Source organism: Corylus avellana, chromosome 7 (assembly GCF_965113065.1).
Source record: "Corylus avellana chromosome 7, dhCorAvel1.hap1.2, whole genome shotgun sequence".
In the NCBI taxonomy this organism is placed as follows: Eukaryota; Viridiplantae; Streptophyta; class Magnoliopsida; order Fagales; family Betulaceae; genus Corylus; species Corylus avellana.
In genome coordinates, this window is record NC_142496.1 from 25,139,922 (window position 1) to 25,424,783 (window position 284,862).

The 284,862-nt window shown below is 35.4% G+C and overlaps 29 protein-coding genes, 3 non-coding genes and 2 pseudogenes across 42 annotated transcripts; 15 read left to right on the forward strand and 19 right to left on the reverse strand.

Annotated features, from left to right (window-relative positions):
- Positions 1-363: 363 nt before the first annotated feature.
- On the reverse strand, positions 364-923 carry LOC132184902 (abscisic stress-ripening protein 2-like). Its single transcript, XM_059598691.2, has 2 exons — positions 723-923; positions 364-615 (listed from the first exon to the last, which is right to left on the reverse strand). The coding sequence occupies exons 1-2, from the start codon at positions 870-872 to the stop codon at positions 433-435; spliced, it is 333 nt and encodes a 110-aa protein (XP_059454674.2). The 5' UTR covers positions 873-923; the 3' UTR covers positions 364-432.
- A 9,318-nt stretch (positions 924-10,241) lies between these two features.
- LOC132184899 (abscisic stress-ripening protein 3) lies at positions 10,242-10,926 on the reverse strand. The gene is made up of 2 exons (XM_059598689.2): positions 10,724-10,926; positions 10,242-10,615 (listed from the first exon to the last, which is right to left on the reverse strand). The coding sequence occupies exons 1-2, from the start codon at positions 10,880-10,882 to the stop codon at positions 10,433-10,435; spliced, it is 342 nt and encodes a 113-aa protein (XP_059454672.1). The 5' UTR covers positions 10,883-10,926; the 3' UTR covers positions 10,242-10,432.
- Positions 10,927-22,565: 11,639 nt separating this feature from the next.
- LOC132183985 (uncharacterized) lies at positions 22,566-23,252 on the forward strand. The gene has a single exon (XM_059597463.2). It carries the CDS (start codon positions 22,566-22,568, stop codon positions 23,250-23,252), a length of 687 nt encoding a protein of 228 aa, XP_059453446.2.
- A 3,233-nt stretch (positions 23,253-26,485) lies between these two features.
- On the reverse strand, positions 26,486-27,298 carry LOC132184865 (abscisic stress-ripening protein 1-like). The gene is made up of 2 exons (XM_059598647.1): positions 27,090-27,298; positions 26,486-26,753 (listed from the first exon to the last, which is right to left on the reverse strand). The coding sequence occupies exons 1-2, from the start codon at positions 27,237-27,239 to the stop codon at positions 26,571-26,573; spliced, it is 333 nt and encodes a 110-aa protein (XP_059454630.1). The 5' UTR covers positions 27,240-27,298; the 3' UTR covers positions 26,486-26,570.
- A 2,615-nt stretch (positions 27,299-29,913) lies between these two features.
- On the reverse strand, positions 29,914-30,849 carry LOC132184149 (uncharacterized). The gene is made up of 2 exons (XM_059597663.2): positions 30,464-30,849; positions 29,914-30,379 (listed from the first exon to the last, which is right to left on the reverse strand). The coding sequence occupies exons 1-2, from the start codon at positions 30,770-30,772 to the stop codon at positions 30,194-30,196; spliced, it is 495 nt and encodes a 164-aa protein (XP_059453646.1). The 5' UTR covers positions 30,773-30,849; the 3' UTR covers positions 29,914-30,193.
- A 7,301-nt stretch (positions 30,850-38,150) lies between these two features.
- Positions 38,151-41,563, reverse strand: LOC132183572 (SET domain-containing protein). Its single transcript, XM_059596893.2, has 5 exons — positions 40,815-41,563; positions 40,679-40,718; positions 40,486-40,592; positions 39,763-39,861; positions 38,151-39,399 (listed from the first exon to the last, which is right to left on the reverse strand). Exons 1-5 carry the CDS (start codon positions 41,535-41,537, stop codon positions 38,380-38,382), a joined length of 1,989 nt encoding a protein of 662 aa, XP_059452876.2. The 5' UTR covers positions 41,538-41,563; the 3' UTR covers positions 38,151-38,379.
- A 646-nt stretch (positions 41,564-42,209) lies between these two features.
- Positions 42,210-45,519, reverse strand: TY2 (thioredoxin Y2). Its single transcript, XM_059597983.2, has 5 exons — positions 45,161-45,519; positions 43,611-43,699; positions 43,079-43,256; positions 42,638-42,708; positions 42,210-42,491 (listed from the first exon to the last, which is right to left on the reverse strand). The coding sequence occupies exons 1-4, from the start codon at positions 45,347-45,349 to the stop codon at positions 42,643-42,645; spliced, it is 522 nt and encodes a 173-aa protein (XP_059453966.1). The 5' UTR covers positions 45,350-45,519; the 3' UTR covers positions 42,210-42,491; positions 42,638-42,642.
- A 339-nt stretch (positions 45,520-45,858) lies between these two features.
- On the reverse strand, positions 45,859-50,548 carry LOC132185753 (Sphingomyelin synthetase family protein). The gene is made up of 4 exons (XM_059599528.2): positions 50,116-50,548; positions 47,528-47,922; positions 46,618-46,811; positions 45,859-46,523 (listed from the first exon to the last, which is right to left on the reverse strand). The coding sequence occupies exons 1-4, from the start codon at positions 50,400-50,402 to the stop codon at positions 46,125-46,127; spliced, it is 1,275 nt and encodes a 424-aa protein (XP_059455511.1). The 5' UTR covers positions 50,403-50,548; the 3' UTR covers positions 45,859-46,124.
- Positions 50,549-54,037: 3,489 nt separating this feature from the next.
- LOC132183984 (citrate-binding protein-like) lies at positions 54,038-54,884 on the forward strand (annotated as a pseudogene). The gene is made up of 2 exons (XR_015912901.1): positions 54,038-54,307; positions 54,402-54,884. The product of XR_015912901.1 is annotated as a citrate-binding protein-like (transcript).
- Positions 54,885-55,198: 314 nt separating this feature from the next.
- Positions 55,199-60,183, reverse strand: LOC132183979 (TMV resistance protein N-like; annotated as a pseudogene). Its single transcript, XR_015912799.1, has 6 exons — positions 59,643-60,183; positions 58,378-59,482; positions 57,235-57,507; positions 56,709-57,148; positions 55,919-56,384; positions 55,199-55,835 (listed from the first exon to the last, which is right to left on the reverse strand). The product of XR_015912799.1 is annotated as a TMV resistance protein N-like (transcript).
- Positions 60,184-71,539: 11,356 nt separating this feature from the next.
- Positions 71,540-72,505, forward strand: LOC132183815 (citrate-binding protein-like). The gene is made up of 2 exons (XM_059597254.2): positions 71,540-71,822; positions 71,917-72,505. Exons 1-2 carry the CDS (start codon positions 71,547-71,549, stop codon positions 72,328-72,330), a joined length of 690 nt encoding a protein of 229 aa, XP_059453237.2. The 5' UTR covers positions 71,540-71,546; the 3' UTR covers positions 72,331-72,505.
- A 32-nt stretch (positions 72,506-72,537) lies between these two features.
- UGT80B1 (UDP-Glycosyltransferase superfamily protein) lies at positions 72,538-86,515 on the reverse strand. 3 transcript variants are annotated; one of them, XM_059597252.2, is made up of 15 exons: positions 86,050-86,504; positions 85,121-85,881; positions 83,214-83,362; positions 82,414-82,656; positions 81,761-81,872; positions 81,041-81,211; positions 80,349-80,412; positions 79,739-79,796; positions 78,890-79,067; positions 77,421-77,551; positions 76,174-76,276; positions 75,053-75,129; positions 74,458-74,505; positions 74,030-74,179; positions 72,538-73,001 (listed from the first exon to the last, which is right to left on the reverse strand). In XM_059597252.2, exons 2-15 carry the CDS (start codon positions 85,455-85,457, stop codon positions 72,801-72,803), a joined length of 2,022 nt encoding a protein of 673 aa, XP_059453235.2. In that variant the 5' UTR covers positions 85,458-85,881; positions 86,050-86,504; the 3' UTR covers positions 72,538-72,800. The 3 variants fall into 3 exon arrangements, with proteins under 3 accessions (XP_059453235.2, XP_059453234.2, XP_059453236.2); XM_059597251.2 differs by having other exon boundaries at positions 85,121-86,504; XM_059597253.2 differs by lacking the exons at positions 72,538-73,001; positions 74,030-74,179 and having other exon boundaries at positions 74,470-74,559; positions 85,121-86,515.
- A 1,529-nt stretch (positions 86,516-88,044) lies between these two features.
- LOC132183978 (UPF0496 protein At1g20180-like) lies at positions 88,045-89,449 on the reverse strand. The gene is made up of 2 exons (XM_059597455.2): positions 89,377-89,449; positions 88,045-89,081 (listed from the first exon to the last, which is right to left on the reverse strand). The coding sequence occupies exons 1-2, from the start codon at positions 89,411-89,413 to the stop codon at positions 88,045-88,047; spliced, it is 1,074 nt and encodes a 357-aa protein (XP_059453438.2). The 5' UTR covers positions 89,414-89,449.
- A 2,275-nt stretch (positions 89,450-91,724) lies between these two features.
- Positions 91,725-96,872, forward strand: LOC132184515 (G-box-binding factor 4). Its single transcript, XM_059598176.2, has 4 exons — positions 91,725-92,778; positions 92,868-92,939; positions 95,979-96,008; positions 96,362-96,872. The coding sequence occupies exons 1-4, from the start codon at positions 92,074-92,076 to the stop codon at positions 96,440-96,442; spliced, it is 888 nt and encodes a 295-aa protein (XP_059454159.1). The 5' UTR covers positions 91,725-92,073; the 3' UTR covers positions 96,443-96,872.
- A 2,555-nt stretch (positions 96,873-99,427) lies between these two features.
- LOC132183661 (Cupredoxin superfamily protein) lies at positions 99,428-101,568 on the forward strand. Its single transcript, XM_059597021.2, has 4 exons — positions 99,428-100,136; positions 100,275-100,390; positions 100,570-100,968; positions 101,320-101,568. Exons 1-4 carry the CDS (start codon positions 100,004-100,006, stop codon positions 101,383-101,385), a joined length of 714 nt encoding a protein of 237 aa, XP_059453004.2. The 5' UTR covers positions 99,428-100,003; the 3' UTR covers positions 101,386-101,568.
- A 138-nt stretch (positions 101,569-101,706) lies between these two features.
- Positions 101,707-107,874, forward strand: LOC132183659 (uncharacterized). Its single transcript, XM_059597018.2, has 2 exons — positions 101,707-103,878; positions 103,951-107,874. Exons 1-2 carry the CDS (start codon positions 103,731-103,733, stop codon positions 105,504-105,506), a joined length of 1,704 nt encoding a protein of 567 aa, XP_059453001.2. The 5' UTR covers positions 101,707-103,730; the 3' UTR covers positions 105,507-107,874.
- A 64-nt stretch (positions 107,875-107,938) lies between these two features.
- On the reverse strand, positions 107,939-109,841 carry LOC132183660 (plant/protein (DUF793)). The gene has a single exon (XM_059597020.2). The coding sequence runs from the start codon at positions 109,411-109,413 to the stop codon at positions 108,205-108,207; it is 1,209 nt and encodes a 402-aa protein (XP_059453003.1). The 5' UTR covers positions 109,414-109,841; the 3' UTR covers positions 107,939-108,204.
- Positions 109,842-116,576: 6,735 nt separating this feature from the next.
- On the reverse strand, positions 116,577-124,930 carry LOC132185967 (uncharacterized). Its single transcript, XR_015912780.1, has 13 exons — positions 124,765-124,930; positions 124,627-124,692; positions 124,108-124,173; positions 123,884-123,959; positions 122,565-122,642; positions 121,659-121,756; positions 120,515-120,588; positions 120,066-120,153; positions 119,795-119,952; positions 119,486-119,528; positions 118,622-118,687; positions 117,603-117,680; positions 116,577-116,970 (listed from the first exon to the last, which is right to left on the reverse strand). It is a non-coding gene; the product is annotated as an uncharacterized LOC132185967 (transcript).
- A 1,591-nt stretch (positions 124,931-126,521) lies between these two features.
- Positions 126,522-126,607, forward strand: LOC132185989 (small nucleolar RNA snoR118). Its single transcript, XR_009440673.1, has one exon. It is a non-coding gene; the product is annotated as a small nucleolar RNA snoR118 (small nucleolar RNA).
- A 2,880-nt stretch (positions 126,608-129,487) lies between these two features.
- Positions 129,488-129,573, forward strand: LOC132185990 (small nucleolar RNA snoR118). The gene has a single exon (XR_009440674.1). It is a non-coding gene; the product is annotated as a small nucleolar RNA snoR118 (small nucleolar RNA).
- Positions 129,574-137,455: 7,882 nt separating this feature from the next.
- TLP5 (tubby like protein 5) lies at positions 137,456-143,758 on the reverse strand. 4 transcript variants are annotated; one of them, XM_088518171.1, is made up of 6 exons: positions 143,627-143,758; positions 143,094-143,183; positions 141,938-142,402; positions 141,591-141,678; positions 139,875-140,007; positions 137,456-138,384 (listed from the first exon to the last, which is right to left on the reverse strand). In XM_088518171.1, the coding sequence occupies exons 3-6, from the start codon at positions 142,283-142,285 to the stop codon at positions 137,682-137,684; spliced, it is 1,272 nt and encodes a 423-aa protein (XP_088374297.1). In that variant the 5' UTR covers positions 142,286-142,402; positions 143,094-143,183; positions 143,627-143,758; the 3' UTR covers positions 137,456-137,681. The 4 variants fall into 4 exon arrangements, with proteins under 4 accessions (XP_088374297.1, XP_088374300.1, XP_088374299.1 ...); XM_088518174.1 differs by having other exon boundaries at positions 143,654-143,744; XM_088518173.1 differs by lacking the exon at positions 143,627-143,758 and adding an exon at positions 143,337-143,597.
- Positions 143,759-155,313: 11,555 nt separating this feature from the next.
- On the reverse strand, positions 155,314-158,048 carry UMAMIT22 (nodulin MtN21 /EamA-like transporter family protein). The gene is made up of 7 exons (XM_059598624.1): positions 157,827-158,048; positions 157,667-157,729; positions 157,436-157,552; positions 157,060-157,312; positions 156,675-156,833; positions 155,745-155,896; positions 155,314-155,606 (listed from the first exon to the last, which is right to left on the reverse strand). The coding sequence occupies exons 1-7, from the start codon at positions 158,027-158,029 to the stop codon at positions 155,465-155,467; spliced, it is 1,089 nt and encodes a 362-aa protein (XP_059454607.1). The 5' UTR covers positions 158,030-158,048; the 3' UTR covers positions 155,314-155,464.
- A 15,518-nt stretch (positions 158,049-173,566) lies between these two features.
- LOC132184138 (trihelix transcription factor DF1) lies at positions 173,567-176,114 on the forward strand. The gene is made up of 2 exons (XM_059597651.2): positions 173,567-174,064; positions 174,479-176,114. Exons 1-2 carry the CDS (start codon positions 173,805-173,807, stop codon positions 175,776-175,778), a joined length of 1,560 nt encoding a protein of 519 aa, XP_059453634.2. The 5' UTR covers positions 173,567-173,804; the 3' UTR covers positions 175,779-176,114.
- Positions 176,115-188,538: 12,424 nt separating this feature from the next.
- On the reverse strand, positions 188,539-191,639 carry LOC132184809 (Duplicated homeodomain-like superfamily protein). The gene is made up of 2 exons (XM_059598578.2): positions 191,236-191,639; positions 188,539-190,445 (listed from the first exon to the last, which is right to left on the reverse strand). Exons 1-2 carry the CDS (start codon positions 191,514-191,516, stop codon positions 188,933-188,935), a joined length of 1,794 nt encoding a protein of 597 aa, XP_059454561.1. The 5' UTR covers positions 191,517-191,639; the 3' UTR covers positions 188,539-188,932.
- A 12,354-nt stretch (positions 191,640-203,993) lies between these two features.
- LOC132185782 (uncharacterized) lies at positions 203,994-206,237 on the reverse strand. Its single transcript, XM_059599568.2, has one exon. It carries the CDS (start codon positions 205,643-205,645, stop codon positions 204,305-204,307), a length of 1,341 nt encoding a protein of 446 aa, XP_059455551.2. The 5' UTR covers positions 205,646-206,237; the 3' UTR covers positions 203,994-204,304.
- Positions 206,238-208,554: 2,317 nt separating this feature from the next.
- On the forward strand, positions 208,555-211,323 carry LSM3A (Small nuclear ribonucleoprotein family protein). Its single transcript, XM_059598295.2, has 3 exons — positions 208,555-208,775; positions 210,330-210,425; positions 211,058-211,323. The coding sequence occupies exons 1-3, from the start codon at positions 208,659-208,661 to the stop codon at positions 211,136-211,138; spliced, it is 294 nt and encodes a 97-aa protein (XP_059454278.1). The 5' UTR covers positions 208,555-208,658; the 3' UTR covers positions 211,139-211,323.
- A 1,375-nt stretch (positions 211,324-212,698) lies between these two features.
- On the reverse strand, positions 212,699-218,577 carry FBP (Inositol monophosphatase family protein). 2 transcript variants are annotated; one of them, XM_059598445.2, is made up of 12 exons: positions 218,119-218,572; positions 217,378-217,425; positions 217,110-217,184; positions 216,968-217,029; positions 216,788-216,854; positions 216,539-216,652; positions 216,323-216,409; positions 215,696-215,766; positions 215,543-215,608; positions 213,888-213,974; positions 213,680-213,755; positions 212,699-213,155 (listed from the first exon to the last, which is right to left on the reverse strand). In XM_059598445.2, the coding sequence occupies exons 1-12, from the start codon at positions 218,275-218,277 to the stop codon at positions 213,045-213,047; spliced, it is 1,023 nt and encodes a 340-aa protein (XP_059454428.2). In that variant the 5' UTR covers positions 218,278-218,572; the 3' UTR covers positions 212,699-213,044. The 2 variants fall into 2 exon arrangements, with proteins under 2 accessions (XP_059454428.2, XP_059454430.2); XM_059598447.2 differs by lacking the exon at positions 213,888-213,974 and having other exon boundaries at positions 218,119-218,577.
- Positions 218,578-229,209: 10,632 nt separating this feature from the next.
- LOC132184409 (ubiquitin interaction motif-containing protein) lies at positions 229,210-243,004 on the forward strand. The gene is made up of 7 exons (XM_059598034.2): positions 229,210-230,072; positions 232,106-232,184; positions 236,522-236,673; positions 239,888-240,011; positions 240,173-240,358; positions 241,475-241,546; positions 241,680-243,004. Exons 1-7 carry the CDS (start codon positions 229,672-229,674, stop codon positions 242,502-242,504), a joined length of 1,839 nt encoding a protein of 612 aa, XP_059454017.2. The 5' UTR covers positions 229,210-229,671; the 3' UTR covers positions 242,505-243,004.
- A 1,236-nt stretch (positions 243,005-244,240) lies between these two features.
- Positions 244,241-247,126, forward strand: LOC132184281 (Ubiquitin carboxyl-terminal hydrolase family protein). 3 transcript variants are annotated; one of them, XM_059597853.2, is made up of 4 exons: positions 244,241-244,551; positions 244,927-245,081; positions 245,191-245,287; positions 245,410-246,867. In XM_059597853.2, exons 3-4 carry the CDS (start codon positions 245,262-245,264, stop codon positions 246,623-246,625), a joined length of 1,242 nt encoding a protein of 413 aa, XP_059453836.1. In that variant the 5' UTR covers positions 244,241-244,551; positions 244,927-245,081; positions 245,191-245,261; the 3' UTR covers positions 246,626-246,867. The 3 variants fall into 3 exon arrangements, with proteins under 3 accessions (XP_059453836.1, XP_059453834.1, XP_059453835.1); XM_059597851.2 differs by lacking the exons at positions 244,241-244,551; positions 244,927-245,081 and adding an exon at positions 246,901-247,126 and having other exon boundaries at positions 245,204-246,637; XM_059597852.2 differs by lacking the exons at positions 244,241-244,551; positions 244,927-245,081 and adding an exon at positions 246,910-247,126 and having other exon boundaries at positions 245,204-246,637.
- A 1,148-nt stretch (positions 247,127-248,274) lies between these two features.
- LOC132184951 (vacuolar iron transporter homolog 2-like) lies at positions 248,275-249,186 on the reverse strand. The gene has a single exon (XM_059598747.2). The coding sequence runs from the start codon at positions 248,998-249,000 to the stop codon at positions 248,329-248,331; it is 672 nt and encodes a 223-aa protein (XP_059454730.1). The 5' UTR covers positions 249,001-249,186; the 3' UTR covers positions 248,275-248,328.
- Positions 249,187-260,292: 11,106 nt separating this feature from the next.
- On the forward strand, positions 260,293-264,595 carry VIP1 (VIRE2-interacting protein 1). The gene is made up of 4 exons (XM_059599652.2): positions 260,293-260,970; positions 261,234-261,366; positions 263,563-263,647; positions 263,985-264,595. The coding sequence occupies exons 1-4, from the start codon at positions 260,441-260,443 to the stop codon at positions 264,245-264,247; spliced, it is 1,011 nt and encodes a 336-aa protein (XP_059455635.2). The 5' UTR covers positions 260,293-260,440; the 3' UTR covers positions 264,248-264,595.
- A 3,711-nt stretch (positions 264,596-268,306) lies between these two features.
- LOC132185908 (abscisic acid 8'-hydroxylase 3-like) lies at positions 268,307-270,998 on the forward strand. Its single transcript, XM_088518218.1, has 9 exons — positions 268,307-268,789; positions 268,873-269,191; positions 269,282-269,434; positions 269,575-269,841; positions 269,928-270,014; positions 270,109-270,187; positions 270,274-270,380; positions 270,467-270,585; positions 270,814-270,998. Exons 1-9 carry the CDS (start codon positions 268,581-268,583, stop codon positions 270,902-270,904), a joined length of 1,431 nt encoding a protein of 476 aa, XP_088374344.1. The 5' UTR covers positions 268,307-268,580; the 3' UTR covers positions 270,905-270,998.
- Positions 270,999-272,485: 1,487 nt separating this feature from the next.
- EMB1075 (Pyridoxal phosphate (PLP)-dependent transferases superfamily protein) lies at positions 272,486-274,872 on the reverse strand. The gene is given in 6 exon segments (XM_059599722.2): positions 272,486-272,604; positions 272,607-273,012; positions 273,512-273,648; positions 273,715-273,908; positions 274,011-274,242; positions 274,436-274,872. Coding segments are annotated over 6 exon segments (1,269 nt in total). The 5' UTR covers positions 274,707-274,872; the 3' UTR covers positions 272,486-272,575.
- A 5,247-nt stretch (positions 274,873-280,119) lies between these two features.
- On the forward strand, positions 280,120-282,069 carry LOC132185638 (F-box family protein). Its single transcript, XM_059599400.2, has 2 exons — positions 280,120-281,436; positions 281,756-282,069. Exon 1 carries the CDS (start codon positions 280,174-280,176, stop codon positions 281,416-281,418), a length of 1,245 nt encoding a protein of 414 aa, XP_059455383.2. The 5' UTR covers positions 280,120-280,173; the 3' UTR covers positions 281,419-281,436; positions 281,756-282,069.
- The last annotated feature ends 2,793 nt before the right edge of the window (positions 282,070-284,862 follow it).

Here is a 284,862-nt window from a genome sequence, read left to right on the forward strand (position 1 = left end):
CCCCTCACTTAGGGTACTGATTCGAAGTATCTCCAGTCTTCGGACAGATCGATGATTTTGCACATAACAGTTTTAGATGATTTTGCACATAACAGTTTAAGATTTTTGGTCAAATACTTTTAACTTTTAAGTAAAGTTAAGGATCGCGTACAATATTGACTTGTACATATATTAATATAAGAAGCCACAAATGTAATTATTATTATGCAATAAACTCACGAAAAATACATGCAAAAAGGAAGCTAGAGTACTCCAAACTTCAAAGAAGCTTAACAATATCATTTGTGAACATCATCACACCAGATAGCACCTATATATATATATATATATATATATATATATATATATATATTTCAACCAAGACATACGTACAAAAACTCACACGTAATAATATTATTTAGGGTAGTCGTATGATGAGAAATAGAAAGACACTTAAAAGAGATGGTGGTGCTTCTTTCCATGTGCCTCTGCATCTTGTTTCTTTGCATCTTTCTTCTCATGACGCTCATGGAAAGCATACCCAACAGCCCCTACTGCAACTGCTGCTGCAATCTCCTCCACGACCTTGTGCTTGTGGGCGTTCTCTGGGTCTTTCTTTGCCTTATGCTTCTCATGCTGTTATAAATAATCATTCAAACAAATTCCAATTAAAAGCTTTGAAACTACTCCTACATGTACATCAAAATATATAGCTAGAAGGAGGACATGCAGTGTATACGTACCAAGGCAAAAGCTCCGGTAGCAGCAGCACCAAGCCCACCTGTTTGCGCGAGATGCTTTTTGTGCTTCTCCTCCTTCCTGTAATCAACAGGTTTTTCTGGGTTTTCTTCATCTTTATTGTGGTGGAAGAGGTGGTGGTGGTTTTCTGCCATGGTTTTCGTGGAGTACTATGAATATTGCTTGGTCAGAAAGATACAGGAATGTATTATATTCTGCCGAATGAGAATGACAAATGTTGTTAATGGGTTTAATTGGTTTAGGGTGCGCGCGCGGGGGTATTTATAACCGTACGTGTTGAATGGTTATACTATATGATTTTTTTCTTTGAAAATTTAAAGTATTGTGACGCGATCCAAAGGTGAAATTAATTTGGAGGGTTCTATATTTTGGATTATTCTTAAGCTAAAATTATATTTAGCCGGCCCTAGCTGTTTTCATCTGACTTACCTTGAGTTTTTAATTTCAAGTTGCCAAATTTAAAATAGGTTGTCCTATCTTTCACTTTACCATCAAGGTTAATGGTTTGTCATCTACCACATCTCATTTGACATGTCATAAACACTCCAATGCAATACTATATCAACAAATATGATATGTAGAATTTAGAGAAACACAAAATTTGATAACCTACATCAACAAACATGTTTGAGTGTGCGTTTGATGGGCCCAAATGTACTTTGAATACTCAAAAAGTCTGTTTGAAGAAAAAAAAAAAATTGTTTGATAAAAAAAAATTGAAAGCGCTTTTAAAGGTAAAAAAAGCCTAAATATGGTTAAAATGCACTTTTGGTAAAAACTTAAAAATGAAGCTTTTGCCAAAAAGTGATTTTTGACTTAAAAATTCTATATTTCTCAAACACAATCATAAACATGCTTTAAATAGCATTAGCATTTGAAGTTAGGTTTGTGTACAGTTTTCAAGTTGCGGTAATAGCAAAAGTCATTTGCTTAGCTAGCCTTTGGTTTGTTGTAATACCCCGACTTTTAAAACTATTTAAAAAGAGTTATGACCTCTTACTCAACCGGTTAATAACCCCTTGTCAATAAACCCTAAATAGAGAACTCTAAACCTTCTTATCATAACCCAATGCCCTTAAGTCTTTTTGAAGCAAAAAGCCCAAAACATCCTCACTGGGTGAGCGCTTGGCCAGGGGACCACACACGCACTCGCTTGGACATCACGCCACCCTCATGTAATCGTACCTCTGAGCATTTTTGGCCTTTTGTGAACAGTACACGAGCGCTCGTATGGACAGTATACGAGCACTCGTTCACCAATTTTCAAACCCTTGGATAATACCCAAATATGCATGCATGAAAATCATTTCTAACCTGTAGTGAACAGTATACGAGTGCTCGGCTCCAACATGCAACAGCGCTCGCCCCTTTTCAGGATTTCTCTTGCAGCACTCTCAACCTTTTTCCCCTATAAATACCCCACACCATGCACCCTCAACCCCCATTCGAGCCCCTGTTACCTTAAAGAAACCCTGCTGGGTTGATTCTTTAGAGTTTGTGAGCCTTGAGTGTCCTTTGGTATTTTGGAGAAGGAAGGGAGGAGTTCTAACTATCTTCCTTGGTAATTCCTTAATCCGTCCTTTGTACTTTTCTAGTGTTATTATTCTTAATATTACAAGTTTTAAAAAGGGGGCCGGGCTATGATACTCATTTTCCTAGAATGTTTTCAAAAAGCTTTCAACTCACCTTTGTTTTCTTTATGCTTGAATGTGCATATATCTTAAAAAGAGTAATTTTCAAAGGTTTTTAAACACTTTTCCTTGATTCTTTTTGTGGTATCATCTACTGTCATAGGTGTTTATCTTAAGCCTAGAGGAGAAGACACCAACACATAGTCATAGATAGAAGCCTAGGAGCATTTTCAAGCATTTTTGGCCATACCCTAGCCCCTAGCCGAACGCTCACCCTTGGGAATGAGCGCACGAGCGCTTGACCAGAGAACGGGTTACACGCCCCTTAGCCCCATAAATGCATGCAAATGTTTCAGCAGTTCCTTTTTGTTAGATGGACCCTTTCTGTTAGATGGAGTCTCGTTGAGATCTCTAGTGTTGCTTATGACGATAAGTTATATTTCGTATAGCAAGGATTCGTGATGTCGGAAGGCTTAAGCGAGCGTACGGTGTAAGTAAACACTTATGAACACTTTCCTTAAAATCGTGGGATATGTCAGCTGACTGACAACGCATATGATATGAGCATGTCTACTTTTGTAATAACATGATAATTATTTTAATAACTTGTTGATAAGATGTATTGTATGACATAGTACACCGATACGTGCGGTATAATGGTCATAGACTTACTATATAGACTTGATTCTATGGTCAAATGTATGTGTTGATACATGTGCCTTGGATCCAATGGTTGAACCGTGACCGACGCAACTTTAACGGACGGCCACTACAGAACGTATATCATTAGTAGTGTGGGTTACTAGTATTATGAACAGTAGCATACAATGGTCGGGGCACCAGCATTGTATTACAGGGCACTCGGGATAGCGCTAACTCTGCTGAGAATGAGTAATATCTTGAGTAGACCATATTGATAGTTATGACCTTTAAACATTAATTTTCTGCATTAAAACACTTAGGCGATTGCCGCCGGGAGTACAGCACTTTTTATTAACCAAACAATACTTTTATGGTGTATTAACAGAGACAACACCCTATTTTCAATGTTTACTGGAACTGCACGTTTATTTCCGTATAATAATAATGAGCTCATGGCATACAAAATGGTGATGTTTACTTATTAAGTCGTTAAACTTACGCAGTTACTACTTTTATAGGGAGCATGTTTCTAGAACCCAAGAGTGATACGGCTACCACAATAGACCTTGTTGTAAGACCTCCATGCTGTTATGAGGTTTGACTATTATTGTTAGTTGCCCAATGTCTTTGATTTCGAGGATTACACTTGTTACTGTAATGATTTTGGATTTCTCAGATTTATTTTACCTTCCTATGCATTAATTCTGAAAATGCTTAGAGGGGCGATTCCCCATTTAACCACCAATTGGTTAAGCTTGAGTAATTGCTAGTAACCCTGCCAGGCTAGCTAAGGTTAGTTTTGGGAGCGTTACATTTGCTCTTAAGGGTGGCTTTGATGTAGATGTTTGATTTGATAGGGTTGGGGCTTTTAATTAGCTATCTTGTTTCATGTTCAATGGCACAATGCAATATTATTAAAAGATGTAATTAACTAACTTAATCACATGGTTTTACCAAACAACCCCACAAAGTGCAAAGCGATAAGAGTAAACTGTGCATTAGAATTGATTGAACACAAAAACCCAATACTAAGAGGGAAATTCTCGAGGAGCATAATTTAATGATAGTAAAGTAGTCCATATTAGCCTTATTAGGTATCAAAGTTTGAGATCAAACAAAAACTAGAAAGGCTTTTTCCACTTTCCACTCAATTGTTTGTGGAAATTAGGTCAGGCACTAATTATTTCAGTGATGACTCCCTATAAAATGAAGGTTGCTTATATCCACATTGCTTGCTTTCATGGAAACCTTTGAGTACACTCCTATATGTCTATATGGTACTTAAATTAAGTTTCAATATGATGCTGCATATATATTAATTAACAAAAGTTGCATAACTTGCAATGTTGTTCATGAGCTGCATCTTAATTAAGGTGGGGTATACTTCACATGCTAATAGTAATTCATACTAGCCAGTAACTTCTACAAGAATTAATATTTAGTACTCCTGTTCTGTCCGTAAGTGGGTCATACTTCACATGCTGATAGTAATTCATACTGGTCAGTAACTTCTACAAGAATTTTTTTGTAGACAAGCCTGATTAATTAGTATTAGCTGTTTTGAGTTTTATTAATGTCAATTGGTAGAGAGTTGGATCAGGTTAATTTGTCTTGAGGGAGTACCTGTAATTCCTGCTGTTTAAACCTCTCTTGAATAGTTCTCAGTAGATAAGTACTACTATGATTACAACTAAATAGAATAGTCACAGTTCATCGCCCCTCTTGCCCTTTTAATTAGGAAAAAAAAAAAAAATCCAGGAGTAAAAGTGAGAGCTCTAGTGCGTACGTGGAACCAAATATATATATATATATATATATATATATATATATATAAGAATGAGAAAACAAAAAAAAAGATAAAAGAAAAAGATAAAGATGAAGAAGGAGAAAGAAAAGCCGACCTACCAGTTTGGGTCCAACAACATGAAGATAGATTTGAGGCATGAGAGATATATATATGACCCAATACAGTCAACCACTATTCCAAATTTCCAACTGGGCTAAGCTCAGGAGTGTGGCTGAAGAGAGCCCAGGTGGGCCGGGTCTCAGCGGGCTCAAAGCGGCCCGGCATGTTGAGAGGATTATCTTTAGTACTAATGCAGTAATGCTTCTGATTTGGAAATGATATGGAAAGCAATTTTTAATTAACACGAAGATCAAGTGGGCCACATTCAGAAGGCCCATTATTCCAATGGTGATCGTGGATGATTCCAGTGTAGAAAATATTATATGCTCAGGGGGTTCTACTTCTACCTCCTTCTTTGGCTGGATGGTCTTGAAGGCTGGACGTCTTTCTCTTTTGGCTGTTTCAGCGTTTTGTCTTAAAGAGGCCATGTGCCTGAGAGTAGCACAAATAGCCTGGTTCGTGCTCACTAGCAATCGGTACTTGTAAATGTGATACAGAGCATCACCGATAGTATTTTCTTCTTTGGTAAAGTATTTCCGAAATGGAAATAGGAGCTTTTCCTGTATTGAGGAAAGTATACTCAATACAGGAAAAGCTGCGGCCATCTGACAAGCCTGCGATTGTCAGTCTTAGCAAGAGGCAAATCTTTAAATTCTTTAACATGCATAAACAGAATCAGTAAATCTTTTTGGTCTTAAGAAACTTTCGTACCTACGTATTCCATTAATCATTAATGAGAACAGCAACTACTTCTAGTTCATGAGCAGAATAACGAGTTTCTGCGTCTTTGAACGAAATCCGCAGAGTTTTTTTATCTCTGGAATTTTGATCTATCGCGTAATAAAAAGCTCCCCATTGATAGGATACTGAGAGGCATCAGTTTCAAGAATAAAATAATCATTGGCATTGGGTAGTTGAAGCGTTGGCAATTCTTTTTTTTTTTTTTCTTGATTATTCTTATAATTTCGGAATCGTAAGGTGTCCAGGTAAAAGGATTGGTCGATTTCATTAGTGGTTATTTATTTATTTTTATTTTTTTTTGAAGGATTTCATTAGTGGTTATTCTTAATCCGAGAAAGTATATATATATATATATATATATATATATATATATATATATATATATATATACAAGTTACACTTTTCAGCTTCCCACATTTTACGTTTTTTTTACTGAAGAATCTAAAATGAAAAAACCAATTGGACTGCCCATTGATGGTGCCATTCTAATGGTGAGTAAATTTTAACGCCCAACACCATTCTTTTTAGTTCGCTACTCTGAATATCCACCAATTAACATTAATTGTACCTTAATTGCCACCTTCTACGTACCCCTTCCCATGCACGTAACGTAACCTACATTTCCTTCACTCTATATAACGACTTACACCCTCACAAACCCTTCACAACTAATCATCTCTCCCTCTGTCGATCAATCTCCTCTTCTCAACAATGGCTTCTACTTCCAAGCTTTCCATTCTCATTGCTGTGGCTCTTGCTTTGAGCATGGCATCCATGGCCGTTTCTCGACCGTTGGATTTGGCCACCACCCCAACCCTCAAGGCTCATTCAAAATTGGATGGCGACTCAACATTAATGTGCTGGAATTCTTTGCTTCAGCTCCAAGCATGAACAGGAGATATTCTTCTCTTTTTCCTTCACGGAGAGATCACTAATATCGGCACTGGTTGTTGCCAAGCCGTTCGAGTCATCGGACACCAATGCTTGCCGGAAATGTTTCGTATACTAAGGCTTACCAATGAAGAGGGTCTTGTACTCGAGGGATATATTCTGTGATCGTGATGCCGCCCATTCCCCTCCTCCATCACCACGTCGCCACCATCGTCACTGTCGCCGCTATCGCCGCCATCATCAACAATTTGCTGGGACTCTTTGCTCGAGCTCCAAGCATGCACAGGAGAGGTTGTAATGTTTCTCCTCAACGGAAAGGCTTATTTAGGCCCCAACTATTGCCAAGCCATCCGAGCTATCAAACACCAATGCTGGCCTGAAATGTTTCGTTCACTAGGGTTTACCATTGAAGAGGGTGATATACTCCAAGGATATTGTGAGGCGGCGGCTGCCCATTCGCCGCTGTCACTGCTATCATCACCGTCTCCATTATCGCCACCACCAGTTAATTCACTTGGTTCCTTAATGACAAGTATTTTGGTGTTGTTGATTCAACAAAATAAAGAGGTGTTTGGGAGTCTTTGGTTGTTTACAGTAATTTGGCCCTTGGCCCAACTATTGACTATTTCCTCTCTAAATATTAATTATTTAATTAATATTTAACAATAATTAGTAGAGGTTGATGGATAATAAGATCAACGGTTTGAATCCCTTAAGAACGTATGCGAATCTGAGTAAATTTAGCATATCAAATGATATTATTATTATTAATATATTATCATTAATTTCTTTTGACTTCTCATATCTATGGAGCAGATAATTTTGTTTAAATCTTATATTCAAGCTGCGATATTAATCACGTTATCTGTGTGTGCCTTCACAATTGGTCGGAGATAGATAGACACCCGTTGGGGTCAAATAAATAATAATGAAAACATTTTAAATGAAATTAATTAATTACCCAAAGAAGAGGCCATGGGACAACAAGCCACTTGGATTCTTAGTGGATATTAAATTTGAGAGATATATATCAGATTCAACCATCTCTCTCCATTACTTGCCATTCCAAGTACCTGTCGTTCATGGAATATAATTTATGTGATGCTGGTATCTGGGGGCGGTCGATATATCTTCACTAACATTTCAATGATTTGGTTTTAGAAATATCTCAAGAATTCTTATTCTCTGGTGACGCATTTTTTGGTCCAAGAATCCGCTGTCTCGGCCATTTTTCTTCATGGTTGAGCTATGTGTGAATTTTCTGTATGTCACTGATAATCTGCAAAATAAAGGCAAGGTTAGAGGTTTCTGGTTGGAGCTAAATACTATGCTTTGCTTATAAAATGAGAAAAATAATAGGAAGTAGGTTCTAGTGAACTGATGTGTGTGAGAAATATGGGTTTATGTGAGAGAGAGAAACGTGGGAGAAGCTTTAGAGAGAGAGAGAGATGTCATTACAGGTGTCATTAGGTGAGAGAGAGAGAGAAACATGGGAGAACCAAAAGAATCCTCCCCTCTTCTAGCACATGCATTTCCTCCTTTTATTCTCCGCCGCCGGTGCAAAATGAAGTGCATTAGTGTCATTAGGTAGGGCATTTTGTAAATAAATGTAAGTGAGTGGGGCCATGGTGAGATATTTTCTGCCCCAACATTCTCCCTTTTGTATTTTTTTTAATCTATAATATGGTCCATGATCTAAGTTAGTGGCTAAATTAATGGCTACGGGCCATATGCTAGGGTCGTCATTTTCGTCATCTGCATTTACGGATTGCAGCGGCGGATCTACTTAATATGCTTTATATATATAAAGAGGATCGAATATCCATCATCATCAATGTGAGAAAAATATGACCACTTGTGAGTTAAGACGATCTCATAAGTCCTTTTCTACTAGCTAGGCCAGCGTTAATGAATAATCATTTATATTATGTGGAACTGACAAGTTCGATCTTGCAATTTGATCATTGTTGATGCATTTTTTAGTCTAACAGTCTACGATTGGTGCGATCTTTGCATTTTGTGAGGCGTTTTTTTATTTTTGATCTTTGGGCTTCTACAAAATAACAATAGCGTCAAAGGGATCTACAGGCCTTTTGCTAGAAACTTTCCGATGCTTAAGTTAGCAGTCGTATATGAAGTCTGAATGTAACATGAACTAGCAATATATTGAGAATCACGTACTGATGCCTTGAGTTCCCTCTCGATCTTCTCCCTTCAGGTGATTGAGGGATAATTTGAGATAGTTGAGAGATAATGTGAGGTAGTTGAAATAATGTGAGATAGTTGAGAGAGATATAGTGGGGGGTGGTTGAGAGATAGTGAGACCTATAGTGAATTTTATCCACAACAATCATCATACTAATCAACCAAAAGAGTCAAAGGACTACTAGAGAACTATATTATATACTAACCGGCCTCTAAGGCCCGATTGCTAAAAATGCACAAGAAAGCTAACATTTTTTTAAACTGGATCTCATCAATTCTCTTGTAATCGGGTTAAAAAATAAAAAAAAAAACCCTCTGTAACTTTTTTTTTTTGGGTTTTGGGTACCTTGTAAGGTATATATATTTGACGTAGGACAAAGTTTTCCTATGGTATACGCAGTGAAAGGTACCTAAACAAGATTTAGACTGTAAGCTAAACTTGGTATAATCACATGACATGAAATCGAAAATCAGGCAGAAAGAAAAATGTCCACATTGTCCCCGTATTTCAGTTGACTATTTAGGTTGATGACCATGTTCTGCAGTTAATTAGTGTCACTAAGAGCATTCTCAATGGAAGAGCTAAATATTACTTTTATCTATAATAGCTTTTCAAATGTTTAAAAAACCCCCTACATTGGATTAGCAAAAAAAAAAAAAAAAAACAATAGATATTTGATTGGAAGAACTAAAAAAAAAAAAGCTAAATGTAACAGTATTTTTCAAGAGAGCTATTTTATTTTTTATTGTTTTTCTCACCTGTTTTCTCTTTTTTCCAAATCTTTTCCTACTTTTTTTTTTTTTTCCTGCATGTTCTCTTTTTTCCAAAACTTTTCTTACTTTTAATAATATCTTAATAGAATAGATAGAAATATAGCTAATCGAATGTAGAGAGATTTAAAAATGACTTAGCTAAACTAGATAAAAGTGAGTTTTGAGAAGTCATTTTACATAAAAATATGACTCCTCTATTGGAAATGCTCTAAATCCTGTTAATTTTTAGTGTTAATATATATATATATATATATACTCCTTGGGTAATCGTTCTATTGCAATTAATTCATTAGGTTTTTAAATTCGACTTTTAACTTTTAAGTTTTTTGAAATTTTCAATTCAGTCATTTCGTCTAAAATTATTGACGTTAATTATGCCATTTTTGATACATCGGTTTAATTTTTTTTTTTTTAATAAATCTAAAAAAAAAAAAAAAAAGGTTTGCCACCCCTGCAGTACCCCCACAAGGGAGGGAGAGTAACCCCCCATCCAGTGTTATTGCCGCATACAGTTTTAGATGATTTTGCACATAACAGTTTAAGATTTTTGGTCAAATACTTTTAACTTTTAAGTGAAGTTAAGTTAAGGATCACGTACAATATTGATTTGTACATATATAAATATAAGAAGCCACAAATGTTATTATTAATTATATATTATGCAATAAACTCACGAAAAATACATGCAAAAAGGAAGCTAGAGTACTCCAAACTTCAAAGAAGCTTACAATAATATTATTTGTGAACATCATCATCGTCATCGCACCAGATAGCACCCTATACATATTGAATATCAACCAAGACATAAAAAAACTGACACGTAATAATATTATTTAATTAGGGTGGTCGTTTACCATGGTCATGCATGATCAGTAACATGACATGATGAGAAATAGAAAGACAGTTAAAAGAGATGGTGGTGCTGCTTTCCATGTGCCTCTTCCTCTTGTTTCTTTGCATCTTTCTTCCCATGATGCTCATGGAAAGCATACCCACCAGCCCCTACTGCAACTGCTGCTGCAATCTCCTCCTCCACCTTGTGCTTGTGGGCGTGCTGTGGGTCTTTCTTTGCCTCATGCTTCTCATGCTGTTATATATAATCATTCAAACAAATTCCAATTAAGAGCTTTGAAACTAGCTCCTGCATGTACATCAAAATATATAGCTAGAAGGAGGACATGCACTATATACGTACCAAGGCATAAACTCCGGTTGCAGCAGCACCAAGCCCACCTGTTTGCTCGAGATGCTTTTTGTGCTTCTCCTCCTTCCTGTAATCCACAGGTTTTTCTGCACCAATAGGGTTTACTTCATCTTTATTGTGGTGAAAGAGGTGGTGTTGGTTTTCTGCCATGGTTTTCGTGGAGTACTATGGATATTGCTTGATCAGAAAGAAACAGGAATATATTATATATATTCTGCCGAATGATAGTGAGAAATGTTGTTAGGGTGCGGTGGTATTTATAACCGTGTTGAATGGCTATAATATATGATTTTTTTGTTTGAAAATTTGAAGTATTGTGACGCGATCCAAAGGTGAAATTAATTTGGAGGGTTTTATATTTTGGATTATTTTTAAGGTAAAATTATATTTAGCCGGCCCTAGCTAGCTGTTTTCATCTGATCGAGACTGACCTTGAGTTTTTAATTTCAAGTTGCCAAATTTAAAATAGTTTGTCCTATATGTCACTTTACCATCAAGGTTAATGGTTTGACATCTACCACATGTCTCATTTGACATGTCATAAATACTCTAATGCAATACTATATCAACAAATCTGATATGTAGAATTTAGAGTAACACAAAATTTGATAACCTATATCAACAAACCTGTTTGAGTATGTGTTTGAGGAGCCTAAATGTACTTTAAATATTTAAAAAGTCCATTTAAAGAAAAAAAATACCCGTGTGGTAAAAAAAATTGAAAGTGTTTTTGAAAGTCCAAAAAGCCTAAAAATGGTCAAAACGCATTTTTGGTAAAAACTTAAAAATGAAGCTTTTGCCAAAAAACGATTTTTGACTTAAAAACTCTATATTTTTCAAACACAATTCCAAACATACTCTAAATAGTATTAGTGTTTGAAGTCAGGTTTGTGTACAATTTTCGAGTTGCGGTAACAGCAAAAGTCATTTGCTTAGCTAGCCTTTGGTTTGTTGTAATACCCTGACTGTTAAAACCATTTAAAAAGAGTTAAGACCTCTTACTCAACCAGTTAATAACCTCTTGTCAATAAACCCTAAATAGAGAACCCTCCTAAATAGAGAACCCTAAGCTTTCTTATCATAGCCCAATGCCCTTAAGTCTTTTTGAAGCAAAAAGCCCAAAACACCCTTACTGGGTGAGCACTTGGCCAGGGGATCGACCACACACGCGCTCGCCTGGACATCATGCCACCCTCGTGTAATCGTACCTCTGAGCATTTTAGGCATTTTGTGAACAGTACACGAGCACTCGTTCACCAATTTCAGACCCTTGGATAATACTCAAATATGCACGCTTGAAAAGCATTTCTAATCTGTAGTGAACAGTACACAAGTGCTCGGCTCCAATGTACGCTCACCCATTTTTAGGATTTCTCCTGCAGCACTTTCAACCTTTTTCCCCAATAAATACCCCACACCATGCAACCCTCAACCCCCATTCCAGCCCCTGTTACCTTAAATAAACCCTGCTGGGTTGATTCTTGAGAGTTTGTGAGCCTTGAGTGTCCTTTGGTGTATTGGAGAATGAAGGGAGGAGTTCTAACTATCTTCCAAGGTAATTCCTTAATCCTTCCTTTGTACTTTTCTAGTGTTATTATTCTTAATATTACAAGTTTTAAAAAGGGGGCTATGATACTCATTTTCCTAGAATGTTTTCGAAAAGCTTTCGACCCACCTTTGTTTTCTTTATACTTGAATGTGCATATTTCTTAAAAAGAGTAATTTTCAAAGGTTTTTAAACACTTTTCCTTGATTCTTTTAGTGGTCCTTTGTTTTCTTTATACTTGAATGTGCATATTTCTTAAAAAGAGTAATTTTCAAAGGTTTTTAAACACTTTTCCTTGATTCTTTTAGTGGTCTCATCTAGTGTCATAGGTGTTTATTTTAAGCCTAGAGAAGAAGACACCAACACATAGCCATAGATAGAAGCCTAGGAGCATTTTCGAGCATTTCTAGCCAAACCCAAGCCCATGGCCGAACGCTCACCCTAGGGAACGAGCGCTCGACCAGAGAATGGGTTACACGCCTCTTAGCCCTATAAATGTATCCAAAGGTTTCAGTAGTCCCTTTTTGTTAGATGGACCATTTTTGTTAGTCGGAATCTCGTAGAGATCTCTAGTGCTGCTTATGACAATAAGTCGTATTTCGTATAGCAGAGATTCGTGATGTCGAAAGGTTTAAGCAAGTGTACGGTGTAAGTAAACACTCACGAACATTTTCCTTAAAATCGTAGGATATGTCAGTTAACTGACCATACGTATGATATGAGCATGTCTACTTTTATAATAACATGGTAATTGCTTTAATAACTTGTTGATAAGATGCATTGTATGACATGGTACTCCAGTACGTGTGGTATAATGGTCATAGACTTACTATATAAACTTGATTCTATGGTCAAATGTGTGTATTGATATATGAACCTTGGATCTAATGGTTGAACCATGACCGGCACAGTCTTAATGGATAGTCACTACAGGACGTACACAATTAGTAGTGTGGGCCATCCGAGGTCGGACTCGGTCTGGCTGCTAGTGTTATGGACGGTAGGATACAATATTCGGGGCACCGTCATTGTATTACAGGTCGCTAGGGACAGTGTCAACCCTGTTGAGAAGGAGTAATATCTTGGGTAAACCATATATGATAGTTATGACCTATAAGCATTAGTTTTCTGCATTAAAACACTTAGGCGATTATTGCTAGGAGTACACCACTTTTTATTAACCAAACAACACTTTTATGGTGTATTAACGAAGACAACACCTCATTTTCAATGTTTATTGGAATTGCATGTTTATTTTCGTATAATAATAATGAGCTCATGTCATACCAAATGGTGAAGTTTACTTACTAAGTCGTTAAACTTACGCGGTTACTACTTTTATAGGGAGCATGTTTCTAGAACCCAAGAGTAGTACGGTTACCACTATAGACCTTGCTGTAAGACCTCAATGCTATTATGAGGTTTGATCATTATTGTTAGCTGTTCAATGTCTTTAATTTTGAGGATTACACTTGTCACTATAATGATTTTAGATTTCTCAGATTTATTTCACATTTCTATGCATTAACTTTGAAAATGCTTAGAGGGGCGATTCTCCATTTAGCCACAAGTTGGTTAAGCTTGGGTAATTGTCAGTAATCCTGTCAAGCTAGCCAAGGTTAGTTTGGGGGCGTTACATTTGCTCTTAAGGGTAGTGTTTGAAAACTTGGCTTTGATGTAGATGTTGTTTGATTTGATAGGGTTGGGGCTTTTAGCTGTCTTGTTTCATGTTCAATGACACAATGCAGTATTATTAAAAGATGTAATTAATTAACTTAATCACATGGTTTTACCAAACAACCCCACAAAGTGCAAAACGATAAGAGTAAAGTAGTCTATATTAGCCTTATTAGGTATCAAAGTTTGAGATCAAACAAAAACTAGAAAGGCTTTTTCCACTTTCCACTCATGTTTTAGTTTACAACTTCTGTTTTTTTATGGAAATTAAGGTAAGATACTAATTATTTCAATGATGACTCCCAATAAAAAGAAGGTTGCTTGTATCCACATTGCTTGCTTTCATGGAAACCATTGAGTACACTCCTATATGTCTATATGTAGGGCCGGCTCGATATACTTTGAAGCCTTAGGCGAAAAGTTTAAGTGAGTTTTTTTTTTTTTTTTTTCAATAATATTTAAATATTAATTAAATAATATTTATTTTAATATTAATTATATTTTTATTTAAAAATAATTATTCTTGCTTTTGGGGATGCAAAATTACTGATTAAGTTTTAATATTCAAGATTTTCTAACATCATTTTTTCAATTGATAATATGGCTATTCCATTTAATCTCTCTTGTGACATTGTTGATCTTAGGTAGGATTTTATCAATTTTAATTTTGAAAAACTTCTTTATGCAGAAGCAACTGTAACAGGTCATCAATAAAATTCAAATCTGAATAAGGCTTGAATAGGGATATAGAGAGAAAAATGAAAATTTATAAAGAGATGAGTTTGTAATTGAATAAAATATTTTAGAAACTTTCCATCTAGCATTTATTTATTTACTTTTCCCATTTGATTTTAAATGTCAGACACAATCTTTGAAACTTGATCCTTTCCAATTAATTATATTTGAGGGTTATGTTTGTCACTTCACAAGGCCAAAAATAATAATAATAATATCTACCTTTTTTTTTTTTTTTTTTTTTTTTTTTTTGAAATGAGATTCAATCTTTAAAACTTGATCCTTTCCGGTTAATTATATTTGAGGGTTATGTTTGTCATTTCATAAGGCCAAAAAAAGAAAAATATCTACTTTTTTTTTTGCATGAAGGAACATAATCCTCCCAGACATGAGTATCATTGAGAGTGAGTGCCATCTTAGCTATTTAGTGTGCCACCTCATTCGTAGCTCGCCTAACGTGGCAGACTTCCCATGATTGACAGCTTCGAAGAATGATCTTGGCTTCTTCCATCAACATCCCAAACTGTGACCAACATCTATCCTCACTACTGAGCGCTTTAACCACCACCAAGGAGTCCCCCTCAAGTATGATAGATTGAAAACCCAGTTGTCTAACAAGTTCAACTGAGGCCCATGATTCTATCACTTCTGCAATCGTGGATCAGTTATATGGTCCTACACCATGCACTTCATAAACAATACCTCACCACCATGGTTGCGTACCACTATCCCCACCCCCATCATCTTCCTTCCTATATTGAGAGCTGCATCCCAATTAAGCTTAATAATTCCCAGAGTCGATACTTGCCATTTATCACGTATAGTTTGCCTATGCGGTACTGGTCTTGCCCGCAGTGTTTGGTCAGCCTTCATAGACTCCTCCAGCTGATCTTTTGCTTGTTGGAGAAGAACCTTTAGTGATAGGAAAATCCATTCAAAACTCAGCTTGTTTCTTCGCATCCAAAGTTAATATCTACCTGTTTAAGATTGTATTTTATTTAAGAATATTTTTATTGTTATTTGATTTCCTTATATATTGATATCAATTTTTTAAGCCTTATTTATTTCAGAATGTTAGAGAATTAAATGATATTAATGCCTTTTTGAAATTAAGTAGGCTAGGGGCCTTAATTTAAGCATATATGTTGATTGTGTTTATTTTTTTATTTTTTTATTTTATTTTTTTTTATAGAAACGGGAATTAGGTGTTGAATTTTTTTTTTTTTTGGAAATTGTTTCATTATGTTCATTAATTGGGGGCCTTATTAAATTGTGACATTTTTTAAATTACTTATTTACCATGATTAGAGGTCTTAATTAAAGAGTATGGAGGCTAATAATTAAGGTTTTTAATTTTTTTTTTTTTGGAAAATTTTTTTAATTAATATTTTTTAATTGATGACCTTATTAAATTGGGGTCTTAGGCGACCGCCTAACTCACCTAATGATTGAGCCGGCCCTATCTATATGGTACTTAATTAAGTTTCAATATGATGCTGCTTATATATTAACAAAAGTTGCATAACTTCAAATGGTGTTCATGAGCTACATCTTAATTAAGGTGGGGTGGAATTGTGTTACGCCTAGGGGACTTTGGCTTCCCGAAAATGTAAAAATTGGTTTTTGGCCTTTACAAATGAGGCTATTTTTTATTTTAGTTTTAATTCTCATGCGTTAACATTTCACTAGATCCTAGAGGTACGTAGTAATAATCTGTTGTCACATGGTCCAAGTGTTATTATTACGAGTTCCACCTTACCCATAAGCACAGAGGCAGTATCATCATTATGTTATATTTAGTACTCCTGTTGTGTCTGTAAGTGCGGCATACTTCACATGCTAATAGTAATTCATACCAGTCATTAACTTTTACAAGAATTTTGTGTAGACAAGCCTGAGTAGTATTAGTCGTTTTGAGTTTTATTAATGTCAATGGGTAAAGAGTTGGATCAGGCTATAGCTTAATTTGTCTTGAGGGAGTACCTGCAGTTTCCGCTATTTAAAGTTCTCTTGAATAGTTCTCAGTAAATAAGTACTACCATTAGGGGTGGGCAAATTAACCGTTACCATTTAACCAGCCGTCTACCGGCTTCGACTGAACCGATATAAACCGTAGCCGATATGCCGATATCCTTATCGGTTAAAAAAAGTATACCGGAATTCGGTCTTGTCCGGTCCGGTCCGGTTAAGCGGTTCTTATCGGTTAACCGATTTAACCGATAAGAAACCGGAATTTTTTATTTTTATTTTTTATTTTTTTTAATTTAATTTAATTTAATTTTTTATTTTATTTTATTTTATTATTATTATTATTTTTTAATTCTAGTCCCAAAACTTCGCCGTTTAGTCTTTTAGAGAGGTTTCCAAATTCCCACAAGTGACACAGGTTTCCGAATTTGTGTAATGGTGTTGCCCATGACTTATTTTCCTTTTGCTAAGTGACTTTAATTAGTTAATACTTTGGTTATTATTCATTAATGAATTTTATTTTAATTTGGGTTTGGGTAGGTTTGATGTTTTTTTTTTAAGTGATGGCATTTGATGGGATTTCTTTGCCTTTGGTAAAAGCATTTTTCATTAACTAGTTTTGCTAGTCTAATTAGCATTCATTATGTTAATTAGTCCATTTGCTTTGGAAAAATGTATTTTATAATATATATAACAAAAAAAAAAAGTTGAAGTGGATCAATATAAAAAAGCTTCAATTTTTAGCCCAAAAAACAAATATTTGGGTTCCAACAAAAAGTATTTAATCCCTAAAACAACTCATTTTTAATAAGTTATTTTAGCCCAACAAAAAGTATTTGGGCTCTCAAAAGTCAAAAAAACTCATTTTTGGTTTTTGGCCCAACAAAATAAATCAATATAAAGCTCTCGGTTAAATCGGTTAACCGGTTTAACCGGACCGTTTAACCGTGTACCGTTTTAACCGAAATTATCGGTTAAAATTCTTATTGGTTCGGTATCGGTTAATAAACCGTTTAACCGAAAATTATCGGTTAATAACCGATAAGGTCCTTAACCGGACCGTTTTGACCGATACCCAGGCCTAACTACCATGATCACACTTAGAGATAAAATAATCACAGTTCATCGCCCCTCTTGCCCTTTAAAATTTTTTTTTTTTTAAAAAAAAAAATAAAAAAAAATCCAAGAGTAAAAGTGAGAGCTCTAGTGCGTACGTGGAACCAAATATATATATATATATATATATATATATATATATATATAAAAGAATGAAAAAAAAAATATATATATATATATATATATATATATAAAGAAGGAGAAAGAAAAGCCGACCTACCAGTTTGGGACCAACAACATGAAGATATATTTGAGGCACGAGAGATATGAGCCAATAGAGTCAACCACAATTCCAACTGAGCTAAGCTCAGGAGTGTGGCTGAAGAGAGCCCAGGTGGGCCAGGTCTCAACGGGCTCAAAGTGGCCCGGCATGTTGAGAGGATTTTCTTTCGTACTAATGCTTCTGATTTGGGAATGCTATGGAAAACAATTTTTAATTAACATCAAGATCAAGTGGGCCACATTCAGAAGGCCCATTATTCCAGTGGTGATAGTGGATGATTCCAATGTTGAAAATATTGCATATATATTTTAGTTACTTTGTACCCGTAACCCAGTTGAAGATAACCATTGAAATTCAATTATTTGTCCATATCTATGATTTCAGTATAACGTATGAAATTTTTTACTGGTTTTTGAATAGAAGCAAGCGCGTATATATATATATATATATGCACTGAAGAATCTAAAATGAAAAAACCAATTGGACTGCCCATTGATGGTGCCATTCTAATGGTGAGTAAATTTTAACGCCCAACACCATTCTCTTAGTTCCTACTTTGAATATCTACCGATTAACATTAATTGTACCTTAATTGCCACTTTCTACGTGCCCCTTCCCATGCACGTAATTTAACGTACATTTCCTTCACTCTATATAACGACTTACACCCTCACAAACCCTTCACAACTCAACATCTCTCCCTCTGTCGATCAATCTCCTCTTCTCAACAATGGCTTCTACTTCCAAGCTCTCCATTCTCATTGCTATCACTCTTGCTTTGAGCATGGCATCCATGGCCGTTTGTCGACCGTTGGATTTGTCCACCACCCCAACCCTCAAGGCTCATTCAAAACTGGATGGTGATTCAACATTAATGTGCTGGAACTCTTTGCTTCAGCTCCAAGCATGCACAGGAGATATTCTTCTCTTTTTCCTTCACGGAGAGATCACTAATATCGGCGCCAGCTGTTGCCAAGCTGTTCGAGTCATCGGACACCAATGTTTGCCGGAAATGTTTCGTTTACTTGGGCTTACCAATGAAGAGGGTCTTGTACTAGAGGGATACTGTGATCGTGACGCCGCCCATTCCCCTCCTCCATCGCCATTGTCACTGTCCCCGCTATCACCGCTATCGCCGCCATCGTCAACAATCTGCTGGGACTCTTTGCTTGAGCTCCAAGCATGCACCGGAGAGGTTGTAATGTTTCTCCTCAACGGAAAGACTTATTTAGGCCCCAATTGTTGCCAAGCCATCCGAGCCATCGAACACCAATGCTGGCCAGAAATGTTTCGTTCACTAGGGTTTACCATTGAAGAGGGTGATATACTCCAAGGATACTGTGAGGCAGCTGCCCATTCGCCGCTATCACTGCTATCATCACCGTCGCTGCTGTCGCCACCGCCGGTTAACTTGGTTCCTTAATGACAAATATTTGGTGTTGTCGATTCAATAAAATAAAGAAGGGTTTGGGAGTCTTTGGTTGTTTTAGAGTAGTTGGGCCATTGTATTGGGTTTAAAAGGGTTTAAGTTGGACTGGGCAAGGTGTCATTTAGCCACGCTTGTAAGCAAGAATTTACATAAATCAAGTTTTAATTATTTTTGGTTTATTCTGAGGCAATATTTAGTACCGTTAATAGGTTTAATTGGGTTATAATATATGATTATTTGTCAACCTCTCTATTAATTAATATGATAATAAAAACTTAGGATGAGGTTGCTTTTTTATTTTTATTTTTATTTTTATGTTTTTATGTTTTTATTTTTATTTTATTTTATTTTTTAAATTTATAATAGGTGAAATTAATTTGGAGGGTTTTATATTTTGGATTATTATTAGAAAAAAAAATCATATTTTGCCCTAGTTTTTTTATATGATTTAAATTTAGTCATTCACTTTTCAATTTCAATAATATAATCCTTAAGTTTTGCTCAAAGTTAAAATAGGCCGTCTCATCAAGGTTAATAGTTTGTCATCTGTCACATTTCTCATTTGACACGTCATATACACTCCAATACAATACTACGTCAACAAATGTTACAAATCTGATATGTAGAATTTAGAGAAACACAAAATTTGAGAACTTAAAAAAGAAAACCCATAGTAATAAAAGACTTTGGTTCCATTGGCGTGACATTGCATTGGAGTGTTGCGATGGACGTTGACATGTCAAATGAGTTACACGTGCTATATGACAAATTGTTAATTTTGATGGTAAAGTGGGTAGATGAGCTTAATTATTTTTAACTTCGACAAAACCTAAAGACTTTATTCTTGAACTTGAAAATTCATAATTCAATTCAAAGAAAATGAAAACCTAATGACTAAATATAATTTTTTTCTTTATTTTTATTAAGTTTTTGTTTTCAGAACAGAAAAATAAAAAATAAAAAATGAGAAAGCCTTCCCGCCATCGTGAGTGCCATGAATGCCGTAATATGGACGGTCAAGATTTGGGCCGGTCTGTACTTTTGAGTCAACAATATTCTATTCTGGGCTTGGTGTGAAGACGATTCAATGGACAACAACAACAATATATAATAACCGAAATAATTACAACAATACTTAAAAAAAAAAAAAAAAAAAAAAAAGAAATAATTACAACAATGATGATTTATAACTCTTGGAGAGAATGAAAGAAAATAGCCTAAATTACTCCCTCTTCTGGTGAATAACTAATTAACATATATGTTATTAGAATATAATTATTAAAGGATAAGAAGACTACATAAAAGTTAAAAGTCTATTACACTTTGTCGGTTTTACCAAAGTTCATTCCACTTCACATTCTAATAGTTACAGCTATAGAAAATTAATAGCCTCAATTAATGTGATTTTATTTAATTGTTAATTTATACATATGTAAGTCTCCAAGAGGTAGCTCAATCAGCTAGGACCACGCTTAATGAAGCAGATGTCACTAGTTCGAATCTCCCTCCCTCTCTTGTGCGGACATGTCAAAAAAAAAAAAAAAAAAAAAAAAAATTATACACATGCAAGAATGTCTCTATTTAAATGAATTGAGAAGTTTTCAATGTAATGAAGTGTAAGAGACAATGATAATCAGGGTTTGTTTGAGTTCTATTATATGTTAATGTTGCTGAATTGGTTATAAATTGCTGTAATTTTGAGATCTCTGATTCTTTCTTATCATGTGCTATCATCCCTCATATGAGCCTAGAGGACCATAATTTGTGTAGATTGAATGAAATGCTATCGATCTCTCCTCGAACGGAGGACAAAAGGAGAACAATAGAAAATATATATATATATATATATATAAATAATAGAAAATAAAATAAAAACAGGTTGATTAGAGTCCACTGATTAATTAACAATAGGGTTTAGGTAAAGTCTCGGAATCACAACTCAATGAAACCATATGTTTTTCATTAATCATAATCCCCTTTCAAAAGAACACTTAGAAGTGAATCATAGTTCGTTGTGTGAGGCATAGTTATAACACGTTTGATATCTCTTTAACATACAATTTAAGTTAATGGGCTTAGATTAATTAATATTATATTAGTCACTTATTTTTGTTATTACTTGACCACTCAATCACTTTGCCACTCACACAAAGCTGGATTTATCAAAATAATTAGACCTCAATTGGGAGTTAGGTCGGTCAAAGATCATGTGGGATATCTTTTGCTTTCTTTTTGTGTTACTTGTTTTAGTTGCTTTCTAGTCGAGTAATTGGATCTCAAAACTATCTAATGTTTGGTCATTATTCAATATAAATGTGTTCAACATGAATGCTAAAGCACTTAAATATATTTTTGTTATAGATTTAGGCTTGTCCCGTAAGGGGTCTTGTTTCATATTATGTCTATTTTTTGTTTTGTTTTTAAGATTGAAGAGTCTGATCTGTTTAATTAATCTTATACCCATGTCTCATATCTGATACGGAATATAGTTGGGACCCCTAATACTTGACCACTAAGATAGAGGATTTTGATGACTAATTTAAAATTGATTGAAAAGTTTTGAAAGTTAAACAAGTTGATCACTAGGGGGTCACTAAGATACTTGACCACTAAGATAGAGGATTTTGATGACTAATTTAAAATTGATTGAAAAGTTTTGAAAGTTAAACAAGTTAAAAGTACCATATTTTTTTACCATAGAAGTAAAAAAATATGGTACTTTTAAAAGTGGGATCCATGCATTAATATTAGAGCAGGGTAGCATGAGGGCACCTCATGAGGCTTGTGAAGAGCTGTCAGGCTGTCACTCTTTGCGTAGAGTTACACTTTTCAGCTTCCCACATTTTACGTTTTTGTACTGAAGAATCTAAAATGAAAAAACTAATTGGACTGCCCATTGATGGTGCCATTCTAATGGTGAGTAACTTTTAACGGCGCCCGACACCATTCTTTTTAGTTCGCTACTCTGAATATCTACTGATTAACGTTAATTGTACTTTAATTGCCACTTTCTACGTGCCCCTCCAAATGCACGTAATGTAACCTACATTTCCTTCACTCTATATAATGACTTACACCCTCACAAACCCTTCACAACTCATCATCTCTCCCTCTGTCGATCGATCTCCTGATCTCAACAATGGCTTCTACTTCCAAGCTCTCCTTTCTCATTTCTGTTGTTCTTGCTTTGAGCATGGCGTCCATGGCCGTTTCTCGACCGTTGGATTTGGCCACCACCCCAACCCTCAAGGCTCGTTCAAAACTGGATGGCGACTCAACATTAATGTGCTGGGACTCTTTGCTTCAGCTCCAAGCATGCACAGGAGATATTCTTCTCTTTTTCTTTCACGGAGAGATCACTAATATTGGCACCGGTTGTTGCCAAGCCGTCCGAGTCATCGGACACCAATGTTTGCCGGAAATGTTTCGTATACTTGGGCTTACCAATGAAGAGGGTCTTGTACTCGAGGGATACTGTGATCGTGACGCCGCCCATCCCCCTCCTCCATCACCACCGTTGCCGCCATTGTCACTGTCGACGCTATCGCCACCAGCGTCAACAATCTGCTGGGACTCTTTGCTTAAGCTCCAAGCATGCACCGGAGAGGTTGTAATGTTTCTCCTCAACGGAGAGACTTATTTAGGCCCCAACTGTTGCCAAGCCATCCGAGCCATCGAACACCAATGCTGGCCTGAAATGTTTCGTTCACTAGGGTTTACCATTGAAGAGGGTGATATACTCCAAGGATATTGTGAGGCGGCTGCCCATTCGCCGCCGACACTGCTATCATCACCGTCACCGCTATCGCCACCACCGGTTAATTAACTTGGTTCCTTAATGACAAGTATTTTGGTGTTGTTGATTCAACAAAATAAAGAGGCGTTGGGAGTCTTTGGTTGTTTAGAGTAATTGGGCCAAGAGGCCCAACTATTGACTATTGTATTGGGTTTAAAAGGGTTTAAGTTGGACTGGGTAAGGTGTCATTTAGCAAAGCTTGTAAGCAAGCATTTACATAAATCACGAGTTTTAATTATTTTGGTATATTCTGAGACAATATATAGTACTGTTATAATAATATAATGATGTGACAGTTAAAATCAGTATCAATTCTTACATTAATACTGATTTTTACTAACACGTTATCCTAGTTGAATGATCAGTTTACTGATTAAATAGCATAACTCGAAAATGAGATACGGAGAACCGTAAAAGTTGACATGATTGCTATATGCAAATGGGAATATTTGTTGAAATAGCTCCAATGCTTTAGATCGATGTAGAAAATTTCATTTCTTTTGTTTTCATTTGTGTTCATCATGTTTTGGGTAAATATGGAGGGAAGTGAGGAGTCATTGTCTTGTAGACGCAGCACATGGTGGCTTCGGGCCCTCTTTGTAGCTTTGTGTCAACATTTAGGACCAATATATATATATATATATATATATATATATATATATATATATATATATATATCCAACATCCACTTAGGGCATTTGGTCGTCACCTATAGACAAATATTGTCATTTAAATGGGAAAAATTGCCCCATTCTTGGTGGGAACCATACATATGGGACCGAGTTGGTCACCACACAAAATAATGCCGATCCCATCGCAAGCTGAAGCGACAAATCTCCTAAAGGTCTTGCAATTATTGAAGACAATGCTTTCAAGTTCTCATCAAAATCACTTAAGGTGCTTCTGCAGGCCCAAATTATTGTGGGGGGCACTATTCCTCTCTAAATATTAATTATTTAATATTTGACAATAATTAGTAGAGGCTGATGGATAATAATAAGATCGATCAACGGTTTGAATCCCTTAAGAACGTATGTGAATGTGAGTAAATTTACCATATCACATGATATTATTATTATTATTATTGCTTTTGACTTCTCATATGGAGCTGATAGCTTCAAGCTGCGATAATCACGTGATCGGAGATAGATAGAATCATAGAACCCCGTTGGGGTCAAATAAATAATTATGAAAACATTAATTTTAAATGAACCCAAAGAAGAGGACAACAAGCCACTTGGATTCTTAGTGGATATTAAATTTGAGAGATATAATTAATTAAAATTAATTATTGCGTTCAGATTCAACCATCTCTCTCCATTACCTGCCATTCCAACTTGTCGTTCATGGAATATAATTTATATGATCGATGCTGTTATCTGGGGGCGATCGATCTTCACTAACATTTCAATGATTTGGTTTTAGAAATATCTCAAGAATTATTATTCTCCCTTTTGTATTTTTTTAATCTATAATACGCTCCATGATCTAAGTTAGTGGCTAAATTAATGGCTACAGGCCATATGCTAGGGTCGTCATTTTCGTCATTTGCATTTACGGATTGCAGCGGAATGTGATTTTTTTAAAAAAAAAAATTATTTTTTTAATATATATTTTATTTGGATAGAGAGGATCGAATATCCATCATCGAGTCGAGTCATCATCAATGTGAGAAATATGCCTACTTGTGATTTAAGACGATCTCGTAAGTCGTTTTCTACTAGGCCTGCGTTAATGAATAATCATTTATATTATGTGGAACTGATAAGTTTATAAGACAAATTTATATTTTTTTGCGATTTGATTATCATACTAATCAATCAAAAGAATCAATTCAAAAAAAAAAAAAAATCAATCAAAAGAATCAAAGGACTACTAGAAGATCATATTATATACTAATTGTAATCACATGACACGAAATCAAAAATCAGGCAGAAAGAAAAATGTCCACATTATATTGTCCCCATATTTCAGTTGACTATATATTTAGGTTGATGACCATGTTCTGCAGTTAGTGTCACTAAATCCTGTTAATTTTTAGGGTTAATATATATTTACTCCTGGGTAATTGTTCTATTTCAATTTATTCATTGGGTTTTTAAATTCGACTTTTAACTTCTTTAAGTTTTCAAAATTTCAATTCAGTCATTTTTAAGGAGTTAAAACTTGAATTTAGAAATATAGCGTAAATTGAAAAAAAAAAAAAAAAAACAAACAAACAAAACAAATCCTTTTTTTGTAGACTGCTATACGTATGTTTGAGATGACATGCATAATAGTGAAAATCAACTCTAATTTTTTTTTAAAAAAATTTTTTACAAGCCTTTGCTGATTCAAATATTGATTTTCACTGTCAAGTCATCCAAATTATCTGATAGTCGTATAACTGTCTACTAAATAATATTGCTCAAATTGAAATGGTGCGGTTACTCATGAAGTATATATATACCCTAATTTTTAACCATGAATGGAAAAGAAAAGAAAAATCCAACATTAAGGAATTAGGTAGAGACAATAATAATTTCAAGATAGATAATATGCAGCTAGTAGTGATTACTAAGCGCTCTCTACCACATATGCCGCCATAGGTGAAGCTCAAGTGGCTCTTTTAGCTATTCAATGATCAACAACTTCTCTTAGGGAATTGTACTCTCTCATTCTAGAAGGGGATGCAATCAACATCTTCTTAGCCATTCAAAATCCAGATCTCTTCAAGGATTGAAACTTTGCTTCCATTATTTTGGATATCAACTTTTTACTATCTTTTCATAGCTGGAAAGTTAGTAAAGTTTCTAAAAGTGCTAATGTTCGAGCATATTTGTTAGTTAAATGGGCCACTTTCAACCTAGTGTTTGAAAGCATTCCTAATTGGTCTCTCATTCTTTCTTCCATTCAGATCAATAATGGGAACGATCTCCCTTTTAGCCCTTTCCTCATTTGTTTAGAAAAAAAAAAAAATAGTGATTCTACCATCGAGTCTCCCTTATGACCTCTCCATTTGGGTTATAAAATGCCAAATTACGAAGGCACCACAATATTGACGTTAAGGATCACAATATTGACGTGTACATATATAATTATAAGAAGCCACAAATGTTATTATATATTATTATGCAATAAACTCAAGCAAAAATACATGCAAAAAGGAAGAGTACTCCAAACTTCAAAGAAGCTTACAATATTATTTGTGAACATCATCATCATCAGACCAGATAGCACCTATATATATATATATATATATTTTTTTTTTTCAACCAAGACATACAAAAACTCACACGTAACAATATTATTTAGGGTAGTCGTTTACTGGTGATAAGTAACATGACATTATGAGAAATAGAAAGACATTCAAAAGAGATGGTGGTGCTTCTTTCCATGTGCCTCTTCATCTTGTTTCTTTGCATCTTTCTTCTCATGGCGCTCATGGAAAGCATACCCACCAGCCCCTACTGCAACTGCTGCTGCAATCTCCTCCTCCACCTTGTGCTTGTGGGCGTGCTCTGGGTCTTTCTTTGCCTCATGCTTCTCATGCTGATATATATAATCATTCAAACAAATTCCAATTAAGAGCTTTGAAACTCCTACTTAAGATAATTGAGATCTGACAATTGAAAAGAGTTAGAAAAGATCTTTCATTATTTTTATTATCATTCGCTTAAACTTTAAATAGTGTCAATTTAGGGTTAAAATATTACAAAAGTTTGGAGATTTCACTCATCAACCGAATTTTGACTGGAGGGTTAAAATTTCAAATTTTTTAAAGATGGTAACTTAAAACTAACACATTGTAAAATTTGAAGGTATGATTGCAAAAGTTCTCAATGAAAATAGCTAGAAGGAGGACAGTATATATATATATACACGTACCAAGGCATAAGCTCCGACAGCGGCAGCACCAAGCCCACCTATCTGCTCGAGATGCTTGTGGTGCTTCTCCTCCTTCCTGTAATCAACAGGTTTTTCTGGGTTTTCTTCATCTTTATTGTGGTGGAAGAGGTGGTGGTGGTGTTCTGCCATGGTTTTCGTGGAATACTATGAATATGGCTTGATCAGAAATATACAGGAATATATTGTATTCTGCCGAATGACAATGAGAAAGGTTGTTAATGGGTTTAATTGGGTTAGGGTGCGGTGGTATTTATAACGTATTGAATGGTTATAATATATGATTATTTGTCAACCTCTCTGATTAAGTAACATGATAATAAAAACTTAGGATGATCGCGAGGTTACTTTTTTTATATTGTTTTTATTTTTTTGTTAGAAAATTTAAAGTACTGTGACGCGATCTAAAGGCTAGGTGAAATTAATTTGGAGGGTTTTATATTTTGGATTATTTTTAAGGTAAAATTATATCTAGCCCTTATTAGCTAGGTTTTCATCTTACTTACCTAGAGTTTTTAATTTCAAGTTGCCAAATTTAAAATAAGTTGTCCTATCGGTCACTTTACTATCAAGGTTGAAGGTTTGTATGTGCCAAATGTTTAATTTGACACGTCATAAACAATATAATACTACATCAACAAATCTGATACGTAGAATTTAGAGAAATATAAAATTTGGAAACCTAAAGAGAAAACCCACAGTAACAAAAGATTTTGGTTCCGTTGGTGTGATATTGTATTAGGGTGTTGAGATGGACGTTGATATGTCAAATGAGATACACGTGCCAGATGACAAACTGTTAATTTTTATTATAAAGTAATAGGGGAGTCTATTTTAAACTTGGATAAAACCTAAAGACTTGATTCTTGAAATTGAATGCCACTAAATCCAAATAAAATGAAAACCTAATGACTAAATATGATTATTTTTTCATCTTATTTTTAAAAACAGAAAACAAAGGGAACAAAATGAAAAAGCCTTCCCGCCATCGTGAGTGCCATGAATGTCGTAATGGACGGTCAAGATTTGGGCCGGTCTGGACTGCGTCAACAATATTTTATTCTGGAGTTTGTGTGAAAACTATTCAATATTGGACAACAACAACAATATATAATAATGATAGCTCTTTGAGGGAATGAAAAACAGCCTACCTCTATCTGATTCTTTCATTCCTTATATAAGCCTGGAGGACCATAATTTTTTTTTAATTTTTTTTTAATTTTTTTCCTAATCAATTTGAGAGAGGGGGGAAAAAGGAGAGTTGAGGACCATAATTTGTGTAGACTGAATGAAATGCTATCTCCCCTCTCTCTTGGTTGTAGCCTTGTAGGTATATTACTATATTCTCCAACCACATTACATTTCAACCTATGAAATTGAGGGTAATTATGTAAATTCATAGGTTTTAATGAGGGTAAAATTGGAATAGAGGGCATCAAAATCCCACATGAGACGCACGTGGGATGATTTCTGTCCAATTAGATGGAAATTAAAAACGGAAAGTCTGAATTGAAAATTTTTGAAACATTAGGGGGTACATTGCCAATTTTTAAACATTGGGATTCGAATTGAAAAACCCCTAAAACTTCAGGGAGTAAAGTAAATTTTCTCCTTAAATTTATATGAGCGGATTCGCAGTTTTATCTAAGAGGAATGGGTACACAAAATGACTTTACCTTAGAGATTATATGGAGTCGAAATTTTTTATACTCTCTCAGTAATCTAAATATTTGTGAGTCTAGTAAAAAAAATTATATGGTCATAAAAAGAATGTAGGCACTTTTTTTCAATTACAACATTATAAATATATTTATGAGGCTCAGAAAGATTAATTGCATGCGTTGAAATAGTTTGTGTTGCTTCAATATGCAAAAGTTAAAAAAATCCTTTTTCCTGCATTATTAAATTGTCTTCTGATTAATTTTCAACAACTGAAGTGGGTAGTTAAGGTAGATATGCCTCACGTTCAGTATTCCTATCTGGTAGGGAGCCTAGCTAATGTACGTTTGCAGTAGACCACATGTTAATGGAAATATCGTGTACGTAAGACAACATATTAAATTTTGTTAGTTGGGACCGTTAATAATAGGCTTAATTTTGAGGAGATTTTAGCCAAAAAAATAAAAATAAAATCATTTCCTATCATATTTTTCATCAGATCTGCCAAGCAACTAATTAAAACCACGGCCTATCTTCTAATTAAACCAAAATTCAACGACCAATGGTACGTCTTATGATTTGACTAATTAATAACAGCAAAAGAAATTATTTATGCATGGGCTATTGATTAATTTCAGCTAAGTAACTTATTTCTAAATTCATTTTATTGGACCGATGTGACGGTGTCCATAAATCATTAAATCACTGACACATGATCAACTGAGTAGATGAGAGTGAAATATTGGGTAGATGGCATTTCTCAATTTCATGTTAGAAAAATGAAAAATGATACATTTCCTCCCTTGGTTTTTAGCTCCCATCGTCTACTTTTCAAAATTACCATTTGATCTGTGTGGGGTTATATGTACCCCACAGATTCAATGATAATTTTGAAAAATACAAATATGAGAAAAAGAGTGCGCCAGAGAAGAATGTAAGGATGTATAGCTATCATATCTGTATAAAAATACAGAAACAAGAAAGTCAAAACACACATAATGGTAATTTTAGATAATTGGTGTCATTAAATCAGCCTAATCAGGCCAATTTTTTTGTTCATCAAGTAAAAAAGAAAAATAGATAACATGAAAAATAATATTAGAGACAAGTTACTTAATTAGATGACAAGATCTAGAAGACTTAAATTAATGAAAGGAAATATTATTATTAACATTGACAAAAGATAAAAAAAGAAAAAAAGAAAAGAAAATAAGGGCATGCATCAGATAGATGATCACACCCTTAGATTTTACAAGGACATATACCAAGCAAGGAAGCATTCACAAACTCACTCCCACACAGGTATTATTTAGGGTAGCTGCTTCCTGGTGGTATAAGCACAACATACAAACTAAAGAAAAACAACGTAGTCAATAATAATAATAATAATAATCAAGGGACAACTGGAAGAGATCGATCTCCTCTTTTCATCCGAAAAGATGGTGGTGCTTCTTTCCATGAGACTCTTCCTCTTCTTCCTTTGTCTCTTTCTTTTCATGATGCTCATGGAAGGCAAATCCTCCAGCTCCAACTGCAGCTGCAGCTGCAACCTCCTCTTCTATCTTGTGCCTGTGGGCATGCTCTGGGTCCTTTGATGACTTGTGCTTCTCATACTGATCATTTCATCATCACAAAAAATTAGCCAAAATTAAAACAATTATCCCTAACGAGAAAGTGAAAAAGTAGTATATAATTACCAAGGCATAAGCACCAGCAGCAGCGGCACCGAACTCCCCGACGTGCTCGAGATGCTTGTGGTGCTTCTCCTCCTTCTCGTAGTCGACACCGGACTCAGTGGTGGTGGTAACCACATCGGTGGTCTCGACGCCGTATCCGCCTTGGCCACTGCCGTAGGCGCCCGGGCCACCGGTGGAGTAAGCGGTCTCGGAATAAGTAGTAGTATCGGAGGAATAAGGAGCATCGGATCCGTAGACAGTTTCAGAAGGCCTGTCTTCATCATCCTTCTTGTGGTGGAAGTGGCCGTGGTGGTGCCTCTCTTCAGCCATGGCAGTGGTGGTGGTTAAGTCTTGAAGGGTGGAAAATATATGATTGATGGGTTTATGATGCTGTGAGAGAGCTTGGGAGAGTAGTGGCTTTTATAGGGGAAGGGTGGCCAATTGCCAGAGACTCAATTGGCTCCTTCGCCATATCGTGGTTGGCCATAATTGTTGTGATGGACGGTCAGGATTCCTGTGGGTTCACAGGTCCTCTTTATGATCAACTTTATGTCGACAAAATTTGGATTAATTAATCTTTTTCCATATTTGCAATTCGGATATTAATTAATATATCTCTTTCGAAAAAGGAATTCTTAGCATATATTTATATTTATTTATATATATATATATATAACCCAATGTAAAGTAAACCAAAGACTCTTTAAGAAAGTGATCGAGGAAGTTAACCAATTCTCACATTAATTTTAATCATAAAAATAAATCATTGTTATAATATTTGATGGAGCCTGCAATATCATAAGGTGAGATGTACTGGATCAGGTGTACGCATTTGATCTAAATTAGACAAAAATATATATTAAAGAATATTTGATTAGCTAGGGTTGATGAAATCTTATAGACAAAATCCTGCATGGATCAAATGTAATTAATTAGTAATTCTAAAAATAGTGGGTTGTTGGTTAAGATCATTATAATTAAAGATAATTAGATTTATGAGAATTTCTCTTTTGAATTAAATGATCGAAAATTAATTAATATATAAATTACCAAACTTCACATACATGCACCACCATGGAACACGATACCACTAGACCTTATATCATCATTATTCTAACAATAATGCCAAAGGCGGGAGTAATTAAGCAGTGGTTAAAAAACTTGTCATTTTCCTGTCGCAGTGAAAATCATCAGCCCTTAGTACCAAGATTATTACCCTAATTTTACGGTGAGATTAATTAATTAACTCAGTTAGATCAGTTGACGGGATGATCAGGTGGATCGATTTGATGAGATAATTAGGAATATATAGTTGTTTTAGTTTATACGTTACCAGATACCACCTTGCCGACATTCTTGCTTAAAGTGAATCTAATTTTCTTTGATTTTATTTATTGGTTTTTGCATGTGATCGATCAATTAAGTACGGCATCGATGCTGAACATGCACCGCGCAGGTGCAGCTAATTATTAAAAAAAAAATCAAATTAAAGGTGCAAAATGGTCCAATTATATTTTATGGTATTTAATAGTGTATATATTGTCACGTTATTTTAAAATATACCCCTTAAAATGCCAATCTAAATTATGAAATGACAGTTCGATCCTATTCTGCATGGTTCGAGAGTCGAAAGATGTTACCATGTGATCATATAATTAATTAAATTTCTTGATTATAAGAAAGAGTTTCAAATTAACAAAACTTAATTATTGTATGATCAATCTCTCCCTCCTTGAAGATAAATAGTCTTCCAAGATTTATTTATCTTGTGAATACAATAAAGCAAGATTGACAATAATAGGAAAAGTAAGCAAATTAAAAAAGTGACATGGATATATAACCTAGCTTGCTGGCAAACTACTACAATATATATATATATATTTCTCCATTAATTCTGGTCTACGGTTAGGTGTCAACCTCATCCGCCAGCTTCTTGCCTTCCCCACACACCTACTATTTTCATAGAACAATTCAAAATGGGCCAAAGTGAAATAAATTTTGATACAATTGCACCTCAATGGAGTAAAATGGTCCACATATATGGCACTTACGTGCCTTGAGTATACGTCCATTATGGAAATAAATTATAACACTAATGTATATATACACGCACCGATTTTTCATCAGAAGCTAAACCTAATTTTAATAGAGGCCGATACTAACTCTTATGCCCAAATATATATAATTAACTCCATATAAATGTTTTAATAAAAAAAATTCAAAACGGGGAGCCGTAACTCCTCCGGCCTCCTAGTTCCGTCCCTATATATATATATTTGTTGATTTGCATCATGGTATCCAAAACTTCAACTTCACTCCACCAGTAGAAACCTTTATGGGACTTTTTTGAATCATTTATACGACGAAGTTTTTAGACTTTATTTATTTATTTTTTTTTTTGGTTTATTGGGGGGGGGGGCTTTAATGATTACCTAACTTTGAAATGTGATAAAGTGAGTTGGAATGGATAAGGGGGATGGCGAATAAGAATGGTACATGTGGCGACTGATAGCATTGGATGACCTTTTCTCAAACAATAATTTAATGTGCAAGTGACCCTTCCACAGGACAAGGATTTCTTTTCGAACAGATTTTTATTTATTTATTTTTTCCGGGAAAATGGGGAGGGGGGCCAAGAAAGTAAAGGCTGAAATTGCTCCCTTGATTAAGAGCAATCGATAATGGCCGGTGGCCGGGGCCCATTAAAATATGGGCTTGGTGTCGGCAAGAGCATATTCACACCAAGATACTAACTTGTACACTGTCTTTTTCCTTATTATTATTATTATTATTTTTTTTTTTACAACTCTCTTTTCCCTTGAATTGTCATCAACACCATCAATTACACATGACCCCTCTTCCTGATCAGTTCCCCCACATCCTCCTTAAATAAATAATAAAATTAAAAAGACCTTTTCTTTTCTTATAGTTTGCTTGTACATCTCATCCTTTAATATTAATTAAAGTTGATCTCAAAGAGATCAGGAAGAATTATGAAAAGAAGGTCGTTATCTTATCTTCCAATACACTACATAAAATATTATTACATTTGATTAAATAAAAAAAAAAAAAAAAAAGATAATGTGATTGTTGAATTATGTTTATATAGGTGGCAATTTTATATATATAATGTGATTGTTAAAGTAATCAAACTAATTCTTTTTTTCTTCTCAAATTTTTACCACCTTTTTTCACTATATCTATGGCATTGACCAACTTTGAGCTCGGTTGTAAACTTGCAATAATCTGAATCAATAAATTATTAATCAGCATGTTCTACCATTTTAGTGGCTCGTGTCACTGAGTCTTTAGCTTATACAAAATATGATACCAATAATGATTTTAAAAATCACATCAATTTTTAGAAGACATAAAGAAGACGTTTAGCTTTACTCGACACAACACATATATAGAAGGTAACATAATCAAATCTTCACCTCCAACTTGCATGGAAAGCAAATCATTATTATAGAAAACAATTCCCCTCATCACAGGATATGTTGTGATATCATTCACTCTACTATCTTTAGATTCCCAAATCTTACATTTATGGGTCTTATTGTCTTTCTCTTCCGCTCTCTTTTCGCTTTCGCTCTCTTCTTTCTTTTTCATGTATCCTATTACATTTTTCAGGTTTATGAGCTATAAATGGAAAAATATTGTTCTATCTTCTTTTAAACCCGCCTGCTTACTTGATGTAAGCGAGATTCAATCTCATACTTATATGATGAAAAAAAAAAAAAACTTTATTAAATAAACCACTTATATCCAAAATAACATTTAAAATAATGATTCTTGCATGGGATAAGATTATTAGTTTCTTTTTTCCATTTTCTTGAAGACTTTATCTATTTTTACAATTTCTATGGTGGTCCTATTGGAGGTTGATACGAACATAGCACAAACTCAACTCATGGCCAACTTCTTTCCTACGTGTAAAAAAAATTTGAATTTTAAACAAAGCAAATTGTCTTTTTTCCCAAATTTTCAGAATCCCAAAATCCTCGCTATCAATTTTTTTTTTAAATGACACGTAAGAGAGAAGTTGGCCATAAGTTGGATTTATGTTGTGACCTTAACATTTTCGGTCCTATTGTGACTATATATATATATAGGGATGATAGGTATCAACTTATTTGCCCAACTTAAGTCCAACTTTTGCCTTTTTTTTTATTAAAAAAAAAAACTAAATAGCAAATGAAAAAAATGTGTGAAGCAATAATATCTATTTTTGGTCCTTATTTTATTTGGTATTTTTTTAAAATTCCAAAATGACATTTTTCTTCATAAAAATGTAATTTTTTTTTATGAAAAAAAAAATTTAATTTTTTTAAAAATATCAAATAAAAGAAGGACCAAAAATAAATATTATTGCTTCAAACATTTTTTTTCATTTGCTATTTAGTTTTTTTTATAAAAAAAATAAGGCAAAAGTTGAACTTAAATTAGACAGCTAAGTTAAGACTTTAGCATTTCTCATATATATATATATATATATATATATATGGACTTGGAGCCTTGCTCGTGCATGAACCTAGGTGTAATATTGGATAATATGGGCAAATTAAGATAAGTATTATGAAGAGAGAGAAAGAAAAAAAGAAATTCTCAATCTCAATTATTTTTTCAATTAACATGTAAGTAAAACATAATGTTTCAAGTAAAAGTTGTTGCAAATCAACTCTCACTATCCAAATTATATCTAAAAGGAGAGGTTGAGAATTTAAATCCAAGTAAACAAAACGGCGTTTTGACATTTGATATGACCAATAACCTGAATAAAGAAGACCAATCAAACAAAAGGCTATAAAGTAAAAGCCAAAAGATAAAGAACCAAATATTGTCCCCCGGACCCCCACCCATGTAGTCTCTGTTGCAAAGAAAAAAGGAGGAAATTACTTTGAGCTTTACCCTATTTTGTGAAATTTTTGTACTAATATTTCTAAATCAGATATTAATATAATATTTTTAGCATCTTAACTATTGAATTTATACTTAATAACTATTTAAATTCCTAACGGTTAATACAATAGTTATCTAAATCATTAAGGTGTTTTTGGGGTATTCTTTGTTTTTTTGTTTAAACAAGTGATTTGATGTGATATGAATGTGAAAATAATTTGTGTGTTTGAAGAATATTTTCGTTCATTAATTCTTTTTAGACGGTGTTTTTTGTTTGAATAAATAATTTTAAATATTTTATATTAATGTCTTCTATTTGAAAAAAAAAAAAAAAAAAAAACTAAAAATATAGGGCCCAATAACATTTTTTTAGGAAAAAAAAAGTGTAATTTTTAAATTAAAAAAAAAAAGATTAATATTTAGGAAATGGTCAGGCTTTTTTGTTTTTTTTTTTTTGTTGCTGCGCAATCCAAAACATGTCAAATCAGAACCAGCTGAGAGCCGCGGGAGACACGTGTTTGGATAAGAAGCTAAAATCTGTTGGTATTTTATTTTGTATGATGGGTGTAGCTGTCAGCATGGACGGTTTATATATGAAATTAATTTCTGGATTTTGGATTACGGCAACGGGTCCCATTGGACCACGATCGTGTGGCCACGTTTCCGGTTTGCCCCATTACAAAGAAGCAAAAATGCTTGATCATCAATAGGGTCCACCTTCTTTATTTTTGTGTCGTTAGACTGCTGGTTGAGCTTCTTTGGAGCATTATGTAACCTACTATTCAAGCCTTTCTTTTTTGTTATCTACTGGTCAGACAGTTTAAAAAGCCACGTTTTATAACTACTCTATAGGAAATAAAAATTATTAGTAGAAATGGAAGAAAATTGAATGAAATAATTTATGGATTTAGTTTAGGTCATGAAAGAAAACTAATTACATATACTGTAACTTTTTTACCGCGCCTAATCCAATTCCAATGGTTAATATTATTCATTAGTTTGGTTACAACAATGAAATATGGATATTTATTCTTGTTAGGTATTTTACAATACGTTGGTAAATAAAATTATATTGTAATCAAATTTCTTAAGATGCTTTTTGATTGCTAAAGAGATTCTGATTTGATTGCACAAGAAATTGGTGGGTTATAGCCCTAGGTGGTAGCCTGTTGGGATCTAACATGAGCAATAAGATGTGCTTAATTTAGGTCAATTGAGGGCTTTTTAACATATTTAAGATTGACGTGTTATTCTCACAAAAAATGAATAGCTATGATTTTTCTTTTGTGCGCATGAATAAAAAACTAATCTAAAGATAAAATAGCTATTATACTCTACGAACTTATTCTGCATACCAAACATACCCTTAATTGAACGTCTTGGATTCCTTGGTGAATTTTACTTGTATGTTATAATAACATTCTTCTTTATTTTATTTTATTTATCTAAAAATTATAAAAAGAGTAATTCTTATACTCTAGTCTTAAATAATCCAGTAAAGTTTTGATACTTTAATAGTTGTCATTATTAATAAATTAAATTCGTTATGAGATCGTCTTCAATCACTGCACAACTCCTATCTGGATGACACATGTCACCCTTTGGAGTGTGACGTGAGCATTTCCACACGTCACCAATTTGTGACGTGTTGCAATTGGACAGGTCAATAAATGGAATTATCGACTGGTGGATTACTGCCATGTGACCCAGATCACTAATGACACGTCACAATCCATTTAGTGATGTGTCTGGCCATTGACACGTCACAAATCTCAAGTCACTAATACCCTTCTTTTTTCTTTTTTCTTTTTTTTGTAGGGGGGGTAGTGCATGGTCCTGATAAGTAATCAAACCAAAACTCTCAATCTTGGCATGGTTAGCATTATGTTTTAAAACGAAGATTGAGTTTACACTGTTTAGTGTTGATTCTTTCCACTAGTGAAAGAGTTTGAATGGCTCCAGAAAAAAAAAGAAAAAAAAAAAGAAAAGAGTTTGAAACTTTGAATGAACATCTAATGTTTTTAGCCTCAACTGTGCACCAAGAAATAGGTTTGTTCAACAGCTCCATTATAATTAATTCACAGCAAGCTACTGCAAGTAAAATGATATTTCTTTGCATTAATAAAGAGAAGATCTTAGATTCAATTCATGGTTGGAAATGCCATATGATGGGGAAGACTACCCACTATAAGATAACCTGCTCTCACTCTTGAATTCAAAACTATATATTTTGGGTTGTAAGTGCTGATAAGCTGGGCTGGCCAGTTGAAACAAAAAGCAAGCCCAAGCCAAGGCATTGGACAAGTTGTAGCCTGTCTTAAAGCCTGTTTGAGATTGCGTTTGAGAAATAAAACTTTTAAGTAAAAAAAGCTTTTGAGCAAAAACTTCATTTTTAAGCTTTTGCCAAAAGTGCATTTTAGCAATTTTTAAGTTTTTTAGACCATTAACAACACTTTTAATTTTTTTACCAAACGAGTTTATAGACTTTTTTAGTGTTTAAAGCACTTTTAGGCCCCTCAAATGCAATCTCAAACAAGCCCGTAATAGATCGTGTCATCATTTAGGCAATAAGCTGCTTGGTTACTCTTTTCTACCAGAAATTTCATAGTGGAAAGATTGAAGCAAATACTTTTAACAAAATACACAAGAAGAAGCATACCGAATATTTTATATTACTCCTGAGTGTTTCTCCGAGTATTGGTGGTCAGCAGTTCTGCCATAAGACTGCATGATAGAAATGCTTCAAAAAAAAACCTCCAAGAAAAGTAACTGTTGATTAAAAAGCACGAGATTATAAAACTAGGTATAAAATTAACATGAATTTGTAAATAGATATACATGTTCAAATATGGTGTGATATCTCATTACTATTCGCATGCAAACTTCCGTTCATAATTGGTCTCACAAAACCTTCCATTCCATGACAATGTACTCTTCAACTCTTGGATAAATGGTTCATGAAGTCTCTGAGCAACCACCTCATGTTAATCAGTAACTGCTCAGACAGTGCATAAATTTCTGGTAAGTTTCAGAACTCAATGTGTTGCATGAGAACAGTTTATCAAACACTCTTCATATTCTAGAATACTTCGGGTGTGATCAGTCAAATGGGAATGTCGACCATAACATATGCTTGCTAAATACCCTCCATATTGTAAGCAATGGACACCAAGCTGAAAGATATACATATGAGCTTCACATATAGAAACACTTCTCTCAGTCCCATGATAAGAATCAACAGCAGGGCTGCTAAGATGAGGCTGAACATTCCCTATACCGGAATATTTCATAGTTCCAAGCCAGCTGAAGTCGGTGGGATCTTTAAATACTCTCAAATACTGGCAACCGTGAATCAGGAAACTCCAGACCTTTTGTGTAATATTAGTGACACAATCAAGGAACTCACTAGATATGCCCTCAAAATCTGTATTTTGAGGTTGCCTGTGATATAGAATAGCTTTAAAGTTTTCCCTCAATGAGCACTTCGAGCATATGTTATTTGAGAGAGAAGAAAGGTTTGCTACAGGCAGACCCCTTTTTACAAACTCACTCCATACTGAGCTTCTAGCAAGAGTTAATAAGGATTCCCCAGCACTTATCCAGAAATTTGCAGCAGATGCAATCAGAGAAGATTCAGAGTGAAAAAGATGGTGAGTTGCACCTGCAAGCAGTAATGAGTACGCTGCACTGGTCCTTCTCATGTCCAGAGCTTCCAACAGATGCCCATCCATTTCAGAAGACAGCGCCACCAAGTCACTTGCACGGACTCTATATGCTGAAGCCAGGGTTGTATAGGCATTTAGAGAGAGGTAGTGCAGGGGATGCAACTTGAATGTTGGCTGTGATTTTACTTCCCTGCCTTCAAGCTGCTTATAAAGGAGACCTTGACTGAGGATGTCCTCAAGCTTCTTGCAACACGATTCAGGATCACCAACTGACAGATATTCAGTTATAGCATCATCCACATAATCAGTCAACCTTCTAATTGCGTTGGCACTATAGAACTTGTGATCAGAATGCAAACTGGAAGAGTGAAGAGTTGCCACAGAAATTTCCTGGAGAGAAGATAACACAAGACTTTAACATAAGTTGAAAATAATCTTTCATAGAGCTTAGGAATTTCCATATTTTCCCAAAAAAAAAAAAAAAAAAGGTAATTCTCAGTCAGATGATATGAGGTTCAGAGAGGTTAAAAGTGAGTACACGGTTAAAACCTCAGTTCAAGGTTGACAGATGTTTATCTTAGTAAAGTTACCAGAATTAGGAAAGGGAAGTAATAGAACCAACTGGAAAAAATGTGAATATTTATTTATAATAAACCAATTATTTCTCAAGTTGCAATACTATGCTGCTCTATGAGCCTATGAGGGCACAAAAATTCAGACAAATATAGTACACCTTTTTGCTCAAAATCTTACTTGCAGAGTATGATCCACATAAGTCAGGGATGAAGCATTACATCGCCTACAACAGCAGATGAACTGATACTTTGACCATAATTCTGATTGCCTCACTGCCTGGGGAAACAATGTGCACAAAATATTAGAATGAAAGAACTTAGTGATTTAGATAATAAATAGATTTTAAAAGGACTTCCTGCCCGGGGGGAGGTGCAGGGAAGAAAGTCAAATCCCAACAAATTAACAACAAAAAGTGCAGATGAAAACATAATTGTTAGTTCTATCAACTGAAAACGACAAAAAGAAAAAAATTAGAAACATCCTACATAAGATTTGAGGTAGTATCAAATAAGTCCTTCCATCCCTGTTTTAAATTTTCTAAGGGATTGCTTGTGAAATATTAATTATACTCCCAAAGAAAAAATACACCCCCACTACCACACTCCCCCCACCCCCAAAAACAAAAGAAAAGAAAAGAGAAATGCTTAAAAGCCAAAACCATATGGTGCTATTTTGGTATTTTTCCCATGATTTAACAAACTCAGCCTCATTGAAGCATCATGCAGTTCAAGGCTTTTGGAGCTCACATTTCTAATAGAAATTAAATTTTTCAGGCAATCATAAAAGGAGGAGAAACACACAAGAAAAAATGTTTAAGAGACCAAGCAAAGCATGTCTTTTTATGCATTCAAACTCAATGATACCTAAAAATGTAGGCCATGAAATGGGAAAGAAGAATACCTTAGGCTGCAACAAGTCGGAGTAGGCAACAGTCACTTCCTCCCCTTTCTTAATCCTCTTAATGCTCCTAACAACAATTCTTGGACCACTATTCTCGCACACCTCATCTATAGCAATGAACACACCAAAATTCACTGATACACGTACATAATTTACAAGCCCCAGAGTTGGAAAAAGAGAACAAAAGAAACACCTTTCGTTAACTCACTAGTGCTACAAAGACCACTCTCTATCTGCAACAAAATATCAAAAGACCAATCAAATCTCACTCACACCTCTCAATTCATCCACAAAATGGTTGAAGAATCGGTAAGAGCTCAGCTCCTTACTTGAGCCTCTCGGCAGTGGCGAGCGCAAGGGACAATCCGAAGTCTCGCCTGGGCGCAACACGCCGGCGGAGAAGGCAGCGAAATGCGGTAACAAGCGTTGGGGGAGCAGCTGTGGTTGATCCAGCAGAAGCTCGGGCCGTACACGGCAATGCCGAGGATGCGCCCGGTGTTATCCTGCACCTCCACGGCGTTCGTTAGTACCAAGCACAGCGCCGCCTTCAGAGCGACGTCGTCAGGCTCCCAGGCCTCGGCCTCGTCGCCGTCCCGCATCTTCCTCGCCGCAGCCATGGCAGCAGCGCCCTCGCGGATTCTTCCGACGAACTCGTCGTCTCCGGTCGTCGCAAGGAGTTTATCGCGGTTAGTGAGCAATCCGGCGATACGTCCGGCGCGGGGGGAGCGAGACGCGGCGGGTAGGGATTGTAGGAGGCGGAGGGCGGCGCGGAGGTCGGAGGTGTCTGCGGTGGTGGAGGAGCGGGATTGGAGGAGGTGGAGTTCGGCGGTGGAGACGTGACGAGAGGAGGAGGAGCAACGAGGGGAGCAGTAGAGGGGGGAATTGGTAGGGAGAAGAGGGGGATTGGTGAGAGGGGAGAAGCAGGAGGAGCAGTGAGAGAGGAGGAAGGCATCGTGGAGGGAGTACGCGAGGGGAGGGAGTGGTGGGGTTATGTCTTCCCCCATTTCCATATCTTCGCTCGCACTCATGCTCATTTCCATCTCCCCCTCCATTTCTCTGCTTTCTCACACGTTCGTCTTTACTTGTAACGGGCAGCCCAAATTGCCATTGTTCGTTTATTTTTATATTTCCTACAAAAAATACCCGATAATAAGTGAAATAAACTCGCATTAATTTTTTTTTTTTTGTTTTTTGTTTTTTTAAAGTAGAAACTGACCAGTAACGGCAAGTAAAAGAGGCCTGGGGAAAATTTTCAAAGCGATTAGGCATATAATAATAAGGTAAAAGTTTAACTCTCAAAATGAGAATCCTTAATTGTATTAACATGAAACATCTTGAATTACATTGATACTTTGATAAAGCTCAATTCCTATTATTTAAACCTCTTATGTGCGACTCCCCATAAGCAAGTATTATTATAATCACACCCAAGTGAATAATTACAATTGGTTTAGCTTAACTATAAAGAGTAAATTATTTTTTTTGACATACTCCAATAACTTTTGAATTTATTTTGATACCATATTAATTGCAAAAATAGGTAAACCACGTAAATAACTCAGCACATTGTTGCAAAAATAAGCTTTTAGACGGCCAATCAGGCTATCATAAGTTTGGTGGAATCATTAGCAAAAATCATGTTGTCTAAGAAATGACATCGAGGACGCGGAGATCATTAGTCATGCTAGATGTAATATGTAAAATTTCACTACCATAAAAAAGAAAATTTTAAATTTTCTCATCAAAATTTCAATACGTATGCAACTTTTGTGCAGATCCCTTGTAATCCAAACAATCTGTCATCAATGTTTGTTTGACTGGGCTTAATTTTTTTAACATAATCCAGGGTAACATAACAAGGACCATACACGTCAGTCGTCACATTTTTTGGGTACAACGCCAGATACAAAAAATTGGAGAGGGAGCGCTGAAAGAAGGCCAGCAATTTCCTGTGCATTCTTCATTTATCAAATCCAATATTCCAATCTAAGAGCTTGTTGCCATCGCTGGACTCAAAAAGTCAATGGGCAATAAGAGGGAGGGAGAAAGAGAAAAAAGAAAGAACACAAAGAGAAGAACAGTGATGAGACAAAAAGAACAGATTAACTATAAAGTGTCACTCGGAATGTAAGCTGGAAAAAAAAAGGTTTACCTCAACTATTGCTTAACTTTCAGAGAGTTCTCAATGCGTTGGATGAGCTGATCTGCAGTCAAAGCACCCTCCTGAAAATAATTAAACCAATACTCTGGTTCACAATCAACATATATAAAGACGGAAAAAAAGAGAGCAATATTTGAGTTAAAATGGTGCCAACTTATTTTATCAGTGGCTTAAACTAAAAATTGGCATGTAATGCCAAATATTCTCAACTACTTAACCCTTGATTTGTCCAAACTGGACAATTAAAAGCAATTACACTGAAAATATCTGAAAAAGGGGCCTTTTACTAGTGTAAGATGAGACTTCCGTGGCCCATTAAAAAAAAATGATGAGATTTCTATGCATTTTCATAAGTTAAAGCACAAACATCCTTGGGTGGAAAAAGTTAAAAGACTCCCAGATAAGAGCAAGAAAGATGCAAATTCAACTCACAAAGCGATCATATGGTTCTCCGTCCTTAAATATGATGAAAGTAGGCAAAGCTTCTATTCGGTATTTATCAGCAATGCTAGGGTACTTCTCGGTGTCAATCTTCACCACCTGGATCTTATCTTTCAGCTGAGAACCGACTTCATTGAGGACTGGAGCCATGAATTGACAAGGACCACACCTGGAAACCAGAGCTTGAATTACTCATTTTCAGTTTAATCATATTCTCCTGATCAATATTTGCTAGCCTAGAGGTTACTCTGAATAATGAATTCTGACTCACCCATAGCCTATAGGGAGAAAAATTACTACCTTCATCAGGAATCATGGTTTACTCACAAGACAACCATAGTTTTACAAAATTTGGATGCAAAAGCTTATAAAACTTCCAAATTAAGTGATTTTGCACATTATCATTTCGGGTCATAAGATAGGTGGACAACATGGTCAGAGACCATCTCAGCTCATGATACTTCTTTGGCAAAATATGAATACAGAAAGAAAGGAAAGTACAGAGAAGCGGGGAAGAACATACCAGGTTGCATAGAAGTCAACCAACACAGGTTTGTCAGAATTAGCCAGCAAATCATCAAGGGAGGAAAATGTTTGCTTCTTGGCTTTGACCTACAGGAAAATTTTTTGGCTGCATATGTCAATTGTTGTTTCATAAGAGCAGTTCAAACTTAGTAGTTCATAGCTAGGGGTGGAATTAGAATTTTAGGTGGGGTGGGGGAAACTAAAAAAGAATTTTTGGGGGTAAAAAATTAATTTTGGAGGGTCTACCTCATAAAAGACATAAAATTCAGAGGAGTTTATAATTTTGGGGGGCTACTCCCCTAACAAAGACTATGGGTGGTTCCACCCCTGTTCATAGCACACAAGTATTAGGCAAAGCCAGTTTTTAGTTTTTGATAGTCACAACATAGTCAAATTAAATAACTGCTTTGTTTGAATCTCAAAAAAAATGTGCATTAACTGACCAATGATAACCATACATATAAAAATGAGAGTCATTCAGGTGATAAAAGTTTGCATTAAATGTGTGAATTCTATTAATATGGGCGTCTAAAACAACAATCAAATATCTTTTCAAATACTTTGGTATGCGTAAGACAATGAAGAATGAGAAACATGAAAAAAAAAATTTGGCCATCTCACTTCATATCAGAATTGACATTCTGAAAGTGTCGAAACACTTCTGATTGTTGACTTTTGACAGCTTATTACCGGTTAAATAATCCCTAACCCTATGGCCATGTGATCTAGACAAGTTAACAGGAGCTGCCTCTAACTGAATAATTGGGAAAAACTACATTATGAGTTAAACAAGATCCTGTACTTCCTAGGAAGAAAGCTCAAGATTATTTGTATGCACAATTGCTTAAGACAAGCTAATATATTAGACCATGCAAATTTCAAAACAAATGAAATTTTTTTTATTAAGCACCAAAAAATATAACCACAGAAAAAGCCTTCTCTGCAAGTAAAGAACCTGAAAAACCAGTCAAAGGGTTTTCATAAAATCGTTTGGTCTGGAATCATACATGTCATTCAATATCAAATCTGGAATGGATGTCTGAGGCTAACTCTACTTCATCATACAGTATCATGTCTAATTCACGGCATCAAGATTGCAGAGGCATTAGTTGATAAACATCTCAAATCACAAAGTATCAAGCTGTTAGCTTTCATTTGCATCCAAGCAATCGCAATTCGCTTATATGTCACCTTACTTTCAACCATACACTTAGTGAGAAGTTATTTTCCTCAATTAAGTTGGGATTCTCGTATTCTTAAAACCCAGGCAACAAACAAATATATGTAAGAATCCCAAATGAGCTTATGAAGTAACAAGGCCCATTGCTATAGAATTTTCCACAGATAGAGCAGCTCGATCTTGCATATTTTCGCCTAGGGAATACAAGAATTCAGCATAACTACAACGAAATACGAATTGCAAAAAAGAAAAGGAAAAAACATCCCGTAATTTTCCAGAAATTGTAGGATTATAAACTATCCATTACTCTTCCGAATTTTCTAGGGAAACAAACAGAACATAAGGTTCACAAAACTCAAAATTGTTACCAGAGGAAGAACTCGAGGCCGCGAGGGAGAACACACCCCCGTGGTCCCGATTCGAACTCGCTGGAGCCGCAGAGGAAACTGGAGAGAGGACGACGAAGATAACTTCGACGAGCAAGACGAAGCCGCCAAACGATTAGAGCGCCCCGAATTCAACGAAGCAATCGTTGATGCCGAAACGGAAACCGCCATTTGAAGCAGAGCTCAAGAAGAATCTCCACGGAAAAAACTTGGCTCCCGTTTGGATAATCGGAAACAAAACGAAACAAAAATCAATATCTGTTTGTTTTGAGGGGAAAATGATATCCGAGAAAGAAACAAATAAATTAAGGGAGCGAGCGTGCGAGCGAGCAACAGACACTATTAGCACTCTCCTTAGCGTTAGATTTTCTGAGGACGACTGCATTGGTGGCCGTTGGCTTATTAGGACTAGTATATTATTTAGATCCGACGGACTGGAAAATCCGCTGTAATTATTTTGACTTTGGCGATGAGGTAGAGGTTGACCGTCCGATGTGTGATGAAGAAAATTTGCTGCTACGGGCGGGTGAAGAAGATTAGATTTGTGACAGCAGGTTGCTCCTCCCGTCTTCATGGAGAATGTTTATCCCACGCGTCTTTAGAAGCGTGGAATCTACTTCCTAGTTAGAATTAATAATCCAAGAATAAATTTTACAGTACATATAAATTTTCACCATATATACACCATTAAATGCTGTAAAATCTAATTAAATCATCAAATACTTCTTACAATAAAGAAGGAAGAGGACCCTGTTCCCCTACCTGACAAAATATTTCTAAAAGTGGGAGAAAAACAAATAAAGCTCATGAAACCCCACAAGAATCAGTACACAGAAGAGCCTCAAATAACAAGACCCTACAAAACCAGCTATCACAAAAATAGAAGAAAAAGTTTACACAAAATAGAAGTACAGTGATGAAGCATGGGAATTATGTTTGAAGAAAATCATCCATCGCTCGTCCATGTTAAGGCCAGAAGAACAATGGTTAGTGCAGACAAAATGATTGCACTAGCAAGCACCAACATAGCTCTGCTTGGGCCTTTGCTCTTACTCTCTTGACTGCCCGTCTCCACCTCTTCGAGAAGCTCCCTCACTTTCTCCATGTCCGAGTCCTTTGCGGCTTGGATTAGTCTACCTTGGATTTTCTCTAGCTTAATTAGCCTTCTACCTCGGGAAGCGTCCTCGCGAGGCCAGATAAAACCCGTCATTTTCCAGAGGAGGAAGCCGACGTATATGGCCACGATACAGTCAACAGTGTAATGGTGACGCTCTCGTATCTCTCTCTGGGCGCTGTGCGCTACGAGAAGCCATATAAGAGCTGAGCTAAAACCTCCATAAGCTTCCTGCAACCGTGTTTAAGATATAAAGAGGCCAAGAAGAATCAGTAACTCCTCAGTGCTTTTAACTGGTGTTAATACAACATATTATAAATTCTACCGTCCAAGCCATGGCTGTCAGTACAGCAACAAGCATGTGGCCGCTGTAAAGGAGGTCATTGCAGCCGCCTCCGGCTTTCTTTAGCAGACTGAACCATGAAGATCCCTCTGAGGCAGTTGGGCGCAGGAAATCAATTAGGAAGCTCATTGAACCCCAATCTGGTTGGTACTCACTAGGGTATCCTCCAGTATCAGCTGCAATAGAAGAAAATAAATGTTAACATGCACCACTTCCACAACAGAGGAAAATCTATAGGATCATGATGAAAATAGTCTAAAATATACAGTATCATCACATTTCCAACACAAAAATCCAACTTATAGAAATGCTTCAAGACCTTTCTACAAATATAAATCCCGATAAAAGAACATAATTATCAAGACTTGCACAATCAGAAATCTTGATTCACCATACCTTTAAAAACATCCCATAACTTGTGGTTTGCTAAGTAACCTCAGACCTAATAACTAAAGGATAACTGGGATTCTTTTCTCTTCTTCTTCTTTTTCTGTTTTTGGTAAATTCTTTTGAGGCGTGAGGAAGCCTCTGGCAGAATATTGAATGGAGTGTTTTGAATTGGTAAAGAAGACCTATATGAGGTGCCTCATTACTGTAGACATGGTCATATAGTGTAGTGAGGACCCATTAAGCAAGTCGCGAAAAAAAATTCATTTAAATCTTAATATGTTCTTATGAATCTGGATGATCTGATGCCACAGCAAAGCTCAGTGACATATTAAAAAACAAGGCATGTGGAGTGTTACTAATTCATAAAATCCGGTAAACGTAACGTAGGTAGAAAAATAAAATCAACACAGCGCACACCAAATCCGAGTTAAAGGGTCAAGTAAATAACATTCCAACCATGCAAAATCTACAGAAGCAAATGAACTTAATACACAGAACATACCATAAGCTATATCCATTCGAAGTAACTGACGAATAGAATTAGAATCTGAAGCATAAGGGACATAATATTTCTGAGCCCAACGATGAGGATATCCAGGAACTCTAAACCGAGCAGTAGCACACCAAGGCCTGGCTGATGGCAGAATGGTAGATACAAAAGTTATGGCTCGAAGAAGACGGCCAATTGCCATGGTGAACATGTATCTTGCACCTATCCCAAGGCCAGGAGCTTTTACAGAGTCAAATAGTACAGAGAAAGCCAGCATCATGAACAGCATTAGGAAATGGTGCAGTCCAATAATACGAGCTCTCAGTATCTCAACTATGGGATGAGGAAGCTTCTCGTTCAGTGCAAGGAGTAACCACTGGCCAGTGTCAGGAAGAGGAGGTGTATCACTGTCAAATGTTAAGAAGCCTGTCAATAATCCCATTGTTTAACTTTTAGCTAATAGCTAATGCCGAAGTAGCATGGGAAACTAAAGGTATCGTCCCTAGAATTCCCCTAGTAACGAGCCACAAGATGGCAGAATACATTAACTTTCACATTATAACTCATGAAACGTGCAATTGGGAGATCTCGCATTTCGAAAAGTTTAAAATTTACTGTTTCACTAAAAAAAATACCATGTGATGTTTATACAGGCTTTTCAGATGATTCTTCAGAAACATACACAAAACTCCACTTACTAACCTGTACATAGCATGATATCCATATTCATATCCTTGTTACTAAGTCTACAAGAAGTTTTTGTCAATCAATAGCACATACACGTCAGGAAGCACAAGTATTATCTATTGATGTCTTGCAGTTGCAAGTTGTGGCTGCATTGGAGCTTCCCATTTTCCATACAGGCCTTAGGCCTAGAACAAATAAGAAACTTCTTGCAAGTAGACAGGTGTTGCGATTTCATAGCTTGAAATAGCACCACATGTGGTGCTTAAAGATTATAAACTGGCATTTGTGCTTGAAGCAGAATGAATGAACATGAACAGAATAAAAAAACTTTAATAATCACAATGTATGAGTGCCTCAGGCGTTAGATAAAATCATTTGCAAATATGTAAATCATTACTTCAAGCTCATTAACAGCTACCAACTGAAAAGATTCAAAAGAGACGACGAATGAAATTGAGTAATATGATGTTTTAACCTTCATAGCCAACAGGCATTTCAGTTATTATCTGTTTAGGGTGTATTGTTGTACCATCTGGTAAAGAGTCACTGCCTAAATGACAAAAATTGCATTTTGGGAAGACACATAGCCTTTATATTCCCTAAACATATTGAATTTGCCATTCTAATATTGAAATGTGTATAAACATGCTAATTTTGACAAAAAATTACATGCCATAATAAAGATTTATTGAATTCTTCCTCTGTGCACAGATGCAATACAACCATCTCTTCTTAAAGGGACAGTTATAGATTTGAAATGGACTCTGCCTCAAGTTTGAGATCTGAATCCAACATCTTTTTAGAGGCCTATCAAATGAACAAAGAAAAAAAAATCATATACTAATCCCCTAAGCATATAAGCCAATAAGATCTTGAAACTTGCATCAAAATCCTCTAAGACATGCATGTGCATTCATGGTATGATTGGCCACAAAAAAGCATTAAATCCTTTTTACTTTTTGGATGAGTGAGTTTGGTCCCCAAAAGCCAGGGAAGATTCGAAACAGAGATGTCCACATTATGAGGTGAGGTCCCCAGCCAACAAAGCAATTGCAGTGAAATCCCAAAGAAGTTACAATGAACAGTCTATCTTCAATATTTTACACATAATTTCAGAACAAGTCCAATGAAGGTGCTATCTTACCTTAATTGAAGTAGTCATAACCGTTACAGAGTTAACAAGTTTATCAGCTCAAGCCAATACTTAGATGATACTCTGCTATCTAACTTTGAGGCTATGGGCTGACAAACCCAAAAATGGAAAGAAACAAAATATCCCAGACCAGAAACAGGTGTTTGCATACCAAATCCGTCACTCTTAATCACTTGCTATTGTTATAGCAACCAAATCTAACAGAGACAGGTCCCATAAGAGTAATTAATACCAACATTTTTTTTCGTCAGTGAACAATGCAGTCATCGTCTTTATTAATGCTTTACCCTAATCTAGCGTTTCTGATCCCAACCACTTTCCAAATATATCTGATCAGATCAAATCCTACAAAAGCTCAAACAATTCCTCATACGGTTATTCCCAATAGTCCATAAACTTGGTTAGAAATCAAATCTGAAACCCATGTTCATATTTCACAGAACCTCATAATCTAACAAAATGCAGTAAAAGAACACAATTTAAGCTTGAGCGACCATAAATAAAACAAAAAAGTAACGAACAAAAGCAACTTGGCCCACCTAATTTCACGCAATGAAAAACCCACAACAAACTAAATAAGCTTCAGATTTTTCACTGATTTATCATCTGGGTCGCCCTCTTGCGAGCGCAATGAAAAACCCACAACAAACTAAATAAGCTTAAGATTTTCACTGATTTATCATCTGGGTCGCCCTCTTTCGAGCTCAAAAACCAAAACATATATACCAGCAGAGATACACACAGGAATGCAAATGCTTACATGTGCCAATCGAGGCCGAGCACGGCGGTGACGAAGCGCACGGAAAGAGCCTCGAAGAGGAGAGCTGAGAGCATGAAGATCATGGAAGCGACGAAGGGTATGGCCGCGCGAAACTCAGAGGACCAGTGCTTGTAGAATGGGACGCGAATGACAGCGATTAGAGCGAGCAGTGACCAGAGTGCTGGCTGAAGTCGCTCGTGCCACACCGGCGATAGGTGGCGGAGGTAGTCGATCACCACGTAGGACATGGCGGCGACGCCGAGACCTGGCGTCGCCGGCCACTTCATGGTGCAGTCAGAGGAGAGATAAAGAGAGTTAGTGTTGTTTTAGGAAAGTGGAAGTTGGAGGAGGTAATTTAGTTTGTCTGAGAAACAGTGCGAGTGTTGGCGGAGGTTAAAAGTCGGTCAATTTGATTTGTGTTCTTTCTCTTCCATCTCTCCCTATTTTTCTCAGGATAAAAACATTTACCAAACAATCAAATTATTTTCTTCTTTATACGCATTAAATTATTTCTTTACAAAAAAAAAAAAAAAACTCTTTAAAAAAAAATTAACAAATGAGTTATGTCTTTCTCCATATACCTTTTTCTTTTTTTCAAGTAAATCATTTATAAGGGACATTTATTTTATGCTTTAATTTTTTTTTTTAAAAAAAGCTTTTATTTGTTCATGGCCCTCAAGAAAATATACAAGTAATTTTATAGTAAGGATTTAGGATTCGCTTATAAAAAAAATATGTATGAAAATGTAGTGTACCAATAAGATATAAGTTAATTATTTTTTTAAAAAAAAACACAAAGTTCACTCTGTGAGAATTTTATATATAATTAAATGCTAATTGACAATAAAATAAGCAGCAAAATGAATAATTATATAAATACCTTTAGCCACGCCAATTGAAGAACAGCTTCGAGCAACCAAAACTATAAAACTAAAAATATTGAGAGGTTCTTATGACCTATACCTACCAGTAAGTGTCAATTGATGGAATACACATGCTTTATTTATAGGTAGGTCGGAAACCCTCAATTAGAGTTGTTACCTTAATTATTCTTTTCATCAAGGAATAAAAATTAAATAAATAATTAATACAATTTATTGATTCCACAAAATAAAATTAGTAATGAATTCAAATATTTGTTTCCACAAGAATTAAATTGACAATTTAATTCAGAATATTTGATTTCATAGATTAAGCTTTAATTGGAATAAATTACTGAACACCGTAATTATACATATTTTATAATCACAATAATATATGTGACATAAGAGACATACCTTAAATAGAATTTCTTACCCCCCCTCTCCTTAAGCTCCTAGATTGTTTTTTTGGGACCTCATCGTAACTTTCTTTGCAAAGTAAACAAAGAGGCCCAAATTTGAGATTGAGTGTTTCACAAATCGGTTGAATCACCTAATCAACTTCTCGTTTACAATGTAAACAAAGAAGAAGACGATTTTTTCTTTTGACAATTGTTTAGAGGTCATATGTTTTGACCCACCTAAACAACATGTCGTTTAGAATAGTGAAGGATGAAGATACTGGCATGTGGAGGCTTGTGGCATGACTGCCATTATTTAGTTGATTTGTGTTGCATTGTGTAGATCGACAAATGAACTTTCGATTGATTGATGTGGTCAAAAGTTTGATAGGATTCTTATAAGACAAGAATACGAGGTAAAAGTACGTGAGTTTTCCTTTTTAAGAATATGCTGAGGAATCACCGGTCCATGGTGGTTGGTGCCATGTGTTGCAGCCACCGAGGTCAAACTTCCCAACTTCCAATGATGTAAATAGAGAATAGAAACTGTGATAGGCTAATGAGTACCTTTTACATTCAAAAAACAAATCAGGAGAATTATTAATAAAAGACCCAAAATGATAATAATACCCTTTTATTATTCGTTCGGTAGCCGTCGTCGTCACGGCTAGCGGACCGACCACAAGCTTACTCCTTACCCAAGCCATGATTAAAAAGGAAGAAAAAGAAAGAAAAGGAAATGGGTGTCATAGTTTTGACATTTTTCGATTTATTAAGGTAATATGCAGAGCAGGTGGTCCGAAAGAATGAAACTTGGTGGCGGGTGGTCTGTACGACAAGTGGTTCAGAGTGAATGTGATCCACGACGTGGACGGAGGAAAAGTTACAGTTTTCATTGATGGAGTCCAGAAGTTTGTGGTGAAAGATCAAGGACCGGGAGACCTTTATTTCAAGTGTGGAGTTTATGCCGCCCCATTTAATTCCAGCAACTACATGGAATCAAGGTGGAAGGGGATTAGACTTTTCAAAAAATGATTGTCAATGCATGCAATTACTACTACTAGCTAGCTATGACTAAAAAAAGTTGATTATTTCGACAGCTAGCTAGCTATATATATATGTGTGATTTGAATATATATATATATATATATATCCTGGTGGCTAGGCTTTGTAATGATATATAAATATGTGATTTGATATGGTCTCATAATTAATTCATATTTCGCCAACTAATTACCTTGAATTAGTCTAACATACCATACTGGAAGCTTTGTTGTCCTATAGCTAGATCTATATATAATTAAGAGGCTATTAAACCCTTGAAAATGCTCACTTCTCTCTCCTCCAAAAAATTTCTCCCTTTCTTCGAGTCACGAGCTGCAATACCCCTTCTCCTTTACTCCCCTCTTCCTCGAGACATGCTACAAATCATTGTCTCAATCATCTTTCAACCATCTTTTTTAGCAAATCTAATGGATCCATCATTGATTTGTGAACTCATGTGGGTCATACAAAAATTCAATGGTAGATTCAACCATTTATTATAGGGAGATAGTTAAAAAATGATTGAAATAATGATTTTTATCATTTATCCCTCTTCCTCCTTCCCCCACCCTTTCTTGCATCTTTGTAGGCCCTACTCACCTTTTTGTAGGCTCTGTCTGCCTATTTGGAGGTCCTATCCATCAGCTTCTCCCTCATTGCAAATCGTTCGATTTCAGCCTCCTTCCACCATTCTCGGCCACGGATTCTCCCTTTTTTCTTGAAGTTTTTGGTTCAAAATTAGATTTGTCAATTTTTAGGAAGCTCCACCAATAGACACGCTACCCCACCATGATCCTTGGTCTCTCCACTTCCAACCGCCGTTAGCCTTGTTGTCGTCCGGTCAACATACATATGTGCGCACGTGTTTTACTCGAGCCCACGAGTAGATCTTACTCGCTGTCGAGTGTCTCACATGCATCGACGCGTGGGTAGCCTTACACCACGCGTGACACATTCCACCGCCTCCCGCCACTAGGGTTGTAAATAAATTAGTTTGTTTGACAACTCACTCGATTTAGCTTGACCCAAACTCAAACTCGAGCTTGATATTATACAAACCTGCTCGTTACTGTAGAAACCTGCTCGATTAGTAAATGATACATATTTGATTCACTAAAAAAAATTCAATAGGAGCTTAATTAAGAGCTCAGCTCGTTTAAAGCTTGACCGACTCGTTTACTTGACTCGTTAGTTCATTTATATATCTTGTGTATATATATATACAAATCTATATTAATATATTACTAGCTAGCTTGTTCTTCTTTCTTCAACAAGATATTTGTTCAACTGGTAAGAGCCTTAATCTCAGTAGATTCGAATTCCCTTTAAGTGCAAATAAGCCGGAGAAGCCAGGGTCATAAAATAAATAATTTTTTTTAAAAAAAAGAAAAAGAAAAAAAGAAGGGTGATAGAATAGCTTGGCCTAATGTCCCTTCCTGAAAGGTTGTATGGCTGTTTAAATTATAACATTTCCTGCAAGCAAGGCAACCTTGGAATTAATAGGCAATTGTCCACTCTGGAAATCTGCACGTGTCAACTGCTAAGCTAGCCGTTAAGAAACCAGAGCAAGAATATAAATCCTGGTTTTGAGCTGCGAATCCTCACAACTACTTGAGAATGAATTCTTCTTTCTGCTATAGCGTTCTAGTGATCCTGTTTCTTGTGAGCTCTTTCGAACCTCAGCCCCTTTGTGGTGCTGATCCTACCGATGGATTCACCCCTGTGCCTCTTACAGACGACAACCTCAAATTGCAGAGGCCATATAATGTACCCCTACAGGATCGTTACAGTTACAAAAATGGAGTTCGGACGTTATGGGTCTACAGCAATGACAAGCCCTTCGAGCCCGACAGCCCGACCAAGCCACGCACTGAAATTCGTATAGCTGTAAGCTCTCTCTAATTAAATCAACTATTTTCTTTTTAGTTTAAGCTTTTGAAATAAGCGATAATTTAACTTCGTTGAATTTTGCTCACTCCAGGGACATGACTACTCATCGGGAGTTTGGTAGTTTGAAGGGTATGCTTTTGTGCCCAAAGGGACCACCGGTGTGGCAATAGCGCAAATCCTTGGTGCGGTGGAGGGAGCCACCACTCTGCAGCTGAGGATCTACAATGGAGACTTGAAATATTATGGTTCTACGTTGGTGGCATCAAATCTGTTCGACAAGTGGTTCAGACTAAACATTATCCACGATGTGAATGGAGGGAAAGTGAAAGTATTCATCGATGGCGTAGAAAAGTATGTGGGGAAAGATAAAGGGAAAGCCACCATGTATTTCAAATGTGGAGTTTACACCCAAGATGGTTCCAGCAACTACATGGAATCAAGGTGGAAAGGGATCAAACTTTTCAAAAAATGATTCGTGGAATTAATAAACCCTTTGCTTTGTAAGGCCTAATAAAGTATAAATAAACCCACAAGGTTTATAAAAATGTCATGTGGGATGAAATTTAATAACAAAATATTTCGAGGGCAAAAAATGGAGAGAAACACTTACAAAATCCCAAACACCAATAAGGAATGCATTCAATGCATCATGGTTGGCTGAATTTAATCATTATTTAACGTAACAAATTTTCACATTGACTTAAATTTCATCGAATTAAATAGAAAAATGAAATTTAGTCAACTCTCATACATCATCATACAACTATACAACTATAATTAGGATGTGACAATGAATATTAACCATTAATTTTTTTTTTTTTTTTACAAGCTCTTGTTGATCCAAATGTTAACAAATAGCATTACTCAATCAAATAACATGTAATCTCTTCAAATCTTTTCCTCTAAAGCCACCACATTCAAGAATAAACTCAAAACAAAATTAATAAGCATTACGGGGTGCCTTAGAAAGTTGAATTACCAATTGAATTCCAAGTTGTCATTATCATCATCATTTTCAGGGTGTCCCTTAGAAAGTTGAATACCATCTGTTAAATCTACTATCAGCTTTCTCTTCATACCTATGTACCAAATGGAATCCACAACTTTTAAAGAACATTGATGCTGACCTTAGCTTAAATGTGACTTGAAGATTATCTCCCAGCTCATAAGATTCTGGAACATCATAGTGCAACCATACATGATCTGAGTGAATTTGACTGGAGATATCTTCCACAAAAGAATATATTGTTATACCATCACTGGTGACTTCAAAGATAATTTCAAAAGTACCTTCATCTTCATCTTGTCCACCCTCTATTATTTCATCTTGTACATCAGTGATATATGCTTTTGTTCCAATAACAGCAGAGAAAGCAATTTTTGTGATCTCCTCATCCAAAGGTGCATGCTCATTAATATCTATTTGACATGAATTACTTTTTAAAACCTCTTTACGATGGTTGAACCAGTCTGGAATCTTATTTCCTGAAAATATACAACTAAATTTATGGTCCTCGAGATGTCCCTGTTACACAAATATGAGTGATAAGACATACAAACCAAGGCACTCACTAATTACAAGTATATATGTGAAATAGAGGTACGTACCTCACTCAATAAACGAATTTGCAGATCATTCCCCATAGTTTCTCGTAGTTCATGGCAATTGGACAAGTCAATCCATCCAATTGTTGGTGGAAGTTCTGAAATTTCTCGAAGTTGCTTGCAATCATTCAAGGCAAGGCGCTTCAATCCAACAAATCTGTTGAACCAGGCAGGAAGGCTAACAATAGAGCTACTTGATAGATATAGATATTCCAAACTAGAAGGGCAATCATGTTGAATCAAGAAATCTGATTCTGTTTGGACATTGTTTCCAGGAAATCCCATTCCAACCCCAATAGGCTCTAGCGGGTCCCATGTATTAAACAATTGAGATCTTCTAAATTCTTCTAAAAATATTGCCAATGACACACACCCGCTAGCATTCACATATTCTACATTTGGTGGAAGTCCTAGAATTTCTCGAAGTTGCTTGCAATTTTTCAAAGTAAGGGACTTCAATCCAACAAATCTTCTTATGCATGGAGGAAGGGTAACAATATCACTACCTGATAGATCTAAAACATTTAACGCAGAGGCACAATCAACTGTTCTAAAGAAATTTGACTCCGATAGGGCACAACTACCAAGATACAACTGTCGAAGTTTCGGAAATGCTATCGAAGAAAAACCATCATTAGAATTGCTTGCATTCGTCCAAGGCAAAAATTGGAGTAATTCTACCTCTGAAGAAATTGCAGATTCCTCTACGGATACAACAGAAGGCATTGATTGTCTGTTATCCTCCACCTTTTTTAAAAACTTAACTTTTGAACAACCATCGAGAAAAAGATACTTTAAATCTTGCAATTGATAAATGCTATTCGAAAGATTTGTAAGGTTTGTGCAACCGCTCAGATATAAGTAACTAACCCCGACAAGGTTTCCAATGGATGAAGGCAATTCCTCTATATCAGTATCCCGAAAGTCAACGGAGTCTAAACATTCCATTTGACACTCAATTTCAGGGAAGGTTTTAAGCCTTGAGCAACCCGAAAGGAAAAGAAATTTGAGAGATCTCATCTTGAGGCTTCTTGGAAAACTTGTAAGATTAGAGCATTTTCTAAGACTCAAAACAACGAGCTTATCAAGGAATCCAACAGAATGATGAACTTCAACTAAATTTTTGCAACCATCAAGAGTCATTTTCTCTAAATTTGGAATCCTTGAAACATTAGGAATTTTTCTTAGGAACTTGCAATCAGTGAAATCCATATATGTCATGTTTTGGAAATTCTGACGAGAAAAAGAAGAAATAAATTAATTCGAAAGAAGTTTACAACATAACTTAAAGGAAGAAATATGAAAAACAATAATTCTACCTGGACACCCTCCAACTCCTTCAGGTGACTACGAGGCATACTTAACTCAACAAGGTTTCTTCCAGAAAAATTTGATGGAAAAGATTCTCCAGGATATTCAGGCCAATCAAGCAATCTTAACTCATTAGAAAGAAAATTAGGCTCTTGAGAAAAGCGTGCATTACGGCTTATAAATAGTCTGAGCCTTTTCATCTTCTTGAAAGCTTTGAAGCTCAAGTGTATCAAGTCTTGTTTAGGCAAATCTATTAATATGCCCTCAACTTTATTTGATCCCTAACAAAAAAAACATTTGTATAGTTAAATGTATCAGCAAAATCGTAACATGAATTTCTACATATCTTAACACTTGCTAGAACTATAATGCTTGTCTTGATAAAATTTAAATATCGTGTGTGTATATATATATATATATATATATATATATATATATATATATTTCAAAGAAAATACTGTTTATGAACATTTTTTTTCCAAGTGTACGGATGTTGATTACATGCATAAAAAATGGAGTTGTACTGTTGGCACCTGATGGATTCTCAGAGGTGGTCGCTAGACGGATCTGGATGTCGCGTGGGGGCTACTAGATGCATTTGGTAGCTCGGCAGTGGCAGCCAGGCTGCCAAATAAACACCATGGCTGCTGCCACCTTGGAGCAACACGTACGTACTTTATTTATTTATTTTTAACTTTTTATTTTATTTTGTAAAAATATTTCTCAATTTTTCCTTTTGTCAAGGTGGGATTAACCTCACATGTTCTCCTATTATGAGCTTCACTAGTTTTACGTGAATACTCAACCCTTTAAGAAAAAAATTTATTTTGTAAAATCTCAAGAGAGGTTGTGATAAATTTACTATCCCGTTATTTGAAAACAATTTTACAAATGGTTTTATGAAAAGTGAAAACACAACCAATTAAAATCTAGTGTAATTATGGTATAATTTTTATTTGTTTTTTAAATAAAATTCATTAATGTACTCATTCAATTGTCATGTGTAACATATATCTATACACATACATATATTTGCATGTAATTTTTTAGCAGTTTTTATTCCAAAAAAAAAATTCAATATTTTTCTAGTAGCTTAACTTATGAAAAAGAAACAAATGTAAATTATAAATGGTTTTTAACATAAGTCTTACCGTATTTCCTTCTAGGACATGACGAACATCTTCATGAAACCACAACCTACTACGCTTGCCAGGTTCTTTGGGTGATTCTTGTCGAACAATTTCTCTACCCACTTCTTGTAGCAAGTCATGCATAATTAATGTCTCGAAGTCCTTATCAATAGATATGAGAGACTTATCCACAAGCACTTTTATACCGTAATCTGGGAAGAAACCACACTTGTCTAGTATTTTTCTAACATAACCTACTTTTTCTCCTTTGAAAAAACATGCAATGTCAAGGAAAATATCCTTTACAGTGTCCTCCAACCCATCATAACTTATTTTAAGTATTTCTTGAATTTTTTTATTTGGAATTGTTTTATACCTATCCAATGCACTTTTCCATTCATACAAGCCTTTACCAAATAGATCTGAACCCAGCACTACTAAGGCCAGTGGAAGGCCCCCGGCATAACCTATTACATGTTCTGTGAGTTCTACAAAATCGTCGTGAGGTTTTTCACTTTTGAAGGCATTCCAACTAAAGAGTTGAAGAGCTTCATTGTAATCCAACACATTCATCCGGTATGGTAAATAAACTCCATGTGCACCAAGTAAATTTTCATCTCTTGTTGTTAGAATGATTCTACTTCCTAAGCCAAACCAATGACCTTTTCCAACTAACTTTTCTAATTGGACCGACTGATCCACATCATCAAGAACTAAAAGTACCCTTATTAGGCGAAGCCTCTTCTTTATCAAAGTAATGCCTTGATCAACATTGTCGACCATTAAACTTGAACCTCCTAGGATCTTAGAAAGGAGTTTATTTTGCAAATGGACCAGGCCCTTTTGGCCAGAAGTTTCTCTAATATTTTCAAGAAAACAACTACCTTCAAACTGAGAAGCAATTGAGTTGTAGATAGCTTTGGCAATAGTTGTCTTACCAATTCCACCAGTTCCGATGATCCCTACCATGCATGTAATGTCATTCTTTTCTATATCTAAAAGCGACTTCACATCTTGTACACGAGACTCTATTCCAACTGGATACTGGGCAACTTGAAAGTATGTCTTGTTTACTAATATCGAATTCACCCATTCAACGATTTCATAAATAAATTCAGGTTCATTCCTACCAATAGAAAAGATAACAGAACATATAATGAGTTACTTTCACATTAACAGAACAAAAATTACATATTATATAAACATGTAGGACTAGAAAGAAAAGTTAGTAGTACAAAAACTAGAATAATCTATAAGGAAGGCACAAGAGTGGTTAGAAATAGTACTTGTTCTCCAAAAGCCTCCCAGATAAATTTGTCACTTGTGTTAAGGCTGTCTTCCAATCATGTACCTTCATTTTATCATCCTTAAACCTTTCTTCAAGTACGGCGAATGCCTCTCCAACACTATTGGTTTGATTTCGTACTTCAGACGGATCAACATGGTAGAACAATGGTAGAACGTGTTGCCCTCTTGTTTTTCTACACTCAAGGATCTTTATTAGCTCATCCAAGCACCATCGAGATGATGCGTAGTTTTTAGAAAGTACAATGATTGAAATCTCCGACTCTTCAATGGTTTTGACAAGTACCGGTGAAATTTCTTCTCCACTTCTAAGCTTATCATCCATGAAGGTGTTGATTCCATTTCGACATAAAGCTGCATATAGATGAGCAGTAAAAGTTTTCCGAGTATCTTCGCCTCTAAAACTCAAGAATGCATCATAAGCCCAGCTGGAAACGGAAGAGGAAGAGGAAGAAGCTCCGTGGAATGCCATGGAAGAAGTTGCAAGACTAGTACTTAGTAGAGAAAATTGAGAAAGCGAATTGCAGAACCGCCATAGCTCCTTAAATACATAGAAAAGTCAAAGCTGCGTTGGATCGATCGTAATTAAATAATACAACTTCTTGGCACCTTCCTTACGGACCATTCCAGTGAATGGGATATATAATTGGATTAAAAAAGATGGACTTTGACCAGCTTGGAGTTTTCTGCTGCAACCTGCATACAGCAAACCCGCTATCTGGCAAGGGTTTTTGCTAAATAGAGGATTATTTTTTCTATATTAGAAGTTAATAAGATGTGGTTGTGAGCAAACCCGCTATATGGCAAGGGTGTTGCTTGCAGGTTTTCCTTTTCTCCTTTTTTGTTTTTTTTGGCTAAATAGAGGATTATTTTTTCTATATTAGAAGTTAATAAGATGTGGTTGTTACCTAGAGTGATTATCCTCCATACCTTATTCCTAGTGCTCCATATCCTATTGGGGTGTGTGGCTTAGACATTACATGTTTGGAATTGTGTTTAAGAAATAGAGTTTTTAAGTCAAAAAGTATTTTTTGGCAAAAACTTTATTTTTAAGTCTTTGCCAAAAGTGCGTTTTAGCCATTTTTTTACTTTTTGGACCTTTAAAAGCGTTTTCAATTTTTTTTCACCAAATTAGTACATTTTTATTCAAACAGACATTTTGAGTATTAAACGCACTTTTAGGCTTCTCAAAAGCAAATTCAAACAGGCCTTTAGGCCCAATCCATTCAGCCTAAATTGCGATCTAGACTGGCCAAGTGAATATCAGGTATATCATTGTGTTATAATTGGACTAAAAAAAAAAAAAAAAACCCACATTTCTCCCAGCTCCTCGGTGCTGGCCAATGCCCTCCATCCACCATCCACTACCTCTCCCTCCACTAGCACTGCTGTTTTTTGGGCTTTTTGTTGTTTTTATATATTTTCTCGTGAATTTATGTTGTTGTTGTTGTTGTTGTTTTGTGTGGGCTTTAGCTTTAGTCTCTCTGTTCTTGTGTGTTATTTTAAGGTAAAGATTTTTAATTTTGGCTCCGATCTAGCCTCTTACGGTGCAAGTTTGATTGTTGTGCTTCTTGCGAGGGCTCGAGAAGGATTAAGGGACCTTTTGTGGTTCATGTCACTTTAGGAAGGGTTGATGAATCTTTTGCGGTTCGTACTCATTTTGGAGCCCTTTGCTTTGCTTTTGATTGCAGTCCTTTGTAGCCGCTCTTATTCTCTTAATGGTCCAGGTCATTTATTTAATTCATCCACACTTGTTCGTTATCCTTTACTTGTTGCGCTAACCTCAAATTGTTTAGGGGCTTTTGTTAGGGTTGCCCACCCTTTTTATTTTCTCCTTATGTATGTACTTTCTCATTTTCTCTCTCCCATATTGAATAGGAAAAAAAAACTTAATATTATTTGTTAGATAAAAATCATTAGAACTTTACGGGCATTGCAAATTTAGTTAGCTAATAATAATGAGTAATGATAGAGATCATCTTTTTATCATCTTTTTATTTTCCTAAAGTTGATGTGGCTTTCAAAATCATCATTGGATCAAAATCCTGATTCATCTAAAATTTAATGATGATTTTAAAAATTATATTAACTTCAAGAAGATAAAAAGATGGTTCATAACATTACTATTAATATAACATATGTTTTTTTCTAGCTGATTAATAGAAATATTAAAACAATGAGCAAAGTAGAGGCCAGGGTACAGACAATTGGTCCAATCGGAGGCAAGCACAAGGGTCAAAGGCGCCGTAGCCGTTGGGACATAGAAAGAAATCAACATTTTAATGTCTCACTCTCACCCCAATTTTCCAACCTCGATGACGCCATTACCCATGGAAAAGAGATGTGAACACTTGGACTCCGGAGGTAAGGAAACGTGTTGATCTTATCCAATTCCATGAGTCACATGTCATATATATATATATATATATATATATATATATATATATATATATAAAAGGTGTTGATCTTATCCAATTCCATGAGTCACGTGTATATGTGATTTCATTAAATTCAAACCTTTAATGCATGTTAAAAAATAAAAAATAAATAAAAAAAAAAACCTTTAATGCACAATATTAAATATTATTAATGTCCATATCTAATAAAGAAATAAATAATACAAATCAAATTATTATGTATTAATACTTTTAGTCCCTTTAATATTTTAAATTCAAATTTAGAAAAGGTTAGAGAAGATTTTGTTTTGTACATATACTTTATGCATGTAATAATAGATAATTTAAAAAATAAGAATCGTTTTTTTTTTTCTAAATAATAAACTATTGAAAAACAATTTAATTAATAATAGATTATCTACAAAATAATAAGGCCTACAAAATAAAGATCTCATAATTATTTTGGATTTTTTTTTTCTCTCTCTCACGGATTTAACTTCTTCTTTTTTTTTTTTTCTTTTTTTTTCTTCTCTCTCTCTTCCGACGTCTCTCTCTCAACTCTTCAAATATAACAACCTAAAAAATCAACTTGAAGTAATTCTTCTTCTTAATCTTTCATGTGTATGTTTTTTATTTGATAAAAACTATAACTTCAAGAATTAACTTCTTCTTTTTTTTTCTCTCTCTCTCTCTCTCTCTCTCTCTCTCTCTCAACTTTTCAACAATAATAACCTTCAAACTCAATCCTGAAGTAATTCTTATTCTTAACCTTTCAAAAACACAATTTTTTTTAAAATTAATTTTTAAAATCGTATTTATTAAAACTGCAATCTCAAACGAACCCTTAATACGAATAATACTACCATCTCCAAACAATTATAATTGAGTATTAACTGTATTGTCGTTTTTTTTTTTTTTTTTCACTTTGTTCTTTGATGAAAATTGCAACTTCTGAATTTAAGATAATAACCTGAAAACTCAATCCCGAAGTAATTCTTATTCTTAAACTTTCAAAAACTCAATTTTTTAAAAAATCAATTTTTAAAATCGTACTTATTAAAACTACAATCTCAAACGAACCCTTAATAAGAATAACACAACCCTCTCCAAACAATTAAAATTGAGTATTAACTGTATTTGTAATTTTTATTTTTTTTTTCACTTTGTTCTTTGATGAAAATTGCAACTTCTAAATTAAGATAATAAATTGGTTGGATTTTTAGTGGGCCAATGAAAGATTATAGTGTGTTTATTTGACTTTTGTGCCCAAAAAAAAAAAAAAGGAATAGAAACTCTTTTGAAACACTAAAGAAATAATTAAACATTGAACCTGAGAGGATTTATCTGATCACGTTTTTGTTTTATTAGCTACTTACAAAATAAAAAGATTTTGTTTATTTTTGCACTGTATTTGATTCCATCTAGGGTTTCTATTTAATTGAAAATTTTGTTGCTTGGATTTATCTTTGTGTATCTATGTATAAATTTTTCATGACAGTAAATTTATTATTTTTATGTTTGTTTCTTTAGAAAGTTTCTTTGTATTGAAATATAATAGGTATCACACCAATAAGATTTTATGTTTTAATTCATTTGAATATTTTATTGGATTTTTTTTTTTCTCGTTTTTGTGATTTACTCGGATTTTCTAGCATTTTTTGAAAGTGTTGAAAAGATTTATTTGATTGCATTAAATATTGAGTAAAATATGTGTTTTATTTTGTATTGAAAAGAAGAGAGAAGATTTTGTCTATGGAGTGAAGATTTTATTTTGATTGTATCTCAAACATTGTAATGATGGAGCATATGGTTCCATAAGTTGATTTGTTTTAATGAGAAAGCAATGACTACTATTTCAAAAAAGAAGGAATGATATTTGTAAGATTTTGTTTATTCTTTGTTTATTTTTCTGAAATTATTAGAAATTTATTGGTTTTATCTTCATTGAAATATAATAAGTTGAAATATAATAAGTATTACATTAACAATATCAGAATTTCCTACTAATTTTCTATTAATATTTTGATAATCAGAATTTAAGTTTTCTTCTTGCTATTTTTTCTTTTCTTTTATACTTTTCATTAAGTACATGTTTGGTACACTTCAAAAAAGAAAAAATATATGTTTAGTAATGTACTAGAGTGGTGTATAACATTTAGTATGTATTTTTATTAAAAAATGCGTGATAGATTTTTGCACACACCTATTTTAACTTATAATGAAAAGTAAGATGGGATGCGTTTAAGTTTTTGAAATTAAATTATAATGAATAATCCTGCGCATTGTGTGGGTTATGTGTTAGTATCTATCTAATCATATATATATATAAAAGCCGAGTTTTGACGTAGGGAATGCTTAGAATTGCGACACGTGTCCTCCTAACTCCATCTCCCACGTGTCTCTCTCTCTCCCTCTATCTCAACTTAAATGTCTTAAACTAATTCTATGGTTTAAGACATTTAATTAATTGTGCTAACTCCCACTCTCCCATAATTTGTGTTTTAACCTTTTTTTTTTTTTTCTCTCTCTCTCCCTCTATCTCTACTTAAATGTCTTAAACTAATTCTATGGTTTAAGACAATTAATTGTGCCAACTCTCACTCTCCCATAATTTGTGTTTCAATCTTTTTTTTTTTAATTAATTGTGCTAATTATCTCCCATAATTTGTGTTTCAATCGTTTTTTGTCAACCTCTCTCTCTCCCTCCATTTCCACTTAATTGTCTTAAATCTCTCTCCCATAATTTTATATTTGAATTCTTTTTCTTTCTTTTTTTTTTTAATTAATTTTGCTAACTCTCACTCTCCCATAATCTCTTTCTCTCCCATAATTTATGTCTCCCTCTATCTCAACTTAAATGTCTTAAACTAATTCTATGGTTTAAGACATTTAATTAATTGTGCTAACTCTCACTCTCCCATAATTTGCGTTTCAATCGTTTTTTTTTTTTTTAATTAATTGTGCTAATTCTCTCCCATAATTTGTGTTTCAATCGTTTTTTGTCAATCTCTCTCTCTCTCCCTCTATTTCCACTTAATTGTCTTAAATCTCTCTCCCATAATTTTATATTTGAATTCTTTTTCTTTCTTTTTTTTTTAATTAATTTTGCTAACTCTCACTCTCCCATAATCTCTTTCTCTCTCATAATTTATGTTTCAACTATTTTTTTTTTAAATATAATTTTATGTTTGAACCTTTTCTTTTCTCTCTCTAAACTAATTATATGGTTTAAGTGTCTTAACTATTTGTGTCTCCCATAATTTTGTCTATCTCTCTCTCCCTCTATCTCCATTTAAATATCTTAAATCTTTCTCCCATAATTTTATATCTGAATTCTTTTTTTTTTTTTTTTTAAATTAATTGTGCTAACTCCCACTCTCCTATAATCTCTCTCTCTCTCTCCCATAATTTATGTTTCAACCGTTTTTTTTTTAAATATAATTTTATGTTTGAACATTTTCTTTTCTCTCTCTAAACTAATTATATGGTTTAAGTGTCTTAACTATTTCTCTCCCATAAAACAAAATCTTTCAATCAAGATTTATTGCAATCAAATAAATCATCTATCTTATTTCAATACAAATAAAACCTATATAATTATGAATATTAAAAATAAAAGGCAAAATAATATTGCTTTCAAAAGTAGAGAAAAAAAAAAAAAAAAAAAAAAAAAACCTTAAAAATATGCTTGAAAATCCGAGTAAATTACACACACACACACACACAAAATAAATAAAAAAATAATCTATGAACATTCAAATGAATTAAAACATAAGACCTTTAATTTTAGTTTAATTTATATAAATTAGAATATGGTAAAACATTGTTGGTCTGGAAAAAAAAAAAAAAAAAAAGTTAAGAAGAATAATTACCTCCAATTTGAATTTTTAGGCCAATAGATTATGTTTTTGTTAATGTTGGAGAGTGGAGAAAGAGAAAGATAGAGATGGAGAGAAAAAAGAGGAGAGATATTAATGTTGGAGAGTGGAGGTAGAAAGATGTCTTTTTTTTTTTTTTCTGAAATTAAGAGAGAGAGATGTTGAATGAGAGTGAAAGACTTGGAGAGAAAAAAGAGAAAGAGACGTGGAGAGAGAGGAAAAAAAGGAGAGAGAGAGAGAGAGAGATATGAACCGGTTCAAGAGAGAGATGTGGAATGAGAGTGCTTGGAGAGAAAAAATAAAAAAAAAAAATAAAAGAGAGAGAGAGAGAGAGGAAAAAAAGAGAGATAGAGAGAGAGAAAAAAAAATGAACGGTTCACTTTTTAAAATAATAAGTTAAAAAATCGGTTTACTCTTTAAAAAAGTTGGTCTTTCAATCAAGATTTAATGCAATCAAATAAATTATCTATCTTATTTCAATACAAATAAAACCTATATAATTCCAAATATTAAAAAAAAAAAAGCAATGCAAATAAAGATAAAAAAAACGAATAAAATGAAAATACTAATATAATTGAAAATAACTATTCTACTCTTCATTGAGAATAGTATAATTTATCATTGAGAAACAACGATTGGAAAATTTAAAAGAACTATTCTTGCAAAAAAATAAAATAAAGAAAAGAAATCATTGAGAAACAACGATTAGAAACTCTCTCTACCTCTCTCTTGTAGTCTTGTCTTTTTCCTGATTTGAGTGTGAAATTGACAGAGGAACATTGAGATATAAATAGAAAGCAAGAGAAGAGAAAAAGAAAAATAAACAGAGAGAGAAAGAAAGAATTTGGGAACCTTTTGTTTTATTCATTAAGACAATTAAATATATTACAAATAAAACTCATATATTTTAATTGTCTCATATTGAGATATAAACATAAAGGAAGAGAAGATAAAAAGAAAATTAAATAAAGACAGAGAAATAGAGAATTTGAAAACTTTTTGTTTTCTTCATTAAGACTATTCAATGCATTATGATGATGATGAATATATATATATAATAATATATCTCACATTAAGATATAAACATAAAGCAAGAGAAGATAAAAAGAAAATTAAATAAAGAGAGAGAAATAGAGAATTTGAAAACCTTTTGTATTCTTGATTAAGACAACTCAATGCATTACAAATAAAAAATCAAAAAATTGGTTCAAACATAAATTATGGGAGAGAGAGAGAGAGAGAGAGAGAGAGATTTAAGATATTTAAGTGGAGAAAATTATGGGAGAGAGAGAGAGACAAAATTATGGGAGAGAGAAATAGTTAAGACACTTAAACCATATAATTAGTTTAGAGAGAGAAGAATTGCGACACGTGTCCATGTTTTTAATATATATATAAAAGCCGAGTTTTGACGTAGAGAGTGCTTAGAATTGCGACACGTGTCCATGTTTTTAATATCTAAACCCTTTTTTTTTTTTTTTTTTTTTATATCTCTGGTCATTAATTAGCGTAATTAATTGTGTTGATTATATTTCAAGAATTTTCCAAACATAAATTATTCAATAAATTAAGTATTATTAATTTGACGGTTGCATAAAGTTTATTTAATCAGTTTCATGAAAATATATGTGACTCCGAACTATGATTTAAGATATGATATATATATATATATATATAAGCCGATTTTTGACGTAGAGAGTACTTAGAATTGCGACACGTGTCTATGTTTTTAATATCTGAACCGTTTTTTAATTTTTACCTCTGGTCATTAATTAGCGTAATTAATTGTGTTGATTATATTTCAAGAGTTTTCCATACATAAATTATTCAATAAATTAAGTATTATTAATTTGACGGTTGCATAAAGTTTATTTGATTAGTTTCATGGAAATATATGTGACTCCAAACTATGATTTAAGGTATAAGATATTCGAGATGAATGTATCTTTGTGTTTTTATGTATAAATTTTTGGCAATTGTGAATGGATGATCTTTAGTTTCTTTCTTGAGAATTTTTTTTGTACCAAACACAATTTTAAATTAGAGATTAGATAGAGATGAATATGTTTCCGTTTTGTTTTGTGAAATTTTTTGTTCAGCCCCTTTTTTTGGTGGGTATTCAGCTATTCTTCATTTGAATGTTTTATAGGTTTTTTTTTTTTTTTTTTTTTTTTCATTTGCTTTTTTGAATGTTCAGAATTATGAGTTTTATTTGTATTAAAATATAATAGGTATTACACCAAAAATATTAAAATTTTATGCTAATTTTATATTAATACTTTGATAATCAAAATTCATGTTTTCTTGCCCTTTTTTTTTTTTTTTTTTTTCTAATTTTCTACTAGTTTTTCGTTTTTTTGTTTTTCTGAATGCTTTTCATTTTAAACTACACATATGGGGACGAATTTAAGTTGTTTTAATTTATTTTTTAGATTAAGGAAAGATTGAAATGATTTATTTGATTGCATTAAATATTAAGTGAAAGACTCAAATTTCTTATTGTTCTTTTGTAAATTTAACTGACTTTGTTGTTCATTATGTTTTTTTGTGTTCTAATATTCTTTCTACGATTTTTTATCTCTTTCTTTGTTGAAAGAAATAAAACTACTCCTATGAGAATAAATATTTTAATATGTTTTATGGGTCTTATGATTTAAGGGTCTTATGTTTTAACTTATTCCAGCTGGTTTTAAATTACACATATGAGAATTTTTTAATATGTTTTAATTTATATGGATTAAAACTAAAATTATATATGGTTCTTATGATCGTATATTTTTATGTGATTTATATATTCATGCACACTTATGTGTAATTGTGATTTGTGTCACTATGTTCAACAATATACTATTGAATAACCTTTTGTATTTGTATTTTTTTTTTTTTATTGAAATAGGCACGATAGATTTTTTTACACAATTTTTTTGACTTATAATAAAAAATACAATGAAGATGTATTTTAAGTTTTAAAATCAAATTATAATGAATAATCCTGCGTATAGCGCGGGTTCTAAGCTAATATATATATAATAGGGGAGTTTTTAGTAGCAGGGCATAAAATTGTGACATGTGGCATTTTAAAATGCTGCCAAGTGTCATTTTAAGTTAAAAACAATCAAAAGTTACCATGTTTCACACTTTCACTCAAATACTGCTTCCCCTTCCATTAAACGTAATAAACTAACCATTTTTACATTTTAAAACATGGGCAAGGCTTAGGTGCGGTAGTCTTGAACTACCGCACAGTGCGGTAGTTCAAGACGACCGCGTTTTGGTCAGTAAAAAAATTATTTTTTACATTAAATATTAAAATAATTAATAATTAAAAAATAAAAATATTAAAAAACTAAAACTCACGTACTGTCTCTGACTCCCCATCTCTCTCTCTCTTTCTCGTCCTCTCCCTCAATTTCTGTCTCAGATCAACCCTCTCCCTCTACTCTCTCTATGTTTCTGAAATCTGTTAAGGAGAGAGGGATTAAATAAAGAAAAGAGAATGAAAAGAAAGTCAAGAAAGGAAACAGAAGAGATGAAGAAAATTGGGGAAAGGAGAAAAGAAATTAGACCGTAGGTGGAGCCGCCCTCAAAAACCAAACCTTTTTTTTCTTTTTTTTTCTTTCTTTCTTTCTTTCTTTTAGCCCTTAGGGGTAGCGGGACCACCCCAGGCCGGCTATGGAGTCACCCCTTGATTTTGATTTTAATTTTCCTTTTTTTTTAAAAAAAAAAAATTTAATAGTTTTAGTTTTTTAATATTTTTATTTTTTAATTATTGATTATTTTAATATTTAATGTAAAATTTTAGTTTTTTACTGACCAAAACGCAGTCGTCTTGAACTATCGCACTGTGCGGTAGTTCAAGACTACCGCACTTAAGCCTTGCCCTTATGACATCACATATGACAACAAAGAAAAGAAAATCATCTTCGTCACACAAGGTTCTCTTCTCTTTCTTTTTCTTTTTGTGCTTCTTGCGAAAAAAAAATGTTCGTTTAATTTGTACAATTTTTTTTTCTCTCCAAATGTTTTTCAGTTTGTTTCTAGATCATCCTCCTGTTCAAAATATTTCAAAAATTAGATTTAATTACGTTAATACATTTTTTGTTCTCTCCAAGTGTTTTTCAGTTTGTTTTGATTTCAATATTTTGTTTCACTTTCACTCAAACATGGCTTCCCCTTTCATTGAACGTGATAAATTAACTGTCTTTACAGTTTAAAACATCACAAACTACAACAAACGAACGGAAAATCATCTTCGTCAACAAGGTTTTCTTCTCTTTCCTTTTCTTTTTGTGCTTCTTGAGAAAAAAAAAAAAAGGTTCCATTTAATTTGAAGAATTTTTTTCTTTCCAAACTTTTTTCAGTTTGTTCCTAGATCGTCTTCCTGTTTAAAATATTTTAAAAATCAAATTTAATTACGTTTGTACAATTTTTGTTCTCTCCAAATGTTTTTCTCCTCCTGTTCAAAATATTTCAAAAATCAGATTTAATTACGTTTGTAAAATTTTTGTTCTCTCCAAAAGTTTTTCAATTTGTTTTGATTTCAATATTTTGTTTCTAGATCGTCCTCCTGTTCAAACTATTTCAAAATTTAGATTTGATTCTGTCTATACAATTTTTTTGTTTCACTTCAAACGTTTTTCAATTTGTTTTGATTTCAATATTTTTTCAAATTAAAAAAAAAAATGTATAAACACATACTAACAAGAAATCATATTCGCAATTGCAATTCATTTAACAAACTGTTCAAAAAGCAATTGCAATTCTTCAAATTGTCCTAATTTATCATGTTTGTAAATATAGAAATAATTTACAATACGTCTAGAGGTATAGCCATTATTCTTCTTGAATTTTTATTTAATGCCTTTATTTTGTTTTGTAGCATTAATTGCTTAATGTTGTTAGTGTACGTTTTTCTCAATAGATTTCCTTGCTATATAAATACTACAATTAATAAATTGAATTCTTATATAATTATATTATTTAGTTGAAATATGATTCAAAACAATGTCATTGAAACTATTGTTATATTTATCTTAACTTTTTTACAAAAAAATAAAAAATAAAAAATAAAAAATCTGCTAATCCTTCTCACTTCTGATCCTTCTATTTTAAAAAATAGCTCTTTTTCCTGGGTCGGATCCTTCATTCCTTTTCACTTCTGATCTGAAATAAAGAGAGAGTTGGTGATCCTAAAACCGAAAAAGTGGTAAGGTTCTTAACAATAGACTCAAAATAAATTAAAACAATACAGAAGTAATTAAAAAGGGTAAAAAAAAAAAATGAGTCAAATAATTACAATGAACTATTCTCTTACTTATTTAGTCTTAAGTTTTTTTGTTAGCCCCTCATTAGCCGATAGCATTGTAACACAGTTTCTAATACTTCAATATTCAAGATTTAATCCTACTTGTTTTCCTCTTTTTTTCCTCTTTTAGCGATAATTCTCATATTTTTAACTTTTATATAGAATTCTACACACCCAACAACCAAACACTGGAAAAGTGCAAATCCGCCAAACAAAAGACTGGAAAAGTACAAGTCCACTCTTGAAATCTGCTGGCGCCAAATGCGGAAAACTAGTCCTGCTTTTTGTGAGCTCTCTTGAACTTGTATGAAAATGAATTCTTCTTTCTGCAATAGTGTTCTAGTGATCTGGCTTCTTGTGAGCTCTTTTGAACCTCAGCCCCTTTGTGGTGCTGATCCTACTGATGGATTCACCCCTGTGCCTCTTACAGACGACAACCTCAAATTGCAGAGGCCATATAATGTACCCCTACAGGACCGTTACAGTTACAAAAATGGAGTTCGGACGTTATGGGTCTACAACAATGACAAGCCCTTCAAGCCCGACAGTCCGACCAAGCCACGCACTGAAATTCGTATAGCTGTGAGCTCTCTCTAATTAAACCAACTATTTTCTTTTTAGTTTAAGCTTTTCGGATAAGTGATAATTTAACTCTGTTTGGTTCTGCTCGCTCCAGGGACATGACTACTCATCGGGAGTTTGGCAGTTTGAAGGGTACGCTTTTGTGCCCAAAGGGACCACCGGTGTGGCAATAGCGCAAATCCTTGGTGCAGCGGAGGGCGCCACCACTCTGCAGCTGAGGATCTACAATGGAGACTTGAAATATTATGGTTCTACGTTGGTGGCATCAAATCTGTACGACAAGTGGTTCAGAGTAAACATTATCCACGATGTGAATGGAGGGAAAGTGAGAGTATTCATCGATGGCGTAGAAAAGTATGTGGGGAAAGATAAAGGGAAAGCCACCATGTATTTCAAGTGTGGAGTTTACACCCAAGATGGTTCCAGCAACTACATGGAATCAAGGTGGAAAGGGATCAAACTTTTCAAGAAATTATTCGATCGTACGTGTGATGAGCCACGTGCCTGATACATGCTTGAATAAACCCTTTGCTTTGTAAGGCCTAATAAAGCATGAATAAACCCACAAATTGAAAATTCCCATTTGTTATGCACCCTCAATTGGTTGTGAATAGTACCTGCAATTTTCTTTTATCAAAAGAGTTCTTTTCAAACCACCAAGTATGGACAATGAATATTAAATATCATATAAAGCAAATGATAAAAGATGAGGACAACCCACAAAATGGTCTAATATGACCAAAGTTTACTGATATATATCTATTCTACATCAAGAAATAAGCCAAACACTGCTAGGCAATCTGGGAGAAAAATCTATGCTATCCTGTAATATCACTCGTATCTAAATTTCGTCAACTCAAACCCTAAGGGAAGCCATTGAATGAAATGAATGAAATCGAAGGAAAAATTGATATAAATAACATGACAAATAAAAAATGGGACACGACTATACAAACACTACAAAATACGGCAAGAACTCTACAAACCACAAGACAGGCAGCACAACTTTCCAATTTGTAGAAAAAACCATTGCAGAGGGTTTTGTTGTTCATCTTCCTCAAAGGATGCAGTAGGCATGGGTAACTCTGAAGGTAAATGCCGGTGAAATGCATCTACTGCAGCCGCAACACCATCTTCATTCTCTATCGACTTCGCCAGTTCCATTGCTTGAGATTTAACCTGGAAATGTTAAAATCTAATTGAGAACCAAAACATGTCTGTGTATCCCTCGGACTATATGTGCGGGACTAGAATCACGGAACAAACTGAGGACGATCCTAGAATGTCTGGCTATGTACACCAATAAATGACTAATTTGATATGACAAAGGCTGCTGTAATAATACTTTATAATTAGGGAAATTATATATAAACTCCTTAGGTCAACGCTATTTTTTTAAAAACTCCTTGAGTTTTTTTTCTTTCGGAAATTTAGTCATTGGGTAACTTGAAACTACTAGAAATTCCCTACCGTTAATTTTTGTTAACTGCCGTTAGTCCACTCAAAACTCTCTGTTTTGTATGATTAAAATATTCATTTTTATTAATTTAATTTAAAAAATTAAATCTTAAAAAAAAAAAAAAAAAAAAAATTGAAGGGTAGCCAGGGGTGGCACCCCTCTGGGGTGGCCGTAAGCCACCCCAAACCCACAAGGGGGTGGCCACGAGCCACCCCATGGGTGGAGGGGTGGCCCGCAAGCCACCCCAAACCCCCAATGGGGTGGCCGGGAGTCACCCCCAGGGGTGGTTCCCACCCCTGGGGGTGACTCGCGGCCACCCCCAAGTGGTTTGGGGTGGCTTGGGGTGGCCCGCGGCCACCCCATTGGGGGTTTGGGGTAGCCCCTCCACCCATGGGGTGGCCGCACGCCACCCCATGGGGGTTGGAGGGGTGGCCAGGGGTGGCAGTGGCTACCCTTCAATTTTTTTTTTTTTTTTTTAAGATTTAATTTTTTAAATTAAATTAATAAAAAATGAATATTTTAATCAGATAAAAATGGGAGTTTTGAGTGGACTAGCAGCAGTTAACAAAAATTGACGGTATGGAATTTTCTAGTAGTTTCGAGTGACCCAAAGACTAAATTTCTAAAAAAAAATACCCAAAGAGTTTTTAAAAAAAGCGCGTTGACCTAAGAAATTTATATATAATTTCCCTTATAATTATATATATGATCCTTCAGGGTATGATGCAACCATGGACATAAGAGATACCTCTGGCTGGAGCATGAAATTTATAGCATTTGAAAGGCTCTCGACGCTGAGCTGAGATATTGGAATTGGTGCAGGTCCCAGCCCTTTTTGATGTACTCTATCTCCCCAGAAGAACTGATCTCCAAAGAATGGAACTATGGTTGTCGGACACTGTAATTCATAAGTTAGATATTAGATACACCCAGAAAAAAATAAGAAATGAATTTGATTCTAATTGAAGTTAAATCATGTTGCTAAGGAATAGGCAAGCAATCATATATATAACTCACTTCTATCTCCCGTTACATCATATAATTTGACTCATTCACATAATGTCTTTCAAAATTTCAATGACAATAATATCTCAAAGGTATTGAAACATTCATATAATTCAAATGTCAGACACCGTCAGAAATCTTAGAGAAATACTACTTCGAAAAGTACATTACCCCAGCTTTTAGCCCTGTAGCCGTGGTTCCAGCACCACCATGATGAACCTGCATATTCGTGGCAATTCAGCTTCCAGTTACGTTCTCTTTTACAGACATATACTTCATAACAACAGGAGCAAACATCATCATTATACTATATAGATATAGTAAGGTGATGCAATTACACATTTTTAAATAATTGACAAATTACCATTTATCTCAAAAACTTTAATGAATAAGAATGAGTGAATCTAATAATTTGATTAATATTCTAAGACTCTCTTACAAGTGTGGGCTTAAACTTTCACTTAAGTGATGCTCAACACATAATTTTTAAATTTTAAGTGGGAGGTAGAGTGGAAACAAGTTTCAATTTTAGTGCTAGTTATTCATACTATGATAAATTACTACTTATCTCAAAAATTTAAACTAATAATGATCATCACGTACAAATTGTCCAGTTGCTCTGCAGCTAGTAATTATGATGTGTTTTTCTAATGGCGCTATATACCGGAAAGTGTGTAAACTTCATTAAATTCTAAATAATCACAGTCCAGTACTTACATTTACCTACATCAAAAGTTCACTTAAGTAAACATAGAGTGAAACTCACCACGGCCGAACATTGGGGAAACAACCAATCGTGCGGGCATTCCTCTATGAGGAAAATATTGTCAGGAACCTCTGTAACTGCAAGATATATGAGAGTAATTATGCATGTTTATCACTTAAAAAATGCACAACCAAAACTTTGTCTAAAGTACAATTATTTACAAACATATTCCCAAAATTTATCACTCAATAACAAGCATGTATAATATGCATTTTTTTTTTTTATAAGTAATACAGATTTTATTAAAAAGCGTAAGGCACCCCCTAAATACACAAGCATGTATAATATGCATTGACAAACAGAGTAACATTGATTAGTCTTTCGATACACATAAGTATAACGAATAAGAGAGAGAGAGAGAGAGATTAAAATCTTCTAAGGAGAAAAAAATGTGGAGTAGGTTTTTAAAACAGAAATATAAAGAAACTATGGGGTAATGTAAAGAAAACTAATTCAAAATTTGGATACATAGAGTCTTTTCATAAAAGATAGTATAATTTATCATTAAGAAGTAAAAATATAACAAAGAAAAAACTGAAGCTCCTTCTGTGGCATGGATACAATATTTGGGACTCAAAAACTCCAGAATACCATAATGCTAAGAAGATCAGGGGCAGTAATATGCTGAATTATCATGTCATCAACACATCTACAGAAATTAACTGTTTAGAGCATCCTAAAAATATTGGGTGGTTCAAACTTGACTACACGCCAAGTGGTGGGTAAGTATGGAGTTTGCATTTTCTACTAAGAATGCACTGAATAACTATATTCTCTGGCCTTCCACTATGGGCTGATAAAATTAGAAAAACTGATTCTTCATTTCTTTCAAATTAAATCATTTTAGTTTTGGAATATTATCCACTACCATTCTTTATCTGGTAAGCATTCTATTTATGAGATTGCTCTATAGTAGATGTAATTTAGGATATGCTTCCATAGAAAAGTTACGTTGTTATCTGTCCTCCCACAGTGGAGACAATAAAAACTCCTTCACTCTATGTCTCAGGATAATTTCAATCTATAATCAAGATTTTGTTCTTCTAACCAAACAGTGAGAATTTGGATGTCATCTACAGGTGAGAAAAATAATAGAATTCAACCATAATGGAATTACTTACGATACCCAAGACCTCCCCAGCCTCGGTCTATTATTCCTCTTTGCTTTGTATCTTTTAATGCCTCCAATACAATATCTGTCGTTTTCTTGGGATCTTCGAGAGGCTTAACAAACAGACAAAAGCATTATCAATTATAGTCTCTCAAAAAATTCACGAAGAAAAAGCACATCTACACAGCCAATAATATAAGCTAATGCATGCCATTAAAAGTTTAGAATAAGATTCTTATAGAACATTTATAGGCCTGTAAAAAACAAGAAGAAAAAAATTGGAATCCATCTGCTACAAAATATGTCACCCAGACCGATGTGCAATTCAAACAGCTGTGGAACTTATATGAGCAAAAACTACAAGAAGAATCACAGTCTACTATTCCAGCTAAGGCATGGAGAGATATGATGGAAGACAACTTGAGTTTCACTCCATGGGTACAAACAACAAGAAGAAACAATGATAATAGTCTTGAGGATAAACAGTCCTTATACAAGTTACAATCAAAATTTCATTTCATGTTAAATTTTTCCATAGAGTAATTCGTGTATTAGTGAAATTACTTTTCATGTATCAGGGCTTCTGCTAATACATCTCAATGTGAAGGATCTTGAGTTATAAGGTTAATATAACAAGGGGAAGTATCTCTCAACAATATCAAGTGGAATTATCTTGAGTTACTATACTAACACTACAATCAGGTAAAAGAACATACAAGTTTAGGCCTTGCTAAGTTATCTAACCAGCTCATATCTGATTTCTTTCAACATATAATTGGCCAAATTATAAAAGAACTACATACAAGTACTTATAGCAACCTTAGTTGAAAAGTGACTTTGATCCTGCATGTTTATTGCAGGGGTCCTCTATAATGTCAGTTGTTTTTTGCCAGTGAAACCAAGAAAGTATACATGAAATGTACGGAATCTAGCCCCAGGGAATATAACGTCAAGCCCTGTCCAGGTCTCATTCATACATAAATTGAAAGGTCTGGACCAATTAAGAATGTAAGTGATGGATTTGAGGTCCAAAAGTAAAGTCACATCATTTAGAAATTAATAAAAACATTAAAATGATAAACTACAGATTATCTAGACAATATAAATTACTGATTTGACCAAGGCATAGCAGGTCACAGGAAACTGTTTCATTAAATCATCATATCCAGGGAAATAACACTCTCCTACAAATGACAAGTAAAAATGACACATGAAAATATAAGTAAATTCACCGACAGTTTAGTGAGGTCACCATACCATGCTCCCAAATCCAATATATATCGGTTCAGATCCTTTTTGAATCCATTGAAGAAAATCGTCTTGAGGTTGATACTTCGACCCAAGGTTTAAGAAACAATAACCAACGACATCAACTAAAGGGCCCCAATCTGCAAAACAGTTAGTGAAGTCACCCTCGATTAAGTTCGCCATGCCATAATATAAAGAATAAACATTAATGTCGGGCATTCCAAATATATATTACTAACACCATAAGTACTAAGAAGTTTAGCTAAAAAAAACTCGCAATTGACAAGTATATTAGTATGTGTAAATGAGTATATTCGTATACTGTCATGAAGTAGGAGGTACTTGCCAGTGGGACCCATCTTAAAATGAAAGAAATTATAAGATCACCAAGTGACTACAGTGCATGCATAATTTTTCATTCTCCTAACATGTCAACTAGGTCTCTAACAAAGATACCATCATTAATATCAAATATGAAGTTCACTGCTTGGATAGCACCCCACTGTGTTATTATTTCGGTATTCCAAGTAAATACAAATTTTCATAGGACATCGAACTTAAGCTAGTAGATGTGATATGCATCTATAGAAAATTTTGAAGGACAATGCAAGTTATGGAATCCCCAAAAACATTAAAAATAAAATGCTTACGAAGGAGTGGAGAAGAGTGATAAAAGCTTCAATTCATTAAAAGTTTGACAAGAAAAATGGCTAGCAAATATGTTTGGTACATACAAGTTGTCATCTTGTTTTGATGAAGTGCAGGGTAATGGGGAAGAATTTTATTTAATTACTGAGCTATAACCTAGCTCGACTAAACAAAAAGAACTGATATTTGGGCAGTGTGGAGATAGGACCTCTTTTACATTTATTCCACCAGGCACCAACTACACAATACCCATATTAGGGAACCAATATTAATATTAGTAACTAAAATTATGGGTGAAAGAACTATGTATGATACATAAATATGATTTTGGGAGTGTGACAGTTGCATCTCATACAGCAATTAGTGCAAAAATATGGAAGTCCAACTTCCATTATGATAAAATGGTCCATATTAGATAAGAAAAAACCACATATTTGAAAAACCAAATAGAATAAGAGAACAGAACGTATTTGGAAAGGATAAGTTTTTTCAACCCATATATAACTCTCAGAGCTAGAAAGGAATCAAGGACATAGTAAAACCATAATACTGGAAAGGAAATAAGTTTTTAACCCATCAATACCTCTAAGAGCAAGAAAGAAACCATGGACATAGTAAAACCATAATACTACAAGATAACTAGCCAATAGTTACAATACAATTCAGTGACCATGAGGTGGTTGACTAAACATTCATCCTTGCATGGTATGCAAAATGACACTTAACAACCATATAACATACTTCAATGGAATGAAATAACTAAACCAAAAGAGTATCATCTACTATGATATGATTATCATACATTCTTGTACAAACAAGAAGACCCCTACCTTTTGGCTTTGGCACTAGATGGGAACTCCACATATAGCCTGTTGGCAAATGAGATATTGACCCATGGTACGTACTGAAGTATGCAATAGGAGCAAGCTTCAACTTTCGTTTCCTGAAGTCGTTAATATATCCCCTTATGCCCCACCAAATCAGTAAATCCACAACAATATATGAAAGCTGGATACAGCAAGGACAAATGGAAATAGGTTGTTGGTGAAATCAGTCCAATGGTTCATTCAATGAAATTAATGGTGTGTTTGGATGAGGGATATTAAGAAGAAACATTACTTGAAAATGAAATTTTCAAAAATTAATGTTGATTTTCTTGTTTGAGATAACAAGTTCATTCAAAAATTTAGTGGAATTTTGAACTTGAGATTTAACAACATGGGATTTTCAAGCATCCGAAATTCAAATTCAATTTACAGTGGGGAATGTATCATTATGTAAATTCTAACCAAATTACACCACCACCACTGTTATTGTCCTCATCACCGCCATCACTTCCAACGCAGCAGCAATCAATGGTACCACCACGACCACCTCCACCCTCTTCTGCCATCAGTACCATCATCACCATCACCACCCCTGCAACTGTAGGTGGTACCACCAGCACCACAACACAACTGCCTTGACCCCCTGCTGCTACACTACCAACACCATACTACCACCACCAACAAATCATTGCCACCCCATTATCATCATTGTTGTGACCATTAAATACTTTAATTTTCAAATATACTCATCTAAATAAAGAAAGTAATTCATTTCGAAAATTCTGAAGAGTTTTCAAATTCTTCATCCAAACACAACCTAAATGAAATTGTGGTAACTAACTAGAAACATACCCAATAACCAGCACTTTGAGGTACACGTGCCAATGGGTGAGGGAATTCATAAGTCGGCCTGCCTATTGAAAATAGATGTAAGAAGGTATAACTTAATATATAAATTAAGACAAAATAAACTAGCACCCAATGAATATAACATGTTTTTGAAGTTCAAAATCACTCTTTTGATTTTCATTCAATTCAGTCACAGAACACCAATCCAAGCTATGTAACAAAGAACCCTGCTTCTATCTTTTCCCCAACCCCACTCCCTCATACAATGTTGGACTCCTATTGTTAAAGGTTGTTGTGTCTAATGCTTTCATCATATCATTATCATCGACACAAAATGCCAGGATGTTTTCCAAGTGAATTCATGGATGCATTATACACCAGAACAAAACTTGTGTTAAAAAGTGAAAGTGGAATCTTTTTTTATTTATTCAAGTAAAAAATATATTATCAATGTCATTTCACACAAATTTGAAGAATAAAAATAAATGAAAAGGGATCCCATCCTTTGAGGCAGGTAGAACATATTACTATTGGATGAATAAATTGAAAATGTGAGATGCTCAAAAAACCCTCTATCTTTGACACAAGGAACATAGAAAAAGTATAAACTCACGTCCAAGGCATTGTGAAGAAAATGTGAAGGGGTACACCAAGAGCTTCAGCAATATGTGCATGTCCTGCAAACCAGAGCTCATGTTAAAATCTGATATTCAATATTATGGAAATATATGATTGAAAGAGTGTCCTTTACTACAAGAAAAGATAGAAAGTTGAAGTGTAAATTCATGGCTGTTATGAATTGTTGATAGGCAGCAGGCCATCTATAATTCACCTATAATATTCAGAATCACATAATTTTTTTTTTTTTTTGATAAATGAATCACATAAAGTTTACTACTAAAAGAATCTGTTAATTCTCAACAATTGGCGATGAAAGTCATTGAACTTCAATATCTTCAGATAAGATGTTTTATTATACCTAGCTTTTGGTTCCATAAAGAACTGAAAATGAAAGCCATCATATTTCGAAGTTTTTGTAGTTACAAGATCTGTTATCCCACTGCCATCATTCTTCTTTTTCAGCTTTATATCATTAACATTACGAATTGCTAACACCTCACATGGCTATCCAGAACCAATTGCAGAGCTTCTAATAGAAGACATGGAACCAGCAAATATGCTGAAGACACAATAATTATGCCTCTGTAAAATAATACGGTCAACTTTACGAAAACCAACAGATACAAGGTGTAAGGGCAAGATGGTTAAATCAAGAGGCAAACTATTAACTTTGTATGAACTCACCATAAGCTGGAGGGTTTCCAATAATTGCCTGAGCTTTAAAAGGGACACCAGTTTCCATATCTGGTTCTGTGCATGCTGGAAGGAGAGATTCAATAATGGCCTTCAGTTGCTTCCTTTGTATGGATATTTCTCCTGGTCCAGACGGTATGAAACCTTTATTTCTGGCCATATCTAAAGTTAAAAATCACTCATATTTAGTAACGAAATACAAATTTTGTATCATAAATGAAAAAAGAAGAAAAAGAATGCACTTGACTCTAGCAAACACATTTGGACAAGTTAAAAAAGGGGCAAGTATTGAGGGTTAATGGGAGTTCCAAGAGAAAATAATATCTTTGAACAAGCCTCTGGAGAAGTAGACAACGGCCTTTGGGCTAAATTGCACCTCCATCCCCCATACATATGCGGTGGTAGTCATGGTCAGGGTTCAAAATTCCCATGGGTTGGTGAGTGGATTTACCAAGAGAAAAAAAAAAAGTCTCAAAAGAAATAAAAAATTTGACCCTTTCATAATATTAAGAAAAAAAAAATGAAATACATTTGCCAATAAGATGTTAATGCTTCTGTATAGGCTCCTAAGGCCATAGAAAAATAGGAAGAAAACAGGGTAAAACAAAAAGAAAGGGTGTACAAAGCAATCGAGTAACAAATTTACCACCAAAAACAAAATTGCAATATAACATTTATATAACAGAAATTTCCATATTAGGGATCTCTTACATCCTGCCAAAACCCGAGGATCACCACCTAAAGGATAGAAGTCCACCCCAGCTGACCTTACAAACGTGCTGAAGTTAGCATGAGTAGCCAACCTTACATGATGACCAAACTCCTGCAAGTAGACACAATCTTTTCAATAATAAATCAATTGATTAAAAATAGTGCAGAGAAGAAATTAACATCTGGTACCCGTAAATTACGGAGGGAAGCATGATACTGTCACATCAGAGATTTATTGTGCCTACCCTAGTGGAATAATATCAGACCAGTTTCAATTTGACAAGGTTATAGCTGTTAGCTTTCCACCATTAAATTTTTGCATGCACTCGTGTTTAGCAGTGTTATAACTATCTGTGTATCACCGTGAGAAAGGTACAACTGAAAAACCAACAAAACTGAATAAGATAGAGACCACTAACACAAAAGGCAAATTTTCCATGGAATGTTAGCAGATTGTCACTGTAACCTTAAAATGCTTTGATCATTAATTTAAATTTTAGAAGAACCTAACTCATTAATGAAAACCGTGTCATGATACTAAAGCTATGAATACCTAGGGGTATGTGCGTAAGACACGAGAATTGGTGACACGAGAACAGAGTTATCTTGACAAGACAATGCAACAAGGTAAATTTGCAAATGATAGTGAATACCTGAAGTCTCTTTGCTATAGCTAGGAAAGGCTGTACATCTCCTCTTGTTCCAACCACAAGAATGGCAATTTTCAACCTGGGAATTGATTTATTCGATTCACAAGAGAGATCAACAACATTTATATGTGCCCTTTCAGCAGTGTGAAGCTCCAGCAACTCTGAAGCAACTGGTGCACCTTTAGTGATATCAACTTCTACTGTCCCATCATTTTGTATCTTGACTAGGTTCACAATTAGCTTTTTCTAAAAGAACAACACAAGAAGTAATTGTGATCAGTAAATAGAAAGACCATACATGGACCACAAAGACAAGAACTCTGGGCAAGGAAAAATAAGAACAAAGAACCTGAATTGTTATGATTTTCTCAAAAAAAAAAAAAAAAAACACTCAACAGATAATGGGTCATCAAAATGCCAGGATGGCTAATAGAAAGAGTAACAGAGCAAATAAAACATTAATAATTTACAATATTGTTGATAAATGAGGTGGGGTGGATATCTAGTAGCCTCAACCATTGTAGCCATTATATCACTAGATAATGATGATGATCAAGTTATGATGCCATTGTTCTTTTTTAAGCTCTTAAGCATAGAAGTAAAAATACATTATAGAATGCCATAAAACAGAGACTATGTCGTTCCATATAAATAGAACAGAGACAGCATTTAAGATCCACATAATCAGCATGGAACAGCGAGGACAAAATCATGTTGGTTATGCATGTTTCGGATGTATAATCAATGCCAATCTCACATAGGAACTAGTATGGAAACTTGCAATGCATGATTCTGTTCTCTACCTTTTCACGCTCCGACAGTCTATCCAACTTTAAATCATGCCTTGGAGCCTCCTTCTTCTCCGTCATGGATCTAGATAATGAAACCTCATGGTCATCAATTAGCAGATTTCTGTTAATGCTGATAGGTGCAGTGATACAATGATCCAGGCCTTCAAGAATAGATGCTTTGACATCAGTCAACATATGGAATAAGTATTACAACAAACAAAATGAAAACATTCACCCATTTTGTCCTAGCATAATGGTATGGACTAAAGACATTTGTGGTGGTTGGTACGGTGTCCTGGGTTCACTTCTCACAATTGACCCATTACATAAATAAATGAAATTGAAACATTACTAAGCCCATCCAGATAAAAATTAAAGATGAAATAATTATTTGAACTGATGAAATATCTATATTTTCAACTGTTACTTTGCTCAGATTTGAACTTGGGAATTTCAAAACATATGAACACTATACAAATAGCTTTATTTTTATTGGTAAGTTACACGCACATAACCAATGAGTCTTGAATTCACGAATCCACTCTCACCGCTCCGACAAGGGGATGGGAGAGATGCCACTTGAGCAAGAGCTCATCAAATGGTTGTGGATAACAGTGACATTATATATTAGGAATTAAGGCTTTCTTTGGTAGAGTATATTATCACATTTTCAGAATATAATTAGTCCTTTTACTATTCTGTTGTAGCGGAAGCGATTGATAAAAGAAAAGAAGTTCGACAACTTCAAATCTATAAAATTAACAAGTTATCAAATAGCTTAGAAAACAAAAGAAACTGAAAAAACTCTCTCTATTACTCAATATTTCGTTCTCAAAGTTGTTATACAATCAGCACTCTTTAAACAACGGTAAACACAAGGCTTCAAACGGAAGAAATAAATACTATAATCAATCTAAACATGGGCATTTTCCCAACTATGGAAAGTATAACTAATGCCAGCATTCTAAAGATGGGAAATCTCCTAAAGTTGGAGAACTGAAACTTAAAAAGAATCCATTTAAGAAGGAAATATTCAGCTAATATGGAGCCTAATCTCTAAAGAAGGCAATCCAAACTAAAATTGAAAATTCCTAGTCTATCATAGGAATTAATAAAATTGCAGTTTGACAACAAATTGGGATGAACAATCAGTTGGGGTCTTGAAAAAGGGGGGGTTGCTGTCCTACATCTTGTTCAATCATAAACCACGCAAGGATTCAATAATTTGGTTGATTGTTTCCAGGAACTTCATTTATGCCACAGGTTGGCCACAATTCTAACAAACAATTTTTTGAAAAAAGCAGAGGGGCCCAATGCTGAAGTTATTAGAGTGAAGTTCCACAATTTAGACACTAATAAATGAAAAGAATTTAGTATAGACAGAGTAAAATCAAATCTACAGATAAAGCAATCAAAAGTAGGTGTGCAGCACAAACCAGTCCTTCCTTTTATCACATGTCATTCTACTCTACTACAATCTGAATGTCTATCTGACAGGTACAACTCCCGGGAGTAGCGTATTTAAATGGTTGCTTAGTACAAAACTGCAGTGCCAAGATAGACATTCCAAGTAGAACTATATGGTCCAATAATTGAACCTTGGGCCTACCACAACCAAACAAAGCTTAGGCAAGATAGAGAACTCCTATGTTCATTGCATAAAAAAAATGTAATGATTTGGTGATACAAAATATCTCAGCCAAATAGCTCACAGTGAAGAAGATAGTATACCATGTTAACTAGAATGCGTTCAGGAGCTTAGGTATCAGTTAACACTAGACCCTTTCAACTATCTTCATTACCAAGTTTAATTCTTAGTTCCTAAATGCAAAAATAACAGCAGGAGAAACTAATATTCTTTCAAACAATTAGGAAATTATGTCTTTTATCAAGAAACCACTTGAGATTGCCACACTAACCTCTTAGAGGTGAAGAACTAACATTCAGTTCTTTCGAGTGAGAAATCTCTAAAGCTGACCGCTGCCCTGAATTGTTCTGATCATCTGCCTCCTGAAAAGAACCTGCATTAGACTGTTCATCCGCAGAATCCTTTTCCACCACTGATTCATCAACACTCGACTGCTGCACTGAATTGTTCTGATCATCTGCCTCCTGAAAAGAACCTGCATTAGACCGTTCATCCGCAGACTCCTTTTCCACTACTGATTCATCAACACTACCAGTCTGCTCAAAATCCATATCAACTTCTTGGTTGCTAACGCCTTTTGACAAATGATCAACCCCATTACTTCCCATTTGACCAAGTGCACAGCTTCAAAAACTGAAACCCAATAAATCCACAACTCCCAGAACCTCTAATATCAATCTCCAGTATCCAAATGATTGAATCACCAATAATTAAAGCTGAAGATGTACGGTAACGCATCAACAAGTAAAACCCACCAGCCCCAGAACTTCAAACAATTTAATACAGATCCCAATATCCAAATTCTCACAATCACCACAGACTAGAGCCCTGAAATGCACAAAACAGAATCCACAAGCAAACCTCACCAGACAAACCACTTCAAAAATCTTGAACAGCAATTCCCAGCATTCATATTATCAAATTTTCCGCGAAAATCAGCACTGTATGTGCTGAAGAAGATTGGAAAGACAATATAGGCAGACTTCCAAGTCCAAAAGAAGCTACAATTTAAGACCTCCAACGCTCAATGTGCTTTAGCAAACACAAAACCAACCAACCAGTCAATAAAACGCGTTGAACGTTTGGTGAGCAAAGTTATTAAAGTTTAAATCCGCTTTACCCTCAACCCAATACAAGAATCAAGGCAAAGTTAACGTTAAGCACGTCAAGGGGATGAAACTGAAGGCAAAGAATACGCACCGCAATGATGGGCACTTCCCGAACTATATCTGCAGGCAAAAGGTGGCACTTCAAACGAAAGAAGAGCCAAGCAATCAGCTACTTCAGCAATCCTGGGAGTTGTCCTACCAGTACATAGAATTTAACGAAAACACAAGTGAAAATATATAACGAGAAATTGCAGGGGTTTAAGGTTGTTGGTCGGGTTGAACCGTTGAACAGAGGCTTTGGAGGAACAAAGAAAGTTCGCCCTGTCTGGTGTTGAAGAAGCACATGATTGGAAAATCCTAAGGAAAGAATTGTATCCTGTAAAGGCTACAACAACAATAGTAAATTCAACATTTTGATTGCTTTCTGGATTGGAGATGCAAGAGATTGAAAAGGGTAGTGGAAAAGGTTAATTTCTGTTGTTAGTGGGGGAAAATGTGAAAAAACAAAAAGGAAAAGAAAAATGCAAAGAGTTTTAAGGAAAAACGGAATCTTGTACAGCGCTGGCTTTGTTGGCTTACTGTTACTGGCATCCCGACTTTCAGCGCGGTCAAACGATCGATCAAACCTATTAAAAAAAATTGAAACTATTTTTTTTTTATTTAAAATAAAATAATTGAGATTGAACATGAATATTCTACGGAAGCATATTCTTTTACTTATTATTATTATATCTGTTTTGAGCTAATGGCGGCATATATTCACTTTTTAACCTTTTTCCACAAAGAAGAGAAAGAAGACGATCGGTCTAAGAGAAACTGATCGGAAAAGGAAGGGTTACAAGCGAAACCCATAAATCTACCATTTTCCAAGCAAATGTTGATAGGAAGAAGCAGCGTAACACTATACAATGGGAGCCAATAATTGTTGATTGAAAATAATTAATTTTTTATCTTCGATTAACATATTATTTTTACATTTATATATATAACTTTTTGAAGCACATTTTTGCACCACCAAATTTGACACATGTCACTAGCAAAACAAAGAAAAAGTCACCGAAAATTTTGGTAAAGTTCTTCGCTCCTCGATGCTAAATGTGCAATTTTAGCTTTTTCAGGTGATAAGTTGGACTCAAGACCCTAAAGACACGTCCTCACCCCGAGCAACAAAGAATAATGATTCAACAAGTTCGAAAGATGACTCGACAATAATTCGACGAGAACCGAGCCACGAGCTCGGTGGGCTAAAACCAACATCACGCAATAATGATTTGAAATAGTGGAGGCATATGCTCGACCTAATGAACTCCTAATTTATGTCTTCAACGAAGCATTTGGTGTGTAGCTTTTGCAGTGAAGACACCAAAGAAACGCTTAAATGAGAAAACTTGCACGTGCAGCGAAAGAATGCTTAATGGAGGCCAAGAAAATAGTGACTTTGATACCATGTAAAAAAAACAAAAGAAAATAATTGAACAATAAAATGACTTATTTATAGTTGAGTGAGATGAGTGAAATAAAGTAAATTTCATTAAATACAAAATCAAGAAATAATGCCAATTGATTTACAATAATTAAGATGAGCTAATATGTCATTGAATTAGGAATAACAATGGTAGGATCCAAGATTGTAACCACGTACCGTATCTCGATAGTGTCCATTGCATTGATGCCGCACATGCACGTGCACGTGATGCGGGTGGTGGTGTTGCTACTAGGCGGCTAGTCTTCTTCTCCATCACTCAAATTATTATTAAAGTGAGTAAAATCCCTTATAAATTAAAGTGATTGACTTCTTTATATCTAGCAAATGTAGGACAAATTTTTCTCTATACACTTCAAAATTTTAGTTTTTTTTTTTTTTTTTTTCCCCAAAATTTTGGATTGACTTTAATAAAGTAAATCTTACCGATCAATCCACTTTTTTTCTTTAGATAGGAAAAATATGTGTCATGATTATTTAAAATACCCCAAATAATGCACAAGAACAAAAACTCTTCTGAGAAGTCAATGATATACTACACAAAATCAATCTATATATATACATATACACTATACAAACACAAGTGTGTATATATATAGCTTCTTATTTCTCTACACGACATGAAGTCATGATCTCCTTAATGACCAAAGCTCTAGCCCTGTTAATGGTTACAAGGCACAAATATACATGCTCTTCAAGCTCCTGCACTTGCTTCCTGAACCCAACATCTCTCTTCTTAATCTCCTTCACTACTTGCAAAGAAAACTTATCCTCCCTCCTCTCCAAACAGAATCTCATCAGTGCCTTTTTGTACTCAACCTCATCGTGAAGCCGTGCCACAAGTCTGCTCATTGTATCAAAATCTCTGTTCAATATGTAAGTTCCCTTAGCAGCTACATCAATCTCCTTCCCCACTTTCCTGAGAATCCCACTTCTGAAAAATCCAAATCTCAAAAACTTGTTTTTCAAGCGCTTCATGGGGGAGCTGATCATAAGTGTTGGCACCAAGACAAGTGTGCTCATGAGAGTGTGTGTTGCTACAACAATGGCTGCAATTGCTATCAACCCACAAGCTGCTATCAAGCAAATCCCAAAAGCCTTCTTGAAATATTTGATCAGCTTAAGTTTTCTTGCCACCCTTTTTCTCACTGACTTCAGGTGGTGCAATACCAATGAGTACCTGTCGAGTATCAGCTTAAATTCATGCTTGTTGAGGATAATAAAAGTGTTTAGCTCAGAAATAATCAGCTTGAGATGCTCAGGAGAATGATAATCATTATCAATTGTATCAAGGGTATGGTGGTAGTTGGATTGGATCTGTTTGATGCTTTTGAGGAGGTGGCTGCAGATGTTTGAAGCCTCAGCACTGATGTCAAAGTAGTTGAGCATAAGGCCTTTGAGTGCAGGAATCTTTGAAAGAGTTGCAGCATCAAGAATAGCTGGTATGGTGTCTTGACCAGGTTCAAGAAGAATTTCAGAGAACTCCTGATTGCTGCAGAGTGATGCATAGGATGGCTGGTTTACAAGTAATTCAACTTTTGTGAAGAACTCTGCATATGATTTCGTTCTTAGTGCACTAAAGTACTCCTCGTTGACATTCAAGCTTTTGCAATTAGCATCTCTCAATTCCTTATTACCATCTGAAAACCAATGTTAAACTGTCAAATTATCATCTTTTCTTTTTCTTAAAAATTAACAAGTAGAATGATAATACATGCAATCATTCTCTTGTGAGCTATAGGGATTATTTTTCTCTTTGCCTCATTATAGCTAGAAGCATAAACTTCAATACACCTTCCCTTAAAATTGAATCAGCTTTTTGGTTCTTATTGTAAAATAAAACAGAACCCACGAATTATTTGAAGGAAAAAAAGATCTCAATCTCATTAGTAGCAAAAAAAAAAAAAGCTGAAGATATTATAAGAACATATATACCTTTTTGGGTCGTTGAAGCACTAGCTTTTGCCCACATCTTGAAGGAAAGATCTAAACTGATCAGTTTTGGATACACAACTTAGGCTTAGGAAAGAATAATGAGGATGGAGTTGCCTATATATTCTATTCAACTTCCTTGGTAGTCTGTTGGAATTGATTCATTTAATTTGCTTTATAAAGCCTCTAAAAAAGCTTAAGGATTGTATTTCACGTTATGATTTTTGGGAACTCTAATCTTATCAAGAGAGAGAGAGAGAGAGAGAGAGAGAGAGAGAGTTGGTTAACTTCTCCAAATTGTTTGCAATCTTTTAGGCTACATTTGCTGATCATGAAGAGCCTCGATCCCTTCTTTGGGGCGACCGACCTTTTATTCCATCTGGTAGTTAATTATATCTGTTGTCGTTACTATGTAGCATAACTTTCAAGCTTGCACAATCCTAAAACTAGAGGATTAATTATCATCATCGAGGCTGAAATACCCTTGCTTTACAAGTATAATATTATCATACCCGTGACGTTGGCCAATTACTATTATCACCTTCCACAATGGGTACGTATATGATATTCTTATCTTGCTACTTCTTTTAAAAAAACAAAGAAGAAAAAAGAAAAAAGAAAAATCATTTAGTAGCTATTTAAGTTATGGGTTATTACATAAAAGAGAGTAATATTATAGTATATCGACATATGTTCATAAAAATGTACGAGAAAATCACAAGTGCTAAGAAAATATATATAAAAGTTTAATAATCTATTATAAAGTAATATATCATTATAGCATGCATCATCGATCATATCGTCTCAGAATCTTGTTGAGTACGTAGAACTTTTTGGAAGGTTCTCTGCATCTAACGGTCTTCAAATCGAGGGAGTCACTTTTAACGTTAATGGCCGATCGAGATACATTAAGAGCTTGCGGCTCCTGCGGCCAACTTGAATGGAATAGCTATCCACACGTGGAAAGTTGTCACATTTTCTCTCGTGTTTTTTTCTTTTGGCCAAGTAATAAAAGCTATATATAGAGAGTTCTCGGCAAGATATTGCTCTCTTAATTAATATTAATTAACATTAATATCCATTAATGGGTACAGCTCATTTTAAGTCAAAAGGTCGTAGAGAGAGAGAGAGAGAGAGAGAGAGAGAAAGACGAAATAATTAAAGTTTTAGGGGCTATAATTAAATTGAAATTAATATTTGCAGCAAATAATTGATTGTAGAATACAATTATACAAGTGTAGCGGTCCATAATCAATTAGAGATAATTATGGTTAGGAAAAGTTGAGGCTTGAGCAAGGCAGCTGGTTGGCAATGGCCCCTGTAAAGGGAGGACGTCTCCTAACAGCTTCATGTTTTTTTGGCTTCCAATTACTAACGTACGTACACGTGGACTACTGTGGACTGTCCATCTGGTTCAAGGATAAAAGAAACCCATGCATGCAAGAAAGCCTCTTCTACTACTCCCATACGTTCATACTCAACCCCTTCCAAATTTCTTTACGTACATATATAGAGAGAGATGCGTGAAGAGTTCAACTTCTGATGCGGGATTACGTCCAGAGAAATGCTTTTTGCATTTTGACCTTTATTTTGCATATATTTTTATTGAGTTAAAAAAAAAAAAAAAAATTGCTAAAAGCATTTGTAAATTATCGGTGAAGTCGGTCGGTAAAATTGGTTCGGTTAATAAATTTTATTTTGCCTACAGAACTGAATTTTGTCGAAAGAAAAAAAAATAAAAAGGTTTCGCCTACCGCCCATTGATTACTTGGTGTTGGTAGATGTCAGTCGGCTATCGGTCTGTAGGCTTTTTTTTTTTCCAGGCCTACACGCACATGCTAAGTTTTTTATGTTTTTGATGGTTGGATCAATGTGGTGGAGACAATAATTTGTGATTTTAGAAAATAGTTTTAAAAAACTGTATTTAGAATTTTAGAGAACCAAACGAGGACTTGCCAACAACTATATATATATATATATATATATATATATATATAGTAAAAAATGTTTTTAAAGTAGAAATTTAACTTTTTCTTTTTTTAGTCCTATGGTTTTTACCTTTTGGGTATCTGACTATCATTTATTAAAAAATGGTTATTTCGAATAAGGTTAGTTTTTTAAAGAGTAGCATGGGCCATATTAGTTGTTGGGCCGCTGTCAAAATATAGACAACATGGTCCTCGTTCCGACATGCCACGATTGGACAAGTAGGTACAGTCATCAGAGGATCATTGACCTATCTCTACACGACACCACAACACTTACATCCCATCGTAACCCATTTTGAGCTACAACAATCACACACCGTCGGTGCCAACTCAGAGACACAGACCGTCACTCCAACTCACCCACAATACCTAATCCACGGTCTGATACGCCCACCAACACTCACAGCCAGCACAGCCGCCCGTAACACTAGAATCCCCAAGTAACAAACCCCAAATAATCGGTCAACCGGTCACCGGCAACCGGCCTTCCCCCTCTCCCGGTCTCCCGGTTCCCCATTCTCACAACACATCTCTTTCTCTCTGTCCGATCCCAACTGAATAACAAACCCAACATTCTAACCCGCCCCCCCAAATCCACTGAGAGGAAAATTTCTAGAGCGAGAAACAGTGACCGACTGACGCTGAGAGGGGGAGAGAGAGAGAGAGACTGTGTGCGCGTCACTAAGAAGAAGAACCCATAGGATCGGCGAAAATGGCGTCGTCGAAGGTGATGACGTCACCGAACTCGGGTTCGAGGAAATCGGATCTACCTCGACGCTCTTCTTCTTCCTCCGCTACAAAGCCCCAATCACTCTCCGATCAAACCAAAAGCTCTCTCGCCAACGCCAACCGCGGCACTCTTGGCTCCTCCTCGATGACTGTTGATGGCCTTCTACGCACCGTTTACGACTCCAAACCCTCTGCCACCGAGTCCACCCTCCTCGACGCCCAAATCACAGTGATTGACACCCCAGCCCCAGCCCAGGGCCTCTCCGACTCCAAACCCAATGTGCCGAAGACCGTGGACGAAGTGTGGCGCGAGATCGTCTCCGGTGACAGGAGGGAATGCAAGGAGGAGGCGCCGGAGGACGAGATGATGACTCTGGAGGACTTTCTGGCACAGACCGGGTCTGTGGAAGATGAGGACATGAAGGTCGAGCCCAACGAGCGCCTGAGCGGAGGGGTCTTCTCGTTCGATCCCGTTCCGACAAGCCAGTTCGCGGCTCTAGACAGCATGGAAGGAGCCATTGTAGGGTTCGGAAATGGAGTAGAGGTGATTGCAGGCGCAGGTGCGAGTGCAGGGAGAGGGAAGAGGGGCCGCGTGGTTATGGAACCGTTGGATAAGGCAGCTCAGCAGAGGCAACGGCGGATGATCAAGAACCGAGAGTCCGCCGCAAGGTCCAGGGAGCGAAAGCAGGTATTGTATTGCTTACCGTTGTTGAGTTTGAATGATTTCTCTTGTGCATGTATATTAGTGTAATGAGGTTTTGCGTTTTGGAATTATAGGCGTACCAAGTTGAATTAGAGTCGTTAGCGGTGAGACTAGAAGAGGAGAATGAGCAACTGTTGAAAGAGAAGGTATCAGGAGGTTTAGTTTTTTGCCTTTAGAAATTTTAGATGTTTTATTTGTTGGGTAACATTTCGTGTTATGTGGAACTATGTTGCTGGAAATGGTTCTATTTTGTGGGTTATATCGTGTTATATTATGTTGAACTATGTGGTTTATCAAAAATTGGAGCACCATAGTGCAATCAGGTTAACCTCTCTCATTGGTGTTATGGAGGTATTTTAGCTACGACATCTTGCTTGGAAGTCGGAAGAGTAATAAGGATTGATGGAATAGTTTGATCTTAACTGTATGTGTGGTTAAATATTTGGTGTTTCATAATTTAGTTGAAAAACTTTTTTAAAAAAATTGGGGAAAATCCACTTTACCCCCTGAAGTTTCAGGAGTTTTTCAATTTGAACCTCAAAGTTTAAAAATTGACAATGTACCCCCCTAATGTTTCAAAAATTTTCAATTTAAACTTTCTATTACTAATTTCCGTTTAATTGGACGGAATTTTTTTATTAAAAAAAAAAAAAAAAAAAAAAAGCTTGAGGGTAATTACGTAATTTCATAGATTTCCGTCCAATTTTACGGAAATTAGTAATGGAAGGTTTAAATTGAAAATTTTTGAAACATTAGGAGGGTACATTGCCAAATTTTAAACTTTGGAGTTCAAATTGAAAAACCCCTGAAACTTTGGGGGTGAAGTGGATTTTTCCATAAAAAAATTTAATTAAATTTCATTTCAATTACCTGAGGCTGGCAGCAATTGTGTTCAATGGCTGTTTCAGTTGTCAAAAGTTGTTTTTCTTGATCAGTGTATATGATACTTTTACATGTAGTCCCTTGGGCGTCAATTGCAATCTCATTCCTCTAGTATTGTTATGTTCATAATTTCAATCTCATTCTTTCATACTTTTACATGTAGTATTGTTTTATTTTAAATGTACATTTTCAATCTCATTGCTCTAGTTTTCTTATTTTTTATTTTCAAATGTTCATTTGCAATGTCATTGCTCTAGTTTTCTTATTTTTTATTTTCAAATGTTCATTTGCAATGTCATTGCTCTTGTATTCTTACGCGTTAACCTTTCATCCTCGTATCAATATTATTCATGCCAGGCAAATGCATGCCATTAATATGTTGCTTCTTGCCTGACATTCTATCGTATAGAGTTCAGTTGGTCGTACATATATAATATTGGTGAAAATATGATTTGGGTCCTTACAACTATGTGTCAAGATTTAATTTGGTCCTTGAACTATCAGTTGTTTCAATTTATTGCATGAAGTTTTGTAAATACCTTAATATTATTCTTATCTTGCCTTACCGTTACCATACGAACAACATTGCGAATGTGATTTGTTTTTTGGTACACTTGTCTTTATACTGTTGACCTGACATGGTAGTCCACTTGTGGTCTGATGAGTCAAAAACACATGACACACCCATTGTTTTCTATTTATTTTACTATTTGTTTAAGAATTTAATTAACTATTTTCATATATCCTGATTTTGGGACACCAACATGTGGTTTAACATGCTAAGTAAGTATTATAAGAACATGTGTACAACAAACGTCTGCCCCATTAGTATCACATAGTGATAGTAAGCCGGAATATTAAATGCTACATTGAGACGTTTTGAGAACTTCAATAACTAAAATAAAACAATCAGTAATTCAGAGACAAAATTGAATTTGATACACAGTTTAAGGACTGAAATCTAACCAATTATATTTCTATCAATTTTCCTTGGGAAGCACGAGTCATATAGTACTCTAGAGACAGTTCACAGGGCTTAGCTTGCTGAGTATTTATATATGTAAATATGGATGTTGTCCTAGCTCTCACTTTAACATTAAGAGTGGGTCAAGGTCTAAGAAGACAAATGCTTGGAAATATCTCTTGGCAGTGAGTAACCTTCAACCATATATCAGTGTTAGATTTCACGTCTGTGTTTTTGTCTTGACATTCTGATTGCCTTGGATTTATCTTGTCTAATAAATATTGCTTGCACTTTATTGTTCGCTTCATACTACACTATTGTATTCTCGAATATCATGTACATTATGTCTGTTATGAATATCATGCTCTAAAAATGTCCACTTGGATCTTACACCTGCTTCCTTTCTTAATATACATGTGAATAAATTTAGTTTTGCATGAACTAATGATATGTGTTATGCATGTAAATAGACGTGGTAAAACTGATAAGTATGCTAATAGTTTTGTCATTCATTATCTTTACAACAAAACATTTTAATTTAATTATAAGACTCTCTAAGTGTTCTGATCTTTTTATCCATTTGCATTTCCATGCTAACTGCAGACTCTAGTTTCGTCTTTTTTTTTTTTTGGGGGGGGGGGTTATGTTTGTGTACTCTACATTTTTGCTCATCAAATCAGATCTCGGACATGTATTTGAACACTGACTGTTCTTTCACATGTTTTTTGAAACCAATGTTGCATGTTGCATGCACAAAGTTGAACTTTGATATCTACGTAATGCATTTTTCAATCAGCAAGCTTTTCTCTTACGGTTTCTAGAATTCTCGCACTACATAGATGATGATGCATGACCTTTTCCCGGGTTTATGACATATTTTGTCACATATCCATGCTGGGCTGTTCATTTTTCATGCTCAATTATGGAACTTGGTGCTCAATGAGAATTTATTAGCTGTGATTGAATCCAATTTATCGTTGCTATAGCATCACGTATTTGTAATCTATACCAGTTGTTGTTATGATTCAAAGTCCACTCCTTTGAATTCTTATCCTGTGTCATGTAGCTTGGTAGGAAAGTAAGTACTTCATTTATAATAAAAATAAAAAAATAAAATCTACTACTAATAAATATGATAGCTTTACTTTTTGGTTGTTTAGATTGAATTTCATTTGATGTAAATAATATGATAACTAGGCTTGTGAATTTTTACTCTTACTTTTGAGGTTTTGGTTGATTTTCCCAGTTGATTCTAAACTTTGTTCACTTTGTATTGGTGTTCATTCGTATTCTCTTGTCACCTTAAGAGTTCATAGTGATAAAAGTTTTTCTTTTGCAGGCTGAGAGGACTAAGGAAAGGTTTAAGCAGGTACTGATTTTTGTTTATAGTATTCTTTTATGAATATGGAAAATGTCAGTATTTGCTTAATAGAAGTTGTTGTAGAGTTGATGTGATTGATTTGAGGGTAAAACATTTGAAACTGAAAACTCCTTGCTTTTTAATTATATTCTCGTTTTCCAGTTAGATGTTATGCAGTGTATGGAAATTATTGGTTGATAATTTGAAAATTTTGATAATATTTTTAAACAGTGGAATAAGAAATAACCTTGTGAAATATTGCTATTTGAGGCTTTAGTCTTCTTTGGATTTACAGTTTCATGGAAAAAAGATTGATTTGTACAGGCTTTAGTCTTTTTTTGTTTTTGGTCTTTTCCCTGCAGATCATGGAAAAAATTATCCCAGTAGAGGAGAAGCGCAGACCACCGCGTGTCCTCCGAAGAGTTCGATCTTGGCAATGGTAGATTTTATATGCTTGAGGGGTGGAGAGAAACACACTTCGCTGACATAGGGGGGGAAAAGAAAACATCGTAGCTGGAAATTAATCGTCTTTTAAGTTAGATATTTCAACCCGATGGTTCATCTATAAGAGCGGTCGTGGTTTCTGATTACAGAAGACAAAAGGGGGATTGGAACCTGAGTCTTGAAGAGAAATTCCTTATAGCTGAAGAGAACAGGACTTCTATTGAAGGGGAGGGAAAGGCAGAAAATGTGAAAAGTTGAATTATGTAGTTAGTGAGTGTCCCAATGTGAATTCGTCTCACATAAATGCCTAAAAGGAGGAAAGAATAGAGTTTTCTGGGCTGGTATATAATCTATTATCTATGTTTTGACAGCTTTTGGCCAAAATAGAAATGAGGTTCTATGTATACTTAAGCAGGGGTGCTTTGTGAATCTGTGATTGTTTTGCAGAGGATGTCAATCATAATAGATAATACATCATAAACCCTATATAATTCAATCGGTCACATAAACTTTAAAGCAACCAATGGGGAAACCTTGTGAATAATAGAGATTATATTAATTTTGTTGTTGGCCTGATTAGTAAATCAATTCAGGCAATAAATACGAAAGAATATTTGAAGAGTTCACTTGTTCGAACATATGTTAAACAACAGCTTACCCTTTTATTCAAAATTTTTCACTTTTGTTATTCAAATTACTAGCAATGATTTGAGAAATCATAAGCTTTAAGTCACGTAAGAGTCGAGAAAGTGCATGCGGACGTGGTGTTTATTAACTGCGAATTTTGGCAGACTTCTTTTGCAGAAAGAGCACAATGTATTGGTAAAAGTAAAAGGCTGAAAGCAGCTTTTCTTTTGCTTTTTTAATTCTTTTAATTTGCCCTATATAAAAGATTGATTTGTAGGGCATTTGGAACTTGGAAGCAGCTTTCTAGTTTTGTATTATACTGTCTTATCTTTTTGTTTATTGAGAATTCTCAAATGGACATGTCCTAAAGTTAAAACTTGACGGAGTTATGGGAGAGAGAGTTACTCTATGTAGAAGATTTTACCTTCATTTAAACAGAGTGAGGTTAATTTTGTTTAGAAAAGCATAAGTTAATAGGTTAGGAAAATTAGAGTTATGTTGCGTCTGGTAGATGGCATTGTATGGTTGAAAGTTGATGAGATAAGAGACAAAAAAAAAGCTGCCATTTGTCTTGGTTTTGGTTTTTTTCATGACAAGTATTATAGTGCCTCTTGACCTATCCTGACTGAGGCTTGGCAGTTGTCGTTGTGTAGAAAAGCACCTCCAATTTGGCATCTCTCGCGCTCCTCATCCTGGTTTGTTTCTTCTCTTTGTCCTCCTCTCTTCTCCCAAACGGCTATAGTCAAAGCACAGAATAAAATTTGTGTCGGCTTCCTTTGTCGTTCCTAAACCACGGAGAAACTGCTATATTGCTGTTTTTACATAATAATAATAATAATGAATTACCTACAGGGAGATATATAGTTCTCTTCCTCTTACAATCTCTCACCTTCCCCGAAGTACAACCTTTAACCTCAGATCATGAATGCTTGCAGCCAACCCTAACCCCCTAGGGTGGCCGGAAAGCCACCCATAACCCCTATGGGAGGGCTTTCCGGCCACCTCTTCAATTTTTTTTCTTTTAATATTTAATTTTTAAATTAAATTAATAAAAAACTAATATGTTGGACGTGGCAAAACGGTGCGTTTAGTTGAGACTAACGGGCTTTAAACATTTGGGGGGAAATGTAACGGTGTGGATTAATTTGCCTTTTCAATTGACCTAAGAAGTACAAATTCCAAAAAAAAAAGTTTAGAGAGTTTTCTGTTTTGACGCATTAACTCAAGGATTTATAAGATATATACCTCAGTTTTTATCTCAAAAGTCATGTGGCACATATAATGGGAATGGCATCTCACAACTGTTGTAAGGCATTATCTTCAATTTGGACTCCCAAGTCTCCAAAGCTGCTCTAAAAAATCTTTGAAACTTGTGGTAGGTACTTGTGTGAACCTCATTTGGCCAATGGTCGCCTTTTTAAAATAAAAGAAAATAAAAAATAGTTTTTATTTATAGAGATAATTTTTTTTATTGAAAAATTTTAGAGTCATTTTTTGAATTTATAGACAAAATAGGTACATTACAATTTTTTAGTAGTTGGGGGGACATTGATACAATCTTTAGTTTAGGGAAACATTGCAAATTTGTATTAGTTTAAGGTGGGTATTTGTACTTTTCCCAAGTTTTTATATTCAATATTGTAGAATTCTGCAACTCAACATCACCACATATATCCTTTAACAAAACCTCTATGTCACAATCAAGGTTGAGGGGTTTGATACGTGTTCATTTTGACCTATATAGTTATATATCCTTTAATTGACATGAACCCGACCCATAAATTAAAAATTGCCACCCCTAATCTTTATCGCTGATATTGGTGTAATATACTCCATACAGTCCTAATCTAATATACAAGAGCATATAAGTTAACCTTAAGCAGAACTATGAGAATATTTGTATCACCTTATCAATCATCCATTGTAATTTGAAGTCCCAACCTCCAAAATTTATGTGACAGAAGCATATGGTCCCTACTCTCCATCGAATACCTAAGTTAAGAGTCTCTCAATTTGCAAAATGAGAAAAATTATAAGTGCTCTGTTGTCTTTAAAAAAAAAGGTTTCTTAGGTATTTAGCATCAGAAAAGTGACCCCAATAATTGATAATTTATGTAAAAACAACCAGTATAATAATAAGAGATGAATGATAAATGGGTCACAAGAAAACAATAAAGAAAACCTTGTTCAATTCCCTTTAGACCATGACCACATTTCTGATATGCTTAGGTGTTTATTCTTATTACTATTTGTACTCTTTATTTCATTAGAGAAATCTTAAACCCTTATGCATCAAAGTATGAGCATCATTACATTGTATAAAGTAAAGGAAGTGAGGATTACATAAAAAGGTAAAGGCTTCATAAAAAGAAAGTAAAATTTGGATTCCCCATCTCTCAAGAGAAATATTATTTAATCCAAAAATAGAGGCATAACAGGCTGTAACCACAGAACTAATCATTTTTGAATAATAATCCCCATCATCATGCATCAGAGCCACACAAATTCTCCTTCCCTGCCATCTGCAGCACCATTTTTAATCATCAACTTTTCTTAAAATCTTGTGGCAATTTTTTTCCACGAACAAAATCATTCCAACTTTTACTGTTTAAAATAATAAATCACACATTCTCCAATATCTATCTATGTCTGTCACCCATTCAAACTCCTCCCATGAAAAAGCCAAACACTACTGACATTTTAACAGTCTCTCTCTCTCTCCCACAAGCTTTCTCTCCTTTCTCTCTCACACATCGCATACAGAGACAGAAGCACACATTTTTCCAAAACGCCCTTTCCTTTGCTTTCCAAAATGTTCCCAGAGGGCAGGGGCCAGAGATAAAGCTACATAGGACTAAGGCCTCTCTTAACTAATTTACTCCCTCTTGGCCTCTTTATCTTTTCCCTTCACTAAACAAAAGCAGAAACAGCCGATGAAGGTCTCCTCCATGCTCATCTTCTTCCTCTCTCTTCTATTCTCACTCTTCCAGGCTTCTCTCTCCACCACAATACTAATAGATGGAGTTTCAGAGTGGAAGAATCCTGTTCATATAGGAGACTCCATCAGTAAGTATTAACTATCCACACACAGCGCTTACTAATAAAAAATCCACACACAAACATACAAAAAAAGGATGATTTTTTTTTTTTTCTTTTATATATACCAACTAACATACCTCTGCTTTGTCTTTTATACCTTCTCAGTTTTTAAACACAAGAATCACTACAATCTCTACATTTTCCAGAACCAAAGAGCCTTCAATCTCTGCGATTTCACTCAAGCCACACTTCTCAATAAACCCAACTCCACATCCTACACGGTATGTTTCTCTCTCTCTCTCTCTCTCTCTCTCTCTCTCTCTCTCTTTCTCTCATCTTCATCTGGGTACTCTAAAAATGGATTGAAAGACATTGTTTTCTCTCTGATCTTTTATCTGGGTACTTGAGAAATGGGTCAAAAATCATGAGGCACTAACCAATTTGTTCTTACATATGTAAGTGGCACCCATCACGGCCGGGTTTCTTCTACTTTGCCTTCAGCAATGGGTCTCTGAAAGCATGCCAAGCCTCTGAAAAGCTTTCCATAAAGGTGTCTTCCACACCGCCACCTGAAGCTTCCGCTATGCCTCCGGAACTTCCTCCAGTGGCAGCTCCAGCGCCATCTTCTGGTGGAGTCGTATCGTCCTCTCCGGCATTCGCTTGGCCTTTCCACCCTCGCCAAGCGGCTCCACCGACTCTGGCACCCACTGCAAGCTCTCCGGTGACTGTGCCGTCCTTGGTGCCTGATAAAGGCGACGGTATGCCATTTATCAACAGTAATCCTGCTGTGCCCCTGCCTACCGGTGAAGTCGACTCTGCTACTATTCGTCCTTTACCCACCTCTGGCCAGGGAGGACAGGCATGCAAATCTCTCTCTCTCTCCCTCTCTATATCTATACATTTATACGTATATGTACAAGTATTTACAGAACACCCTACTTTTTTAGTTTTATGCACTCCACATGGAAGAGGAAGGGGGGAGTGTAAACTTTATTGTGGCATTATGCATGTTCATATGATTGTGCACAGCGAAAAGCCATTTCTTTTCTTCTTTTTCAAAACAAAAATATTAACAAGTATATATATAAAACACTTACAAAATATTCAAAATGAAGTCTGAATTCCTTTTCCTTTCTGTTTTTTCTAATGGGAGTTTTGATGGGGTGTTGATTGGGGTATTCATTCATTGTGTATTTCGGTGGGAATGCAGGTGATGGTGGGGTTATTTGCAGTTCAAACGGCTGTATTTTGTGAGGTTTTGCTGATGCTGCTGTAAAAAGAGGGAGAGAGGTGTGTGTAAAATATATGATGAGTAGGGTAATGTGCAGCATCTACTGTGGGTTATTGATCAGTCTAAAGTAGCTTTAGGGTTGATGATTATACCATGTATTAATTTTGTATTTGTGATGCTGTTAGCTAGACCCTTTGCTTTGGAATCATTGGCACTTTTTGGTCTTTAGTTTTTGCCATGCAATCAAGCACCAGTGTACTACTACTACTTTTTCTTTCTTTCTTTCACTCTCTTTTCCTCCTTTTTCATATTCTGGAAAACAAAATTGAACTCCCAAGAGAACCTTTTGGTTTGGTAAACCCTTGCATTTTGGTGGCATGGGAAGAGGTGAAATATACAGGCCCCTATGAAAATGAATAGTTTATGTTGATCCAATGGGGGGTCTTGATGAAAACTTTGATGTCTCATGAGTCATGACCTACAGCCTATTACCCACTATCTGTGTGTGCCCCATTGGTAGGTCAACACATGTGGTTGGATAAATTGCTAGGGTGTTTGCGATCAATGCCGTCAACAAAACACACAGCATATTGTCCCCATTCAACCACCCAATAGTTCAATAGAATGAATCATGAATGGTAGGTGGCATATATGCCTAGGGCCCAAGACGATTGAACAATTAGTTTGCTACTGCAATGAATCAATTGTGCAAAGATGAAGGGTCGGAATATATGACAAAGATTAAATTTTATTTTATTTTTTTATCGTAAATGCAATGGGGATTTATTTATTCTAAATGAAAGAGTTTGATTACACATTTGAAATTATTTATAAATAGAGCATTGTAATTAAACCAAATAATCAAGAAAAGATGTAACCTATAAATATAAGTCATAAGCCGAATTACGTAATTCATGTAACTTTCTTTCTTGTCTCCCGCCTCTTCTTCGACTCCTAAAACGACAAACCTCGTTCTTCCTTTTTCACCTGCTGCTTCTTTCAGAGTTTCTGCCGAACACCTTAGCTGTAATATTTAACCTCTCTTTTTCGTACGGTTGCAGCACAACCATTCCAACTCAATCACACCCACACCAGTTCAGAGGCAACATACCAATCAAGAACCCAAACTAGAATCAACCCAGATCAGAACTTCAAAAAGAAGAAGGGAGTGGTTGGTGGTGGAGGTCAGAACTTCGTGTTTTACAAGAGTAGAGCATCCACGTAAGGTGTTTACCCTGGAACTCATCGACTATTTGGCCTCCAATTGGGATACCCAAATCTGGTTGCTCACACTTCTCCTCAGAACCCACAAGGAGGGATGATGGGGTGGTGGGTTTGCTTCATTGCCACCCTGAACATTTCCCTAGTGGCTAGTACTCTTCTTTTACCTCCAAGTAGAACTTGGGAGTAGAAACAATATAGAGAAAGATAAAAGGAAAATAAATAACAAAATACATAAATAATATTTAAATGGTATAGAAAAAGATAAGTGATTCTCTTATTAAGACCTATTTAAATAGGTAAGCCAAAAATAACTTAGTTACTTAAATAATGGTATAGAAAAATATAAAAGATTCTCTTATTAAGGCCTATTTAAATAGGTAAGCCAAAAATAACTTAGTTCCCTAAATTTAAAAAAATCTTTCGAAAGTGAAATGCTTTATTCTTTTAAATAAGAGGCTTCAATAAGATTTGACATGTCACATGGGATCTGTTTGGCAACGGATGATTACCGTTTAGTAGACAAGAACTGTAGTAGAAATTGATTGATGTGAGAAAAAAAGTAAGAATGTTAAAAATTAAATGGATGAATAGTAAGAAGCTTTTGGCAAACGGTGCTATAGTTTTCTTATCATGGGCTTTGGGCCTCGTTTGGTAATAGCTAAAAACACACTTTTCTAAAAAAATATTAACAAACAGTTGAAAATACAAAACACTTTTCAAATGTGGACTTTATAAAAAACAATTTTCACCCTTATACCGCATCAAACCAAAACCAAAAAAATAAATTTCAAAACCGTTTTTTGATGACCCTTAGGCTTAAAAAAATAATGGCCTTTGTGCCCGGGTGACACATGTTTTGGTATCCAAGGAAGCCGTTAGCTTCCCGCCAAGGAAAAATATATGAAGACAAAGCAACCGACTTTCAACTGTTTTAACGACCTTCCAGCCGCGAGTACAACATTAAGAAGCAATGAATATGTGCTTTACTCAATTGCTCACACTTTACAACATTATTGTTTTTTCTCTATTAAAAAATCCCTCTCTCACCAGTAAACCATGTGCCTATCTATATATTATCCTATTTCTCATTTTATTAACCAAAAAATTAAATATCTTTCGTTCACCAAAAGAAAAGGAGAAAGGCAAATAGAAAGGGAAAATCATCCATGGAGATTGAATTGGGACTCAAGATCACCCAAACCAGAGATGATCTCGCTTCCACCGCTGATGTTAGGATTGCCAAAGACCGAGCGGGTCCTGTTTTCTTGTCTAAAGAACATGACAACATGTTCATCCTCACTGCCTATCTCAGAGGTAAAAAAATTTAATTGTTTTGTGTTCTTTTGGGTTTGAGATGTTACAATTATAATGTTTGTACAAATGCAGGTTTTAAGAGAGAGAACATTGAAATCAAGATCAATGAAGATGGGACGCGGATTATGGTTGGTGGGGAGAAGCCGGTGCAGGAGATGGTGATGATAGGTTGGATGGTATACAAGAAAAGAGTGGAGCTCAGGGGTTTTAGAAAGGTTTTCAAAATTCCTGATGGGGTGGTTTTGGATCGGATCAAAGCCAAGTTTGACGAAGAAGAAGCTATCTTGACAATTGTCATGCCTAAACGGGAGAAGGGAATTTCTGGGGTTGGGATTGAGGAAGTGAAGGAAGAGGAGGATGAGAGAGAGAGAGGAAAACCAGAAAGAGAGCAAGCTGTAGCTGATGCGGTTCTTGAAAGAGGCAATGTTGGAATGGAAGTTCAGGAAGAATCTGAGGAGCCCGAGGTTAAGAGAACGGAAGAAAGCGAACGGGTTGTGGAGAAGAAGACGGACAGAAAGGCATCAAAAAAGGTGACATTTGTAGAGGAGGTTCTCAAGAAAGAAAATATTAAGGAGAGAATTCAGGAGGAAAGTAAAGAGCCCGGTATTCAAAGTATGGTAGAACCTGACCAAATTGCAGAAGAGGAGGCTGATAAAGGGGGGCATGAAGAAACTAAAACAGTAGCTGAGGTCCCTAAGGAAGAGTACATTGGAGAAAAACTACCAGAGAAAACTGCAGAGCCAAAAATGGAAGGAACTAATGGGGTTGTGAAAGAAGAGGTTGGGAGAGGGAAACCAGAAGTAGTGCAAACTGCAGCTGATAAAGAGCCTGAAAGAGAGAGAGAAACCCTAGAGCCTGAGAGTAAAATTACAGAAGAAACTCAACAGGTGGCAGAGACACCGGAAGAAACAAAAAAGATTGAGCATCATAGAGAATTAGAAGGAGCCGTTAAACATCCAGGAGCGGCAACAATGAAACCTACGACTGAAGAAACTTGGAGCAAAGAGCTTCCAGAAATGTCCGAGCAGACCAAGAAACAGGACATTCCGAAGGAAGAAGTACAAGTACAAGAAAAAGGACTGGAGGAAGAGCACCTTCACGGCCCTGGGAGGGTTGAACCATCACATACTGTAGTGGATCAAGTGAGTCAACAACCAGAAATACCACATCAACCATCAAGTCACCAAACTGAAGTTGAAGAAAAAGGCACAAAGGGAGAATTTCGTCAAGCAGAACATGAAATGCCTCAAGAACCACAAAAGCAGGAGGCACATCTAGATGTTCGAGAGACAGAAAAATCTGATCAAGAACCCCAACAAGCAGAAACTCTTCAACCAGAGCGCCCTGTTGAGAAGCATGACAAAGAGGAAGTTATGGAACGAGAAGAAACTCATGGTGTAGAAAATGAAGTTCAAGAAGCAAGCAAAAGAAGTTCTCAAGAGAAAGAAGGTGAATCATCAGAAGCAGGGAAACAGAAAGATCCTGGTGAGCAAGACACTCAAGAGAATCAGCCTGCTTCAAAAAGGTGCAAGCTAGGTGTTCCCTGTGTTGTTGCGGGATCGGCCTTTTTCGTCTCTCTCATGGTTTTTGCCATCCACATGATTAGAGATAAAAGAAAAGATACGTAATTTGTGCATAAGCTGCTTTATTTCTTTGTTTTTACGTATAAATTAACAATTGTATTAAAGTTCATGTGCCATTAACGAGAATTTCATGGTGTGATAGAGAGAGAATGAATAACCTTAAAAGAACATAAGGTAAGATGAAATGAATGTTCAAATGCTACAATATACTTGTGAACAAACTTCTGATATACTCCTGCTTAGAAAATAGACATGTCACACTGATAGGTTTAGATTGCCCCCAACTTTTCTTTTATACATTTACTCATTTAGGTTTGCTTAAAAGAGATAAAGACAGAAAATCATTCTGGCTTTTTTGAATGTCACATTATGCAAGTCATTTTCACAAAGCCTAGCTTGTGGCTATTCTAACATACCTTCCATAAAACAAATACTCTTCACACATTGAGAGAATTTAACTCCATCAAACAAATGACAGAGAGGGCTGATCAGGATGGTGCAACTACTTCGCCAATTTCTTTGTTCTCATGCAAAAAGGCTAATCAGCAACAGGAACAAAAGGTGCCCTGCAACTAAGATTCATAATAATAAGTAGCTATGTTAAAAGGATATGAGAAATTGCAGCGAAGACTTAGATACATCAGCTGATCAGCTTAGTGTTGCCTATCCTCTAAGCAAAAAAGAAAAGGAAGTAGCATAGTTAGCTCTTCACAATTTCCAGTTACTATCTTCCTCTTACCTTTTTTCCTTTTTCATAATTTTCTTTTTGATTTTTTTTTTTTTTTTTTTTTCATCCTCAACTTCAGTTCCCTGCATAGAGAATGAGAAAGAAGTCAAGGGGAAAGGGGAAACGAAGGGAGGTATAAGTGAATCATTCTTTTTTTCTTCTACATGGGTATATGAAATGGATAAACCTTGTTTTACAGATCAAGTTAAATAGCAAATAAAATTCAGAACCTCATGGAACCAAGTTGTCCTTTACCTCTGCATTAAACTCACATCCCATAAAACTCATAGGACATGTTCAGAGTCCATGCTGTAAGTCAACAGTACCAGCATTACCACAGAGAATGTAGTAGATGCGCAGGAGTTGGATTTGAAATCTAGCTACTGCTCAGAAACCCATTGAGTAGGTTTCAATTTCAGCTAAGAGTAATGGGCATAGAGCCTGTTCATATACTCTACTCCTGCTAATGATACACATGTCAAATTGTTTCCAAGTTTAGATCCGGCCATTTTCTTTTTTCTTTTTCCTTCTTTCAATTTTTTTCCGGGTGGACAGGAAAGATTGTACACAGAGAACATCAATTTGACTTTTTCAAATGCCAGATTGCCAGTGTAATCTCATAAGAGTAGAACCTAGTTAGTTACCTTCCAGAAAAAACACATCTTCTTCGCATGTTCACACTGCACATGCCGAATTTAATTAACTCCAACCAGCAAGAGACAAAAGAAGCTTTTGGCATTTAAAGCTTTAAATGCTATGAGGAAGGCGACTTCCTTGGCAGCCCTCTTCAATTTCTTGTACCATGTAACTACCAGTCCTAACGACAGTAGACATGGGAGAGAGAAGTAAGAAGTACAAATATGGAGCCATGAAATTGGAAATCTATCAAGGACAAAGGAGATATATGTAGTTCAGTCAAAGACCAAGCAAGCAGCAATGCATCAAAGAAAAGAGGGGAGCTTCAAAAAGCAGGACTTTTTCAAACAAACATGAGGAATCCAAAGCAGTCAAAATGTAACCGATCAAAACAAAAAATGTTGCCCATCGACAGTAATGGCATTAAATCCTTGAAACCAATCAAGTCAAGCCTAATGGAAATCGAACACCTTTAACTTTTGTCTCCCACTAAAAATCCCTTCTGAATCGGTCAAAGCAAGCAAGGTTGGAGGCAGGAAAAGCCCAAAAACTGAGAAGTCAAAATAGGCAAAGCATCGTTGGAAGACTTGTGATGTAATTGTTGCATCAAATAGAACAACAAATAAAAAAGTCAAGGTTATCACTTATCACGAACATTCATTGAGTCATGGTCAAGGAAGAAGACGCTAATCCCACCTCCATGCTGCCAACATATTCTATTCTTGTTGCAAGAATTTCCAAGGGTCGAAAATACATCAACTTGTAACGCTTCACGTAGACCAAGTCACGGTCAAACCTCCATTATCAACAGCTGGAGCTTGAACGAAAAAAACATTATCAAAAAAGCTGCAACGCAAATCTCCTTTCTTTTTTCAGAATGTTCCAAATAGAAATTTTCCAGACTCGAGGGGGCAAACTTGCAGCTGGACCATGGAATTAAAACTAGCGAGCTTGAATCGTGATGTTGATGAATTCTTCTTCTTCTTTTCATTTGCTTTATAAAAGTGTCTGAAATTATATACAAGAATGAGCAAAACAAGACGAGCAACATTGAATTGGAAGGAGAATAAGGGGAGGGCCAAAAGAGAAACATATATATAACACAAAAATCAGCTACAACATGAACTTTCTCAGCAATTTGATTATACAATGTAGCAACAACAAAAGCCAAAGAGACGACCGCGGAGGTCTATTTCCATTCCATACCCTAAATTTTTCTCTCTCTCTCTTTACACAAAATATATGGTGATAAATACATAGAACCCCCAATTTATTCTTTGGCACAGCACTCACCTCAATTACACATTCTTCTCAATCGAATCATGGCCGTCTTCTTGTTCCTCATAATCAGATTCTCCAATACATTTGGAATCACTACCACTACTCAGGATTGTTGTACCTACCGCCCAAAGAATCGAGCCCCTCCGTTCGGCTCCGCACGATCCTATGGAATACATCTCTCACTTGCCGCTCCAGCGGGTCCAGTCCCTCCTTCAGAGCCTGGCAGACCCCCGAGAGCTCCTCCACTCTCTGCCTCACCTCCCCTTCCTTTTCCTCCGCCAACGGGAACTGCACCGAATCGGCCAATTCGTTCAGCACCCTCGAGCATCGATCCATGAGATGGATCTCCCTCAGCAGCCCGCACGCGTTCCTCCGGTCCCGCCTCTTCGACTCCTCGAGAATCCTCTCGTGCAGCGAAAGCACCGGCCCCGCCCACCCCAATTGCCTCGGCACGCTGAAGTGGACCTGCAAGCCACGGTCTTGACAAGGAAGCGCCGCCACCAGAGCCCACATTACGAACAACAGAACAGAGTTCATCGTGAAGACCGCCGCAGCGAGGCCGTTGGTGGCGATGAGCTCGTTCGCTTTCGGCGCCGTCAGGTTATTCGCAATCGCCTGGAGCTGGCGCGCCGCCGACCACGACCGCGACACGCTCCACGAGAGAGAGCGGAAGTGCCCCAGCGAACGCTGCTGGTGGTGGTGCTGGTGATCTCTCGACGTGGAAGAGCCGTTGTTGTTGCTTCGTCCGAACGAGCGGTTCCGGTTGGCGATCGCGGCGGCGCTGGAGTCCTTCTCATCGAGCATGGCGATGGCCAGGTCGATGAGCGCCTTCTTGGCGCGCCGGAACTGACCCTCTCCGAGGGTTTTGTGTCCGTCCAGAGCACAGAGGACGATCTCCATCAGTTTCTGCCATTGCCGGATCTGCTCGATCCCGTCGCGCACAGCGTTGCACACGTCGAGCGCCTTCACGCTCCGCTCCAAGTACTCCGACACCAACCGATCCGTCGGCGGCCGTAGCACCAGAGCCCTGTGATTGAACAGAATAACCCTAAATTCCTCCTGCAAACAGAGAAACGCGTCTAGAAGCTTCCGCACCCAGCCTAGGGAGAGCAAGTCCTCGGCACCCACCGACGACAAACCGGCGAAGCGGTCCGTGACCTGCCTCTGGAATCCCTCGAGCTCCATCTCCAAGCTCGTGGCCTCGTGCGTGGCCTCCATCGATTGCACCACCTGATCGCGTCGGAGGCTCATGATCGAACGCCCAATACTGAATGCGGCTGAAGAACCTTGATAGTCCGTAGCTGGCATTCTCACATGGACCTATTACAAAGCTCAACCAAAAACCCTAATCCCCCTCGAATCCTCCACAAAAATCCAATTAAAGACTTATGAATCAAACTATTATAACCTGAGAGCTGCTTTCGAGAGAGCGAGAGCGAGAGACGGAGAGAGAGAGAGAGAGAGAGGGAGAGAGATTGGCGAGGAGGATGCGGAGGTCCTAAAGGGCAGGGGAGGATTTTATTGGGGGAATTTTTGGACCGCGTTTTATGGTAGGTTGGAAAAGGAAGAGTCTAAAGGGAGTGAAATTAATTTTACCATTATTAGTAAACTAAATAACTTCTTTCCACTAATCGGTTAACTCTTTTGGTGTTTTCTCTCTCTCTTTTACACGCACCAGACAGCAGACACGTCCTGGACACGCCTCCTTCCCTCCCTCTGTATGAAAACAGCGCTCACTCTTCGGAATCATCCGTCCCAATTCCATCCACGCCGTTGGATTCAATCTACGGTTATAGCAGGCGGTGCGTTCTGTGAGGAGGCCCACACGTGGAGGCCATAACTGGGTCTTCGTTGGCGCGTAAACTGGAGAGAGGGACTTGGTCTGGTTCTTCTTCTAGAACCAGATCCTTAAGCTCGCTGCAATGACCACATTGCCCCCTACAGAGGGGAAAGAATGTGTCAATCCGGGGGGTGCACAATGGGCTTTTCAGTGGTAGGTGGAAATGGGAACCCCTTGACCTTGAAACAGACTAAAGACCGGGTTTTGGTAAAAAAATTGTTTCTTTTCTCAAAATTAAAATCACATTCAAATATTTTTTAAATCATTAACAAACAATTAACTGATTATATATTCTCAAAAAACCCTTATTTCAAATTTTAAAAAAAAAATCCTCAAAATACATTACAATTTACAAGCGTAATGTAGACCCCACTGATTAGAAAAAAAATTGCAAGGAAACAAAACGCAGGTGTGAAAGCAAAATAAAAAAAACATAAATATTATACGAAAGCTTTATTAAATTATTATAGTACTTCCGCGAGCGTAAAACAAGACCTTTTCTTTTCGAGAGGCTAGTGTTAGGTGAGAAGCTTTAGGCTTTTTGCATGTGATAATAATTGTCTATGGATTGTAATTTTTGGTTCACTCTGCCAATTAATTTTTTTTTAAAAAAAAATGCACCCTCATGTCTATTTAGTCTTTATCAGAAAGATTGATATGACAGGAGCTTTTTCTTTTTTTCTTCTTTTTTTCTTTCTCTCTTCAAAGCGGAAAAAATATTATAAAAGATAATTTTACTCTTAATACGTGGGAGTAAAGAATTGTAGAGCGGGTCAGAATGCTTCTAAATACTTGGTTTAAAGTAGCTTATTTTGTAATATGGTGGTGAAAATGAGATCAAACCTTTTTTTTTAAGATGATGTGATAAGTTTTGAACAATTTATTTTAAATGAGTGGCTTAGATTAAACTTATTTCATCTCGTGAAATATCTTAAGTATTGTAGGAAAATGTCACTTGGTTGAATTTTGAAGTTAATGACTTTGTTTGCTAATGTGTTTAAGACGGTGTTTTTCTATTTCCAGTTTGAAAAGGTATTCTCACGTCACATAAAATGAAGACTATTTTCAATGTTTGAATATTTATTATACATCATAATTGTATGGTCATGGTTTCTTAACACATCCAAATGTGAACCCAAATGAAATGTCACATTCAAATCACCAAGAGTAGAAATTTGTTTGATCAAACATTAGGGTATGGATCCACAATTAAGAGATATCAATAGGAGCCAAGCAAATAAATCTAAAAAATTCAGACAAATAAAATAGATAAAATTTTAAAAATAATAATAATAATTTAATATTGGGTGATATTATTAAGATCATGAACCTAGCCATACTTTTCCTCCCTTTCTAATAGAATAATGAATATTTGAGATTCAAATTAAATGGGTATAACTTTTGTGGGGTTAGGAGTCCTTTAATTTCCTAAAAAGAAAAAAGAAAAAAGAAAATTGCGTGGCCAACTATTTTATATATATAGAGAGAGAGTAGGATATTATCTTATTTAGATCATGACGTGTCAAGATTATAATTGGAGATGATTGGACAGATCGTGGGACTGATCGTAGGTCGTCCACTCGTCCGTGACAATAGTACAATAGTATATGTGAAATAAATTGATGACGTTTTCCTACATGACATGAAGGGGGAAGGAATCTCCTAGTGTCACGCTCTTGAATCACAATTATCGTCTAATCTTTTTTTATTTTTTATTAAGAGGTTACAATTAACGAGTCACACAATCATATATATATATATATATATATATATATATATATATGGAGAGTAATACTATTCACTAAATTGTCATATGACTGCCAAATAATTTGTTGACGTGATAATAAAATTAGCTATTACATTACTACTTGTAAGCAAAAAATTAGTGAGTGATTATCATTGCCACGTCATCTCAATTAAATGACGGTTGTTTAATGGTGTAGTAGACAACATACTTTGTCCTCAAAATTGAAAACTTTCTTGATTCTTCAACGTCTATGTCAAAAATCAATTTCCTAAACCTCTCTTTATTCCTAAATAAAAGATATATGATTTGGTTTTTTTTTTTTAAGGGTGAATTTAATCATTTGAGTAATTTTATAAAAAGTTTGTTCACTTAGGGCCTGTTTGGTTTGCAGAATAGACCCCTGAAATGAAATGACTATTCTTATACACATAAGAATAGCTATTTCTCTAAAAAAATGAGAGGAATAGCTATTCTTTATGGAATGTAATAAATTTTTCACAAACAACCATATTATTATTATTATTTTTTTTTTTAAAAAAAAAAAAACTAAAAATAAATAAATAAATAAAGTGGGTGGCCGACCACCCATTGTTGTGGTCGGCCACCCATAGAAGAGGCCAACGATAGTCGCACCACCCCCAAACGCCTCGGGGGTGGTCTCCGAGGCGTACGAGGGTGGTGCAGCCACCCTTGAGGGCGTTTTGGGTTGGCTGTAGCCACCCTCGTTGCTTATCAAGGGTGGCTTGGCCACCCCGGAGCTTATATGGGGTAACTGCAGCCACCCTAGCCCTTTTTGGGTTGAAAAAAAAAAAAGGCATGGGCTTTTTAGTAACTTTGATTAAATTTCAATTAAAGCATGTATGTTGTTGCCAAACTAAGGAATATAAATAGTTATTTTATTCTATTCTTTTTTATTCCCATAAATAATAATTATTTTTCCTAATGGAATACGCATTCTGTGAACCAAACTAGCCCTTGAAGTCAAATAGGCACAAAATTCAATTAAAATATGAGGTAAATTATGGAGGCAAATTTCAAATTCATGACTTTTAGTCTAATAACATATTAGGTTATTAAAAACAAACTTGACATCAAATTCATGCATTGAATTATTGCATACTTACAGCGAAAGCAACTAATCAGCTTTGGAAAAACAAATCTCAAAATAATAAAAGGAAAAAATAGCCGCTTAAGATCTAATCTTTACATTTATTAAAAGAAAAAGATGGGGATGGAGACAAGTATAGGGCCCTTTTTGATTAAGAAACAAACTCACACGTGTGGCTTGCTACTCCCTAGGGGCTTGGAGCTGATAAATATGACTCAATCTTTTTTGAACCTGATGCACTATTAGAAGAATATGATTTTCCAAAAATAAAAAATGATAGGGACACAATATATATATATATATATATATATATATATTGTAACAAACACAAAAGAAAAACATTAAAACACTAAAAAACATAAAAAAAAAAAAAAAATTTAAATTATTTTTACCTTATGGGTAAAGTCCATTTAACCCCCTCAAATTACTACCCCAATGACAATCTACCCCCCAAACTATCAATTGCGACAATTTACCCCCCAAACTACCAAAACAATGACAATGTACCTCCACTTTAACAAAATGACGAAATTACCCTTACTAAAATAAAAACAAAAATACTAATTTTTTTTCTTTCAAAATTTTAACGGTATTTTTGTCTTATTGAAAATTATATAAGGGTAATTTCGTTACTTTGCTAGCTTGGGGGATACATTATCATTATTTTGATAGTTTGTGAGGTAAATTGTTGCAATTGATAGTTTGGGGGGTAGATCGTCATTGGGGTTGTAGTTTGAGGGGGTTAAGTGAATTTTACCCTACTTTTTTAAATAAAAAAATAAAAAATAAAAATCCCAAAACACATTAACAAATAGACTTGATAGAACTTTACTCATTTTTATCTACTAGTTGGGAGGGCACGGGCAATACATTGCATATGCTTAATTCCCTGTATTATGTATCCTTGTGTTACTTAGCATTAAAAATTAAATATCATATATATATATATATATATATATATATATATATATATATATAAATAAAGTACTTGTAACAGTTAATATTTAAATTCTTGCACAAGCACATATATAATTATTTTCAAAGTGAATTGATTACATAGCATTGCAAGAGTGAGTAGATATAACATAAAAGAAAAGAAAAGAAAAAAAAAAAAAAACTTTAAGTAAAAGTTAATCTAAATGGCACACACATATTATAACAACAAAAGATAGCATATATTTTTGTTTTTAATCTACTAATATAGAAAGACAAATTAATACACTCAAAACTAAAAATGTATTTGTTTGTCCTCCTTTTGTACCATTGGTTGATACTAATAAAAAAAAATAAATTAACATGGATATGATGTGGGTACATTTAAACTTATATAATTGAATAATGTTGTACTCGAGCAATTGAGTATCCACAATTATTTGAGCTAGATATGCAAAATTATTTATTGCGTAATATGATATTACCCCACTCGATTTAAAAATGCACGAGAAAATTACAGGCATTAAAGATATATGTCAATTTAACACACTAGGTTATAGTAATTTCCTTTAACCCTTTTTTTCACACCCCATAGAAAACAAAAAATTGTACCATATAGAAAAAGCCATGGACCATCAAAGGAAGATCAATTTTGTTGTCCAAGAGACTCCAATCTACTAGTTTCCAAGTTTCAAGATGACTTCACAGTGTTGATAGTACCAAAAGAATGGCAGCCAGATGACATGTTGTATATTTAGTAAAAATAATGAAGAAACTATCAACATCACCCAACTTTCTTTTTTCTTTTCTTTTTTGGGGTCTTGGCTCAATGTATGTGGACCTAAATTATAAGGCAACCTCATGTTATATAGTCCAGTTGTTGAATGCTAGGCCTCAAGCCTCAAGTGGTGGTCATGATATTAAATGTATCATGACCCACAACGTGGGGTCCCACTAATACGAGTCATGAGATGTGCATATATAATATATTTGCATTGACATAGGGGAATTGTCATTGGCCCCATAAAGCAATAAACCTCCTTTACCCAATTAAAATATTTAAGGAAAAAAAAAACCCCATTTTTCTATTCCCCATGTTGACCAAAAATTGTTCAAAGGCACAATAGTAGTATGCGTGTAGTTACCCGTCGGGATTTACAGCAATTCGAATAGATAATATGAAATCTTTCAGTCTAAATAAATTTTAGATCATTCAACTACCCATTGTGAGTCTTATATAATTGAAGTAAATTCTTATGATGTCGGACTTGGGAGTCCTATTTACCTCTCCTTCAAGTTGTTATTGGTTAGGTGCTTGTTGGTGAGGCTTGGGACGTGTCTTCCTCAATCAGAGTCAAGATTACTGGATCAATGCTGTAGGCAACCCCATAGTGCCAATAATTTATAATAATATGACAAATTCATAATAAATACTATATATGTAGAGGAGTGGGGTAAGTAAATGATTCTATTTATAGGTTTTATTTGACCTCTCAGAAATTAATAATTATTATATGACCCATCTTAACACTTTTTCACCCTGTACTTTGTTTGGAATCATAAAATTAATCATGGGAGTCTCTAAAGTTAAAGATGGGGGGAGTTGAGGTATAAACCATTAACTCTCCATTGAAAAAATTGGAACTCTCACATCTTCTCATTTACCAACCAGCATTAATCTCTATTATTGTCATAAAAACATGGCATTTAATTATGTATTTATTAATATTACAATGCATCAACATGCTGTTCTCATTCTGATTACTTTTATTTCCATTTTTTATTTTATTTTTTATACTAAATGCCAAACTAGATTTTCATTCCACCCATTTTTTCAATCTCCATTTCACTTTAAATGGATATAAATTAAAACATTTAATTAATTAATTATTATTATTATTATTATTATTTTCTATGAATGCAGCTTTTGACTTGAAGGTGGGTATTTTATAAAAGAATATTTTTATTTGGCCTGGTATCATAAAATAGAGAGAGATAAGGTGGTGTTTGATAACTTGCAAAAGTGATATCTTTAAAATGGCAGTTGGTGAGCAGGTTTGATTGAAATGGTGATCTGAAAAGTAGGGCCTCCAAACAAGAGAGGCACAGAGCACCCCATATCCATTATTCCTTGGCAGGTATCCATCACATTGACTTTGAAAGATTCATATCTCATGTCCCACTCCACATCACTCCACCACAACTCTTAACTCTCTTGTTTAGTTCACAACACCCTAATTACCCTTAATCACATTGATTTATATCAACTATGAACTGAATTTATCCTCTATATCTAAAATATATATCAATTAGCATATACTTCAAGGGATTATGACTTAATTTGTTTATATCTTGTCTATCAACATCCTTACATTATTAAGGGTATAATAAGAAGGTGAAAGCTTTCGGGAGTGACTTGTGAATATCATTAGATTATAAAATTTGGACAGGAAAAAGACACGGAATATCACCCTCTCACTGTAGTCTGACTCCCTTCTTTTTAAAAGTGAATTAAACAAAGACAGATAGAAACAGCAGGAGAAAAACACATACAAAAAAAGAAAAAAAAAAGAAAAGAAAAAGAAAACCCTTGATCTGTGGCAATGATGAAAGCTCATAAGCATGGACCACATGAAAGTCAAAAAGGGTGGAAACTATAACTAAAGCAAAAAGCCCTGGATATCTCCAGGCAGAGATAGGTTTCTTCTGATTGAATAATCACAAAAGCTGAATCCAAAAAATTCCCTAGTTAACTGAACCATTAATTTAATTTTACTATCTAGACTTTTCAGTGGTCAATTCTGTGGAAATAATAAGATATAGAGGAATATCAACATCGCTAGTTCAGGGCCTACTTAGCCTTGATGTGATGTAGAAAAACTGGACAAGAACATATGTTTTCTGAGTCAAAGTCAAAATTGCAGAATAAATTTACACTGCAAAAAATACATGTTGCAAGGAAAATAGATCATTTTTCAGGCAGATTGACTGGAGCAAGGGTGGTTGCTTGAAATGGCTGCTTGCAGACATAATGGGGAAGTCTGATTTAACAGGACTCCAATAAGTTTATAATCATGCAAGTAGTAATTCCCATGTAAATAGATGAGAAGACTGAATATTAGGGAAACCCATTGACAAAACCTTTCAAGTGTTTGTTTCACTCTCTTTAGCTACAACATCAGCCACAAAGATGCTACCAGAGTCGCACCATCCACCTAAAACATCCCTTTTGGAGCACTGCAAGATGGGTTAAACGCGAAACTGTGAGATGACACTGGCATTCTTATATTACGACAGCAAGCTGCAATTATATTGACTAGAAGGGCAACTTAATTTCATGCAGACCAAAAGTTAACAGAGCAACCCAACTAAAAAGTTGATTCTTGTTAACTTTGCTCAGGCAGAGTGTTATACAGTTTGAAATTATTACAGATAAAGTGTAGATTATCAAGATGCAACATACTCGCTCGAAGAAACAAAAGCATGTATGTATGTAGGCATTATATAGATTTCCTTCATAACACAAACTCAAATTTAATTTCAAAATGTGGGTTGACACAATTCCAAGTAAAATCTTAAAATAGAAGTACCCATAAAGGAGAAAATAACATGTTAAACGCAGGAACCTCAGGAATGAAAACCAATCACCACTTAAGTTGGCTTGGTCAATTCCCCACATCTGTACATTCAATCTTCATCAGCGAATGAATCTTGACATAGTTGGTTCAACCAGTTCATTCAAACTGAGTTGCACGCTAACTGCTGATTTTTAGAAATATGCAAGAGTAATATTTGGCAGCCTTCTTTGTATGCATAATGCATGCATGCATGTGTGTGCGAGCATGGAGAGTTTCAGAAGTACATAGTACCTTGCTAAACCCAAGCCAGTTCGAATCTCCTCTAAATGAAAACACTTTATTGCCTTCTTTCCAGTGTCCACAAAAAACCTGCAAAAAAAAAAAAAAAATTTTGTTATTTTAAAGTTATAGAGCACAAGGAGAATGTAGAGGAACTACTCTAGAGTCACCTATTCAGAAGATGTTCTTTGTGATTGCGTCTACTCAGTAACTGGACCAATCCCTTATTATGTTTACTTTGCCAGATACCTTGCAAGTCCATAGCAAGAAGAAATGCTAGTGGGTCTAAGCTTATAACCCATCCACCCTTCCAAGAAGGGGGAAGGGAGTCAGGAATGCTTATTTTTTTGAAAGGCAGACTGATGGAATAATACTACAAGAATCAAGTGCAAACATTACATAAAACAAATAGTTCCAAACAACAAAAAGTTCCAAATGAGACATAAATATGGAGAAAAGAAAAACACAAAAATTCACAAATTTTCCATCACAGTGGGGCATTAGTACCTCACACTCTTTGTAACTACTCTTCAATGTCTTCTTTAAAAGGCTTTGATTATGGAATCCAGCACACATTCAAAATCTCTCCTCTTCGTCGCTCTGTCCAAAAAATAATTCTTATTTTTCCTTTTTGAGTCGCTTAGAAGTTTCTACCAATTGACCTGATATTGGGAGTGATCACTTATGATCAGCCATCTCTAGTGGTTCCCAAATCCTGGAGACTAATTGTCCTCACCCTGCTGCACTGGACTAGAGTCTCAAGGGGGTGAAATTGATTTCAAGGATAGTGGTACCATACTTAAACTATACCAGTTTGATCAGTTTTATTTCTTGTTTATACATCAAATAAATTTCTGTTTTCCAAGAACAAGAAAACAAAACCAACCAATACTAAATAAACAAACACTTCTCATTATATGGGATCAAAAGAAGAAAAGAACTACTTGAAGCTAATAGGTCATACACAGCTGAAGCAAAGGAGCAATTAAAAGAGAAATGATTTAAGCTCTAGTAGTTTTGAAGCCAATCACCTCATAGTCAACCCCTTGTATATAGATATGATCAGGATCAATTGATGAAAAAGCCAGCCCGGTTATCTGCAGTAACAATGACATCAAAGTTATCTCTACCATTGAAAAATTCAAAAGACATGCAAATCTAGTGATCTTCTTAAGCTTGATACAACAACAGTGGAAATTTACAAACTTTGCACCATGAAAGCAACTGATGTGAACTGTTCGCATGCTTATCATAAAATTGTTAGTCCTTTATACGTGAAAGTAGGAGCAAGGGGTCTGAAATATCTATTCTAGTAGATTAGAAGAACATTGTGAAGACCCAAGTTTTGTAATTGCAAGCATTTACCGGGAATGAAAAGTTCATTGGGATTTGGGAACATAAACTTGCTCAATACTGAATAAGATACTGGCAGGATAATTTGAGGTCCTTGGGGTCCTCTTGTCACCCAAGGGACCAGAAGGAAAGAATGGAGAGTTTTTCATGGACAAATAATTTCTTTGAATGTGCCAGTTTTACATAATAAAATACATTGACGAGGGAAAAATGTCAAAAGCAACTATGTACAACTTCAAAAAAACAGCAATGTTTATTGATAAGAACACTGATTTTGTAGAAAAAATGGGTTGGAAAATTATATTGCATAATCAAGTAAACTTCTCCAGAAATGCTCCAGCACAGAATAGATACATGTATTATAATAGAATACTTGTTCCTTTTCTAATCAAACAAGTCGATTCCAATGAAAATGCAGTACAAACTAAAACACTCCTTGTATCTTCACAGTTCCACAGATATGATTCAATAGTATATTGTAGAAAAGGGCCCAAGCAATGACAAGTACCAGGGTAGAAAAAGTAATTTATATATTGACTGACCTCATATTTTGAGCAGTGCACCCATCTTGATAATGCTGACCATCTACATTCAAGATGTAAAAGACAAATCAGGGTCTCGTACTGAGCAAGGTGAAAATTTTCAGCACACCAATCTCTGTTCATCCCATATTCTGGGCAACCGTGAAGCACAGGGGAAAGAAACATAAACTAACATGCAGAACAAAAATGATTTGCTAGTCCCATACATCATCAATATGTGCCATGTACTACTGACAGAAAGTACAAAGAATGGGCCCCACTTAGTTAATCAATGCCTTTTTGATTTAAAAACATTCTAATGGGACCGACCTGCGAGGATCATAGATGGTCACAGTACGATCAGCTCCACCAACAGCAATATTACCAGTTGAAGAACTGCAGACAGCATATAAGATATCACCAGGGGCACCGCAGACTCGCTGTATACAACCGCCGTTTTCTTTCATTCTCAAGTCCCATATAGTCAGCTGCAGTCATACCAACAGACGAAGTAATGCAATACATGCAAGTAAAGAAAGGAGGAGCAGAGCTCATCATGACACTGAAGAAATTTAAAAACTATAAAGGAACAAAATTGTACCTGGAAGCCTTCAGTTACGGCTAATATAGAACTTTCATTCACAAGACATGGATTTTGTATAAAGTTCAACGAGGATGGATACCAGAGTCTGCAAGGCCGCGTCAATAATGAAGGATGTCCAGGAAGAAGAAAAACAGTTCAAATTTTGGGGTAAACCAAGTCCATAATTCTGTGATGCTCTCATTAAAGAAATTTTCAACCTATGAGATGGTATACCATCATATGGAAGTGGCAAGATAGTCCAAGGTTAGTTGTTCAGAATTTTCACTTTTATGCTCATCAAGGTGCATATCAGTTAAGTGATCATATCATATGGATGTAGTTAATTCAAAAAAAAGAAAAAGAAAAAGAAGAAGGAAGAATTAAAAAAAAAAAAAAAAAGGAGGCAAGAGTGATGGTGACTTCTATTAAATAAAAAAGAACATTTAAACACTAGACATATTACTTACGTACGTAATGTCCGGACATGAATATCCTGGTCATAAACATCAACAGTTTTGCAGAAGCTACGTGCTACAGCAGCCTGAAAAGAGAATAGTCAGCACAACAGGGAAACCCTATTTAAGGGTGGGAAAGAAAAGAAAGCACACACAACTTTAAAGTAGAAATGGAGCTAAATGTTCAAAAACTAAAAGGATAGAAAAGAGAACCTATTCTCTTTTTGCTCCATTTTTTTTTCCCTCTTCTATTTTAGCTTTGACCTCTCCCATACGTTACCAATTATTGTAGACTAGCAATAATTATAATCTCATCCTTCTTTAGTAAACTCAACTTCCCCGACTAGAAAAATTGGCCCAATCGTGCAAATTATTCAGCGACAGGTTTAGCCACATCCATTAACTTAATTTTTGGATGGTAAAATGGAAAGATAGATAATTTATGAGTTGATCACAGACAAGTTTCCAATTGAATTATATGGAAAACACAATACAAGCCATAAAGAAAATTTGCCACCAATACCAAATTGCTTTCCAGTTGGATGTTGCTACTGGAAAGGAGCTAAAGAAGTACTATTGGGCACCCTTAACAAATATCCAATAAAGCGAAAAACTACCACGATAAATAAATGAATCTGTCAGCTCAGGCCTATCACCACAAAATATCAGTAGTTGACCAGTTTAATCCACAGAAGACACATTAAAAGACCAAACAAGGCCCCTAATCCAAATTACATACCATTCACAGAATTCAGTTAGAATAGGTTTTAAAACCTGAAATGAAGTTAAATTTTGGATGGCGAGATCCAGATCTCGCCATTGGACAATGAGATCTGGATCCATCTCTTGAGAAAATATTGGGGCCAAATGTGGTGGAGCCACCAGGCCCATCCCTATGCTTCCAAGCACGATTTTACCAATTGACATGCAAGATGCTAAATTTATAATATCCTTTCAGATAGTAAGCCATCAAAATGTAAATAATTATAATAATCTAAAAAAATGGAGACAACACAACTTAATATTTCAACAAGGTTAAGCGTCAGCAGTTCCTGTTTTCTGCTAACTGATGCATGAATATAAATCTGAGAGACATGGATGAATACAAGATTAAGCATCTTATAGACCAAATAAGTTAACAAGAGAAATGAGGTACCATAGACCATTGACTTGGACTGAAACAGAGCCCTGCCCAACTGCCTTCGCCAACACCATTATCTCGAGGCAATACTGAATATGTGAGCCTGTTTACATCTGAAAATTTCAGCAGTATTACAAATAAGTCGATTCTACCCTTTAAAAGAGCAAAGCCAGAAATAGAAACAAAGTGGAATCCAACAGCAAAACAACTAGCATACATAAAGCTTCATCTATTGCCTTGTAACTCAATTTACAGCATGACATAAGCGTTCATAATCCTGGTAAACTAAGCATTATATGAGGGAAAAGCTCAAATGGAGTCAGTACATCCACCAATGCATTAATAAGAAAGGACAGGATACTGACTGCTCTTTTAACATAATGATATATTAATGATCAAAATTAACCCAAGCTAGCAAGCTCTGAGGAAACCCGAGGCACATGACTGGCACATTAGCTCAAGTAACTTACAAAATACCAGCACAGAGAGAGGGAAAAAAGAGGGGTAGGGAGCTGCTGCTAGAAAAGAGATTGGTATATACAAATTTAAATAATTTTGGTTTACTCGCTTGAAAAGGTGGGTGCTAATTGAGGAAGGTCCCACCAGCCTGTATCCAACACCACCACCAGCTTATCATCAGTAATCAATCAACCTTTACCTTCTGTAAAAGAAAACTAGATAATTGTACTCACTCCTGGGTTAGCAATGTAGGTGTGCTACTTATAAAACTATAAAAAAAGAAAAAGAAAAAAAAGAGAGGGGTTGAATAAATAATCCCAACTAGAAAAGTTCAAGAGGGAGAAGCGCTTCCAAATTTCTTGATCTTTCCATTAAAATAAACATATGCTGCAAAATTTTACTATCAAATCTTCATTATGAGATGTATTAACATCATGATGATTAATTATAAAGAGAAACTACCTTTACCAGCAGTATCTAGTTTAGATACAATAAGGTGACCATATGAATCTACGCTTCCCAACATTAAGTAGTCAGTGCCTGAAAATATCACATCCAGTCAATAAGTATTTACAATTGTATCAACGTCAAGAGCTGCTAATACATTAGGATTTCTTAAACAATAGAAGATAACAGTACAATGAAAAGTTGCGATAACATTACTTGAAAACAATATCAATTAGTACCCCGATCAAAACATCCCTATCGGTTTCTTGGCGATCAAAAAATGTTTCCAATTTACCCAACCATGATATTTGACATATTTAATTGATAAAAAACAGGTTTGTAAAATCTATCATAAATTATAAATTACCTCCATGAAGTTAGGGATAATTACAAATTACCTTCCAGGTTTCTTTTCAGAAACCGTCTTCAAACCTTTTTGTGGTTCAAAGTAAAAGAAATCACCATATTTTCCATGCCAATTGACGGATTCTCCCACATGACGTGCAGTGTTGCTTGAAGCATGACAATGTCTAAATTGACACTTCATGGAAGAGGAAAAAGACAGCTCTTTTCTTGGATTTGGAAATAGAGCAGCTATTTTTCCGCCCATCTTAAAGGCCAACTAAGGGCTAAATTTTTCGTGTTTCATCCGACTCATGTACAACAATGGATACAACAATGGAAGAATCCATCAATTAGGCTAAAAAATATGATGAATCTAAACCATAGGGAGGTTCAATGATGGGTTTGAAAAGAAAAAGGTGTTTATAGTTGCACATCAGAAGAGAAAGGTTCCACTGTTTTGATCATCCAGGGAGTTATTAAAGCAACTCAACCTCCCTTGGAACTTATCCACCAAAAAAAAAAACTCCCTTGGAACTTATCAAATTTAAGAAAAAGCCTATATTTATTCCAAAATCTGAGTAGCATACTATCATTATACCTTTCTGCCAACACCATTGTTAAGGGTGGGGGGCTACCCCTTGACCTACCAGACAACCATACTAAATTTAACATGTAACGACTTAGGAAAAATGCTAATTACATTTGCTCTATCACTCCAAAAGGACTAATCAAGTTAGAACTTCTCTAAAATCACTTATAATTCCCAGTCTCACCTAATAAGGAACCAATGTGAGACTTAGCACCCATGAGTGCCTTTATAATTCACTAACTCTATATGGACAATTCATCTTCCTAATATGGGACTGGAGTATTACATTGCACTAATACAATATGGACCACATAGTACAAAACTTATACTTTATTAAGTACATTTTGTCAACTATCACCTAGCAAAGTAAAATCCAAGTACCAATACAACAGCCACTTACTCTCAGTTTCTGTTAGCACTATACTCTGAATCTCTGAACGATGAGGACAGCGGTTAACTAAGAGAGAGTCCATAACCTTCAATAAGTCAGATCACAGATGACAGGGTTAACACATAATCAATAGAATCAAACATTAAAGCAAGCAGATTCGGAGTCCCATGTATCTCACGCGTCAAACAAGATCAAGACTTTATGCAAATGGACAATAGCCCATGATTTCATACCCGAGTCAGTACAGGGATCAGGAGGCTTTCTTTTCCTTTGCTCATGAAAGCATCTTCCAGTGGCATCTAAAAGAATAATAAATCATTGCCGTAGCAATTATTGTTATAACAGCTTCCCCGTTGACACACCAAACAAAAGAAACTACTTGGAACGTGTAAAAAAAAAATCATGTTAACGAAGTTATCCACAAAAACTAAAATGCCCATGAGAACTAAGAATCCCAATTTTTTTTTTTTTTGCACTACATATAATGCAAGCCCTTCCTTTTATCTTTTTCTAAAAGTATTAATTAAATGATTAAATTCATCATTTTCCATTAACGGATAAGTTGTAATTCAACACTTTTTCTTTAATTGCGCACACCCAAATTCAAGTAAACATTTTTCACACGGGAGATTGATAATCACTATGGATATCAAAACAGTTAAGTCTACTTCATGCATGAGCAGAAGAATGTGGGCAGTGGGCACTACAATATATAATAAACACACGCGCAGGCGCAGCAGCCGTGTGTGTACCTGGATTTTATAAACGTGGCAACCGGAGGCGACGTAGGCCCAACAAGAAGAACCGTCGTCACTAGCCTGGCAATGGAAGAAACAAAATTAGATTATATCAAAACAATAGGACGGAGAGAGACAAAGAGAAGATGGTACATGGAGGGCGAGCCGAGTGGACTGAAGATTCCCCGGAGAGGGATGCTCAATGAGTGTGGAGGGCACCACCGCCTTCCTCAGACTCTTCACCTCCAACATCCTTCTCTCTGTCTACAGAGTATGCGCGTGTTTTTGTGGCGGGCAGCTCTGTTATGATTTTTTTCTTTTTTTTTAGCGCATTTTTTATGAGTATGAAAGTTTCTTTCTTTTTCTTTTTAAAGTTAAATTTTTGACGTGATTTGTGAATCATAGGAAATTAAAGTGTTAAATGATTAAATAGTATAACATGTTTAATTAAATCAACAAAGGAAATTAAAGTGTTAAAGGATTAAATAATATAACGTGTTTAATTAAATAAGTTACGTTAATATATATATATATATATATATATATATATATAAACACGTGCTTCAATCATATAGGCTTTAACATGATTCAAATTTGACACGCGAATATTCAGTTCATGGCTACTCTTAGAGCCACAAATGAGTCCCACTAACAAAAACTAATAATAAAATAATAAGGGGTGATTAGCTATCTTATTTAGGCTCTAGGGATGGTTGGATCACCCCATTTTAGCTAGGGGTGGCTTGAGCCACCTACAATGGCCGGCTAGGGGTGGCCGGACCACCCCGTTGGGCCTGGGGTTCAACCACCCCAGACCAGCTATTTGGTTCGGCCACCCCCAAAAGCCAAACAATTTTTTTTTTTTTTTTTTAAGATTTGGCCCTTGGTGGTGGCCAGCCACCTATTATTTATTATTATTTTTTTTTAACATGAGATCATATTTTATTATTATTTTTTTGTTAGTAGGACATATGTCTTATTTGTAACTCTAAAATTTTTTATTAAAAATTTCAGTTCAAAATAGACTGAAGAGAATAACATGAACCCAATGCAAATAATTTTACCTGTGTAATTAAATAAATTAAATTATGATTAATTTATATAGAGATATACGTATACTTGGACCAATTATGAAATACAAAACGACATTTTTCGGAAATTGGGACCAGAAAAAGGATATTTTAGGAAATCACGTCAAATGCTATTTAAGTTCAGGAATCGCCGACAAACCCTAATGAGCTTCTTTTTTCTTTCTCCTATGCTCTCGCCTCTGTTCTCTTTCTCTGTTTAGTGTTGGGTTTTTTGCAATTTATCTTTTTTTATTTTTTTTTTATTTTTTTTTCTTTGGTTTTGGTTGATTTTATTGGGTGTGATTATGCTAAGCTGAGCTGTGGCTTGCATTTAGCGCCGAGCAACGAGGCCTAATTTGGCCGATGATGTACAACTCTTACTGTATTGAGCGGTTCGCGTGGTTTTCATTCATTACTAGCCTTTACTCACCACCACCTCTTTGTACGAGTGTATATGTTTGATAAAATGGGTGTGATGAGGGATTTTTTTTACAGCACCTAAGCCAAATCCTGTGAAGAGTAGCATTACTCTTTCTTTATACATATATACACTCATATTTTTTGGTGGTGGTTTGTAAAGGCTTCTGTTTGAGCTCCATTGCATTGAAAGACCGTGGATGATTCAGTTTAAAGCTATGAGATCTGAGGGCTTTTATATGCCTTGGTTTGATTTTCACATGCATTGTATTGCAAAACTAGGTTGGTCCTTTTGTTGAATTCAATTTCGCTTTATTTTTTTTTGTTTTTGGTTTTTCTGTCAATGATATCTGAGTGGTTTACAACTTTACACAAGTTTTTCGTAATGGGTTTTTGGGGTTTCAGTTGGATTATATTTATGTAGTGAATGATGATAAATGCACTGGGCTCTGAGCAGTTTTTCACTGCATTATTGATGGAAATGCAGCCTAGAAAGCTATATCTGACCAGTTTGTTTTTTTAACACTTTGTAGAGTATTTTGTTTATGCTTTGTAAGTTATGTTTTCTGAATTATCTGATGTGGGGTTACATTCTTTTGCTAACTAGAATTATTCCGCTCACATATGTGCACTGAGCCATAGTGATGGATTAGGGTGATGAAAATGTAGTCGTACTGTTGTTCTGCTTCTTTGCAGTAGTTGTTGATCCGTAAGTAGTCTAAGGACTCTAATTGTGTTTCCATGTGCATTTTCATTTGCCCCATGATGGAAAACTCATTTGTATGGAGCGGTTACATGGGTTTTCACTACGAGCCTTTCCTGTCATCGTCAGCTTTTTCCTAAAAGTAATGCTATACGCCACGCTTTTATCCCTCTCTGATCCCCTCACTCTCTCTCTCCCTCCCTCTCTCTCTCTTTATTTCTTTCTTTCTCCCTTTCTTATTGCGGCGGTTGATGTGGAAAGGCCCTTGGTGAAAATCTAATGGATGCTGTCGATGACCCAAATAGCTATGAGATCTGAGGGCTTTTTCTAAGATATTTACATTTATTTCATGCTGTTTGAATATCGGATTTTTTCTTCTATAAGTTATCTACGTTGTTCCTTTATCTTTTTATTTTTAATTTAAAATCTAATTTGATGTGAATTTCTGATTCTTGAACTATCAAATGTCGTTAGTGGTCCACAAGCTGACTTCTTTTGTGATACCTTTGTTGCACTCTTGTTGTTTAATGGTTTCTTCTGCCATAAAGGTGGTGGCTTGTTGCCTATATGTTATTCTGATTCGTATTTGATCTTGTTTCAATTGTGTCTTCAGAACAGTTTGGGAGTAGCAAAAAGTTATCCTTGCCTGGACTGACAATGTGACTCACTTTGCGTGATTTTTACTTAGCTGCATATCTCATTGCAATGACTGATTTGTTCATTTACAGTACAGGCACATTTGAAAAGGGGTCACCCATGCTATTTAAATTGTTTTCACTTGTAATTGTTTATTGCAATGTGCCGAAGCTTTCCATTGAATTTTTGGAAACTTTATACATTGATGTACTTTTGAATATCATCATTTTTATGCATTCCATTCTGAAAATAACTGTAGTCATCCATAAACTATTAAAGTTGTGCATTTTTTTATGTTTATGTCTGGACTACTGATGAGCCCCCATATTTCAGCGCTTGTTCTAACATGAATGCCTTGGTTACATATAATTATGGTTGTTAATCTCCCATTACTTTTCCACTTCTACCAGTTTGCTAGACTTTTTTTAGACTCTATTGATCTGTTTTTTTACTTGTATTTTGTTTTGCTGTTCTTAAATTGAAGAGTTCTCTGATTGGATTTCTTCATCCATAAACTATTTTCTAAGAGCCTGAAAAGACTTCTCGTCTGCCCAATGATGCATGTGCAATGTGTTGGGACGCTTATATTGATTTTCATTATGAACCCCCATCATCTTGTGTATGCCGGCCAGCATGTGTACTTGTTGGTGCTGTTTGTTGTTGCTGTTGTTTCCATTATCTTCTAAGATGTGGGAAGGCTTTTAATGAAAATCATAAGCTTCTCTGTCCACGAATATAAGAATCTGAAGGCTTAGCCAGCTCCTCTTTTCTTCCCCTGTGGTGTATTTTACTATTTTATGTTTTGTAATTTCTTCACATCCGTTAGTATTAGAAAGCTGCTGAGAGTTATGTGTTTTGCATTGAGGCCTCAAATGTTATATATATTTTCTTTTTTCAATGGTTTCTTTTAGTTAAACAAGGTTCTATTATGAGCATTCATGTTAGTTTTGCTTTTGTCTCTCCTATAATTTTTTTCGGTTTTTTATTCTCGAAAATTGTTTTTTTTTCTGGTTTCTTATCAATATATTGAATCTCTTAAAATTTGGAAAATTGAATTCTTAAGATTTTACATAGTTCATATTACTATGGTTTGCTTTTAATTTTCTTGATCTTTCATCAATTAGAGTTAAACATCAATCTATACTAACAGAAAAAACGGTGAATTCAAATCTATAACAGGTTATGTGAATCTAATGTGCTATAACATGCTTACTTAATTCTAGTTTTGTGGTAGCCTTAGACTGTTATTGAAGAAGAAAGATGTTTGTTTCCTTCATACTGCCATTGTTGGTTTTTTGCAATTTATTTATTTATTTATTTTTTTTCAATTTAACAATTTCATATCCTAAACCCAATATTCGAATTGTTCAACACCACTAACCTTTTATTCCTTCACAAGAATCAGCCAGCCCTAATGAGCTTCTTCTCTCTTACTCCTTTGCTCTCCATTCTCTTTATCTGTAACAGATCTTAGGGTTGGGTTTTATGCAATGTTTCAATTTTTTTTTTGGTTGATTTTATTGGGTGTTTGTTATGCCAAGGTGCGCTGTGGCTTGCATTTAGCATAGACTATTGAACCCTTATTTCCCCGATGATGTACAAATCTTACTGTGTTTACTGTGTTGAGTGGTTTGCAAGGTTTTCATTCATTACTAGTGTTTACTCACCGCCACCTCTGCTTTATATGAGTGTGTATGTGTGATAGACGGGTGTGAAGAGTTGCATTATTCCTTTATTCATGCATACATACATACACACGCATATACACTCATATTTTTTTGGTTAGTTTGTAAAGGCTTCTGATTGAACGTGATTGCATTGATAGAATAGACTCTGGATTAGTCAATTTAAAGCTATGAGATCTGAGGGCTTTTACATACATTGATTTTATTTTCACATGCAGGTGTTGCAAAACCAGCTTAGCCGTTGTGCGCATCATTTTTTTTCTTATTCTTTTTTCTTTTCTTATTTCCAGTTTTTCTGTCAATGATATCTTACACAAGTTCTTCATAATGGGTTTTTGGGTTTTAAGTTGGGTTATATTTATGTAGTGAATGATGATAAATGCACTGGGCTCTGAGCAGGTTTTCACTGCATTATTGATGGAAATGCAGCCTAGAAAGCTATATCTGACAGTTTTTTTTTTTTTTTTTTTTGAACACTTTGTCGAGTATTTTGTTTATGCCTTTGTCTCTCTTGTAAATTTTATCTCTTTTTTTTTTTTTTTTTTTTTTTTGGTTTCTTATCAAAATATTGAATCTCTTCAAATTTGGAAAGTTGACTTACGATTTTAAATAGTTCATAATATTATGTTTTGCTTTGCAATTTTCTTGATCTTTCATCTACTAGAGTTAACATTAATCTATATTACTCACTTATCAAAAAAAAAAAAACATTAATCTATATTACTTATAGGAAAAAGTGTGAATTCAAATCTATAGCAGGTCATGTGAATCTAATGTGCTAGACTGCGCTCACTTAATTCTAGTTTTGAAGTAGCCTTGGACAATTGAAGAAGAAAGATGCTTAATTGATTCCGTCATACTGTCATTGTTGAGTTTTTGCAATTTAGTTTTTTTTGTTGCAATTTAACAATTTCATATCCTCAACCCATTATTCGTATTGTTCAACACCACTAGCCTTTTATTCCTTCACAAAAATCACCAAAGTTTCAAGAATTATATGCGGTTTGAATTTGTAAGGGTGATGATTAAAATCAGAGATAAAAAAAGTCCATTTTGAGGCCAAACTGTTCCTGCAAGTTCCCATCCTTTGTAATCCGAGTTTCATTAGTCTATTGAGCCTAGATTAGACAGTGGATCTCTGAAGTCTTTGGATATTGCACTCTTAGGCATGCTAGTCAGACGGGTACACTAGATATTTTGAGTTTAAAATGTGCTACTCAGGGATTTTTTTTTTTAGTTATGTGTTTTTTTTTTGGAGGCCTGATCCCCTTGAATCGATTGATTATGTTATCTTTCCATTTATTTTGTGATTTTCAAGTGAGTGAACCCTCGGGTTCCTATCAGAGATCAATTGTTCATATAAGTAGGATGACTACAGTTTCATTTTTCATGCTCTTTTTTCCTGTTTCTTGTTACTCTTATTTCTTTGCATCGTTTATTTTCCGGAGTTCAAGTCCATAAACCCATCTTCTTCTCTGTCATTCTTTTGCCTTTTGTTGATCCTAGTTATTTCTCGAGTGGGTTCCATGATGATTGAGTCTCTCAATTGTGATATGGTTTACATTTGGCAGTCAACATATCTAACTTGTCCAATGATGGATAACTGATCTTTATTGAGTGGTTGCATGGTTTCAATTTATCTCTGTCCTTTACACACTGCCACCACCACCACCTTCTCTTCTCCATTATCTATATAATATGTTTTATGTATGTATGAATATTTATCTTTGTTGGTGCGCAAAGGCTTTTTGATGAATGCCATTTGCATAAAGCTGTAGATGATCTGTTCAAAGCTATTATGAGATCTGAGGGCTTTCATACAGCATACTGGTTTCTCCATCTGTATGGTGATCTGGTCTAATATAAAGGATGACTTTGTTGAAGTCCAGACTTTTTTCTGGTTGCGTAAATTTCATCCCAGACAGAACAATTTTCATGCTATCTCAACTTAACCCATTCATGTACTGTGGATTAGATTTCGCAGATCCTAGAGCACCGATTAAGAACCCGGGCAATGTGATTCGGTCTTAGTTGCCTCTTTTACTGTGTATTATATAATTTTTTACCTGTTTTGTTGATTTATGTGTTGCTTAATTTTTTTTATTTAGCGTAAAAACACCCAATACTTTAATATTTGTTATCGTTGTGGATAATAAGTTATGTTTCTGTACTTTGCTTTAGATGTTCAGAGTTAATTTAGTTTGTATTGAGTAATGATTTGTGTACTGGGGTCTGAGTGGTATATAAGTATATTACTTTATTCGATGCAATTATGACGTAGAAAGCTCTATCTAGCCAACAAGAAACAGTTTTGCATTTTGTTTGGTTTGATTCAAATATATATGTTCATCTGGCTTTGGCAATATATTGAAGGAACATATGGTATAACCTAGTTGAATTTTCGAGAGAAATATTGTTTCTTTTAATGATATTACCTGGTCTAAATTTTTCCGTTTGTATGACTGAAAAGTTTGATCTCACATTCTGCCCGAGTATGAACACTAGTGTGCAGCGTTGCTTTGGTTTGTTAGTAGCCACCACTTCCAAAACCGCTCACCATTTTTAAATTAGCTACTGCTTTTTTTTTTCTTCTTCCACTGTTATTTTTATCATTATATTTTTTTGGTTTTGTTGGTGGTGGAGGTGGAGGTGGAGGTGGTTGTTGTGGTTGATATACTTTATGTAACCATTAAGATGTTGAATGGCTAATGAGAATCTTAAACTTCTTATAGCTATGAGAATTGAGGAATGTTTGGTTACCCTGAAAGATTGTGTTTTCGAGTTTTAGTAGGTAAGATTTTAGTCTTTATTTATTTTTCCTTGCAAAATTTTTTATTTAAATTTCAAATAATTATCTCTAGTTGTTTTAATACTTCTTTGCCTAGTGGCCAATCCACCTGAGCACTTCCAGTTGATGTTAGGTTTGTGAGTAGCCCTTGGATTTATTTATATGCGCCAAAGGGTACGTTTATCAACCACAATCCATTTTGCCCAATGATGGACAACTCAAAAGTATTGAGCGGTTGCCTGGCTTTCATTCATAGTTCACTTTTTGCACCAGCCATTTCTGTTTGATTCTGTGTGTGTGTGTGTGCGCGCGTGCGTGTGTTTATAATTTGGTGGTGTGAGAAGGTCTGTGATGAAAGCCAGTAGCTTTAACCGTAGATGATCTGTTCTAAGCTATGAGATCTGAGGGCTTTGCTTTTAAGCTAGTCCTTTTTGGTGTTGTGAAAAGCTTTAACTTTTTGAGAATAGTTTACGAAGTTTGAAAAATGAAAACAGTTCTTGGTATAAAATTACGGATAATATATTATAATCTGAGAGTTGGCACTTGGCAGCATTCTTTTACTGTATCTATTACTTTATCTTTTGGTTGTAGCCACGTCTATTCACACTCCATTCATGCATATAATATATATGTATATGCTAGTGGTCCATTTTTCACTATATCTTTAGCTGGTTGAAGAACTATAATTTATGTGACGTGCATTTATAATAAAGTATGTTACCTTCCAAATTTGTCTACTCTTGCACTCTCTGTGTTGACAAGTTACCATGTTTAATCTTTCTTGTATATTGAAAAGCCCCTCCATTTTTTTCTTTCCATAAACTAATTTGATCCTTCTCATAATCCAGAAAAGTTTGTTTGATTTCCCAACCCCCCCCCCCCCCCCCCCCCCCCCCCCCACCACCAATAAGCAATCTATTATGTAATGTATGTGGTTATTATTGCAGGACTGCATGCCATCATCTTTGAATGCATGTGCTACTGCTTTCATATTTGATTCTGCAGGATTTTTGGGTCCCAATGTGATGATGAATTTCTGCAGGATTTATGAGTAAAACGATGATTTGGTTTGAATGTTGTTGGACACCATCAAGCTTGCCACAAAATTTAGATTATTTTCTGCATTTTTTTTTTCTTTTCTTTTGGGGGATGAATAAGCTTTTCTGCATGTCTTTTTCAACATTATTATTAGAATCATTGACTGCTGATCCTTGTGGCCCCTTAGAGCGACAGTTTGCAATTACTCCCCTTTTTCTTTCACCACAGGTTTGGACGGTGGACATTCAAAGTTCAAACAGCTGCTTCAGATTGCATCTCTGCTGCCCTTTCTGGACAGCAATAAAAGCTTCTTCTGTCCTGCCTGATTTAGTTATTATTTTGTGAACTATTAATTCCTACTTGTGTCGTCCTTTTCTATCTTGCTCTTTTTCTCCATTGTTTCTGTTCTTTAATCTCCTTTTTGTGTTGTGGAGCAAATGCTTCTTGTAATCTTTTTGGCATGTTTTAGAAAGGAAAGAAATGCAAAATCAGTTTAGCAATAAAAGCTTCCTGGGCTATCAAAATATTCTGTATAAATAGCAAATTACTTAAATTGCGTTAATAATTTGGGTAAAATTCTTTTATAATCCCTTCAAACTATCATTGCAATTACAATTTACCTTCAAATTATCAATTGTGATAATTTACTTTTCAAGCTACTAAAATAATAACAAAGTACTCCCTAGTGTTAGCAAAATAATGAAATTATTCTTATATAATTTTTAATTAGACAAAAATACTTTAAAATTTTTGAAAAAATTAAAAATTTATTATTTTTGTTTTTATTTTAGTAAGGGTAATTTTGTAAAAAAAAAAAAATTGGGGTGGTAGTTAGGAGGGTAAATTGTCGCAATTGATAGTTTGAAAGGTAAATTATCATTGAGGTAGTAGTTTGAGGGTTTAAGGGGTAAATTGTGATTGATGTGGTAATTTTGAGGGGTAAGTCAACTTTATCCTAATAATTTTATTATCGACTAAAAAATTGTAGTGACGTCAATTGTTATGCCACGTTGGCCAACAGTTATCTATTTAACCCCCACGAAGCTCTTACATAATAGGACAATAAATGGCATCTAGCATATTCGACGTGATTCATAAAGTGAAAGACTATTCAACTAAGTTTGTGTGTTTGTGATATGAGACCCTGTTTTTCAAAATTTCTCTCTTATCTTTTCTGAAAGGTGGTTCTTAAAACATGAGTCAGAATTGACAAGTGTCTAACCCTCAGTCATCGCTAGATTAGATGGCACGCCAACCGTGAGTTAAAACGCTCTCTAAAATACCCTTATAAAAATATTAATGCTGGAACAACAATGCCTCCTCGTTCTTTTGGGATATTTTTTTTTAGAGCTTTTCATTTATTATGGGAAAATAGCCATTCCAGGCTTGTTAAATAAAATAATAGCTATTCTATCATTCTTGGATCTATTTTTGCACCAAAACCTTTCTATATGCTTGCCAGTTAGCAGTAGTTCAGTCACAAAGGAATCCCAATTTAATAGTCGAAGTGCTTTATCTTCTAAAAGTTGCACTAGCTAGTGACCACTACATATGTGAGAGTCCATTTGCAATCCATTGTTCTGCAGCCATATTTATATATCTATATATGCTTGCTGCAATCTTCAGATTTAGTGCTCCACCAACCATCACTATAAACAAAATCTCTCTCTCTCTATCTCTCTCACAATGTACATGCGCAAAAGATAGGCACTCTATATGTTGGCACTCTTGTGAGTTAGGTCCATAAGATTAACCTTTTTGTGCAAGCAAGAGAAAGAAAGATGATCCTTTGAAAGCAAGTTGCTTCATGATCATCATTTTATATATATGATTCATGCAATGAGTACTAGCTATTCATTTTCTCCTAAAATTGTTATAGTGGTAAAGCCATATCTCTTGGGGCCTACCAGATTCTTTTACAAGCTACAAAAGCAGTGGCGATAATCTCTTACGATAATATGAACCGACAAACAACAACATTTGAACATTTTGAGTTTTTTATACGCACTAAAAAACAAGGAAAAGAACAAAACATGCTCAAGCCATGCTTACGATAGCCAAGGCTATAGTGCAATGCACCTTCACAGCCTCTCAAAATCAACTGAATGGTTTTAATTATCCCACCTACTTTTTTCCTACAACATGTATCTGACAACTCACAATATAATAATATCTATGTTTTGGTATTTATATCTTCTGTCTCTATGTGTTTGTGCTTGTCTGAGAGAGAGAGAGAGAGAGAGGGCCTCATCCTTTTCAACATGTTTGGAGGAGCTGTCGTATTCCAGTACTTAGCAAGTTCTCAGACCAAAATGGTGGGAGTTATAGCACGGCACTCAGTCCACAGAGACAGGAGTGCATATATGCCTCCATGAGAAGCCCAAGAAGGTCTCTTTTCGTCAGCTTAGGATGCCAAACAGTGCTCACCTCTCGTAACTCTGTCAACGGTCCTGATTGAGCCCCAAGGCTCAAGGCTCAATGCTCAATCACTACTGTTTTTGTACCTTTTTCTGCGACACAGTTAACCCATGCATTGCCTTTGTAAGTGTTATATATACATTTATATGTAAATATTTGTCTAGTATCATGTTTGCTGCATAATGGAACTGCTGTGTCGACGTTTGAGGCTTCCTTGTCCAACCAGAACTCATGTTAGCAGCTTTCAAAAGGTTTTTTTTTTTTTTTTTTTTTTTTTTTTTTTCTAAGCAAAGAGGGGAAGGGGGAAAGGACTACAAAGGTGGGTCTCTCCCACTCTTAATCCGGAAGGAGGAGAGAAAAGGGGAACAATATGGTGATAAGAGTGAAAACTAGACATGCAGCATGATACCTCTTAATTGTGAAATAAAAGGTCGATCTTCTGAGATGTCCAGTGTGGTTAGAAGTAGGAGCATTTGATTGTAAGTTGTGAGTGTTATTGTTTTGAGTGCTAATAACAATATAAGACAAGTATTTTTAAGTCAACGTATGTGTTAAAGGAAGAATATTAGCTTAGTAGTTGTGAAATAAAAGGTCGATCTTCTGAGATGTCCAGTGTGGTTAGAAGTAGGAGCATTTGATTGTAAGTTGTGAGTGTTATTGTTTTGAGCGCTAATAACAATATAAGACAAGTATTTTTAAGTCAACGTATGTGTTGAGAATTGAGGTTCCTCTTTAAACCTCTTCTTCCTTTCTTTCACTACCCATATATATATTCACACACCAGCATAGTTGAGGTTCCTCTTAATCTTGTTGACTCTGTTTTCTTGTGATTAAGGGACAGTAGAGAAAGTAGAGAGACCCAACATACATGTGGGTAAATTGGGTAAATCACCCCTTAGCTTCTAAAAGTTTACATGAGTTCATATTAATTCTCATAATCAAGCGAGGCTAAAATATTTAATTGAAATGAGAGGTAAACTGTAGAGTCAGGGTTATTTAATATCAGGTTAAATGATCACTTGAGCATCTCCAGCAGGGCTTTTAAACTAACTTTCAAGTTAAATTTAGCAATTTTGGTGCTCTAGCAGACCTTCTAGAATAGCAATTTTCCTAAAATTTGTTACAATGAACTTTCATATTTGAAAGTTCACTATAGCACATTCTAAACATTTTTTATTTTTTCTTTCTCCTCTCTCCTCTCTCCTCTCTCTCCCTCTCCCTCTCTCCTCTATCTATAATAAAAAATAGATTAAAAAACAATATTTAAATAAAGTAGATTGTAAAATAGATAGTCTGCTGGAGTTCATTGTGAAAAAGTAGTAGCTAAACTAAAAAAGTTGATTTTGAGTGGCTAAAATAACCATCAACTGCTGGAGATACTGTTATCTTAAAACTTCAATTAATTGGAAATGATGAATTTGAATGTTTAAGTAATACTTTACCAGCCACTTAAGAAAAAAACACTACGTCAACTAGTGTAGACAAATCTTGAGATCCTTTGCAAGAAAGAGAATCCTTTAACTAGAAGAGAAATAAAGGAACAAAATTATGAACTTCGTTAGGCAATAAATTCTTCGAAGGCAAGGAGCTTCAAGGTTACTGCAAAGATTACAACTTACTAAAAGGAAAGAACCTCAGAACTCGATTTAGAATAGGATCCTTAGTAAATATTTGACGCATCTGTTACAATATATTTGGTTTATCTTGGTTCTTGTTTTTTTCTCACGTTTGAACTAGTGTTACAACTAGTGTGTGTGGCGTGTGCTGCACTCCGCAGTTTGCATTACTTCCATCTTATTCATCAAATCAGGCAAAAAGCCAAAAGGGCTTCAACCGAACGTTGACATTAAGAAGCACACATAGCATAACAAATTCCACAGAAGCGAGTGCGGTCTGTTTGGTGGTTGCTGCAATACTAACCAAAGGGTATCCACTGAACTCATTATCTTCTTTGGTAGAATTCATGGAATTGCAGCAAACAGACAAGGCAAATTGATAACCTACCAAACAAACAACTTTTAAGACTTAATTGTTCTTTTCAAAGCACTAAAGATAATTGTAAGTTGAAGTGTAAGTTCTAACAACAAAAGACAGAAAATGGAACCATACAAAGCAAACTGAAAAGGATAAAACAAACGAAAAGGAAAAGAAGGGTCCGATGTGAACTAGTATTGTTCTTGTTGGAGGGCATTGAGTTTTACAAATGAATGCATACAACCACTCCATCCTATGAAACCCTAGAAAAGAGAAGAAAGAAGAAAAAAAAAAAAGATTATTAACTAGAATTTCTATTTCTCACCATAATTACTCGTCTTCTATTCACATGCCAACTTAGTGTCAAAGCTGCTCAAGCAAATGGCAAAAGCCTGAAATGCAGACAGAGGATATCGGTAATCCATGGTGAACATATCCTTGCCAACCTTACCAAACTGCAGAATTATCTTGTCATGATCAGATGGGGCTGGCTGTGATGGTGTTGGTGCACCAGCAGCAGGCTGTGTTGCAGCAATTAGCTGAAAGTTCTTCACAGAGGCAACAGTCACCCTCCCACGGAAGTTGAGGCACCAACACTGCAACTGCTCGTGCCATCTCGGTGCCTTGTTTCGGAGAACCAAGGGTCTCTCTTTTCCTTCTTCTTCATCACGGGACCCAATAATATCAGAGAACCTGGAGCTGCTAAACTCGGTTGAGTTATCAATTGATTTTGAAAAGGAAATACTTCGGAATGAGTCCTCAAGGGCACGAGGGAGGAGCTCAGGTTGGCCGGGAACAGTGCCACCTGGCTCAAGCGCTGCGGCAGGGATTGAGTGCATTGTGCACTGCATCCTGCGTGGGCCCCTAGTGCCTAGCACATTGAGCTCATATATGACCTGGGCAATGTTGTAGCTGCCAGTCGGGACCTTGGGAGAAACCTTTTTTGAGTAAAACCTACGGCTTCGGCCAGGAGGGGACAGCTGCCCATTATTGTAGGGAGGCTGTGTATCATAAATTATGAATTTTGTGCCCAGAAAATTTGACCTGAAACAAAGAACAGTATGCATTTAATAGAAGAGATTGATGCACACATTTGTACTATCAACCTGATCATAAGCTCGAAATTATAAAATGAAGCGTAAAAAGATGAATCTTCTTTGCCTAATATAGTAGGCCCTGGTGATAAGAAAAATTTAGGTGGAAACACACTCTTTTTGTCTTTTTGTCTTTTTGCCTAATATAGTCGTCCCTCCCGTCAAAATTCAGCATTAAATCAAACCGTTGATGAGTGAAATCCCCAAAATACTCCTAAGATGTTTATAAAATTACAAATATCTTGAATTTGGACAGGGTATTTTGGGCATTTCACTTCCTTCGTTAGGATTTAACACTGAATTTGGATGGAATGGTTAACATTGCAAACTTTTGAAAGATGTAACCCTAAATTGACATTTTTTAAAGTTTAAAGGTAGGATTGCAAAAGTGAAGAAAGATCGGGAGTGATAAGTGAAGTTTTTCCCAAAATTTCTAATAATCAAATATTCATTTGTATGAGACAAATATATACAAATTACTGTAATATACAGAAGCATATATGTATAATCTCGATAAGAAAAGAAGAAAAAAAAAACTCGAAAACATAAGTAATAAGCCATGGAAAGAATGGCTATGTTTGTTAACGAATTTTGGGGAGTGTTTTGTGTTTTTGGTTTGAAAAAAGCGTTTTGATGTGACACACAAGTGAATACACTTTTTAGAAGTGTATTATGGTGGGCTCCACATTTGAGATGGGTCCGAAGGAGCAAATGAAGCAAAAAGAAGTAAGGTGTTTTCTATAAAGTACACTGCTTATTTTGAGAAAACCTAAACATATACAGAACCTTATTAAAAAAAAAAAAAAAAAAAATTCTTCTAAAAAAAAGTGCCCGTGTGGCCACCCCTAAACGGCTACCCCAACTGTTTTTATTTTAATAAAAAAAACCATAGTGAGCTTCTATTCCAGTAAAAGTTAAGTTCTTATTTTGTCAAAATATTCTTATGACAAAGTAAGAATACAGTTTAAGAGAAGTATTTTATGTTTTGAATTGCCTGTTAATGTATTTGTTTTGAGCGGGTGTATACAGAAAACAGAAAACAAAATACAAAATACAAATACATAGACAAACATAGCCAATGTGTTTTAGTTGCTAATAAGACTAGTACTTTTGCTGGGCACTTATTTAATCAGTTACTTGCCCAGTAGATCTATCATGTCCAGGTGGAAACCCATGGAGGACCTCTGGAAGGGAGAAGAGGCAAGTGCATCCAAGAATCATCAAACACAGGTCTACCTCCCTCAAGTGTGTCCAAAGAGTTTAAGACAAGGGGAAATTTCCGACCTCTTTCCTATGTCCGCTGCCCATATAATTCTTTCCAATGTTGCATATTTTCTTAGTGCTTAACTTGAATATCTCTCTTCTACTTCACCCTTTTCTCCCAGTATAAGATATTTTAGGGAACCACACATAAGAATTCAGAATTTGAACAAGACCTACCTCAGTTTTCCAATGTAAGTGCTGTTTGATCTTGAAATGTTGTCTGCATCCATGGATATCACATACTCTGTGCAAGTTGTTCGTCGGGTCCGTTTTGCAGAGAGAAGAAATTTCCCATTCTCAACGAGCAAAGCTGCAGGGCCATAGATTGGTTAGGAGCACACACACAGATAAAAGGATAACCACTAATGGGAAATGGAATATGCTGATATATATTGGTCTGGCATACAATATAAGTATCATATCAAATTTGTAAACTACTTAGTTTTGAACAGCTAGAAGGATATTTATATCAACCCAGTAATATCAGAGGAAAAATTCGTCCTTCAGAATTAGAAAAGGTTGCCAGCATGCTACCCAAATAAAGATGCAATCACAGGGCATAGATGGCTGATATATGCACTAAACCTAATCAAATGTAGGAGACATTCAAATCAATGCCACACAAGAGCACTGCAGTCTGCACAGCCCATAGAAGATATGGCTGATAGAAATGCGCAGCTAAAAAGCCTTCAAGTTTTCATTAATCTAGGGTGGCTCATCATCTGACTATTCAGCAACCCATATGCAGGGGACCAGCAGGCAGTATATCCAATCCCACAGCCCTGTTTACTGGGCATCAACAGTTGATTTAACCAATACATACAGCAAGCTTTCTGGAGGACATATGGACAACTATTCATTCATCAAACAGATATTGTAAGGAATTGGATTAGAGTTCTCAAGTCACGACCCAAAATTCGTCACTCACCACAAATTAGACATTATGAAAATTGTCCTAAAGAGACATGAATCACCATGTCTTTGACAAACCAATTTTTTTTAAGGAACTGGTTTGAATTCATAACTCGTGAGCCAAAATTTTCTACTTGCCAAAACAGGACCAAACATTTACATAAGTGACACTGAACCTAAGTGGAATTTCAGGAAATTTAAAAGCCATGCAATGGTACCATATGACAATGAAAGTTCGAAATAGGCACTAGATGTCTACGGCATTTGATGTATGGTAAGGCTGGAACTCGCAACAAGTGAAAGAAGATAGCCATAGCTAGAGATGTCACATATATGGCTTTGCTTACAAATAAAGCCTACTAAATGACTATATTAAGTCATTGACATCATTGCCACAAGGCGACTCTCATTTATGGAAAGTTATAGATGGATACTGAAACATAACATTCATATCAGTACACCCATAGAACAAGCATGCATGTCAATCTAGCATTTCAAATACTTGGAGGAAGTCACTTCTATTTCCAACAAACATTTTGGTATCGTCATTACATAGAGGAGATTTTTACTTATTCACCAAGAATCATGTTTCCCAGTAATGCCACAAAAATATTTTGAAGCTCCCGGTTGTGGCATGAGTGAGAAGAGAAGGGTAATACTAATGCTGCAGAAATGAATTATCTGAGGCCATTAAAATGTATAAGCAGTATAATTCGATATTAATATCACACGCAAAAAGAAGGGCAATTCAAATAAGTTTTGCAAATGTTCTTAACAAATAAGGAAACCATATAAATGTGAGCTGCAGAACTCCTTCAATTTCATTGTAAAAAACTGTAAATTATGTTAAGGAAACAGAGAGCCATAGCATGTTAACAGCTGGCATCACTTTAAGATCCACAAAACAAGGCAGTTCACATAAACTTACTAAAAAAAAAAAAAAAAATTAGACGCAATCAAAGTGTTGGAAGATGAGCTTACCAGGGCTAAGACAAAGGTAAAGATGGTAAGTTAAATTTGATTTGTCCCTCTTAATGAAGCATTGAATGGATCCATCCCGAGGCCCCGGCTGTTAAACAAAAAATAAATAAAAATATGTTAGAACCTTGCAGTTGCCACCCCGCTATGATAGAAGATCTCTTATCTAAAATGAAGTAAATACAAGTCTTATGTGCTTACACTCAAACCAATTTTCCATATACTGCCCAGGAAAAAAGATACTAACTTTCCAGATATAGAAACCAAGTAACGACATTAAAAAAGGGATCTTCAAGCAATCATATCAATCTTTATTTCATAAGCAAGTTAACAGATCATGAAGATCTCACCTGCTTCAGGGAGACAGGGAAGGTGATCTTCCCAGAGAATTCAGGACCTTTGACAATTTCTTTGCACATTTCCCTCCATGTCCTGCAGACAGCAGCACATGCAACAACATGCTTCCGAGCGGGCCACGCACTCTCACTTGCCTCCAATCTTTTGATCACATCACGCAAAAGCTCAGGTGGGAGACTAGCCCAACGGCTGCTCTGGATTACTAAAGACTGATCATGCAACTCATGGACTGAGCTATGTGATTTCCCCCTGTGATGACCGGGCAGCCTCACCTCAAAACTCCGCCTTGATAAGCTTCCTAGTCCATCCCTTACATCACGAACTATACTTCGGAACGACATTTACTCCAACACAGTGATAGCCCCAGATTTTAATTTACTTCCAGTATGGGTGAATAAATATATTCCGCTTATGTTAAAGGGTGACCAGTGTCCACAAATCCTTAAGTTCAAGTACAACTGCAAATCAAATTTACTTATTCAAATTCCAATCACTATGCTTAATAACAAAGAAAAAAAAAAAAAAAAAAAAAAGACGACAGATAGGGAAAAGCACATAGCAAGAAAAGGAGATTCCCAGAAAAGAAGGCTCACATGGACCTAAAGCAGTCTAAAACACCAGACTTTTATCAGAAACATCTTTTGGCGGGTTTTAAACCCCATCCAAGCCATCATTAATTCAAACAAAATTTCCTATTTGGTACAATCGACTTAAATAAAGAATTTAGCAAAAAGAATTACGCTCACAAGGTAAAGCCAGATGCAAAATTTCCCTAACCAAAAAGCATCCACAAAATAAAAGTAGCATTTTCTAAACCATGTCCATAATTCTTAAATGCAAAACCTTCACATCAGCAAAGAGGTAAAAACGAGAGTACTTAATTTTTATTTTTTTTAAATGCAGGCTTAATATTTACAATTCAATAGCGTGTGAGAAGTCTATGCAGTTCTGGAAGGACACTGAATTAAATTGCTTCATATCCTCAGACCGGCGGTTTATTAGCATGACAAGGTCAGAAAAGCAACCTTATGGGGGAGAAATAAACAAAATAAAAAAAAGCACCAAAATTACAGTACGCATTTGCGACGTGCAATTAATTTGAGTAAAGTTCTACTACGTTATGAAAAAAAATAGATTAGATGAGCATGCCTTGAAACTGATCAAAGATCCGTTCCTTCACCCAAAGGCTCACAGAGATCGGTGAATAACATGCAAAGATCAAAGCTTTTAGGTACAATTCTGCATAAATACAAACTGTAATATTAGAAATGTGACCCAAAAAAATGCATCAAAGTTTTCCTAACTAAGCAGAAAACCAGAAATTTCAAAAAGACAAAAGGTAACAATAATTAAAATTTCAGTAAAAAAAAAAAATCCAACAATGTTATGTACCGAAAGTTGCACAATACGAACTGAAATATGATGCTTAAAGAACCTCGAAGGGGAAAAAAACGCGATTTTTCAGAATTATGGCATATCACTGAGAAGATTCACACTCATCATCAGCTGAGAAAAACCCATCAAAAGCTTTGAAATACCAGAACTTTAAGACCCTTTTGCGAGTTCTTTGCAAAACCATCCACCCATAAAGAAATAAACCCGAGTTCCAGAAACTTTCCGAAGAACCAAACAAAAAATCACAGAACCCAGAAAAGGTTTTGGAAAACCAGAGATTAACGTACCCAAAATGAAGATCACAGATAGCTCACCCTCTTCTTCTCTGTACTCAGACACGCTCACTCAGATGCTTCTCGCTTTTTACCACACACTCTCTCTCTCTCTCTCTCTCTCTCTCTCAGACTCGGACTTGAAACCTTTATTAAATCCAACTCACGAAACAGCATGAAAAAGCTGCTTAATTATTTTATTTCTTATAAGTAGTAGTTAATACCATATCATTATCTTTAAATTTTTGTTTAATATCCACTTGAGCCATAGACTTCCCATATCCTGAATTACTGTTTTACCCTTAACGGTTGACCCTTCCGTTTCTTTAACTTCCGTTACGGTAACCGACCGGCCGCGCGTTCTACTGTCTTAGATTGACCGTTTCGCATTTCGCGGGCGGCTCTTTTCTTTTTTTTCTTTTTCTTTTTCTTTTTTTTGTTTTTGTTTTATGTTTTGTCTTTTTTTTTTGTTTTTTTTTTTTGTTTTTTTTTTTTATATATACTATTTGGATGGTGAGAAATAAGGTTGTGACCAAACAGGCACCAACGGGAGCATCAAGGCCAAGCTAGCCAATCAAGCTTGCAAGACTTGCATGGAGCATCCAATTGCCTAATCCTCACTTGATCAATTGGACCCCCCTCTCAAAATTTCTATAATCTATAAAGAGTAATGTGTAAGAACTGTATTTTTATTCTTAAGCTTTTTTCGCAATATTGACTTAACAGTTCTAATTAATTTTTGAATCAATTATATATTATGAAATAATTTTTGGATAAAAATATAGTTTCTAACGTTTCTCATCCATAAGATAAACTTTGACATAGTTATAAAAGACGATCACGCTAATTATTGTTATTGTTTTAGGTAGTAGATGTTTCTTCTCGTTTGGGCAGTCAAAGGGTCTCCTGTAAATCTCACTGTTGTAGAAGCAAAAGCCACACACTTGACTGTAAAGGATCCCCACCTCTTCTTGGACTAGAACTCGGTGCCAATCATTTCCAATATTCAGCTCCAATTGCTTTCCATTCTAGATTGGAAAGTTGTGAAGATTTTCAGATGTTCGAATATAGGTGCACACCTTGTAGCTAGATGAGCCGCTTTCCATTTAGTATTCGAAAGCATTTTCATTTTTTCTCATTTTCTTTCTTATATCAGATTAAGGAACGACAAAGACCCTCATTTGTAATTCCCTACCCTCTTCTCCTTTATTTGAATAATAATAATAATAATAATAAAAGGAAAATCCAAACCCTTGATTATGCACTAATTTTCAATCATCCTTCGGCCCTCCATGATCACATCCAACCTCATATAACCCATCCACTAGCACCCAAGTCCCATAGAGTTGACACCTCTCTCCCACCTCCAAGCCTGTGCACTCACCCCTTTCCCACAAACTTCCCACTTCCTCCTAGACTAGACCTATGGCATTCTAAGCTTCTCTAGTGCTCTTAGATATTCTATCTTCCTATCACTCTTTGTGCATTTATAACCCTCCTAATTTACTCATCCTTCACCCGCTCATGACCCTTCCCTGACCCTTCCCTAACCCTTCAAGAATAGGATTATTTTAAAATGGAAAGAAATCATTTCATAATCAAAATTTCAAAATTTAATGTTCCTTTCTTTATCCCACCCTCTGTTAGACCTTTTGGTATTGCTCCTAAGAACTCTACTATCCCTACTCAGTCTCCTTTCCCCACATCCATGCCATACCCATTCCCCTTATTTTCCTACTTTCCAAGGTCACTTTCCCTGCTCAATCCCATACTGATTCCCTGTTGCCAACTTGCCATCTTGGCCCCTATCTTCTCTAGAGTTGACCCCTACTTTGCCATCCTAACCAAATTTAGATACTCTACAATTTTTTATTCAAAGGGTTATGAGAGGCCATCTGCTCGATTGCAAGAAGCAAGAAGAATTGTCTGGATTCTCAATTGTAAGAGATCCTAATTCAGCCCGACCAAATTTTATATTATTATACGATTTGATGATGTGGTAGTGAAAATCAATTATTTGATTTCCACTTGTAAAATAAAAGAGAAAAAAAAAAAAGAAAAATGATTAAATACCTTTTTAGTACATGTGTTTTAATAATTTTTTTTTTTTTTCACTTAAATTTCAATTTGTATCACACATGATACTTATGTTATTAATAAAAAAGGAATTACTACCTCCATCTATATTCCATAAAAAAAAAAAAAAACTAACTGATCGTCACCCCTTTTGGCCTAGGGGTGGTTTCGGCCGAGAGACTTCCAGCAGAGAGACTTCCATGGCCGAGAGACTCCGACCGATACGGGGATGGCCGAGAGACTTCCATGGCCCTTGGGAGTGGCTCGGCCACCCCTAACGGCCAAAAAGGGAATATATATATATATTTTAAGGGTTTGTTCAACTACCCTTTGACCGTCCGTAAGGGGTGGCGATCGGTTAGTTTTTTTGACGGAACATAAATAGAGATACTAATCTTGTTTTAATCAATAAATAAGTATTATTTGTGATACAAATTAAAGCCTAAGTGAAAAAAAAAATAAATAAATAAAGTCATTAAAACTTAGGTACTAAAACTGTATTTAACCAAAAAAAATTAAGGATAGATTCTCACTGTCATATCATTCTCATTATTTCACAATCGTATAACAGTATTCTAAATAACAATACTTTTAAAGAAAAAAAAATGGTTACATTGTTTACGGAACAAATGAGATTGTGGGAGGAGGCGTGAAAGGGTATGATTTGTTTGTTTAGTGGGAACGTGCGGTAGGTTCATGTGAGAAAAATTATGACACAGGCACGCTGTCATGATGGAACCAGTTAAAGCTATGGAATCCTGGAAATATCACCAAAATGTCTATATATATATATATATATATATATATATATATATATAGAGAGAGAGAGAGAGAGATATTGTCCATTAACCCCATTTTTGCGCAATGAGGAAGGCTATACATCCTAAATTTTATTTTCAAAAGTTATTTTTTCAAATGATGTGTCACCATCTCATGAGGTTTATTATTTTAGGAAGTGTGTCACCAACTTATAAGATGATGCCACATCATTTGGGAGTAATTTTTAAAAAGAAAGTCTTGGGATGTCTAGCATTTTCCTTTCGCAATGCATGCATGCCACATCACATGCCACGCGTTTGTAGCCACAGATGCCACTTGTCACAAGAGTAAGGGAAGAATTTAGAGGATCTAGATCCCCTTTCTATCTCTTGTGTTGCCCTGATTGCTTAAAATTCTGACAGTTCTATAGAAAGATCGAAGATTATAGGGCTCAATTGCTTGGGATAGTTTTTATTGTCTGAGTACGTGAGTCGTGCAATCTTTCGCTCTATAAAAATATTCAAATCGCTAGCAATTTGAGCACTTAACTAAGCCCAATTCCTTTGGTGGATAGAGTAGACGAATGTTGGTATGCAAAGAATTATTCACATAAAAAAAAGGGTCTAGAAAATTCATTAGAAAAAGTAGTGTTTTCTGAAGTTTGAAATTTTAGGATGGATTTTATTTTGCATAATATTGGTTAATTAACATAATAAAGCAAGATGAAGTCACATAATTTGTCTGAAATTGATGCATTGGTCACCTATATATATATACAAGGCGTGCATTGAAGTAGGTAGGTGACTTTTTAATTGCCTTTGGGGATATAGAAACGAAGAGTTAAAAAATGGGGGAGAAAAAGAGTAGTATTAGGAAAATTAATGGATCCCAGGGTTATTCCATTGCTTTTACATTCACGTGATGATATAGATCATGACATTGCACGTCTTTTTCTTAATTTATTTTATCATCTCTCTCATATTATAAACAAAGCTGAGCACAGGTTTTGACTATTTTTTATTTCTTTTTCACCTACTTGATGATCTTCAACTAATATTTAAAAAAGGCTTTTCCAAAAACTTATCTACCATCGTTTTGGTTCGGTTGATAAAACTTTGTAAATGGCATTTTTTGCTTTCTAATTGTAATACGACATAGAAATGAGAATAATTTTGAACATTTTGTGTTCAATCGAATTGTTTATTAATGCTTTCAATTTTTGTTTAAAAGCAAAAAAACTACACTAAAGTGGACGGGGAAAAATTTTACTGGGATCTCATTTTCATTTTAGAAAAACAGTCAAAAGCTTAGGAAAAAAGGGGGGGGGGGGGGGGGAATACATTTTACCCTCCTGAATTATCCACCTATTTGCACTTTTAACCCAAATATTTAAAAAGTGACACTTTACCCCCCAAACTTTCAAATTGTTACTATTCAACCATTCTGATTTTTTTTTTTCTCAAAATGCCTCCATCCCAAGTTCTAAAAAATAAAAATTGAAGAAAATAAAAATAAAAATTAACGGGTGGCTGGCCACCCCTTAATTTTTAATTTTTAATTTTTTTTTTATTAACTTGGGATGAGGGCATTTTTGAGGAAAAAAAAGAAGTCAAAATGGTCGAATTGTAATAATTTGAAAGTTTGGGGGGAGGGGGGTAAAGTGTCAATTTTTAAATATTTGGATTAAAAGTGAAAATGAGTGGATAGTTCAGGGTGTAAAGTGTATTTTCCCAAAAAAATAAAAAATAAAAAATTGAAAAACAAGTTAGAAAATGTTCCTTCCCAATTCCAATCATTTATTTTTATGATATTCTTCATCATTTATTTTTGGGAATTAACATCTCTTTTTCACAGTTTCCTTTTTTCTTCACCTTCCCGGAATAACTTTCAAATCTAACAAAGTAAAAGATAAAAAAGAAAACACCTTCCATGAATGGATATATATATTTGTTGGACATAATTTTCCATCATCATTTTCACGTAACCTTCATGCTCATGCCATCCACATCTGGAAACCTTTTATATCTCGTGGTTCTCATGATCATGTAAAGCCAAGCACCATAATTTTCCAATTGTTAGAAAACATGGATCAACGAGGATGTTGTCAATAGAAAGAGATGAATATAAATTATTATTATTATTATTATTATTATTATTATTATTATTGATGAATGTAAGTTTGTGTGATTTTGGAACATAAGTTCCAAATTAACATCATGTTGCCTACATAATTACTTGCCTACACGAACAAGCTAGACTTGTCATTTGCTTTCACATAATTACTGTCCTACACCAAAATAATAACATTTTGACATTCAACTTTCCAACAACATAAAACCTAACAATTTTAACATTTTAATAAGGTTCATGTAATTACTTATAAATAATTAAATTGACCATAATTGTGAGGACAAAATGATAATTTTCTTTTAACCTATCAAATAATAAGGGAACCATGGTACTTGTAAGAGAAATGCTACGGTTCCTCTAATTCTAATTACAAATTTCAAGTCTGAAAATCAAACATTAATTGAAAATGCTTTACATTAATTATCAATCTTTTTTCTTTTTGTTCTATATTTAAGAAGAATTAATAAACTCTCTTTGATACGTGGGTGTTGAAAGTGTTTCCAAGATCTTTTCTACTTTGATGGCAGAAATAGGGATGGAAATGGGGTGGGCGGTGTAGGCTATGAAAAAAAATAATTAAGAGAGCCTATTGATCCTTACCCATTAAAATTTTTGGCCCTTAACCCTTACCCATACTAAAGCCTGGCTCCGTCCCTAGACAATAACAGATGGAAAAGGTTTTCACAACAAATATGTGACGAATTTCTAGCTTTACCCTTCCCACATATCAATACAATTCAATGGTGATTGGTGAGAGAATGTTTTTGAGTGTTAAAGTTTTCGAGCCTTGAGACACTTTAGACCAGCCAATGAAGCATTAGATGCTTCATTTGTTCTTGTCTCCATCTTTCGTGCTTAATTATGAGACAACTATAATATTCATTAATTTATGGGGTCCGGAGAGGTTAATGAAGTATCACACATGGCATAATTTAATTGGAATATTATGAGTTTTGTTCTCCAAGTAACTATAGTACCATTATTTGATTTACAATTAACGTATCTTAGTTTTAAGTGACACGTAACACTGTTTAACTTGTCTGCCCATATCATATTAAATTGCAATATAAATACGTGTCAATTAATGTATAATTGATTATTGTTGACTACTCTTGGTAGCTAGTACCTAATAATTGGGAATAATATTATATTCATTTAAATTTTTTAAATAACATGACAAGTGTTTATATATTTATCATATAATAATATAGAGGAAAATCCATTTTATTCTTTGAACTATCTACTCATTTGCACTTTTAATTTAAATGTTTAAAAAGTGACACTTTACCCCTTCTCTCCCCCCCACCCAAAAAAAAAACTTTCAAATTATTGCAATTCGACCATTCTAACTTTTTTTTTTCCCAAAATGCCCTCATCCCAAGTTAAAAAATAAATAAAAAATAAAAATTAAGTGGTGGCCGGTCTGGGTTGGCCGGCCACCCCTTAATTTTTTAATTTTAATTTTTTTAACTTGAGATTGGGATATTTTGGGAAAAAAAAAATTAGAATGGTCGAATTGCAACAATTTGAAAATTTTGGGAAATAAAGTGTCACTTTTTAAATATTGGGGTTAAAAGTACAAATAGATGGATAGATCAGGGAGGTAAAATATATTTTTCCCAATAATATATATACAATTAAATTTATAAAATCCAATTAGCACACAACTTATTGTTGTACACGGATTGTTGCCATGAAAATTGTGGCTTCTTTGAGGTGTAGATTGTAATCTGGAAAATTAAAATAAAAAAGATGTAGATTATGGATCAGTGTCGGTGGGGAGCTAAAATAATTAATCTGATTTTTTTTTCTCAATATTTTATCCATATATTATATTCCATGCTTATTGCTTAACATGTAATTAAAGAACATGTGGATATAAGCCTCTCTGATTATTACGCGAAGTTTCTAATTAATTTAGACCTACTGGCCTTGGGTCAACTAAATGAGTTGTTGAAGCGTGTATTCATTAACTTAAACCCTCATTTCGTATATAATACTTGAGATGGGGGGCAACTATTTGAATTCAAATTTTTTTTTGTCCAAAAAAGAAGGCATACGGTTATAATAGGAAAATTGTAAGAGGGGCGGGCTCGATCTCCTCCCCGAGCATGAAAGTCCTTTGGTCCGTGTTCGAGTAGGACTCTTCTACTCGAGAGGAAAGAGAATAAGAAGATAAGAGAAATGATGTCAACTGTAGGAAATCTCTGTTCCACCGAACTTAATTACCTATATGAGATTGGATAAACCAAAATAAAAAATCACATAATATATAGTTTGTAAAGCCAATTATAATAAGGTTGGCATGACTCTCGTTAGACGTGTTGTTACATAAGCACAATTAATTTCATAATAAAAAACTAACAAGACTTGTACAATAGCAAGGATCCAGAGGAACACAGATGGGAAATTAATTATTGTTTTGTTTTTTTTTTTTTTTTTTTCTAATCAAAGATGGGAAATTGGTGTTTGAAAGCAAAAAGATGCCTTGAGTTAGTAAAAAGTGACATGTTACATCAAACGAGTAGGGTGAATTGAAGCAATTGAGGTAAAAGAAGTAGTGTAGAAAGTAAAAGAAAAAAAAGGTTGAAAGTGTTTTTTATTTTTTATTTTATTTCTATATCTGAGATAGCGAAGAAAATCAGGACGGGTCAAAGCGGATCTTTCCCGCTCTTGATAAGTTGAAATAGTGTGGTTAATTGAGCACAAATTTCCCATTTATCTAGTAAGCATGGGATTCTTGCCTTTGAAAGGAGATCTTAGCTTTCTGACCTTCCAAATGATATATAGTAGATGGGGGTAGTTGTCAATGATTAACATTGAGAGCACACCGTTTGGTAAAAATCATTGGGTTCCGTTTGTTAAAATTCTCAAACCCAACAAGATTGTTTGTGTTTTGTTTTGTTTTGTTTTGTTTGTCTTTTGTTTGTCTTTTTTCTTTTTTTCATGTGGAACAACAAGGTTGTTGATTTATGTGTAGAGTACTTCAACTGTTGCCAATTTCGGGCCATGTAGGTCCATCCACGTAGAAGTTTTTCCACCTTCATCACTTTACAAGAGCATGTTGACAAGCACTAGGGATGGTTGGATGGAGACCCTGGCTAGCAATCTAGAGTTCAGTACCATTTTTCGTATGACTTGATTTAGGATAACCCGTTTTGGATCTGACTTAGGTGCTGTAAAAAAAAAAAGTTACAGCATCTATGCGGTAGTTTTTTAAGGGTTTGGATTCAATTTTTTTTTTCTTTTTTTTTTGGGGTCACTTTTTTCTCTCTTTCTCATAGAATATTCAAGGAGTTTGTGAAAGTAGATGCACTTTGTCTAGTGATGAAAGTAATTAGTAGACATTATGAAAGTTTATGACTCTCTTAATTGAGATTTTATCATTCATTGTTTAATTGCTGTATATAATAATACCTATGAATAAGTTTGTGAATTGGGTTAAGGAGTGTGTATTAAGAGCATGGTTGGAATTGTATTTAAAAAATAGAGTTTTTAAGTCAAAAAATGTTTTTTTTTTCAAAGCTTTATTTTTAAGCTTTTTGGACCATTAAAAACGCTTTGAATTTGTTTTATCAAATGAGTATTTTTTTCTTCAAATGAACTATATGATTGTTAAACACATTTTTAGGCCCTTCAAAAACACACCCAAACAGATCCTAAAAGAATGTTTGAAATTGCGTGCCTAAAAAGGAAGGTGTTTTGGGTTTAAAGAGAATGAAAATATCAATTGAACATCTAATTTGACTGTGAAAAATATTTGGAAGAACCATATTGCAGTAAATAATTATTCTATAACCCTAAATATTTTTCCAAAAATATATGTGAAAAGTATGAAGACGTGATAAACGTTTAGGACCACAGTTGTCTGCTTTATTTATGTACAATAACATCTACGACATCGTTTTCCATCTTCTCTTGGGAAATTCTGAAATTCGTACTGGTGCAATTCCGGCTCTATCATAAATGTGACACTTACGCCAAATTTAGGTGAGAAACACATGTACGTGGTCTGCCCTAGATTGCTTGAGACCGTGACCAAAGAAAGGGAAAGATTTTAGTGGTATTTTTTGTGTTTGGTTTGTAAAAGTGTTATGACTTGATATGAAGATGAAGATGGAAATTATTTTTGTGTTTTAAAAATATTTTTATGTCTGAATTATTTGTTAATGCTTTTATTTTGGGAAGAAAAAAATAAAAGGAGAAACAAACAAAACCCTATTGATTGAATGGGTCCCTCTTCTGGTCTTGTTAGGTGTTCACATTGTGATAGTTGACTTAGTTTATCTTGTGATAGATAAATTTATGTAAAAAAAAAAAATAATAAAATTATACGAGAGATAAATGGCCAGATGGGTATATATTATGAACGTTATACGAGGGATTCATTTGTTTAGGAGATAAAGAGCAATATTATTTAGTAGTGCTGAATAATTACTGTTAATTGGTATTTTTAATTCAAATTACACTAAGCTTTACCTTCTTTTTTTTTTTTTTTTTTTTGTAAGATGGTCACTTTTTAACTACTTCCACTCAAAATTATTTTCAATGGATCAAGAAACTTCAAATGAGATGCGTGTGCAAATTTTCCTCTAAATCGACCAAGACACATGTTGTAATTATGTAGATGCACCTCTTTAGAGAGAGAGAGAGAGTCTTTTTTGGTTGGTTGAAAGTAGGTGGCATAAATCTAACTTCATTGGTTTTTTGTGGGCAAATCAAGATTTAGTAAACAGAAGGAGGTGGGGATTGGGACCCCTTGCAAAAATACATGGCCAATATTGAGCAGCATTTCACTGAGCTTTGAAGCCCATGACACATAAAGGGGCTCAACAGCCCACAATAGCAAGCCTGAAAAACAGGCTTTCTAGTTGGATTAGGATTGGCCATTTTTTATTAGGATAGGCTGGAGGTGAGTCCAAAGTTATGCCGGGCATTTTAGTTGGATTAGGATCGGCCATTTTTAAAATAATATGTGAACTTGATATGGACTTAACACAAAGATAGTGGCCACTGGGTTATGATTGATGGGTCTGACATGTTTAATTAAATAGATCAAGTTAAGGTTAACTTATATAGTTTTATACTCATATCTTAATACGACATAAACCCGACACGCGATATCTAGGACAGACAATTTTGACAAGATCTGTAAACTCAACATAAAATTAACGAGTTAAAATTGAAATATATGACCCGTTTAATTAAATATATCAAATTAGGAGTAATCTATGTAGCAGACTTTTAAATATACCCGTGCTCAGGGGTGGAACTAAACTTTTAGATGTACCCGTACTCAAGAGAAGACAGAAGTCATTTTTCCACTTGAATGTATGTGGATCGATCTTCAATTTCCAGGCAGCATGATGTTCAAGAGAAACTTTTTTGATATTCTTGGAAAATGGAAATACTCATGGCATCATGGGGAGAATCCCTCGTGGTGTGCTTTATTTTTATATAACCAGAGAATATCACATGCAACGTACAGCTGCAAAAATTTAGAACATGTGGTGGTCTCCTTGTGGAATTCCTAAAGCATAAGATATGCTTTATTTATATCCTGTTAATGTTATGTAAGAAAATGTTGATAGATTATGATGTTTAATTAAAGTTGTAAGTGGATCGGAATAGATAATGTAATTATGTGACATGAATGTATGTATCATATCTATGCGTTTAGTGCTATGGTAAATATTGTTAATATCTTCTTATGTCGATGCGGGAATCAAATTCTAATAAACTGGAGAGGAGCCGGTTCTTTATTGTTATTTCACATTTTTTTGAACAATTTTACCCATATTCATTTGATAAAGATGATCCAAATTCATCCATATATATGCTACCATCTTTACAATTGAACAAGGGGAACAAACAAAAATATGTGGACAAATTTCCTAAATAATACGGTGGACTCTGTCCCAATTTCCATACTAGTTGATGGAGATTGATGTCCTTTCCATATCTTCATGTTTGTGATCAGATCTTCAATGCTTTCCTAAAATTTGCCGAAGATTTATTCATTGGATTCATATATAATGTCCTATAAAATCACAGAATGACGTACATCCCACTTTATCCTAATAACTAACTGTGATAAAACAAAAACTTTAAAAGAAATAATTTGTCATGGTTCTGAAAAAGGTTAGTTTTTACTGATAAAATTCGAGATCAGTGACTAATTAAGAACTGTTTATAATCACGAGGCAAATTTATCAACAGTTGTTGGACAATAATCAACAACAGAAACGTGACAAAGACAGAGATAAAGATGCACAACAAGATCATGAAGAAGATAAGGATAGAGTTTAAGATTACTTGCAATTGTATTTTGTAAATAGTACAGGCAGCACATGTCAAAATGAGGATAAAAAGACGGTCTCTAACATTCTTCCACGTCTCTTTGAGTTAGATTTATTTCTAGCACTATTATTAGTTTCCAAATTATTCTGCAACTTTTGCATCTTTTGTCGATGTTTCATCTTAATTAGGAATATTTCCTTCCATTTTGGAAGTATTAGAACTTCCTGTATTTTTTTGTTTCCCATCTTTAAGTGATTTTTCTAATTTTAGAATGCTTTGTTGCCTTTCTAGACTTCAGCTGGGTGGCTGTACGAAGAATTTTAGGATTGAAGACACTTGAATTCTATGTTAAATCACCGCTTATTTTAAAAGTTTAAATTGATAAGAAATAGTAAATTTAATCATTTAATCAATACTTTAACAATTAACAAGAGATATATTATAGAACTTAGATACATTGAAGCCTTATTTAGAATTTGTACAAACTTAGAAGAAGCAAAACAGAAAGGGAAAAGGGAAAAAAAAAAGTTAAAGGCTTGGCCTGGGAGTGCCTTTAAATGAAAGCCATTGGAGGCACCATCCCATCATTCAGTGATGTGTAATGCACTTCAATGTGAAATCCTCTTTGGTTTCTTGTCTTTGTTTGTTTGTTTCACTTTCCCTATCCTCTTTGTTTTTCCCCCACAAGACGCTGTAGAGCCCCCCCACCAGCAAAATAACCCCACCAATACTGCCACAAAGTTTACAAATGGACCACGTAAATTTTCCATATGCCAATAATTAAGAATAAAAGTAATTATCAAACAGACAGGAGGGTTATGATCGTATATATATATATTGGAAGAAAATAATATGTAACTTTAATTACCTTCCCCAATAAAGGCTCTCTTTCCACAAGAATGCAGAAATGACGGCTGTTATAACAAGTGCTAATGGAGTGAACATTGCTGTGAAAACAGGGCCTTTCTTCTCTATAACCCAAACTTGCATCCAATAAGTAATTCCAGAAACAACTATGCCCTGCCATTTCATTATTAGAACATTTATTCAGTGAAATTTGTATTTATTCATGTATATATTATATGCATATGTATGCACTGATGATGATGATCATACAAGTGCATGTATATATGCCTGTGTAGTGCGTGGCAATGATCTGCAGTCAATCATGATGTGACAGTGAGCAATATGTTCATCATCTCATCATCAAGAGAGGATGACCATATATACCAACAGTGGGTTAAGGCATCGTCCTATCCCTTGGGAGGGAAATGCTACCACATTAATTGGGACCCCAAAAAAATCACACTTCTGTTCTATAGTTTTCAAAGTAAAGCACTCTTGCTTATGAAGTTGATTTGGTGGGCTGAGAAGTCAGGGTTTCCCATTGTCACACAAGTAACCCTGTTTAGTAAGTTGGTATACGGCTGTCATACAACTGGAATAACGTGGTAGTGAAATCGGTCAATTTTTTTTTTTTTTTTTTTTTTTATTTTTATAATTGATGATCTACGAGTTGATTTTTACTGCCACATTATCAAGTTATATCATGACTAACAGTCTTCTAAATAGCATTATACTTGTAACATTTGAGAAAATCAATCATAATTTGATCATGATGACATCTTACAGGACATTGCAAGGAAAAGACAGAAAAAAAGAAGAAGTGTAGACAGACTATGGTGGTTGAGAGAGCAGTGATAATTTCATTTTGTTTTAATGATCATGTTTTGTATTTTTTCAGCATGATGAAAGCATTGATTAAGTATGTTAATGGCTGGAGATTAAAGAAATATACACAGTATGCCACTGAAAGAAGATGGACATCCCATCCAAGCTTCCATGCTGATGGGTCCCTCTCCAGCGCAAAGGCCAAAAATGCTGACTGAACGCAGCTAATGAAGCACTGTAGAGTGGTAAGCCGTAGCTTTGCTTGATATTGTTTAATAATGGGGCCCTAGAACAATATACACATCAAAATTAACAAAAGGAAACAAAAAATATAAAAAGAATAACAAGAAAACCATCATTTGTATGCAAGGGAAACCTGCAAAATAAACTCCATACAACTCATTGGAGTCATGCCTGCAGGCAAAAATTCGAGGTTTACCCTCGACTCGTGTGGAGGAGACGTTTTGCACTGTGTTTCAAGTATAAAAAATAGAAGAAGAAGAGGAAGAAACCTGCAAAATAAGCCACAAACACCAAGCTGTGTTGGCTGAGAGCATGATAAGAGAGCCTTTTATCCAATTCCCTCTGGAGGAATGCTGAATTGATGAGTTTGAATTTTGACTTTTGTCAGTTGGTGGATGGCAGTGCAAGAACTTTATAGGAGGCCCCTTGACAAAAGCAAACACTAGTGCCCCAGAAACACCTAGAACAGAACCCAACACCTTAGCCATTCCATGCAAACGTTTTATGGTAACGCTTTCCATTCTGAACAAAAGAAATTAAAAAAAAAAAAAAAAAAAAACACACACACACACACACAATTTACTTCATTAATCATTTCATTCTTAATTATGAAGGTTCTCGAATTGAATGTTCTATATAACTTGCCTCAACAAAGCAGCCATTATGAAAGTAATGGCAGGAATTGTGTTAGTGGTGGCCGCAGCAAATGTTGCAGATGTATAGTTGATAGCCACGTAGTAGAGGTTTAAACTGAGGGTGATCCTATAAATTTGTACATATTAAGGAGGGTTAGAAAGAATATGTCAGAAATCAAATATATATATATATATATATATATATATCAATGAGAAGCCGATGGAGTATATATATACATACCCACATAGTGAAATCAGGAAGATTTTGCAGAGTAAATTGTATGATAAGGGAGCAGTATCCTGGCTGTACATTTGAGGCAAATTAAATTCAGCAGAAGTGAAAAATCAGAAAGAAATATAGAGGTAGGAGGAAAGAGTGGATGATGATGATAAAGTAAAACCTTTCAAGGAAGAAAGCGAATGGAGCCAAGGCAAGTGAGGCAAAAGCTTGCCTATAAACCACAAACACATAAGGGTTCATCCCTTTAGCAATTGCTGCCTTGGAGAACAACGCCATGCCTGCATACACAAACTGAATGAAAAGCATTGCAATATAAGGATTCTGGCTCCCCATTACCACCACATTGCCTAGAAAACTCTTCATTTTGGACTCTCTATATATATATCTTTTCTTGGGATTTCTCCGGTGCAATTTCAATTGGAAATTAAGCTCTTCTATATATAGGGAAGCATGGAAGTCCAAATGGTATATATGTTCAATGTGCGACCGACACTACAATAGCTACGTAGGTTCCTGTGCAGGGTGCCTATAAAAGCTATTAGTTATGACCGTACGTTTGTTGTTAAGACAGGGTGCGTCAAATTGTCAATATTTTGGCTTCATCCGATGATTTTTATTTTTTTGGTTTTTGTTACAAATTGAAGGATTAATTATCCTTGCACAACTAGTAAACGACACTTTTCCTTAGAATATATAGTGTTATAGAACATCTTCAATGCTATGTTGTTGATCTCCTTGTCACGTATGTCAAAATTAACCAAAGATAAGAAATGAAATGTGTGTATATCAAAAGTACAAAAATGGCTTTTCCTTTTCCTCAATGACCCTTTAACTCTAAAAATCTGCTTATCTGTTGAGAATAAGATCCAATCGGCACATGGGTATATGGCAGAAGCACTAAATAACATGTGATCATTATTTGGAGCACCACCAATTGAAGGGCTTAATGTGTCTAGAATTACGAATATTGGGTCGTACGAGACCCAAAAACATCCTCTCATGGAGGTTTTAGGTAATTGACTCGATCGGAGAAATATCTGTCGTACTTATATCCTCACCGCAATTAAGTTCTCTCAGGGAAAAAGATAAAAATTAAAAAATAAAAAATACTTCAGAGAAATGAGTGAATCATGAGTTGAGTGGATATCCACTAAAGAAATATCAAGTCAGTACTGTCTGGAATCAAATGGTCCAGGTGAAAATATTGCATCCATTCTTTTGGAGCTGATACTGGCCAACCAGGAAAAATTAATTAAGCTGTCATGATTATTGAGAGTCCTTGTAGAATAATGGAGTCAAGCGCGCGTGTTATTACTTTTGCTTTTATTCTTTTGTGCGAGACATCATAGGAAAGAAGGGCTGACAAGGACTACTTGGCATTGCAATAGATCATGGAGGGGCTGATGCAAAAGCACCCAGTAGAAAATCAAGGAGACGGTGTTTCATCAAATGACGACACGAATTCGACAGTGAATCCTCTTCAATCGATCTCAAAGGATGATGTAGTCCATATTACCCTAGGGGTCGCAATTCGTGTTTGTGTGTCGTATTTGAGTTGTACGTAACACATCGATCATGATAATCTATTTTGATCACGTGAAGTGGTGACTTCAGATTGATGTATTAGCACTGCAAATACAATACATTGAACAGTCCAAAGTTGTCATTCTTTCTTCTTTTTTTATTTCTTTTTTTAAAGATTAAAAACAGAGAATGGGCTCCACGAGTATAGGTGTGTCTCCCCTCACACCTTTAGTGCCTACCCTCATAAGAGGGGAGGAGCCCCACACCATTCATCCACCCCAACCAAGGGGAGGGAGGAAGGGATCGAGTGATAGTTGGAGAGGGTAAGTTTCATATTTTAAAGTTCGGTTATATAAGTGTCATAGGGCTGGTTGTTTTGGGGTGAAATTTTGTATTTTCCCCAAAATTTGTCTTTTGAAAGAATATGATCCTTTAGGTGTATTTGGGTTTTGGATTTGAGAGTTTTTTTTTTTTTTTCACCACCAATAATATACCCCATTTTTGTTGGCAAATTTTGTTGGGGAGATAAACAGTCTAGGAGTACATTAATATACATATATGTACTTGTAGAATAATGGAGTCAAGCGTGTTATTACTTTTGCTTTTATATGTTCTTTTGTGCGAGACATCATAGGAAAGAAAGGTTGGAAAGGACTACTTGGCATTGCAATAGATCGTGGGAGGGACTGATGCAAAAGCACCCAGTAGAAAATCAAGGAGATGGTGTTTCATCAAATGACGGCACGAATTCGACCGCGTGAATCCTCTTCAATCGATCTCGAAGGATGATGCTGTCCATATTATTCTAGGGGTTGCAATTTGTGTTTATGTGTTGTATTTGAGTTGTACGTAACACATCGATCATGATAATCTATTTTGATCATGTGAAGTGGTGATTTCGGATTGATGTGTCAGTGCAAATACAATACATTGAACACTAGTCCAAACTGGTCATTTTTTTTTTTTTTTTTTTATTTTTTAAAAAAAGAAGATTAAAAATAGAGAATGGGCTCCATGAGTAGAGGTGGGTCTCCCCTCACACATTTCGTGTCTACCCTCATAGGAGGGGAGGAGACCCACCCGGACCCTTCATCCACCCCAACAAAGGGGAGGGGGGAAGGGAGTGGTAGTTAGAGAGGGTACGTTTTGCATTTTAAAGTTCGGTTATATAAGTGCCAAAGGGCTAATTGTTTTGGGGGTGAAAATTTGTATTTTCCCCTAAAGTTATCTTTTGAAAGAATATAATCCTTTAGGTGTATTAGGGTTTTGGATTTGAGAGCTTTTTTTTTTTTTTTCACCACTATTATACCCCATTTTTGTTGGCAAATTTTGTTGGGGAGATAAACGGTTTATGAGTTTTTCCCAATAGTACATTAATATACATATTTAAATACCACTCTAACCTAAAATCCTAAGTTAATGGGTTTAAGTTCACGTAAGTGTATATATATATATTAGCTACTATTTTTCTTTATATTTTCTCAATGTAAAACACTTACAAGTGCACTCACAACAAATTTTTTCCTAATCATCTTTACCTATACTAATACATGGGCTTTTCAAGCTGAATCGTATAAATTTTTGAGAATTGCCTTATCTCCCCTTGAAATTTGGCCATGTGACAAACAAGGACATGATTTATAATTTTGAGAATTCAAGATCCGATTGTTTTTTATCAAGCAAGAGACAAATAGATACTACGTACCATCAATTTTTCCGCCAAGTTTTTAACGATAGAAGTTTTAGCTATCTTCTCACGAATGTGTATTAAAAATTAAGCATTATCATCATGTCACACATGCTTTAAATTTTAAATTTTTATTATTATTTTTTTTTTAAAAAAAAAAGGAGTGGGCTTCACTCTCCACCCCCACAGCGAGGGGTGCAAGCAATACCAGTTATGGATGTAGATGGCCATGGGGTGATTCTACCCCCACAACAGAGAGGGTGGCTTGTAATGGTCCAGACAGTAATAATGTCCACTTTATATATGTGGTCCATTTTGTGGAAATATAAAATATGGAAAGAAAGTTTTGTAAAGAGAATAAGAAGAGAAGGAAGAATGAGAAAATACAAAGGACTACATCTTTATTAAGTGATTTGAATGGTTACAAGAGAAGGTAATATATAGACTAAAGAAGGGAAACACGTCCCATAAATCATTGAGTAAAGTATGGGGTAAGCATAAAATATGGGGAAAAAATCAAGAGATTGTTGACTTAATGGAATATGCTTGATTTGTTCAGATTTTATCATTTAACACATTTTTAATGAGTCTGCACAATGGGTTATCGTTAGAAGTTTGAAAAGATTGGATATTTTCAAAGAAACTAGCTAGTTAGACTTGGGAATTAGTGAAATTTCCCAAGGGGCCGGGAGAATTAAAGTTATTTTCTGCAAATGAGTACTCTTCAAAGAGAAAACAAAAAAGAAAAGGAAAGAATTCCAAAGCTAGAAGATGCTAGCTAGCTAGCTACAAAGCAACTTTAATTAGTTGTGGATTAAGTGTTATCATGTATGTCAACAACATGTACAGGCAATGAAAGAAGAAATTTGGTTGAAATTTTTTGATGTGACTTGAGCTTGCAATAGAATGTAACGCGCTATTGTGTTTTATGAGAAGATTTTCCACAATGACTTGATGGAATTTAAGTTGGAGATTTTTTAAGGTTGAGATTTGTTGATACGACAACTCAATGCCATTAATTATTTAGTTACCTAGATTTATTTATTAGTCATTTTTCAAGTCGATTTGTATGGACCAGGACCCTTTTCGGTTGAAAAAAACTGGAGAGGAACTGGTTAATTAGGGTAAAGATATTGACCACGCCCGGCGTGCTTCAACAGTGAAGCACGCCGGCCGTGATTTTTTTTTTATTATTTTAATTTTTTTGAAAAAAAAAAAAAAAAAAATTTAGCCTGGCGTGCTTCACTGTTGAAGCACACCAGGCGTGCCCTGAATCATGACTCGGTTAATTAATACGTACATGAGGGTAAAATGGTTTACCCTGATCACTGTTTTACTTTCATGGATTAACGAATTACCAATTTCTCTTTTCTTTTTTTCTTTTTTTTTTTCGACTATGGAAGGTCCTTGTTCGGTTTGTATAGCCAATTTACTTTTCTTTAATCTAGTTGAGTACTTTGCGGCCCTAATTATATATAGTAATATAGATAAACATCTTTGGCCTTCCATCGATGAATAATACAACATTTATAATTTTTTTATAAGTTGCAAAACACGCATCAAGCACTAAAAACCAAAATTTTAACATCCTTTAATTACACGCACACACGTGTCAACAAATTATTATTTATTTATTTAAAAAAAAATGTATGTCGAGCATTTTTCTTCTTTGAATAGCCATCGTACAGATTAGAAAAAGAAAAGAAAAGAATAGCCATCGTACAAAGTCGTAAAAAGAACACATCATTGGCTCTGTTTTGAATAGTCGTGCCACAACACAACACATATAGATCAGAAGCTTTCAAACTATTTAATCTATCCTAAATAATTATCCTGCTGCTGCAACAGAAATCGTATGACCCATCATATCTTGTGGGTTATCTCTATCTACAGACTGATCTTTTGGTCTGGTGCGTGTGAATTAATTATCTAATCCAACAATAATCGATTTGTTGAGTATGTCGATGTTGAAGTGGACGAAGATAATTCTGAGGTGGCAGCTAAGATGATCGATCATGCATATATAAATATATATGAGTTTAATTAACATCCTTCACAATTACCATATATATGGTTGTTAAATAGTAAAACATGTTTCAAATTATCATATATTGACAGTAATTATTTATCTTAAAACAAAGAAAGGGTGACAAAGTTTCAAACATGCTTTACCATTTAACTAGATATATGGTAATTGTTAAGGATGTTAAACTCATATATTGAGAAATTATTGGTGTCAATAATTTATTTATATTTTTTTCATATTTTTTTACAAATTCAATAAATTAATTATTAGATTTGTAAAGTTTACAACTGACTTATATAAGTTAAAAAAAAAAAAATATTGATAACAATCATTTCTCCTGTTATAATATTGATTTTCAAGACAGCAAAAGGGCCATGAATTGTGCAGACCGTGCAGTACTACTGGCAACACCTATTGCTTGGTTCCACTACCTTTTGTCGCATATATGCATGTTTTGCAGGAGTAGTACTACTGAAAGCTGCTAAGGATCTTGGCCAAGATACTATTTTTTTCTTGACTAGCACTGATATTTCGTTGTGGCCATGACTTTTTCGAATGAAGCGCGCAGCTCGATCGATCGGAATCACTGTTCTACGATGAAAATGATGCATGGCAATGAGACAGACATGAGACAACTACCCAGTAAAACGCTGTCGATTGACTACCAGATATCCGCACGTTGGATAATGTTGCCAGAAATTTTCAGAAATATGTATCATGAGAAGTGAGAAGAGTTTTGCAAGGAGAAATATTATTGCTACAACTGTTTGATGAGCATTAATATTGCAAATATGATTAGTCAAGGAGGCAATCATTAATAATAATTGAGACATTTTTGTACAGCAAGGCCAGTATGGTGACAGATAGTTACATACATACATATCTCTAATCTCTCCAATGGAAATCAACACGTGCGCTTAATCGTATACCATTTTTGGATATATTTACTACTGTTGGGTGGGGGTGGGGGATTAGTATGAATGAAACCCTTCGATATTGGAAGCCACCGGTAACGTCCTTTTATTATCAATGTCCTTCGATTCCTCACGCACTCACAACGCCACAAGGCTGCTCTACTTTCTTTTACCACTTTCCACTTGCTCTTCTCAAACTTGTACGTCCACTCACTGCAGTGTTGCACTGACAATATTGAATACTCCATATATGCTCACATGTTGCATACTTTTTTTTCCTTTTTTTTTTTTCATTGCATGCACAATCTGGATAGCGTCGCCTTCTAATTTCACCTTTTGTTGTCTCAATTCGCTAGCAAAAATTGTGCCCGGCCCCTTAAAGCTGTCATAATTTCTGCAGTAACCGGATCAACGATGTGTAGTGTAGGAGCTAGCAATGTTGCCAATATATAATATAGCTCTCCCTCATAGTCTCTCACAATCACACCAATACCCATCTTCCCTTATCTCTAACGCCATTAAGTTTGTCTTAATTTGATTTTGGAATCAAACTTTAATTCTCATGCATGTCTTAAATCAACTTTTGCATTGACTTAACCCTAGACTTAAAACTTACAACAAAACACGTTTTGACATTGAAGGTGCATTACAAATTGGAGTACATTGTTTAGTACTGATCATATTCCATGTTATGATCAATAATTTTTAGTATGTTAATTAGTATGTAGAAGGCTTCAATTCCAATCAAGAATTAAAAAACACTTCTAAAACTTCCAAGTATATGTGAACATATCCTAGAATTAATGTACCTGAACTATTATTAAAGTGATATGCTTTGACAACCTCCCCAATCAACAAGGGTGTAACACCCTACCTCATTGACATACAATATTGTCCGCATTTGGCTCTTTTGAATCAGACTTTTCAAGAAGTCATACATCCTAGTATTATTCTCGCATAAGCTCGCTTAACCGCAAAGTTCTGATGGGATCATGATCATGACCATGTATGTGTTACGTGAATACGTAACGGGGATAGAATTTAAGTTCTGATGAAACCTAGAATTGAACTTAGATTTTGAAGGAATCTAAACCTTTTAGATTTTAAGAAAACTTAAAAACCATTTTCAAACTCAAGATTTGGGATTAATTATCTGCTCTCTTTCATTAATGAGTTTGATGTCTTTAAATAGACAATTACAATGCATAGTAAAATAAAAGACTAATTAGAATAAACTACTGATAATACTTATCCCTAATATTTAAATTATACTAACTAATACTTATCTCTAATATTTAAATAATCTAATGTTATCTATAAAGATAACATATTATCCTAAGGTATTTTAAATCTAAAATACCTCTATTATTATACCCCTAATAGTACGGCTTTAAAACGCGAAGGGTGTAGTCAACAAGGGCACCAAGCAAGCCCTACCCATCTCTTAAAAGAAGCTTTTTTTTTGGTTGCGCATAGTAAAGCTTTGCATGTCTGGGATTGTAGAGACATGTAAACAGGAAAATATCCACATTTTCTTACACTTTTTTGTATGGATATGGAAGAATGAAGCCATTATCTCTCCCGGTACTGCAATCTTGCAACTTTTTGTTTTAGCTTCTAATTTTTTCTTCCTTTGAGCAGGATATCATCACGCAATATCTAACGTGTATTCTTATCAGTCATCCTTAGGCATGGTGTTTTCTAGCTTGCTGAAGTACAAGCACAAATAATGTTTTAAAAATCCTATTTGAAAGGGTAAAATACCCACGAGATCCTCTATATTGCATTGTACAATGCTTTTATCTAATAAAATATCCTCCCTCCGAAATGAGCATGTGCTGTGAACTGTAGGTTGATAGCATCTGCATATCAAAGTGTTTTGGAAACCCTACCACTAGTAGTTTGTCAGTTGAAATTGACAGTCAATTTCAAGGTGGGTATCATCATTACGATAATTAATCTCCAAGCAATAATGGGGCTCCTATGAGCTGTTTAGGGTAAGATTAGGTCTCTGTCCTGAACTTTACCAAATACTTCCTTAAGTGACAATCCCTTTTTGGAGTAATTCAAACATGCATGTATTTTAGGTTCTAAAGTGTTAGCCAGGCAAAACGTGCTTTTTTGGTTGAAATTTTAGGGTATGTTTGAGATTATATTTGAGAAATTGAGTTTTTAAGTCAAAAAATGTTTTTTGGCAAAATTTTTATTTTTAAGCTTTTGTTTGACTATTTTTTAGTTTTTCAGACCCTTAAAAGCGCTTTCAATTTTTTTTTGCCAAACGGACTTTTTTAGTGTTAAACGCACTTTTAAGCCCCTCAAATGAACACCCAAACAGGCCCTTAGTGTTGAGTTAAGGGTTAAGTCGATGTAAAAGTTGGTTCAAGATATTAAAATTTAAGTTTATGAATAGTCTATAAGACTAATTAACCGCCATAGAGATTAAGGCTTTGTTTATTTTGACATAAAATATTTTATGTTCGAAAATGCTTACAGAATGATTTCAACTGAAAACATTTTTCACGTTTGGCTTGTGTAGAAATCAGGAATGGCAATAGCAGGGTCGGAACTAGGATTTTTTTTGTGGGGGGTCTGAACTTTTACACACACATATATGTATAATATTAATCCCTTTATGTATGTGTTCGCGCATTTATGTAAAATTAAATTAGCAAAAAAATCTAATAATCAAAGTAAATATTCAAATTTTTAATATAATGATATCACAAATACATAATAATATAAACTAATGGCAAAATAAAATACGCACAATTAATAGGGTCTAAGAAAAATGGATAACTTTTTAGGAATCAGCATTATCTTGAGGGATTTCTTAGAAATAAACCAAACTCAATCAGGTGTTAGTTGAATGCTACAAAACAAAAAATGAATTAGAAGAAGAAATGAAATAACACAATAAAAAAGGTTATCCAATTTTATTTTTTAAAAAAAAATTAAAATTAAAGGTGCTACATTTTAATTAGTACATTGTCTGAAAAAGGCACGCGTAGTTCTCGTGTTGCCAAATAAATTTTAGTACTACTACACTAATAAATTTCATGCCTGCCTCTTAAACACACTAATTAATTTCAGTATTATCATATTTTCTTATAGGTTTACAAAAAAAAAAAAAAAAAAAGGTGAATAGGCACATCATACACATCATATATTGCTTGACTATAAATTGCAGCCGACTAATTTCCTGGCTTTTTCATTCTCAACAGTCTTAAGTTTGACACTGGCCTTGATACACATTTGATGTTGACATTGATGTTTCTTAGGGGTGGGCAGATTAACCGATTACCGATTACCGACCGATTATCAACTTTAACTGAACCGATATTAACCGTAACCAATAGTTATCGGTCGGTAATCAGTTAAAAATTTTATACTGATAAGCTTATTGGTCGGTTAAAAATTTTTTTATCGAAAAACCGATATGACCAATAAGCTATTTTAATTTTTAATTTTTTAGAATTTTATATTTATTATTGTAGTGGATCAATATAAAAATAATAATAATAATTAAAAAAAAAAAAAAAGCTTCAATAAGTTATTTTAGCCAAAAATATACTCTAAAATAACTAATTTTTAATAAGCTATTTCAGGCTTTAGCCCAACAAAATGTATTTGAACCTCCAAAACAATTAAATTTTGGCCCAATTAGCAACCAGTAAAAGCCCAATAAAAAGCCTACAAAAGCCCAAGCCAATTTAACCGACCGGTTAACTGATTACCGATATGACCAATAATTGTCGGTTAACACTTCTTATCGGTCGGTAATCGGTTAGGATTTGGTTAACCGATAGCTTATCGGTTAACCGACCGATAAGCCCATTAACCGGTCCAAACTGACCGATACCCAACCCTAATATTTCTCATCTAATAAAAAGGAATAGCAGAATTACAGTCATCCCTAAAGGCTCTTGCATATTTATCGAGCATACTCTTTTCTTTTTTTTCTTTTTTTTTTTTTTTAATTTATCATGTTAATGTACCACATAGGAATTCTACAAGACAATCAAAGGTTAGAGTGATGCCCCGGCGGGAGCGGCAGCACCATCTCCGATGCTAAAGCCAAGAACATAAAAATTAAAAATTGGCTCAAGAGAAAGAGAGGAGACAAAAATCTAATAAAGTGACATGTATCTCTTAACATATGAGAAACACATGTTTTTTAATATGTGTTTCTCACATGTTTTTTTAATAAATATGGAACACATACAGATCCATTAATTATATTGATTTGTATGAATTAGCTACAAACCAGTTAATTTTTGTCTGCTGACCAAATGGTGCATTATTAAACAAAAATTTACTCCAAACTAGTTTGTAGCTAATTCATACAAACCAATCTACTAAAATGACATGTGTCCCTTAGCATGTAAGAAACACATTTTTTTTTTTTTTTTAATAACACATGCTTCTCACATTTTTTTTAACAACTATGGAACACATGTCACTTTATTAAATTAGTTTGTATGAATTAGCTATAAACCAATTTGTAGCAAATTTTTGTCCCTCTTGCAATCATACGAAACAAGGTTTTGGCAGGCTTGGAGGCCTTGTGGCCGTGTTTGGGCTACTTGGTCATTGGGCTAGGGGGTATGGGCCCCCATTCCATATCATACTGGGAGAAATTCGATAGTTACAATATATGCTTTTGCAGACCCTTATTTCTTCTTCTCCTAATTCAGTGCTAATTAGTAGACATTTACACATGAGTATATCCTCCGTCCTTGAAGCTCACTCCTCATAATAATGGGCTTCTTGAGTGCTCATTCTGGCCCATTAAGGCTATTCAGAGTAGCCCATTACATAAGCAGATCCTTCTGTAGGTTTTTGCTCTGGTCATCACCCCATATATATTCTACAAAATTTCAAATCTTCACTATACTCATCCTCTGATTGATTTGTTAATGCTTTACTAAGACCGTTGATCTTCCATTAGCAATTGACTTGGTTAGTTGCGAGTACTCGACCGGGAACTTGGCTCGAGACCAAAGTCGAGGTCGAGTCAAGTTTAAACTTAGCTAAGGTTCCAGCGAGTTGAGTTCAACATCATATGAAAACTTGGCTCAAATTCAATCATTCATTCGATATTGCTTGGTGTGACTAGACTCGTTTCGAGCCCTAGCCCTCCGCCACAACAACACAAAGAAACAACACTACCAACCACACAACTACAGAAGCCTGCAAGGCAGCTGAAATGAGTTGAACACAAAATATTTACCCAAGAAAATATTTACCCAAGAGTTAATTATGGCATGCAACGCAATTAGAGATTTTTCTCGTCCTTTTTGCAAATTTAATGATGCACATGGCACATAAGTATTTTTCTTTTTTTTAAGTAGGGACACGTATGAGTCACATTGTACCCATCAACTTAATTGGGTCCTTCTGCATGGAATAAGATGTGACAAGATAAACCTACCTATCTTTTACATCTTTTATTATATCCCTTTTCTTTCTATCTCTAATTTATTATTCTATATGCTCTCAAATACTCTCTCCCTCATTTTCAGCCTTCTTTTTTTTCTTTTTTTCTCTCTCTCTCTCTCTAAAATAATACAAATAGAAGCATCGTGGGGGCATTGTGTCCTTTCATTAATTAGGATGTCTCATGTTTATTATGGAGATTTTTTTTAAAAAAAAAAAGGTACGTAAATTCTACTAATAGACCTTACACCCCCATATCCTAGAGTTACACTGGGCTTTAATTGAGCCCAATATCTTAGGCTAGATTGTTTTGGCCCATCCAATTGGGCCTAGGTTAGAGTAAGTAATGAATCATAGCCTATAGTGTAGATCATTGAGCTCTAAAAATTTGATCTTTCAATTTTATTTTATTTTATTTTTGTTAAAATTAAACTTTGGTTTAATGGTTAAAGTATTTGGTTTGTATGTGCGGCAGGCAGGAACTGACCACCAGTTTATATTTTATTTTGTTGTATCTAACGACGCTTAATTTGAAATGGTTTAGGTTTAAGGTTAGTCCTAAACCGTTTTTCAAACAAAGCACGGTCTTTATATATCGTTCAATGAGTCCTCATCAGATGAGTCATTGGCCTTTTCTTTAACGATTTTTAGGATCAATAGATTTACCTTTATTGAAAAGAAGAAAAAAAAATTATAAATTAGGGAGAAAAAAAAAGAAAAAAAAAAAAGAAAAATTGAAAAGGGGTGAATTATAGAGAATAAGCTTGGTGGGTTGCTCACTTGTTTAGCTAGTGCCAGGTAAACTAGGGGTACTTATCCACATGGATGACATATGATGCAAGTGTAGATTCACATGCCCTCCATGTTAAGGAAACCCTTTTGTCGACATGTAACTTTTCAAAGTGGGTCACCATGCCTTGCTCAATTCAAACACCTTCCACATTTCCACCTCCACACCTAAATAATTAACTAACCCTTTCTTCTGTACAATTTATGGCAACTCCTGTAATTGTTTGTTTTCTAATTATATATCACGTCTTATAATTTGATTGTGGTGATCATATGATTGGATTTGAGTTCAATTTCACTTTGAAATGAAGAGAAATCTATTGAAATTGAGACACACGCTTCCATTCTAATGAATCCAGTATGTTGAGTAAGGTTAAAAACTACTTGTTTGTTTTAAAATTATTTTACGATGCTGATGTGACAAATTTAATTAACCTGTCGATATAATTCAAGGGCGGGTGGGCACTGACAGATCAGCCCAATGAGATAAGAGTAAGATGGACAAAAATTTGCTACAAACCAAATTCATACAAACCCATTTAATAAAGTGACATATGCCATATAACTATTTTTTAAAAAAATTAATAGTTATGGGACACATGTCACTTTATTAGATGAATTTGTATGAATTATATACAAACCAGTTTGTAGCAAATTTTTGTTTGAGTAAGATGGGAGGGTGTACTTACAAAAAAAAAAAAAAAAAAAAAAAAAAAAAAAAATTCAAGGGTTGCTAGAAGAGCAGGTAATTTATTACACGACTCACAAATCTGACATGAAATAATAAGGTTAAAGTTTGGTATAACGAGTTTGACTTATAAACAGGTTGACCCGCTTGACCCATTTATGAAATTATATATATATTTTTATATAACAAATACGTGTTGAAACGGATTAAATGTGTTGAACAGGTCGTATTGAGTTAGTTTAAACGAGTTAAATAAGTTGTACCACAAGCAAAATAGATGCACAAAGAACATGTGACAATTTGACGTACCCTTCACCTCCATTATAGCAAATGTGTAGATGTCCCCACTCTCTTTGATAGAAATTTACCTACCATCTTTCTGTTCACCTCCTTTCTTTTCCTTGCCATAATCAGCAATTAATCCTCGTTTAGGGATATACTTTGCCTAGCCAGATACGCAATCCCATGATTGTACGTTGTATCTGATTTATCATACGTTTTCGTATGATCCAAGAAAAAAAGAGTTTAATTAATCAACGGTGATTTATGCATAATTAATTGAATATTTGTTGGGTCCCACTCATTGCAATTATATGGTGCTCATTTCAATTAGTTTTCCAACTCCATAATTGAGTCAATAAAAATGAACAAATGCTTCTGATGATCTGCCTCTCGATCTTCCTCTTAATTAAAACGTCTATCCTTCCATTATTTTTCATCTAACTCAAGACTTGTCTACCCATGGTGGTCCTCTAAGTTGAACTTTGAAAATTTCTAATCCCATAAAATATTTCTTCACCATAAAGTCCACCACATTGAGCCACGTTGTGGGGTCAACGAATATTCTTGAAGAATTAATGCAAATACGAATTCCTTTCATCCCAAAGAAAAAAAAAAAAACCAAAAAATACTTTCTCATCACTTTCTTTGCATTTACGCATGTATGGTATAAATGATTAAGGACGGAACCAAGAAATTTTTTTGAGAGAGGCCAAAGTACGAATACAGAGCAAAATCTAATTTTTAATAAGAGCAAGGAAACTTTTAGAAATTTCACTTTTATCCCATTTTATTGATGTAATACTGTAATTTAGCCTTTAAACCGTTGACAGTGTTACATGAATAAAATAAAATAAAAGTGTACGTGACGTATACTAAAACTTACCTAACAAGAAATTTCTTTACCTTAAAACTATTATAGTTACAACTGCTTCGGTCGACTCAGATAGCAAAGCCTAATTTTTAAGGCGATACCCTCTAAACCCCATCTAATTTCTAATTCCATCCCTGCCAATGATGACCAAATTCTTCTAGAATACAGAATAGTATAATGCAGTATTTGATTTGCATTCAAATTGGAAAATTTACACCGAGATGATAAAGAAAGATTAGACTTTCAACTACCATGGAAATTAATACGAAAGACAACTAATTAATTTGAATTTGGAAACGTACCAATCAAACCCTGGAAATACGAAAAGTAAGAAAGAAATTACACTTAAAATAATCTAAACTTATGCCACGAATTATGTATTTTTCACAGGGCAAAGTGATCTTAACACCCAACAACTCAGAATCTACCACGGCCCAATGGTCCCGAAATTTCAAATAATTAGAAAATCATGACCAATTATTACATCTTTTTCATCAAAATTTCAATCACCTCATTTATTAGGGTAGGTCACAACCTAACAAAATTGGCCGCTACTTACTATCCTTCATAAATGGCTTGTCACCACGATGACATGGCAGTAACTAATCATGAGATTAATGTTTGTTAAACAAAAAATTAATGATTGATTCAGAGAGTTGCGTTAAAATTATGAAATAATAATATGATTTTTAATATATATATATATATATATAAATGATCGAATTAAGATAAGTTTATGACTTTTTTTTTTTTCATTGGTTGGTACAAAGCAAAATTTGTCAAACGCTGTACGTAGCATTGTCAACACGACAACAGGCTCCTTTCACCTACGTGGCAGCACAAGCGCCAAAATTTTTGCTTCAGAGGTTAAAAAAAAAAAGAAAAATGTTATAGTCTTTAGGGATAGCTCAATCAGCTGGGATCACGTCTTACGAAACGGATGTCACTAGTTCGAATCATCTCTCCCCCTTTTATGTGGACACGTCAAAAAATAAAAATACAATTTTTTACCTATAAAAGTCTTAAGTAACAAGAAGTCACAAGTCCCACTGATGGGGCATGTGGCATCTTACCACCTAGAACTTTTATAAGTCAAAAATAGTGTTTTTATTGCACTAAAATTAGAAGGAAAAAAAAAAAAAAAAAAAAAAAACCCAAATTGAGTAACATTTTTTTATATGTGGGTTTAATTTTTTGTTTTTTAATAAATAAGACATAACATAAAATATTTAATTTAAGTAAAAAGGTAAAATAGGGAGATAAGATTTAAAATTATAACCCTTTTTTAAATTGATACTATTTTAAATATTATTAATTATTTAATATCACCCGACCGAACAAAATAATTGTAAGATTAGCTTGCATGATTAGAGGTCAATGGGCTTCATGTTAGGGGTAGTTTGGTAACCCAAAGTGTAGCCAACGGCCACTGAAATCCAAAACGCCCCCGAAAAGTAAAGCTGACCTACAATGGGCCAACATATTATCCCCATCGTCGCTATCTGCAGCTGTTGCCACTTGCCACTGCTACTTGTAGATTTCCATTACAGTAATTTAATATTTTTTTTGTCTCCGATTTATCTTTTTTTCAGGAACTTCTGTTTTCACTGTTGTGATGATGTATATATATAAGAGAGGCCACTGCAGTGTTGTTTTCCATAATCAACAAAAAAGAACAAAGATAACTGAAGATTCCATAGCTAAAGATATTAGAGAAATGAGCTTGATTTCTCTCTCTTTCTTTTGTTTTTAAAATTTATCTTCCTTGTTGAGATTGACAGACAGATCCCACCCAAATAAACTAATAAAATCACCCATATGCCTATCTTCATAAATCCCGTGAGAATTCACCTTCTGATCTTGTGATATATATATATGTTTTTTCTGCTGTAACTGCCTGCTGGGAGCTAGCTAGAGCACCATGCTGGGGGATACGGGTGTTTTGGCAAGCTCCGGCGGTGATGACGCGGCGGCGGCAGCTGGAGCTCTCGAAGTCGATGAGGAGGCGGGTGTTATGGGGTCAAATTCCGGCGAAGAAGAGAAGGGTGGTGACAGGAGTAACTGCGGCGGAAACAGGTGGCCTCGCCCAGAAACGTTGGCGCTCTTGAAGATACGTTCTGATATGGATGCGGTGTTTCGTGACTCGAGCCTTAAAGGTCCATTATGGGAAGATGTTTCAAGGTGATTTCTTTTCTTAATCATATTTCCTATGGTTTTGTTTTGTTTTGATGACAACTATGCTGTTCCAGATCGATCGAATTGGCTTCACACTGCACTAATTTGTTCTTTTTTGTGTCATGTTTTCGGATTAATTCCTAATGTTTCTCAAACAAACCATAGAAAATCCACAATATCCCACATGATGAAACCAGTTCTGTTTTCAATACTTTTAATTGTAAGAAGACCTATTTGAAGAACTAGAGAATAGGCAATATGATAAATGAGATTAATTTTTCTTCCATGGCCGGGAAAACATGTGTTTGATATTTTCTCTCATCTCTAGGGCTTTCTTCCCTTGTGTCCTATCTTTAATTTCATTAATCAGTAATTTTACTAACTAAATTAAAAGTGTACGTACGTTGTAATATTTATCAGGAAATTAGCAGAGCTTGGTTATAGTCGAAGCGCTAAGAAATGCAAGGAGAAATTTGAGAATGTTTACAAGTACCACAAGAGAACCAAAGAAGGCCGAACAGGGAAGGCAGAGGGAAAAACCTACCGGTTCTTCGACCAATTACAAGCCCTCGAGAACCAACCAGCGGCTCTTCCGCCGCCTAAACCTCAGATCATCACTGTTCCATTGACAACAAACCCTACAACTACAAACATGTTCCAGAATGTTGTACTTGTCTCTCCGACATCAAACCCTATAATTCCTCCGATACCAGCGAAGAACCCTGCAATTCCTTCAGCACAAACAAATGTGATTTGGCGAAGCAATACTACCACGTCTACTAGCCTTTTCTCGAGCACCTCGACCTCGTCTTCAACCGCGTCTGATCGAGAATTCAAAGAGCCTTGTAAGAGATCGTCGAAGAGGAAATGGAAGGAGTTTTTCCACAGGCTCGCCAAGGAGGTGATAGATAAGCAAGAGGCGCTACAGGAGAAATTCTTGGAGACGATAGAGAAACATGAAAACGAAAGAATGGTGAAGGAGGATTGTTGGAGGATGCAGGAAATGGCGAGGCTCAATCGAGAGCATGAAATGTTGATCCAAGAACGATCCACGGCGGCAGCCAAGGACGCGGCTGTTCTAGCATTCTTGCAGAAGATATCTGGACAACAGCAAACACAAACAACAACGTTAATGTCATTGCCAATGGCGCAGCGGCCGCCGTCCCCACTGTCAACGAAGAGCTCTTCTAGGTGGCCGAAGGTTGAAGTTCAAGCTTTGATAAACCTTCGGACAGCTCTTGACCTTAAGTATCAAGAAAATGGGCCAAAAGGGCCTCTTTGGGAGGAGATATCCGCCGGCATGCGGAGGATCGGATACAATCGGAGCGCTAAGAGATGCAAGGAGAAATGGGAGAACATTAACAAGTACTTCAAGAAGGTGAAGGGTAGCAACATTAAACGCCCCGAGGATTCCAAGACATGTCCATACTTCCACCAGCTGGATGCCCTATACAAAGAGAAGAACAAGAATATTCATGATAGTGTGAAGAAGCCCAATATTAATAGCCTAATGGAGCCATTGATGGTCCAGCCAGAGCAGCAGTGGCCTCTACAAGAAGATATTCTTGATCACAAGGAGATTAATGTGGAACAAAATGATCAAGAAGAAGAAGAAGAAAACGATGGAGATAGTACTGAGGAAGAAGAAGATGATGGCGGTGGTTATGAGATGGTACTAAACAAACCTTCTGATTCAATGGAAAATATTATTGCTAAATGACACAGGACAGGGAAGCTGGTTGAAAAAAAAAAAAAAAAAAAAACAGTCCTAAACGGTGAAGGAATGTGAAAGAGAAATTATTCCCTCAGAGTTCAATTTTCAATGATTGCCCAAAAAGAAAATGCTGGGTGCAGCATGGTGTCCTATGACCCATTTTCAGATTTGGGTCTGATTTGCAGATGGCAGCACCCAGCAGGAGTACTTTGAATTTGCACAATACACATGGGGTGTAGTCTAGCTAGTGGGATCCTTTCTTAGGTGTTTTATTTTTATTATTTTTATTGTTTTCCAAATTAAATAAATCATTGATCTGTAATTTTATATCCGTTTAGGGATCAGAGCTTTTTTTTTAATAAATGAATAAACTTGTGTTGTATTTATTTATTCCCTTTCTGTTCATGTGTTGTAAATTAAAGTGAAAAATCAAAGTGTTATTTGTTTAAGTATGAGTCTAATAGATCGAGCTTTACCCGATTAAACAGCTAGCTGAGAAAATGTGTGCGAGTCACTAATCTTAGTGTTAATTTTCAATTTATTTTAAAAGTTTAAGCTGATAGAAAAGTATACTTAAACCATTTAAAGTATATTCTAACACTATTACGGGTGAGCTCAAAACCCTTTCTTAATAACTGATATCCAACACAGACTTAAATCTTTTAAATTATATTCTAACATTATCGCGAGTGGGCTCAAAACTCTTTCTTAATAACTAATGTCCAAATTTAAACTTCGAGCTTTTTTTATGATATTATATTATATCATCATTTATTTCAAAAGTGTAAATCATCCCGAAAGGTTTAGTGAATTTGGAACTTCCCTAACTAGAATTATTTATAAAACTCTATTTTACCTAGTTTTTAAGCTATGTAGGATTTAACGGTCTTGACTATCGTTATAAACCACATACTCTATGTGAACTATTCTTCATCTTCTCAATATAGAATTAGAGTGTTACATGTGCGCTCGCTCAAACTCCCAATCATATTTAGTGTTAAGATATTGATTTAAATCATTTACCACATACGTTTTAATTAAATATTTCATAGATTGAGTTGGAGCTCGATCTCACAATTGAAATACTCGCTTCTTTTTTTATCAATATAAACTTTTAGAATAAATAGTAATTTAGAGAGAACGAGAAAAAGAGGCCGCAGGGGTGGAGAAGGTTTCTCATGGGCCATACTGTAGCAGAGACGCTGAGTTGCCTGCCATGATCTAAGATTCACATAAGTCCGTACAATAAGAGCTTGACATGAGGGTGACAACCTGATATATATATATATATATATATTGAGCATTGTGCACCATGCTTTTACCCCGCCAACTTTGTGGGGGTTGTGTGGCACTCGGCTAGAATGGTGACCCATTAAAGATGAGGCCCCAAAATATGAGAGGTCGTGATCTAGGAATAGTGAGAGATATTATTATAGAGATGCCACAAGAGTATACAGTGTGAAAAAACAAAAGCAAAAGCTCCTGTTGCCATCACACACATGCACTCTCACAACTCCATCCACTTCAGTACTAATATTATCTCTCCGTGAAGAGAGGATATAACTGATCATAGCTAGCTAGCCCTTCTGGTTGAATCTTCAGCAAAATGCCGTATGTCTGTGTCAACAATGGTCCAGGCTAGGGCTGAGACCACGAGGTTCTATAAGTGCCGACCCCATCGACAATGCCCATACTTCTCTGCAAACGAATCATGTATATGCGGGGAATTAATGAATACAGTTGACACCAACTATTGTCGCCTAAATTGGAAAGGCTAAAATGCCTAGGGCTTTCCATAATTAATCACAGACCTAAACAATTAATGAGTCTAAGAGAAAGGAGCTAGGGAGAATATCATCCCCAAATAAGATAATAATAATATTCCATTTCTTTCACATTATATTTTTATTAACCGCATCCGTTTGGTTATTGTGGTTATTATTCGCTATTCACATTTTAGATAATAGGCCTATTTTAGTCTCTTGGGCATTCTGTGGGTCTCTATTATGACCTATTTTAAGCGATTTTGAAAATAATTTGAGCCTTTTCTAATGTTTTGGACTTGTTTTAATTTTTTTCAACCCCTAATATTTTGAAAATATATTGATTTCACCTAATCCAAAATGATATCGATATAAAAAATGTTATATATAAAGGGTATGCGGATATTAATCACACATGCATACCTTAAAACTGATATTCCCATATGCATATGTGGATATATATATATAGTGACTTTTGTTAACAGCAACCACAGATAACAAATAATTGCAGATAATAGATGCAAACAGTTAGTATTTGCTCATATGTACACCCATAATTTCTTTCTATATATAAGCTTTCTCTCTATTCTATGTTCTCTCGATGAATGCAGTATTAATTTAACCATTGGAAGCTCCCTGCCGGCCCTTGACTAGCACCACTCCGGTGATTGTTTTCTTGTCTTGCAGGTGGCCGTACAGCCACACAAAAATCCATTTTTAATAGGGTGAAGAGGAAATTCTATTTCCATGCTATGGATCGGAATAATTTCTTTTTTTGTCTTGCATGTGGTAATATGTTTACAATCTTACGCAAAAAACAAGTACAAAAATAAAAAAATAAAAAAATAAAATTGAAAATGGGACAAAAAACACGGTTGCATTGTCATTTCATAACATCTGTAAGATAAGTATAGAGCTATATATATATATATATATATATATATATATATATATATATATATATATATATAATATTATATTGCTATCGACTCTTAAAAAGCATTAATGTTGAGTATTAGTCCATCCTTTTCCTATTCTTCCTATGTCTTCTTTCTCACAGACATGATTAAAAATTTCTACTGGTCAATTCTGAGCTACACTAATTATATAATTAAAGCAAATTAAGATAATTCAAAAGTCTCTTCAATAATGACAGCTTAATTTTGAAACTAAGCTGATCTTATGTTTCATAATTGATTTATTTGAATTAATTTCTTGCCTTGCACATCTCGTCGATCCTCCAATACCCACAGGCCACAGCTAGTGCTTGTGGGTCGCATCAAATATGGATTTAGCTCTTTTTCAAGGGAGCTATATATATATATAAAGGAAATCAGTCAAGTTTAATTATATATGTCCTCGCAGAAACAAACAAAAGGAAAAAAAAAAAAAAATTAATAATTGAATAGGTTGTAGGCACAGGTGGTTTGGTTTTATAGAAAAAGTACTATAGAATATCAACTAAAAGCTTTGACCATTAACAAGTTAACATCATCTTCATAATTGAATTATCACTTTGAGATACTTTTTACACCATCCAAAGGAGAAGATGGATTCCGTTTTGTCCAAATTAATTATATTGAAACTAATTACGAGTCCAAACCATCAATTAATTCCTACCATTCTGTTTTTAATTGATCAATACAATTACATGATTGACGATTTTGTTTTTGCTTGGACACCGACGGAAGATGATTGATTCATCCCACCAAAAAAAATATATATATGAGAATATGCTTGAGAGATGTCCTCTTCTTTCGTAAATTGTGGGATTAATATATTTTCATATAATTACGATTATAATAAAATCTTATTATCTTATTTATATTGTATTCACCTACCAAATTTTCCCTATAATTAGGGATCATTAGTATTGTAAATCTCATCCTTTGTTTGTCCATTTAATTGGCACAAGATCACTTCATAATCTCAAATATATACTAACACCACACTTATCCAGTTAGGGAAGCCAAAACATTTTATGGCATTCGAAATCGCGTCGTACAAGGCATGCTATAAAAGTCATCTAAGTGAATAGAATGACATTGTTGCACCTCAACATACATGTATCCATTCTCCTTATACTTTTTCCATTACCAATTTTTTGTACTTTCAAACTGAAGTGAGTCATATATAAGAGATCAATCTTGTGCTTTTAATTATTTAGAGAGTAATGTTAAGAAATTACATTTTTGTCTCATAATTATCACATAATGCTGACGTGACAATTCTAACCAATCATTAAATTAGTTCTTATTGAAAATAAAATAATAAAAAATCTAAAAGATAGTTGAAATTATCACATCAGCATTGTAGAATCAAAATATGGTATATAGCATTTCTCTTTCTCAATCTCTCAAGATCTTTATTAGTATCATAACAAAAAGACAGAAGCAAAATGCATGTATATTTAAATGTGCTCAACTTATATATAATAATATATCACTCTGTCACGAAGCTAACTCTTATGCTTCCATTGACAACTATAACAATTATATCTCAAATGTGGTGGTAAACCAAAAAAAAAAAAAAATGATATTCATTATATATTGTTATTATTAAATTATCTATTTATTTTTATTTGAAATACCATATACTCGAAAACTTAATGGAGTTGCTTTATGAAGCCCTAAAGAAAAGCTCCCACTAATCGAAAACATAAAAAGTTTCCACAATGCCCACACAGTTAACAGTTAACGTACATGTGCCATTATATATATATATATATATATATATATATATATATATATATATAATTTGTTTATTTATTCAAATGAGAAAAGGGATTACAAGGGAACCATTAGATACCTTAGGTACAAGTTCTTTGCTTACTGGATCTGAAATTATTAATTAGTATATATATATATATATATATATATATATATATAATTTGTTTATTTATTCAAATGAGAAAAGGGATTACAAGGGAACCATTAAATACCTTAGGTACAAGATCTTTGCTTACTGGATCTGAAATTATTAGGTCTGTACTTATATATTCTTTGACCTTATCTCTTACTACTAAATATTTAATACTTGAAAACACTCTAAATTAAATCTCATTATTCTTCCAAACGAATATTTCACACTATTAAAATTCTTTAAAGAGACAGCTTGAACAGTTACAAACTTAATTTGTCTTAATAACTAAAGAGTATTTTTGCAGAAAGAGTAATGCTAAATATTACACATCGATCTATTCTACTCCGATTTGATTGGGTTGATCCGTTGATGTGACCATGTTCATCTGCCCTTGCTAAAAAACAATTCAAGGGCCGATGAATACTGCCACATTAGCCGACTGAGATAGGGTACTTATAGTATGTAACATTTCTTTTTGGAGAAAATTTTACTTATCACCTATAATCTTTTGTCACTTTTGCAATCATACCCCTAAATTTTAAAAATTGCCAATTTAGTATATTCATCTTTTTTTTTTTTTTCCAATTTTACCCATCCATTAGGATTTCCCGTTAAATTATGTCAAAATTCTCAAAATACCCCCTTATATATATATATATATATATATATATATATATATATATATATATTCAAAGATTTAGATGTGGGTATTTTTGCAAATTCCATTAAATCCTTACCAACGCCTAAAGGACAGGTATTTCGAAAATTTTGACACCCCTTCGTTAGAATTTAACCGAAAATCCTAATGAGGGATAAAATTGAAAAAAAAAATTGAAAGATAGATATACTAAATTAGTACTTTTAAAAGTTTAAGTATATGATTGCAAAAGTGATAAAAGATCATGGATGGTAAGTGAAGTTTTTCCTACTCTTTACAAAAAATAACACTCAATCCCAACGTACACAACGTTTTCAAAACGCAGTTATGAAAACTTTATTTTTAAAACACAATTAATCATTCGATAAAATGGTAGTTCGGCTTTTAAAATCATACATTTTTGAAAACACACATATACTACCTGTAATTTGAAAACATTTATCTTTTCATGTTTTCAAATCGTCATTTTGTTCAAACACAGTACTGGTCCATACACTCTTCACAATTTTGTTTAACACACTTTTAACCTACCTACAAATTCGCAAGATCAAACCTACTCTAAAAACTTATTACTAAAAGTCATTCCATCAATAATGTGAAACTCTACAAACTAATCATGGTTAATTAGTCACTAACAAAGTGCCACGTCAGCTTTCTTCTCCCTGGCCTCCTCTTTGTATTTATCTTTTGTGAGATCAGCAACATTATTAGGCACTATAACCTTTAAACCACCCCCACCTACCTAACAATGGCTTTTACCAAAATTGTAGATGCATGTTGGGCCGGTGATGCCCATAGTCATACCTACATGCAATTAGTTTTAGGTCTTTTTGGGAGTCAAACGTGGCGTGAGTCGTGCGGAACCCTTTCATACACTCAGGAAGTCAACTTAATTTGTATTGGCTGCACTTGGCTTGGATTATTCCTTGCCCTTTGATACCTTTGCATTTTATTAACTTAGGCATCTCAGGGGGAAACAAATTTTGTCCTGGCTTAGACCTACTTTCAATTGGCAGGTGATATTTAATTAGTCTTCTTTTGTTGTATTAGACTTACTTTTACACTAATTAATCTGGCCAACTATTTACATTCATTTCACATCAGCCCATGCGACTTTTCAAGATAGTTAAAAAAAATAAAAAAAATTTACTTAAAACACATAAAATGAGAGCGATAAATGGACTGGTGTTAATTAAAGTATTCTTAATTACTTTCCCATTTCATATCAGTTTTTAAAAAATCTGGATGTAAAATACATTACATCAAAATTGTACCAAACACCCTTTTATATATATTGGCCAAATGTGTTTAGCCATAAAAAAAAAATTAAAAATAAAAAAAAAACTTAATTAATTCTAATGCAAACTTTCAACGGTCATGACTATTGATTGGGAGGAATTATGATTCTCACGATCAACAAGTAATACTATCATGTCCTCAAAGTCCTAAAAAAAATCCATGTCCTTAAAAAGGAAACACGTTTGGACCCATTTTTTGGCCTCGATAGGAGTGTAAATCTGGCCGATTATAATTGGCCACCAACTAGTTACTCGCTACCAACAAGTAACTAGTAACTAGTAACTAGCTAATCGGCCAACCGCTTTTAAAAGCGGTTGGAAATAACTGATAACTAACCCTACCGGTCCAGTTACCGGTTTTTGCATTTATATAAACTCGGTTATAACCGATAACACGTAAAATAGTGTCGTTTACTTTTGGTTTTTTTTTTTTTAATAATAATAATAATAATAACCACAACAAAACTTAGTTTATTGGGACAAAAAAGTTATATTATTTTTTAAAAAAAAAAAAAAATTGTTAAATTAAGCCCAAAAAGTAGCTAGGTACAATACCCAAAATGCCCTCATGTTGCTCTATGTGTTGTGCTATGTCAATCGAGGTCTATGCTCAGTCGACTAAGGGGGGTCATTTTAATTTGTTAACCTTGGGGAGACATTGACAAAATTGGTAGTCTGTGAAGAACATTGACAATAAGATGATAGTTTGAGGAGGGTATATATGTATTTTTTTTTTCTTAAATTCAAATTAGTGTAAGATGGACCTAGATCCCGTATAACTGACTATTCGAAACCCACTTATTTGATGTAACGAATCAGGAAAAAACGTTTGTCACGTCTGCGTTATCATCTCAAAATAACTAGTCAATCTGAAACTTTTGTTATAAAGCTTAATTTTACCTAATAACTAAATAATGTAAGACTTAACACCAATAACTATCTTTATAAACTACACATTTTATGTAAATTAATAGTTCACCGTCTTCCCAATATAAAATCGAAGCATTACATTTGAGCTACCCGGCGACATCTCTCCAAACAGATGGACCCATTAAAGCCCTCTCATGAGTGAAGGAGTACTTAAGGCTGCAATTCAGTCAATGAATCAATTCCAATCGGTGTACGTAAGAGAAGTTAATTTATTTGTTTTTTTCTTTCCCAATGGATCCAAAACCAAAACCAAGCTACATCAGTACTATATATTTAGGTTTGTCAGACATGAGACATCCTTTTAATTTGTTTTAAATGTGCTCTTAATTATGTATCTTACCCCCTCTAAAACTGCAGTTGTCTATATACGTACGTACGAGTTTCTCCAGAAACAATATTCATAAGGTTTTGATCAAAATGTATAGACTTTTTTTCACAAAGCAGTGCAGTTAATACATAAATAAATGATTAAAAAATAGAAACGACCAGGTTGTGATAACATTTCTTTCTTCTTCTCTCAACTTCCATATATCTTCATTATATATCATCAAAAACAGTAAACATCAGCAGGCATGAATGCAAGATCTCAAACTTAATTAATTTCTTCTCTAATAAAACTTGCCAGTTCCCACGCTCTGTGATGGAATATTTAGACGCCATGCATCCCCTATCAAATCCATCCACCTTTGGCCAATGGCAGCACTTGTCAATATATATAATATGGTCCAACTCCAACCTAAGATTTATATACTAGATGATGACAATCATGACGACAAAGTTTGAAGAGAAGACTTCCCCATGCATGCTAGAGAAGAAGAGCGTGCAGAGGAGATAGAGAAAGAATTGATCATCTACGTACGTCATTCATTCAAGTCGCACGTTTGGGTCGCTGGGACAACCCCATGCTGGTCTCTTTCGTCTTTGTCAGAGAACCCAGTGTTACTGTACACACTGTACAGTAAAGTCTACATCTATTGCTTTCCGTCCGGTGCTTCAGCTTGTCCCCTTGATGTTTGCATATTAATTGGGTATTTATCCAATATTTCTTCGCATCTCATTTTAACTTATAAGCAATCACGTCAATATTTATAGTCTTAAGTTCGAACGCTAACTGTCATACAACTATATATAATGATGCGGTAGTGAAAATCAACATTTTGATTAATAAGGGTTTATAAAATAAAAATCAATGACTGGTATGTGACGTTCCACATCCTTTGAGTATGGAGATGGGGATGTATTTATATATATACTTACACCCTTCATAACAACAACGCATTTTAAAGTTATGATGATCATGAACCCATCAGAACTCCGCAGTTAAGCGTACTTTTGCAAGAGTAGTATAGGTAACCTCCTGGGAATTGTCTGGTTCGGGGGAGCAAAAAACGAACAATATTGTGTGTCATTGAGATGGGGTGTTATATGATATTCATTGCCAATAGTTGTATGACTTTTGTATGAAAGTCTACTAAATATCATTTCTCAATGAAGACCGGCCAATTGTTTTGGGTTCGATGGTAGGAACAACAATTATTGTTAGACTTAAACTAGTCTTTCGGAGAAAAACTAGCAGTCTAGCACTTTGCAGCATATTTTGAGAGGAGGTGATATCCAAATTCAAAGAATTGTCACCACTCAAATTATCGAAGCCAATGTTATATATCGGTAATTATTAGAGTTCAATATTATACGTGTTGAACCTAAATTATAAATAGAAAGATCTAAGTTTACAAGTGGTTGAGAGTACAAAAATATTAATTAAATAATTAAGTTTATTTTTTCTTATTGAGTTAGGCTTTTGGAACAAGTATTGAATTAATGTATTGAAAGAGAAAAATATTCAACAGATGTACATCTAAATGAGAAAAATATTGAAGGGGTCAATAGCGGCGACATTTACAAGTTGCCGCTAATAAGGATCAATAGCAGCGCATATATAGTTGCTGCTATTGACTATTATTAGCAGCGACATCTGAATGTTGACGCTATTGAGCTTCATCAGCGGCGACATTTACAAGTTGCTGCTAATAAGGGTCAATAGCAGCGCATTTATAGTTGCTGCTATTGACTATTATCAGCGGCGACATTTGAATGTTACTGCTATTGAGCTTCATCAGCGGCGACATTTGAATGTTGCCGCTATTGACCTCTAATTAGCGGCGACAATTAACTTGTTACTAATGGTTTCTAGTTTTTCAACCCAACCCGCGAAGGACTAGCTGCGACTTATTAGCGTCGACACAAAAGTCAATGCTAATATTTATTTATTTATTTTCTCTTTAGCGTCTAAGATTAGCGACGACTCAAAAGTCGCCGCTAATATACTACCATTGGCTGCGACTTTTAGTAGTCGCCGCTAATAATTTGAATGCTAATGAGCCAATTCTTGTAGTGTGTAATATGTAATTAAAATGAAAAATAAATTATGGAGTCAAGTTCCAACCTATCTGGATAACTACTTTAATACTATATAAGAATATTACCATTTATCCTAATAAATTAAATAGATAAGGTTTGGATCACGTGAATAAAAATGGTTAAAAAAAGATAATTTTTTTTTTTAACTTCTGATCCCTAAAAATATTAATTAAGTCAATAATTAATTACGCTGACTATATAATTCAGGCCGTCTCGCATTTAAAACTAGCTAGTACTTCAAATGCTTCATAAAGCATTTTTACCACTCGAGTGGTAAAAAGAAATTAATGAAGTGAAATGAATAAACTTAATTAAAGCAGCATTTTTTAATGCATGTTAATATTTTTTATTTTCTTTTATTTTTTATTTTTTGACACCGATAACTGTGTACGTGTCGCAGAATATTTACTATTTACCAGACCATTCAATTTTTGAGCAGATATTTGGTGCTCCAATTTGTAGCATTTTTAGATAAATAATAAAGAGATGGCAAGAGGAGTACGTGTGTTTTTTATTATTATTTTGACCTCTGAAAATTTTTTTTAATGCAATTCAACCCCTCTCTGAAAGCAATGCAGCCGTGCATGGGGAGGCAAGAATGGCATTATTGCATAATCTGAGATCGCAGGTGCAATTTAAGGTTGGATGGGTGTATTGATGAGAGGGTGGCAGCCATGAGATTCCCTCCAATCACTTCAAATTTGAGAATCTCAAAACATGTTACGAGATCGTGACCCTTCATTTTAAATTTAATGGTTTATAAAATATTAGCTATTTTTGTATAACCGAAGCATAAAATGTTAATTTTAGAGAAGTGATAAGGAGCCAAACAAATGAATCCGGTCATAAAAATTTTCAAACTAACGTGTCAGACAAGGGAGAGAGAATTGCATTTCTTTAATTTAAAAACGCTTGCCACGTCAGTTTAGAAATTGTTTTGGATTCATTTGTTTTGCTTTTTAGCATTTCTCTTATTTTAAGTTGGCTTTTGTTTTACCCAGATTTAAATGATTTTATGGACTATTAAATTTAAAATGAATGGTTACGATTTCGTAACATGAGAATCACCAATTTTGAATAATTGAAAAGTATCTCAATCCCTTGATTCTCATGGCATTTTGTGACAAAAATGACACACGTACGGTCATTATTAGCTTAAGGGAAAATGATTTGGGCAAAAGCTGTCCACACACAACTTAGAGTGGACGTGAAGGGTTCGAATCTTGGTAATTAATGTGTACAAATAGATGAGAAAAATTACTAGAAACATTCAGGATTGGGTTCAGCCGACATTAGACTCAATGATTTAAAAGGCAAATATTTAAGCTACTTTATTCCGTAACCAAATTCCACTTGCATAATAACATTTCCCTTTAATACAACAAGCATCTCAAATATCATCTCATCATTCTTTTAAAAAGAATTCCTACCGTTTCTCCTAGTGTTCTCTTTGAGCTTGATTGAAATTGTGTTTGAAAAATAAAGCTTTTAAGTCAAAAAGAGCTTTTGGACAAAAACTTTATTTTTAAGTTTTTGCCAAAAGTGGGTTTTTGGCTATTTTTAACCTTTTTTAACCCTTAAAAGTTCTTTTAATTTTTTTTTACCAAACGAGTATTTTTTTTTTTCAGATAAACTTTTTACGTATTAAAAGCACTTTTAGATTTCTCAAACGCAATCTCAAATAAGCCTTTTATCATACATAGACATTCTTTTTAATATATATATATATATGGGGACCAGTGAGATAATTTTTTTTTTTTTTTTTTTTTCAATATTCACATAGGATTAGAAAAATACCATGGCAAACTATAACATTCCTCCTTTTAAAATAAGCACATTTATCATCTTATAATAATGTTTTAAAATAGCCTTTATTTTGCTGGGATGTTGATCGATGCGGCGGTGTTCATCAACTATTCATTTGTTTTTTTTTTTTTTTTTTGCAATCCCACAAAGAATGAGCACAACCATGTCAGAACAGTAAGATGGACATGTAATATATAGTAATAATGAATAATACTATAAACTCAACTTATATTCCATTTTTCATTCAACTGGGTTGATGTTGGATTAGCTTTTACTAAAAAGGGAAGAAAAAAAAAAAAAAAACTCTAAGAAATTATATGCATGTTACATTAGCAAAGTTGTATGGAAGCTAAATAAAAGTTGAATATTTAGAATTACTTTATAACAATTTCTCTAAGTAATTTTAATTGTTTGGAAACTGACAGTACGTCTGACGTGTTTTAATATCTTCTGATAGCACTAAATTATCTTGATTTTTAACATACAAAGTGAAAGTGAAAGTGAAAATGAAATTCATCATGTAATAAAGTATTCATACATGGAATTTAATTACTAGGAAGTACTCCGACCAAGATGATGAAATAACTAGAGATTACAGTTAAGTATGTATATAGATCGATAGACCCGGCCAGCTGCAATATTAATGGATCGTACTGACAGCGTGATCATGAATTAAATGGGAAGGATAAAAAAAAAAAATGCATGAAAAAGTTTTGAAAATTAATAAAATGAAGAAAACTTAGAAGATTCCTTTTTTCGGTGGACCATGTTATATATAGGAGGCTTCATGACTGCATGTGATGTTGGCATTTTGTGGTAAGGCCCCTGCTGCAAAGGGCAAGCATAGTGTCCCCCCATTTTTAGCTGTTCTGTACTATACAAATCAGATCCACCCCCATCATAATCTCTTTCTGAATTTCTCTGCAATTTGATGCCTTTTAGATCAAACCAATTATTTTTTTATTTTTTATTTTTTAAAAATGCTATATAAATTATAAAAAAAAAAAAGGAAGAAAAAAACACACACACATATAACCATTTCACACATTTACACCACCAATTACCATGAAACGTAAACAAAAAAAGAAAAAAAAGTACAATACCGCGTCGTCACATTTTATTTATTCTGTGGAACCTGAACAGTGAACACCTAACACCCCTCTCTCTTTCTCTCTTTCTCTCTCTCTCAAATTATTTAATTTAACCGAAAAAAATAAATAATCTATAAATTAAAAACATATAATCCCACTGACTGACTATATGCTACAACCCCCCACCCGCCCCCATGTGTTTTTGCCGTATATTTTCGACATCCTCGTCTCCAAATTCACCACGCACCGCCGAACCGGGCCCACTTCTCCCCGCCCGACAACCCGTGCAACCCAACCCACATTCCTCAAACCTTTTCTTCTTGGCCATGTCTCACTCAGCTGCACCCATTGAAGCAGGTTTACTTGCAACTATCTCATAATTCTCACCCCCCTCCTCATCTTCCTCCTCATCATCATCTCCAATATCCTTATCATCCTCTTCTTGGTTTTGATCCATCGGCTCGCTTTCCGCGTCTTCCATCGCCGCGTCCGGCCGGTCCTGCTCTTCCTGGGGAGGCCATTGCTGCTCCGGCCGCACCATCAACGGAACCATGGTGCTGTCGGGCTTTAGTACTTGGTGGGCTGCTGATGGGTTTTCAAACTTGTTCCTCTCTCTGTATAGAGCATCTAGCTGGTGAAAGTACGGACACGTCTTGGAATCCTCCGGCCTCTTCTTGTTGCTCTCCTTCACCTTCTTGAAGTACTTATTTATGTTCTCCCACTTCTCTTTGCATCGCTTCGAACTTCTGTTGTATCCAATCTTTCTCATGGCGGCCGAGATCTCCTCCCATAGAGGCCCTTTAGGCCCGCTGTCTTGATACTTCGCATCAAGATTTGTCCTTAGCTTTATCAAAGCTTGAACCTCCACTTTCGGCCATCGGGAAGAGCTTGTCGGCGTGAAATTCTCCCCATTATCAAGCTTCTGGATTTCCAAACCTGTAAGTACTACCGGTGCTGGATGTGGTGGCAATGCCGGCTGTGCCGCCGGAGGCGGTGGTGGTGGTGGCGGTTGTTGCGGTTGCGCTGCCTGTGGTTGCGGTAGATTATATTGAACTACTTGATGATGACCTGGGTTTTGCTGTTCCGATATTTTCTGCAAGAATGACATCACTGCAGCGTCCTTGGCTGCGGCAATGGATCTTTCTTGGGCTAATATCTCCCGCTCTCTATTGATTCTCGCCATCTCTTGCACTCTCCAAGCTTCTTCGCGAACCATGCGCTCGTGTTCCCGCTTCTCTATGGCTTCCAAGAACTTTTTCTGCAGCTCTTCTTGCTTCTGGACCACATCTTTCATTAGCCTCTCGAAGAAGTCCTTCCATTTCCTCTTCCTCCTACGCCGCACGCCGTCCAGCTCTTCGTCGGATGAAGTGGAGGAAGAGGTGGAATTGGAAATAAGATCCGCGGAAAGGTTAGCAAAAGGCGGTGGCGGTGGGAGAACCGTAGGGTTTGGCGGTGGGAAGGAAGAAGGGATTGTAAGGTTTATCGGCGGCGCCACATGATGAATATTGGCGGCTTGAGACATACTCATTGCGTGCGACGTCGCGGATGTAACAGTGATCTGAGGAAGCTGGGCTGGAGGGTTATTAGGTAATGCTTGCATTGCCACGGTCGTCGTCGATGCTGCCACAGCCACCACCGGAGCCGTCTGATGAGGCTTTGGCGGCGTCTGCGACTGAATTGGAGGATGGCTTTCGAGAGCTTCTAATTGATCGAAGAAACGATAAGTCTTTCCGTCCGGCTTCCCCGTGCGGCCTTCTCTTGTTCTCTTGTGGTACTTGTACACGTTCTCGAATTTCTCCTTGCATTTCTTGGCGCTTCGATGATAACCAAGCTCTGCCAGCTTCCTGATAAACACAGTTCCATACATAAACAGAAAGAAAAATAAAACCTCCGTTTCTGTTTCTGTTTCTATCCCATCTTAAATTCACCATAAAAGCATTGCCGCATAAAATAAACACCAAAAAAATCATTGGACAATAAAATTTGTAACATAATGAAACCAAGAACTGATAAGCGAGAAAAAAAAATACAAGAATGAAGGAGGAAGAAGAAAAAAAGAAAGAAAGAAAGGAGCTGCTGTCACCGACTGAAATTATGTAGACCAAGTTGAGAGAATTTTTTTTTTTTTTTTTCAAATTCAATTTCTAATTTTCAAGGATCAGTAAGCAGTAAGGTGAATGAGAATGAGCAAGTGGGATCGATGGAGAGAAGCAGTTGATGTTCATAGAATTCAGAATAATTATTTGGATATTTATTATATATCCTTTTTACTGGATATTAGCAAAGGGATAGCTAGAAGACAAAAGAAACCGGAATTACATATGCGGAGCTAAAATCTAAATTGTACAGCACAGAATTTTGTTTATTGAATCTGAATTCCCCAGAAAACGAAGTTGGATAGATTTTTCCCACAACTCAGAAATATGTAACCCTTGAATCCAGACAGCGAGAAAAATGTGGAAGTGGCCGGAAGAGTTTAAACTGAAACAAACTGGAGAGAAGAAAGAGAAGAGAAGAGAATTTGAAAGTGAAAATCTAATCCATAGATCTGTACCCATGAAGCTAAGCAGCTCAAATTCCCATGAAATCCAGGAATTACAAAGTATACATGAAAAAGCAAAAACAATCACTCACCTGGAAACCTCTTCCCACAATGGACCCTTTACACTTGCGTCCCTGAAAACCACGCCCATGTCGGAGCGTATCTTCAGGAGCGCCAAAGTCTCCTGTCGAGGCCACCGGTTTCCGCCATAGCTGCGCTCGCCCTCGTCAGCCCTATAACCCTTATCTTCTTCACCGGAATTTGATCCAGCGCCGCCAACCTCCGCGCCCTCCTGAGCTGCCACAGACGCTGCCATGGCCGCCACCGCATCTCCCGAGCTCCCCAACACACTGCTGCCTGAGTCCCCCAGCATAGGACTCTCTCTCTCTCTCTCTCTCTCTCTCTCCCTCTCTCAAGCAATTACAGTAGCCGAAAGAAAGAAAAATAAAAATAAAAATATCAACAGAAGAAGGTGAATTCTTTGAGGGTTTTATGAAGAAGGGTGTATGGTGAATTTATTAATTTATTATGGTGGGGATCTGCTTGTCAATCTCAAGAAAAAAAAAAATGTATTCTTTTTTTTTTTTCTCTCTCTCTTTTTTTAATTAATCTTTTCTTTTTATTTACACATGGAATCTTCATTCTTTTTTCCTTTTCTTTTTCTTTTTCTTATTTCCCTTATTAAAAAAAAACAGTTGGATGGGAGGAACAGGAATCACCTCACCCTGGCCTCTCTGTCTCAGTAATAATAAAAAGTGGCACAGAAAGATACATAAAAAATAAATAAATAAATAAATAAATCATGTTTATTTACAGAAAAAGATAAAACAAGCAATGCAGAAATTTTTGAACAGCTGCACATATAGACGATCATGATAACAAGTTGTTTTTTGTCCGTCCAGCTAAATTTAGTTAAAGGCCGGCCCATGTAGGTCAGCCTTATTTCTTTTTTATTTATTTATTTATTTGTTTATTTTAGGTGGAGATCAATGGAGATGAATATGAATATCAGACTTTGCTTTTCCGGGGGGGTGTTTTGGAATTTGGAGTCGGTTGTCCCCATTGGACATGAAATGACTGCATTACCCCCTTCCCTCCCTTCTGACCAGGATACCATTGACCTTTAATCATTAAAAGCTAATCAGAGATTTATATTTTATTACGTCGATCCCGTTTCCGATCTCTTTTTTTTTTTTATTTTTTTAACGAAATACCCACACTACCCCTGGGTTAGAAATTTTTGAAGGCTACGATCCATTTTTCAACTTGTTGGGTTGGACTGTGGTACTCTACCGTGTGGCGTAACGGGGGCCTACCGTGATCGCGACTAGAGTAGTTTGACAAATTCCGTTTTCATAATTGTGCAAAAGAAAAATTTTGAGCTTCAAAAGGGGGCAAAATAAATAAATAAATAAATAATTTTGTGAGTGGGATCCACTGTTGAATGGAACTGGTTGAATGTAGGTCATGTTATTAGGCAAAGCCATTTATGAAAAGAAGTAAATGGTGGTGGATTCAGTTGGATTGCAACCTACCGTAATAAATGGTATCAAAATTTCGATGGCCGTGATTAAAGATTACACATAATCAGGGATATATGATTTCAAACCAAATTTTTTTTGGGGGACCATTAGGGTATGGTATAGCTAGATTGTGATATATTGGATCGATGCTTAGCTAATTGTGTGTGAACGATTGGGCCTTGTGGTTGCGGTAGCCATGCAATTTTTGTGGGACGAGGGCTGCTTATATTTCTTTTTTTCTTTTTTTTTTTTGTAAATTGAAGGCGCACTTGCCATTTGAAAATGACTCCTTCTTGTGATAAGGTTGTTAAAAGTCAATTTTCCATCTTTATTTTTGGTGTTATATGGATTCCAAATTCTCTCTCTCTATATTATAATAAAAGTTCAAACCAATTGCCCATCATAAGCCCCATTTACATTCGCCAAATCGGGTCAAGATGAAAATGAAAAGAATAGAACATGACAAAATTTTCTTTTAAGAGTAACCCATTTCATATTTGGTTGATATAACGTGTTTTAAGTAGCTAACGCATCATTTGAAATGAACATGAAGAATATTAGATTGGAGCTAAAAAAAATTCTTTACATTTTAATCAATACATGTCAATTTAATAGAGTGAATTGGAGAAAATTTGTGATAGGGGTGTCAAAAAAAATCAGGTAGCAACCGGTAACCGGAAAACTGGTTTTGAAACCGGTTGGAAAAAACTAGTAACCAAGTACTTGGTTCCGGTTCCGATTTTTGACACCCAGTTATAACCGGGTAACCGGATATATATATAAAATAATATATTTTTTTAATTTTTTTAGGGCATTTTTAAACATTGAATTTTTATGGCATTTGTAAACATTGGATTTTAAGGGCATTTTTAAACATTGGGTTTTTATTTTTTTAGGCCCAAAAAGTCAAAAATTATGATTTTTTTGGGATTTTTTAGTTTTTTTTTTTTGAACAATCACAACAAATTAAGCCCAACTTATTGGGACAAAAATACTAATTGTGTTTTTTTTTTTGAAAAAAAAAGGCGAAAAATTGTTAAATTAAGCACAAAAATTAGACTTAATACCTCAAAGCTCAAAAATTAGGCCCAATACTTAAAATAAGCCAATTTTTTTTTTTTTTTTTTTTTTTTTTTTTTTTTTTTTTTTTTTTTTTTTAAATCGGTTACCCCATCCGGATAACCGGGTATCAATCAAAACCTGCCGATTATTGTATAACTAGGTACTCGGTTCTGGTTTTCGGTTTTGGCCAATAACCAGAAATCGGGGCGAGATTAACACCCTAATTTGTGAAAGTTAATGAAAAAAATTGGTGACATTTGAAGGGTTCTAAATGATCTATTAATGTCGTGGACTTCTCGTGTTGGTAAATAATTTAAAAGGGAAAAGGCAGTCAAACCCTTAAGTGACCCCCACGGCCAAGTGGTGTTGGAAATTGGTGAGAGTAAAAGATGGGGGAAGAAGAGAGGAGAAGGGGGAAGAGCGTGGAAGTAATGAAGAGAGGGTTTCATTTTGCAATCAATTTCAGTAACTCAATTATTGAAAGTCCAAAAATCAAGTGGATTGTCCAACACATATAATGCAAGGATGGGGGACCCATTCAATCAATATGCCATTTAATGTACAAATCATCAAATATTAACTATCATTAGAATTAGGTGCAAAAATCAAAGAGCTGAGAAAAACATGAGAATCATGTCTTGGGGGTAGTTTTGTCAACCCCCCCCCCCCCCGATACGTAATAAAAGGTCCAAGTGGAGGCCATTTTGGTAAATCAAGAACTAGGGAGGTGGAGTAGTAAAATAGGTAATATATGTATCAAACGGAATAAGCACCATTTGTTCTTGTTTTGGACAAGGGTGAATGGCACGTAATCAACAAAACTTATTCCATAAAATTTTAGAATTAATTGTTGTTGATGAGACAATGTCACGTAGACTGTCACGTACACGAAGGCAAAAGAAGTACGGAAGACATGCGAATTAAAGCGGGCGGAATGGTGATAAGGTTGTTGTTGTTGATGTTTTTGTATATTTTAAAGTGTTTGGTCATGTATATTGCTTGTAATACAAAACATTAGATTTACTAGGGTTTGTATGATGTCGGGGTTGCTTGCTTGGCTGGCAGAACATCTAAATAGCTGGATAGGATAGATGCCTTGTAGGACTTCTCTAAGGTAGCTGGAGAGATGCCTTTCCCACCATGCCCACTATTTGGAATTTACAGCCTAACAGCAACTACTACCGTAAACCCTCTCTCTCTCTCTCTCTCTCTCTCTTTCTCTTTCTTTTTTTCTCTCACGTATATTTTGATGAAGTGAAAGTGTCGTCTGGAGCAGGCTGGCAATTACATAATTATACGAAGCAGCTCACGTGGTGCAATACGATTGGTGGGTTTGGGAATTTCGTAAAAAGATAATTGATATGACAAGTCGTCTACATATGGGTAGGCATACGTCTTCATATCATTTTCAAGATTCCGTTTTAATATTATGTTCAATTATTTTTTAAATTAATTAATAAGAAAATGTTAATTTTTTTTTTTCACTGTTTTATTAATCGTATATATATATAGGATAATGGCAATAGGAAGCAAATGGTCCCTTTGTACTTTAATAAAACTGTGGAATCTTATCATTTTAGCCCAACAGTCAACTTTGTACAAGCACAATAGTGCCATTTGCATATATATATATATATATATATATATATATATATATATATATATATATATATATATAAAAGAATCATAAAAAAAAAATTAAAAAAAAAAAGAGAGAAAAAGAAAGCAAATACACATGCAGACATTAAATACGTAGCAAATGTAGAGGTGGTGGGGGGGGGGGGGGGGGCTTTTTATTTACAGGCCCATATGGGAAAAAAGAAAGGTTAACATGTAGACAAAAGGTTTACTTCACATGGGTGGGCATGTGATGTGAATGTACACTTCCATCTTGTCTACCATGTGGGATTAACCCCTGCATTTATCTGGCACCAGCTAAGCACCCCACCATGTTGATTCCCCCCTACTCTCCCGCTCCCCTTTTTTTTACCACCTTTTTTTTAAAAAAAAAATAATAATAATAATAAAAAAAAATTTATTTATAGTTAATTATATATGAAAGGAAAATGATAAACGGACAACTTAAACTCAATTTTAACTCAACTTTTCTTTTAAGTTTAGAAGGAAAAAAAAAAAAAACACTGTATTAGGCATTGTCAATTAACCATTAATAATGCCACATCATCAAAGTAGGATAAAACTATGGTATATAACATTGTTCTCTATATGCTGCTCCTATCAAAATTAAGCTTTGCCTGTCATTCATACTTTGACTTGTAATGAAAAAGTTTTGATTTTATGTTTGTTTAGAGACATCATGACATTTGTCACTTTTTTCTGCTAGTGGTACTTTATTTATAAGCTATGTACATAGGAGATAAAGTTGTTGGTAATTAAGAGATAATATAATAACACACATCATAATAATGATTAATTTCATTAGTGACCGCCGTTAATTTTCACCAACCCTATTTTTTATTATTATTTGTAACACTTGGGCCCTTTTTTTTAAAATTTTTTTTTTTTTTATAATACCTGGAACCTTCCGTAGTTGTTTTTTTTCATTATTTATTTTTATTCTAAGAATGCTTGATGTATATATAAAAATATTTAAAAAAAAAAAAATTACAAGAATAAAGATTATTTTATAGTGGGAGTGAATTGCAAGCGATCATAAGCATGTGCAAAGATTTTGGTTATTAATAAAAATGTAAGCTTAAAGTTTGAGGATTGTGAATCATTGGAACATGGAAGCACGTGGACGCACAAAAACGATCCCGAGGCTTTAGTACTTGGTACTTATTATAGTTAATAAAATCATTACAGCAACAACTGCCAAAAAACCATGCCGATTTTTTTTTTTTTTTTTTTTTTTTTGTAGAAAAAAAAAAAAAAAAAGGTCACTGTAAACGGGCCCTCATGTGGGCCAAAAGAAAAGCACTAAAAAAGCCCGCATTGAACAAGGGGAGGTTGGGAGGCCCCCATGTGCCATAACACAAACAACTTACAATGGGGGGGATGGGAGAGTAATAACAAAAAACCCGTTCCTCTCACGTCCACTTCACTGCTTTTTCCTTCTGTTACTGCTGTCCCACTTCTCTGATGCCATACTCCTAAAATGGATAACAGGATAAGCCTTGCTCTGTTTACACTTTTTTAAGTGTTTCTTTTTAACACTTTCTTTGCTATCGTCCAAACGGGCCAACACTATACTCCTATCTCAACAATCTACATGCCATGCCATGCCATGCCATGCCACCCCGCCCCTACAAATGTTTCAGGATACTACAACTTTTACTACAACTCTTTTACAAACTTATTGTGTGGTAAAAAATTTAAAACAAAAAACAAAATTTGAAAGTTTAGCGACCGATGTACGATGGTCACATCAGTTTGTAAGGATTCTCTGTTCCATAACAACTAGTGACGAACCCTAGACGCCACTTACCATTATAATGCACAGCAGCTGGGCATCATTCAGGCCACTTGGTGGCCAAGTTGGCATCTAATGCATGGCAACTAAACAGGGATATTACAGGACAATCATAATAGCTGCATGAAGGTAGAAGAAGTCCTTGGAAATCAACTTTTACTGGTAACAGATAATTTTACTACAATATCAGCACCTGAAAGTGTATAATAAAATGTATCCTCTTACAGAAGAGCAACGATTCCTAATGGCTTATTGATGTATCTCCATTACAAAGATACATCCATTTTGATAAAAATCAAACAAACAAGTAGAACACAAAAACTACATGTTTGCACATTTGTCACAGCAAGATATATTTGTCCAGTAGTTTTCTAGGCTCATTTATTTTGCAGACAATAACTCATAGACCTCTTTGCCAAATGAAGAAGATTAGAAGTTTAAATTTTTGAGCAACATAATATAGGCATATTAGGGTCAAAAGTAGCAGTAAATTTCATTTTTTTTAAAAAAAGATCATCCAAAACTAGTGCAGAAACAATTTTTCTTCGAGAATTAGAAACTCAAGATCAACAGTCTGATAAACAAAATAAGGGCCTAGCAAATGACGTTTATTACAGAACACAAATGAAAATAAAAAACAAGCAACAAAAAGATTTTTCACTTATTCCATAACAAGCACTAAAACAGAACAAGATAATGGGATAGCTTCTTGCCCATCTAAGAACTAGCGTAAGATGTTAATAAGCCAATAGCTTAGCAATAAGATAAGCATGGAACAGATTATTGTAAACATAGTTCAACATAATCATGTTCAAATAGCAATTGAATCGTGCTCCAAGAACACGCCTTGCAGGGAACACCCCAAATGTTGAGAATGATTATTCGCGTACGTGAATGCATGTGTGCGTGTGAGAGAGAGAGAGAGAGAGAGATGGAGAAAGCATCCATGATGATATGTTGGAAAAGGTGCACAAGTAATTTAGCACTCTATACAGTTTCATAAAGAACTTGAAAAATTTCCAAGATGCACCTGTAAAATGAGAAACCCAGAATCTAGTTCAGTGGGAAGGTCTGTAGTTAAGCAGGCATCCACCATGTGCAGGCAATTTTTAGTTTTTATCAAGCACAGGAGGTGTAACACTGCAAACCTATGCCTTCAACAACTAGTGTGGAATTATCTGATTACAACACATTAACATATTAACGTCAACCATACATTAACATTATAGGAAGTTCAGAATGCAGCACTGAAATATAAAAATTATGCTAGTCTTTTGCTAAAGGATCCAAGATGTTTATTCAACCAATTGTAATAATGTCAAATTAGGTCAGCAGAAACCACCCCAATTACCAGACCATACAGACTGACCAGTTAAAGAACAGTATTAAGCCTTATCCAAAATATTTTTTTTTTGATAGGTAAGTAACTGATATTATTAAAAGCGTGAGGCGCCCCAAAGTACACTGGAAGTATACAACTAGGAACACCTAACTAGAAGGGGAAAAGGGTACAAGAACCTTATCCAAAATATTTAAACTCAGTTTCTTTCATTTTCTAAAAACTATAGTTTGCAAAATTATCTTCCCATCCTATATTTCTGTGCGCTGTCTTGATGTCTCATATTCCCACAGCTTAGAAGTCTTAAACCCTATTTAATCCATACCACAAGCCGATCAAGATCCCATCCTACTCAGAGGCCACAATCTTACAATAGTCCTAGCCTGTTAAGGCTTATCTTATATCTGGTATTGCATGACCTCCTGCTTGAATATAGGGTAAAAGGATAAGTTAGTTATAAATGAAATGGTGACCAGTCTTCTCAAGTATTCATCCTATTAATATAACTTGACTCATTCAAGCATTAGAATTTGCCCTTGGTAAAAGACTAAACTGATCCTTTTTCCTTCTAACAATTAATGGACATAACTCTACCCCTTGACAACAGTTTAATAGACAACCACCGATGTCATCAAAAAAGAAATAGTTTTATGGTTTATTTTAGTTGCAATATCATTTTTATTGCAGCAAGAGAGATGGATTTGATATTATTCATCCTAGCAAAGATAATTGAAGCAATTTTAATGGCAGGTTACCATAATTCAATGTTCATGAAAGACGCCTACACTTCTACATCAGAAAACAATCTATTCAGTGGGATAAAAACAAGCAGTAGATGCATTTATACACACAATGAAATGATTGAATTAACTTCCCATAATATCTGAAAACACAATTCTGTGAAGTGACGACTTCACCAAAATTACCAGAATGATGTGAGACAGATGAGCACATAAGTTGAAATCCTAAGAAAACCATACGAAAACAAAACATACCTTCTTGAAAGTTAGGAATGGCAAAAAGGAATCATTTAATTATCAAATCCTGTCCATATAGCCCCTTAACACTTGCCTGCACTTAACCTTCACCAGGAAAATCCCAAATACTCTTCTTCTTCATTGCAGGACAAAGCATTCTGATCCTCACCTCAACTGAGGTAGCATCTGCCTACTATTTGACCAATGCAGATTATGGCACAATGTGATGCAGCAACCAAAAGAAAAGGCCACTATATAATCCTAAGATTTACAATACAACATGAATTTGTTTCCTTGTTTCAACATAGGGAGGATAAGCCTCCTCACACAACACAAACTGCCCTCATGTGCCAACAAAAAAATCCGATAATTTAGAAAAGGAAAATGAGCATATTATGCATGCCTCGAGTCACTAAACATAAAACAAAAACTGCAACTGAAGTGTTTCAACAGATTAATCACAATCTTCCCCTACATAGTTGGATCTCCTCCAGTACAATAACCCACAGTCGACCAAGTAGACACTAGCGCCGACCTGAATGGTGAATGGACAATTGGCAATTCCATGAACAAAGACTAAAAGCTCTTTGGATTGGATAAGCTCTCTCCCCCAATGATGGGGTAATCATAGCTTCATTTTTCAAGTTGAGATCTTTTCCCCAGTGATGGATAAATTGTAGCTGCATTTATGAACCGGTCTTAAATTAGCATAGCACCTTTGTCCTACAGTCAAGGAGGCTAACTTTACTTGATACTCAACTACCCTAGCCACCTTTTACTGATGAACGCAATAACCAAAGGGAGTATAAGCCACTCTTCAAAGACAAGAGAGTCCATCTCATGACTGTTACCCACTTCACACCACAGAGGTATTATGTGTGGTTTGAGCTATATTATTTACATATTCGCTACCTTAGCCTGACTAAAGATATTATTTTAATATAGCTCAGAATTACCATGATGAGAAAATGTTGAGACTGATCCCAAACCTGTAAACTTTGGAGCCTATTAGGTATCAAGAAATTTAATATTAAATAAGTATAATATTCTACAATATAATATGAAGATTGTAAACACATTTTTATATGCATTATTGATTGTATTTGACCTCTGAAGTCTGCACTTGGTTGAAAGATCAAATAAGCAAAGTCAAACCTCAAGCAAGCATAGAGAACTGACCATGCCTGCCTAATTCAGGTCCAGAGTTAGGTCACCCAGCTCATGGTTACCCCCAAATTCTCTCTCATTCAACTAGCTAAACAGTAAATTTTTAGTTTTCCTTGGAATAGTGAATTTCCACATACATGGCCTTTAGAATCAAATTACCAACTTACTTATCAAAAACAAAATCAAATTACCAACTATATAGAGACCTAAATGCAATCATCCGCAAAAACCACATCAGACTTGAGAAAACTTCTAATAGTTCCCCTTTTAAGGAAAGAAAATGACAATTACCAACACATTTAACGGTTGGGTATGTAAAAGCTTGGGATTTGAGGGGCCATTTATTTGAGCGGGAGCACCAACTGTTATCCATTGAAAGGATTGGGGTATCAGTTTCAGCCCAAAGTGTACAGAAATCCACATCACAGGTCTTGTGGCTTTTGGGAGCTTGTGTCTCCATAATTTTAGGAATTCAGGCAGTTTCATATGCTATAGGTTTCATTTTCAGCCTCCGGATTTAGTAGTTTGACTCTTTCTACTTTAAAAAGATAGATATGATAAACAAGAAGAGTAGGACTAGTAACTTCCAATGTTTTTTTTTTTTTTTTTTTTTTTGATAAGTAATAAACTGTTTTATTACTAGTAACTTCCAATGTTGAAATTTTAACACTTGAGAAACTTAAACAGCTTCCAAACAAATAGCAGGAATCAAATGCCTAGTAGATGCTTGACTCTAATTAAAGAAGTGTAGGTCCTGCAAGAATCCAACATGAACAGTGTAACATTCTTAAGAGAAAATGGGAAATATGTCCTTCAAACAATGCTCCCTTTTTCTCTGAGCCAAATGTCACAATGCTCGCACTTACTGAAACACAACAAAATGATGGCTCTTCAATTCCTAAGAAGTAGAAAGTGTCCAAGATTACCATTAGTTTCATCATTCCATTTTCTGTTACTGCCTTACAATATTCCACCACTAGCACTGAACAACAACCCTCTTGAGTCAACATTTAGCCATTACTAACTGCCGTAAGTAGTCAGTTTTTGTACTGGGTGAACAATCAAAGGGGATCAGCTACTAAACTAAACCAACCCCCTCAGGTCAGATGGTAGTCAGGTTACCAATTGGGAGTCAAAGAGAGGCCGATCTTACTGTGAGGACCACCAATCTAACCACAAGAGCTGTCAATCTGGTACTGAGAAGCGCCGATATGGTGAAACAGAAAAAACTTGGTACCTCAGGCAATGGGAGAGAGGCAAAGAGGTGGTTTGTTTCGGCAGCAACAGGCGAAGGAGGTGGTTTCTTGAACTGACAGAGTGAGAATGGAGAGATTGAGAGAATTCTAGAATGATGAGGTATCAAAACCCTACAATCTCTTTCAAAAAAAAAATGGCATATTAAATATATATTAAAGGAAACTTCACTTAGTCCTGAATTACCACACCTTTTTCAATGTCTCCCAAAACTACCAAAATTTGAAATGTGGGTATCCGATGTATTAGCCTTTTCAATCACCCCTCCGTTAAGATTTTCTATTAAATCCTAATGGAAGGAAAGAAAATAACCAAAATATAATGATGATTCAACTATAATTAGTTCGATCTCTGTTGGTAATGCACCCCTGCATCTCGAGCAAGTGGAACTCGTAGCAAATTTTGGTAGTTTGGGGATAACATTAAAAAGGCGGGTAATTCAGGAAGTAAGTGGAGTATTTCCCTATATATCATGTATAAGTCATTTGGGTCAGTTATGTATGGCTTATCGACCCTCTAAACCTAAGACCCAACCCAAATATGTTGAAATTTCCTAAAACCTACCCGCCAACTGAATGGGGGATGGAGGAAACCAACCGAACCTGGTTGGTCCAGGTTGGAATCATTGTGTAGGTCAGTTTGGGTAGACCCAATGAGCAGCCTTATCCACCACAACCACCATCATAAAACAACCTGAACAATCCCTTCAACTACTAATAGAAAACTCTTTTTTATAAGTAATCAAGATATTATTAGAAGCGTAAAGCGCCCCCATATACATGTACACAGGAAGTACAGAAGAGAAGCCATAGAACTAATAGGGGCAAAAAGAATTTTAAAAAATGATAAAATTAATCATCAAATGAGAAACATAAACAGTTGTCCATAGATACAATATGTTGAAAAATAAAAACTTAGTCTCCTCCAAAGTCCTCTCGCGGACCTCAAAACTTCTATCATTCTTTTCCTTTCATAGACACCACAAAAGGCACGAATGCATCATCTTCTACACAACTTCACATACAAATCGACTACTCGTCTAGGCATAACCCAAGACAACCCAAGTCGACTATGGAAAACATTCCAAATGGTGCAAGTAACCTCACAATGGAGAAGGAGATGGTCCACAGACTCTCCATTCCTTTTACACATATAGCACTTATCAACCACGATGACGCCACTTTTGGAGATTGCCCATGGTAAGGATCTTTCTGAAAGCCGCCGACCACACAAAAAAAGTTACCTCAACGAAAATTTAGTTTGTCAAACACTCGTCCAAGGGAACTGGAAACCATCATGACTACCCATTACACTGTAGAAGGATTTAACACCAAACAACCCTCTTTTGGAAGGGACCCACCGTAGCTTGTCTTCCCCTTCCCGTGTCATTCTCGCTAAATACAACATCCTGAAAAACGCGGCAAAGGCATCTACCTCCCAATTATGAGCCGCTTTAGCGAAGATCACGTTCCACTAAATGGCACCTCCAAAAAATTCCAAGTGAGCCGCAGCAGAAGCATCATTTACGCAAGCAGTACCAAATAAAACTGGAAAGACATCCTTAAAGACCATATCCCCAAACCAAAGATCATGTCAGAATTTAACCTTGGAGTCATCTCCCACCTCAAATCTGGTGAAACTATTAAACTTTCCCAACCTCTCCTAATATTCTTCCATAAACCCACCTCATACGCCCCAACAAGCTACTAATAGAAAACTATATTGTTCTCTTTTGGAAGCAATGCAATCCTAAGGCAAAGTGGACCAATTACATGAATCAACTAGAAGAATTCAAAATCGAAGATTTATGACTGAAATCAAATAATACTATATGAGAAGGAGCAGGAGGAAGTACCCTTCCACATAAACCATATGCTCCACCTAGAGAATGTTAGATGCCAATCTATTTTACACAATGCCTAAGGACCTCCAACAGATTGTCCATGACTGAAGCCAAGCAGGCCTAGATATTAAAAATCCTTGACCCATAAGTATGCTGCCTTATATATTGCATATAGGCAGAAGCAACAACTCAATTATAGTCTTCTTATGTTACCACAAAAAGATACAATTATTCTCGCTCCAAACAAAAACATATTAGCTGAATTTCATGAAGAGAACAACAACAACAATATAATATTAAGTATTCAAACTTACAAAGTAAAACAGGAAATGCTAGCCACAAAATTCCTCAACCATTCATTTAAGGCAAATGGATGATTGCCATCAAAATATCCTGTGTTTATGATAGGCAGGCAGCATAAATGATTTCCAGCAAGGTTTATCCCTCCAATATGTGATACTCCACTTGAAACCAACTGCAGCTTACCAGCTGCAGAAGGAGACTGTAATTGTATAGCAAGCATATAGCCATAGCAATAAACTAAGTTTGATAAGACCAGCCAACTAGTTAAAGCCAGCACTCATTTCCTTTTGCTTCAATTCTAGTGCCATACGGTCATTCTCAAGTTTCATCCTCTCATTTTCCATCCTCAGCTTTTCCAACTCACGGTCTCTTTTCCTGCTAAACTTCTGCCATTTGAACCGCTGTTTCTCCAATTCCAACATTTCAACTTGAATTTGTAGCTTCTGTTCTTCTAACTGAAGTGAGCGTGACCCAATCCACTGCTTTTGTAACCAACCTGATTTTGTGCTCTCAGGCAAGGCTTGATTCATATCAGCTTGGGCAATTAGTGCATGAGAATAAGGACTTCTGTTGTAGTCCTGGGAATTCAAGGAATTCCCAAAATTAACATCTTCATGGCCCTGACTTTGTTTTAATTTCTTTGCTGACCCTAACACTCCATACATCCCCCTATTATCCCCATGTGAAATGTGATTCTCCTCAAAGTAATCAGGATCATCAGTTTCCACATCTTGGTCATCTTCATCAAGATCATCATGTTGGTGCCTCCTGACATCATCATTATCATGGTCATCTTTATTTCTAAGAGCCAACTGTAATGAATGCTGCAATTCTGGATCATGAGGCAGATGCAATCTGTTGCCATTATGGTAAGAACACATCTCTTCGTAGAACAGCTGCTTTGAGCTTAATATTTTCCTAACATCATCTTTCTCTTTCTCTGACAGGTAATCTATCACATCCAAAAGTGCAGGGTTCTCAACAACCTGGCAAGAAGTGCCCCTCCCAAGCATATCATTAAGTTTCTTATACCTTTTGTTAAGGTCGTTGAATTTATCCTCACACTGCTGGGGCGAAACATGATAACCCCTCTCAGCTATGACCTTTGAAATACATTTCCACTTACCCTTTTTTTGTAGCACTGCAAATTTTCTTCTCCCCCCACCACCACAATCTGAAGCTGCATCCTCTCCTATATAAGAAACAGCAGTAATAAGAAGCCTCACCATCTTATCAGTCCACTTCACACGCTGCCATGGCGACCCCTTTTTCCCTCTGTTTGCTTCATTATGACCATCAACACCCTCTTCAGTAAAGCTTGGATCATCCTCATCGCTCACCGAGTTTTTGCTCCTCTCTCCCTTATTGAAATCTGCCATGGGAATGGTTTGATCACAGTTTTGCATGGTTCCCATTGTGAGCGGGAAACCCACATGAATCGAGGGATGTACTGAAGGTCCTTGGCGAGGATGAGACTGGTGTTGGTGCATTGAATGCGGTTGTTGTGCTTGATGATGAACTCTCATTGATCCTTGCAAGTCAAACCCTCCATAGGAAGACCCACCTGAAATCATATCTCCTTGTGATAAATTCCTTTCCATTGCTTGTTCCAAACAACAATTCAGATCAGACCCATAAACCCCAAACCCCTAAAACCCTAGCCTATATATGTATTTCCCACTCTGATGAAGCCATTCACATAAACTCCACCAACTCTAACAAAATCAGGCATGCCCTTCCTAAAGCATTTCCATTTCCTTCTACAGCCTCCTGGACGCCATTCAAATAGCCAAACAAGCATACCCATTCCCCATCTAACCAAACCAAATAGAAACCCACATCCAAAACTTCAATACCAATTACAAATTCCACAAAAAATATAAAAAATTTCGCATTCCTAGAAAGAAACCAACCAAAACTAGAAGCAAATAAAAGTACCCAACAAATTCAAGACGAACAAAAATAACAATAATAAACCCTCAAGTGTGTTCATTCACAAGGAAGCAAAAGCTACTTATCTGCACCAAATAAATCTCCAAACAGCTGTTCAACCCCAGAAAGCCATAAAGCAGAACTCCCCGTAATTAAGCCGAGAATCCAGGCTCGATGATCACGAAAAACATCGTCTATGTCCAAATCACAGCGAGCTAAGAAGATTATCTCACATTTTAACGGCGAAGCCAATGAAGGGGCTTATCGTAGGTTCAATGTATGCGAAGATTCGGTGGGTCCTTTATATTAATATTTTATGAATAATTTTTTTCTGTAAAGATGGTAGCGACAAAATTAGAGTCAGTCCAATGTAATTTCTAAAATATAATATATGATGCTTCCAGTACAAATTGCTTAATAAAAGGGACGTCTAGGCCAAATTCATGTATGTGTAATGTGCCCAAAGAGGATGAACTTCTTTTTTTTTTATTTTTTTTTTTTTGGCCTTATCTTATGAGCTTCTGCCACTTCTATTATGGATTTCACTCTTTAGTACGTCAGGTGAGACAATTTGTAATAGAGTATTATGTTGATCTTATGGAGTGACTCAAGAATACCATTGGTCAGAGATTGTTTGTTTATTTATTTTGTCGATAAAATTATATAATTGAAACTTGTTTTACTTAATGGTATGTTTCTGTTTAAAATAATAATCATAATAATTTGAAAGTATAGTTAATAAAAAAATGTGATTTTAAAAAGAGTTGGTAAAATCACAAAGCCAAACAGATTTAAACTCTTTTTGTTAATGTGTTTTGAGGTATTTTTTGTTATTAATTTGAAAAAGCATTTTGATATGATATAAATGTGAAACCGCTTTTTGTGTTTTAGACGTGTTTTGTGTTTAAGTTATTTGTTAATATATTTGTTTTGAGAAACGAAAACAAAAGACATAAAATAAAAATTGTAACAAATGGAGTCTTATTTGTTTGGAATTGATGCGAGTAATAAAGCTTTTTGTCTATAAAAGCTTTGCCTAAAAGTTCTACTACTAAAAAATTGTTTAACTTACCACCGATGACGCTAGTTAAGTGGTTTTAAGGAAATTTTTATGAGGTTTAGGTGTGGGTTCGAATTTCCGCAACAGAAAATTGCTCACACAAACCTAGTAAGTATTAACTGCCTTAAGAATCCACTGATATCCTAATGGGGTTAGGTCAAGTTAAAATGTTCTCTTGAGGAGATGCATTTTCCAACTTCCAAAAGCTACTTATATGAACGGTAGATTGAGGTGACATGAATTTGGTTTGAATTTAATCGTAACACATGTATTATAACAGAATACGAGAGATATGTGTCTCAATCTTAATGGGTTCATTTCATTAACTAGATAGGTAAGGGTGGACATAAAATGGAAGCAAGTTAGATGAGACATTTGCATGAAGAATTCCTCCCAATCGTAACGACTACTTTTTGTGTTAAAAGGTCTACTTTGAAGGAGCTTTTTTCCATTACTAGCAAGAAAAGGTGACCCTTTTCCATCTCAAAGCACGTTAGGTGGCACAGAAAATGGCTATTTACATGAAGAAATCTTCCCAATCGTGTCCGGAATAACATACAACTTTTTATGTGTTAAAAGGGTCTACTTTTCCATCTCAGTATCTCACTAGATATCAAAGGGAATTTAGATTTTCTTCCTTACTTTACACTGCCTTTTGACAAACTTGTTTTTTTTTTTTTTTTTCCCTTTAATGGCGGTTGTTCTCTTTGCTTTGTTTTGGAGTAAGCATTTTATTTCTTTTGTTAAGAGGAAATATGATTTCATGATCACCAAATACATCTGTTCATCAAAAAGGGCACATTAACAACCTTATCATTTATAAATTTTGGCAAGAAAAGTGCCAGAAAGTTGTTTGGTGATGTAAAATAATGAAGTTGGTTTTTTTAGGGGAAAATGGAAGAATACTTTGCCAAACACCGCCTAAGTTTTCTAACTTTTTTTTCTCAAAAATTTGGTCTTCAAATGACTTGTTTCAATTGCATGTGATCTATTATATTAGTAACCAGAAGCAAAAAGTGACGAGAAACGCTAGGCTTACAAAGGTAATAATGTGGCATAATATAATCGAGAATGAAATAAGTCTAAATTTTGAAAAATTCAATTATATTAGGCCACATCACTTTGTTAGAATTTTTTATTTTTTAGAAATTCAAAATTCACCATTATATATATATGAGTTGTGATTTAGTAAACACCGGCGTGCATGAAGAATGTGCACACCAGTGTTATAATATATATATTTTTTTACTGTTTAAATATTATTTTAATTATATTTTATAATATTATAACCCTAGCATGCACACTCTTCATGCATGCCGGTGTTCACTAAATCATTATTCTCTATATATATATATATATATATATATATAACATGAATTTTTTTAATATTTGATTTTCACAATTTCTTTAAAATATGTAAATTTTACAAAAAATATTTCTTACATGTTGGAGGTAGATGAAAACTCCGTACCATGCCCTAAGACGTCACCGTCTCGTTTGTCTCTGACTCTCTGGACTAGTGCGTATAATATAGCAGACCCAAGAAAGAAGAGCGCGAGAGCGAGTGGTTGGGGGGGGTTTTATAGGCTGATTGATAAGAGGAACAAAGAAGTAAAGGAAGAATGGCGAGCGAGGAAGATAGCGCAGTGAAGGAGCCTTTGGATCTCATTAGGCTCAGCCTCGACGAGCGCATCTACGTCAAGCTCCGATCCGACCGTGAACTCCGCGGCAAACTCCATGTGAGTACCTCAATCTCTATCTCTCTCAAGCATAAACACAAACGTATGGCTCTGATTTCATAGTAACAAGTCTCAATGCTTTGTGGGGGGGTCTTGGTCCTGTTGCGTGCTGGATTTGTGTTATTTGTCCATGCCTTTCGGTCCTAGGGTTTTGCTTTACGGACCTAAAAACGATGAAGATTAGGGTTTTTGAGTGAGTGAGCTGTTATGCTCAAAAGAATTTAATCATAGTTTAGCAATAGCTGGACATAATATTTGAGTGAAACGTTTTTTTTTTTTTTGTTTTGTTTTCTTTTTCAAGAAATCGTTGTAAAGTGGAGATTATGGTGCCCCGGCACACTACATAGCTTGGTGACATTGTTGAAAGTTGTTATTGGGAAAGTTAAAGAGCGGATAGAGATAATGTTATTCAGTGCAATTTGTGCAATTAAGATTGCTAAAACGAGCTTTGGCCATTGGTTTTCTTGTGGAGTGATTAAATGCTGAAATGCTTAAAAATCATAGTTCAAGGAAATGTATAGAAAGAAAATATATGGTTGAGGAAGCCTAGTTTGTGGGAAATTAGGTATTCAATGCAACTTGATACTAGTCTCAATGCAACTTGCACGGTTCGGGCGGGTTTGCCCTTAAGGAGTGAGTACAAAATAGCCCTACCTTGGGGGGTTCCTCGTCATAAAAAATTAAAAAAAAAAAAAAAATGTAAAGAAGACTGTTGCCATGCTGGATTCATGACTTCTCTTTTTGACATGTATGCTGACATTGATTTCCATGAAATCATGATAATCATTATTGTTGGTCATTGTATTCCTATATTTTACCTAATCATGATGATCATTATTGTTAAGAGTCATTAGCATGGATACTTTAGAAACTGCTTCCATGCTTAAATACATCTTTTTTTATGACTTCAAATTGGTAAAACAGTGTACATGAACTTTGAATTTAGTGTGAATCATCAATTGTTGAATTGGTAAAACATTGTACAAGATACCTAGGTTCAACCTTAAGCTTCTCAACTTTGCTCTTAAACCAAAAACCACCCATTGTAAGTATGTTAGTAGGGTTGGCATGGGTCAGTTTGTCAGTTTTTGGCCAAAATGTACTTCCTAGCGAATAGACATTTTAAGGGTGTGCAATACTATCACTTCCTAATTTATCTATTTTCAATCCTTCTTGACCTCTGTTACATTTCTCTGTAAGCCAAAAAAATTTCCATGACAACCAGTATTTATCTAGCAGGCTCTTCAAGTTGTTGTAAAACAGAGCAGTCCTCTATTGAAGCAATTTGATCTTGGAAAAGAAGAATTGTCCAAATAATGGGTTGATTCTCTAGTTTATGAGCACAATGTACTGGGGCGCAGCATATTTGAAATAGATAATTTAGCTCTGTGCAAGAAGAAAATTATATTAAAAAAGAAAGAAAAGAAAGAAAGAAATAGAAAGAAAATAAAACCTTGAAATTGAATCGGTAATTTTAGCCTTCTAATTTGGTCATTAGAGCTGTTGTTGTTTATATCGGGTTTTCTGTTTTTGCCTAAACATCTGGCTTTGCAGGCTTATGATCAGCATTTGAATATGATTCTTGGTGATGTTGAAGAAATTGTTACCACCGTTGAAATTGATGATGAAACATATGAAGAGATAGTTCGGGTATGTTTTAATCTCTGATTGTTTCCTTTTTAAACAGTTTTTTTTTTTTAATTGCAAAATGTAATATTGTCTCTGTTGGAAGCCAAAATATGGAATGGAAGAGATAATGGGAAATGTTGAACCTTGGATAGAGGTAGCATAGTTGTGTTCTCCATTGCTCCTACAGTTAAAAGAGTCCTCTTATTGTTCAGAACATTTCTTATTGCTTATGAAACATTATGCCTTTCTAGATACTGAAAATGTTTACTCTCTCTCTTATTTTCTTTCCTCCTTAATTAAATGAAACTTCATTGTTGGAACCACCATAGAAAGGAGCTCAGGAATATGTTAGCACAAACTTGTATGGCAATGGACATAATATTCGTCTTTTGGCGATTATACCTTTATAGAAGCACATTGATCAATGTCAAGATTAGGGCTTCCATAATATTCATCTTTTTTCCCTTTATTATAACGCCCTTTCTGACTTTAGCAAAGCTGATGGATAGGTTTAGTGTCATATGAAAATGCAAGAATGCATAGTAAATCAATTTATGCTGATGAATTTACGTGAAAAAAAATATATATGTGTGTATTTGTTATTATTTTTTTATTTTTACTAATGACATTCAACTTTTTTTTGGTCCATACAGACTACAAGGCGTACGGTGCCATTCCTCTTTGTTAGAGGAGATGGTGTGATATTGGTTTCCCCGCCACTGAGGACAGCTTGATTTTCAAGGGGAAGTGTATCGGTTCATTCTCATAGGACACATGCAGTAACATAATATATGTCGCTGTGCTCTTTTCCTTGCCAAGCTTCTTTTTTTTTTTTTTTTTTTTCTGTCGCACTGATGAATATGTATGAGTTATATATTATTCTGGATTTGTCTTATTGATTTAGAAAACTCTTGCTTTCTTGGTGTTGTTTACCTCTTCATTTTTGCATTAAAGTATGAAAAATGTTAGGCTTACAAACAAATTTTACAAAAAATCTTTTGCAACATGACATGGCACAACATGATTGAGTTTCTCAAAAGTTGAATTTATCTCATTTCTAATCATGTTGTGCTACATCATGTTGTAAAATTTGTTTGTAAGCCTATAGTATTCCTCTTAAGTATACTCTATTTTCTAGGTGATCTTCTTTCGAATTCCCAGGATTTATTAGGTTGATACTTGAAATGGAGAGGATCTTTGTCCCGCTGATACTTGGATAGGGCCAAATGTGTTGCACCTATGTGCTAGATACACTTTCTAATCCCATCTCACCGTAGGGTGCAAAGCAGGAAATGCACTGCCTTATGCAACTTTCTTTTGTTTTCTTTACCCCGAAAATTCATTGGGCTGCCTAAGGTCTTATTAGAATTTAGATGGCTAGTTTAAATAGTCATTGGATTATCTGTCTTTTTGTCACCATTCACTGTGATTGAGATAGGCCGCCTATCTTCAGCATAAATATGAATAGCTGAGTGCTGGTTGTTATCAGTCTCAAAGAAGCCGCAACTGGGTGACAATCATGTGAAGGTTATTGATTCTATCTTCCTTTCTTTCTCCCCCCTTGCATCCAAACTCCTCTCAGAAGCAAGTATTGGAACCCCCTGATGGTCAAGACGTTGGAATGTTTTTCTTTTAAAAAAAATTTCTCAGTAAGGTGAAGCAAGTATTGTGGTGCTCTGATGGTTAGGATGCCAGAATATTTTTGCGGAGGCATGTGAATCTGATGATCTTCACCACTGTAACTACAGGTGCTTAGCACAAGAATTGATTGTTTAAAACTGAGAAGATTGATTCACAATGCTGCTCAAGTGGTGGCTTTATGGCGTCGCTAATATGTTGTTCATGCATGGTTCAACGTTGATATCAAATTTGCACTCTATATTGTATCACTTTTTTTTTAGTGACTATATATTGTATCATGATATGACATCCGAGTCCGGGTAGATCACATTAGTCGCTTAGTGATGTAAAGCTTGCCATTTGGTTTGCTCAAATGTCCCCATAAAGATATACAGACAGTTTTTCTTTTTTTCTTTTTTGGTTCGTTTTTCAAATCTGTCAAGTTCCTATGTGAGAAAAAGTAGTTGTCAAGGCAAAAAGTTGGATTAGTTGTGGCACAGCGTAAGGATTAAGATTGCAGTCGAAGTGAGCTCCATTTCGAGCTGAGTTTGAGCCCATACCAATCTGAGTTTGAGCCCATACCAATCTTTCACAAGCTGAGTCTGTAACTCTGTAAGGCCAAATTTGGCTTGGCTCATTACAACCTTATTCAATGTTATCAAGCTCGTGGAACGACGAAGAGAGAATTCTATTGCATGATATTATAGAATAATGCCACACGCAAATACTAGTCTCCATGTTGATTAGGCCTTCTTGACTCTTGAAGAGCCAATTCGATGGGATCCATTCTATAGTTGGACAAACAAACATATTATTGTAATTATCATCCATCAAGGAGGGCATGCTTTTGCAGGCTTCAATTTATGAACTTGACCTTATTTATCCATCAATAGACTGTAGAATATCATTACAAAGAAACCTCAAAAAGAGTAAATCTTTTGAATGGATGACTGAAATTTTGGTAACTGCAGACAATGCTGACGCTATGTAATTGGCAAAACAGAAACGAGAATTATGACTTTATTCCTTGCCTTCAGCAGCATAGAGAGCTTTAATTTCCTCAACATCATCATAGCTACCAAGGAATATTGGAGATCGCTCATGAATGTTCTTTGGAACCAATTCCAGCGCCTGCAAAGATAATCAGTTTCAATCAGTTCCTTATCCCCAAAAGCAGCTTCAATGGATTTTCTCGAAGTTCATTGTTCTAGATGGTCGGGACTTGGACTAGATAGTGAATGGTTTGAGGCATTTAAAAAGAACAAATAACTTGGTTCATTTTGGCTCATATTTGAATTCAAAAAATCAACTTAAATACTATTTTTTGGTTTAAAGAAGTTTACAAAAGAAATAAGATATTGGGTACACAATCAGTGATTGGTCCAATTTTCTGCTTTATTGAACACACCCGTGTTAGTCTTTCAGTGATCCCATCCCAAGATGGTTTAGTTATTGTCTGTGCATAAGATTATTTCAGACACTATACATTGTTTGGAAACTTTTGTTTCAGAACTTGGTAATCTATAGTAGTTTGTAATTAGTTGATACAAATGCATTATTTTTGTAGGTGAAGAAATTTTGGCGAAAACAAAGGTTTTGTACCATAAATCTTAAGTCAGGTCAAGTTCAATCAAGAAAATTCATCAAGTCAATACCCGTTGCTTGCCGGTGAAAGCCTGACCTCCTGCTCTTTCCATCAAGAATGACATTGGGAAGACTTCATAGAGAACACTGTCCATGTAAATCAAGTAACTCATCTTAATTCAATCCCCACCACAGATTTATGACTTAAAGCTATAAGATCTAACACCAAGCTTCAAGTGCTTTATAATGAAACCACTGCTCTAACTGTACGTAACATACCGCAGTTTCCCATTGGGGCTCTTCTTGTCAGCGGGATACAAAAAGATACCACCATAGAGTAATGTGCGGTGGACATCAGCTACCATGCTGTCAATCATTATAATATGAGAAACTACAATAATCTTTCTGAAAAAAGATGAAGACAGGTCGTAAACCAAACACGAAGATCAACATATACGATAAACTAAATTCTTTTTTGGTCCGTGAGTATTTTAATTGACTGTGAATTTTGCGTACAAAAGTGTCATAAACACAAAGCTAATAAAGCCAAGGGATTAATCTAAGGAACACTGTATGATGTTGCTTCAGGATATGCTATTCAAGAAAATGTATGAGCATTAATTGCTGTTGCTGGCATTTTTCTAGTCAACGAATTTTGACAAAATTTTAAATACGTCATGCATTATATTTTGATACTTTTTGAACATTTGTGTTGATTCCAAAAATAAAATAAAATTTTGGAGTTCACGTGAGACTTATATGACCTAACCTGAACTTGTTGGGATGAAGTCAAAGCCCAGCTCTAGTTACTCTATTTTTCTACTGCAAGGTGATTTAGTAAAGAGAGTTCAGAATGCGCAGCAGGGTGGATTTAATTGTTTGTCACACACATCATTAAGACTTATGTTCTCGATTGTAATTAATGGCCCAAATCGACAACACCCATCTTCACAAAAGGTGACACCTTCATTTAACAGCAGATTGTGGCTACCTATACTGCATTTCTCATTTGTGTTTTGATAATTTCTGAAAAGAAAAATGATCAAATAATAGTTAAAGGCCCAAGTTGATAGGGCCTATCTTCACAGAAGGTGACGCCTTTCATTTAAAGCGGATTGTAGCTATCGATACTGCAAGTATCATTTGTAATTTGATGCTTTCAGGCAAGAAAAAATGATCAAATAATAATGTAACCACAAGAATAGAACGAATTAGGGAAAATTACCTCACAAGTTTCCAACTTTAAAAAATTAATGATAAACTTTGAATGCACACACATAGTACATGTTGGCCAAAGCTTCAATAGCTGAGCATGGCAAGAAAACTCTAAAGAAGCCACCTCTTGATTTTTTATTTTTTTATTTTTAAATATTATTTTAATTCTTATAGTTTCTTTCGGTTTCTGGTCAGTAGAAACAACAGTTCAATACCTGTGCAGAAAATATCACTGTTAATCAACCTCTGCCTATAAAGAATAGATTCCATTTTTGTCTTTTGATTAGGACTATCAATCAATGGTGGCAATAACTAATAAGTAATGAAATAAGGAAGGCTAAAGTCCTCCCAAATGTGATATGACATTTAAAATTACCATTGAATTTGAGATGATTATCATTGAATTTTGATCTATTGGTGATTTTAAATGACACATCACATTTGGGAGGACTTTAGGAAGATTCTAGTCTTCCTTAGAGTCCTCCCAAATGTGACATGGCATTTCACCAATGAATTTGAGATGATTATCATTGAATTTTGATCTATTAGTGATTTTAAATGACACATCACATTTGGGAGGACTCTAGGAAGATTCTAGTCCTCCTTATATCATTACTCATAACTAATAGTAAATTAATTGTCACAACCCGGCAACCAAATATCAGAAAACAATTCCAATGACTGGCAATATTTAGTAGCTAGGTTCAGAACCATGATACCTTCCAATGTATCTTAGTGACTTTGATGATGAACCATCTGTGGGGAACTTGCACTTTTCAACATACCTAAGTCCCCCCACCCAAAAAGAAAAGAGAGGTCAAAAAATGACAAAAAAACCAGTAGAAAAACAAGAGAGATTGAATTTGACATACTTGGCTGTTGGACCATCCCAGTTCTTAGCATTTCCTTCATTTACTGAATATATCTTTCCTTTCTTTGGAATCTGCGCAGAAAGACATATGACAAACTAGTTCTAGTTACTAAAAAAAAAACCAGAGATGTTATATATGTCAGTATGTGTCCCTCATAACATATATGTGAACTGATATATCAATCACTCTTCCATTTAAAGAAAAGAGCACATGCATGATCACCCCAAAGCCATTTACGTCATTATACCATCTGTAGACATTTAAAATAAGCACACTGTAAATTATATAGAGACGCTTTGTAATATTTTGTGAAGCAAATATTAAATGGCATCAGGGTTGTTAAATAATGCAGAAGCATGTCAAGCTGCCTGAAAAGGATGTCTAAACTTCCTCTTTCATGCAACTTATTACAATAAGAAAATCATTTCAGTTTAATACACTTAATTGGAAACTAAATGAAAAAGAACAGAAATCTGAATTTCAATGATTTAACTGATTCCCTAAAATGCGAAAAAAGAAAGAAAAAGCTTCCACATTAAATATTGAGATGGGAACATCAATTGTAACATTTATGGAGAACAGCAAGATTTATGAGATGTATCTAATACTCAAATAACAAATCTATACCTTGATGTCTGGGTGAGTTAAAATGAACTCGCCAAGAGATGGATCAAGCGTGAAGCCATTAACACCAACTCCAGTGCTTAACACGAACTGCAGAATCATTATGTTCCCAAGTGAAAAGAATGACATAACAAATTTTTAGTGTAGAATTAACATAGCTGCAAAAATCATTGTGTTCCCAAGTGAAAAGAATGGCAACGGGTTCAACTCAATTTGTACCGTGCAAGAGCTCCCATACATGCAATAGCCAGCTGCCACCATATTCTCCCCAGGTTGCAACACATCATCTAGAGTTGGTTCATTGCTATGTTTCACCATATAAATCCCAAAGATCTAGATGAAAGAGAAGACATTCAATAAGTTAATGCAATTTCAAGTTATTATGGATCAACAATTATTTCACATAGAAAACAGCAGATTAATTCATCATTACAATCACTAAATATGTCTGGGGATGAGGGGTCATACCGTTCCAATTGAAACTCCACAGTCAATGTTGGAGGATCCATCTAACGGATCAAACACAACAACATACCTGCATTATTAGAAAGTATTTAAGATAAAAATTTACATATAACTCTTATATCTAAGAACCCAACAATTTAAACAAAATATAAACTCCCAACAGCAGAGGGCAAACAGAAAAACCTTCCACGCTGAGAAGGCTCCACAAATGTTGCCTCTTCATCCTCTTCTGATACAAGGATGCACTGGAAGAAAATCCAAACTCTCAGAAAAGAATCAGAATGAGTTCAGTTAAATAAGCATCAACAATCTTCAAGTGACTCACAGTTCGGCCACTGCTTATCAGAGCCTTGACAAAAACATCATTTGAAAGCACATCTAGTTTCTTTTGCTCCTCACCCTGGAGTCATAAGAGCACAAAAACCTCATGGAAAAAGAAAATGATAATCTCTAAAGAACATATAACAATGAAAAAACAGGGAATAGTATAAATGCCAATAAAACGAAACCTTTTTTTTTTTTTTTAATAAGTAACCAACAAAATTGAACATAAAAAAACCACACAAGGGTTTTAAAATCAATATATTACTAGCCTGAACATTGGTCTCTCCAGCAAGTCCAATGAGTTTGGCAAGACCCGCCTGCACGCATGTAAAAAAAAAAAATAAGAATCAAATGTGAAGGCCAATCTGAACTTCAAAACTCCCTACCCTTGTAATAATTTTACAATCTAAGATATATATATATATATATATATATATATATATATATATATATATATATATATACACGCTAGCATTTTCTGCAGAAAGAAAGTGAGCTAAATACGTAAATATAGATCACTCTAGAAGAGCAACAAAATGAACAAAATAAAATAAAAATCCACCAAATTTATCTTCATTTCTATGCCAAGTGCATAAGTTTTCAGAATATAGTCCACACACACCATAAGATTTCCATCAATTGCAAACTGTCAATGAGTAGGTCAACTTCACATCTATAAACGCAAAAATCTATGCCTGATTCTTTATTTCTCAAAGTGGCAATATAAACCAAAATAAAAAATAAAAAGCAGTATTTATATCTGGCTTCCAATCAGACTAATGAACAAATTTTTTTTTTTAAAAAAAAGAAGAATATGGAGCGTGATAGTCACGCTACAACAAGTACTCTTTGACTGTCGTTGGTGCTCGCTTATATTTGCCCATCCGACGTGAGACTTAACTTTCACAACTTAATTCATTTATCACGAGAGGAGAAAAGAAAGCAACAATTAGGATTTTCCAAATGGCGCATTGAAGGAGATTCTTATAGCATGAGGAATTGTGAATTACCTTGTTGACGGCCGTGCAGACGAACTTGCAGCCGAGCACAATGTGACTGAGCAAGATGGTGAAGTCGCCGCGCGACTCCGGGTGCTTCGATTGCTCGTTCAGCACGAACCGAGTTATGGTCATCAGGTCCGTCCGGTGAGCATCCGCAGCGTGATCCATCTCCGATCAACACGATTCTGCCCTTTCTTTGATTCTCTGCGGTTGGTGCTCGGTTCGAGGGAGAGGATAAAGAACTGGGAAGGGGGGATGGGCCTATCTGGAGGCGACCGAGGTTTCGCACGACACGTGGCGGGCGTGGAGTGAGCGAGTGAGCGAGTGGTCGTCACCGCCGAGTGCAGATAACGCCTTTTCGTCCGCTTCCTTTTCGTTATTCCGCTTCACTGTTTCTATCCGATTCGGCGGTTACCAGTTTCTTGTCAATATCTCTCTCTTTCTTTTTGTCTCTCTCTTCTTATGTCTCCGTTAGTTTGAAGAGGACGAGATGGCGAAGTTGCGAACTGCGAGGAAATTTACCAAACAGGGCCTATAAATTTTCGATTATTTACAACGCGCGTTTTGGTGGGAGGTCCCTGTATTTTGAGCTATTTGTATTTAGGCCTATATAACCTTTCTTCGTATGCCTCCCATTTGTGTTTTATGTCTTACGTTATTTAAGCTTTTGCATTGTTGCTGTTCTGTTTCACCAAAACCCAAAGAGATTGGGTGGAGTTGTTATAAATAGTTAGAAAAAAGAAAAAGAAAAAAAAAAAAAAAAAAGACCAAGATGAAAATTAGAAGATTGTGGAGTTTGGTAGAGTATATTTGACTGACCTTAAAGTCAGAGATTTGATGAGGATTACATTATTTTTGATGAAAGGTTAGATTAGCCTAACTTTAGGAATATAATGATGACTTGATGAAATTGAATTAAGGGATTTGATTAAAATTATATTTTATGTAATAGAGCCTTTTGTATTGTAAGCTCGTTAAGAAATAAAAACATAATGTAACCTTAATTAGGATTTTATGTTGTAAAATTAGGTCATAGATCCAACCACGTAAAATTTTTGTCCTAATTTTCTTTATTTCGCTTTAATTTAATTTAAGGATTAATAACTTTTTTGATACTTAGGTTTTGAGGTTTTTTAATTTCTCCCCAAAGTTTTAAAACGTGACAAAACTAGTATACCTCAGATTTTGGAAAAGATCGAATCACCACCTCTAGTTTGAAAAATTTTATGGGGGGTGGCCGGCCACTCCAGTTTGACCTTAGGGGTGACTGAGCCACCCTCAAGACCAGTTTAAGGGTGGCCAAGCCACCTCCAAGGGCCATGGGGTGCTTTCGGCCACCCCTTTTTTACGGTTGTTTGCGAAGACAATGGAATTTGTAGAAAGAAATGGCAAAATTAATGCACTAGATTTAAGAGGTGGAGGAGAGAAAATAGAAGGAATCTCTAAAAGGATAAGACACTTTTTGTTCATACATTATTGATATGAATAGTGACGGAAAGAAGATGACAAATACCATAATTTTTGACAGTTATGAAGATTGGAGTTTTCTTGTGCAAAAATATGTGGATGAAAGTAATCTATATATGGGGATCGATGTTATATCAATTGGAAAGAAAAGCTATGTTTTATGTATGGAAAAATCCCATCATGGAGTTGAAAGGTTTTTCAAATAATTCCTATTTAAATTTATTTGATATAACATCCAAAGTAATTTGATTAATGGTTGGTCGTTGTACAAGACATCCATAGCAAGTGAAGATAGTTTTACAACTGAGTTTGTAGAGTAATTAAGTAAGAAAAGAATAACAGAAAACATTTTCATATGCTGAAACATCAATCATATAAAGATAAATTTGTCATCTACATGTGCTTAAACATTTTATTTTATTTTATTTAAAATTACTACTAACAATATTACCAAGCTCAAGAGATGACTAGTAGAGTAAACCAAACCCGGGTCAAGTGCTTGGTTATCATTATCGTTGAAGCTTGGGGCTTTCCGGCCACACGCCACGGTCAGTTAAACATATTTTACATGATATTGGCTTCAATCAATTGATATATATATATATATATGATCCTGTTACTTATATCATTTCTACGACCTATCGTCATTTTTGGGAGGTTTACCCCACTAGTCCCTCATATTTTTTTAGGAATGTTAGGTATTCTCTAAGAAAACACTAAGAGAATACTTATCATGTCCCTATTTTTTTTTTTGAAAATAATATCCACATAGGATCAAGGAACCGTAACATTCATTTTGAGGAAATGTAGCTACAATGATTCTAAGTCTGTTTGACAAATCATTTTTGCCCTTTTTTTATTGTTCACACAACTTTTTTTTGTTTTGTTTTTTTCCCCCAAAAAAATTAACATAAAAACACTATCATTTTTTTTTTCATTTTTTATATTACATAATTTACTTTTTATTACTATTCAAATAGAAAAATTACTACAAAACAAGATTTTTTTTTTTTCTTCACTTTTAAATACAAAAAATTCAAAACTTTATACCACATCAATCCATGTCAGTTACAGACTCACAGTATCTAAGGCAAAATAATTTGTCAAACAGACCCTCTATTCCTTAAAGTGTAAAGTAAAGTTATATATTTGAGGGATCATGATCCTATATAAGTATATTTGCAAGGTCTCTTGAGAATTTTCTCCATACGATTTTGAGGGAGGAAAATATAGCTGGTGATTACATTCCTCAAGTGCAGGCTCACTAATGACCTTTGTGCATTTAAAGTCAATGGCTCGTCCAACATTCAATGGATCGTATTGAAGTTAATGACTTTTGTTCACCATGAAGTCAATTTCTTATCCAACACTCAAGGGATCATATTAAAGTTGATGACTTTTGTGCACGAGAAAGTCAATGGCTCATCCAATACTCAAGGGATCATATTAAAGTTAATGACTTTTATTCACGATAAAGTCAATGGCTCGTCGAACATTCTTCAAAGCTATTGTTCTGATTGATTTTAAAGACTCTGATGTCGCCGGAGGTGTGTGGGAGTTTGGTGATGAATAGTAGGCATTGACTAAGAATAAATAAAAAAGTCAATTGGATTTATTTGATTTTGAATTAAAGATAAAGTGTTTTTATCTTTATTATATTTGATATTTTTACCTGACGTGTCAAATTTCTATTGAATGCGGTAAAATTAAGTTTTACACCACATTTTGATAGAATGAATTCTCGTTCTCAAGGGGTAGCTCAATCGGCTGTGAACCATGCCTTATGAAATAGAGGTCATTAGTTTGAATCTTTATTCCCTCTTCCCTTATATGGACATATAAAAATAAAAAAATAAAAAATAGAGGTGACTCTCATTTGTTTATTATTAATTTATTAGTCATAGGATGGTAAATGAGGATATAACTCATATTTTACCAAAATCAGAACTTTTCCAAGAATACATATTATTTTATACTTTTTTTTCTTTTTTAAAAAATTAAAAAATATTTTATTATTTAATTATAGTGGGATACGTGACATTTTGTAGAGCATTAGATCCAAATAAACAGTCCAGATGGACAATTGAAGAATTTCCAATCAACCCCTCAATTGAAAGGGATCCGGATCCATGCCGCCTGCATGCATGTGAGCTTATTATGAGACACAGAACATCATAATTTGGAGTAGCTAGGGATGATACACCTTACCTAAAATTAGGTCGTGGATGAAACGGGGGCTCCTGGCACTCCTCGGCAACACATCTTTTGAATTAATTAAACCAACCACCACCATGAGGTTTGATACTCTTCACAACACATATTGCCTTACAAATCCATAGCTGTATTTTTGGGTAATTAGCATCATACGGAGGTGGAAGAAGGGGAGGAAGAGAGTAGGGCGAAGGTGCAGAGGAATGGAGAGGAATATAATTAGGAGGGTCGACTCGGGCTGCAACTCGGGCTCTTGTAGTTGCAAGCAAAATCATTATTAAACTGATTATCATCGTCTTCATCACCATAAGTGTCTTTATACCACATGCATCCATGGCTCCTCGATCTCTTGTTACTTATTGCCTTATTGGGGTGATAGGGAGCATAAATCGATCATTTATAGGCCTTCGCCTAGTGCTCAATGGACTCAACAAATGGTTCACCTTGCTCCTTGTGTTTCATGATGATTTGATCAACAATTATTATAGAATAAACCTCCTGTGCGGTCCGGCTGCAAAAGGTGTATTTTGCAGCAACCAATACAACAGTTGCACCTAAGCTAGATGCAATTAATAAAATAGAAACCAAAACATTGAAACAAAAACTCTTAATAGACCCATTTGTTAAATAGCTACACCTTCCTATTTGTTGCTGCCCCTGCCCAACGCTGCCGCCACTACCCCACGCCAAATCGCTACCGCCACCACTGCCTAACACCAAATCGTTTTGTTTGTTGGCTTGTTCCTACCAGCAAGTATGATGATAGATAGAAACAAATTGTGCACCATTTTAATTGATTGGTTTGGTTTGATGGGTAAGGATTTTTGGGTGTGCTTTTGAAATAGAAGATGTCAAGAGTATGAAAACAGAGGAGGAAAAATGCAAAAATGCAGTTGCTAACAGAAGATACTCAGTCATATTCATTGGCTTTGGAGTGTGGCTATTTTGCTGTTTTGCTATAATTTGCCTAATGAGTGTGGCTGTTTTGCTATAATTTGGCTTTGGAGTTTGCCTAATGAGTGTGGCTTTAATTTGGCTTGAATTCCATTTTAATCTGTTGGCTTAGTTAAATTATAAGGCTTGTGCATCAAATTGTACTGCTTGGACAAAAATCCAAATGTAATCATGACCAAACCATAATCAATTTCAACTGAATCAAGACTCAGTCATATTCATTCAAACAATTCGGCTCATCTGTACAAAACTTTTCTTAACAAAATTCACAATGGCTAACATATGGCTACAACTCAAATTAACTCAAAAAAATGGCTAATACATATGACAATCCCTTTGAAACTCAAAAATTGGCTGGTCCCAGTTGGTCACTGACCAGAAAAAACCAGACAAACCAGTCTTGCTGGGCGTTCAGCCAGACCAGAAAAAAACTAGAAAAAAACACAACCCCAATTAGCCAAAACAAAACCCAAACACCAAATCAAGAGAGACCAAACAAAATCAACGAATAACATTTATGCTGCCGCCTAGAACGCCAACCCAGAACGTTGCTGCCGCCCAACCGATACCCAGAACGCTACTGGGCATTCGCCAGACCCACGGCGCCTTGGGTTTGGCGAGACCCCATCGTGTGCGCCGGAACCCATTCTATACATGGAAAAATCGACGAAACCCATTCATGTGCGCTGGAAATTCGAAAACCACGAACGAAAACTCCAGAGAGGGAGAGACGTTTTTTTTTTTGAAAGAGATGTTAAGATGAAAAAGGTTGGAATGGTGTTTTAGAAAGAGATGTTCAGAGAGGGAGAGACGTTCAGATGAAAGAGATGGTGTTTCAGAGAGAAGAGGAAGAGAACAAGAAGAGTATTTTCGATTTATTAAAGAGACAGAAGAATTTATTAGATGTTTCAGTTATATTGTGTATTTGTGCAATAAGGTGACGTGTCAATCAACCATTGGGTGCTGCAAAAGGTTAGAATTGCGGATCGACCGCATAGTAGGGTCTCTCATTATTATATTATATTATATTATATTATATTATATTAAACTTCCTGGCTTTTTATAAAACTAACTTTTCACTATTTAGATAGAGTAATGACTTCTCGTAATGCTTATAGGGTGATTGTTTGTAATTCGGTGACTTCAACTTAGGGGTGTATTTGTCTGCATCTGTTATTCACAACTATTTGTTATTTGTTATCTACTATTCGCACATGCAGATGTAAATGCGGTTAGCAAAAATTACTATTCGCGTATTTGGGTGCGCATAACAGTTTTAAAGTATAATCGCATCCACATACCATTTACATTTAACAAATTCACGAAAACGATGTCGTGTGGGTGTTTAATAACAAAATGGTGTTGTTTTGGATCAAGTATAGGATATGTTTACATTGTTTTTAAGTGTAACATGAAATCAATATATTTTTAAGACATTAGGGCTTCAAAAAAAAAAAAAAAAAAAATTTAAAACAAGCCAGAAACACTAAAAATGGTTCAAATTATTTTTGAAAGTGTTTAAAATAGGGCCTAATGAAGACCCAAAGAAGGCAAAAAAAAAAAAAAACTAAAATAGGCACAAAAAGCTCATTACTAGTCATTCTTAATACGCGGATAGCGAATATTAAGGGTGTTAACTGGGTCCCGGCTGGTTCCTGGTTATTGGCCAAAACCGGGAATTGGAACAGAGGTACCCCGATTATTGGTTTTGGGAAACCATAACCAGGTAACCGGTTCTCAGTTAACCAGCTGGTTCTGGTTTGTACCCGGCTATCCAGACTGGGTAACCGGTTTTTTAAAAAATTTGTATTTTGGGCTTATTTTAGGTATTAGGTCTAAAATAAGCCCATTTTTTTGCACACAATTGGCCCATTTTTTAAAAAAGCTATTAGTCTTTTTGTTCCACTAAATTGGGCTTTGTTGTGATTGTTCCAAATAAAAAAATAAAAAATAAAAACCTCAAAAGCCCAAAAATCCAAAAATCCTAAAAAATCAATGTTTTTGCATATATGGGCCTTAAAAATAAAAATCCAATTTTTTAAAATACCCTAAAAATCATTTTAAAAGCTTACCTAATAGGCTAATACATAATATATGTAAACAAGCTAACAACAAAAAGAAATATCTCCTCACAACTACAAATCTAAAGAAAACAATAAAAACAAGTATTTAAACAAAGCAACAATCACAATAAATACCCTCTTACTACAACAATTCAAACCCTCCCACCCCCCCCCCCCCCCTTCAAAAAATAATAATAATAATAATAATAATAATAATAAAAACAAGTATTTAAATAAACTACCAACCAAAAGAAATACCCCCTTACAGTAAAAATAGTTCATAAACATATTACAAACACAAGGAAACCTAAACTAAAAACTAAACTAAACACTAAAAAGTAAAAATAAAAGCAAAAAATATATATTAATATATATAAAATATTAAATTATAATATTACATATATATAACCGGGTGCCAAAAAAGGAAACCAAAACCGAGGTCCCTGGTTTTTGGTTTTTTTCCAACTGGAACCGGATCCTGGTTTCGGTCCCGGTTTCTCGGTATTTTTTGACATCCCTAGCGAATAATGACCGCATTTAATAACTTCAATAACCAAGAAGAGATGGTTAGTAAAAACATTATGTGGCTACGGATATTCCAAATAACCACATTCGCATCTGCATATACACCCTTAATTCAACTTATGGTATATAACATTATATTTCGATAATGCAATTCTCACAATGAATTAGAGAAACATGTCATAATATTATTGGTGTTGACGTTGTATTCTAACAATTTCCGTTAAAACTTTGGACGAAAATTGGGTGCAATGACCTCTATATTTGTTAATTTTGCTTATTACAAGAAGTTTTCGATCACTTTTTATATCAAATGGAGTTATTTCAAATCGGTAAAACCTCAAGATTGATCTTACTTTTTCCCATTTATTAAAAGAAGATCATCTAAGATGGAGTGATAAATCAAATTAAAAGGCTATTAACCCTTACAATAAAGAAGTTATTTAAATTCCTTCCTTTGGGGCTAGACTTTTTTTCTTGAGCTCCTTTAGGTCAAGACTTAATAATCTCTCATATCGGTGTAATGAAATAGATCACACTACATTTATGTGGCCCAAAAAGCCAAAACATTCTTTAAGTACTATCAACTTATAGGTCAAGCTATATAAATGAATGTCACAACAATTCAATGGGGGTGGGGCCACTACATTTTTTTTTTTTTTTTTTGAGTTTGGGGCCATTACAACTTGGAATAAGATCCTTTCTAGTAAAAAATGGATTGGAGAATATTCAATTCATGGCTAAGATTTATTCTTAAAAATTCTAAAGCCACAAATGACAAATATGACACATTTCCACTAACTAAAAATAATAATAAAATATTATTTTAAATTTAAATAAAAATAAAAAACAAAATAATAAAATATCAATGGGTGGCTAGCCACTCCTTAATATTTTATTATTTTATTATTTATTTTTATTTAAATTTAAAATAATATTTTATTATTTTTTTTAGTTAATGGACAGATGTCCTATTTGTTGCTTTAAGATTTCTAAGAATAAATCCTAACCATAAATTGAATATTCTTCAGTCCATTTTTGACTGGAGAGGATCCTATTCCCTACAACTTGGGGGAGGCATAGTTTTTAAACATTTTTATCTCATGTTGTATAACTATGGATGCATTTAATGTGGCCAATATCTGTTTTTTCAGATATGGTTCATTTGCATGGCAATACCTCACAGGCTCAAACCATCACCTGATCATTTCATGACCCAAAATTTGATGAGCCATTTTTGGAGGACCTTATGGAGATTGAATAGAACTGAGTAATTATGCTGAATTTGCATTCAATTGATCTCAAAATCAAACCATTTAGTGCAACCCATTTGAGATTGTCTATGGTCAAAATTCATATAGTGTTCTAGAGACCTGGATCCCATTCCAAATCAAAGTAAAGTAAACAAGAGAGTTGAGGGGATGATTGATTACATCTAGTCCATCCATGAAGAAGTGAGGGAAAGGATTGAAGATGGCAAATATTCATTGTTATGGACATTATTGGACAAACTTCCTTACTTGAAACTCTAACCTATGTAAAAGTTGAACTAAAATGCCAATGCCACTGTTCACAATCTTTCAATTTAGACCTCTACCAAGGCAATCTTCAGTTCTAGCTATCACTGTCACTTCAAAAAAAAAAAATTGGTACATATTGAAAATTTTATTTTGTAATTTGTCTCAAAAGAAAGTAATGCTAAAAGTAAAAAAAGAAACAAATGCAACTAGAAGAGAAAGAATGGGATGCAACTATTAATAGAAGTTGGAAGAATAGGAAGGAGATGCAAAACATATATAATGAGTTAGAATATTAATTAGAATATAAGAAAAAGTAATACTATAAACTATATTTTTATTTCATAACTATTCCATAAGGTTGATGTGGCATTTTCAACCAACCATTTATTTATTTTTTATTTTTTAATAATTACATTAACATTGTGGGATTAAAAATGTGGTTTGTGCATCTAGCATTACTTTATAAATACCACACTACTATTCCATTATGTTCACATGACACTACCAATTCACCCTTAAATCAACCATTGCTAGAAGAAAAAGAAAAAAGGATCAATGGTGGACTAGTAATGTTATGTCAGTATAGTGGAATAATGATGTGGTAGTGAAAATTAGCTCTTAGATTAGCACTTATATAAAAAAATAATAGCTGACTTTTTATTACCACGTCATTCAAGTTGTCTATACTTTTGCTCATTAGATTTAGTAGTAGGTTCATTTGATTTTCATTGTCATATAATTCAAGTTGTGTGACAAGAGTATAACAATTTATTAAAGAGTAATGCTATATCGGGATCCCCAACAATAGCTAGGGAATTGTCCTTCAATTTTATTTTATTTTTTAAATCTTGACCATTGATTCTCATCCAATAGTTTAGAATCTGCCACGTGTTCACTAATTAAAAAATATATATATTTTACTATTTATTTTATTTAAAAAAATGATAAAATAAATATATATATATATATATATATATAGGGTGACCGGCCACCCCATTTGACCATAAGCCACCCCACGTGAAACATGGGGGTGGCTTTCCCCAAGGGCCGGTTGGGGGTGGCCGAAGCCACCCCATGGCCCTAGCGGGTGGTTCGGCCACCCCTAGAGCCAAATAAAAAAATTTCAACTTTTGGAAGAACACGCTAAAAGCCACCCTCAAGGATTGGTTGGGGGTGGCCAAAGTCACTCCATGACCTTAGGGGAGTGGTTCGGCCACCCCTAGGGCTAAACCAAAAAATTTTAACTTTTGAAAGAACACGCTATACCTAGGGCTGGGTATCAGTCGGTTAAGACCGGTTAATGGACTTATCGGTCGGTTAACCGATAAGTTATCGGTTAACCAAATCTTAACCGATTACCGACCGATAAGAAGTCTTAACCGAAAATTATCGGTCAAATCGGTAATCGGTTAACCGGTCGGTTAATCGGTCGGTTAAACCGGTTTGGGCTTTTGTGGGCTTTTTATTGGGCTTTTTTACTGATTGCTCATTGGGCCAAAAATTAATTTGAGAATTGCTAGATTGAGTTTTGTGGGCTTTTTATTAGGCTTTTTTTTTTAGTTTATATTAATATAATAAACTCTTTCTCTTACTGGGAGCATCATCTGAGATTGCTCAATGAGCAGAAATGCAAAATCGTTTCTACTGTTCTAGCTTCTGGAAGCCCATTTCGTTCCAATGAACAAAATATGTCAACAAAAAAATCAAGCTTTATCTGATTCAAAATAGCAAAATTGAAATTCTTCATTGGAAGGAAATTCGACGTCGTTTTGGTTTTAACTTTTAATAATAAATATAAAATTTTAAAAAATTAAAAATTAAAATAACTTATCGGTCATATCGGTTAACCGATAAAAAAATTTTAACCGACCGATAAGCTTATCGGTATAAAATTTTTAACCGATTACCGACCGATAACTATCGGTTACGGTTAATATCGGTTCGGTTAAAGTCGTAATCGGTCGGTAATCGGTTAATCTGCCTACCCTAGCTATACCAACGTCGGAAAGATAAATAATAATGAGATGTCCTATAACACCAACTTTGGAAAGATAAATAATAATGAGATGCCCTATAACATTAATTGTTTTTGTTTTTAATAAAGGCTAATTTTTAGAAACTGAAATTTTTGGGACTCGCATCGCAACTCGATCGCATTGATACCCGCCAATAAACCATCGACAACTGTCCTTCAAAAGACGAACTCTATCAAGCACAATCCAAGAATTTCACCCCAACTACCCCTATCAAGCCACGCTTTCCTCCAACTTCTGCTTTCACTGCCAAAGGATTCTTCTTTCTGACCGAACATAATAAAACGCTTTCCTCTACGTAAAAGGAAAGTATCACCTCGTGTTAGTACACCCACTAAATCCAAACCCTCTTAACTTCCCAAACTACCCTGACCTTTTCGCCAAACCTACTGAACCCCACTTCAACAACTAAACCAACTGTGGGGGCACAACAGTCATTCCATCACCAATCCCTCTACAAAAGCATCGCGCGTATCCAAAACGACACCGTTCACGTCCACAACGGGCACCCGAGCCCCCTGTAACTTGTTCCCTCCTCATTTGCTTTCCATCCTTAACCCTCCTTGGGGTTTATAATTCCAATCCCATTTCGTTCCTCTTCTTCTCCTTCTTCTTCTTCTCTTCTTATTTATTCTGTTACTTGATACAATTCGTTCGGTACTTGTTGATCTGCGATTCAATAATGGAATTCTTTACCGAATTGTTTTGAATTGTCGAAATCGGAGCCCTAATTCATACAATTCATCCGGTTCGCGTTGATTGCTTGGTTTCGGATCTGCGAGGAGCGTTTCAATGGCGGATCAGGAAGAGGAGGACCTCCGGATGGCCCTGAGGATGAGTATGCAGCACTCTCCGCCTGAGCCCAAGCGAAGCAAGCCGAGGGATGCTCCGGCGGGAACTCAGTCGGGCTCGCCGCAGGAGTCGCCGGAGTCAAAGAGCCGACGGCTTCAGCGGGAGCTTATGGCTGCCGCCGCCGAGAAGCGAATGCTGGCCTCAAGGACCACAACGGCCTTAGCGGGCTCGGGTTCCGGTTCCGCATCGAAGGTTGTGAATAAAGCGGTGGAATTGGGGGCGGAGGGTTTGGGTTCGGGAAAGGAGTTATCGGAGGAGGAAGCGCAACAGTTGTTTTCGATGGTGTTTGGGAGTGAGGTTTCCAAGGACATTCTTGCACAATGGACTAATCAGGGAATAAGGTAATGCTTGATTTACGAGCATGATTTTCAATGTGTGAAGTTTTTATCTCTTTGATGCAAGCTTGTAAAATCTGTGATCATTTCGTTGCTCGACATTTCTAATTGGATGAGATGTGGAATTTGAGAAAATTGCTTAGTGCTGTCGAGTATTATAGGTGTCTGGGAGTTGGAATGTAATTTGAATATACTACATTACTAATTAATATAACGTGGTTTATAAAGCTCGTCTGAAATTCGGTTGTTTTGGGTGTTATTACACGGCAAAATTTGGGTTTGCATTATCTTCACCTCCACAATCCATCCGAATGGAATACAAAGCATTGATAAAAGAAGATACATAATCCACCTCCTAATTATGCACCATTCTGATAAAATTTATGTCCCAATGCACCTCATCATTGTGAGCAAACATGTGGTCAGCCACTAGAGGATCCCTATCCCTCACAATGGAAAATAACTCCAGAAAGGTTTCCTTTAGAGAATGATCCCCATACCATATGTCATGTCAAAACTTGGTTCAAGAGTCATCACCCACCTCAACACTAACAAACTAGAGAAGGCATCCCAACCCCTCCTAATATGTTTCCAAAGATTCACCCCATATGGCCCAGTGACAACATTAATGCACCAACCACCCACCAAACTACCATTTTTTTATCCACTATTTGTCGCCAAAAAGCCTCTCTTTTCACAGCATACCTCCACAACTACTTTTCCAAAAGAGCCTGATTGAAAGTAAGCAAATTCCTAATCCTCAAACCTCCAAGATGAGGAGTACAAATCTTCTTCCAATTAACAAGATGGAATTTAGCGTTGTTATCCAAATCACCCCACAATAAATCCCTGAGCAATTTTTCTGTCTGATTAGCAACACTAACATGGATAGGGAAGAGAGAAAGGAAATAGATAAGAGTTTGGAAAGTGTGCTCTTAATCAACGTTAATTGACCACCTTTAGGTAAGTAGAACCTTTTCCACTCAGCTAATCTTCTCTCCATGTTCTTAATAATTGAACACCATATAAATTTAGCCTCAAATGGAGCACCCAAAGGGCGGCCCTAATATTTAATGGGCAACGACGAAGCTCTACAACCCAAAATACGAGTCAGATGATTCACATTGAGCACATTATCAACAGGAACCAATTCATATGTAGCCAAAAATCTTCAACTCTGAAGCAACTTCAAAACATAGAACACACATTAGATAACATCAAATAACGAAGAACACACATCAGATTTTTTTTTTTTCAAAAAAAAAAAATGGCGAAAAGGGGGTACCATTAATCAGAATAGAGAACCGAACAATGGATAAGCAGTGCACAATCTAATTCCACCACTTCTCTTGAAGCTGCATGTCCGTAACATGTGTAACAAAAAATCCTAGCTAACGTGGTCAGAAGCCTTGTCTAAGTCCAATTTACATAATACTCCCGACTAGCCAGACTTGAGACGATTATCTATACATTCATTGGCAATGAGAACGGAATGTGAGATCTGACGACCTCTAATAAAAGCATTATGAGTCTTAGAAAAGATATTCTCCAAAACAGTTTTCAATCGATTCGCCAAGACCGTCACAACAATTTTAAAGACACCACTCACCAAACTGATAAAGTGAATTGAAGATAACATTTAACCTAAGCATATGTCTAATTGCTTAATTTTTATATTAGTTGGTTTCAATTTCAGCATCGGCTCTATATTTTGGTAAGCTGATGATGAAACGAATTATTTGTCTCTGTGTGCCTAAAATCTGCTACTTTATGTATTTTCCAGTTCCAGCCCCTAAACTTTCCATTATCAAGCTAGTACTTGTCTAGCAAATTACTTTAATAGGCTTGTTTTCCTTTAATGAGAATCTATACATACTTCATCTTTATAGGTTTGTTTTTGAGATCTTTAATATCTTTAAGAGTCTTCATTTTTTTCTTCCAAGATCAGTTCCGCTGGTTTCTATTTCCTTGTAATAATTAAACAATAAAGATATTTTCTTGCTCTTTATTAGCTGATATCACAAAAAACTCTTGTGTAGGTTTAGTCCTGATCCAGACACATCTATGGGCCTAGTGCAGCATGAAGGTGGGCCCTGCGGCGTCTTAGCAGCCATACAAGTAATGCCCTGATTACTCAACATAGTGTTTATGTTCTGTACCTATTGCTTTCAAGATACTTTGTTGTGTGTTATATCACGTATGCTCTAAGTAATGATTTCTTGTTTCAGATAGGTTAATTTTATTTTTTTTGATAGGTTTAGGATAACTAGTACCAGATAGGTTAATTTTATGATACAATAAATACTACAATATGATCAGTTTGCAACTTCTTTTGATGGCAAAGTTTAAATCTGTTACTATGGGTTAAATTGAGTTGCAGAATTAGATGAATACGTGGAATATTTTGGTTGTTCAGATCAACTGAAAAAAACTGCTGTAGATGCACGCTGTTTTAAGATTTATTCAACTAATTAGTTTGTGGAACTTTATGAGAGCTTTAAAGTGTGAAGTGCAATTGCAGAAGACATGTGTGAGGTCCTGTGGATAATAAGTATGGGAGTTTGGTGGTGGATGGTGTACTAAGGGGGTCACTGGAGCTTATGGGATGAGTCTTTGGAAACACATTACAAGGGGGTGAGATGTTTTCTCTAGTTTTACTAGTTTGGAGGTGGGGTGATGGCTCTCGTACCAGGTTCTGGGATGGCGTATGGTATGGAGACCGTCCTTTAAAGAAATATTTTCCAGAGTTATTTTGTCTTGTAACGAATAGGGATGCTATGGTGGTTGACCTTAGGAGTGTTAGCATTGATACGGTTCATTTGGACATTAACTTCATTAGGTTTGTGCATGATTGGGAGATGGGCTCTGCCTCCTCTTTCTTCAATGTTTTGTATTCCACTATGGTGGGTCAGGAAGGCGATGATAGACTATGTTGGACGCCCTCAAAAAGAAGATCCTTTGGGGTCAAATCCTTTTACAAGTTTCTTCTTCCTAATGTTGACTCCTCATTTCCTTGGAAGACATTTGGAGGATTAAGGGTCTTTGGCTTTCTTCACTTGGATAGCTTCCCTATCACTTTGGATAATATTCACAAGGGTCACATCGTAGTGATAGATTGATGTTGTATGTATAAAAAGAGTGGGGAAACTCCATATCATCTTTTTCTTCATTGCGATGTTGCGAGGGAGCTGTGGATTATGGTATTTCAGGTGTTTGGGGTAGAGTGGGTTATGCCTATACAGGTGGTGGATTTTTGGCATGTTGGAAAAGAAGGGTTGTTTGGAATGATATCAACATTGTTTGGAATGCAAATTATGCAATTCCTGCCTTTCTAATGTGGTGCATTTGGAGAGAAAGGGACGCTCGAAGCTTCAATCGTGAGAAAGCAAGCTTGGATCTACGGACTTGTTTTCTTAAATTCCTATTTGAGTGGATCTCTGTTACCGCCTTTCTCCATGTCTCTAGCTATTCAGATTTTTGTTCTCTTTTTTCTCGTTCTTGATTTGCATGGTGTTTTCTCTCATATACTTTCTAGGTATTTAGGTTGCGCCCCTTGTGATCTTAATAAATTTCCTTTTACTCATTAAAAAACAAAAGAAGAAAGAGGAAGACGTGTGAAAGCCTTGGAAGTTGGATGTATTCAATTTTAATAGTTGTCTTTTTCCTCCTGCTGATTCCATTCATAGCTCATTTTATGAAAAATCACACAGAACTTATCAAATGATAGAGATCCTTTTTAACAAGTTTTTGCTACTATTCTTCTTTTCCTTACAAGTTACAGGGCCAGTTTAACTGTATAACATATTGTTCTGGAAGTTTGATTGAAATTTACTACACTGGTTCTTCTGTTTATTGCTTTAAGTGGGCTGGGCAGACCCTTTTAACCAGACAAACAAGCCATGAGCAGTTTAAAAACTTGATGATTCCAATTGTTTGCCCCTCACTCTTGTGAGGTCCTTTTTAGATGCATCTAGAAGTTCAGTTAGTAATGAGTGTTTTTCCCACCTAAACTAAGGACTTGCTGACCTAGTCCCTTTCAAAGACAAGGCCTTCCTTAGAGTACTTTCAGCATTATAATATATATTTTTTCTAGATTAAACTAAAGACTTATGCTTCTGTTCGTTCTTGATTTCAGATGAGGAGAGAGGGTACCTCCTAAGGTAGAGAGGATACCTTCTAAGGTGGAGGCAAGGGAGGTTGGGGAAATTTTGATTAGTGCTCTAGTTGGAATTATCAAAAATAAGTAAGGAACGGATTAATATAATGGATATTATTAATTTTTTTCCCTTTACTTTTAAGCCTCAAGGGAGAACAAACAAATCTAACAATTAAGGAATCTCATGAAAGTATCATGAGTAGTCTAAAAATATAAGTGAAAGATATGGGAGATTAGTCGAAGTTTTTTTTGGACTCAAGGTTTTTAACGCATTTGGAATTTTGCTTGCCTCAGTGATAAACTATAAAGGAAGGTTTACAATGTATCTGTTTGATGACTCAAGGAGTGGCATATTGTGGACTAATGAAAGATGCATGTAATATTTGCTATTCTATGTATTTATTTAATGGTAAGCTATACATGCATCTAGTGAACCTTGAGCTAAAACTCGTTGGTTGTGTGCTCCTAGTAAGATTATCTTTATTCTTTTTGACTTTGGTTCTCAATATTGATTCACTCTACTATAACTAATGTTTAGGAAAACAATATGAGAGGAATTACCCGTCTGTCCCCAATAGAGTATTGGGCTTCCCTTTTTGTCTGTCCCAAATTGGTTTCAGATTAATGAAGCCTAACCCTGCAGCATGAACCTGTCTTTAAGATCCTACCCTGTCCCATGTATCTAACCATTATGACAATATTTGTTTTATAACATTTACAAAGAAAGGGAAAGGAATGGGATTTATGGTGTTTATGGAAGGAAAATGAATTACAGAAGTTTGAGAACCGGGAGAAGATGTTGGAGGAGATTAAATCCTTATTTTTCAAAACTTTGTATCTGTAGGTAGCTGCTTATGTGGCTCCTTTGGCGATTAGTTATAGTGTTTTCTCCTTATTCTTTTTGCTACTTCTAGTTAGGTGTTTCCTTTTGTATGCTTCCTGTGTACTTAAGGGTGTTGTACACTTTTAATGATATTTACTGATAAAAAAAATGTACAAATAAAAGAAATTGAGTCTGTCATATCAGAGAAACCAATAACTATGGCCTATTTGTATATTAAAAATTTAATGACAATATTTGCCATCAAGCTTTCGATTCTCTTAAGACAATCTGTCATTATTTTATTCATTGGTAACTTTGTATGTGATATCACCAATATTTGTTGTTAACTGATACATTTAGATGTGTATGCTCATCAAGTATTGTCCCAGTTGTAGATTTCAAATGACTAATACACTTGGTCATGACCTGAGCGAGGCCAGGCAGCATGTGTAACAGAGTGGCATGATCCTGGTCTGGTCTGGTTTAGCCTGTTCTCTCGTCTGAAGTTAATGGCCTCAGCCTGGACTATACAAGAGTTTGTGGGGGCATATAACAGGCCACTGAAATGTGAAGATTTAAATATTATCAAGTGATTAAAAATTATGTTTAAGCTATCTTAATTTAGTTATAAAAGTTGTTAAGTTACACAATATTAAAATGGATATGATTTTCAGATATATTGAAGTTGTGAAATGTTATATCAGCTAGGCAACATGGTCTTAAATTTCTACGGTCTAGACCTTTTTGAATATCACATGGTCCTAAAAACCTTGCCAACATTTTATTCTGTTCCTTCCCAAAGAGTCTTTCAGCTGAACTTTAGCGATTAGAAAGTCTCAACTACATGTGATAAGTTGGTAAAAAAGTTGTTATATCACATACAGACTATGTTTTTCTAACCATCTGTTAGGTCAATCTGAATTAGTTAATTGAGTGTTGGAAACTTAAACATAAGGTGGATGGGTTGAGGATAAGGCCGTCCAATTTTGTCATTTAGCTAATTGCCCTTTTATAGTCTCATGTCAATTAACAAGTTGTTAAGTAAGTTTTAAGTTCTTTTCCTGGGGGATTTTTTAGGTTCATATATGCGTGAAGTCTTTACAGTGGAAAATTCATTTATTCTTTGCTGTCCTTTCTTTTTAATGTACATGTTGCATGTGAAGGGTAAATCTTGTGGTTTTGTTACGCAATTTAACATGGTAATCTATTATCATGGAATAACTTTTAATGCATGATAAGTTTGTTGATGCGATGCATATATCAAATATGTCACTAACTGAGTTTATTCCTTAATGTTTATGTGTTTGTGTGATTTAGATTTCTTCCTGATTGTGTTGTATTTTGTTTTTCTTTTTTTATAAGGATTGTGTTGTATTTTAGTTTTTTTTCTTGGCGCTCTACTAATTTTTACTATTTGTCAGAAAATGTCGTTTCTGTACTTATATGGGTTGCAATACTTTCTGTTGGGTTTTGCAGGCATTTGTTCTCAAATACATTCTTTTCTTTTCGGATGAATTAGGTAAAGTTGCACCAGGCATAGCACAGAATTTGGGTTCAAGGAGATTGTCTAACAGTCCATGTTTTGCATCAAATAATTTTGCTTCTCTTACTGAAGATGAAAAAGCAAGGTGATTAATTCTTGAATGGTAAAGTGTACACATCATGTCTTAGTCTAGGTACAGACACTGTGTTAAACTATACATTGGTAGTTCAATTGCTTCATAATTCATGCAAGAAGGACCTTAGACCCTTAGAAAAGTTAGAATGCTTAAATTCATTTTGTATCATTCGTGTCTTTGGTGCAGGGTTCAATTGCATGTTGATTGTGAGTGTGCATGCTATTTGAGCTCTCTCATATTCATAATTAAATCACATGGTCCTTTTTGTCTAGGCTATAAATTGACTTTCCCACAATCTTCATTCAATTTTCATTCAATTGAATCTCTTAGATATATGCTTTCTCTGTTTTACATGTTTGTTTGTGATTTATGAGATTTTTTTATTTCATTTATCTTTTGTGATGCTTTTGAGATAATGATATTAAGAAATCATGGTATTCTATGATTCTTACGGAACTTATTCTGTTTGAAAGTTCTTGTCTGCTGGACACTTGAGGATATATACCGGTGCTCACCTCTGTCCAACAGTCATTTTGAGACTTAGAAAAGAATTCACCTTACATTCACCAAGAAAATGTATGGCGTTGCAATTTTCTTGTTCCATTTTCTGTCGAGAAACTTATACGTAGCAATTAATTATTAGGAAATCGGGTCTGGACCCTTTTGTGCTTTTTTGTATTTTGACTTTAAATCCCTTGGAAGAGTATTTTGGCGGAATAAGGTTCACTCTCATCAATTGCTTTAGGGAAGATCCTTACTATGGATAATCTAGGAGGCAGCATATCATAGTGGTAGATTGGTGTTGCATGTGCCAAAAGAGTGGGAATCTGTTGACCACCTTTTACTCCACGGTGAGATTGCTAGTTCTTTATGGAGTACTATTTTAAGTCTTTTTTTGTTTAGACTGGGTCATGCCTAGACGAGTGGTAGACCACTTTGCCTGTTGGAGAGGGTAGTTTGATGCAACAATGTGGAAGATGGTTCTGCCTTCTTTTAATGTGGTGTATCTGGAGAGAGAAAAATGATTGAAGTTTTGAACACACAAGAAGATAATGGTGGATTTAAAAGCCTTTTTCTTCAATACCCTTTACCAATGGACAATTGCCCATGATTGTTTTCATATTTCTAGCTTTCATGATTTTCTTGATCTTTGTTGTGTTTTTGGTTAGGTATTTCTCTTGTCTACTTCATGTATACTTGGGTTGCACTCTTGCCCTTTTTAATGAATTTCGATTACTTATATAAAAAAAAGAAGCAATTTTGACTTTAATACCCTACTTTGTAATTTGATAGATTTGAGTCCTAAATTTTGATCCATTCTAAATTCGAGATCTTTGTCAAACATCCTGTCTAATATATAATAGAAATGACTATGAAAATCCAATTATGCTTCTCACATAATATATATATAAAAAGAAAAGGGGGGGGGGGGGGGGTGCCGAGGTTCACCTACCCCAGCCATGACGGTGTTTGTGGGTGGTTGGGTCGTCTCACAAGGCCCACCCAATCAGATGAGTGGCTCATGGTCAACCTAAACAAAGGGGTGGCTCGTGGCTACCCCCTAATAGAGGAACGGCTTGCGCCCTTTTTTTGGTTTTTTTTTGGTTTTTTTAATTAAAAAAAAAAAAAAAACAAAATTTTATCTAGAGAGGCATTGCTGTTTTTTTTACAATCTTGTCTGTTATCTATTTAATGAAAAGGTTGATGGAGGTTTCGAATTTAGAATTAGCCTAAACTCATATCTCAAATATATCAAATTAAAAACTGGGGTTTTAATTTTTAAATTCAAAATGGACAAAAGCACAACAAGGTCTTTGACTTAATTTCCCTTTATTATGTTATTGTACTATTAATGGATCTTTTGCATGCAGAGAGAACACTCGAAACAAAGATAGATTGATATGTTTAATATTTCAACTGTGGGCATGCCTGATACTTTGTGTTAATGTTGGGACCTGAAACCTCTAGGTTGTTTCCCCTTCCCCTTCTAAAAGTCATCGATGATATTTAGTTTTAGGGGGTTCTAAATGTCTTATAAGTTTTGCACTTTTTGCTTCCCTTCTTTAAATTGCTTGATAATATAAATTTGGAATCTTTGGCTTTTTCTTCAATTTGTTTCTTGCTTTCTTCTTTGATGCAGTAAGGAGAAATTAGATCAAAAGTAGATCTGAAATAAGCCAGCCAATGATGCCATCTTTCAAGAAAACTGATGCTTACAAAGGTTTTAAGAAGAAATTCCAGCACAAGACTATAGTAAAGAGAAGAAGATAAGATTGAAGTTGGAACAATAAAAGATCAATTTCTAGGCTCCAAAGAATCCAAGAATTCATATCTGAAATTTCATAAATTAGAGAAGAAAAGGCTGTCTACAATTATTCAAAAGAGGCTATTTATAATAGCCTTTAGTAACCCTAGAATCCTAGCCCTTCATCTTTTATAGATTAAATAAATCTTAACCATTCAACTAAATTAAAAGCCACATGCTAGTCACATGCCTTTTTTAAAATACTAAAAACACAATAATATAGAGCATTACATAATAATAAAAGTTTGGTCTTGAAATATCTGATGGACTGGATAAATAGACTAGGTGGGTTTCTTTGCTTTGGGCTTAGATGCCCCTGTATCATTCTTTAACATCTTGGAAATTGTTTTGGCTGAATGGTTGTTGATGTTCGTTCTAAGATTCTAAAATCTTCTCTACATTACATTTTTATATGCAACCTCCTGTTTATAGAATATGTTTTTATTTTTCATTTTTGCATGTGATCTTTGTAGCATAATGTAAACCTTGGTTTCAGTCGAACCTCCTATTACATGAATTACTGAAGTGTTTGAAGCTACAGATAAAATTGAGGTTCAATGATAGATTATACATCTATCTTCAATGTTTTTGTAATTTGTAGGTTTACTCCACATTGATAAAACATATTTGAATATTCTCAAGTAAACAAAGGTTAGCCTGACGTTGTGGCTTGTAATCTTTCCATGCCCTCGGTTAATTAACTCTTTATTATTGTGAATTGGGGACAATATCCATTATTTATTACTTTGATCCCGTGGTACTATCTGGAAAGTAATGTTGTTTTGTGTTGGGAGACTTTGATGGTTGTCTTAATGTTGTTTCATGTTGTACAATTTCATGTTTATTTCATTACTGATTAGTTTATTAATGTTATTCATGGAACATAGTTTTTGAAATCTATGTTTAATTTTTTAACAGAGCCCTGGTTAGAAGTATGGGTGAGATATTGTTTTTATGCGGAGATAATAAAAGGATTGTGGTTGCAACTTTGAGTGTCATCAGCCACAATGTTGAGGGGTATGAAGACAGTTTGAAGGAAGAGGTAACTTGAATTTGTGCTGTTACTGATTCCAGTCGTGCAACATTTAGTTGGACACTGGGTTGAATTCAATGTCCAACCTTGTCATTGCTTTCTCTTTGCTGTAGAACTTTTTTCGCATTTTTTTTTTTTTTTTTTAATCTGTATATTGGCTTATTTCACAGGTCATGGCAAAAGCACTTGAAGGTCTGTCGATTGAATCAGCCTCTGATTTGCAGAAAATTCTAAGAGTTGACACATACACATTGCAAGCAAGTGCATTTCAGAGGCTTGAAGAAATGATTCCTGTTTTCCGAAGTCGTATGGGCGCGATGCTATTTCTTATTTCTGCCTTACTTTCTCGAGGACTGGTATGCTTGTCTGCCTGGAGCTTTTCTTTTAAAGTGAAAATCTACTGATGTGTCATGTCTACACCAATTATATTTAATGTTTACTGATGTGTCATGTCTGTTATTGTGCCATGTCCACACCAATAATATTTCAAAATGTGTCCTCTAAAAAAAATAAAAAAATAAAATTATGGACACGAAAACAAAATATATATATATAAGGGGTGGTCGAACCACCCTCAAGCTTTTGAGGGTGGTTCAGGGCCACCCCCAATTTCGGCCAAAGGGGTTGGTTCAACCATCCCATTTGGCCAATGTGGTATGACAACACCCCCCCCCCCCCCCCCCCAACTTATGCCTCTTTTTTTTTTCTTTTCTTTTTTTTAATTTTTTAATTTTTTAAATTTTCTATTATATTGGAGACATGCCGCAATATTATTGGTGCTAACATGGCAGATTGACGGATTCCATCGAAGTTTCAAATGGAAGACGCGTCTAGTGATCTATTTGTGTTTTTTGCTCACTTAGGGAGTTTTTAGTCTCTTTTTGTACTCCCAGGAAGCTAGTTGCAACTCAGTAAAATCACATGTACTGATTTTGCATTTTTCCCTAACAAATAATCAACAGATTCACTGTCCTTGCACATGTGGTTTGAGTGTAATCTTGGACAATTTGGTATCATTTTAGACAATGAAAACTTCATAAAGTTTCCACATATGCTTACGCATATATGTCTTACATACAAAGAGATATGTTTGAAAAGTAATGGAGTTTAGGCAGTTTTAAACAAATAGCAATACTTAACAAAAGAGAATGCCTATTATGTGACAATTATGTGTGTGATTAATATTCACTTTTAATGCTTGCCCCTTGTTTGCTTATAAAAACAATGTGTGTGTATTGATATCTGTTTTTAGGAATGGAGTCTAGACAACTTGAAACTTTTTATATGATCTAGCAGCAGAACACATAATTTTGTATTCTTGCCACTGTGATTGTGCATACCATTTCTAAGACTTTCAGTAAGTTAATGTTTAACAATACCATATCGTCAATTGAATGCACTTGCTGCTATTATTCTTCAGTTCTCTGCTTGGGATCCTTGTTACTAATGTATAAAAAATTCTTCTCTTTTAGGACTCTGTTCAAGCTGACAGGGATGATCCCAGCCTTCCTCTAGTCACTGCTCCATTTGGGCATGCCTCCCAGGTATAAACCCATGTTGATTTTTATTGGATTTGGTGTTTCAGCAATTGACACATTGGATGCTTTCCCTTACAAATTTTGCATCATGATTGGACCCCACATAATATTTACCCTTCTCTGGAATGTTATGGAACAGGAAATCGTAAACCTACTGCTCTGCGGGCAGGCTGTCCCTAATGTGTTTGATGGGAGGATGGATTTGGGTGGTGGCATGTTTCTAAAGGGGATATCCAGAAATGTGGAAGTTGGATTTCTCACTCTGCTAGAATCCCTCAATTTCTGTAAGGTTGGCCAGTATCTGAAATGCCCTAAATGGCCAATATGGGTTGTTGGGAGTGAGTCCCATTATACAGTACTGTTTGCTCTTGATACCACTGTTCAGGATGAGAATGAGCTGGAAGAGAGGGAATCGCAGATCCGGAAAGCTTTTGATGCTCAAGATCAGAGTGGAGGTGGTGGCTTCATTAGTGTGGAAGGCTTCCATCAAGTTCTCAGGGAAACTAGTGTCAAACTCCCCCCAGAGAAGGTTGATCACCTTTGCAACACAGGTTTTATTGTGTGGAGTGAGTTCTGGCAGGTTATTATGGATTTGGACAAGAACTTGGGAGGTCTGAAGGATTCATCTGGATTGATGGGTAAGAAGGTGTTTGATCTTTACCATTTTAATGGGATTGCAAAATCAGATTTGAATGGCAGCCAAGTAACATCTGGAGGTGAGACTCCTGTTCAGAGACCAAGGCTTACAAAATTGAGGGTTTCAGTACCACCAAGGTGGACACCTGAGGAATTCATGGCTGATGTAGCAGTGTCTTCTGCTTCAGGCGGAAATGGATCTAGTGGGAAAGACACTGAAGTGGCTAAACCAGAGCCTTCTCAGCATGCACCTTTGGTGGACTGCATAAGAACGCGCTGGCCCCGTGCTGTTTGCAATTGGATGGGGGATCCCCCTAGTATTGTCTGAGCGGTTTATTAATTCTGTCATAGAATCCTTAGTTGTGGTAATCATAGAGAGCTTAAATTTAAAAGCAAGCACAGATAAAGGGGGGAAGAGATTTTCTTGTTTGGTTTGGTTGCATTTGGAGGCACATGAACAGGGGTCCATTGACTGGTTTTGTCAGAGTGAAATATGTGCATAACCATTGTACTTTGTACTGCTGTATCTTCGACACACAATTGATTTTGATGTTAACTGCCGAATGGAAGGAACTTTGTGATATTTATGTCATTCAAGTTGTAAAATTCATTCGTGTTTACCTTTATTGTTGATTAGAGGGGCTTTTTAGTTCTTGAGAGGTCATTAATAAACATGAAATTTGTTGTTGCTGTCGAAATTGTTGTAATATTATAGTATGGCCTTTTTTTGCCTTTTGAGGCTTGAATCCACAATCTTTCCTATCCTGTTGTATGAGTAGGGACGTTTCTGAGATGTTAACCTATATAGTATACAGCTTTTCTTTCTTCCGTGTATTTTTTTTTATATAGTTGTTTCTTGTCTTTTGTTTTTAGTCTGTTTTGTTTTAAATTGCTCAAAGTGTTGCAGTTTAGATCTCTGTGTTTTACTGCGTCCTCGTCATTGTCATTTGTCGTCATTACTTAGTTGTTGTTGATGGTGTTTTGATTCTAACAATTTTACACATTGTTGAACCTAATGACTAGTATATATTCGATTTGAATAAGCTTGGATAACATTTAGTCCCATACAATTTGAGTAATGTTACAAGTCCTTCTTGTGTTGTTCTTGAGTCCCTCCAAGAATAATATGACTATTAAAATTACCATTGAGTTTGTGATTGATTATTATTGGATTTTGATTAAATTGTGATTTTAATAGCCACATCATTTTTGGAGGATATCTCTCTTGAGTCCCTCCAAGAATAATGTGGCTATTAAAATTACTATTGGGCTTGTGATTGATTATTTTTGGATTTCGATAAAATTGTGATTTTAATAGTCACATTATTTTTGGAGGGACACAAGAGAGACTTTTAGAATTACTCCTACAATTTTGATTCAATTATGCTTGTGTGCAGTCAAAACTTGCTACTTTCTTGAGATGTTGAACAAGCAAAAGCATAATTAAAGGATACAATCATACCCCTTGTCGTCCTTTTCTCCCAGTTCAATTAGAAAAAATGATAATAATTATAATAATAAAAAAAAGGATACAATCATACTACAACTAGCTCTTTAGAAACAAACTCGAAATAGAATGACGAGATAAATAAGCTATACAAGGATTGTCCTGCAGCCAAAATTCGAATTGGGATGGACTCTGAACCTGCTCCAAGTGTTAGAGCATGATGTTTGAGACAGAAAATGGTGGAAATTTTGGGTCTCGTTATCTTCCACAAAAGTAAATAAATAGGAGCTAGCTCATCTCATTATCATAAATGGTGATCATTAAGCGGTTTCAAGGTAATCTTCGAATAGTTTGATAAGAAATAGGGTGAATATTCGACTTTTGCAATGAAAATCCTTAAACTTAATTAGTATTAGCCACTTTAAAATTCACTATTGTCCTATGACTTAATCAAAATTGAGAGAGTACATGCAATTCCTATCGGTTATCGTCTACGTATATAAGTATTTAAAATATTTTATAGGTGATGAGGAAGATATGAAAAGATCAAACAACAACTATCCCTTCCACATATTCTAGCTCCGTGGATGTGAGTTGAGTTCACTAAAATAACCCAAGAGAGATGTGAGTCCCTGTTAGACCGATTTATATAAATTAACTACAAACGAATTTGTTGTATCCTATTTTTAATTATCGTCAATATACTCCTTACGTTTCAAGAGCGAGTAAAAATTAATAATTTTTTGAGCTTATTTTTTACTTCCCGCTACACTACCGTTCTCTTCCATGCTACAATCCCGCAAGCCATTTCTTTCCCCTCCCCATATCTTTGCTGCGCGGGCAAAAGCGAGGACGACACAAGCTCAGCCAGGCCGAGAGAGAGAGAACCAGACCGGACTGCTTCTTCTTCGCACAGCCAGGCTCTACTGTGAGTTTGTTCTATTTCTTTCTGTATGATTTTGGTATACCCAATTGATTTATAGTTAGTAAAGTTGTTGTTTTGGGGTTTTTTTTGTGATTTGACCGATTGGGTTGAGGTGGATTTTGGTTCCTCCTCAACGTATGGGTATTAGTTTCCTTTTGAGATTTTGGTTTGATTGGTTGGTTAATGAATCTTGGTTTGAATGGGTGCTTAATCATGGTATGTTGTCTTTGATTTTGATTCCGAATTTAGGGTTTGATTTGTGGGGTAGATGGCCGATTGGTTTGGTAATTTGATATCAAACGAGACCCCTTGTGACTTTTTTTAAAGGTTAAATTTGCACAGGGCAATAATTTTTCACCTATCATTTTGTATTTATAGGGATCCCATTTTCCGTCCAACCACTATACTGTCTTGATGAGCAAGCGGAAACAACCATATTCGCCAAGCAAGTGCTTGAGAATCAATATCAGTGGGTTGGATCTTCATGGGAAAAGGCTTTGTGAAGTTGAAAAAATCTTAAAGAGGTTAAAAAGGTATACTCCTGTCTAAACCCTTTGGCTCTATGGCTCTGTGTTTTTCAGTACTGCCTAATTATAACTTAGATTGAAACTGCTCTCTCATTTCTGCCCCATTCGTTTTCAGAACTCAATAGAGTTGGATTCGCTTTCAAAGTCACAGCCTCACAGTAACGAAATGAATTGAGCATAAAACCCATGACTCTGGTTCCTCGGGAATTATTGTAATATGTTTAATTATTACTTATTGCTTTTTGGTTTTCATTTTCATTCTCTGTGAAGAGGTATGTGTAAAGAATTGCAAAATGGTGATTAAGATGCTTTTGCAAAATATTTATTACTGTAGTCCTCGACTCTATACTTCGCCACCCCGTCAGCAATTTATTCGAAATTTTTCACTCTGGTCAATGAAGAAGGAATCGGATCTCGAATCGGCTCTATCTAGAAATCGTAGATGGATAGTCAATAATCAGATCAAGTTCATAATTCTTCGATACCCAGGCCAGGTAGTGCCAGTGAAATTCCTCCAGAAGAAATTCAAGACCCTGGATCTCCAAGGCAAAGCTCTCAATTGGCTCAAAAAATACCCATGCTGCTTTGAGGTTTATTTGGAAGATGACAAGTACTACTGCCGGCTGACGAAACGGATGATGTTTTTGGTAGAAGAGGAAGAAGCTATCAAAGATATGCAGGAACCAGTATTTGTTGAGAGATTGGCAAAGTTGCTTATGATGAGCTTGAATCATAGACTCAATGTTGTTAAACTTAATGAAATAAAGAGGAATTTCGGCTTTCCAGATGACTATCTAATTAGAATTGTGCCGAAGTATTCGGATTTGTTTCGGGTTGTTAATTATAGTGGGAGACGGAGTTCAATGGAGATTGAACTGGTGTCATGGAAACCTGATTTAGCAGTTACCAAGATTGAAGCCTCTGCTCAGAAGGAGGGTTCTCAGCCATGTTTTTCATGTTCATTACCCTCAACTTGGGTGAAGTCATGGGAAAGATTTCACAAATTTAATGCAGCTCCTTATATTTCGCCATACCTGGACCCCAGAGGTTTAGCAGAGGGATCAGAGGAGCTGGAGAAGAGGAATGTGGGCTTGCTGCACGAGTTCTTGTCATTGACGCTGTGGAAGAAAGCCTCAATTTTGAAGCTAGGCCATTTTAGGAGAGAGTTTGGCTTGCCAGAGAAATTGAACGCTTTGCTGCTCAAGCACCCTGGCATATTTTATGTTTCAAATAAGTATCAGATCTATACAGTACTTCTTAGAGAGGGATATAATGGGTCAGAACTGATTGATAAAGATCCTCTAGTTGTTGTGAAAGAAAAATTTGGGGAACTAATGCAGGAGGGACTTCATGAATATAATCGGAGGCACCATTTGGTGAATTTAGAGAAGAAAAAGAAGGACATGGTTTTGGCTAGATTAGATAAAAGCAAGGACAGAAGCTCTGAAATTCCCGATAATGATGATCAGGCAGATAAGTTGGGTGGCCTGTTTGACCCGGAAGAAAGAAAACGGTTTTATAAAATTCTCTTTGATGATACTGCTCCATGAAATTCAACTCAGGTATGTAATATGTTCTGGGGTTTAAGGTATCAACTTTTGTGTATGTATTTATTCTCAGTTTTGGAAGTTGATGTTTCTCAATGACTTGCCTGTCACCAATTTCTTTGTCATTACCAGTTAGGAATAATTCAATTGTTTTTTTTTATTTTTTTATTTATTTTTATTTTTTATAAATAATTTCTGTAAGGTATCAAGGAATATTTATATTGGACTTTATAATAGTTCTTGTTCCTCTCAACAGTAATGTCATATGAATTTTAAAGACTTGCCAGGTACCCAACGACTATCATGTTGGTTGTGAAAGGGTTAGGAAGGCATATGAATGAATGTTAAAGACTTGATCCAGGTACTTAAGGAGACATGATGAAGCCCTAAGACACCGATAAACGGCCGGAATGGTGGTTTGTTTTCCATTGAGTCTTTTATTTTTTTACTAATGTTACTCTTTACACTCATTTGTTAACGATTGACATAGCATGTTTTAAGTGACTTCTTATGTCAGTTATTTAAAAAAAAAAAAAGGGGGGGGGGGGGGGGGTTGGGGTTAATAAAAGCTTTTTTTAAAACAAAAATATAGAAAGTATCTCATTTAGAAGTACGTTTGAAAACGAGAAAAAATTCATATTTTCAAGTTACACATTTAAAAAAAAATGCATGATTTTTAACTACCGTTGATTATTTAAGAATTCAAAATTAATTAACATGCCCTATGCATGCCATCATCAAGTTATTTCCGAGAAAGAACAAGTTATTAACTTAACATCATTAAATTATATAAGATTAATTATTTTGGTATTCAATTTCTCAACTTAGACATAACAAGAGCAAGAAAAGAAGAAAATGAAAACAAAATAAAAGTATGAAGGAGACTGACAGGGAATTTGAACATCTTTTCGGGCCTTAATAATACTTTATATTAATTTTTATTTATTTATTTTTTAAAGAAAATGACGAAACAGCCTCTACCCCATGTATATCTTTAATCACATAAATTAAAGTCAATGAAGGAAACCGGCATATTTTTGTCTTCTTTTCTACTTTAAAGGGTAAAAGCTGTACATTTTATGAAAATTGACTACTAAAAGAAGCCAACCTCTACTTTAACGTTCTTTGTGGAATCCTCAAGGGTAAAACATGAACAGTAGTTCATTTAGAAATTGATGATGTAGGGTTTAGATGTTGTAATTAATATTGATTATAAGACTAATTCTAATTAAGTCTTCCCTCATGATTTGACTTGGATATTCATGAACACTTCTTTCTCGGTTCCCAAACAATAAGAAAAATGCTAAGTTTATAAACAAATTTTACAAAAAATCTGTTACAACATGATGTGGCACAATATGATTAAATTTCTCAAAAGTTAAATTTATCTCATTTTCAATCATGTTGTGTTATACCATGTTGTAAAAACTTGTTTGTAAAATCTTGTTCGTAAACCCAGCATTCCTTCGGATTATTTGTTTTTTCTTCATGGGGGTAGATTTTTTTATTTTATTTTAATTTTTTTTACAGAGAGAGAGAGAGAGAGAGATGCAATAAGGAAAAGAAAACTATCACACTTCTTATTCCATCCAATATTACAAAGATGAAGAAAAAGAAGAAAAAAGAAAAAAAGAAAAAGGAAAAGATGTCCATCCAATATTACAATATCTCACGTCATGCACATAACCAAAGTTTTATTGATCATATTACAGGGCGCTTGAGCCGATCAATTTGGTTAACCCAAAGGTTATTCCCATGGCAATCAATCCTCCAACAAAAACCCTGGCGGCAGACTTCACCAGTGGCGCCTTCCCCAAGAAAGCCCCCAGCCACCCGAAAACCAACAAAGCCAAGCTCACCGTCCCCACAATCATCCCCACCCGCAGCCTATACTCCTTTATAAACGAAGCCGCCAGCAACGGAACAATTGCACCCATGGAAAACGCAAGAGCTGATGCCGCAGCAGCCTGCAAAGGGTTCGGCAAACTCTCTTTGTCTACGTCCCGATCATCATCTTCTTCTTCTTCCTCTGCCCCCCTTTGCTTGTCTCTTTTCATCTGCGCCACCTCTATGTCCAGCTGCGAGTAAACCGACACAAACTCTCCGATGGCCATGCTGCATGCCCCAGCAACAAGACCCGCAAACCCAGTGAGTATCATCGCCTTTATGTCTTGTTTCACTGCTCCGACACCCATCATTAACGATGCTGTCGACACCAACCCGTCGTTGGCTCCCAATACGGCGGCACGTAGCCATTGGGATCTTTTGGAGTAGTCGAATTCCTTGGCTGCTTCGAGCTCCAGAGTCGACTGTTGCTCGAGGTCGGTGGAGGGAAAAGTGACTTTGCCATTACTCAGGGATGTTTGGTTGGCTGCCATTGCAGAGAATGAATGAAAGGGAAAAACTAATAATATTTAATTAGCTGCTGAGAAAGGAGGAGATATTGGACAAGTGTGGAGAACACACGCCCTGGAGATGGGTATTTATGCTTGGCGTTCTCTAACCATGGTGGAGGAGATGTGGGGTATATGCCCACTAGTGGAGAAAATATATCATCAGCACTACTTCTTAACAAAAAAAAAAAAAATTAAAAAAAAAAAAAAATCAAAGAAAACTATGGCATTAATGGCTGCCTCATTAGGTGTTTGAAAGTCCAAATTCTTAGTACGATATCTTTGATGTGAAAATTTGGCCTTTTTCTCATTATTTACTCACAATATTCTTAATTCCCCAATAGGAATTTCAGATAAAAAAGGAAAGAAAAGAAGCAATATTCATCATGGATGCATGGGATAAGCTCTATCTGTTGCATCCTGCAAAAGCATTACATGTTTATGAGATTTAAAAGAGAAGGTGATCATATATAATATGCATATGTATATATATATATCTCTCTGTAAAACCCAACTAAAAGTTACCCGCCACTAATTAAAGGGAAAAACTCGATCTTTTTCTTCAGAACAAGATGAATAACTTAATTGTAATAAAGATACGTACCCACTATATATCCAGACCGGCCACTCGGAAAATCAAACTTTCACAGGCAAGAGATTTTGTACTAAAAGGAAGGATATATGAAGAAACAATAATATTTATGAGAAATTTTACAGATGAAAAGAATTCCCAGCACGGAAATAGAATTCTTAGGTGTAAATTAATATTGCAATATATATATATATACTAGTAGTACTTTTTCTCTTATGAAAAATAGAGAAAACACCGACAGTTAATTTTTATCCCAAAAGAGAGATAGAGTGAAAAGGAGATGGAGGAGATGATAACACTTTATGGCGGTTATACCGGTCTACTTGTTCATGACTAAAGCATGAGTACCATCAACATGACTCAAAATAATAAAGCAAAACATAAAGGGGAGGGAGAGAATCCTCTTATCCACGTTGCTCACATGGAAAACAAAAACGGACGAATTTTTCAGCCTGCTGTACGTTGGAGTTCTTCCGTTACACTATTTCAACTAGTTAAACGACTGCTTTTTGCATGACACAGCTGGTCCTAGGCTGCTAGCTGATAGAGAAAATATATATATATATATATTAAATTTAATTATTTAATTAAGAATCGGAGGAATTTCCTCCAACCTAATCTATAATAATGACGTGTCCTTTGAGCATGCGAAAATCACATGTTTTCTTAATACATAGTATAGACAAAATTGAAAGAAATTTGTCTATGTTTTAAATATAATACTCATGTTTTATTAAAAAAAAAAAGAGTATCGATCTCACATGTTATTAAAAAATCATGTGTTAATTTATCACATGTTATTATTATAGATTAGGTTGAAGGAAGTTTCTCCAACCCAATTTGAAGGAAAACTCTTTCATATGAGGAATATTAATTCGACATTTTGCTGACTATAATGGCAATTAAGTTGTGAAAATTACTACAAGAGATTCAATCAAATCTCTCTTAAATTCTTTGTTTCAATAACATTTGTCCTACAAATTAATATTATTCAAAATGTTATTAAGTGCATAGTTAAATTCAGATTGGAGGGGCAGGCTACCTAACAAGCCCAAGTAGCAAAACTATATTAGCATATGATCAATTAGGGTGGGACAAGCACATCGGTGCAGCCTACCTTTTAATTAACTCCACAATTGAAAATGGGGCAAACTTTCTTCTTTGAATTGTTTAAACCAATATTCAAGTCAATGATGAACTTGGCATAGGCTTTCTCAAATGAGTAATTCTAAAAATCATATTTTTATCTTACAATTATCCTACCTTACTGACGTGATAGTGTTAATCAGTCATTGGATTTTTTCTTTTTTTCTTTTTTCTTTTTTTTTAAATAATGACCAATTGGTATTACCATGTCAACAAGCTGGTAGGATAATGGTGGAATCAAAATGTGGTTTTTAGCATTAATCTTCTCTAGTACACAAATTTACATGCCTAGACCGCACCAAACCTAATCCAAGCCCATGACCAATTGCTTATATATAACTCACCCAAGTGGTGCTAGCTAGTTAGTGATTAAAGCATAATAATTAAACTATTGCGTGCCCAACTAATCGATCTTATAGTAGTAGGGTAATTCGAGGAGTTTTGGGTGTCTTTATGTTATGGTAGTTTGAAGAACCCTAAACATTTCAATATGATTAATTAAAGCATAATAATCAACTTTATAGTAGTAGGGTAATTCGAGAAATTTTGAGCATCCTTATGCATGTTAGGGTAGTTTGACAAACCCTAAACATCTCAACAAACAATATTTGTGTGTGGGGCATCACACATGGATAAGCGGCTAAGCAATTGAGGGAATGTTTTCTTAAAAAACAAGCTACAACATCAAGGAGGTATCTTCTTCTTCTTGATAATCGAGCTAGTTTTCATTTTCTCCAAAAAAAAATTTATACTCTATTAACGTACATAAGCTTTGGAGCTATCCCCGCCGGCACACCTAGCAAACTCTTTTGCTAATTTCTCCTTCCCTTTTTCATGCATTCTGAGCTGGTAGCCCGCCACACGTACGGTTAATTGTGTTAGCAAACATCATGTCTTTTAGAAATATCCAATTGAGTAATTATAAAGTTCTCAGCTATGTTATTGGAAATTTGGAGGGGCCGGCTACCTTACAAGCCCAACCAAAACTATACATATAGCATATGAATTAGGGTGCGGTGCAGACTACTTTAACTCCACAATGAATTGCCAAATGGGACAAGCTTTCTTCTTTGAAATGTTCGATTTTTGGGATTTTTTTGAAATTAATGAACTTGGCACATGCTTTCTCAAATGTGTAGTGATGTTAGAAACTATATTTTTATCTCATTATATTATCGATCTTATCTTGTTGATGATGTGGTAGTGTCAACTAATTATTGATTTTTTTTTTTTTTTTTTTTTAAAAAAAACAAGATCTAATTGATATTGTCATGTTAGAAGAGTGGGATAATGGTGAAAATATGTTTTTAAAATTAATCTTTCTAATACACGAATTTATGCCCAAGACCAGGTGCTTATAACTCACCCTATAGCAGTGATAGTTAGCTATTAAAGCATAATAATTAAACTAGTGTGTGCCCACCTAATAATTCTAATAGTAATAGGGTGACTCAAGGAAGTTTAGGCCTCCTTATGTTAGGGTACTTCGAAGAATCCCAAACATCCCAAAAAGCAATATTGGTTTTTTTTTTTTAAATAAACTCCTCATATTTATTCTTCTATAAGGTAGGGGAACATTTTTGTTAGGAGATAAAGAGATTATAGAGTTTTTACCAAAGAGTACATTAATATACATATTTGAATGCAACTCTAACCCAAAAGTCTAAGCTAATGAGTTAAGGTCTACTTAGCTAGCTATATTAAGCATTATTTTCTTTTATATTTTCTCAATGTGAAATATAACACTTACAAGTGCACTCACAACAATTTTCTATAAAAACAAGCTACAACAATATCACATAAGGAGTGGTATCTTGATCTTCTTCTTGATAATTAATCGAGCTTGTTTCCATTTTCTCTATTTTTTGATACTCGATCTATTAACTTGAGCGTTAGAACTATCCTCTTACCAGTACACCTAGCAAGCTCTCTTGCTAATTCCCCATTCCCTTTTTGCATGCATTATGAACCGGTAGTCTGGCATGCAGTTAACTGTGTCTGTGTTAACAAATATCCTTCTCTCTCTTTTAGACCTATCGAAGTCAGTAACTGGAAAGTTTTCAGGTATGTATAAAACAACTTGAAAAAGTGGTAACATTTTAAAGTTTCATATAAAGTAAGTCTTTAAGAGTGATACGTAATACGTTGAATGCTAGCTCCAATTATTTCATATTATCAAACATGATCACTAGTTATCCTCTTAAGCAGACAATGTTAACTTTTTTGGGACCACATTTTCATCATGCCACGAGCTTCCTAGGTTGATTTGCTTGCCTAAAAAAAGCTCCAATATGGATTGCTGAAGAGGAGGGCACTAAGTGGGTGAGAAAGCATTCATCCAAAATAAAAAGTAGAGATGAGAGGAAGAGTGGAATGAGATAATATTAGAAATCAAAGAGAGAGTGAGCAAACCACACGACTTGCACCCACTCCCATTATCTTATTCAACGCAATTGCAGAAATTAGGTTTCTTTATCTCTGCTTTCCTTTCAATTTCCCACTCAAGCTATCATTATCTGATTCCCAACTACTCTCATAAAGCTGTCACAGGAGAATTCGTTCACCACTGGTCATTGTTTGTATCTTTTTTATTTTTTATTTTTCCTTTCTTTGGATGAGCAGTAGTGTTGACAAATTTTTGTTTGCGTGTCGGGTTTAGGTCATATCAAGATATAGGTAAATGGGTCATACCTTTCAACCTAACTTGCTAATTTCATGTTAGTTCGTATCGGACTCATATGTCGTGTCAAAATTGCTAAAGTTTGGCCTACATAAAGAAAGAGAGATTTGAAAGACTAATCTATACTTCACGAGGCATGATCCTCAAATCAATTGATTGTGCTGTTCCTTGGAGTTTCATTGGTTATATTTTTGAAGTCCAATAAGCATATCTAGAAATGGCAAACGTACATTTGTTTATGGTGTAAAAGTTGGAGAGGATTCTCAAACTATTCTTCAAGAAAGCCGACGGCCCAATGAGGCCTTGCTGTGTGTTTGAAAGCCTCAAATAATATTGTTAGACACCATTTTAGTCTCTCTTTTTTTCTCTAACACATTGCAAGCATTTGATGCTTGGGCTAATTAACTTGTTTTCAGCCAAATTGGGAAATGCTCATTCAAAAGAGAAGAAAAATCTTGGTATATATGTGGTTGAATGCAATAAATAAGGGGAAAAGATATTTTTTGATCAAACCAAGTGGAGCCACAGTAATTCACTTCTGCATTGTGGATTTGATTAATGTTCACTTTCAGTTCTGTAAAGGCTAATTATGGAAAGAGGAGAAGTATGTCAAAAATCTTTTTTCCAAAAATGAAGGAATTAAGATTAAAAACAATGAGTGCATTGGACAACTCTCTGTGGGTATTTTTGGTACACTTTAGTGGGTTAATGTGGGAGGCTTATCCGGTGGATTCAGTGCACTCAGGGTTGTTTGTTTGCGTAGAAAACGTTGGTGGGGGGAAGATAATGTGCTGCTTCGGCAAATCAATACCGATTGGTTGTCACGTCTTGTCCACTGTTGCCCCAATAAAGTGTGTCTTTTTGTTGTGGGCTTACAAAGCCTCAACATCCATTGTGATTTAGTGCTTCTACGACGATTAGGCTTTGTTTGGAAATTAGTGGAATAGACCTTCAATCAAGATGGGCCCAAGAAGTTCAAGTTGTTGGAACGACCCATGTTTCCAACTCTTTCTTTATAGTGGATTAATAGGATTTGCCATGTGGTTTTTCTCTTTACATTGGAGGATTTTTTCACGTAAATATGGCATGTTCTTGTGTGTTGCTTTATAGGTGTTTGATTAATTGTCTATGTGATTTTTCTTCTACTTGTTGCTTGACTTAATAATTTAATTTACATATAGAAAGGCGGTTTGGCCCAACAAAGTGATATCAAAGTTGTGGTAATTTGGGTGTGGGTTGTCTTGTTTATATTAGATGGAGAATACTTTGAATACTATCATTAAACTTACAGCATCCAATTATTCCATTTGGAAGCCAACGATGGAGGACACACTTTATTGTAAGGATTTACATGACCCAATTGAGGGTGATATTACTAGGATGTAATATATCTTACAAGAAGAAAAGAGAAGAGAAAAATCGGGCCCAATTTTTGACTTACTACCAATGGAATTTTTGGCGTGGGCTTGGGATAAAAGGAAAAACAAATTGGGCTGAATGCAACTGTGGCCTTGCACTGCTCCCCCACAGCATCAACATCTACTCATGCTCTCTTCAATGAAAATACTAGAGACCTGGGCATCAATTATGGACCATCCTCAATCATATGGTGCTCGATCAATCTTGTATCCAATCCAATTAGGGGTATTAAACGAGCAAGCTGTTTGCGAGCGAGCGAACTTGGGATCGATTCGTATAAGTTCGGCTCGATTATTAAATGAGGCGTTTCGTGAACACAAATACTGACTCGAATATTAAACAAAGCAAGCTTGACTCGATTTGGTTAGGTTCGTGAGCAGCTCGTATAAGGCTCGAATTGATAATTGTTCATATAGTTGCTCATATCAATATTAAAAGTTGATTTTTTTATTTTCCTAATAGCATCATTTTATTATAAAAGGATGCATATCATCTCTCTTCGAAATCAAGTGTCTTGCTGTCTTGACTTAGGCTCCACACTTGGCTAGCCAGGCTAAGCAAATGCTCATATGCAAGCTAACTTCTTGAGCCGTTTAAGAGTTTAAATTTATAATAAAAATAAATAAATTAAATATAAGAGCCAGCTCGCGAGCTGGCTCGGCCCGATTCGACTCAACTTATTATGAACTCGAGCTATATTTTTTTGCTGGTCCTTAAGCTCGAGTTCGAGTAAAATTTAAACGAGTCAAGCCCAAACAAGAGGAGCTCGCTCAAGCTCGGCTCGGTTACACTCCTAAATCCAATGGTTCGCGAGCTAAATAAAGTTAAAGGAGGATACAAAGTCTTGCATAAAACTGTCATTTGATAAATCTGATAGCATCTATAAATACCTGTAGATTTTTTTGGAACTATTTTGTAATCAGATTCTATATTTGAATTTTGAACAGTCCTTTTGATCTAAAACTTAGATACATAGAAGATTATAAATAATGACGAAACTCTCACTCTCACTCTCACTCTCACGCTAAGGAGAGTTGCTCCAAAATAAGGGCAAATCCTCCCGACAAATCCAAATTTGGCAACCACAAAATTGACATCGTGACCCCAAGGCCTTTCCTACCCCAACATTCTTCCAAGTTGTCCAACTACTATAAGTCTATAACCTTTGCATACGTTTATTTATTTATTTTTTTAATTTTTTGAAAACTCTTGCATCACCGACTTCCTAAGCTTAAACAGACACTTGAGTCTTTGAACTTCAATGTTGCGATCCATGGAAGACCGTATGATGCAGGAAAGAATCTTTGGTTGGGTGTTATTTTGTAATTGTTATTATGCTTTATTTAATTTCAAGAGCGGTGTTATTTTATAATTTAATAATGAGCTTGATCCAAAATTGTCCAAATTGTTAGGGTTATTTTTGATAATTGTATTATTTTATAGTTCAATATATAACGGGCTTAATTAAAAGTCAGTCGAATTACAATGATCTTTGTACTCCTACGAGATATTGTCTATTTTTCATTTTTCAATGTCAATTTCTTGTGGATGTGGGAAATTTGTTAGTATGATCCAAATCATTTCTAGATCATACTAACAAATCTGAAAATATATAAAAATAATTGTTGAAAATCTCTACAAGAGAAACCTCCTAAACACTTTGGGTTATTTTGTCATTGTAATATTTTTCTAAACCTATATAATAAGAGGAGTAATAGGCTACCTAAAGGAAAGAGTAACGTACCTCCACATTTTTGTGTCTAAACCGTTCATGCAAAATATAACATGATATTAAAGTCTTAGGGTTTAGATCATTGGCCATTTGTTTACAGTTTTAGTTTTCCGCTTTTTTTCTTGTTCTTTTTTTTTGGTCAAATCTCTCGTCTTATTGTTGGTGAGTCTCTCCCAGGTGGCAGCACCGCTCATGTGGGTGTAGATAGAGCTCTAAAAGAGCTATTCGTTGTGTGATCTATCCATAGAAGCTTCCCAATATTTGCCGCAATGGAAGAAGCGAAAACTACACTTATGACCATCACGAAAGTAAACACATTGGATCCCGACAGGATCATTTTAAATTGGTATTCGTTCGTTGTCATCCAAGCTAATTCAAAATCAAACTCGAAGAGTAGAATGAGAGAATAGAGTAATCATTAATTTCTCATCAAACAAATTAAAATAAAGCCGCCCCAGAACCCCCAAATCAAGCTTCCATCTTAATGGGCCGGGCCTCTTTATATTTATGGCTTGCTTTTGGTACAAAGCACCAATTTCCCACATCCCCAAGAAAGATTTTACATGGCTTTTTTTCAAGCCAGTTGAATTTTGGCCAGATCTTCAAGATTTCATGGCCGGGGTGGATTTGATTTTCGAAGTCTGACCCGACCCGACCCGCATCACGCGGTTACACACGATTTAAGTCCATGCCTCTAACTTTTAATATGGGATCTGTGAATTTTGAAGTGGGGCAAGGCGATTTTGTGGGTACAGGTTGGTTATACTCACCCCTAATTTAAATGAATCTAGTTAAGATTGATTTATATAGTCTTATATTCATATCTTGATACGACCCGAACTCAACACATGAACACGAATTATCACCCTTACATTAGCCTTCAGACTTTATGCAATTTTAAAAGGCTATTTTTTTTTATTTTTTTTTTGAAAACAAAAAACATTAAAAGGGCAGGTAAAAATTAAAAAAGAAAGTCAATTTTCGGGGAATGTAGACTATACTATACAACGATTTGAACTATTCTTGACAGCCGTTTAGTTAAGCAATAGAACACTGTATTTTCCTTTTTGGCTTATTTTAGTGCAAGTAAATATATCATGGATGCATATGAGATAGGTGGGCATGATGGCTAACGTCTAATTGTGAATTGTGGCAAAATGGCTAATATAATAGAAAATTATTATATATTACATTCTAATCTCACAATATTAATGTGGGAGTTCCAATTAATTGTTGAATTTTATTTTATTTTAAACAAATACTAGTTCGTATTAGCATTGTAGGATAAAAATATAATTTCTAATATCATTCATGTGATATTCTGCCTATATTCTGTAGATGAAAAGCAAAAATGATTAGCAAGAGGATTTGGGGGATTGCAATATGTTTGACTACCTATTCGAACAGATCAATTATTTACCACGTTGCATTGTGATCAGTATAAATGATTGTAGGAAATTTCAGCCTAGAACAACTAGCGAAGACATAAAGAGGCGAGAGGAGACGACAAATCACGCCTTTACGGACTCGACTGTTGTCGACAATTTTAACTTGATTGATTGGTGGTACATATAGCAAAACCAAATTTTGGTTCCATTGTTCGTAATTGGTACGGTAAATAAAGCATCTTTCGAATTTAACCATATTTTTGATCTGCACAAATTGTTTGGCCACTGCCCCTCTATAAAACTACAGCGGAAGGGCGCTATAAATTTGGTAACATTTACAGAAGTACAACAAACAGGAATACATTAATTTTTTGGTCTCAAACTCCTCGATAATTAGGGCCAGCCGAAAGCAGGCAGTAGGTTTGACCAAAAACATTAAGTTATATATATATATATATATGTGTGTGAAGAAAAATGTTGATAAAAACAATTTTAAATTAGTATGTTATATATCCCCCATCGATGGTTGTCATTTGTCAATTGTCAATATGATATGATGGAACAATTGGGTTTAGTAACCCGAATTTGTTTACAAACTTCATTTTTTATGTCCCGAATCCCGATAGAAATGATTGTTGGGTCAAAGAAGAGACTAAAGAGACAGAAAACACGGCAAAATAAATAGGTTTTTTTTGTTTGTTAAGATTCCTTTTAATTAAAATAGATGAAATTAAGACTAGTTAGTTATTGCTTCTTTTTTTTTTTCTTTTTTTTTTTATGAATCTTTCAAATTTTATTTATAGAAGATCTAAGCATAACAGATCTATTATCACATTGCATAAAACCCCAACATAATATAATCAATTGCTATATTATTACAATGTCGATCGAAAAAATTCTTATAATCAAAGTCTACCTATGACAGCAATATCTCTAAACCTATGTACAACTTTAGTTATAAAATAGATATGTTTTGGCCTTCAAAAGCATACTAAGAATCTGTTTAGGATTACGTTTTGAGAAATAAAGTTTTTAAATAAAAAAGAAAAGTAGATTTTGGCCATTTTTAGCCTTTTGAACACTTAAAATACTTTTAATTTTTTTTATCAAACGAGTATTTTTTTTTTCTCAAACGGACTTTTTTAGTGTTAAAAACACTTTTATGCCCATTAAACGCAATATCAAACAAGCTTTAGATCTAAGATATAGGTAGCTCATATTATTCATAATCTTATTTTTCGGCCGTGAGAAATAATCCTCACACCAATCTAACCCTCATCGACCCAAAGGTCAGGAGAAAAACAATCTCCCTTGACCCAAAGACTATGACAAAACGAACAAAGCGAAACACACTAAAAGAAAAAAAATAACAAAAAAAAAAAAAAAAAAACCCAACAGAAGCAACAGCGGAAGAGCATGGCATCGTATATATTCCTGAGAAGACACGCGTTGGTGCGTGAGATCCATGCGTCAGCACGTGGGACTCCGTTGGTTGATCGGCGCAGCTCAGTGAAAAGTGGAGAAGCGGGTCGAGCCAATGATGGGATGCATGTGATAATATTACAACTACTAATGGAGGAGAAGGCCGGGCCAATGATGGAGGAGGGAAGAACGCCCTGTATTTTATTACAACAATTTTTACAAATTGAAGTGATAGCATCTAAACCATTTTACCATTTTTATTACAAGTTAGTGACTAATTAATTAAATTGACCATTCAATCTTTTTGTTTAATTATTTCACTATTTATGCACTACCATTTTTATTCATAAGGTAATTTATAATAAAAATTGTAATATCTTAATAACACTTGAATAAAGCTTTTTTTTTTACATGTCCGCACAATAGGAGGGAGGAGAATTCGAACTAGTGATCTCCACTTCATAAGACGTGATCTCACCCAATTGAGTTGCCTTTTGAAGACTTAAATAAAGCTATTTAATAAACTGTTATACACTCTTATATAATTGGAGTAACCGTTTATGGTATTATCTTAGTGTTCTCCTAGTCTTAGTTGAATATTATTTTTTAAAAAACTAGTCATTATTTATCTCACCTAATTTTTAAAAAATAATATTCATATAGGACCAAGAAAATACCTAACATTTTTCAATTTTTACTACCACATTATTAAATAATATTACAGTATACTAAATAACATTTATATTTTACCTTTTAATATATCCATTTGGCTATCACCTTAATGCGTTTTTTTTTTTTTCCCTTAACATATGGTTCTTATTTCTTATTGATAAACCATACACCGAAGCCAATAAATGGTAAGTCCAAGACAATATCATTGATTTAATCCTTAAAAGTAAGATTTATTTGGTAATGAATCACATCTGAGTGGCTAAACATGTTCCATTTGCAAGCATACTAGCTTTGGACATCATTATTTGTCCCCCCCACCACCTTAGCCGCTTAACCACCACCAGCAGCACCTGCACTAGCACCAGCAGCAGCAAATGGACCCGCAGTTCACAGGAAAGTCCGCACCGGGCGTGGTGGACCTGGACCAGATGCCGGAGACCCCGCATCGGGGGTCCTACCACCGGCGGGCCCACTCGGACACCTCCTTCCGCTTCCCGAACCTCGACGACCTCCTCCTCTTCGACCCCTCCGACCTCGACCTCTCCGCCCTGCCATCTCCATCGCCCCCGCCAAGTGGCGCTCCCATGGCCGTCGATTCCTCCTCCAAGTCCTCCGACGAGTCCAAGCCCAGGCCCACCGCCTCCGGGCCCGCGGCCCATCACTTCCGGAGCCTGTCCGTGGACTCGGACTTCTTCGACGGCCTGAGCCTCGGCGACGCCAAGGAGGCGGTGGGGCTGGGGGAGAAGAGGGTGCACCGTCACAGGCATAGCAACTCCATGGACGGGTCTTCGACGGCGTCGTTTGAGGCCGACTCCGCCATGGGGGCTCTGGACGCTATGAAGAAGTCCATGGCGCCTGATAGACTCGCGGAGCTTGCGCTGATTGATCCCAAAAGAGCTAAAAGGTAAGCTCTACCTTTGGGGTTTTTTTTTCTTCTTCTTAAAAATATTTCTTTACCTTGTTCTGGCTGAGGGTTTTGATATGCTATGAGTTTGCGATTTATGTTCTGTGTTTATGCTTGATTTGTGAATGATTAGCAGAGGTTTTCTCACTTCCGTATCTTGGTTGGTGTCAATTTTGCGTAATTTCGTTTTGATTTTCAGAGTTCAGAAGTGATGGTATATATTTCAAGTTGATGCAATTGATGATTTTCATTTTGCATATTAGGATTCTAGCTAATAGGCAATCCGCGGCACGATCAAAGGAAAGGAAGACACGTTACACGGGTGAGCTGGAGAGGAAGGTGCAGACGCTTCAGACAGAAGCAACTACCCTGTCGGCACAGGTCACTATGCTACAGGTATGACCCTTTTTCACTTGCAGCTTTTAAGGAGAGATATATGGATTGAGATAGTATTTTTAAGTTCTTGGTATACAATGGAACCCCATGGCTAATTATGATCTGGATTTATCATGCATATTGATTTTGAATTCCACAGTTCTCATGATTGTGGATTTATCCAATGAGAACCCAATACATGGATTAACTTCCTTTCCTTCTTTATATGCCTTTGTATATCATACTTCTATTTGTGACTTCACGATGTGTGTTGGTTTCTGAAGCCTGTAGGGTTTTGAGGACAGACTTGCACGCTTTTATTAACTCAAAGCAGTTCAAGAAACTGTTGAATCCTTTAGTTGTATTGTCTATGTTATCAATACCAGTGACGTGACTGTCTTATTTTTTCTCTTTAAGTGATGGATTTTATTTACTTATCAAAAAAAAAAAAAAAATTGATTGATTTTATTTTTTATTTTTTAAAAGGTGATTGATTTCATGCAAAACACAGTTAATTGATACTAAATCAATTGTTGCTTGATGTCAGAAACGGTTTGTGGACAGAGGTCAATGATATTTGTTTAGTAGCAGGCGGTGTTTGGCATTCTCGTTAATAAACATCAAGTGAAAACTATCTGTTCCTAGCAGTCTATGAAACTGTAAATGTTATAGTTTAATGGAGAGAATAATTGATTGTTACAACCTTGGAAGGTTGGTGAAAGTTGGAATGTTGTTTTCGGGGAGCTCTGTGATATTTGTAGAAGAGGTGTCTGGTATCTTTTTGTTATTAACAATCTTACCATTAAGGAAACGTCATAAATTGCTGTAGTCGCTATTTCATTCTTTTAGACATCTGCAGCTTGATGAAGTTTAACATGGGATAGATTTATGGACTGGGAAAATATTAAGCAATCACATGTTTCATGGACCACAAATGCAATAGTAACATAAACTTTGGACGTTTCATGAATTTTTATATGGAGAGGACTCAGTTTGGTATGTCAACTTGATAAAATTCAGCCCGGGATATTGGTTTTTGATGAATCATGTTAGCATAGATTCACAAAAGTTAAAGATTACGTTTTAGTGTCATTCTATCTGATAGATGTTATCTGCCTTGTAAAAAACTATATGTTGTATTTGGAGGCTATGATAATGCGGTTGATGGGGGATGAGGTAGCTTACTTGGAATGGATTTTATTGTCTATTGGTCTGTACTTTGTATTTAACTTTGACAAGGTTTCTAGTGTCGTACCTACACAAATTGCCACATTTGTATGTTCTCATATGTCTAGATTTTGTGGGCCTGTTTTCTTGGTTACCCATATCGCCTCTTGAATGCAACTCCAAAGTCATAGTTACGATCAGACTTCATGCATGATAGATGTTTTAGCTAAACTCTTAGGACAATTTTACAAAGTAGTTTCATATTTAAAATCTTATAAATGTTATCATGTGGTTAAAATAAAAGCTCTATATTGCCACCCTAGTCTGCTTAGCATGTGACGTCAGCACACACTGCAGACAAGCAAGGAATGTGAAATGGCCATTATTTTCATGAAATATGCATCAGACCTTCATCAGACTAGGTTTCCGATGTTGAGTTGGTCCTATGATATGTAAGATGCTTCTCTACTGTTGTTGCATAGTATTCTTGTCGAGACATTGTGTGCTTAAACCAGTCTACGATGCTTGCAGTGTCCCGTATACTATGCTAGAAAAACAACCACATTATCCTTTATTGTTGACTACATATTATTCATTAGTGCATGTTGTAGATGTGCTACTCATTTATATGATGATAAACATTTGTTTTTATACCAGCCAAATGTATGGGGTGTGTTCAAGCACATATGTGTGTCAGAGTGTGTTCCATTAGGGTTTATGTAATGTTGCTCAATGGTTCCATTGAATGCCCCATATTTTATTTGTGTTTCTGTTTCCTTTTTGTCATTCTACACACCTCCTCGTCCGATTTTATTTTCAGCATTTGTTGCATCTAGGATGCTATATGACAATGATTATTGTAGTGATGTCTACCAATTTTCTTGGACTGAGCTGCTGGTCATATAAATTTGATCTCATGTTGCAACTTATTGGCTATTACATTGGTTTGAGTTTACAAACTGAAGTAAAATAAGGAAAAACAGAAGAAGAAAAAATGTTAAAAGTGTTGAAAGCATTGAAAGTTTCTCATGTATATTTCACGTGATTCAGAGAGACACTTCTGGATTGACTGTTGAGAATAAGGAGCTTAAACTGCGATTACAGGCTATGGAGCAGCAAGCACATCTTAGAGACGGTATGCATTTTGTCAACTGTGATTATGCCACTTTATAGGGGACTTGTGGAGCCTCAAGGATGGGTTGATACATATTTAGCCTATTCAGAGCTTGATATGAATTCCAGTAAACCATCAACGGCGCAAGCAAGCACCAAACAACTGAATCAATAAATTTCTTGAATATTTTTTGAAATCTTTCTTTTAAGTGTCATAGAAAGAGACTGCAACGGTTTGGTTTCCATCTGGTTTTCAAATTCCTAGAAATAATAACCGTTTGGGGTTTGATGTCTTTCTGCATTCCCTTCTTGTTAGTTTTGAGGAATGAATGTAATTATTCCTTTTATGTGGTCTACAGCTCTGAATGAAGCATTGAGAGAAGAAGTGCAGCGGCTTAAGATAGCAGCAGGCCATCAAGCTGTCAATGGCAGCCCTTTCAACAGAGGGTTACCCCCTCAATATTCCTCCCACCAGCAATCCTTACATCACTTTGGTAGCCCTCAGACCCAGCCACAGGAACAGCAGCAACAGCTTTACATGACACAGTCATCCACCAACAACCAGCAGACTCTAAATGGGCAGCCTCGCCCTAGCTTCTTGGACTTCAACAAGAGGGGGTAGTAATATCACAGGTTTAGCAGTAAATTGATGTTTCTGAATTAGAGGGTAAGTAATTCGTTGCAGGTATCATCATGTACATATATGCATATATATGTATACGTATTGCAGGTTAAAAATTGTAAAAGGTGTTGCTTGGATTAGTCCCTTGTATCAGTTGCAGATATGGCTGTTTCCACTACTCTTTAGGATAGGATTTCCTCAAAATATGGTGTAGAGCAACCCCTGCTAGGATAAGTAATGGTTGGATCATGGATGAACATTGTCGCTTTGTACTACTTAGAGAACAAGGAGCTCATGCTTTAGAATGATGAAACTTAAATAGAGATAATATGCTTCTCATTGAGAACATTTTTCGTGTGGCCATGATGTAAAAATAGGAGTCATTTTTAACCATCAGTAGAACTTACAAGGCCATCATTTCTCATTGTCTTTATGGGAAGTCTTTTCTTGCTTTTTTTTTAATTGGCATATAGAGGGAATCTTTTCAAAGGATCGGGACTGATGTATTGTTTTGTGTTGACTTCTATTTCTCCTTTTATCACTAGATGTTTATTATTTATAAGGTGGTTGATGTAAATTGTCGGTAAGCTTTATGCCACTCTGGGTTTGTGTAAAAAGTCCAGATGGAGCACCGAGGTCATTGTAAGTATCACTGTCATTTCTCATCGGCTGTAGACAATTAATTCTCTACACACATGTGCATTTTAAGTTATGAAAAAGTATGCATGACATGTGCGGCCCATGGAAGATCAACAATCATATCTAGTTACTCCTTTTATTATATGTTGCGTGTGTTAGTAAAACAGCTTGTTTCTCGAATATTCATGAAGAACTTTGTTATACCTACCACAATTGTCGGTAGGTTCACCCAGGGTAAACCTGCCAGAATTCTTTAAGAACATTTAAATACAAATATTAATTTTAGATATAACATTTTTTATTTCATAAATATTTTATAATACATGTCAATTTCAAATATTTTTTCTCTCAAGGGCTTTTTTTTTTTTGTCAAAAAAAAAAAAAATTTATTTTAATAAAACGTCTTAAAAGAGATTTTTATATTGTCAGGTTTGACAAAATTCAAGCCAACATGGAAATTTGTTGACATATTAGCTTTTCCGTCTGAGTAGTCTTAGCGTAGAGAACCCTGCATAAGTTAATAATTTTTAGAGATGTGCTAATTGCTATACATCTTTTCCTGGTTCTTTTCTATTCTCTCAATTTTTAATATCATTGGATATGTAGGGCTCATGCCGGTCTTACACATGGGCCTAGAGATTTAATGGTGATTTAGAAATTTGGAAGGACATGGGCCTAGAGATTTAATGGTGATTTAGAAATTTGGAAGGATGGGAGAGACCGAGGGTGAAAATTAATAATTTCTCTAGTTTTTTCCTACTATCTGGACCATTTTTTGTTTTACTAGTCAACCAAGTTTTTTGAGGAGAATAACTTCTATAAGGTTGTTGAACAAATCAAGCATTTTGGCACCGTTTGTTAAACAACACCCCACCCCCACGGCACTGTGCGTTAAGGAACAATGTCTGCAGCCAATCTTGAGAATCTACAAAAGCCTGCTTTTGAATACGAATGAAGCAACATGATCTTTCTGAAGTTTAAAAAACTTGCTCACTAAAAGTACGTATTTGTCTTTCTGTCAGCAAAGCTCAAACCCATTATTGCTCTACAAACCCAACTTTTCCTTCCTCTTCAAGCTCAAACCCATTTGAGAGGGGGCAAATGGGTTTACACGATGATAGAAGAAGTGTAATCCACTAACCTTGCTCTTCGATATAGGTTGAGGAGATGTCCAGAGTGACTGTCTGGAGCTCTCCTAAGGCATATTGCCTTTTGTTTTTCTTGGCTATGCGCTGGGATTCGAGGATGGAGCAAAAGAGAGTCTGAATGGAGAAAAGAAGAAAGAGATGAAGGAAGAAAATATAATTTTCCCTTGCTATGGTGACAGGAGGACGAAAAGATAATTTTACACAGTACCATTTTTTCCTTCAGACCAGACCAAAACTCGCTTCATAAGTCTTGAGAAACAGCTTTTTAGATTATCAAGGTTTGCTGCAAATTAATTGTAGCGCACAATGTCGTGGGGTGGGTGTTGTTTGACAAACAAGGCATTTGTACCCTCAAATGAGAGGTTGATACAGTCATACAGAACAAAAAAAGCAAATGCACCAAAAACACTAAATCTGACCTAAAAAAATCCCTCATCTACTACAATTTTATAGGCTTGCTGGCTTGGTTTGTGTCACAACCTTATAGAAGTTATTATCTTCTTGTTAATATTGTTAAAAAAACATGTTAATACCATCATATGTGGTTTTCTAGGAACAAAGCTTATCATGAAGATCTCGTTCCTAATGCCCTATCTATTTCCAAGACTATCAATAGTCTCTCTCCCAAACATTTCATGGCATGGAAGACGCTTTCTTTCCCCTCTCCGGAAGTTTGGTAACCTCCCTCCCCCCTTCCTCAAGGGCCATTAGAGACGCTTAGACAAGTTTGTAACTAATCTATGTCCACCACCCCCCCATCCCCGTGCGAAGAACCCTTTTTAACACAATAAGGCAAGAAGCAGGAAAGTTAGTGAACAACACTAAAGTATTCGGACAATGCAGCAAATGGTAGCCGCAAAGATTCATGTCTGCAAGCTAGTTGAACGAAACGAGCCTACCGAGAGTCTAGTTAGCACGTGTCACTCATGATTGTTACAAAAAGTTAATGGAAGGAGTATGGAGGGAGTCAATTGATAACGGTGTGAATCTTAGAGAGTGCTTCGATAAATTTTTAAATTTTAAAGAGTTATATGATAAAAGATAAAATATCAAGGACCACTTGGACATTTTTCATTCGGATTTAAGCTGCCTAGAGTATGTTGCCCTATCAGATTATTTAGAAATTCAACTTTTTTTTTAATTTTTTTTCTTTTTCTAAGGTTTGACTTGCATCTTGTTCGTATGTCAATCACGTCTGGTATCATCAGCTTATGTTCGTCAATGGCAACGCAAGCCTTGCTTTCTCCAATAATCTCTTGCAGCAGCAGCACCAATTAACCTTAATCCTCTCTTAGTTATCGAGGTTAATACCCTTTTGATTAAACGCCATGGCTGGGTGACTCGAGCTAAAATGTTATTAGTGTTAAGGGCAAACGTTGCAAACTTGCAATTGTGATATCGACGGAGCATCATAGAGTTAGATATATGCTTTACGCCAAACAACAAACTCTCTTTTGTTCTATACACCAATTCTTATATGCTCGTTTCCTTGTATATGTAATTTAGTTACAGTGAGCATCATAGTAATATAATTAATCTAAACAAAACAATAAAAAGGGTTCATAACAAATCAACTAAAAGGCGTCCAAAGATCCCCTTATCCACTATCATGTCATCAACAATGCCAACCTCCGTTCTGAATGGGCCTCACCCCTATTATTACATACATTCTGTTTCTTTTGTCTTCTTTTTTTTCTTGAGAGATGATCTCCAGTTACATGTTGTTGCCAAATGGGCCGCTTCTCATCATTGTTATAGAAACCATTCCCACTTTTCGTTCTTTTATTTTTTTCTGTACGCATCCAAAGTGGGAAAGACCCGCCTTGACCCCTTTCTATTTTCCTTTGCTATCTCCAAAAAAAACAAAAAAAAAAAAACAAACTAAAAGGCGTCCAGAGATCCTTTTTTAGATATTGAGCAATGATATGGACCAAGGCTCAGGTGGGTCCTTGGTAAATTGTATCACCATTAACAAACGCAGCCTATGTACCTGTCCAAAGATCCCGTTTCAGTTCTTGAGCAATGACCATCCTCCAAGGAACTAGCTGGTAATTTAATCAACTAATTAATCTAACACCCTCAACGAAAGTGACAAAGAAGGGATGTCTCATGTACATTTCTTCATATGTAAGATGGTGACTTTAGATTTAATAAAGGGTGAACTCAAGGACGGCAAACAAAATATCTTTATCATCTAATATTTGTCTGCCGTATATATTTCAGCTTTTGACGAAGAAGGATGAGAAGAACAAGCCTAGCTAGCTAGCTAGATACAAACCCAAGAAAATAACAAGAAATTGGATAAAAGCAGCATTACTTTAACATGTGCAATGACAAAGAAATTATTGGTGATGATTGCAGTGGAGGATGTAGTATTTTTGGATAAGAATATGAATAAGTCCAAGTCATAGTTATTTCCTAGGTAGAGGAATATTGCAAGTTTCCTAAAATACTATGCGGCTAAGATTAATGTAACAACATTATATATATGGGGTCATTTTTGGTTGCCTTACATTTCGTGCTTTCTGCTGATTCACTGAGTGGCCATGGATATGAGCATCTTACTAACGTTGGTGCTTCTTTCCATGTTCGTGCTTTCAGCTTTCTTCTTGCTGTATTCATGGGCTTCACCAAAAGAAATGGAGGAAATACCAGGTAGCTTGGGTTCGCCTGTTGTAGGTGAAAGCTTCTCATTTCTTGCAGACTTTTCAAGTCCATCTGGTGTTTACAGCTTCATGAAGAAGAGGCAGCAGAGGTAATCCGTCAAATTCTGTAGGTAAAAGGTAATATACAAAAATGATCTGTTTTAACTATTCTATCTATGGATTTTACTTGTAGATATGGAAAGGTGTTTAAGACTAGCGTTTTGGGGAGATTCACCATCTTCATGACAGGGAGGGAAGCAAGCAAGGTCTTGTTGACAGGAAAAGATGGGTTGGTGAGCTTGAACCTCTTCTATGCAGGCAAGCAGGTGCTAGGCCCTACCAGCTTGCTCCAAACCACTGGAGAAGCACACAAACGGCTTCGACGGCTTATCGCTGAGCCCCTGTCAATTGATGGCCTGAAAAGATATTTTCAGTTTATCAATATGCTGGCAATTCAAACATTGGATCAATGGCCTGGAAGAACAGTTTTGGTTCTTGAAGAGGCTTCTACAGTTGAGTTTTGGTCATTGAGTCAAAAGTGCACATTTCCAAGTCTTAAAAGTCGCTTCTGGAGAAATAACTAAATCTTTTAACTTATGCAGTTCACTCTCAAAGTGATTGGAAACATGATAATGAGCTTAGAACCCACAGGCGAGGAGCAGGAAAAGTTTCGGGCCAATTTCAAACTCATTTCTTCCTCATTTGCTTCTTTGCCATTTAAAATACCAGGAACAGCTTTTTGTCGCGGTATCAAGGTAACAAAGTTATTATAATACCAAATTGTAGCAATGAGTTTTTTGAGAAACTCATGCATCAGAAGAACTGCAACTTCAAATATAAAGAGAGGAAAGTTCTTGAAGTTTTCTCTAACTCAATGTTCCATCTGTCTAACAAGGCTCGGGATAGGATGTACGCCATGTTAGACTACATAATTTCCAGGAGGAGAAATGGAGAACGCTTCCAAAAAGATTTCTTAGAATCACTGATAATGAAACACAGCAAAGGAGCAGATGGAGCACATGATGAAAACAAACTCACTGATACACAGTTGAAAGACAATATACTCACTCTGCTAGTTGCTGGTCATGACACTACCACTGCTGCTCTCACATGGCTGATCCAATTCCTTGGAGAAAATCCTGCTGTTCTGGAACAACTCAGGGTATTGTTCACTTCGAAAATTCAAAGCAGTAAATTTTATTTTCTTCAGCTCTACACCTTGAAGTTAATTGGATGGTGGATATGCAGGAGGAACACGTACAAATTCAAGCAAAGAGAAAGGAAGGAGAATATCTCACATGGGCTGAAGTTAACAACATGCCCTACACCACCAAAGTGAGCAGGACATTAGTCGTTATTGGCTTTAATTACTCATTCTTTGTTGACATCTCACAAGTTCTGAATTCTTTGGTCTTTCATTTTTGTTCAGGTAATTCATGAAACTCTTCGGAGAGCCACGATACTTCGTTGGTTTTCAAGAAAAGCAGCCCAGGATTTTGAGATTGATGGTATGACTCCACAAATCAGATAGCCAATGCCAATATGATCTGCAGAAATATGATTGCGATTATAAGTTATTTTTTGAATATTACAGGATATAAAATCAAGAAAGGTTGGTCAGTTAACCTGGATGTTGTTTCCATCCACCATGACCCTGAAGTTTTCCCCGATCCCCAAAAGTTTGACCCTTCCAGATTCGATGTAAGCTCTTCCCAGTTCATCAATCAGCAGTCCACTTCTATACCTTCCTTTTTCGTGCTCGGAAATAATTTCTCAATCAAATGCAGGAACCGCTAAAGCCTTTCAGCTTTCTTGGTTTTGGTAGCGGCCCACGTATGTGCCCCGGAATCAACCTGGCCAAGCTTGAAATATCCATTTTCATTCATTATCTGGTCTGCAGATACAAGTAAGATGAGCAAATTATTATTATTTTTTTTTAAAAAAAAAAGAAACAGAAATCAAAGAAATATAAATGCTGCCCATCCAGGCCTTGGAAAAGCCAGATTATTGTGCGTATTAATTAGTTTCTTGGCAGCCTAAATACTTCTTTTATTGTACATATCACTTAACAATAGCCATTTCCTGATTTCGAAGACTTACAATTCCGGTTCTGAAATTGTGATCTCTATCACAGGTGGAGACCTCTGGAGAAAGATGATTCAGTCCAGCCAACACTTGTAAGGATGCCAAAAAACAAGTATCCGATTGTAGTTGAGCCACTGTAAAACATTTCTGCTACAGGAAATCCTAAAGCATAAAAACAGGAGAACAGAAGAAGTGAATATAGAAGCTTAAGCAGAACAAGAAGGATAAAGAAGAGCAAACAACATCTATCCCTTGAAGAAGACCTATCTTCTAGTACAAGCAAGTATCCTTTATAGAAAAAAAAAAAAAAAAAAGTATCCTTTATAGAAAGATACCAATAGGTTACTTATCATCAGTGGCACTAGACATTAATTATGAAAAGTAAGACAGGAAATGTCATACCCTATATCAGCTGCAATGTAAACAACTTTGAAACTTTCCATCACAAAGCATTGCTCATACCTTTCATTTGAATTGTTAGTAAAGCAGAAAGAAACGTTAGGATAAGTGGATTTTTAGATAGATCATAAGGCCCTCCATGGCTCCATGTGTATGCTGAAAGCAGATCATGCTGTTTAGTTCTAAAGCACTTAATTCTTCAATCATCCATGGAAATATGAGGAATTCTGCACAAAAGTTTCCAGCTATTTTGCATTATTTTTGTATGAAATATTGCAGACATTTTCACCCTTTGGCAACATAAATTCAATACTTTCACCTTTCAGTACGGATCGAATATGAATTAAACTAAATTGCATAAATGCATCATAAAAATTGCTTTAATTGACAATCGTGAAAACAGAACTGATTGTACTCTGTTCTGGGGTATTATGCATTAGTGTTTTAAATGTCAATAAAAGCCCCAACCAGTGCAATTAGCAATTATGATTCAAAACTGCTCCAGCAAGTACGAAAACATGATCGAAGCAGAAAAAAAAAAGTAATGAAAATTCGTAAGATGCCCTAGTGTAGTTGCAATTTGAGTTTTCAAGTCCACCTGCCACCGACAGCCTTCTTGAACAAGCAGAAAATGTGACTAATGCTGACGATAAATCTGAGAAGTCTTAGATTCATTTTACGTCCCTTTGATCTCTACAAAGGAATGGAAAGTGCTTGGGAAATAACTTGATAACTGAAAGGAAGCAAGCAAAAATTTCGAATAGGAAAAAGTGACAACATACTAAGCTCGGACCTATTCTGCACACAAGCAGGTTCTCGCTCCCAATGGTTCATGCTAAGAAACTGAAAAGCAAACATGCAGCTCCCAATATTTGATAAACAAGCCCTTTACTGTTAACGGACTGGAATTAGCTCATCAACAACTTTGACCATCACTGTGAAGACGATGTATTGAGACCAATAAAAGGAAAATAAGGCATTTGCTAAGCCGATATGAAGGCATCATTGAAATAGTGGGGGGGCTGGGGGGGGGGGGTGGGAAAGGGCCCTCCAAAAGCGACCTAATTGGACTTAGATCAATCCTTTTTTTTTTTTTTTTTCAGGGACAAGGGAGAGGGAAAGCAAAGACTTGAATCAAGCCTTTGGTTACAGACAACAACAGCAGAAAGGAAAGATCTGAATAAAACAATAACTCAATTATGCAGAGTACAAAGAGAATTCTCACTCCCTAGTGACTGACTTATGCAGAGTACAAAGACAAATTCTCTCACTCCCTAGTGACTGACTTATGCAGAGTGCAAAGACAATTTTCACTCCCTATCTCTGTTGCAATACAAGGAGGCTGGACTTTTCCACCCGGATACCAAGTTGAACGTTTTTCCACTAATTCCTTCAAGAAATCATCCAGCTTCTCAATGGTGACATTTGGCATCACCACCACATGTGCAATATTTCCTTGGCAAGCTAACTGCCACCTGCGAATGAACTCCTCATCCAAAGGTCGCTCAAACACAACTGTGCTGCTGAGCTCATTTAGCATGGCACTAATACCAGCAGCAAATAGGCAAGCTTTCAAATAGTGAGCATTTCTAAGGCATTTCTGTACTTCTTTCTGGAACCCTTTGTAGCCTTTTCTGTTGAGGGTGTACCACAGGAAGATAGGAGCATGACCATTCCGGCTTCCCATTATTGTGGCATCCCTTGAAGCAATATACTCAACATTTCTTGACAGCGCATTGATGTGCTCCAGCCTTGTTATCTGAACACCGCAAGGCATTGGACATCCAACAAGCTTATGGCCAGAAACACTCACACTGCCTATGGGCTTCTTAAAAGTAACCTTTGGTGCCTGATCACCAGCAAGAAAATGAGCCAAAAAAAACAACTCGCCCAAGATTTAGATAAAGTTAGAATTACTACAACATGAAGCACTACAACAGCTATCTGAGACAATCTTTCAATTTTCATTTACTCATGAAAAACTAGACTATAGGAATTATCTATACTTTTGTTATGTATAGTACTAAAAATGAACAATTCAGGCTCATCTATTTAATGGATTCATCAAAGACATCTAAAAGTACTATATCCACTCAAGTCTTTATAGGAAGGCTAGATTCTTTAAAAAAAATATCACCAAGATAACCATTTAGGACAATTTTAGGTCCAGTTTCTCTACAGAAAAAAAAAAAAAAAAAAAAAAAAAAAAAAAAAAAACAGATCAGATCCCGTTTCCCATAGGTAGAAGCAAATAACTTTGTACATGAACAGGACATATGCAATGAATATAAAAGGCAGGTGGTGACACCTTCCTGTCCTCAACAGCAGGAATTGAAAAAATAACTTACTCGTTTGACAAAAGGCATCATAAGTCCAAATAAAGCTCCATCACAATGAATGTAGAACCGGTCATGTGTGAATCCACATTCTTCCAAAGTTTGTATTACAAGATCAAGGTCATCAACAGCACCTTTGACGGTTGTCCCTACAATATAACTATATGAGTAATTCATTCAAGCAATTAAACAAAGGAGAATGCATGTAGAGATACCTATATTAACATTGATGATGGCAGGTTTGTCTTTGTTTGCAAGTAGCTTAACTTTAAAATCTGCACAATCAATCTCACCAGAAACCAAAGTGCCAACCTTAACACACTCCATTCTATACATTCGGGCTGCTTTAAAAATAGAATAATGGGAGTCACGGGACGCGTACAAAATCCCATCCGGGAACACTTCCCTCCTGCAAAGTTGAGCTTTTTTTAGTTGCACTCTTCTTGGACAAAGAAGAATTTCAAGTGACGTAAAAGTAAAAATAACCAGGTGAAAGTTCAACGTCACTAACCCAACTAAAACCCCATGAAGATTGCCTTCTGTACCACAATTTGTGATGTATCCCCAATATTCGTTCTTCTCTATTTCCCAGAGACGAGCAAACCAATCTAAAACGCCAACTTCAAACGGCCTTGAATGGACACCATAGTTGCTCTCAATAAAAGGATCACCGAGATTGTTAATGGAGAAATGCTGCAATTGCGCCAGATCACCATAATCGAAGTCCAGATTATAAGGATAACCTGCAAGAGATATTACTATTTCAAGTAAGGAAACTACATAACACCCCAATGTCTTGAAAAGGTGATGAATTAACATATAGTTATAAAAAAAAAAATGTGTTAAAGAATTAATTAAATTATTAAATTCGTCGTTTTCTTTAGATTTTAAGTTTTTGGACAAGCGGGGGCTTAAGCTTCAGATTATTCTGATCACCTAAATGGTGTTTAGTCCGTTCAATGAGGGTCTTTCTGTAGCGAGCCAACACGCTAGCCATGTATGCCTCCTTATCGCCGGTGCACTCGTCGTTGGCGTCGGGCTCCGTGATGGGCAAGCACATTGTGTGTACATTTCGCCCCAGCACGATCTCCCTGACGTTAGCTTTCTCTTTCGCTCGCCCCATCTCGCCGTTCGCTGGCAACGGCTCCGCCACCACAGCAATCGGATCGAAGACCTCCACCGCCCCGCTCTCTACGCTCTCAACCATGATGACCTGGCCGCCTCCTAAATAACCCAAACAAAAATCAAAATGAATGTTAAGAGACCCAGCTGAGAGAGCGCGCGCGAGACGGTGGATTCGCTCAAAGAACGCTTGAATCCTCCGCAGAAAACGAGCGAAGAGGGAGAGCGAAATGTAGGGAGTAATCTAAATGGAAGAACTAGCATTATTTTTAAAGGCCCCAGCCTTCTTCATATCATAAGCACAGCTGACGCACGTGATTTAGTAGCCCTTTTGGAGCCAATGTTCTAAAGTAGAACTATCTTTCTAAAAATCCATTTTTGTTATACATGCATCCATGCATTTGGTGGATCATCATTTAGTTTCATATCTTGAAATTTTACATATTTATGTTATTTTAAAAAAAATTTATAACATTTATATAATACAATGATGTACCTTTTTGTTTTATATTTCCAATTTTATATTTTTTAATCTCCTATAATGATTTCACGCGTATAAAAAAGAATATTGAATTATACGTAAAACAGATAATAATATAAAATAAGAGATAAGATCGTCCCGAAGTTGTATATGAAGCTCATGATAAACGACAGTGAATCTTCTCTAATTAAATCACGCCAACGGAATCTTGAAGTTGTTGGTTCCATAGGCGGAAACGTCCAAATCTTTCTATTTCAACGCAAACGTCCAAAAACGAATTATGCAACTGGTTTTAAACCACAGGCCCACAGCCAAAGGGCAGTTTGCTGTTGGTACACCGTACACGTGTGACATGTCATCACCGACCCAGTAATTATTAAGGGATAGAAATTTCCTAGGTACCGGTCTCTAAATTTTTTTTTTTACAAATCAGCATCTAAAAGGACATATATTTTTTAAATTATTATCGTTTGTAGAGACTGATTCATATTTATAAAAAATTTGTGTCCATTGTTAGGCGCGTTCGAGTGCGATGTAAAACTAGAAGGTAGAAAGTGGACGCTGTAAAACGACGACGTTCGCCACGGATAGCCGGGGGGGCCACGTTGGAAAAATGAAGATTCCTTTGGGAGATGTGTCTTGAGTCGGACAGATATAGAGAATCACGTGGAACCATTTTGAATCTTATCCTCTATCGTGTTGAGCAGATATTTTTGCACCAACAAGCGTGTGGTCCTAATACAATCAAAACAATTAGATAAATATTAAGGCATGAATTTTCTCTTTCAAAAAAAAAAAAAAAAAATTCTTAATGATTAGTGCAAATTATTTTGAATTTTACTTATATTTTGATGGAATTGGGTCTTAGAGTAGTTTGAGCAAAATGATAATTTTATAAATTACCTTATTTTTGGAATGACATAAAAATATATATATATATATATATATATAAAAGAAACTTTTAACATTACTTCCTTTTTTTTTATTAATTTAATATTTAGGAGAAAATTCACTTTACCTCCATTAAATTTTATGAGCTTTTCAATTCGAACTCCAATATTTAAAAATTGACAATGTACCTCCTAATGTTTCAAAAATTTTCAATTTAGACTATCCATTACTAATTTTCGTCTAATTGGACGGAAATCATCACAGGTGCGTCTCACGTGGGATTTTGATGTCTTTTATTCCAATTTTACTCTCATTAAAACCTATGAAATTATTTAAATTACTTTTATTAAAACCTATGAAATTGAGAGTAATTACGTAATTTCATAAGTTTTAATTAGAAAAAAATTAGAATAGAGGGTATCAAAATCTCATGTGAGACGCACGTGGGATGATTTCCGTTCAATTAGACGAAAATTAGTAATAAAGGGTCTTAATTGAAAATTTTTGAAACATTAGGGAGATACATTGCCAATTTTTAAATATTAAAGTTCGAATTGAAAAATCCCCTGAAATTTCAGGGGTAAAGTGAATTTAACCATAATATTTATCATATTAGTCCAAAATTATAACTACAATTCTCAAAAACTAATCCAAGCTATGCCAACGAGTAGAGATGTTACCCATCCTGTGTCGTTTAGAATGGGATGCAATCAGAGGCGAATTTAGGTGGAGCACTGCCCCCAAAATTTTAAAATCTCTCCTAATTTTTTGTTTTTAAATATACTCTTAAAAACTTTTTTTTTTTTTTGCCCCCCTCAAACTTAAATCTCAGTTCTGCCCCGATGCAATCATGCATGTGGCCACAATGGATTACGTGGTACAGGAAATATTTCCAATTATGTAAGCATGCAATACTAAATTACAAACGAACAACAGGGTTTGGCAGGCGGTGTGATCATATATATCATACGAAACCATCTGGCAAAAACCAGAGGGACCAACCTATCACCTGTGCCCGTCCCGCCAACCTATGCCCGTCCCTACCGGCGTTCACCAACATACCCCCGGGCAACAAGCGCCCGCACTGCCACACGTGTCCCTCGCGTGCTGGCATGAGTTCCTCCGCATTGTCGCTTCTGCTTTTGGTATCGATATTTTTCATTTTTTTGGACTTTTAAGAGATTTTTTTCCTGTTTTTTGTCATGAATTTCTATTATGTTATGTTGTTGTGTTGCTTTCTGTTTAACTCGAATCAGTTGGGCTTTAGACTTGGTGTCTGTGTAAAGTTTTTTTTTTTTTTTTTTTTTCACGTATTTGGTCTCTTTTTAACCAAGGTGCTAGTGGTCTATCTAGATTGAGTTTAAAAATTAACCCGAACTGAATGAGTCTCAAACTCTGTGTATGTAAAAAAAACCCTTTTTTCATTGTTCTTTTTCAGCATAATTTTCACAGTTTCTTTTGGAAACTTGTCGAGATTTAATTTTTTTAAAAATTTTTTTACTCCAGATTGTTTTATCCATCATAGAGCGCCGTAGCTTTCATCAGCTGCATTCGCTATTGCCTTCCACTTTTTTGTTTTGTCTCTTTCTAGTTCACTGACGTGCTAGTGATATGTCTGAATTGGGTTTTTCAGTTTGGTTTGTATTTGTTTTCTGTTTTTAGTTTTTGTTGTAATTTATTTTGATTGAGTGGATGTACTTAAAAAAAAAAAAAAAAAAAAAGTCCGCTCGAAGATAAAAGTACCAATTTGGTAAAAAAAATTGAAAAGCGTTTTTAAATGTTTAAAAAGCAAACAAAAAGGTTAAAACGTACTTTTGACAAAAGCATAAAAATGAAATTTTTGCTTAAAAATAATTTTTGACTTAAAAACTATATTTTTCAAACACATGCTCAAACAAACTCTTAGCCATTTATTTATGTTGCGGTTGTTGTATGATTGTATCTGTCCCCTCCCCTCTTCCCATGTTTTCATCTGAGGAAGATAAAATTACTAAAAAGTGACTAATTTATTTCCAGGGGAACTAGAAGATATTTCATAGGTGCTTTAATTCCTAAAATATAAAGACTGACCAGGCCATGAGAACATCATAAAATTAGAGCTACATGAAGCCAGACACCCTTGGTTGCTGAGCTAAAATGTTTGTTAACAAGGTAGTGTACCAAGTTATTGGGCCCTTTACCGAAGCCGAGGTTATCGAGAGCCCATGACTCCTTAGAGAGACTCATGACGACGTGCCTGGTTGTGATAGGCTAGCAAAGAGCCCATCATTCTAGCCCAAAACACATCCTGCCTTAACTAGAAATGCTATAGACTTATAATCAATCATTAGATTTGTAAATTTATGTGGACTCTATATAAGTCAATAATAAACTTCACAAATTTAATAATTAATAGTAGGAAAATATGTGCGAAATATGATAAATTTATTGACCCTAGCATGCATTGGGTCAGGTGTTTGAGTCAGCGTTTGAACATGCCCAACTAAGAGACTATTCAACTATGTTGGTAACTAGAACCCAATCTTTAGAAGCCTAAACTAAACTCAAGCTTGGATCGAGCTTGACTTATCAATCTGAAGCTCAGCCAATTTTGCTATCTTGCAACCATGTAGATGAATATCTTGAGCACGGGCAAGATGGGCTGGCCCATTTCCCATGTCCCATTGACCAAATTAAGTAGTGGGTCGCTTTTGATATGACGGGTGTGATAATGGATTTTGGGCCTTGAACTCCCTCTATCTTTACTTGTGCTACTCACTTGACATTCGATGATCCAATAGTTAAGCGCAAAACATATGATGACACCCAATACCCCACAACCAATTGGAGACTTATTTTCATTATTTATGATTCTTTTGATTTCTTCAGATTGACAGAAATGCAAATCGACGTGGTCACAACAGTACTCACTTGGCCGCTACCACTAGCTCGACTAGCAGTTTTTTTTTCACTAAATTAAATCCCTTGTTTGATCTTTTTCTTAATAGTGAAATAATCCTCCTTAGTAGTGTTTTGAGGCCTCTTTTTTTTCTTTTTTTTTAGGCCATGTGTTTTTGTTTCTGGTTTGTATTTGTTATAGTACTATCTCATTAAAATAATATTAAAAAAAATCCCCAAGAGCCAGTGGAACTAGGCTTGAGAATTTCAAACCTCATCGTTGAAATGGGTGGCAAAAGCAACCCTCGATCTTGACAAAAATGAGAAGAAAAAAAAAAAATTCTTCCCATTTTATAATTATTGGTGGCTGTTTTCAACAGGTTAGAACTTAGAACACTGATTTTGGACGCACGCAAAGAAGTAAATGGCTGAATTTATAGGCATCCTGGCTTGGGAGAGGATATTCTACTCAACCTAGTTTTTGTTATTTTCTGTATGCAACTCGTTTGATGCTATGGGGCTAATAAGCTTGCGTATTCTCTATTTATTAATTATTATTTTAATGCATTATTTTTATACCGTAAGAATAAACAAGTAGAGGATATGATTCCCTCTTACTACTACCTATATATTTGTCATATAACAACACTTGTTCATCTTATTTTATCGGTCCTACAATTCTTTACTTTACAAGCTAATTCAAAAAAGGTTGATGTTTCGACGTCGCCGTTTGATGTCCAGGCATCCGCTCTGACAGGGTGAGATTGATTCTGCGGAAATAACTGAAAGTGGTATGAAAGGGACGAATTGTAGTGCAATGCTTTTCTTAGTTTCTTACACCCAAATCTTGTCATGTCATGAGTTATGACTTATGACTCCTGGGTGCTGACACAGAAACAAGGGACAAGTTGATGGGTTTGGTTGAGGCACGTGTCATCATCATTGTGTTCATGCATGTTTGGTCCCTACGCATAAGCATGGGTCGCCATGTGATGATGTTGGTGCGCGAGCTGATCAACGAGTTGTTTCGTTGGGAGGTGTGGGGGCCCACATTCCAAGTTAGACAGAATCCAATGGAAATTAAGCTCGTGGGTCCGTCTCATCTTTGTCAATTCTCATACATACTAATTTGGGTTTTCCGTTTACAATGTATTAACTGTTAGTTATTTTGTATTAATCATAATATTATATATATATATATAAAAAGCTTAGCTGATGAAGATTTAGTAGGTAAATTCAGGAAATTGAGGAAAGGCAACAGGCGGCCATAAGAAGAAGAACAGGTGTCAAACAAGTATTAAGCATGAGAAATCACGACCCCACATTTCCGAAAACCCCAAGCAATAGCCCAAGGCCAAGGGCCAAGGCCAAGCCAACCATCAGCTCCTCTCCCCTTCACCACCACTACCAAATCGATCTGATCCTCGGAAAAATGGACGCGTGCCATATCGACCGGCTCCCGCAGGACACTCTCCATCAGATCTTCTCGAGTCTCCCGCTCCGCCAGATCGTGATCTGCCGCTCGGTCTGCAAGCACTTCCACCAGATTCTGACCTCACCGCACTTCAAAGAACTCATTGCCGCCCAACCACCTTCCACGCTCCTCGCTCTCCGCCCACCTCACCACCACCACCACCACCACCACCATCGCCACGCTTCCTCCCCTCCCTCCCTCCACGTGTTCGATCCGGACCAGGATCAATGGCTCAGATTCACCCTCGATTTCCTCCCCTTCCGGTCCCCACACCCTGTCGCCTCCGCGCGCGGGCTCGTCTACCTCTGGGCCGACTCGCCCCACTCGTCCGAGTCGAGCAAATCCCTCGTGGTTTGCAACCCCTTGACTCGGCAATTCAAAGTCCTCCCCCAGCTCGGATCCGCCTGGTCGCGCCACGGCTCGGTCCTCGTCGACTCGGCCAACCGAGTCATGGTGCTTTCGGAGCTCGCGGCCCTGTACTTCTCCGGCTCAAACCAGTGGCTCAAGTTCTCATCCAACCTGCCCTCGAAGCCGCGAAGCCCAATCCTGGTGTCGGACTCTGTGTACGCGCTGTGTGACATGGGTTCGCCGTGGCGGAACCAGTGGAAGCTGTTCTCTTGCTCGATCAAGAGGCTGAGGAGCTCCCAGACGTGGACTCGCCTGGAGCGGCACGAGTGGGGGGACGTGTTCGACATACTGAAACGGCCGCGTTTGGTGCGAGGCAACGGGAACCGACTGCTAATGATCGGAGGGTTAAAGTCGTCGTTTTCGTTGAACGCGTCGTGCTCGACGATCCTGATCCTGAGGCTGGACCTGGACACGTTGGAGTGGGACGAGGCGGGTCGGATGCCCCTGGACATGTTCAGGTGCTTCCAGGAGTCGAGCAAGTTCAAGGTGTTTGGTGGTGGCGATAGGGTCTGCTTCTCGGCCAAGAGGGTTGGGAAGCTGGCCGTCTGGGACCGCTGCAAGGGCAAAGGGGAGTGGCGTTGGGTAGATGGGGTGCCCGGGAGCGGCGTCGGCGACGGCCTCTGCCGTGGATTCGTGTTCGAGGCCAGGCTCACGGCGTTGCCCTGATGGCAATGCCAATTAGAGGTTGGTGTTTGTGGTAGTATTCAATTATGTTGTACCATATTGTTGTATTCGGATACTCAAAATGCTTAAATGATTTCTAGCAATTGGGGGTTGTCTAGTGCATCTTTATCATGTTTGGCGTGTGTCAGCAGCTCCTAACATAATCTATGTTACAGAACCGTTTTTGTGCGAAACTTGCTATCTTGGGGTTGTTGTTTTGGGATTGTTGCACTTCAGTTGGAACTCCTAAAGGCGTGTAATTTAACCTTTAAGAGCACACCCACGCTTAAAGTTGGTTAATTTAATAGTGGGGCTTTCTGTGTGCTTGTGGATGATGTAGGTCTCCTATGAGGAATGTGACAGGGGATCGGGAGATTTCATTTCTTGGGGAGAGTGTGTTGTGTGACTTTTAGGATGACTCTATGGATTGGTGGATTTGAAGGGTGAAGCCTTAAATGCCTTTCTTTTTTGCTTGATTGTGATGCTTTCCTCAAGTGTGATGCAAAATCAGCACATTTTCGATTCCTTAAGTTGTCTACGTGTAGTATAGTACTCTTCATTTTGCCCTTGTAAACCACAAGTTAGTGCCATATTTGGCAACAGTTATGCAGCGCATTTTAGCAAGAAGGAAATGGAAGAACAATTTCTCAGCAACTGCAATACAATAGGAAGGCAGAAGGCTCTTCACCTAGAAAAAAACCTTGCCTCTGAATGCCTCTTGGTATCATATAAGGAAGTTCTTATCGAAATTTATTTATTTTGATAAGCTATTGTTCTGATTTATCAATATGTTGGATTAGGAATGTGATTCAAGCACCTTGATGGATGACTTTGAATTTATGATGGTCATGAACCATTGCTATATCAAGGGACGATGGTTCCAACCAATCTATAAGTCATTGATAAATTAGCCATGCTATATATTCTTCTAAAATTATTGTGATTCAGCCATTCAGGGGTCTCAGCTTCATCATCATCTGCCTTATGTGTGATGCTTAACTCATTCCCAAATATTCACCAAAATACGAAATAGTTTTAAAAACAAAGCGAGGAACTTATGCTAGATTAAGAACTTGTGGGTTCTGATTGATATGTGTTAAATCACCAATTGTTTCAAAAATTTAAGCTAATAAAAAATGATTTATTTAATCATTTAATTAAACTCCAGGTTCATAAGTGAGGCTCAACACGTGAATATTTAATTGAAATGAGAGATGTATGAAAAAAATAAGGTTCGAACTTAGAATTTTTGCTCTAATATCATGTTAATTTACCATTTATCTCAAAAGCTAAAATTGGTAGGAAATGATTGATTAAATCATTTAATTAAATATTCTAATAATATGAAATTATAGAATATAGATATACACTGCTCAAATGATTGAACCAATTGAAGCTCAAATTTCCTCTATAATATTTTAAATTCACATGGTTTGAGTGCTTGCTGCTAGGTTCAGTTGCCTTTGCATGTGTTTCTAGTTTAAACAGCATGTTATTACTCTATATCATTCGATTCCATTCCATTATGTCTTTTGTGAATGCTTTGGAGAGAAAGACATAGTCATACTTTTGAGGAGGTTGAACCTTACATTGATTTGGATCAAACCCTCATTCATGAGAATTCTGTATTATTAGATTTACGCCTTAAGCAGTGTTTATTCCACATATTTTGTAGAATTTCTTGATCTTTTAATCTTTCATTGTAATTTTTTGGAGTTGCTCTACTATATACATCAACTGTACTGGAGCATTTTCCTCTCTCTTTAATAAAATGATTACTTATTAGAAAAAGAATTGACTTCAAGTTTCCTTGGTAAATGTTTTTCATGCATTCTCTATGTTTTAATTCGTATTTCTCTAGGTGGTATGTTCTTCTATTTAGTTTTCTTGGGGCTTTTAACTTGTGAGGAAAGAGAGTAGTGGTTTTTCAGCCTTGGTCAGACCAGGAATCTTTCCCGTTGTCATTTTTCGAAAGTATTGATAATGTAGAAACTAAACGTTCAGCAAAAATAATTGGCTCAATATTATTGGTACCTGATACAAATTAACATACATTACTGAGTTTTGATGATGTTAGAAATGATGGAAAAGGTTGTAACCGCCATGGAACTGGACATATTTACCCGTAAACCAAATAGAAAGGGTTACGAAGTTAAAATTCTCATGCATTATATAAACATTACTCAATAACTATCTTAACTTGCATATTAATTGAATGTCATTTACCTTGTAATCTATGCACTTTTTTTTTGTGTGTGTGTGTATTTTAAAAAATAAAAAGAAATTGAAGTTCGAAAAGAAAAAAAAAAAAAACATTTTATAGATGGGATAGTTCTTAATCTTCATTTGTCTTGATATTTTGCAAGTATGTAAGGTATGTAAAGACAGCTGTGAATTTTGTCGAAATCTTCATCAAGGACAACCAAGTTAGAGGTTGTAGCATTAGTAAAGACATACACCAGGTGTTCTTTGAACATAACCCATACAAACACATTTATATACATGCTACTGATCATTTAATACTTTTCAAATAATTGAGTTATGGTCGCATCATCTAATTATCATTTCTTAAGGCTCCCTTAAACAGCACATTGTCAGCAAAGCATCTTTAAAATAGGTGCAATAATATACTGAGAATCCTTTTCGTATTAAAGTATTATCTGAAAGGGTAGATATGATAATACATCCAATAGGTCATCTGCCTATTATTGAAATGAAGGAAAATGTTTGGATACTATAGCAAAAGTTGATGCACTCATGAATTAATGCATATGCCATTACTAGAAATCTTTTAGGTTGATGTAAAAGAAGTGTTTTGAGTGATTGCTATTTGACTCAAACCTGTTCTATAAAAGTTGAGCATTTCAAATTGTTGGTCGACCAGACAAAGTCGAGGCAAATCAGCGCTCCTGCTGCTATAGCTATAGCTATAGTAGTAGCTATGGCTATAGCTATAGTCTATACAATATAAGTATGATAACGGTGTACAGTGAGGCCGTAACTGTCTTGTTTTCTATGATATGTAATGCGTGCAAGCAACTGGCTCTGCTAATCATATGCTTTGCCTAGTTTGAAAAGCTCAATTTGGGTTTGGTAACACACAGACCAGAAATTCTGTTTGGTAAGCTACCTTAAATGAGGTATGAAATTCTGTTTGGTAATCTATCTTAAGCTCATACAATTTTCAGGAGAGCAGGAAATGATACTTTTACAAGTGGGGTGAGACAGATTTTACGAGTAGTCCCTTGTCTACTTCTATTTGTTTCTCTTGAAAGGTTGTACTTGGTTTCCGGGTGGTCATCACTTCATTCTGGTAGTGCATTGCTTAACCCGCCTGCCATCTATATATTCTTTCTTTATAAATTTCCATGTGGCCAGATTGTTTTAGACAGACAGATTTTCAACAATTTTACTGGTCGAATTGTTAATAATTTGGATAACAAATAT

What these genes read in the sequence shown, in the direction of transcription:
- LOC132184902 (XM_059598691.2), bottom strand. Translation starts at nt 872, where the DNA reads ATGGCAGAAAACCACCACCACCTCTTCCACCACAATAAAGATGAAGAA. An exon ending in CTACCGGAGCTTTTGCCTTG is followed by an intron (nt 616 to 722) that starts GTACGTATACAC and finishes TATTTATAACAG; the next exon opens with CATGAGAAGCATAAGGCAAA.
- LOC132184899 (XM_059598689.2), bottom strand. Translation starts at nt 10,882, where the DNA reads ATGGCAGAAAACCAACACCACCTCTTTCACCACAATAAAGATGAAGTA. An exon ending in CAACCGGAGTTTATGCCTTG is followed by an intron (nt 10,616 to 10,723) that starts GTACGTATATAG and finishes TATATATAACAG; the next exon opens with CATGAGAAGCATGAGGCAAA.
- LOC132183985 (XM_059597463.2), top strand. Translation starts at nt 22,566, where the DNA reads ATGGCTTCTACTTCCAAGCTCTCCTTTCTCATTTCTGTTGTTCTTGCT.
- LOC132184865 (XM_059598647.1), bottom strand. Translation starts at nt 27,239, where the DNA reads ATGGCAGAACACCACCACCACCTCTTCCACCACAATAAAGATGAAGAA. An exon ending in CTGTCGGAGCTTATGCCTTG is followed by an intron (nt 26,754 to 27,089) that starts GTACGTGTATAT and finishes TATATATATCAG; the next exon opens with CATGAGAAGCATGAGGCAAA.
- LOC132184149 (XM_059597663.2), bottom strand. Translation starts at nt 30,772, where the DNA reads ATGGCTGAAGAGAGGCACCACCACGGCCACTTCCACCACAAGAAGGAT. An exon ending in CTGCTGGTGCTTATGCCTTG is followed by an intron (nt 30,380 to 30,463) that starts GTAATTATATAC and finishes TGAAATGATCAG; the next exon opens with TATGAGAAGCACAAGTCATC.
- LOC132183572 (XM_059596893.2), bottom strand. Translation starts at nt 41,537, where the DNA reads ATGGAGGGGGAGATGGAAATGAGCATGAGTGCGAGCGAAGATATGGAA. An exon ending in CACTAGTGAGTTAACGAAAG is followed by an intron (nt 40,593 to 40,678) that starts GTGTTTCTTTTG and finishes TCATTGCTATAG; the next exon opens with ATGAGGTGTGCGAGAATAGT. An exon ending in ATGTGGATCATACTCTGCAA is followed by an intron (nt 39,400 to 39,762) that starts GTAAGATTTTGA and finishes TCTTCTCTCCAG; the next exon opens with GAAATTTCTGTGGCAACTCT.
- TY2 (XM_059597983.2), bottom strand. Translation starts at nt 45,349, where the DNA reads ATGGCGGTTTCCGTTTCGGCATCAACGATTGCTTCGTTGAATTCGGGG. An exon ending in GGCCTCGAGTTCTTCCTCTG is followed by an intron (nt 43,700 to 45,160) that starts GTAACAATTTTG and finishes ATTTTCCTGTAG; the next exon opens with GTCAAAGCCAAGAAGCAAAC. An exon ending in GAGAACCATATGATCGCTTT is followed by an intron (nt 42,709 to 43,078) that starts GTGAGTTGAATT and finishes AATTATTTTCAG; the next exon opens with GAGGGTGCTTTGACTGCAGA.
- LOC132185753 (XM_059599528.2), bottom strand. Translation starts at nt 50,402, where the DNA reads ATGAAGTGGCCGGCGACGCCAGGTCTCGGCGTCGCCGCCATGTCCTAC. An exon ending in CTCGGCCTCGATTGGCACAT is followed by an intron (nt 47,923 to 50,115) that starts GTAAGCATTTGC and finishes AACATTTGACAG; the next exon opens with TGATACACCTCCTCTTCCTG. An exon ending in TGACAGCCATGGCTTGGACG is followed by an intron (nt 46,524 to 46,617) that starts GTAGAATTTATA and finishes ACACGGTTGCAG; the next exon opens with GAAGCTTATGGAGGTTTTAG.
- LOC132183815 (XM_059597254.2), top strand. Translation starts at nt 71,547, where the DNA reads ATGAAAATGAATTCTTCTTTCTGCAATAGTGTTCTAGTGATCTGGCTT. An exon ending in GCACTGAAATTCGTATAGCT is followed by an intron (nt 71,823 to 71,916) that starts GTGAGCTCTCTC and finishes TGCTCGCTCCAG; the next exon opens with GGACATGACTACTCATCGGG.
- UGT80B1 (XM_059597252.2), bottom strand. Translation starts at nt 85,457, where the DNA reads ATGGGAAGTAATGGGGTTGATCATTTGTCAAAAGGCGTTAGCAACCAA. An exon ending in CTCAAAGTGCTGGTTATTGG is followed by an intron (nt 79,068 to 79,738) that starts GTATGTTTCTAG and finishes TGCTGTATCCAG; the next exon opens with CTTTCATATATTGTTGTGGA. An exon ending in ATATTGGATTTGGGAGCATG is followed by an intron (nt 76,277 to 77,420) that starts GTATGGTGACCT and finishes CTGTTTGTTAAG; the next exon opens with CCTCTCGAAGATCCCAAGAA.
- LOC132183978 (XM_059597455.2), bottom strand. Translation starts at nt 89,413, where the DNA reads ATGTGGGCAAAAGCTAGTGCTTCAACGACCCAAAAAG. An exon ending in TGCTTCAACGACCCAAAAAG is followed by an intron (nt 89,082 to 89,376) that starts GTATATATGTTC and finishes ATTGGTTTTCAG; the next exon opens with ATGGTAATAAGGAATTGAGA.
- LOC132184515 (XM_059598176.2), top strand. Translation starts at nt 92,074, where the DNA reads ATGGCGTCGTCGAAGGTGATGACGTCACCGAACTCGGGTTCGAGGAAA. An exon ending in AGCAACTGTTGAAAGAGAAG is followed by an intron (nt 92,940 to 95,978) that starts GTATCAGGAGGT and finishes TTTCTTTTGCAG; the next exon opens with GCTGAGAGGACTAAGGAAAG. An exon ending in CTAAGGAAAGGTTTAAGCAG is followed by an intron (nt 96,009 to 96,361) that starts GTACTGATTTTT and finishes TTTTCCCTGCAG; the next exon opens with ATCATGGAAAAAATTATCCC.
- LOC132183661 (XM_059597021.2), top strand. Translation starts at nt 100,004, where the DNA reads ATGAAGGTCTCCTCCATGCTCATCTTCTTCCTCTCTCTTCTATTCTCA. An exon ending in TCATATAGGAGACTCCATCA is followed by an intron (nt 100,137 to 100,274) that starts GTAAGTATTAAC and finishes ATACCTTCTCAG; the next exon opens with TTTTTAAACACAAGAATCAC. An exon ending in CCAACTCCACATCCTACACG is followed by an intron (nt 100,391 to 100,569) that starts GTATGTTTCTCT and finishes TACATATGTAAG; the next exon opens with TGGCACCCATCACGGCCGGG.
- LOC132183659 (XM_059597018.2), top strand. Translation starts at nt 103,731, where the DNA reads ATGGAGATTGAATTGGGACTCAAGATCACCCAAACCAGAGATGATCTC. An exon ending in CCTCACTGCCTATCTCAGAG is followed by an intron (nt 103,879 to 103,950) that starts GTAAAAAAATTT and finishes GTACAAATGCAG; the next exon opens with GTTTTAAGAGAGAGAACATT.
- LOC132183660 (XM_059597020.2), bottom strand. Translation starts at nt 109,413, where the DNA reads ATGCCAGCTACGGACTATCAAGGTTCTTCAGCCGCATTCAGTATTGGG.
- TLP5 (XM_059597194.2), bottom strand. Translation starts at nt 142,285, where the DNA reads ATGTCGTTCCGAAGTATAGTTCGTGATGTAAGGGATGGACTAGGAAGC. An exon ending in TCCCTGTCTCCCTGAAGCAG is followed by an intron (nt 141,679 to 141,937) that starts GTGAGATCTTCA and finishes TTTGTTTAACAG; the next exon opens with CCGGGGCCTCGGGATGGATC. An exon ending in TTACCTTTGTCTTAGCCCTG is followed by an intron (nt 140,008 to 141,590) that starts GTAAGCTCATCT and finishes ATGGCCCTGCAG; the next exon opens with CTTTGCTCGTTGAGAATGGG.
- UMAMIT22 (XM_059598624.1), bottom strand. Translation starts at nt 158,029, where the DNA reads ATGAAGAGTTTTCTAGGCAATGTGGTGGTAATGGGGAGCCAGAATCCT. An exon ending in TTCGCTTTCTTCCTTGAAAG is followed by an intron (nt 157,730 to 157,826) that starts GTTTTACTTTAT and finishes TCAAATGTACAG; the next exon opens with CCAGGATACTGCTCCCTTAT. An exon ending in ATAATGGCTGCTTTGTTGAG is followed by an intron (nt 157,313 to 157,435) that starts GCAAGTTATATA and finishes TCTTTTGTTCAG; the next exon opens with AATGGAAAGCGTTACCATAA.
- LOC132184138 (XM_059597651.2), top strand. Translation starts at nt 173,805, where the DNA reads ATGCTGGGGGATACGGGTGTTTTGGCAAGCTCCGGCGGTGATGACGCG. An exon ending in TTATGGGAAGATGTTTCAAG is followed by an intron (nt 174,065 to 174,478) that starts GTGATTTCTTTT and finishes AATATTTATCAG; the next exon opens with GAAATTAGCAGAGCTTGGTT.
- LOC132184809 (XM_059598578.2), bottom strand. Translation starts at nt 191,516, where the DNA reads ATGCTGGGGGACTCAGGCAGCAGTGTGTTGGGGAGCTCGGGAGATGCG. An exon ending in TTGTGGGAAGAGGTTTCCAG is followed by an intron (nt 190,446 to 191,235) that starts GTGAGTGATTGT and finishes TGTGTTTATCAG; the next exon opens with GAAGCTGGCAGAGCTTGGTT.
- LOC132185782 (XM_059599568.2), bottom strand. Translation starts at nt 205,645, where the DNA reads ATGGAAAGGAATTTATCACAAGGAGATATGATTTCAGGTGGGTCTTCC.
- LSM3A (XM_059598295.2), top strand. Translation starts at nt 208,659, where the DNA reads ATGGCGAGCGAGGAAGATAGCGCAGTGAAGGAGCCTTTGGATCTCATT. An exon ending in AACTCCGCGGCAAACTCCAT is followed by an intron (nt 208,776 to 210,329) that starts GTGAGTACCTCA and finishes CTGGCTTTGCAG; the next exon opens with GCTTATGATCAGCATTTGAA. An exon ending in CATATGAAGAGATAGTTCGG is followed by an intron (nt 210,426 to 211,057) that starts GTATGTTTTAAT and finishes TGGTCCATACAG; the next exon opens with ACTACAAGGCGTACGGTGCC.
- FBP (XM_059598445.2), bottom strand. Translation starts at nt 218,277, where the DNA reads ATGGATCACGCTGCGGATGCTCACCGGACGGACCTGATGACCATAACT. An exon ending in TGGGATGGTCCAACAGCCAA is followed by an intron (nt 215,609 to 215,695) that starts GTATGTCAAATT and finishes GGGGGGACTTAG; the next exon opens with GTATGTTGAAAAGTGCAAGT. An exon ending in AGCCCCAATGGGAAACTGCG is followed by an intron (nt 213,756 to 213,887) that starts GTATGTTACGTA and finishes TTACATGGACAG; the next exon opens with TGTTCTCTATGAAGTCTTCC.
- LOC132184409 (XM_059598034.2), top strand. Translation starts at nt 229,672, where the DNA reads ATGGCGGATCAGGAAGAGGAGGACCTCCGGATGGCCCTGAGGATGAGT. An exon ending in ACTGAAGATGAAAAAGCAAG is followed by an intron (nt 236,674 to 239,887) that starts GTGATTAATTCT and finishes ATTTTTTAACAG; the next exon opens with AGCCCTGGTTAGAAGTATGG. An exon ending in CCTTACTTTCTCGAGGACTG is followed by an intron (nt 240,359 to 241,474) that starts GTATGCTTGTCT and finishes CTTCTCTTTTAG; the next exon opens with GACTCTGTTCAAGCTGACAG.
- LOC132184281 (XM_059597851.2), top strand. Translation starts at nt 245,369, where the DNA reads ATGGTGATTAAGATGCTTTTGCAAAATATTTATTACTGTAGTCCTCGA.
- LOC132184951 (XM_059598747.2), bottom strand. Translation starts at nt 249,000, where the DNA reads ATGGCAGCCAACCAAACATCCCTGAGTAATGGCAAAGTCACTTTTCCC.
- VIP1 (XM_059599652.2), top strand. Translation starts at nt 260,441, where the DNA reads ATGGACCCGCAGTTCACAGGAAAGTCCGCACCGGGCGTGGTGGACCTG. An exon ending in GATCCCAAAAGAGCTAAAAG is followed by an intron (nt 260,971 to 261,233) that starts GTAAGCTCTACC and finishes TTTGCATATTAG; the next exon opens with GATTCTAGCTAATAGGCAAT. An exon ending in GCAAGCACATCTTAGAGACG is followed by an intron (nt 263,648 to 263,984) that starts GTATGCATTTTG and finishes TGTGGTCTACAG; the next exon opens with CTCTGAATGAAGCATTGAGA.
- LOC132185908 (XM_088518218.1), top strand. Translation starts at nt 268,581, where the DNA reads ATGGATATGAGCATCTTACTAACGTTGGTGCTTCTTTCCATGTTCGTG. An exon ending in ATGAAGAAGAGGCAGCAGAG is followed by an intron (nt 268,790 to 268,872) that starts GTAATCCGTCAA and finishes TTTTACTTGTAG; the next exon opens with ATATGGAAAGGTGTTTAAGA. An exon ending in TTGACCCTTCCAGATTCGAT is followed by an intron (nt 270,381 to 270,466) that starts GTAAGCTCTTCC and finishes AATCAAATGCAG; the next exon opens with GAACCGCTAAAGCCTTTCAG.
- LOC132185638 (XM_059599400.2), top strand. Translation starts at nt 280,174, where the DNA reads ATGAGAAATCACGACCCCACATTTCCGAAAACCCCAAGCAATAGCCCA.